A 251,134-nucleotide genomic window follows, 5' to 3' on the forward strand; every position below is an offset into this window, starting at 1 on the left:
TCTAATTATCAAATGCTCTTTTAAGCTGCTTCTACCTTTGTCACATATAAACCACTTGGGCTGGAAGTTCTCTGGGTCTACTTTCTCCCCACCCCCACCCCCACCCCCTCCCCACCCCCAATCAAACAGTCAATTCCTTTTAAAAAGGCAAGTTAGAGCTACATTGTTTTGTTTATCAACTTTTTTTCAGGAATCTCCAGCCCAGATTTCAAACCTGATACTTGGCAGAGGGTGGATTTGGCATCAGGCCTTTAGCAGTTTCTGTGAACATTTGTCCACAATGTTAGCTCCAAATCCTGCACTTCTGTCATGTTCCAGAGGATGGAGTTAGGTCTGAGCAGATACCCACAAAGCTCCATTCACCATGGGAACACTTCAGCCAAGTGTTGAGCTGGTCCCTCAGTTTCAGCCTGAGCTGTCACATGCTGTACCACACTTGGGAGTTTGCCCTACAGATGCCTCATTCTTTTGAGAATTTCTGTGGATTTGATGTTTCCTGCTTGACATCTTTGCCCCGTGGTGGTAGCTACAGAACACATTGTGTCTGACACTTCTCATCCCTTCTCTGTGAGAAGGAGAAGCCTCCTGTTTCAGTGTAACGTGGCCTCCACAGAAGTGTGTAGGGTCTGTCCTCATCTGGCACTTTGCTGAGGAGAGAGAATTATTATTTCCAGTTAAGGGGAGTAGTTAGGATAAGATTATCCATATCTAGATGCTTCCTGTCTCTGTATTTAAGCAGTGAGATGATGTGGATAGCACCACCTTTTCCAGGGATGGAGGCTGATGAAAGCAGGAGGAGGCTGACTCAGCACCATCTGCCTACAGAGGTAGGTGGAGGATGATGGTGCTGAGCAGAGCCAGGCTGTCTGCACGGCATGGCTCATGCTGGACAGAAAGTACTGAGATAACAAAACCACCAAATAACGTTGGCACTGCGTGGTGACACATAATGGTGATGTTAGCATGATCCATAGGTTGCCCATGATGCTGAGCTGCACTGGGCAGTCTGTGGTTCCTGAGCTCTGAGTGACCCCTGCTGGGGCCAGCCAGGGAGGAGGAGGAAGGACTAGGAGCTGTGGTGGAGGACGTTGCGATCTGCAGGACCCCTCTTTTGTCTCCTTCGGAAGTTGGAAGTAGTGAATCAGCCTAAGAAAAGGAGAAGAAAGGATTATTTGATGGTTAAGATGGTTGAATGGCACCTTGGAAAACCTATTGTTTTCCCTTCCTTTGCCACCTTTTTCCTTTTGTGATGCTGCTTAATTCACTTCAAGCTAACTTTCCACAGACTGTTACTAATTGGGCATTCTTCAATTTCTTTATGGTTCATTTGAGATGCAGGGGTCTGAATTTGTACTCACAACTGCTGCTGAAGACCATTTTGGGCACATAAGGAGTGTTCCAAGAAAACAGTTTGTAGACCTCTCTTAATTAGGCATCCACAGTTAGATGCATTTCCTGTAGATCTCGACTCTGCAGTCAGTAAAACAGGGGCAATAACAGCACCTTGTACTGGGGGGAGGGGGGGAAGTGAGGAAAAGCTTCCAAAGAATTTAATAACTCAGACATCAGGGCAGCATTTGAATTGTTCAAAGGAAATAAAGAGGTCATGCACTGAGCAATACACCTGTGTCTGTTCTATGGACTGCATCAGGGCTGTGGAGATGTGGGGTAAAAACACTGCATGCCCCCAGTTCGTGGCCTCTGTAATGCTGGGGCTCTGCATGTGTGGGTGTCTGCATTTCTGATCCAGACTTTTTCACGTTCCTTTCTCTGATACATCATTAACAGAGCATTTCAAGTGTCTCTGTCTTCTCACACAAACATCTCCAGCCAAAGTATTTTTTCCCAACAAACCTTCCATGCATGAAACATCTAACATGGGATAAACCAGAGGAACACATGTTTTGAGAAGGTGGTTCACAAAGCAGTATTCAGCACCTATTCAGATCAGGTGCAATTGCTGTCTCTTACCTTCCCTCCTCAGGAACACCTCTGGTCTGTTTATAAGCATTTTCCATGGCTCACGTTCTTAGGCATGTGCAGATCTAAAATTCCATTTGGGAGATTTTCTCTAGTGATGTTCATTCACCTGGTTTTGGTGAATGTTTCTCCTGGCAAAATCAAATTACATGGCATTTGGTGGAAAGGTAAATGCAGAGAAGTGTCCCATGTGGAGCATTTTCACTGCTAAATTCAAGAGCATTCCCAAAATTAAATCTTCACCCAAGCTGTATGACCAACATCCCTGCTAGACAAAACCAGAGTGAACATCTCTACCTTCATGACAAAACATGCATCATCTCCAAGTCCATCAACATCTGATGAGCTTTGAAAGCAGCTTTCTGCCATGGGCAGATAGTTACTGGTGTCAAAGGCAGTGGTGGCTCTGGGGATCCAGGTTATGATTTGGGATGATCGGTCTCAGGTGCTGGTTGGTTGTATTTTACTTTTTTCCACTTTTCCACATGGCCTTTCTGCCTGGAGACCAAAGGTTGCAAGAGAAGGTGAAGGGAGACAAGTCTGCCGTGCTCAGCCCAGGCTGTGGAGAACTTGGATGACCGTGGTGGGCTTCACTGAGACCTGCCACCCACTTTGTAGAGTAAACCTGTGGAGCCTAGGAAGGAACAGGAGGTACACTGTTTGTCAGAAACAGACCTTTTACAGGTCTGAGGACAAGAAATAAAGAAACTGAAGGAAAACTGCATTTAAAAGCTGTCTGTAGAGCTTTCTGCTTGGAGCCCTAAAATCTTGAAGCAATGCCGTCAAAGCTTTTCTGAATGACTTGATGAAGGGTTTTTTTTGTTTTGGTTGCTGCACTCTTGGGACTCATTGGAGTGGCAGGATTAAAATTAATTAGAGGCTGTTTGGAGGGGGCTTTGGAAGACAGCCTCGGGCTATACTTCAGTCTGGTTGTTAGAAGCAATATCATCACCGCCTCCTCTCCCAGTGAACAGACCTGCACTGGTGCGGCTGCGGGGAGCCACAGAACATCCAACACAGACATCAGAGCAAAGACTTCCTCCCAAAGAGATTACTTACCACAAAACCAGTGGATCTACCTGCTGACAACCCCAGAAATATGTCTTGTTTCATTTTATGGTTTCTAAAAGAGGCTGCTTTATGAAGCTCTCCAGAATCTTGATGAAATATCCATGTGAGGATATTCATTTTCCTCCCTTCTTACCATGAATTATGTTGATTAGCATGTCTGGGAAGAGATGAGAGGAACGCTGGGTTTCAGCAGCCAGTTTGGCTTTTTGTTTTGTTTTGCTGTTTTGCTAAGGGTGGGCAGACATATCAATGAGTGAAGGAAACTGACAAATAACCATTTCAAACCCACCTGTCAGCTTGACTTTGAACAGTCCTCATTGAAGAGGGTCAGTTGCAGAACTGATAAATGCTACATCCCAACATTTCTATCAACTTCTCCTATGGTTTATGCATTTGGGGACCAGTAAATCAACCTTTGGAGTTAATCTTTCTGCTACATGGAGGTTAACACCTAGCTGTCCAATATTCCTTCATCCACATGCTCAGAGAATGCAAGAATTTAATCTTTTAGGGTGAATTTTAACTTGCAGTCAATTTTGTTGACTTTATAAGAGCCAGTGTTCCATACAGCTGCTGACTTTTTGTCACAGTATCTCAGAGTAAAGCAAACCAAAAGCTGCCTTCCCTGTGGCTGTAATGAGTAGAGGTAGCCCAAAATGTTCAGTATTAATAGTCAACAGGGGTAATAATTTTTAAACCCTGGCAAACTAATCCTGCTAGAGGTACAGCCAGAAGTAATTTGATTTCTCCAACCCTTGTGTTTTGGGTTTTTTTTTCTGATTTCCTTTTCCATTCCAGTAATATCTACTTACCAAAATTACTTAAGTATGCAGGAAGAAATTGTGGAGTTTAGTGTGTTTTTTCCTGTGTGCCTTAGAAGGAAGTAAACAGATTCTCACAAGGCTACACAATTTGGTGCCACTGTTCACTCTTCTTAATGAGTCATCCCCAAATGGGGGATTATTTTTCTCTGTGCTTCGCTCTGGCAGTATCTGGAAGAGTTTCAGCTTCATGAAACTCTCAGATTTTTAACACCAGTTTAGAAATATATTTTCTTCTTCATATTTCTGATAACAGGAGCAGTAACTGTGTTGTTTTCACTCAGCTACAATTACTACAATATTAATTGTGAATATTTAGTACTAAAAAAATGCAACTCAGAAAATAGCTAAACTTCCAGAAGCAGGAATTATTACCCTCAGGGTGTGATTAACAAGTCTTTAATTGAAAACTTGGTAAAAATATCAATATACAATATAAGAACAAGCTGCAAATGCTATTTAAAAATAAGTCTTATGACTTACATTAGGATTTACAGGTTTTCTGACTCAACGGTCTAAAAATGTGGATGGCAGGCATTCAAAGTTGAATGTTCCTGGGATCATGATAGCAAAACTTAATCATTTTCCACTTTAGACTATAATGGAGGGGGTTGGGAGTAAGTGATATAGGGGCAGAAGCATCTGTGAAGATGAGCTACTCTATGAACGTTAAGTACCACAAGTACCCTCTCCTGGGTTTTCCCAAACCAACAAATAATTGCTTAAAAATACAAAGGGATAAAGAGCGTAATCCAGAGCTACAGGACACACCACTTGATCCCAGGAAGAAACGGAGAAGACTTTGGAGTTTGTCGATGGCCAGATGAGTGTTCTGCCCTGGCCGTGTCAGTGGAGCTGGAGCAGTGGCTCCGAGGGTGATCTGTTCGTGCTGGTGCATGAGCCCACGCTCAGGACCTGCTCTCTAGGGACACTTCAGTGCCTGAGTGGGAGGCCAGCGATGGCCTTTTTTGGCTGGCACTGTGCTGCCCACCCACTGTGCTCCAGGGAGAAAGCAGTGGCTATTTCTTCAGGTTTTCTCCTTAAACAAGTTTCAGACGTTAGGGATGTGAGACTGGCACCACAGCAAAGCCATTCCATCCAGAGCCCTTCCTCCTCCCCTATCTCACCCTCTTCCTCTTGCACACTCAAAGCAAACAGAATTCATTATCTCATCTCGGCACTGCAGCTTTGTGAGTTCAATGTCAATAGCTAGTTAGGAAAGGGCAGGCAGGTCAGGGATTAGGACTCCGAACTGTCCTTGACGTTTCTCTGTAGGATGATCTGCTGTTTGCATCAGCCAAGTGAAAAAAAACTCCTTCTTCTCTATCCTAAGAATGATCAGGATGGGAAAATGTCAGTTTAGGGGCTGAAAGTGCTCTGATAAGAGTGATACAGAAATGGTAGAGAGAGGGAGAAACAGAGACACAAATACTGTCATTTTAAGCTTAAAATTTAATTTTTAAGTATATTTGCTGGTGCATGTTCTGTTTTCTTCCAGCATTTCAGTTCCTAAGCTTCTTTCTTTGAGCTGTTTCATTTTAAGAATAGTCTGAATCTATTTTTATTTGATTTGATTTTACAAGTTCTGGAAAGGTCACCCTGCTTGGCCTGGAAGCTGCAAATGCACTCACTCCCACAGAATTGCTTATACCCATGGAAATAGTTCCCATTTTCCAATGTATCTATACATTCTCTGGAGGTAGCAGCCTGCTCTGAGTTCTCAGACATTATTTAACAGGATGGAAATAAAACATCTAGATGAAAATATTTTCAAAGTGCGATGAGCCCTGAACACAAATTAAATACCTACTGTATAAAAAATTACTGCACAAGTAATCATTTGGGTTTTTTGGCTTTTGGGTGGGTTTTTTTAAGTTTCCATTTTGACAAATCTGGCAAATTTTGAGGAAAAAGTGTATTTAGTATTCACACTGTGTTCAGTGTTTCATCCAAATAATCTCATCTGCCCATGAAGATGCTCTTTCTATATAAGCTACCTTTTATTAATATGTTCTCCTCATAAAGCTATTCCATTAAGACTCCTCAGCTCTGTAGCTTGTTTTGCTTCCAAGGGACATGATTGTTTTCAAAGCCACGGCAGACATTTGTGTTTTCAGTTGGAGGGTGGATGATGCTGTTAGGCAAGAGGGAACATGAGTTTCTGCAAAAAATGCCTTTATTTCTTAATTTTTAATGCACCTTTCTATACAATTTTGTAGTTACTTGTGGGACAGCCTGAAGGAGAGGGAAAACAAATTATCTTAATTTAATTTCTTTTTTATAACCTAGCAGGGTACCAAATAGCATCCAATGGTGGTCTCTGGGCTCTGGCAGCTTCTTCTAAAGTGAAAAGACAAATGTCCATTTTTAAACCTCCATCTGTGTCTACAGGTGTGAAAAGTCACTGCACCAAAGGTTGTGGCCTCACCTAGTTGTAAGCCTACATAAGCAATGTCCAAACATCTGACCAGGTGCTTCCAGAGTTGATGCTCTTACCAGGAACCAGCTCCTCTCAGTCCGAGAGTTGTATCTGCAGCAGCTGCACGTGTGAAATAATGCAGCATCTGCTTCCTTCTCTCCGCTCTTTTTAGTAATCTTTTGTATGAACAGCAAGACACAGTTCTCCTTGGAGAAGCCAAGTTGTCAAAAATCCCAGTATTACCCATTTTTTCCAGACAGTTATTTTTCAAAATAATAGCTTCTACTATAGCTTGCTTACAGGAATTATCAAACTACCAAGGTTCTTCCTGCAGGGCCTGAAGCCACACTCTATAACTGTCTATATAGCTGTTGGTGAAAATAAACAATCTAAGATCCTACTACTTGCAACTCTTTTGTAAGCAATTTGTAAATTTATTAATTATTTCATTTTTAAAATCCTAAAATGGATTTAGTTGTGACCATAAGCAGATGTCTCTATCTGGAATCCTGATCGTCTGCTATTGCAGTCAGGAAAGAAGTGGGACACACTTTCCTGCCCAGAGCATGGGTGATTAGAAGTCTGTGTCCTCCTCTGTCAGTTTCTTTTCCTCAAACCTCCACCTGACAACGCTCAGATACTAACTTTAAAGTTGCTTCTTTGCCAAGTGGTAGTTCCAGGGGTTTCTAGTGGCTGAATTTCCCAGCAGAATGGAAAATGGTAACACGGACCCAAAGTGTTTGTAGCCTGTTTGTCTTGAGAAGAAGTGCCCGGCACAATTCATTACCAACTCTTGCTAAGATAATGCTGAGAGAAGTCCTTCTGGCAATGTCTTGTCTTTCCTTCTGTGCTGGATTTTTGGCTTCAGTGCACAGCCAGTGCCATCTGCACTGTGTTTTCACCTTAGCCCAAAGTCCCTGCTTATGATGGAGTGAAGCCTATGCCCCTAGAGTTAAATATAACCCATCCCTGGGTGTGTTCAAGGTGAGGTTGAACAGGGCTTTGAGTAATTCCATCTAGTTGAAGATGTCCCTGCCCATGGCAGGGCTGGACTAGGTGATCTTTAAATGTTCCCTCCAAGCCAAACCATTCTGCAGTTCTTTGCTTCTTGGTTTAGGGAGGCATTTAGCACCAGTTACTCCAGCCTCACAGGTATATCAGCCTGACACTGATACAGATTCACCACTTTCACTCTTCTCTGGAAGTAACTCCTTTGCTCATGCTGTCTATCCATTCAATTCCTCAGCAGCTCCCCAGATAAAGCCCAGTATCTATAGTCTCTTCCTGGAGATAGTTAGTCCCTCTGATAACCAGTTACGGTGCTCATTTCCATATCTTAACAAAAGATATGGAGTTCCTCTACATGATTAGGATATCAGAGAAACAAATGCAAAGAGAAGCAAGCTCAGTTCATAGATGTATCAAAGTAATTTAGTTTAGACTAAACTGGAGATGGTGTGTGGGATTTGACCATAGCATGGACAACCTCTGAGACTGCCTGGAGAGCAGTGCAGCATGGGAGGAAAAATACCTGCTAAAATGCTGACAGCCTGACATTTTCAGGGACAGTTCACAGGGATATGGACAAATTAGACTGTGCCTGGGCTGCTTATGTTTTCAAGCTAAAAGCAAAACCAAGTATTTCATCTTTACATGTGTGTTTCTTGGTCTGCTTGCATCTTCCTGGTTTTGCAGTTGTTAGGTGATTACAGGAACTACGTCAGAACTTCAGTTGAATTTTAAGTCAGTTTATTATCAGTCTGATACTTTCTTTTTAAAAAATGTTTCTTTGCCAGAGAAATGCCAGAAAAAATGTTTCTTTGCATTTCCTATGATCTGTCTGTTGCTAGGTACTGAGGGGTGCATATACGTGCCTGCACACACACATGCACAGTGCGGCTTTGTAGTGATTTCTGTTCAGTGTGTTTGTGTTAAATACTTGTGCATGTGCTTTCACACAGGCATCCTAGGTAACTTGGTTTGTTCTGCTGAGGGAACATGTGCTGGGAAAGCAGAAAATAAAATCAGGGAATGATACACTAATTTAGGACCTCTGGAGATCACTTGGGCCAAACGTTCTCAGAGCAGTTACAAATGCATTGAGGTGCTCAAGGACTTGTTGAGTTTCTGCTCCATGCAAACACGAACCAACAGTAACAACCCCCTGCATCTTCCTGTAGTTCTGTGTTGTCCAGTGTGGACAATAGCAAGAAACCTTATCTGCTGAGAGCAAACAGTAACATATCTTTACTATCACCTGAAATGCATCACAATTCTACCTCAGGGAAGCTCATTAAATAGATATCAGTAAGCATAAGATACATGAAATATTACTGCACACATCCAGATTAATTGGAGAAATGTCTACATGTGACCTCAGAGAGAAAATAGTGCAAGAAAGCTAAAAATGAACCGAGGTCTGATGTGAGTGGTTCTAGTTCTGTGGACAGTGCCTCTGTCTTTTAACACATTGAGCAAAACATGGAGGTCCTCCTGCATCCATCTGCACTTGCTACAGATGCTAGAATTCTTTGTCACCCTTTTTCAGAGTGGTGTGAAATTGAAATAGGTGATTGAGACAGTAATTAACGCTGCACAGTTTCACCCAGCCTCCTTAGCCCACATTCTCAGTTCTGCTCAGATGTTTTCTACCTGGAGTCTATAATTTTAATCAAGCAGTATCTGTTTTGAGACATTGTCTTGCATTAACATTATCATAATTCCGACAGTCAGAGGCAGAGGAGGGTTCCTGGGGGTTTGTGCCTCTCTTCCCTGGCTGGATTCCGTTTGGTTTCCTTAATCCAGTTCACTCACTGGCCCTTTGTGGCTCTTGGCAAGTGGGGTGACATGTTAGCAAGCATCCACACAAGACGGATAGGGTGTTGACAGCAGTGGGAGAAAAAACCTTTCACCAACCTTCTACCTGGGAGCAGGTAACAGCAGCTGAACATTCAGCTCTCCTGAATCTCTGAGGAAGCTCTTTCCAGGGAAACAACATATGTGGAGCGATGTCTGGATACCCATAGCCATGAGAGCCTGTCCAGCTCACCACTCTGCTGTGGAACAGGCTGACGTTTGGCATTGCTGCCTCCAGACACAGTGCCCACCCTTGCAGTTCCCATCCCAGACGGTGGTTTCCCATCTCTGCAGTTGTGCTGATATAGCTCTTCTGCAGCCACACTGCAAACCACAATGATATGACAAAGGTTTAAAAAATTCCAGCCCTTCCATCTCCAAACCCAAAGGGTGTATGGAAATAGCTGGGCCTTCTTAAGCTAGCCTTAGAAGCAGAGAAAATGGAATTACATCTTAATAGTGCTTATGACTTTGGGAAGAGGTTACTCTGAAGTCATTGATCATTGGCTTTACATGTAATTAATGGTTTTCTGGAGCCCCCTCATTTCCTGTTCAAACTTGTTGGCCAGTCCATGTTGTTGGGTCTGTGTGGCCTGCTGCTTTGTAAACCTGAATTGAAGACATTAATGTGATTTTAAGTTTAGAGAAGAAAAGGAGGTTTTTGAAAATACCCAGTGTTTGCCAGAGTGCAATCCCAGAGAGGATAAAGCATGAGCTGAAATATGCCCTACACTGAAGAGTCCTCCACACCTCAGCAGTGTCTTAGAGCTAGTACACGTCATCAGCTTTGAGTTCAACTTATCATTAACTTACAGGTTAATCTCTTCTTTCCCAAGAATTCCTTAAGATGTGGTAGGGTATTGTTACTTTTCCTTTTGGGAAGAACCTAGGCTCTTAAGCCAAATTCTCTGTTGGTTGAACCCATCTACTGAAATCAAGAGTACATATCTCAATGATCTTGAGTATGGCTTCATTCATTATAGTACATACTGGGTTTAGGGCCCTGTGTCAGTTGTATTCTCTTTCATATATGTCATATCAGGGGGAAAAATATAGATAAATATATATATTTATATATAAACTAATAATATATGTTATTTATATATAAACAAGCAAAAAAGCCCACAACCCCACCCCGGGAACATTGGATGCTATTATAAGGAAGCATTTACTGTCTTTTGGTCCATGATGTGTGGAAGTTACTGAGGTCTGTGCTGGTGATGTGCCTGAAGGACCATGGCTTACAGGTTTCTGCTTCTTTTCTGAGGCCTTTCCTCAGAGCTGGCAAGTTAAAGTGCTTCAAAATGACACAGCTGTCATCTCCCTTTCCTGGCTGGAGCCAGCACAGGTGAGGAGTGAAGTACAGTAGTAGCCAGACCCAGGATGAGCCTGTCCTCCTGCTTGGCTATCTCTGTCCTCTTCATTTCTCAGCTACCCTTGGTCTCTACCTGCAGTCAGTCCATAGATGACCTTTGTTTCATCTCCGTTTTCCTTTCAAATCTGATCTTGAGGCTTACATAATTTCCTTCAAAACTTGATGTTCCACCTTCCCCCAGGAGCCTTGTGGGTGTTGCCCGGCTGTGGGCTGTCTCCCCATGGGCATGCTTTCCATGGGCAGGATGTCTCCAGAGGCAGACTCTCCATGGGCAGGATCTCCATGGGCAGAGTGGACAGGCTCTTGGAGCAGGATTTAGGTTGTGGAAAGTGACTGATGACATTAGGGTTAAATTGTTTCTTGGAAACATGGTGCATTACATTGTGCTTTTCTCAGGACTTTTCTCTGTCCAAAGAGCAGCCTGGCACTGTCACTGAGCCAACCCAATGAAGCTTTTAGATCTGAAAGTTTATGTTATCCAACGAAAAACTCATACTGGGAACAATTTGCAGTTTAAGACTTCTAAGTGTTGGCTCTCTCAAAGTATTGTCCTCTCTTCACATTGTTTATTCCCCAATCATTGCATGCAGTTTTGGTTGGGTTTTTTTCTGTTGTGCCTGTTTACATAGAGGTATTTTGTTTCCTTTTCAAACTACTTTCAGAGTCATATTTTGCAACAGGAACTACACTGTAAAAACATTTTTGGTTTATGTGACTCTAGACCTTAGACCGGAATAAGATCTCTGGGTTGAGTGACTGTGCATTAGACTCTGTTTCCCACTAAGATGTCCCTGCTGAAGTTCAAGCGCTACAGTTGGAGCATTTCAGTTACAAAGAGGCTAAAGCTCCTCAGGCTTCAGAGAGCAAGAGTAAGTGAGGCGTGAGGTGAGAAATAGGCAGATGGTTTCCTATAAGACAAACCACAACCAATGGCATAGAAGCTACTGTGAAACTGCTCTTCTGCATATGTTCACATCGTGCTGACAAGTCCCATGAAGGAATACTCCATGTACAGCACGAGAGCCATCACATCCTCGACAAGGTGCATGGAGAACATTGCACTACTGCCACCACATCAGAGCAGGAGAGTAGACATCAAGCTGCCAACAGCCCATCCACACCATCAAACCACTTAGGTCGTGTTTTTTTCTGTTGGCCAAAATGGAGGTTTTGCCATCTGAAATGTGAAGAGGAAACCTTCACACAAGATCCAGGTCTGTATGGTTGGTTCAGTTTTTTGTTTCTCTAAGTTAACAGTGGAGCAGTCCACCAGCAGAAACCCAGAGGCTCCTGTGCAGGCGAATGTGCAGATATAGATAGAGAAGTTGAAATTTAGTGGTTTTCTTATTGCTTCTGCTATAGGACACAAACCCTGGCTGACAACCTTATGGTAGGTTAAGGATGGTGATCTTTACTCTGAATCAAAACCAATAGTGTGTAAGCAAAGAGCTGTAGCTGGATTACATGAGATGGGTGTAAGGGGAAATGATGAAGGAAAACACTTCTACATCTATAAACAACAAACAAATAAAATAGGAAAAATGGGAATGAAACCCATGACCATCTCAAGTACAGTCTGTGATGCTGGGTTGTAAATTGGAACCATTGAGGCAAATGTGTATAAAAGAAGCTTTCTTTCTTTTTTTTCTTAAGGTACTTAAGTTTTTGAACTTTCAAAAACAAAACCCAGCCACTCAGTAACTGAAAGACTGTTAAAAAGTCACTGAGGTCTAAGCCACTCCATGTAGACTCCATGTGGGTCACACCTGATATGTTCAACTATCAGAGGCTTTCACACATTACTGCCCTTTCTGTTCTGGCACCTGTTCCCCATCTTTGATGGACTTGCAGGAGCAGCAGAACATGCATTTCCCAGGACAAGGAATCCAAAGAAAAGAAAAGTTGTGCTCAAGCCAGATGTCCTCAGTTCGTACAGGCTGGCTGTTCGCCTGGACGGCGGCTGGCACAGTTGGGCTGAGAGGGACCACACCACACTGTTCTGCTCAGTGCTGCTCAGTGCTGCTGTGCAGGTTGAATCACAACATTTCCACCTGTTATCCTGCTTCCTGTACTGTTGCAGACACCTTCCATGAGGAATGGTGCTTGGCTTTTTACATATGATCTTTTTCTTTGCATCCTTGCCTTTCTTTCCACTCCACACACATTTCCAAGTCCAAAATCAGCATGGACCTCTTCCATAGTTCACACCTGAGGCTAGGTGAGCTTTTACAAGATGCTCATGCCCCAGCACCTCTCAAGTGCAGATAAAGTCTGCTGCAGAGCAGCAGTCAAACAAAAGTCTCTTGGGTTCCCTGTTAGGGATCTTGGACAACATCCTCTTCTCTATCCAGGAATATGTCAGCCTTGGGAGGGGAGAAGCAATGATCTTCGAGGTGCTACTAGTGAAAGCTACATGAAAGGAAGCAGAGACATAATGGTGCTGGGAAAGTGAGTGGGACCTTCAAACACTTGATTAAATGTGAGAGACTAACATATCATCCGGGTGTAGTCTTTGGAGAAAAAGGAAATAATCTGCAAACAGCCTGGATAAAGGGCAAAAATGTTAAAAATACCCTGTTCATGTGATAGGGTAAGACTGGGTGCTGCAAGCCGTGGCACGCCGTGGCTTCCAGGAAACACAGCCCTGAAGAAGTACAAAGGGCCTTTAGTTTGAGGTAATGAGGTGCATCTAATTATATTTAAGAAAGAACAGCAAGAACTACTTAGGAATACACTTCCCACCCTTTTCCTTTCACCAGGGCCAGGCAGAATCCCAGTCCTGAGACACCACTATTTTATAAAGGGTGAGATTTCAGAGCACATACAGAAAACAAGGTTATTTTCCCATAACTGTGGAAAAAAAATGGCAAAGGCTTTCTTGTCTGTTCTCTTCTTCCCTCAATAACTCCCATTAGGGGAGAGAAAAAAGCCCACAACAAAAAACAGCCAGGCCAAAATAAGCCTGGCCGTCATGAGAAATGAAGGCTGTCAGAATGACATCTGACACCGTCGGGCCACAGCTGAAGAACAAGGGAAAAGTTTTCGGACGACTGTCACTGACCCATAGTCCCTCGCTCCTAACCTTGCTCTCCAACATATGTTTCTCATTTCCTTGCTTATAGCTGGTCCAAGCTAATGATATGTGTTTTGGCAGCCATCCCGTGCTTGGCATAGTGCCTGCCTTGTTCTCATTGTCTCCGCTACTTACAGAAACCCCTTTCTCCGTCTTTCTCTCTCTCAGAAAATCAGCTTTGTACAACTCCAAGTATGCAAAGCAGCTCTTGCTGCCAGAGCTACCATCTCCAAGGCTCCTCCCCACCACATCCCCCGTCCCTGCCACCACTGGCCAGATGTGTCAGCAGAAATGCAGGGAGGCTGCTGAGGAGCAGGATTCAAGCTAGGGTGGAAACAGTGGAAAATCAAACATATTGGCCCATTAGACCCCTGCTAAAAATACGAAGAGCAGAGCTATTCTGAGGGACGATGGCATGGGAAAGCTCTGCGTGGAATCCTGGGTCCCTGCGAGCAGACAGGGCTCTGCAGCAGACGTGGGAAGGACAACACGCTCCAGCTCCAAGGGGAAGAGGGCACCGTACTTGGCAGACACCCGAACGTCACCGAACAGGGGCCAGGAGATGCCAGGACAGTTCGTTGTCTATCTGCAATCAATAGTAACTGTGGATGGGCTCAGGGAGTGTGTCCTGCAGGGCACAGGACTGGCTGAGGAGCCAGCTGTCCCAGCCTCGGGCTTTCAGTGGGACTTGAACCAGACCTAGGTATGCTTTTGGTGGTCCTGAGACACAGGATATCAGCTGCTCTTGGCCTCGGCATGCTCAGGCAGTGTCTTGTCTTGACACACGGATATTTGCTGTTCAGCTGTGTGTTGGCAGGGCAACATGTCCCCTGGATCAAAAAGAAAAGGCCACTGCTTCTCCACGAGGCACTAACAACTGAAAACACCACAACAAACAGAACAAGTGGTAGCAGCAAGCAGTAACCCCAGGCTACAAACCAGCTTTGCTCCAAAGGTGTTTTGATGAATCTTAGTATTTTCTTCTTACAAGCTTCCCCATACCTAAAAACAATTTATGTTTTAGTCTGGGCAGTGTTTTAGCCACTCTAGCTAGAACTATGGGCTCTAGAAACTCTGCAGCCTCTTCTACAGCATGTGCTTTTTCATAAGACACAGAAGTGTATGACTGTATTATATACATTTACCTATCAAAGGTTCCATACAGCCTGTCCTCCATATATATATTATATATATATCCTCAGTTAGTGTACAAACTAATCTTGCTTTCTACTAGCAGCAGAAGTGTAATGATGGTGACGTAGAATCCAGCACAGAGTGCTCAGAGTGAATTGTTGTAGCGTGCGTTCCTTAGGATTTTGCACTCGATGTGGCAGTTCTTAGGCTATTGTCACCTTTCTTATATCCAGGGCAGGGTGAAGGACTCACACTAACTCCGATAAATCATCAGGAATTAATCTCTGGCAACAAGAAAGTTGTGCCATCGTTTTAAAGATACAGAGCCAATTAACTGAGGCAGCGCTGGCGCCGCTGTATTTGTTGCAAACTATTTATTTTCATTTTTGAAATAGGGGACAATAGAATTTCAGCAGTTAACTCCTACTCGGCATGATGAAAGTGAAACTTAAATTTTTCCCTCTTTCCTCCTCTCTTTTCTGACACTGTCATCTACTTTAGTGTCTGCTCTTTTAGAGCCTGGTCCAGTGTCACTGAAGTTAATGGGAGATTTTCCATTCTCGTTGTAAGGGAGCAGGAGCAGGCCATTACCAGGGCTCATAACCTCCTCGCCACGTTCAGCTATTTCCTCTTTGTTCCTGCTCCTTGTATCAAGGTCATTGCTGAACACATTTTATTCTTTCCCTGCTCTATCTACAGAAACTATTTCTTACACAGAAACTTTACTCTGCACTCTGTGATCTCAGGCGCTGACTGCGGTGACCTCCACATTTCTAGCCTTCCTGGTTATCGTGGTGTAATTTAGGTGAGAAAGGACCTTTGGAGGTCACCTTGTCCAAACCTCCACTGAAAGCAAGGCCAACAGAAATCAAGTTGCTGAGGGCCTTCTCCAGTCAGGCATTACAAATCTCTGCCACCTCTCTGGACACTTCTTCCACTTTTTGACTACTTTCATTAAACATTTTTTTTCTGAGTATCTGCTTGGGATTTTCCTTGATCAGATGTCTGCCCACTGCTGCTGCTCCTCACTGCACACTCCCAGAAGAGCCTGGTGCCATCCTTTGATGTCATTAGTGCCCAGCCCCTGTTTCTCAAGCTGTCCATCTAATCTCCTCCAACCTGCCCAGTGTCCCAGGCTCATGCTATGAATTTTGATTCCTCTCTGAAGCTTTGAGTCACTGCTGGCTCCATCTCCTGGTCCCCAGGATCTCAGGCAGAGCCAGCTAAACCCAGCCCCCTTTTTTTGCAGTCACAGGTTCCTGTGAGCAGAGTGCCCAGGACAGCTTAGGGTGTTCATGCAGCCCAAGGGCTCTGCTGCTTCAAGGAGCTCTCAACCTTGTTTTGGAATGATCCTGAACCACTTCACTGAGACAACTGCAGACCAAGCTGGTGGCAACCATAAGCCAGGTCTGTGCTCTGAGGTGGTAGGATCAGCATTGGCTCCACAGGCAGACGTTGCTATGGAAATAGAGAGGTTGAGAATATGCACTTCAAGAGCCCCTGTATGGAATTGGCCAAGAGGCCATTGCCACCCCTGCTCTCAGCAGCCAGCACTGGGTGATCCCGGGGAAAATGGTCCTTTCCTGATGTCCCTATGCTGTGCTCTGTGATGTAGCGATGTTGTGAGCCAGAGATCAGGGCCACATCTTTGCACTTTAAAGTTGAGATTTTTGTCCTCCAATTTGCCTTTGTGCCCTGCCAACTGATTCCCATATGGGACATGTAGCATCTCTGTGTCTTCTTTACTCTGTCCTTATCTCCCCTTAGTAGATCTGTGTGTGGATGTAAATCCAGATCCACTTGTCAGGTTTTAGACATATGCTTCTTTAGAGACTCAGGGGAATACAAAGATGGGAAATTTCCATTTTGGAGATCTGTGCTTTCTACAAACAGGCATACAAAGAAGAAAGAAGTACCAAGATATTTTTAGGGCATAGAAAGAGGGGAGAAAAAAGGCAGGAAGACTCAATAGCATTCCAAGTGACATTGGTAAGTGGGTTATTAGAGGACAGTCTGACAGAAACCTGCAGGGCAGTGCAGGGCATGCAGATACCAGGGGCCAGCACTCTTCTGTAATGCCGTCTTTGTTTCCACATAAAGTCATAGGAAACACCTAGTGTGAAGGAATATCACTCAGTGGACATTAAAGTGAGTAGAAAGAAAACAAAACCATTATTTGTTCCCCTGTAAGAAAAGCAGCTCAACTTGACATGACTTAGAAGCTCAGTGCAGGAGTATCTGTGAAATTCACATTTGCCTTACGTGATGTCAGATGGCAAGGTCACTGCTGCTCTTAAAACTCAGAGCGTGGATTTCTGTGTCATGCCTTTAGGAGAACTGCTTGCTGTCCAGCATGGCCCACAGCAGAACACCTCCACTGTCTGGGTCGTAGGGAAACCCTCAGCTTCTTATGGTAAAGTTTTGTGTTGTCTAAAACTGTGAGACATCAAACAGAGGTGCAAGTAAGTATCGAAATTTCTCCACTGCAGCTATGCGACTTTGCTGGCCAAGTCTTGACCAGGTCTGTGTACAGGAGCATTTCTCTTGGTGCGAGGCTTCTGTCGGAGCATGGGGTGGGCTTGGCAGGTGCCATGGGCTTCAGCGCAGGACAGGAGAGGTGGTGTTTAAAGGGTTAAAATATCACCACGTTTCGCTCGTCTTGGGTTTCTCATAAACATTCAGCAAAGCACTTTCATTCAATCACACATATTAACTACTTAAGTTCTCCTCTCCAAGGATGTGGATTGTTATTTTATGCCAAATGTGCTGTAATTAAGTTTGACATAAGCACATGGATTAAATATGTGGTTTGGTAGGCAAATGGGAGATGGCTTTTCCTTCTGGCCATATGGAGAGTGCAGCCAAAGGATGTGAGGCAGGGGAGATAATTCTTGACTCTTTATTTTGTTATTTGGCATTGTCTCTTTTATTACAGTTGCACAGGTTCATCAGCTGGTGCCAGGAACATCGGCGTTATTTATCCACTTAACGCCATGTGTGACCCTGGCTGGCGTTGTGTGTTCCCTGTGAAATATGTGTCTGTATGTACCTATAGAGATGTGATTTCTAGGGTAGAAGTGTTAGAGGCAGCCTATATTGGATAATAATAGATTATTACTGAATTGTCAGTGAAGTTCTTTCTGAGATTGACCACATTTATTTTTTTTATAAACCCTAGGAAGAATATTGTGCCTTTCAGTGTTACTTGTAACATCATTGTGCACCTTATCATTCACTTGTTGGATGTTATGGTTTGCAATGATTGAGACCTCATTGAGGGTTATTATTATCATCATCATCATTACTATTACTATTATTATTATTTGTTACTACATTCTACTTTTATGTCAATAGCATCCATATCAGGATATGGTTGTCATAGTGCTTGTCACTAAGCTCATGAGAAACCATGACACTTATCCATAAATGTTATTATCTAGTTTAAGGCCAAAGGAAAGTGCCAAGAGTGAAAAACATGAGGGTAAGGAGATGCAGAAGATGAAGGCTGCAATCTCACGATCAGTGAGCACAGAAAGTGATAACTCTAAATTAAATGGTACATTTTAAATGTCATTGGAAAACATCAACTTTCCACAAGTTCTTATTCCCAAGTGAAAAGAATCACAAATCAGAATGGTAGTGTTTGAAAGGGATGTCTGGAGATCATTCAGTCCAACCTCTGCCCCAATTTGGTGGATGCCCAGTTTGGTTTTATGTCCTGACACTAGAGTGTGAGTTTTTTTTGGGGGTTGTTGTTATTTTGGGGTGGTATTTATGATTAAAGTCATCTCCTGGCAGTGTGGAGGGGGAGCACATCCTGCAGTAAAATGTTTGGGTCTATGTCCTAGAAGAGAGAGCAAAGGTGGGGATTTTGCTATACCTTTCTCTTCAGAAAAGTCAAAATTTCCAATAAGAAAGCAATATTTTTATAGAAGCATGATCATTGTTCCTTTTATTATTCATATTTCTTTGCTGCCAAAGAAAAGAAACTGTCCTCACCATTCCTTGTGAAAAGTCAAACAAAATTCAGATGTAATTGTAATGCCTAACTGATCTATTAGCAATTTTTTTGCACTAAGACCTTTCAGCAACCCTTATTTTCTTTTTGAAAATGTAAATTAAAACACTTAATCTTAACATATTCTGTGTAAAACTTTAAGATGTTATTGTTTCTACAGTCTGTTTTCTTGCCTTGGACAAACCATATTCTCTTTCCTTCTCTGTTTATTTTTCTCTTTAATTTCATAATTATCCAGCATAAGACGGATGCCCCAATTCACTGAAGCACATAGACCTGCATTAGAAATCCATATCCATGCAGGGAAGATATTAAGCATACACATAAATCCCATGAACATCAAAATTAATCATGTTGCTGAAATAGGTCTGTTGTTATTTTGCTTTGAAAACTTTTGGTTTATTGCTTCATTATACTGAGTTCAGGCCTCTGGTTCTCTCACTCCTTGTTTGCTTTGCTGAAGGTGAGCACCACGTGTTAGGGGTAATTTTATGACTATTTAACAATCCTAACTGAATTATGATCCTTGTTGCCTCACTTCCTCTTAACTACAATTAGGCCCTTGTTATTATTTGTACCTAAAACCAAATGATTCTTTTGATAAGCTGTAAGAAGCATTTTCAGTATCAATGCTTAAAAACACTTAAAGGGTAGGAGTCAGGAGAATGCAGCCTGTCTTTTGAGTTGTGGGCAGAAACTTGAACACAGGAAGTTCAATCTAGACATAAGGAGAAACTTCTTTACTTTGAGGGTTCTGGAGTACTGGAACAGGCTGCCCAGAGAGGTGATGGAGTCTTCTCTGGATATAAACCAAAACTGCTTGGACACCATTCTGTGCAGGTGAACCTGCTCTGGCAGGATTTGGACTGGGTGATGTCAAGAGGCTCCTTCCAACTCCCACCATTCTGTGATTGTGTGACTCTGTATCAGGTCCTCGAGCCTCAGAGAGCTGTTGCTTTATAAATGACCCATCACATCAGTGTGACTCCCAGCTGGCATCATCAGTAGTTCCCAGAATACACTTTAGATGCTTTATCAAGAGTTGCTGCACAGTATAGAGACCTGATTTGTAATTTACGTGTTGAGTCGCTGTCACAAATTTCATTTTGAGTTTTAACTGGCACAATATGCCACCATGTGCTTTTTCCCTCTCTCCTCCTGCTCGAGTTTCAGTCCTCTCCTCCGTTAGCTTCTCATTAAATTAGCTCTCACTATCAAACAGCAACTTACAGTTTTCTTGTTTCTAAGCTACGTTTGGTACCTTCCCCCCGGTTTCTCTTACATCTTTCAGCTCATCTGCCACCAAACCCTCCTCCTGCATGATCTCAGTGTTGTCTTCTCTGTGGTCTCCTCCAGAAGCTCATCTCCACCTGCAGTGTTCAGTACTGGTGGTGTTACTTATTCGTTTGAATAACAGTTATGATTCCCTAGAAAGCAAAATGGTTTTAAGGGTTTTATCATTTTCTAACCTGCTGAGCCCCAAGGTAACAAACAGGGAGGGCTCTTCCTCTGCAATCACTTTAGCACCTAAGTAGACTGTTCATCTTTGTCTTGCCTTCCTGGACAGCTTTTGTCAAACTTCCACTGAATTCTTCAAGTGTCGTGGATGAAGACTCTCACATAAAGTTCTGGGATCTGTATTTCTGAATGGAGGTCTGGATGCCTTTCTGATAGACCCTCTTTGGGATTGAGGGCTTGATACAGGTTTGCTATGCTGTTTAAAGTTAGATTGGGTGATCCAAGAGTCTTCACAATGGACATCACCGAGGACATTTTAAAATAATTACTTTCAGCATATTTCCATCCTTCATCTCTTTGCTGACACTGGTCAAGTGTTGAACTTTTATTACATCTATAGGTCAATCAGACTTGCAACTGAACCTCCTCCCAAGTTTTCTGAAGACATTACCATTTCTCAAAGACATGTTAAGGATTAGCCCAAAGCTTTTGAAGAGTCCACAACTGTCTTCTTTAAAATTATTAGGTGCAAGTGTCCAGGCTCAGTAATTTAGAAGTCTTTATATTTAACAGACACTATTTAACCAACACCTTTACTATTGTATGACCATGATTATATATTTACATCAACGAGTTTGATTACAGATGTGAACCAGGAATGTTTCCTTCCACAGTTATTGACATTTTTACCCTCTCTGTTTAGCAATGGTTAATTATTGCACACAGTAATCAATTATTCAAATTTATTGTATCAAAGGTGAACTTGGAAAAAAATCTCTGGTTTATTGTTTGTGTTTTGTTGGTAGTGCTCAATCCTTCTGATTTTCTTTGCAAGTTCTTCCCATCTATTAGTTTTGGCTTGTGCTGATTGTCACAGATGTTTCCTTGCTTCATTTGTTATACTCTGGTTCCTGGTTTTTATAACTGCTTTCAGATCCTCTTTCATCAAAGATGTACAAGCTTCCTTGTGCACAAAACTCTGCAGCTTTTGGGGCACTGAGTAATTGTTATTACACGTCAGTCAGTGTTCACAGACCATGTTCGAGTTCTTTGTTCCTGCCCCTGCTCCACACAGGTGTCTTTAGGGTGGGGCAGTTGATTCCTCTTAAGCACATGTGAACAGCAATATGTGAGTCTTAAGGGCTATATCCAGGCCTGGCTCTTTATGCTTCACTCACTCTAGTTTTGCTCACCAGCACAAGGTCTGACATTGCATTGACAGGTCATGGCAGTAGATGTAGGGCCTGTTATGGCCATTTCTCTATGACCTGCCACCCTTGCCAGGATCGTTTAATGCCTGTAGCTTGGAATATATGAATCTTCCAGGCTGATTCTTGAAGAGGCCACAGACACATTCTCGTTCTCACAGCAGATCTTCTGTTTTAGAACCACAACAAAATAAGGTGAGAAACAGGGCTGCTAACTACTGGCACTTTGCTATTAGAATAGAAAAATAGGATGTCTTCCAGCTTTTACATATTTGTGAATTGCTGAAAACCTGCTGTGTTTGCTTGCTGGCCAATGTTTAATCATATGTAAATATTTCACATAAAGTCCAAAACAACAAGTTATCATTAAAGTTTACTGACCTGACTGCTTCATGGGAAGAGCTGGGGTAGCTTTCAGGTTGGTGAATGTTATTAGGTACAGGTTTTTTTGCTGGCATAGATCTTTGCACAGATCCTTGTCATACCACCATCTTTATTGCAAACGGATCTTTACTCAGTGCTAGGTAGATTCAAACCTGTTCAGACATTAGCACCACAACCTCGTGCATTCAACACACTGCCAGTAGAGGAATGAAGCTGCACTTAAACTCATCCTCATGTTATCATTTGCAAAGGGTTGCCCAGAGGTAAAAAACTCACATGCAGACTTCACATTTCTATGTTTGTTTTCTGGTGGACACCTTGGAAGCACCCCTGTGTCTCTGACCCCAGCTCCGTAAGGTCTCTGTTGGTTCGTTCTCTGGCCAGATATGCCTGTGCAGTGCCCAGGGATGGCAGCAGCCTGTACTGAGGGTGATCTAGATATATTTATGCTTGTTTTGTGCCAGGGTCAGTAATTAGCTGTGGTATGAGGTGGGTGAGAATCTGGGCCTCAGCTCCTCAGAGCTGGCGAGAGCACCGAGGAAGTGCTGAAAGAGGAACAGGAAACAGATGGGAGAAGAGATTTCTTAAAATGCCACGAAGTTCTGAGCCTGTTCAGCCCAGTCTTACACCTGAGAGAGAGCAGCCCTGGGGTGCTCTCACAGATGGACAAAAAGAGAGCAAGAGTAGAGAAGGGGCCAAGTGACCTTTTGGTTAACAAGGGAAGAACAGGAAGCATTTTTCTACCCCTTTGCATCTTTGTAAAACATAAAATAAATTTAAAAACATCTTTAAATCTACTCTTGTATCAGCGAATGGCAGCATTTCTTCATCCCTGGCTTCGTGCAACACGAGGAGGAGGAGATGAGATGATCCTGGCTCACATGTGTGATGGCCCAGGAGTGCAGCAGGGACACAGTAGGAGCCACCCTGGCCTTGGAGCCAACAAACCCAACTGTCCCTCTGCAGTCTTCCTTCTCTCCCGGCTTCAACCCCTCTCTGGGGACCTGGAGGGATGCATTAAACACCGCCGCTGCGGAGGAGGCTGTTGGTGACATGGCAGCAGAGAGGCCGGCGGGGCCGCGGTGCAGAGGTCGGCGGGAAGCGGCTCCCCGGGCTGCGGGGCGAGCGCCGGCACGCTGCGGCAGCTCTTGCTCAGGCCGACTGTGTTGGCAGTTGTATTTATATTTTCCTTCAGAGTGGGGCTGAGCTCTTTAACCACGAAGAGAAATTTAATCTTTTTGCTGATAAGACGGTAAAATACTGCAATCCGGCTGACCTCCTGAAAACAGATCCAAACAGCCGGGCTGTCCAAAAATCCGAGACACCCCTCCCCCTGCCCCCAACTGCATTTCACTTGTGACCTCAGGCAGCCTGTGGCCAGGCAAGATCCTTTGAACCCATCCCCGGAGCGGCAGCGATTAGAAGCGCTTTGATTGCCCTGCTCGGCTGGTCCTTGGGGCTCCAGTCCCCGCGCCCCTGCCCTTCTCCCCGGGCACGGCTCTGCTCGCTGGCGGGCAAGGTTTAAGGCAAAGCTCCTTCCTCCCCCGCCGGCCCCCTTTCATTTTCGTAGAGCGTATTAAACCTCAAGACGTAGTTAACACTAATCCTGATTTATTTAGGATTTATCTGCATTATTAATTCCAGTCATGTTGTGAAAAAGTACTAAGGGTTCCAGTTTGTATGTAAACTTGGGCCGTTTTGCAGCGAGGTTTATTTGAATCTTCTCCTTAAAGTGATATTTTAGCTGAAATCTCAGACTTTACTCTTTTTAAAACACTTCAGATGGGAGCTACCCATAATAATTTGATTTATTGTTATTTTTTCCCCAATAAATACCCTCTTGGACTATTTTATGCATTAATCTGGATTTGATGTGGATTTAAACATTTACAATGCAAAATAATTTGGGTTAAAAATAATCCCCCTTGATAAAGCTAAAAAAACCCCACAACTGTCACCATCTCTGACAGCCAGGCATCAGCCGTGATCCTTCAATATGCAAATCGAGGCAAGAAGAAGCCAGAGCAGCAGGAACTAACCGTGGTGTCTCCTCTGATAGTCCAGTCAATCAAACCCATGAGAAGTATGAAGAATCTGGATCTTGAGTAACTAAGTCTCAAAACTAAACTGACTCCTTTTGCCCAGTAAGTCCATCTGCGTATCCCACTCCTTAGGCTGCACATCCACCCTGTCCTCAGCCTGAGACTCTGCAGGAGGGAAATATTCCTCCGGGATCCATGCAGTGAGGTGGGTGGCACAGGATCACAGTCTCTGTCCTCTGTTCTGGCAGACAACGCCAGAGCCTTGTTCATAGACACAACCTCCAGCACAGAACAGGTTACAGGTTTCCTGTATCCTGCACAACTATTGGAAGGTTATAGAAGAACTAGCTCAAGCTGTTGAAAACCTTTAGTCCTCTGGATTATTGATGGGCACAGTGCATCTGGGAGTCCTTCTGCCAACTGAGTGTCCAACCTCTCCCTCTCCACCAAAGTGAATTGTGTGTCATTCAGCCTGTAGTTGGGGGTCCAGCTAGAAACCAATCTTGGTTTGTGGAAGAACTGTTGAAAACAGTCGTGCGCTGATGTGGCATTCATGTTTTCACCAGAACCAGTGCTGATTTAACCAGGATAGGAAAGTTCTAAACTGCAGCCCCCGAATCCCATATCCCATCTCCTCAACATCACTCAGAACTACCAAGTTACCCTATAATGCCATAAATCAGGGCTGAGAAAGCTGAGAATCAGTCCTGCCCCTCAAAGAGCTGCTCTTAGCCTGTGGAACAGGGACTGGACAGCAGCTGCCCAAGGAGTCTGCCTGGAGTCACCATCATCCCAGCCATGCAGCACTGGGGCATGCTGCTAGACCTCTCTTATGTAGGACTTAAGGCTGCCAATCCTACTGGTAGTAAGCAATCAGAGGTTATTGCTATCTCTGCTTACTCTCAGCATCTGACATGATCTAGCCTCTCTTCTGTCTGCAACTAATAGGTAGCAAGACCCCAGCTGTCTTTAGGAGCAGGCACTGATACAAAATTAGTGAAAGATGACTATATTTGAGAAAACAGTTCTCAGATGCAGATATCTGCATTTCCACCTGCCATCAGTAGCAGTGCCAGTGTTTTGGTCTCTGAGGCTGCAGTGGTACAGCTCCTCACATGCCTCCTTATGTCTCTTCTAAACCAGATTGCCAGGCCTGTGGGGAACAATTTTCCAGAGTATTTATTTGTTTCCTGAATAGGCACTTGGGACACTGGCATCTCTTGATAATCTCTCTATACAGGAGCAGAACTGTGAAGGCTTCTGACAGCGAAACACAACACTGCATTCCCCAAGTAAATCTCCAACGTGCAAATTGTCACAGATACAATTCCACAGCAGCCATGGAATCTGGAATTCTCTCCTGGAAAACAACAGGACAGGATGAGGCAACGTAGAGTGTGGAGCTGTCACCAGTCAGGGATACAATAAATAGTTCTCTGTAAATACCTTTTTGGTGCATAGTAGCAGTCAAAGGATCAAACAGTGTAAGGAGTTAGAAAAGAAGTAGAGAGAAACCATAAAGCTCATTGGGCTCATTGGCCTCTGAAATAACCTCTGCAGTTCTGGTCCTATCTCAAAAAAAGGTCTAAGAGAATGGGGGAAAAGTCAGAAATGGGGAAAAAAGAGTAGGGAATAGCTTCTGGATGGGGCAAGGGTATGAAGCAGGTACGGCCAGTCTGTAAGGACAACTGGCACATGATGGGGTGACACCAGAAATTCAGTGGACAAGGCCCATAGGACCTGTTGTCTCTGTCTGTCCTGGCACAAGAATGAGGGGGATCCAGTGAGAAACACAATCAGAAAGTTAAAAACAAGCAGACCAAGAAATGAAGCCACTACTTCACACAAGACAAGACTATACTGTGCAGCTTTTCTGTAGCAAGGTACACATGCTAGCAGTACCTGTTCAAAAAGCTCAACAGCTTTATGGGGGAAAAAATCCATTGAGGACTACTTAAAAGTGGATCACAGCTAATAGCTCAGAAAGTCCTTTAATCACAAGTCATTGGTCGCTTCTGGGGAAGAATAGCTGCCCACCCACTGATTCCATATTCTTGCCCTCACTGTTGGTGGCAGTTTATTGGCTAGATGGACCATTCAGTTAACTTTTCTGCTTGTAACCTCTTAACTAGAGTAGAAATGTGATATATCCGATTGGACTACCATACTTCCCATATGGCAGGTCCTAGAAATCCATAATGAATGCACCACCATTATGTCTGAGTACTGCAGCTATGGAACCTGCAATCACAGGTGTCTGTCATCAAAATAGCAGAGAAATCTACTGATGCTGTCTTTCAGTTCCATCTTAAAGTAGGTGGTACTATGGCTAGGGATAGACCAAAACTCTACATTTATCATAGTTCCGATGTTGCCATTATCCCAAATTCTGGTAATGTCTCTCACCTCCTGGTTTTGTAGTTTCTCTTCTTGGTTTTAAGCAGTTTCCAATGGTTTCATGGCAGAAAGCACTGCCTGTAATCCATGGTTCCCTTGCACGTGGTCTGACAGCAGGATGCTTGTGCAGGGTCTGGCCATGGAGCGGTGAGGAGGTGAATGCCATTGCAGAAGCTCCGGAGTTGTCACCAGGAGCTTTTGATCAGGCTAGAAAGACCAGCCCAGAGCTGCCCATGAACCAGCAGGCTCCTGGCTGGTGAACAGGGCTCAGTTATGCAGAGCCAGGAGATTCATCACAGGAGGAAAACTCGGCTGTCGATAGGCAGCTCCGTGGGGCCGGTCAATGAACTGCCTTTCAGAGGGTTTCCGACCAGCCAGTCTCTCTCCAGCGGCAATCAGGCCGTCTGTAGCTGCTATCAGCCACTTCCATCACCTCCCAGGCTGGCAGTTTTCCAATAAAGCCGATACCCCCTCCCCCAGGGTACGGCCATCAGCAGGAGGTGGGCATTGTCTCTTTACTCCAGCAATTTGAGGACAATGTTGGCTTACACTCTATTAGCAGACGGACACCTGACCCCTGACCCTGGCATTGACCGGCAGCCAGGGTGGGTGGACTCAGGGAGTTAAGGTGGTCTGATACAGTTCCTCAGCCCAGTCCAGGGCAAGGCTGTCCACCAGGCTTGTGGACAGCTGTGCCAATGCCCAGTGATGGACGTGGTGATGGGCAAGCGGTGAGTTAGCTCTAGGCTGTGACACGGAGCCACAGATCAGAATGTGCTGTCAGCAGGGGATCAGTGGAATGCTGCAGAATGACCCTGTAGAGATCAGCATGAGTGTCAGTTTTGAGCATTTTGATGGACAGTTGTAACATGCTTCAGTATCAGACTCCATGAGAACATAAAAGCCACTAGGATACGCTGGATGGGTACCTGCCCATCACCTTTTCACTGGGACTAGATACCTGTGGTGTGTCTGCACTGACCAGCTTGGACAATCCCTGTTCTGGGAACATGCGTCTTTGCACCAAGATGGGCTCCACCCTTGGTCGGGTGGGAGCAGACCCCTGCTAGAGGAAACTCTGAGGGATGAACCCCTAGGAGTCCGAAAAAGTACATCAGCCAGAAAACACAGACATGTTCCAGCCAGACCAGGTTGTCTGACTCGAACTTCCAGTCACTCATCTAAGCTTTTCCCTGTTGAGGACTTAAAGGCCTCCCTGTCAATAAACACATTAGCTCACTAAACATTCGGATGCCTTTTCTTCTCTGGATTAACCCTTCGGGAGCTGGGGCTTCCTTTGGATTTGTTAGGATATTGATCACAGATCATGTTTGCCTTTCAAACTCTCTTTCTGCTTTGGACTTGACAGATAGTTTCAATGTTGCAGTCAAGCAGCAAATTCACTGCAGCCTTGTGGCAACGGGAGCTGCAGTGAACAGCCTGTGCTGTGCTTCTCCTGGGCTGGAAATTCCTCTTCTACAGCCCCCGAAGGAAATGTACTCACCGTCATCAGGAATCACTTGTTCTCATAAGGCATCGCTAATTAAGCAAATACTGAAATGTTAAACAATGTCAGACATAATATATGTATACTTCCAGTATTAGCAAAAGTTGTATTAAATGAAATTAAAATATTCTTTAGCCTAATTTAGCTCTTCTTTTCCCATTGAAAATCATCCCCCTTTTCAGTAAGCGGCTGTAAATGTGCATGACAATTTAAAAGGAGGCCAGCTGAGATAGCCCCACTGCTTCTGGTTAAGAACAGATTAAAGAAGCTCTTAAGAGAATGACTTAGAAGAAACTTTGCAAAATGGAAGGGTCACATTTTGTGACCCTGCTGACCCAAATAGATGCAGAAATACCAGAATTAGTGACCTATCCAGAGAGCAGATCTTCTGTTTTTTCCATACCTGTAGTAAGCTCAACATCTCAGTCCCCAGAACGTATCTGAGAATCTGGAACGCAAGGTGTGCTTGTTTTTATTAAAGCCATTTGCTATTGCACCTCTTATGTGTGTCACGTCCCCTTGTACACACTCTTAATAATGCAAGCTCACCTGCCTGGCTCAGGCTTGGGCAAAGCAGGCGTCATGCTCCCTTGTAATCTGGACCATGCTCTCATGTCTTTGAGCTCCTGGTAAATCTCCTTGTGGATAACTTTGCTGTTCCTCTGCAGTAATTGCCTTCTCTTGCCACTCTAATAAATTATATTGAGTCTACATGCTTTGGTTTCAGGGCTGTCTGTTAAACTTCTTAAGATCTTTTCTTTTTTTCCATCTAAGTTGAGGATTTCTTAGGTTTTCCTTACTTTGTGCTTTTTTTGAAGGAGGATTTTTTAAAACACTGTCATGGACTGCATACGAACCATGCATTTCCCAGTCTGCTACACAAAGATAATCCTCTCACCATACAACATCTAACTTCATCCTCTTTCTAGGCATTAAGTTTAATAACAAAACCCCAAAGAAGTTGGTACAAAACCCCAAGCAAACTTTGCCTCCAGGCTTGGTTGCCCTTAGAGTTCCTCAATCCAGAGAGGTTTAACCCCTCTTTTCTCAATCACTCTCTTTCCATCTCTATTTTGTTGGGTTTCACAGCAACAGCAGCTTCCTGTGCATACCATCTGAACTCTTAACTGTTCCTGAGCAGGAGGAACATCAGCTGACAACATGGAAGGTTTCAGGCAAAGAATACTAAAATACTGTAAATGTATTACAGAAAAATGATGATGTGCCCCTGTAGTGCACAAGCTGGAGCTCACGCGGCAGAACAGGCAATCATTGCAAATCTCTCATTTTGGTGAAACATCTACACCTTGTGAATTGAATGTGCTGCTTCCCCCCACCCTGTCATGTTGTATTGAGATCACTTTGCTTCATTCTGGATCTGATTTGGTTCTCAGTGTTATTTCTGTTTACTGTTAGTCCCTGTGTTTACTTTTTGACTTTTTGTCATTGAGGCAGCTGAGGTTTCTCATTGTCTCCAGAATTCAGGTAACAGGTTTGCATTGTTGTCTGCGTTGCACACTGGGGAAATAACCAACACCTAGGCACCCTGCAACTTCCCTTACAGCACTCATTGGAGATGTGAAGCACATTGTTATGTACTGCCCGATTCACCTGACAGCGTCCTCAGCAAATTCCACACTGCAATGCCGGCATTGCCATGGCTGTGTCTTAAAACTGTGCCCTAATCCTAGAGGGAAAGGTTCTCACTATTTTAATAGTCATGTCAGAGGAGAATCTAATAAGAGCCACAATTTAAAGAGGTCCTTATAAAGCTGGGAATAATTCTACTCCCAGCTCTGCCGCTGGCTTGCGATGTCATGCTCAGGAAGTCACGTCATTTCCCCGCTCCAGCGCGGTGATGACAGTTCCCTCCTCATTTCAAAGGCACGTTGAGAGAATCAGTTAACACTTTTCCATCATTCATGCTATATTAAGTATGAAGTGTCTTTGTGGTTGGCTGCTACATGGGTAACAATGCAACACTTGGGCTTATCGATTAGGCTGCTCTGCCTGAGCCTGGGTGGCCACCTGTCCTCCACAAGGCTGGGTCCTGCTCTTCTCCTTGGGGAGGTGGAGTCTCACTCCTGTGGAGAGTATTTGTTTAAGAGGATTTCCTTTCTCATGCAGGGACAGCAGCAGCCATGCCAATAAGGGTGGGAGCAATTGTGAGAGCTTGACTGGTGGAATATAATCCCTGGCGATGCTGATCAGATCTGGTGAAGATTGCGTTTCAAAGGTAGCAGCTCATCCTTCTCCAGGAGTGCTGTTCCACCCATAAATAGGGCTCTAATGAGATCCGACAGGCCTGATTTCTCTGGTGATACAGTAAAACAACACGACCAATTCAGATGGTTTGGGGTCCTGACCTTTAACAAGGACTTGCGACGTAGGGCAAACTGCCCAAGAGAGATGGAGGGGCAGGAGGCCAGGGGGACAAGGTCGGCAGATAATGAAGTGGTCAGCATTGGATTTCTGTCACTCACGGTGGTTAAGTACAACAGTGAGGGACTTCAGGAAAAGACACTCTGAAAGAGCACATGCAGAAAATAACAGAGACCAGGGAATCTGTGGAGGATTTCAGCTCCCTTTCACTGTGAACTCAACAGTCCGAGTGACTTTGGTAATGGAGAGGGTGGGTGCAGGGATCATGGAAAGAGAGTGAGGGAATGATGAGGAAGCAAGAGAGATTAAAGTGAACAGAGAAGGAAATCCAACGGGACTCATAATGTGAGCGAGTACTGCAGTCAGGTGCTGAGACCCAGAGAAAGGACAGGAAGCAGCTGCAGCAGCAGAACAGAGCTCTAGACCAGGGGTGACTGAAAATGGAGTCCTTGGCTTACCCAGCCAGTGCTGCATCGGCCATTCATGGCTGTCTGGTTGTCTCTGCACTCCCTGGCAGTGAGTACAGTCCTGAGTGCTGCCCTGGCCAAGGATCTGCTCATAGCAATGGTCAATAGGGAGCAATGTCCTGACCACTCGTCCTTCAGCCCAGGGCCTTTCAACCTCAACCCGTCCCTGGTGCTGGGAACTTCTCCGAGGTGGTAGTGGTGACCTGTCTCCCTCCATGCTCCTTTGTGCTGCTGGATCTAAATTCAGTGGGACTATTAGCTAAGAAAACAACCCATTTGGTGTCAGAGTATCCCCTGTGAATTCAAAGAGCAGACCAGGGAGAGACAGAGGAAACTAAAATCTGTTACTAAGGAGGCACTGACAGGTGACTGTGTCTGAATTGAAGACCCATTTGCTTTTCAAGTGTCCTCCTTTAAACCTGCCTTTAATAGAAATATTTCATTACATCTATCTGGGCTGCAAGTGATAGCAATTAAATGCATTCAACCCAAACACTGAAGAATTACATTACTGAACAGCAACCCCAAAATGAAGCTGACCAGAAACCAAAGTGAAAATGGAAATTATGGACATGTTATTCATGCCCAGACATGAATAGGATGTGACTTAGGATGCTAAAAGCAACTAAAGTGATGACCAATAAGTAGGAATCTGTACTTCTAATCCACTTTAAACTATGTAGCTCAAGCTAGTTTTATTTAAATGAAGAAAAAACACCCAACGATGTAGAGTTTTAGCATTGCTGATCCCTTCAGACATGTTCAAACTGCAGGGTCCACAGAAACCAAAACGATGAAATCAGACATGTGCAGTACTTTCTCATACAGACTAAAATAACCCTTACTCTCAGCTACACAACTGTAAGAAGGTGGCAGAGCGCAACTTGCATCCTTAGTGGCTTCAATCAATGCAAGGTTTGCTCTTCAGATGTTTTTGGTTTACTTGGGTTTCTGATTGCTTTTTTCTTTTGTAAATGTGAACACTGGAGCCAGGCAACCTGTTAGGAGGTGAACTGCATGATCACACCGCATTGTTTTAATTTGTCTCTGGATGAATTCTCATAAGCTTTCAGGAGAAAATCTCCCATTAGAAGCATTCATTTAATTTAAGAACAGTTGGGAGAGGAAGGGTTGAGATGACAGATGGAGACTGTGGGTGTCTTATAAGAGAGAGATGAGCTTTTTTGTATTTATCTTTTTGTGGCACATAGTTGCTGTTCACTGCTGCTTCCATTTTTTTTTAATCTATGCTTTTTTGTGCAGTATTTCTTAGAAATCTCTCCTCTTTTGTACTGTAAGTCTTAATAGATTTCATTAGTTTTTCCTGTACTGTGTCAGCTTTAAAACATAACAATATAACACCATAGAGGGATACAGCCTGGTAAGAAAGCAGAATAAAATAGGCTGAACCTTATCATGTGGCTTTCAATCCAGTTTAGAACAGCAGAGTATTTAGCAGAAGAACATACTGAAATAGAGAACTGGTTTCTTCACTAAATCACCTCACTGATTGTCCAACAAGTGCTATGCGTGTGCTGGAGATCCTCTTCTAGCTGTGCCCATGCTTTTGCTTTGTAATTAACATTTCACTGCTCAAAACTGACTTAAATCTCACGTTTTACTTTTATTCAAATCAGTATAAAAGCAAATACCATGTTTCAAAGGATTATCTTTTAAAAGCACCTATATAAAAAGTGTAGGATTTCTGACTGTCAGCCTGCACTGTCAATGGCTATGGCCCAGGCAGTTCAGCTTGAGGAAGCTGCATGAAAAACAAGTACCTTTAACAGTGAAGTCAGTCACTGACAAAAGTGATGACAACAGCTCTGCTTTATAAATACCTAAACCACTAACGTTCACAAACACAAATACCCTAGAAAGAGTCCAGCTGATGACAATATTTCGATGATCAGACCCCTGATATGCAAGTTACACCTCTTTACTGGCCTTTAAGTTGTAATAACAAATAATGTGCAAGCTGGGATGCCTTTGCATCAGGACTGCCAGGCCCTTTCACGGGACTAATTAAAATTTAAAAGTAAAACTAAATCCTGTTAAAGGAAGATGGAAAATGGTGAAATGTTGTTCTGTATGAAACTTGCTTTGCTCTACAATATAAGAAGCCAGATATAAATATAGGGCAGGGATTTCAAGCATTAGTCTGACTTGTTCTCATGATGTTCCACATGAATTTATTTGCATCTCTATGTGCTATCTGTAATTTGCATTGCACATGACAAACTAGTCGATATGAGAAGCCAAGTGCATTCCTTAGATTTTTTTTCTTACTTCTCTGCAAGATTTTTAACTTAATATGACCAAACCACAATTCCAATTTTTTTATCCTTACCTTTCACCATTTCTGGATAATTTGATCGTTCTCTGTTCAAACAGCAATGGCCCTTTCCCAGGGCTCTGGTCATTTCTAGCTCTGATTATCACAGCCACTTCTTTTTATGCCCCACATGTTTCAGCCCCTATAAAATGCACTCCCTTAACAGTCTCCTTAGTATTTGATTTGTCTGTTTTATCTCTTCAGGTGCCTTGTTCTTTCTCCATCCCTCCTTCCTAACAAGTCAAGCTCCAAGTTCACCAGCCCCAGTCCTTCCCCTTCCTGTTTAAGTTTATGTTCTCTTAGTCTCTTCATCAGCTTCATCAGAGACTGGACCTCCACACTTATTTCTCTTCTTTAAATCTCATAAAGACATCTCTGTCTTCCACCTGTATCATCTATAGCATCTTCCACAGACTGAACTGCAAAGCTTCTGCTTTCTCCTCTTTGAAGTCTGCACTGGACCTACATGACTTGGCTTTTCCAAGATGAGGTCTCCCATGCCAATCTTAAAGCTGTATTCCATCAGCATAATACTAAGCTCACTAAGGAGTTACATATGGTGAGCTTGATTTGGCCATCAGTGGTACTGAAAGGGCAGGAAGAGACTCATTCTCTCCATGACTCCGGGGTGACTGGCAGTGCCACAGAGCTGCCTTTCCTTCTGCAGTCTGCAAGGAGACTTCTCATTCTGGTTAGCTCCCTGGGATCCTGACCCGCTCCTCCCTTTGTCTATACGCCAGTTCCATAGGACATGCTAACCAGCTTTTAGCTTCCTCTTCCTTCCTCAGGGCATTGCTGGCTCTGCTACAAACTCCTTTCTAGTAGATTTCTAATATCAGCTGCCCCAACCCTGGGAACTTATCCTGTGACCCACTGTCTTCATGAACAGATGGGTAGACAGGGACATTCCTACATCTGTCTTTTCCTGCTGTCCTGATTTATTACTCTGTAAAATAATAAAACGTTAAAAAGGTTGAACCTGAACTGGAGCTATAACTATGACACTATTAATCAAACTGTTGGAGAATTACTTTATATTAGGTGCCTTCAGCACTGATCCAGTCCAGTAACTGTTGGCCTAAAACAGTCTAAATAGTGAGTGCTGGGCTTGAATGCTTTGTATTCCCTTACCGTGAATGACTGTACACTGTAACAGAGCCCAAAGCAGCACTAATGTGAGCAGTTCAGTGAGGAAGACAATCAAAAGCTGTCCTGGTGTGCTGAGGAAGAAGAAGACAGCAAAACGAGAGTTCCTTCCATCTCCTCCTGACATGGGACAATGCCACCATGTTTCCAAGCACCCTTCATACAGTAAGAGTTCGTAAAGAGCCACAACATTTAGAGAACTGTTATGTATGTGTTTGCTGTTCCAGAGTCCTTCCTAATGCAGGGATATCTCTGAACTGGGAAACAGGAGCGTGAACATGATGGCTTCAGGCAGCAGTAGCACTGCCACCCAAATGACCCCACATGGCATCTCACCCTCTTTTTGAAATTACTTTTGGTGAGCCATATAACTCTGAAAACTTCCTGTACATTTGAGACTTGAAACAGGTTCTGTGGCAGCTGCTGGTCCCACACTGGCATGAGAAGTGTCATAGTCTCCAGCTGGCAGAGGCTGGGGATGGAAAATCTGTGCTGCTTCTCTGTGCCAAACAAGTAACTCTTGCACTGGTGCTTAGCAGGATCTTAGGGGAGAAAAAGGCTGAAACAAAACCATTACTTTCTTTAGGCAAAGTTGGTATTTAAAATGTGGATGTTTGCTTCATGAACACTTCCCAAAGTGTTCCCATTTCCCATCAGGAAGAGCTGGTGGCAGGCTTCATAGTGGGGAGAGCACATGGGGCCAGAGTGCAAGGCTGGTGTGGGGTCAGTGTGCGGGGTTGATGTCTGAGATCAGCGTGCAGGGCCTGTGTGCAGGCTCATGCAAGCTCAGAGTGCAGGGCCAGCACGCAGGCTCATCAGGCTCCCCTACTCTGCCTGCCATCACGAGCATCTCTTATCTCATCCGTCGATGCCACGCTTGCTTGATGTCTCAGTTCTGGAGCAGAGATGCTCCAGCTGCTATCTGGGAAGGCTCCAGCCCCAAAAATATTTAGTTAGCAGCCATTCAGTTAAGTGGAATTGACTTTTTATCGGCTTTCCTCTGTACGTCTGCCACCAGCGAAGGCCGTTTCCTCCTTCCCTCCTCTCCGCCTGTCAGTCCGCCCCGCATTCCTATCGGCAGCCGTTAGCTCTGATCAATACTAACCACTGTGTAACAGCTCACGCATGGCTGCCTTCGTTTGCATCGATCAGACCCTTCTTCCAACAGGTAGCGGCTATTTGAGGCAGCGTCTCGAGATAAACACCTACTTCTACTTCAGGCTAATTCATTGCAGAGGGTTTCAAGGAGACCTGGTGCCCTTCTTCAGGGACTTGCAGAGGCCTGAGGCTCACAGCAACTTCTCTTCTGCCCCAGAATATATCAGACCTTGTTATCTGCCCCATCCCTTCCGAAATTCAGCCTGTTAAAATGATGTTATCCAAATGCCTTCAAGGACCTAGACTGAAATTACACCGCTGACCATTCCAGTTAGGAGAACTCGGTTGTTTGGAACATTAAGGATGTGAGCGCTGATTAGAAACAGGGATGGGATGGCAAGCTGGGAAGGAGGCATCTGTGACTGCCCCATCACAGCTTCTTGTGGCTTCTGTTACAGTTTGGTGTCTGGGGCTGTGTCCTCCTTAGCCACATGTGCTCTGGTGGGCCACAGGGCTCCTGGCCTCTGACAGAGCCAGCCCCAACTCACCAACAGGCATGGCCTGTGGCTTATATGAAGCTGGCTGGGAGCCAAGGGGCACCCACCAGAGGAGGCTCAGTGCACCAAGGGGTAAAGCCAAGAAGCTGTATCAATACCAACAGACATCCAGCATCCTGACACAGCAGATGACTCTGCTGAGGCATAAAACACATAGTTACCAGGATGGCACCTTTGAGCCTTCTCCCCTGTTTAGACACCATGATGTAACGCGTCGCTGGTGCTTTGAGCAAACATCAGAAACGGGAGGTGGTGCAGTCACCATTTCTGGAGGTGTTAAAAACCTGTGTAAACGTGGCACTTCAGGACATGGGTTAATGGCCATGATGGTCTTGGGTTGTCAGTTGGACTCAAGTATTTTCCAGATGAAATCATTCCATGATTGTATGATAGAGCACTGCAAATGTGAACAGGAGGAATTGCTGCAAAACTGACCAGCAGACAGCAGTGTGCTGGCAATCTTACTTCTCCTGTGCTTGCTGCTGTTCCCTCACCTGCCAGCCTTTAGGAAAGCAGTGAGTGTTTTGAAAGAATCCTAACAGATGTCTTTGCACAGAGACTCACTCCACTCATCCTGAACCAGACCCATGCTGCAGCTTTACTCTGTAGCCTCAGAGGAGAGCACACACAACAGCAAGTGTCTTCACCAAAGGGGACCATGCAGTTCTCAAAAGCCTGCAGATCAGACATGTCCTGCCTAGAAAGACTCGTGGAGAAGTTACAAACCCCATTTCTGGTTGGCTTGTACCTGTGCTGGTTACAGAGGCAGAAGGGCCGCAGGGCTGCTGTGGCAGCTACAAACTTCCCACTGAAATGAGTGTTTATTATTATAGGTTTGATGCCGTTCCCAAAAGGACCTAATCAACAAGTAATAAGGCCTCAAGAGAGCCAACTGGAAACCTGAACTTTAACTCCCTCGTAACCACAGGGTAGAAAGCAACTTTCACTTTGGTTTGGGGAATGCAACTTTTAACATTACCGAGGAGGGAACAGTGACATCTGCCATCTGAAGTAACTGCAGATGAGTGCTTGAATTTGGACAGTGAGGTACAGGAGTCATTTCTGTGGCAGGGCAAGTATGTGCCTGGGGAAAAGCATTAACAGTTTGGGAGGATTCATGCCCAAATGTACAGATTCTATCATATCTGGGTTTTTTCAGTGTCTCTCCCTAGCATTAGAGAGTCATTGAGGGCATTTGGTGCCTACACACTTGCTCCCTTTTAAAAGAAAAAAATAATGCCTCAGTTGTCCCACTTGCAAAATAACACTAAATAACAACAACAACAACAACAATATCTGCCTAAATGCAGAAGCTTGAGATGTGTGGTTTTCCTGAAACTTGTTTTGAATGCTTTGGATGGGACATTTCAGACAGGAACTGCATATTGAGTAATTCTTGCCATAGAAAGTCACGTGGCTACTGGAAAGCAAAGAGTTGCACAATAATACGTGTGGCCCAGCTGCATTGGTGAGCATTGCCCAAGAGGGTGAATATTCCTCATGGGCTGCTGGGGAGGTGGAGAAAGCATTTGACTTTGCAAGTCTTTGTGCGCAGTCATGGCCGCACCAACACACACCCAGAGATTGACAATGTGCCTGTGAGTGGAAACTGAAGAGGTTTGTTTCTAAACAGAATTAAAGGGGCTTATTTACTTTTGTTGTTGTTGTTGTTTTGGTTTGGTTTTGAATGCCTTGTTTGAAGGTCATGTCCCCTGGCAGAACCTCTGTCTGTATGCAAAGAGGAGAGCTGTGGCTGTGGCACGCTTGTCGACAGAACTATAAAGAGAAAGCAAATACTATGACTGCAGAAGCCAAGAAGGAAAACTTCAGCCTTCCAGTGCCTGAAGGGGGCTACAGGAAAGCTGGAGAGGACCTGTATGTAAGGGCATGTAGTGACAGGACAAGGAGCAATAGTTTTAAACTAGAGCAGAGTAGATTTAGATTAGACATTAAGAAGAAGTTCTTTACTGTGAAGGTGGTGAGACACTGGAACAGTCAGCCCAGAGAAGTGTTTAAGGCCAGGCTGCATGGGACTTTGAGCAGCCTGGTCTTAGTGGCAGGTATCCCTGCCCATGGCAGGGAGGTTGGAACTAGGTGATCTTTAAGATCCCTTCCAACTCCAGCTATTCTGTGATTCTAAGAAAACTTTCTCCTGCATCTACAATATTGGTTGTCCATTCTGAATTTTTGGACTCTTCAGCAGCCTTAGTGTGTTTCTGGGTCAGGGCAGGATGAGCAGACTAACCTCTGTGCAATGGTAGTCAGTGAGGTGAGCATAAAGTGCATACACTAATGCAAGTCCTCCCTTTCCAGTAAGGTAGGGTGGGGGGACAACTAAGTTTGCTGCAGCCAGTGTCCTCAGCAGACCTATGGCATTAATTTCCACTGTGTGTCCATCAGAACCATCCCGGTTTGGCAAAGGCTTAACCCAGACAGGATGAAACCACTGCTGACTGGCTAGAAGAAAGCTCAAAGTGGCACTGGTGATGTCTGCTGCTCTGCTGACAAGGGCAGTGTGTATCTTCCAACACCACCTCCTCTGACCAGCTCAGAATTAGTAGTTTTCTTGTTGTGGAGTTGTTAGTGCAGAAGTAAAGATATTACTGAGTAAAGTGTGAGAACCAAGAGAGGTATTGCCATAAGGATGAAGTCCTGCTGAATTGTTCCTAGGAGAGAGAGCAGGCATTTCCCCTCACTGAAGTGATTGTCATGATATGGAATGATCAATACTAGGTGGAAAAGGGATAAAACTCTGTGACAATGCTGTAAAGCAGTGTCCAGGGAAAACACTTCAGTATATTCTTGTTTTCTCTGGCAGGTACATAAAGCCAACAGGTGCTGGCAGCATGGGTATGGCTCACCATGGCCCTTGGCTGTGATGCAATCAGGGATAGGTACGCAAGGCTTGTGCACCCAGCAATTACAGAGCTGTCAAGGAGAAGTTCTGCTCATTTTTTGGAGATGGGAGCACCAAACCTAAACCAGAGCTGCCAAATTCCCACTCCAGACTTGCAAGGGAGGTACAGGTGGTGGCTGCATGGTCCTGAATGCTATGGGCCTGCACAGGAACCTGAGGGGCTCTGTTCCTGCCACCTGCAGTGCCTGTAAAGAGAGCTGAGCAGACCTGGGAGCCTGAAAGTTGGGGTGAACTTTTAGGTATTCCATTCTTAAACAAATGTAAGGTCTCAAAAAAACTTTGTTTGATGTATAAAATGGAGCCAGCAGAGGGAGCGAAATGCAGAGACACTGTCTGTGAAGAAAGGAGCTGTTGGGATTTGACCCATGTGCAACTGGTCCAGTGACACCTCTCAAAAGCCACAGCGTGGACCCACCAGCTCAGTCCAGGGTCACAGATAATGTGGGCTGTCACTTGTGGGACAATGTAAAAATGAATGTTTTGAGGGCTAACACCGTAGGTTTGCAGTATGAAGAAGGTATCCAGAGGAACTCTACTCAGATAATTCCTGTTCTAAGGGGATTCTGAATGCAGTCCTTATAAGAGGGTTCAAATGCTTTATGTTTCAGTTGTTATGGCATGTTCATGTGCACCTGTGAGTGACCCTATAAAACACTGAGGATGAGCCTAAAACCAAGCATGGTAATGTTGCTGCCTTATTATCTTAGGCTTCCTGAGCACTGGTCTTGGCATTATACTGAGCACTATATGTGGACAAACATGCTTACAAATAGCTGCTTGCTAATTTCCTAGCAAACTTCTTCAAAACCAGGAATTTTGTCAATGGATTACTTCTGCAGCATCCCCTTAGGATTTTTTTACACTCGTCTTTAATGTGTCCTCAATGACAGAAGTACAATTTCCTTCTTAGACTGAGCATTGGACATCTTTGTTCACCATTTGATTAGAAGAGATACGAAGCAATCTTTATTAAACCATTTACAACATCTGATCTTCCTCTGAGCTATTTCTGAAGGAGAACTGGAAAGAAAATGTCAGCTTTAGTGGTCATAGACTACTGTGGGACTTGAAGTGAGAGGTGCAACACACTCATTGCAGAGTTATTCTTCCAGGGCCTCTGCAGATGCCAACAGACACCAGTTCATGTGCTAGTGATGTAGTCAAGGTTCTACCTGTAGCTGTAAAGAACAATGCACAAACAAAAGGTTGTATTATTACTTTTAACTGCAGCTGAAATCTCTGAACAGTAATGCAATCAAATGCAAATTCTGCACCCATGGATTGACTAAAGTCCAGTGCTCTTTGCCCTGAGACTGTTGTTGTGGATTTTGTAGCATAGCCAGAGGCAAAACTTTTAAAAACCTCAATTCTAATAAAAACCCCAGAAGGTTGGGAAAGCATCTCTTGGAAGAATGTTCCTCTGAAACTCATCCCCAACCTGGATATTTTCAAAAAGCTTCCTTTCAAAAAGTGCTGAGTGCTCACTCCACTGATGAAGGTTATAAAGAAGAAAGAGAAGCTATTTTTTCTTTCTGTCAGTTCAGTGCTCTTTTTGATACCTGAGGGTAGGTGAATGCTGTGGTGAGCCTTAGCTTTCAGGTCACTGTTTCATACCTTCAAAAGGTAAATGATGATTTCCCAGAGATATGTGAGGCAGGGGTGTGGTTTGAAATGTTGATGCAATCAGTAAGCACAGTAAACAGTTGTGTTGTTCTGATCTTCCCGTGCCGTATCCATGTACTATGGCTGAGTTCATAAATTCGACTGGATTTGCTTCCAGCAGGTCTCTCTAATGATGGTGACTGGAAGAGGTCCACCTTGGGACCTCTTCAGACGTGTAACTGTCAAAGAGCTGGTCTCACTTGCACTCTTATCATCCAAAGTTGAGGTCCATCTGTACCTGAAACACAGTTTAGGATGTTATTCTCATTGACTTTGGCTTTTAATTTATCTTAGCTCTGTAGTGTTTTCAGTTAGCATCATGCTGATGTGGTAAATATTGAGAACCAAGAGTAGTCTTCTAGTCTAAAGTATCTGAAAACTTATGCTGTACAGGGTGCAAGTAATGACATGTAACAAGTTTACCCCAGCATTTCCTGCTCACTGACCATATCAGCAAGAGTTGGAATTGATGGAGCTTTGTAAAAGTGGTTAACACCAGAGTACCAACAAGCAGACTTTTGGGGTGCAAGTGTCTTAGCTCTGATTCTTTTTTGACTGGAAAATAAATTCAATGCAGAAGTTGTTTGGGATGAAAAATATGATGTGACTGGACAGCAGTGTCCCAAAAGTCAGTGTAAGGATCTACATCAGTCCAGTAACCAGGGCTTGGTAGCTACTTCTTGCTTTTAATGACTGGTGTGACGTTTCCAACTTACTATCCTTTCTTTCCAGTATCCCACAATATTTTCAGCTAGAAACTATTCCTATAGTTCATTTACTATATGCTTTGGTTTTGAAAAGACTTTGAGTCTGCTTAAAAACTTGTTTCCTCCTTGAAATGGGATTATATTTGCACCTGGACACCAGTCTTGAATTTGTTAAAGATGAAAATCAGAATAACCACAGCAATATTGAAAAGGTAAAAAATGAGGATAAAATGGCATTTGGCCAGTGTTTATGAATCACAGAATATGATCATGAAATTGTAAGAATAACCACAAAAAGGTAAATAAATTACCCAGCCTACTACTTATTTTCATGTACAGTTTGACACAAAAGCTGATGCCATGAATGATTTATACCTGTTTTAACAATAATACTCATTTTCCTGAAAGATGGTCAGCACTCAGGCTGCTGTGGGCACCGTGCCAGTTGTTGAAAGGTTAATGTCTCAGTAGCAATACATTAAATTATGAATTATACCAGTCCCAAAATGGAAGGTTATTAGCTCACTATGTTTAATTAGCCTGACTCGAACTTTGCCATCTGCTAGCACTGCCCATCACTAATGCACAGCCATGTGGAATAGCAGAGTTGGAAATAAGATGCCAGAAGCAGGAGACCTTCCACTTCCCCACAGCCTGACCTCACCTGCTGAGCCTGCCTGGAGTGCAGATGCTCTGAAATCCTTGGAGATCCAAAGGCTGGTCTACATGCCCAGCTCTAGTGATGTCCTCCTTGGTAGAAACTAAAGTGATGCCCAGACCCTGAAAAGGTGCTAGCTGCAGCACAGACCACACTGACCACAGCAGAGAGTTCAGGAGGATGAGGAAAACACATCTTGTTTTCTTCTGAGTCCTTAGGGCTGTTCCCCTGCCAAAGCATTCCACCGATGTTTGTAAATTCTCCATGGAGTTGTGTCCTGGTTACATCACAGACCTTACCATGGGATGTAAGGGAGGGGAGGTGAAGCCTCTTTTCACCTCTCAACATGTACCTGAACCAGGAATGTGCCAGAAGAAGGGGAGGGGTCCAGAGCTGCGGTGACTGGAGGCACTGGCAGCACTGCATTGGCTGGCTCTGGAGCGGCACGGCAGCCGGCGGGCCAGGTCTAATATGTGGGAATCAACAGCTTGTGGTGGATTTATTTGTGCAGCATCTCTTGCCAATAACTGCACAAGGCTGCAATATTTAGTTTTTCAATAAATATTTAAATTTTACTTCTTTGCTTATTTATTTTTGTAGAAGAACAAACAGTAAATGGAGTTGATGTTTTTATTAGTTACAATTACGTGATACTTTTAAAACACAACGCACTGAGTGTGACCTGAAGTAATTCATTATTCACCGTTATCATGAGGGGGCTTTTGGGGGGCTGTGTGTTAAAACTCATGTCTGAAGCATGCCTTGGAAAGTGGAATGTACAAACACAGGGGAAGAACTGAAGTTGTAAGAAGCCAAACACAGTCTTATTTTTAATTCTTCTTTCTCTAGGTAGGATAACCTTGCCAAGGAGGAAAGGAATTTGGACAGACTTAACATGCAGCCTGTGCAGCTTCCCTCAGCTGGACACTAAAATGAAGAGAGAGTTTATTCATTCCCATTCCGACACAGCCCACCAGAATTAAAAGACATTTTAATCTGCAAGGGAGATTGGGTCAAACACTAATACACCCCAACCTGCCTACATCAAGAAGCCCATTTGATTCCTCTGGCTGTCAAGTCTCCATGTTTCTGTCCTGGATAGGAAGAGTAAAGAAGGATTCTGGCAGAAATCAGAAGACATCCAGATCCGCATAGGGGACGACACCAGGTAAAGGCTCGATTCCATTTTCTTAATTTTCCTGTAGAAATTAGTTCTTCTTCTCCCCCTGAGTTTTTGCTGATTCCTTCTTCTTGACATTAGCACAGCCTCTGCACTTGTACTTCTGAAGCAGGTGGCATGGTTGGGAGATCAGAGCAATATGTATTAGAGTAAAACCTGCAGACAGAAATAGAAAATAAATGGAAGATGAATTGATCAGAGGAAAGGCAAAGGATGGAGGGGATAGAATAAAGGGAAGGAAAGACGAGAACAATACCTTGCCTGTGTACTAGAGTAATTTATTATTTTTATATGGTGCCCAGGGTGTACAGTATCTGTTTTAGTGAACAAATAGAAAGAGTTCTCAGCCCCAAACAGCCAACATATTAATTCATCGTGTGACAGCCTGACAAAACAAGCAGTCAGGCCAGTGTGAGTAGGAATAATTTAGTGCTTGCAGATCATGAGTTACTTCACTGTGGTACACACATGTGTACCATCAGATGGAAGCCTCTGACTTTTGTAATAACTCACGGTAGAAGAAAAAGCTCTCTTTTAGAAAAGTTTGGGGCAGGAAGAAGGGAAAGGCAGTGTCTGAGGGTATGGGCAAAAGTGTTATCTAGAGGAGCCAAGAGGCTCCATTTCAGTACACGGTGGAAAGAGGAGGAAGGACCTGAATCACAGCATGGTAGCAGAGGCCTGGGGGCCTCCCCATGGCCAGGGTGCAGGATGCTTGTAGTAGACTGAGACACGGTGGAGAGTAAAGAGGAAAGAAAAGGACTCAGGAGGGAAAACTGGAGCCTTTGTTCAAAGCCATCTAGAGATGAAGTTCCTAATGAGCCATCCAGTCAGGACAGCAAGCAGATGACCTGAAACAACATGCTCGAATGGGAGAGGGATCCAGTGCAGACACAAACCTGCCATGACCGCAGAACCAGGGGAGCAATAGCAGAGTTGTTTTCCAGCACAGTTATTGCTACTTCAATTGCAGTTTTATTCCAAAAGCAAATTCCAAAGTTTTATGTCCATAAAGGTTTAGACATAAACAAGAAAGAAGTCGGGAAAGTGGTATGTACTGTGTAAACAGTTCCACTTTATAATTAATGCTGGAGATCAGGGGAGCAGGAATAGCTGTTCATGTGTGGTCATTCAGATTTACTGTTGGTCTTATTAAAACCTAGTTCTGCAATAATTTTATGCCCAGGTAGGGGCAGAAAGAGAGCAGGATGCCCCCAAGCAACCCATAAATAGTGTGGTGAAGACAAAGCGTTTATTACTTAGCTTCGCAAAGGCTCTGTAAGTGCTCTCCCAGGATATGTATACTTGTACCCCAGATGCCAATTCTGCAAATTAGCATTATTTCTCAAAATACTGTGTAAACAGGAGTCATTTGAATACTTGATTTCATCAGACAGAGTCACACATGGAAATGTCCATATCTTTCCTTCCCTTTTGCGGAGGGAGCAGAGGTTTTGTCTTTTTATTTCTCTTGGAGTATCGTTACTCATGAAAAAAAATGGCAGTGTCTGGGATCTATACAGGACTTATTCTGCAGGATTTTTCCCCATCTCCTTGCTCCATGCCGTATTAAGAGCAAGTCTGAGGCATAAACTTTCTCATTTATCACTGAAGTGAGCTATTTTGAATCTTCTCTTTAACAGTTCTGATTACTATGCCAAAAGTTATTTTATATCTGAGACAGAGAGGGAATTGCAGGGGTCCGAGATTCTATCATATTAGCTTTTGGATATCTGTTTTTCTTAAGCAGAAAAACCACCAGCAAGTTCAGCTCAGGTTTTGCTGATGGACACTTATTTAGTTATTGTGCAACCTACAATTAGTAAGTTGTTCATAGATTTTTTTTTTTAATCCATTTTTGCATTGTGTTGTATGCAGAAATAGGTACCATAGTTAACAGGCTAGCAGTAAAACAGGGTGAGAAAGACCAATAAAATCACATTTAAATGACAAAATCATTTTGCTAGATAAAATGTAATGTATGAAAAGATGAATGTTTCAGGATTTTCCAGAGCTGAAAGCAACCACTGCTTTTAAGGACGCCTCTCTCTCCTGTTTGGTGGGGTAAAGATATACATTTAATACTGAATTTTGCAGGATGTTGGACTTTAACATCCTTACATTAGAAAAGATGCCTCTGACCAGGAGGCCTGTGCAAGGAGGTGCTGCATTTGCTGGGAGAGAGGAAGCACTGCTCCAGCAGCTAATTTCTTTTTTTAATCATATTTGTTTGGAGCTGCTGGTGGTTTGAATTGTAGGAGTTAATTCTGTGGAAATAGGAAAGCAAGGAAAGGGCAAGCGAGTGTGATCAGTGGTGCACTGATGGACGTGGTTTTGTGGTCCTCCACGCAGCTGGCGTCTGCACGTCTGGAAACACACCGGGAGAATTTAGACCAACACCACACCTTATGTGCTCAGCTCCCTCACACTGAATTAGTCTTATTCCCATTCTGCAGAATGAGAAAATAGGACAAAGAGTGAAGGAGTGAGATTTGAAGTCTGCTCCCATATGCCTTTGGTTTGGGCCACTTCTAGCACAGCCTGTGTAGCGCTCTGGCTAGTCCTGCAGTGCAGACAAGAAGTCTGTGGCAGAGCTAGGAATAGAAGCCAAGCCCTTGTTCCAAGTCCCAGATCCTCAAGAGTATTTTTAGGCACTTAATACCATTAATTTCATACTCTTTTTGGCCAAGGATCTTAGAAACAAGATCATGCTTCCTCTCGAAATAATTTTAAAAATCATACTTATGTGGTCTTGGACAGTTTTTTTCAGGGATCATATACAGTTTAGCCCTATTTAGGAATAAATGGGCTTCAAAATTAGTTTTGGAAAGTGTCCTGTGTGGACTGTGCTTTTGTGCAGCCTCAAAGTTTGACTAAGGATACAGAGGAGACAGTGCAGAATCTGTTTGAATCTGCAGAATCTGCAGTACCTGAGAGGGGCTTTGGCAGAAGACAATGGAGGGCTTCATTGAATGGCTTTACACTTCAGGTTCCTTTCTTGCAACTTTCTGTGCTGCGGTATCCTCTTTATTTTGGTTGCAACTTCCCCCTCTCAAACAAAATATTTCACAAGACAGTTGTTCACCAATATTTTGATTTGAATGAGCTGGGGCACACAGGGCACCCAGAAGCCTTAAGGGCTCCAGGCTTACAGCACACTGCAGCTTCTCCAGCCACCAAGCTGCAGGTCTTGCTCAGGCAGCCCTGCCTGGCAGGTCAAAACTGACTGAGGAGGGATACAGAAATCCACAATTTCCACATGCAGTCATATTTTCATTGTGCTACCTTGGCAAACCTAGTTGAATCCCTGCTCCTGCATCCTATCCATTATTAATTAATTGATCTCCTATAAGCTCATTATTTAGTTTGCTGTGACTTCCTCACAGCACACACAGCTTTGCAGACAACAGAAGACAGTTTCTGTCACAAAGTACAAGCACATCAAACACACCAAGCCAGGCAAAGGTGAGAGAGTAGCACAAGCAGCTCACAGGTATGTGGTCAAGCTGCAGCACATCCCACCCAATGTTACGCTTCTGGTTTTGGGTACAGAGCCCAAGATCTCCACAGGTTTTGACGATGTTTGCAGTCACACATTCCGTGTGTCCCACACACCTGTGGCCACACCCAACCCATGTTGCTCCCTGTGAACATCCAGCCAGTCACTGGAACAGCTTGCGCAGGGAGGCGGTTGAGGCCCCATCCCTGGAGATACTTGAGGTGAGCCTCAACAGGGCTCTGAACAACCCCGCTGAGGATGCCCTGCTTACTGCAGATGACTAGATGACCTTTAGAGGTCCCTTCCAACCCAGACCGTTGTATGATTTTATGATTGTAAGCTGAATAGGTGAACAGTTTTACAATGACCCCTGCCATTACTGCAGGAAGAGAGGGTCTTGAGGAGGTTTTGGAGGATCTGGTCTTAGGTTGCTGTTGGGACCATGTGGGAACAGCACGGCTGCCCTAGGGCAGCACAGGCAAGAAAGGCCTCCCCGCACCTCACGGGGCTCCTCTCCTTCGATTTGTCCAGCTCTGGTGGTAAATGTGCTTATTACAGTGCTAATGTCCTGCGAGAGGAATCCTACCTCCAAGTGTATTAGGGTAATGAGTTCACACCTAACTAATGGAGACTTAATAGAGTTACTAATAGGCTGCCTTTTCCCCCCACGGTTTATGACCCCGCAGGCCAGAGCTGTCAGGGGAGGGTAAGGTGAGAGGCCATGCTCAGCCCCACAGCCGCCACAGCCCACACCTCAGCTCGGCCTCCAGCCTCCCAGCCTGCGCTGGCCTGGCAGCTAGTTTCCAGGGACATCATCTCTCCACCTTTCTGCGAGGAAAAACAAACAGTTTGAGGCTCCTGTGTCTTTATTAAACATTTCCTTTAAACTGCGTATTTTGGCTCCCTGCCCAAATGCACCAAGAAGGCTTCCACAGAGCAGCTCGAGTCCAGAGCTCTGCTGCAGACTTCCCGGGATAAATAACCCCAGCGGAGCAAGCACCTGCACCGGCGGCTGTGGCCCAAGCTGTCCCCGAGGGCTGCCAGCTCCCCTGGCTCCTTCAGCAGAAGCTGATGCAGCTGGCTGGACTCCCCACACCAACGGCACCCAGAAGCGGCCCCGGGGAGGAGAGCAAAGGCGGCGAGGAGCCGGCCACGCGGTTTGCCTGGCTGCGCTCAGCGGCACAGACGCAACGTGGCAGCGAGGTGGGTGGGGAGCAGCTGGTCCACAGCGGCAAAGTCCATCCAGTGCCACGGGCCGAGAGGGTTTAGCTGTAGGTGTGAAAAGGGGGCTGAGAAGCTGCTTCAGTCGCGAAGCAGTGACAATTGTGTGCTTAGCCTGTCGCAGCAGACAAACGATGCGCCGCCTTTAAAAGCCGTGTGCTTCACCCGCCGTTGGCAGCACGGCGGCCAGCCATCGGCACGGGGGCGAGCGTAGGCTGCGTCCCTTCTGGCGCGGCGGCCGCCGTCACGCCCCGGGGCGCGGAGGGAAGCGGCCAGGCCGCATTGTTGTGGTGGACAGGACAAGATGTCTCGGAGCCGCCTCAGGAAGCGGCAGCCCCGCGCGGGAGAGGCGCTGCAGGCGTGGGCCGGCTGGGCAGAGGGACGAGGAGGCGAGGAGAGGGCTGAGCGTGGCGAGCGGCAGGGAGGGGGCACGGCGCGGGGTGATGTCAGCGTTTCCTTCTGCATCGGTCATGTGCGCTTGCCAGGTAAACAGTCTAGAAATAGATGGGAGGAAGGCAGCGGATGGAGCGTGCAGCCGGGCTGGAGGAGCGCTCCCTTCACCCTTTCCTCCCCGCTGCCGTCCTCGCAGGCGGCTTCTGTGGCCTTAGTGAGGCTCTGGGAGCAGAGATACTGAACAGAGTAGAGAGGAGTCATGCAAACCCAGGTCTCTCGTGTCACAGCTTTAGAGTGCAGTGCCTGCTGTGGAAGACAGTGCTGGCAAATCAGAGGAGGCAGAGCTTGTTGATTTTCCAGGCAGTTGGTTGCAACAGACCTGCTTCGCCCCCTCCCTTGCTAGAAGAGTCCAGGTGAGGTGGTGAGAGCACTGAAGAATCCTTTCCAGACCCGGGGTCCTCTCTGGTAAAGGAGCCCAAGCTGCCAGCCAGGCTGGCTGAGCCGGGAGCTCTGCTGCTCCCTAGGCTGGGAACAGGTTAAAATCCAGGCGTTCATTGCAAGTACAGAAGCTGGCTTACACTGAGTAAAGCGTTCCCAGCGACAGAACAACACGAGTTCAGGTACAGAAAGCTCCACAACGTGCCAAGAATATTTTTGCTTTGCTCTTTCCTCATTCACTAGAAATGTGCCTTTTCTGTGACGCTTTTCAGAGCAGCCTAGCAGTTAAATTAGTAGCTATGATAAAAACTACCTGCACTCCCTGGAGACGGGGTTTTCTAAATGCCCTGTCATCCCAAACACATGTGGACTGAGTGCCCGCTGCAGCTGGCAGTCCAGCCCTCCTATGCATTCCCTCACCACTGAGCTCAGCAGAAGGAGCAAGGGTGTCCCTGCCCATGGTAGGGGAGTTGGAACTAGATGATCTTTAAGATCCCTTCCAGCCCAAACCATTCTGTGAATCTATGAATCTGTGAAACATGCAGCACCGTGCAGGCTCTTGTCTGGGACAGGGACCGTATCTTCCAGGCAGGATGAGGTGTGCTTTTTCAAGCATTTTGTAGGTGTGGTACTATGATGCTGTGCATCATCCATATGTCTGGCCTGTCCAGAGCAGCAGAAGGAAACAAGGATAGAAAACTGGGGAAAACACCCTCAGAAGCACTGCTGATAGCCAGGTGCCTGCTTCTTCCTGCTCCGCACTTTACCCCCAGAAAACAAAGCTGCCGTCATAGCGAGTACCCATAAAATGCAAGGCATCCTGAGTGCAGAGATTAGTGGTAATTTTACAAGGACTCAAATAACGTTGGTCTGCAGGGTGCAGCACTGCCTTGAAAGGGAACAGCAGACATTTCCCCTGGAAGCAAGTTTCCTCTTTAGAGCAGTTTACGGCCGAGGCACAGTGTCAGATTGTGGCACAAATATACTACCAGCCTTTGGGTTGGAAGACAGACATTTGATACCTCTTTCTGTTGCCGAAACAGGCTGCCCAGACACGACTCCCAGCACGGTTATTTTTTGAAGCATTATGTAATTGGATTGCATGGTCAGTAGTGCTTCCTTAACAAGCCTTTCAGCAAACCCTCTGCCTGCTGCAGCCAATCCTCAACCCTTACATACACACTTACTCACGCAGGCTCAGTCTGGAGTAAACTCGCTGCTAAATACAGTTAGAAAACAGACGAAACCACGCTCGGAATAGATCATCCATTCCCTGTGCTACGTGAGATGTGGTGTGGATGAGCCCTGGGCGCCACGGCTGTGAAGATGGGGTTGTGCTGGTGTCTCTCAGCCAAGGGGGTCACTGATTGCCTCCTCTGCTGTGCCTGTCTCTAATGGGGGAAAGAGCACAGCTTTTTGGAGCATGGTCAGGCAACTGAACCTGTGGCTGGTTTCAGTGTCCCTATGCTCTTGGGGCTGGTTCCAGTGCCCCTGTGCTCTTCTGCCTTGCCATAACAGCCCCATGCATAAGGGAACCTCTCCTTTGGCATTCAGGCCTGGAGGGACACCAAGGCCTTTATCTCCTAGGTTTTGGCTAAGCTAGAATGTTGAAGTTGGAACCGAGTCTCCAGATGTCTTCATGGGTCAGTCTGTGTCAGTCCAGTTCAGCCCATACCAGTTCTGTGATGCAGCCTGCAGTGGTGCCTGGCCGGCTCCGGCCCTTGGCAAGTGTTTTATGGGATCTTCCCTGTCCTCCAGCCACTGTCAGCTGGTGGGTTATGGCTCTGCTGAGTCACGGCTTCCTGTTTGTGATTGCTGACTAGTGGCAGCAGTTGCAGAAGCAATAAGAGATATTAAAAAGTGTGAACTTCCACTGGGACCAGAAGATACAATTAGGGCTGTGCCAAGAAACACACTGCAGTGAGCTATTGTTTAAAGGGATGTGGAGCACTGCAACCCCCCATTCCCTTGCTGCAGGAAGTAGGAAAAATGAACATCACTGGCCTTTTATCATCTCTGAACCCAAATAAAAATTGTGTTTGACATCTGAAGCTCACTCTGGCTCTTTTCCATGCTCCTCCTCAAAACATTTGATCCAGCTTTCCAGTCTGAGTTTTTTCTACCTGCTGCTGCTGAGGTGTAGGGATCCTTGTTCCTTGCTTTCCCCTAAGACTGATTCTCCACAGAAAGCCTACGTGATGCTGTATAAAAGGGGCTGCTTTAGAAGGCGTGCACAACTGTAATGCTATTTCCATTCTTTTTTAAATGGGAAATGTCTCTGGGGAGAAGCATGAAAGTATATAGAGAAGGTGCTCTTTGATCATTAAGATCTAAATGCAGCATCCAAACAGTGTGTCTGTTTCTTCATATTATGCTGAAATTCATCCTAAAGTGCTGCTCTTGGGTGGGAATTTTTCTGTTTCTCCTTTTTTGGCTTGAACATTTGGAAACATTGCCACCAGTTCCATCTCCAACCCAGTGATGACTGTCTCCAAAAGTTTTCCCCACCCTACTGTGTACTGTATTTATATCAGCCTTTCAATTTATGCTTCAATTCCCTAGTAATGTTTTAGTGTGATTGTCAGAATATATTTCTGGTTATTCAGCTAAGGGCAAAATTAGAGGATGGCATTCTGTGGACCCTGTGTCTCTTAAATATGTCTAGGCTGGTCTTCTGTGTAATGAATCTATACAGCTTTGCAGCTAAGAAGAAAATTCTTCACTTCTGTACTGGTGTTAGACTGATTTGGCTTTTTTTTTTTAACCTTGTGATAGACATCAGGCTGAGGACTGGCACAGAGAACATATATTGGGGGGGGGGAACCCCACCCCACAACCTCAGTTATTTCAACAAATACCAAAAGTGGATTGAGAGTGGATGAAGAGGAGGAGGAGGCAATAGTGAACACACAACACAGTTCAAGCTGGCAAGGAGCCCTTTCTTGAAGAATGTAAGTTTAACCTTTAGCATTCAAGTGTCTGGGCTTAAGTGTCATTATGAGCAATACTTTCCTCCAGCACAGCCTCTCCTGCCTGGAGGAGGGTTCTGTGCAACCTCATCAGTTTTCCCCTTTCCTTCACCGAGTATAAAAGAAGTATTTTTGTCTGCACATGCTCAACAAAGTCACTTCTTGTGGCCATGCCTCACTTGGCAAAGCCAGGCTGGCCCTGGACAAGTGGGTGAGAGGTTCTGCCCTGGCTTAGTAGCTGCTGTGGTGACAAGTGGAGGCTCTGGTGCAGCTATAGCCTGATACAGCAAATGCTCTGACAGGCCACTGTTCACTGGTTGCATTCAGCTTCAAGATTTCATGTCCCAGGCTCACAAGTGGAGCCATGTGGCTGGGGTGGGTTGTTCCCCAAACAGCTACCTGCACCCTCGCTGCCCAGCTTAGGATCAGCCAGCACCAGGCATCGCTGCTGATCCCTGTTTTGGCTGCATGAAGAAAAAGGATCTGCTAGTGAATTGCCTTTGAAAGAAGCAAACTAAAATGAGGAGGAGGGAGGGATGGGCCTCATGTTGTCATCCTCATCGCCTATTCCCCCCCCCTCCCATCCTCCTCCCGGTGCTAATCTCACCTTTTGATGAAGGCAACACAGAAAAAAAAAATTAGAGAGACAGCAGCAGACAAGTATCAGTCCTGGCTGCAAATGGACAGGCTAGAGGTGCCCCCCCCAAATCATCTCCAGCTGTAAAACACTTCAGGGCTGATAGAAACCACACGCATCCCAGGCATAGCCTGCTCTGCAAAGCTGCATTCCAATAAAAATGCAGCATGGAATGAAAGAAATCCTGCACCAGGCTGGGTGCTGGTTGGAGGCACTCCTCACCCTGGATGCATCCCACTGAGCATAAGGCTGGGTGCCTGCTAGGGTGCAGGGGAGCCATGGAGCACAACCGCTCCCCCCCCCGCCACTGCTGCGGCTCCCCAGTGCTTGGCTCCCTGTCCCAGCCCTCCCAGGGCACAAATCAAAGCAGCTACAGCAGCTAATAGGGGAGGGTCGGGGTTAGCTGCAGGGTACATCACACTGAAATCACAGGCTGGAACCCGAATTTCAATAAGCACGCCTCGCTTCGGAGGCTGTGCTGCAAATGTCAGATGTGCTTATGTTAAATACAGGTAATATTCTGAATGTACATCTAGAGCATGATTCTTTCAGATTCCTTGTCTGATGAATTTTGCATCTTGTGTTTGTGATTTTTCCATGCGAAGTAGTACAGGTTTTAGAGGAATAAGAGCATATATTTACAAAGAGGTAGAGATGGACTGTTTGATTAACTGTAGCAAAGATGCTATGTCAAATCAGATTTCTCACTGCTTGAAACTTACGGTTTGAGTACATGGTTACTATACAGTAAGTACAGCTGGTGTTGGCACTTGACTCACTGATAATTTGATGCAGGCTTTTCTTTCAAATCTCCATCTTAATTCTAAAATAATTTGGAGGGGAAGAAGGTGGATAGACTGCTTTCCAAGACACACTTGGTACCTGACTTGCACAGAAAGATGAAAGATGTGTAGAGCTGTCACTTGTTCCTGGCCCACAGCAGGAGATGGCTTTAAGACTGTACCAGTAGCCCTGGGCCAGGGTCCCTCTGCTCCCCAGCTCAGCCTCAGAGGCTCAGACTGGCCCCAGGACAAGCCACCTTGTTTTAGTTACCACACTGACACTCTGAATTTTGTGAAAACTACCCTGTAAGCCAGAATCCTTCTCAATGATAAAAATAATTATTTCTTTTGCTTTCTATTCTGTGGGAACTGTATTTTTTTTTGGTGGTGGTGGGGAGTAACTTATTGCCCTCCTCCTTTCCTTTTTTTGTTTTTTTCCCCTCCTTTTAAGATGGTTCCCAAACATTATTGTGGGATTTTTCATTTAAAATAGTTTTCTGTGGAAATTACAGTGACAGTGATTTAATTGTTTAATTAAAATCTGACATTGATGACAACATAAATACAATAGGCATGAGGTGATATAGGCATTAAACAAGTGCAATTGTGGAATACATCCATAGAGCACTCGGAGCACACAGAACAGCTCACAAAGAAATGATGTTCAATATTTATCAGGTTAGTGAGTCCTAATTAAATGCCAAGACTTTTTTCTTCATTTCTCTAAAAAAGCAAAAGAAACACAGAGATGTATTCCAGGTGTTTATTTCTATCACAAACACATCCACTTATCTTGTGCTAAGGCCTAAAAAAAAAACCAACAACAAACAAACACCACCCAATAAAAACCCACCCCAAACCAAATTCACATTAAAAAGCTGCTAGTTGATGTAAGGATGTTTCCTCAGCCTGACTAGGTGAGAGTAGCCAGAGGTTTGGAGAAGGCTGGAAGCCCGCTGATGTCCCATTGCTCCCAGTGCCTACATGAAGGTCCAGTGGATCACAAAATGGTTGGACAGATTTCTTTTAATAATTGGTTAAAAATATAGAAATATTGGAAGAAAACAGAAGGGAACAAACGTTCCTCTGAATATCCCAAATCTCTCCCCAGTCTTACAGCTTGTATTTCTTACAGAGACAGACACACGCTCCCCTCAATCACACTTGCACACCCCACACCCCTCTGCAGTGAGGGAAGCAGCCCCCTGCACATTAAACAATCCACTCGTGTCCCCAGAACTGCCATTCTCTGGCTGGAACTGCTCAGCAGCGTGTCTCTCCAGCCCTCTCCGTCTGAGCCCTGCTGCATTTCTGCATCCCAACAATGAACGTGCTGCTGTTGGAATATCCCTTTCCATGCCTCTCACTGGGCGTCTTTAAACGGTATCAGATCGCTTCTGCGGCTTAGACAGCCCTCTGCAATCAGTCGCTGCTGATCGGCTGCCCTTTCCCCCCTCCAAACCCCTAAATAACTGCATCTGCTCCAGCTAATTCACGTCAGCCTCCCCCATCTCCTGTATGTGACTTCATGCAAACAAAGTTCCCAAATGAAAAGACAGCTTACCTGGACAATGCTTGGAGCATAAAGTAATAAAAGCTGATAAAGCCAGACATCCCAACTCCAGTACAGGGATTTGATTGCAAATTTCCATTGCAAAGGAGGAGAGGGAACTGGAAATCTGACAAATGCCTTCAAATTGACCTGTGTTTCCACAATGCACGCTGTGTTTAAAATGAATGGCAGACTTTATCATTTGGAGCCCCTTCAAGGACTCTGGCCCTCTGCGCTTTGTTCTAATTCTTCAGACATGTTTCCAAGAAGCACAAAGCTGCATTAGGGGATGATATTAGGGAGATTTTTTTTTTTCTAAGCAGGGTTTTCCCCCCCCCCTCCTCCCTCCACGGTATTTTTTGAAAGCTGAATTTAGTAATTTAGCCTGGAACTTCTACTGTATCCATACATCAGTCTCTCGTATCCAGTTGGCCTCTTCCACCCCAAGGCTTCAGCCCAGTTTCCCTAGTGCCAGGCAGAGGGAGGCCATGGGCAGCCAGCCTGGTGCCCAAGACATATCAGAGAATTGTCACTCCCAACACCCTTGCCATAGGCAAGTGACTGGCCACAGACCTGGCCCTCTTCTGCCTTGGGACAGGGCTGCTCCTCAACTGCTCCCAGCCATGTCCTGTTTCCAGGGGAGGACTTGTCTGCTGGCAGGACACAGGGAACTGAAGCAGCTCATCCCCATTCTATGTGTCAAAGACAACAACCATCTTTTCAGCGAGTTGTGTCCAGAAAGCCATATGTGCTGCCACGGAAAATGTTCTGCTTCAAAATTGTTCCTCTTAATCTGTATACATTTTTACAAATAATAACCTCCCTTTAAAGCGCTGGCATTGGATCCATCTGTTCAGAAGAACAGAGAAATGGAACTGTACGATTCTGTGCGCAAAGAGATCTGCTGCCAGACACAAAAAAATAAGGTTAATCTAATAATTCAGCTGTGTCTTTAACAAGTTTCCTATGGGAAAAATCAGTGTTATTTTCCCTGCAGATCTGATACTGAGAGCTTCTTTCTACTAAGCACATTAAAAGCTATTTGAACCAAAAATCCTATCTATGTATGTGCAGAGATACACATATAGAATTGAGAGGTATCCATGGCATTACAGATGAGGCTGTATCAAGATCTCTAATTTGAGCAAGAGTAGTCCCTTCTTATATTTTAGCAACTGCATTGCCTTTTTGTCTAGAACAAAGAAATCTTAAAGGAAGTAAATTTTCTAGAGGAGAAATGCGTGCACATGTGTAATCACACCAAATGATTACCGTACAAATTATTCCTTAATTCCTTAGATTTATTTTGCTATTTGCACAGTGGTTTATCGGGCTTGTCCTGCAGTCATCACCTGTCCTTTCCCTTCTTTTCCACAAGACACCTCAACACCTCTTTTTGCACCTTAATAAAAATGGGAACCTTTCCATTCTCCTGCCTCTGGATGCTCAGGATGAGGGGAAGAGCTCTGTCACCCATCTGCCTTGTTGCCCTTCCCAGAAGGGAGGGAAGATGTCCTAGCACTTGACCCCAGCTCCCAGGAGGGCGAGGGGGCCACAGGGCATGCTCCCCTCTCCCTGCTTAACCCCTCGGCTCCTGGGCGCGGCCATGGTCTTGGTGCTTTGACCCCGGCGCCTGCTGCCCTCCTCCCTTTCGGGGCACTCGGGATCACCCTGGGAGCAGGAAAGAAGAATGCAGGAGCAGAGAGAGGCTGTCGCAGGAGGGCTGAGCGCAGCACAGCCAGAGGAACAGCAGCATCGCCGAGATGGGGGATGTTTGGTTTGTGTTAACTACCCAGACAGATGCACTTCGGCATGTTTGCATTTATGGAATCCATATGTTGTCATGGGGAATCAGAGGACAGCAGTACACAACTAGAACCCACGATGCAAACGCAAAGAAAACGTACATGGCTACCAGACTGCGCCTGCACATGTTCCTATGAAGGTGCCTGTTTCTGGAGGACCGACAGATTTGCTCACCACCTTCTTCCCGTGTTTACTTTTCCCTTGCTCTGCGCAACGTGCACAGGCAGCACCCATCCTCAGACCCGTCCACTGATCTCCAGCCCCGACTGAAAACAGGCACTTCCTTCTAACTTAGACGAAGTGCTAAAAGACAAGGGGACTTTATTCTCACCTCGACTGCATCACTACAACACGCCTGTTTCATATTCAGAAAGAACAAGTTACAAATCACAAGCACCTTTACAGATAGCGCACCAAGCCACCCTGAAAAATTTTACTGGCCCCAGGGCTTGTTGGTTTGGGGTTTTTTATTTCCCAGGTTGATGTTAGTTTTGTTGAGGATTATGGTTTTGTTTTGGTTTGGTTTTTTGAAGGGCAAGTTACATTAACAATTATTCTTCCATAAATCCAGATTCTGAGTAGGGACTGACAAATTTTTAAGGGCAGCTTTTAAAAGCAAACTGGTAACACACTAGAGCCTATGCATTAAACAAGCCATAAGAACTCACACAACAGCATGCACATGGTAACAGAACACATCAGAGCTGCATTTGTAACACTCAAGTAACTATGGCACATGTTAAATCCTGACTCTTACAATCTGTATCTCCCCAAAGCAAAACAGTTCCAGTAACATATCAAGCAGAACAGGACAGCTCTGCTCCAAATTTTCAAGTCTTGTCCTCTTCCTTCATCCCCCAGCCCACTTAAAGGGACTTGTCAGAATTTCAAGTGTCTAGCCCCACGGTAAGAAACACGGATGGCCTGACATTAAAAACACTTACTAACAAACATGCAGTTTATTACCTTTCAGTATAAAATACACCTACATTAAGGTTCTCCCCAGTGGAAAAACTGACCGCAACTGCATTCCTTGTTCAGTGCTATGAAACAAACCAGGAAGTTAATTATTGAAGTTACTATGAAAAATAAAAATTAAAAAAGAAAAAAAAAAGAAAAAAAGAAAAAAAAAAAAGAAAAAATGGCAATTTGAAAAGCTTCTTTAGATTTGCGAGAGATGATTTAATTCCGCTGCATTTCTGGCAGTAATAAAATATCTTACAGAAAGATGAAGAAAACATATTCCTGAAGCCTGGACAGAGGTTCTTTACTGCTTCACCTCCTCCTAAAATTCAAACCCCACACTCCCGGCGATCATCTACATTTTTTTTGCTAGGGCTGGAATGGGGAGGGAAAAGATGCTGGAAACAAAAATTTTAAATAACAATCGCAGATGTACCCAAACAGAAAAGTGAAAAATGTTACCGTAAGGCTACAGAAATATTTATTTAATCAAACCAGAGGTTCTGTTTGGACTGGAGGAATGTTGCCTCCTTTCCTAAAAAAAGGGAAAAAAAAGAAGGGGGGGGAAGGAAGAGGAGGGGGTGGGGGGAGAAAAAGAGAAAGCAAGAAAGAAAAAAGGCAGAGGCACAGCCGCCTCCTGGAGTTCCCCATTGTCCAGGGCTATAGAGAGCCCCAGAATGGCATTAAACTCACAAAAGGCATATTGTGCAGGGGACAAAAAAAGCCCCTTCTTCTACAATAACTTTTAGCTTCTTATTTTTAGAAAATGACAAAGCTGTTGCCAGCGATGGCTGGTGAAACCTGTAGCCCGGCTCCTAGCGCGGCCGGACGCGGCCGTATTGATCCACTGTCCCGCTCGCCACGGCGGCCGCAAAGTTTGCGGGGGAGCGCGGGCCGCGCCGCGGGGCCGGGATGCTGCGGGGCCGCTCCGCCGGGGCCGCACAAAGTTGCGCTCGCTGCCGGCCGCAACTTTCCCGGCTCCTCCCGGGGAAACTTCGGTGGCGGGGGCGGCGGCGGGGGTCGTCCTCGCCCTGCCCTGCGCAGGGCGGCGCGGCCCCGCCCGGGGCGCGGGGGCAGGTGGCCCCGCGGAGCGCCCCGCGGAGCTACGCGGAGTGGAGCCGCCCGCCGGCCTCACGTCCCCCTCCCCGGCGCGGCGCTGTGCGGCAGGGCGCGGAGCGGCGCGGAGCGAGGCCCCCCCCCGCCGCGGGCTGGGGGCCGGCCGCTTGCCCCAAGTTTCGGTGCGGCGCCGCCGCCGCCGCGCTCCCCCCGCCCGCTCCTGCTCGCTCGCTCCCTCCCCCGCCGCCTGGGCTGAATCTTATTGATCCAGAAGGTGGCTAATTAGCCCTTCCCGTCGTGCCTGGGTAATGAGGCACATGCGCACTGCACTAATCAGCCATTTTTTGCAGGAAACTAATTAGCAGAATAAAGATCCAAAGAGTTTTTTTTCTTCCCAATCATCAGATCTGAGTCCGGGCGCTTCCTGCTCCGGCGACCGCCAGCCCCGCCGCCCGCTCCGCGCCGCTCCGCTCCGCCCCGACCCGACCGCCGCCGCCGCTGCTGCTGCTGCCGCCGCCCGCGGCCCCCTCTCTCCGGGGGGCTGCAAACTCCCCGACAACGATGCTGCTGCTGGGCAGCGGCGGCGGCGGCGGCGGCTCCCGCTCGGCTCCGGCTGCTGCCCCCGGCTCCCGCTGCTGCTGCCCCGGGCCCCTTCGCGGAGCGCGCTCCTGCCGCCGCAGCCGCCGCAGCCTGCATGGGATCTGTAGCCCCCGCGCCGCCGCCCGGGATTAAAAGCGCCGCCGCCGCCGGAGCAGCGACCGCGTAAGTGGCAACTTTTCTGCCCTGTCCCCCGCTCGGGCTCCTCCTGCTCGGGGCGCCCGGGCTGCTTTGCATGGGGCTGGTCCGGCCCCCCCTCCCGCTCGCTCCCACCCACCGCCCCGGATCCCCCAGCAAACTTTGTGCCGCTCCGCCGTCCCGGAGCTTCGCCGCCGCCGGGGACGCGCAGGTGCCGGCGCCGCGGGGGCCGCTGCGCGCCTCACGGAACCCCTCCTGCCCCGCCCGCCCGCCGGCCATGGCCGCGGGGCGCGGAGCGGGCGCGGAGCCGGCGCGGCGCTGCCTGGCTTTGTGCGGCGGCGGGCGCGGGCATCGATCGGCGGGGCGGCGGGCCCCGGCCCCGCGAGGACGCGCGGGCTCCGCGCTGCGCGGCGGCGGGCGCGGGCGGGCTCGCGGAGCCGGCGCCTCCCCTGAGCCGCCGGGCTCAAGGCGGCTCGAGCGGGCAGGCCCTGGGGGTGCCCCGCGGGCGCTCCGCGCCGGGGACGCGTTGGAAAACAAAGGGGCGAAGAAGTGCCTAAAACTGCCCCGGCCGCGGGCGGCCCGGACCGCCGCTGCCTGCCGCCGCCCGGGCCCCGCCGGAGCTGCCCCGCAGCGGCCTTGCCAACCAGAGCCGATCCGATTTTTGTTTTCCGCGGGCAGGCTTAGTTTTGGGAAGAATGCGGCTAGGGGGATGGGAGAGGTGAAGGCAGCGAGCGGCTCTGTAGGCCGATCTCCCGTGCTCAGTTTCAGTTTTTAATTACTTAATGCCGAATCGCACAGCGCTTATCTAAATATTTGCCAACGCTCTTCGCTATCGATCGCTCTGCCCGAGCCCGGCTGCTCAGCCTGAGCCGCGGGGGGCAGCGGCTCCAGCCCTCCCGAAACTCGCCCCGCGGAGCGCAGCCGGTGCTGGCGCGGGGGCCGGGCAGGGCTCGGCTCGGCTCGGCTCGCTGTGGACACGCGGGTGGATGTGGCACTCACGCGGGTTTCTTGGCGTGAATTATTTATCGTTTGGGTTGCGAGGATTTTTTTGAAATTGTTGACCTCGCTTCTTCGTTTTTTAAAAAATGACTTTTTTGGTTTTTTGATGCCGAGGGAGGTCTGTTTCGCTACCGAGCCGTGCTTCAAGCTGCTCCCGGGTATGTCCTGTACTTTGTGCGGATATGTAATGTATACGCGTCCCTGCCTCGGCCGGCTGTCTTTCTCCTCTCCTCGCTCCTGTTTAATATGGAGCAATTTTCTGGAGGCTCGGTGCCTCCCTCCTTAGGGTCACATTGAGTTCGTATCCGACTGAAGGTGCAGGAATCCTGCGACGGGGGAAATAAGAGAATAGAGAGAATGGGGTCAAGTTGGCTGCTTAGAGGCCAAAACTCCCACAGCTGCCTTAAAAAATATAGATATACAATATTTGCTTTTCCTCACTGTATTACAAATTGCAGCCTCCCCTTTCAGGTATTTTCTTTATAGCTTAGAGCCCTCTCTTCCTTTTGCCTCTTCTCCCCCTCCCAGCTCCCTCCCCTTGTTAGGGAAGAAGGGGGGGGGAGGAGGTAAAATAAAAAGAAAAATAAATGAGGGGGGAATGGAGAGGGGGGGAAAAAATAAAATCCATTGAGTTTAGGCAAATAAGGTTTGGTCTCCGTATCCTATTACAAAGCACTTTGAATATTCAAGACATCACACAAGACCAGTTATTCCAGTTACGACAAACTTAAAAAGAGGGAAAAAAAGAGAAGCATGTTTAGATTGCAATTTGTTAGAGCAAGAATTGTATTTAAAACTCTGTCTTCTAATTTTTTTTCCAGCCCCGCATTGTACCCAGCCTTTTCCTAATGTCTAGGGGTTTTTTTCATCATCATTATTATTATTAAAATCTTTCTGTTGAGTTTGGGAAGACTGCTGCAAGCAACACATTTTCTGTATTTTTGTTCCCGTATCTTGGAAGAGAGTTGGCAGGGATTCTGTGGTTTGCAGTTACACAATATGTTATCATGTTTTTAATCACTAAATCATTGCAGCGGTTATAGATTTACAGTCTTAGGGTATTACGGAGAGGAGCAGCGCAGACTGCGTGTATGGGAACATACGAGAGCATGCAGCGAACATGCTCGTGAACTTTGCTTTTAAATCATTTCTCAGCCGAGCTCTGGCGGAGAGGAGTGCGAGCGCTTCGGCATCACCCCTCCACGCACTTGAGGAAAGTTTGTGGCACCCTCCCGGCTGGGCAGGAGCTCTGATGGGTGCTGTGCACGGCCCATCCTGTGGCACTGGCGGTAAGCAGCGGGTCAAGGGGCACGAGGGTGGCCGGTGGGCTGAGGGCAGCCACCTGCACTGGGCCGGGGGATCAGCCGCCCTGCTGGCTGCCCTCTGCTCCCGTTTCCCCCTTTATTATGTAACAGAGCCCTTGGCAGCATTAAAAATTCAGCATTACAAGCTGATTGTAATGCTCCCTCATTAGGGAGCACTGTCTGGTCCGGCATTAAGCGCAAGACAGAGCATGGTGTTTCGGCTGTAGCCCCGCAGAGTCTAGGGGTGGTGGTGGAGTGGATGGTCCTGGGCCCCTGACCCGTGGTAGTCCCCGTGGAGCTGTGCTGATCTCCCCTCCGCTGTGCAGCAGCAGTCCCTCAGGCCTAAGGCTTGGTGGGGCTCCTGCTCGGCCTCCTTGCTGAGGGCTGTCCTGTGCTGGCCTCTGTGCAGGGACCCAGCTTCCCGAGCCGCCCTCCTGCCTGGGTCCTGCTCTGCAGGCAGCCTTTGGCCAGGAACAAAAGCAACGGCTTATTAGAGGGGAGAGAAGCTCTGCGTCTGAACGCAAAGGTTGCTTTGCTCTATTTGTATTTTTCCTTTCCTCTTTTCATTTTAAATGCGGGCGTTTTGGGAGCAGTGGGCGGCAGGACTTTTGCTCCAGTCCCTCTCCCACATGGCAGCGAAACTGCTCACAGCGGTGCTGGCCCTCGCCTGCCGGAGCCCCTGAACCCTCCCTCCCGCCCACCGCTGCCTTTTGTTCCCGCAGGACTGAGCCAAGGTGCTGCTTGGGCGAGCGGCCCCGTGTATTTGGCACCTTTGCCTGGCCGTGTTGCGGCTGCTGTCAAACCAGGGCCCAGCAGCAGTGGCTTTGACAAAAGCAGAGGCGCTTGTCCCTCTTTCATCCTGCTGTTCTGACCCCCCCGCCCTGGTTCCTGTTGGTGTCGTAACGGAGGCTGGGAGCAGCGCGGAGGAGCAGGTTTACTTTAGGCCTGGTCAGCAGTTGTAGGGCTTCAGCAAGAATCACTAAAACCCAAAGTGATGGACGTAGGGCTGCCTGCGTTAGCCTCCCATTAACACTTCCTTCCGCTTTCCAAAATAATAATAATAATAATAATAATAAAAATGGTGCATGGAGAAGCTGGAAAGCAGCTAGCAGGCTTTTACATCAACTTCATTCACAAGCCACGTTCTGCTGGATCTCAACTCCCTCGCGTTAGCGTTTTACCCGCCGGTGTCACACTCGCTTGTCTGCGGTGGGAGAGTTTGCAGCAACCATCTTTTCGTGGGTGTTGGTGGTGCCCTGCCGTGGTGCTGGAGCTGGAAGTGTGCTTCCACTGGAGAGATCAGTGTGGTTCAGGAGGGACAGGCTGGGGAGAGGCTGAGCGTTTCATGACTGCCCGGTTCGTTTCGCCAGAGCATGGCCAAGATTTGGCCTTTGTGTAGCTTCAGGGGCCGTGTACTGATGGGTGCGTTGGGCTGGCGGGAGGTGAGGGCCAGGAACAAAGCTGAGTCCCACATGCTCCCCACCCAGCATGGCCACTCGCGGGACCCCATCATCACTTGCATGGCTGTACCCGTGCTGCAGTCTGTGGTAGCTGACCATGAGGGCTTCAGCCTGGGAGAGGCCCTGGGGCTGGAGTGAAGTGCCTGTAGGGGCTGCCTTCTAATGCACTGCTTCTGTTTTCTGATGGTGGGGTGTCTCCCCACGCTCCCGAGGGCCTTCAAGGAGGCTGACTCTGCCAATCCCTCGGGGAGGGAAGGGGCAGACAGAGGATCTCCTCCATGGGGAGCGGGGCTGCCCTTCTCTCTTCCCTCCCTCCTTCCCTCACCAGCTGCAATTGGGGGCGGATGTCCAGCGCGTGGCGGCGACAGGGCTGTCGAGGGTTGTCGTGGCAGGAGAGTGGGAATCAAAACATCTGTGCGCAGGCCTGGGCGCCGCAGCCTCTAATGGTTTTGACGGAGCTGTTGTGGTCTGTTGTCTGGAAAATCTGCATTCTGCGCCGTGCCCGAGGGGGGCCGCGGCACCGCAGACCGTGGCGGTACCTAAATATAACCGCCTCACGCCGTGGGGTGAGGTGAGGGCAGGAGGCAGCAGGGCTGCCCGTCCCGCCTCCTGCTTTGTCTCTGATCTGCGATTCATGCATTTTTGTTTGCTCCCGAGGTTGGGTTTGTGTGTAGGCAGGGATTGGAGAAAGATAAATTTCAGCTAGTTTGAAAAAGCACAACAGGGTGGATGAGTCAGGCTTCCCTCGCCGCCGGCGGCTGGGAGGGCCGTGGTCCTTGCCACTGGGTCGGGGATCCCACTAGAGCTGGAAGCCCCAGCGTGCTCAGCCTATGCCAGCCCACTGGAGTTGCTGTTTCTCCTTCCCGTCATAGATGCTGTGGGTGTTGCTTAAGTCCCACCACGCCGGCGAGGAGCCAGTGCTTTCCAGCACTTGCTTGTTGGCTTGGCCGGACAGACGTGGGAGGTGGGTGTTCTGGTCCACAGCGCTGCTGACCGGGGCACGGTGGTGCTCCACATTAGGTGTGCGCTGAGTGTGTTTCCAGAGGTGCACTGCAAATACAGGGTAAATCTCGTTCCCTTTTGAAATGATTTTTCAGTTGGGGATGTTGGGAAGTGAGATCTGTTCCAGAAGCTGTGCAGGCCACAGATGATTTGTCCCAGGAGCTGCCAAGGAAAGACCTGGAGTCCTTACTGGCCAGCAAGATAAAAGGACAGTGAGGTGGTCTGGGTGTTGAGGAGCCCTGCTGCTGGCAGGTTGCAGCCACCCTGCTTTGCCCTTGAGTTTGCTGCTGGGAGAAAGACACTTAGTTGTTGATTGTAATTTCATTATGTCACAAGTGCCAAACATGCCTCTTGCTAATAAAAGGCAAAGCAGAGCAGCAATATTATTTTTTCCCCTTTAAAAAAAGACAAAGCAAACATTTCCCAGTATTTCTGACTGTGTGGTGCACATTGCTGGGGAGCAGGCAGGTGCTGACCCTTGTAGCAACCGTGCTTTCTGATCTCAAATCCAGTGAGCGTTGAGCTGCACAGGTTCCTTCACTTAGCAGTGGTGCTGGAATAGAAAATGTGCATGGCAGTGCCAGTAAAAGGTTTCCTCCCATTTTCCTCCCACTCCAGTATCTGGAAAAGTGGAGTCTGCAGAGCTTCTAACCAGTTAGTTCTTAGTAAGTGTTTATATTGATGGCCCAAGCATGCCTGCTGAAGAGTTGGTTTCTCCTCAGGTGGGATGGGAGAAGAGGTGCTCTAAGAGCTGCTCCTGACCCCTCAGGAGCACCTGATGCCCTGCCCTGTGTTTGTCTTGAACTTGCAGCTGCTTCCCTGGCTTGTGGTAGCCTGGGCCCAAAATGGCTGATTGGCTTGGTTTGGTAGCAGGAGCTTTAAGCCTTTTGCTACGCTGCCACAGGCTGCCTTGTGCAAACAGACATGCTCATGGCAGAATTCAGAGCACGTACTTAAATGTTGATAGTACCATCATGATGATGTGCTTGATCCTGCTAGCTTGGGTTGCTGGGTTTCCTGAATGTCTGTGACGTCTGGTGATGGGCTTGGAGGCTTTTGGTCTTTCCTTCTTGTAACAGTTGAGTGTGAAGGAAGTGGAGGTGAGGAGGGTGCAGAGGCACAGCCACCTCAGTTGCAGTCAGGTGTATATATTGATTGGGATGAGTGTTGCAGTCAGGTGCACATTGTTTGGGAGGATGCAGGATCAGTGGATTCTTCAGGAAGGTGTATTTGGTGAGATGCTGTGTAACAGCAGGACGTGCTGGCAGGCCTGGAGGTTGGCTCAGATGACTGAGCAGGGAGTGCCTGAAGCCCAGAACTACTCTGTGTCTGAGGCACACATTCGAGAGTTGCTCACCGAGACTGTGCCTGTGGTGTGAAGGTGTTCTGGATTCTGGCCGCACACACCAGCTTGTGCGTTTCTCCGGTACCTCTTGTGTTGCAGAAGCTGGTGCAGAGATTCTCAGCTACCGCTGGAAGCAGAGCAGCAAGACTGCTCCTGACGTGCTGGGGTGCAGTAAGTTCTGCTGTACAGCTGCAAAGGTGATGCAATGAGGCCGTGGTTCTCCATAGGTTTGCTGTGTTTGACAACATCAGATGTCAATGCGCAGCGGCAGGAGCTGGTCCCAGCTGAGCTGAGTGGTGTGCGGTGGCCTCCGGTGCTTTGGGGCTTGCCGGGGAGCGCTACGGCCGGGCAAACCGTGGTCCCTGCTCCTAGCACACGTGCTTCCTGGCTGGACTGAGGTTACTCTCTGCTGCTGGCCTGTGGGTCAGCGAAACCCTGCGGATGGCCGAGGGCTGCCTGGAGGGGGGGAGGGTGACCGGCCACGCGTCCCCGCTGTCCTTGCACGGTTCCATCGGCAGCCCCTGACTGTGCCAGACAGAACTGTAGATGTCAGGCTTTGCACAGAAAGAGAGCGGGGAGGGAGGGCGAGGAGACAACGCGCAGCAGCGGGGCTGCCAGCTTCACATTAACCTTCTGCTTTGTTGGTGGCTAATGCGAGGTGCCCCCGGCCGCCAGCGTAGCGCTGGCCAGGGACCTGGAGCCGGCGTGATTTGCACACGGCCACGCAGAGGAGTGGGGCTCAGCCTGCAGTGCCAGGGCTGGGAGCAGAGCTTCCCTCTCCAGCGGCGCTAGGACAAGGGGATGGCTGGTGCCCAGTGCACAATTGGGCCCAATGTAGTGGGTCCCGCCGGGGTTGTCTGGCTTGCTGCAAACCCAGGCTGCTGCAGTCAGCACTTTCACCTCAGCCATTCCCGTGGGAGATGGGTTTTCAGCACCCAGGTGTTTGCTTCTCAAAAGCTCCTTCAGATGTCAGAGCCTAAATTTCCCCTTTTTAATTTTCGCCTGTTAATTTTGTCCCTTTTAGTCTTACATTTTTCCTTCCCTGGTTCCTTTCTTCTTGTTGTTTTTCATCTTCCGTAGAGACAGTTAAAAGCAGCTTAACACTGTGAGCTTGTTTGGAAGTCAAAAGATCCGTTTTAGCTCTGACGCTGACTTTGGGCAAGCCACCAAATGTTTGCCTCAGCCGGAGTATGAAATGGGATAATACAGAGTTCACAGGCAGAGACTGAGCAGGCGTTAATTATAAAAATCATAATGTGTCTTAAATTCCCAAAGCATTGTTACATCCTCAAATCTTGTTCTTTACTGCTTTCTCATTTTTCTCTCCCCACTCTTCCAGGCAACTCACAAGCTGTTATACTTTGTTCCCACTGCTTTCTGGGACACAAATACCTTCCTATCCAGGGCTGCAGTGCTCGAGCCATGACTGTGCTGGAGTACTTAGAGAAAGATGTTTTCTCCTCCTTCATCCACGTCATGGATGAAGTCATTCATGCTGTAGGCCTTCCTTGTTTTCCTGGTTCCAGGGAATTTTGTTCTCGCACCTTGGAGAGGAGGAAAGCTGCTGGAGTAATGAGTCTGGGATAACACAGCAGGTCTGGACCTATCGTGTGGTACCTGTGCATCACAGAGTCACCATATCCAGCTGCTGCAGCAGGGTATTGTTCCTCTGCCTTGTCACAGCAGTGACCACTGGTGTTGTTCACAGGCCTTGTTCTGCAGACCATTGCCAGTCCTGCTTTGGTTACCTTTATTAGGGTAGAGGTGGAGGAGACAGGTGTCTCTACTTATCTGAGCTAGGTTTTTCACTGGGGTAGGGTGTGGTGAGTGCTAGCCCTCATAGGGTGGGAATGGGCAGAGTGGGATCTGCTGTGCTGGGGGCAGCTGAGGAGCAGGAGAGGTCACTGAGAGCAGCTTGGCACCTTCTGGCAGGTGGGTTGTACTGGACACTTGCACTCTGGTACTGGAGAAACAGGGTTGGTCGATCTTTGCTTTGTAATACCCTTTCATCCTTCCTGGGTTTGCAGCTTCGTGGAGCAGATTGGAGAAGGCCTGAGGATATCAGCCAGGCTTTGTAGCTTTAGAAGGAGCCCAAGTGTAAGCAGAGTCATATATGAAGCTGTAGGCAGACGTATATTTTGAACTCCATCCTGTTCCTCAGGTTGAGCTCCTGTGGGCATCGTGTTGGTTCTGCAGTGCAGCTGGAGGGAGAGGTAGCCTGAAGGAATGTGCCAGTGGTTAGACAGTGACTACCGAGTAAAAATAGTGGAGGAGAAGAGCATGCTGCCTTACAACAGGTTGGTGCCAGAGGAGCACTGCTCGGTTGAGGTTTGTGTTGATACTACATGGTTCACAGAGTGCAGAGCAGGTGGTGCCTCAGGAGTTATTGCCAGCCTGTGCCCTTGCCTGCTGCAGTGTTGTATGTGGAGCCAGATGTGTGCTTTGTGCTGGTGTGGAATGCCCCACCCTGGGAGGGTGGTCAGTGCCCCATGCCTCTCTGCTCTTTCAGAAACCAGTTACTTGGCTGAGGGTGGAGCTGCCAGATTTTTTTTCCTTGGTTGCTTTACTTCCACCAGCCTCTCCGCTGTGTTTCCTCTTTATTTTGAGCATTATAGAAGTCCTGGAGCTTTGCACAAGATCCTGAAAATTCCCCACGTGGTGGGTCCAGTGCCAGAACAGCCCTGTGTGAAAAGCTCCCTTCGTGGCAGGCTCGCTGAGGTTTCACCTGGAACTCTGCAAATGTTTGTGCAACTGAGCCAAGCTCTAGAAGTAACCAGGAGGTTGCTCAAAGCACATGGAGGAGTAAGGTTGAGCTCTGCTCTGTGCAGAACAGACTGGGCTCAGCTTTGCAGTAGGGGTAGTACAATTGACTTGTCTTTGCCTGAAACCTCCCAGCTGTGCCCAGGGCTGTTAGACCTAGTTGCCAGAAGCCCTCTGCAAGGTCCTCCTGCTGTTAGTGATGCAACTGGAAATGTGCAACCAATCACTCCTCCAGTGATGCTTCTGAGTAGTACAGGTGCCATTCAGAGCTGAGATTTCCTTCTGTTTAGTCCAAGTGGCCACTGGGCTGTGAAACTGATTACTTCAGGTAGCAGCTGGATGTATTTTTTCTCCTTTAGCCATCTTTTTCTGGGCCCCTTCTTGCTTCTGGGTGTGAAGCCCATGAAGTAGCAATGATCAGCACGATGCTTTTGATGAGATTCTGCAAGAAGCAGTGGCCATCCTCTGGAGATGCTGGATTATGTGGTGTCTGTCACCAGTCTTCAGCATGGTAGAGCTGTCTGCCAAGTTCCATCCTCTGTCAAAAGCACAGGTGGGCCTCTTCTGGTATGCCAAGGTGGTGAACAGTGTGATGGCACAGTCTGCTGAATTGCTGAGGCCAAATGAGAAATACCCAAGTGCAGCTTACTACAGGAAGCAAGGAGCAGGAGCTCACTCTTTAATGCTTGCATTGGCCTGTTCTGGCAGAGCTGGGTACTTCACAGAGCTGTGCAGAGGATTTAGACTGTCCGAGGTTTAGGTGCCACCTAAATAGAAACGAACTGGCCGACAGGATGTTTGGAAACAAAGTTCTCATTTGCTGCTACATTTGTGCTGTGCCTGCTTCATCTGGAGCGGGTGAGGATGGTGAGAGGGAGGTCACTGGTGGGAGCAATGTGATGGCTACATCCCACTGATGAAGTTCTCCTGTGATCAGGAGAACCTGTGTGGAAAGGGATCAGAGCCTTGGTTTTTTTAACTACTGCTGGTGCCTGGTGAGTCTTAAGCATTTTAAAATAAAGGGAAACAACAAAAGTGAGTCTTCTGTCTAAATGTGGCATGACAGGGGGTGCAGGGTGGTAGTTTTGACACAGTTTTAAGTCTTTGAAATAGTAGTGATATTAAAAGCTGTTGCTCTGCCTTCTTGGAGGCCTTGCTGGATTATGGAGCAGGAATGGGTTCTTTCTGCGCTTCTGTTTTAATTTACCTCTGTTAAGACTCCCTGTTTCTGCTGGTTTCTGAATGTTGAAGATTTCAGCCCTTGTGAATGCTCCTGAGTGATGCTCCTTGCTGTGCTTAGCCTGAACAGCTCTTGGAAATAGAGATCTGGAGTCAGTGCTCTGATGGCAGACTGGGAGAGGGAAGAGTGCAGCTGGAGCCAGGGCAGCCTTCCTCCTGCCATTGCTCCCAGGTCATTCTCAGTGTGACCTCACCTGACGGATGTGGCCTGAGTATGCTAGGGCAGTTCTGAGCTGCACAGATGATGTTTGACTGCTCTTGCCTACCTGACAATTAGAAGTGAGAGGACTGGGAGTCTGGTGGTACAGATCATTTACAATGAGAGAAGATAATGATGAAATAAGGCTCCTCTTGATAGAAACAAGCCCTTTGGATACTGCAGCAGAAAGGACAGAGGATTTGCTCCTTAATGTTTTCATTGTGTGTTGAGTGGAAAAGTATTTCCCCCCCTCCTTGTTTTTTATAAAGGTTCCTTCTTCTTTGTATGAGCCTCTTGTGCAGCAGAGGAAGAGAAACACTTAACAAAAATAGAGCATGTGTTTTCCTAAAATGAGATTGCTGTGGCATGTTTAGGACTTGAGACTGTGTGACTTTGAAGTTGACTTCATTTCACGCTGGTGATATCCTTTTAACTGTCTTAAGTAAACAATGCAGTGCGGCTCTAAAAAGCGTCTTGTGAAGAGCTGTGCTTGGTTCCAACTCTGACTGTTCAGAGATTTTAATAACAAATACCCTCTGCTTACTAGCAACCTTTCCTACTTAGAAAAGTTTGCCTTGATTTATTATTATTTTTTCAAAGGATTTACTTGCACATCGGAGTGCCCTGGGGACATTATTTTCAGTTTGAGACTGGTTTGTTTTAGTTTGGCTTAATTGAATTGGAAACAGTTACAGGCTGTACCAAAGCTGGTTGATTTCGAACCAAAACAGGAATGTCCACGAGGAGATTTACACTGGTGAGCAAAGGAAGCTGCATTCCCACACCACACACTGAATTTCTGTTACATGTATTCATGTGCACGGACTCTTGGCGACTGGATCCTGAGCGGGCTTGATGCTACCTGTGGTGCTATGCAGGAGGAAGATGAGGCAGGAGCAGGGGGCTGGTGCAGAAGCCATTGCTTCACATGTTGTGTTTGAGGCCAGTACAGCTGCTCAGGACAGCCTTGTCTCAGAAGCTTTTTCCTTTTGCTGGCACAGAGCTTTGGTGCAGCGGCATGGGGAAGTTGTTTAAGGAAGGGACCTGGGTTAGAAAAGCTGGCAAGGGAGGAAAAAAAATAAGTTCCTCAAAATCTTTTTCTGTGCCTTTTTTTGTCAGCTTCCCTCTAATTTGAAATAGTTGTGCGATGTGGTATGTGCTGCAGAAATTACACTGCTGAAACAGAGAGGGGGAGTGCAGGGGCAGGAAGATGGCCCTTCCTGAAGAAATCATGGCAAGAGACTGCTGGTTCTGCTGCTGTGGAGCTTAGAGCATATGCGGTTAGGGCTTAGCTGTGTAGGGCTGTAGATGGAAGAAGGCACTGCTTTTTAGCGATTTGGGGGAAAAAATCTCTTATTGGGAGTGGTGTATGGTTAAACCTAAAAGATCTCTGTGTAGCCTTCCAGCACTGGCTGTGCAGCAGCTCTGTCCTGCTTTGGAAGGAGGAACTGGTCCCCATAGTGTCCTGGGTTCCTTCCAAGTGTCCTCCTTTTGGGAGTCCCTGCAAAGGGAGCTGGTGCTTCTGCTTGGGAATGAAGGTGCTCAGCTCTGCCTGTGGGATGCTGGCCAAGCCGCTGGAGCCATTTGCAGCCTGGAGGCTCATCCTTGGCTCTGCTGGATGCTGTGCCTGTGTGAGTTCAGGCTCTGCCGTGGGTTTATGCCCTGGGGAGGTCTGCCACCAAACCTTCCACCCTTGCTGGGGCAGACACGTGGAGTGGCCCTTCAGCCTGGGTGACTTCTGTTTGTATTTCCACCTACTGAAATAAAGAAATCAATATCTTTGCCTTGCTCTGGTCCTCTGCAGCAGCACTGGCCAATGTTACTCTGAAGAAACTGTCTGCTGTTCTCCAAGAGGTTCAGGTGTACCCAGGATATCTCCTGTCCTCTGTTCAGTGTTCTTTGCAGTTTTAAACAAAATATTTGCTGCATGTTTTAAAACTGATTTTGTTTTTATTTGAGCAGCTGCATAATAACATTTAGAAGCAGTCTCTTTCATGCTGCTACTAGCTGTCCTCTGCTGGCAGGTTGTACTGGAATTGGATTTTGCTCCTCGACCCAGCTGTGTTTGCATGGTATTCTTCTTGTGTTTGCAAGTGAAGTCCATTCAGTCTGTCTGTCCACAGCTGGGTGGTGGAGGCTCTGCTCAAGGTCCCTGCATGTGTGCTGAGCACTGGCCTGCGTGGCTCCAGCAGTGCTGCATGCTTGTCCCCGTTGCTCACCACTTGTGCGAATGGACAGTCAGGGCCAGACTGTGGGGACTGCTGCCCCTTCCCAGCTGTCTGTAACCAAGTGTGGGCTTTATCAGCTCAAAGCTGAATGTGCGTGATAAGGCCCAGCCAAGCGAGAAGACAGCCAGGTTTGGCAAGATGTTTTGGATGGGGATGAAGCCTGTTCTCCTGTGTGCTGGCCCCTCTCCCTCAGCTGGCAACAGTTGTCCACACAGGTTGTCACACTCGTTTACCTCCATCAGTTGCTGTAGTGGTTTAGCTGCATTGATACAACCTCTAGCTCCATTTCCTGTCACTTCAGCCCTGTCCTCAGCGGTTAGTAGCATTCATTATGCAGATGCCCGTTTTCCTGGTCTTCAAGGAATAATTCCTGTGTACAGCTCCCAGCTTCAGATTGTTTCTACAGACCAGAAATCTACAGATTTCTTAGTGGTTTATTCTGCACAAAGTCGTTACTGAAGAAGAGCTTCATACCCCAGAGAGAAAATGCAAGCTTAGCAACTGGCCTCCTAGTCAGGACAAACAAGTGGTTACTCCTGTAAGCACACATTCAGGAGCTCCAACAGGAAGGATGGTTCTAAATCAGATGATGTTGAACAGGAGGAGAGAAATCGTTGTTAGAAACTCTTGTGATTTCTTTGATAGTGTCTGTTTTGAAACTTTGCATTTAAGAGGAAAAATCTAGTCTAGAATGTTTCTACTTCAGTGCTCTTTCTAAAGGTTTAGGTCTGTGCTCGCTGTGGTGAGGAAGCTCATCCTTTCTATCTTGCTTGATTGTTCAAACTTGGCTCCTGTTTAGATGTGTCATGCTGCAGCCTCTCTGAGAAGCCAGGCATGCTCCCTGGCTGCAGATAAAGAGGTAATGTATTTCTAAACACTAGTTTGCAAATGCCTGCCTGGGTGTAGTTTAATGACTCCCATTTGCAGTGGGGGCTTCATGTATCCTGCGGAGAGGGGGTGGGGGGAGGGAGCAGGCAGCCCCGGAATGCTTTGCAGAGTCAGGGCTGCGTCCGTTTGCTTTCTGCTGGAGCTGGCAGTCTATGCTCAGAGTCGCAGCAAAGAGAAACTTGCATTCAATAAAAGTCACTGTGGAAGGATTCTTGGGATCTTGCCAGGGAGAGTTTCCTGTTTAAAATTAGAAATTGGATTTAAAATATATTTTTTTTTTAAGCCTTGATGTAAACTTGTAATTGCTGGAATTTTCTTTTAAATTCTAGGATAGCAGTTGGGGTGTCGGGGTCGGGTGGTGTGTGGTGTGTGTGGAACAAGCAGAGCCCCAAAACAGTGGAATTGCAGATTTTGGCTTTTTGTGTGAGGCAAAACTGTAAATGTTGTGTATTACCGAGTCGTCTTCTCTGTGGTAATAAGTGACTCATTAGGCAACGCAAAGCATGCAGATAGAAGGTCCGGCTCCCTCCCAGTCCTCGCCTCCTGTGCTGGGGAGGGTCAGGGCTGGTTGGGTTGTGCTGCTGAGTGCACCTGCAGCCTCTGCTGATGCCAGAGAAACTGCCAAAAACCTTGGCAGCAAGGAGGCAGGTCAGATGAAATACAGCATGATAAAGCAAACTGCTCTAGTTGTGGCTTCTGGAAGGGTAAACTCATTGAACTGCAGCAAAAGCCCTGGATTTTTTTCTGTTTGGGTCGTTCTTACTGCTTCTGGCTCTTGGGGATGTGCCTCAGCACATCAGGTGTGCAATCTGTTATTTATGATGTGTGTGCCTTCTGCATCCTCCCTGGAGGGGAGCCCGGAGGTGAAGGCTCCTGCGGCTGTATGGCGTCTTGAGGAGCCAAACCTCTGCATCTCCAGGCTCTCCTGAACATGGGCCTCTTCTCTTCTCTTGTGCTCCAGCAAACAGAGGAGCAGCAGCCGGACCCAGCAGATGCAAGCCAGGTGCTTCACCCATGGCACTTCTCTGGGTGGTAGGTGCCCGTGGACCTGCAATGGCCACAGCAGCAGGATTGGAGAGCCTCGGGGTGCTGGACAGCTGCTCTGAACCCCTGGTACTTGCTGGTCATTGCCATTACTGCTGTAAGGCCATGGTGCTGGCTCTGCCCTTCTTCTGGCTGAGGAGGAGCATTGCTGCTGTGGTGGGTGGTCGCTGCTTTGGGTTTTCTCTTGCCAGCTTTTACTTTGCTGTTGAATGGGTCTGAAGGATTTATCCCATTTCTTGTGTTTTGTTTTTTTATAATATGGAAAGAAATTCCATTCCTGTGGCTTCTGTTCCTGCTGGTTGTAGGAGTGTTGGCAGAGATAAGGCCCCTGTCCTCTGCGGTCCCCAGGAGGGGCTGGTAGCCAGCCCGGCTCCTGACCCACCAGAGCTAACTGGGCTGGAGCTGCCTGTGCTGATGGGCTTGCCTTGGCCTGACTTGTTTGTCGTGATTTGTTGCTGCATTTATATGCAAATACTAACAACTTGCTGCCGAGTTAATTAGTGTTTTTTTTCTCTTTGCTTCCTGGAGCTTTAGCAAAAAGTCTTTCTTCTCCTCATTTTAGTTGTCTGACCTGCTACACCCACTCCCCAGTGCTAGTGTCTCACTGCCTACACTTGAGGGTCCCCGTGCCCCGCTACGTGGAGGGTGCCCATGTCCCCGTTGCTTGTGCCGGGGCCCTTCTGGCCCTTGTGTCGCCTGCACGACGGAGGATGCCAAAGCATGCCAAGGACTGGTGAATGGGTGCTTTGCAGGAGGAGGCTGTGCTCTGGTGCAGTTTCCCTTGGGGAGTTCCGACTCAGTTGCATGAACTACCCTGAGGCCGTCATGAATCCCAGGAGAAATCTGGCTCTTATGTGTGACCATGCAGAGCTGGTCAAGGTGGTTGCCATGGCTAAATAGACTGGGCATCTGTGTGAATGTTGTGCTGCCTGGCTCTGGAGATTGCTGTCTCGTGGAGGAGGAGAACCAAACCAGGGCTTTATGTCCTGGAAATGCAGAGTGTTTGCTTTCTAGTGTCAAGACTGGAGCATGTTAGATGCGATCAGCTGAACGGTTCTCACCAGATGAGAGGCTCCGAGGGCCTGTCTGGTGACCTGGACATGACAAAGATGGAGTGGGAATTGCTGGCCTTTGACATCAGCTGGGAGCTTGAGTTTTGCTTTTGTGGAGGGGAAGGCAGGCATTTCCTCCCCTCCCAGGAGCCACATCTCTGTGTCCTTGGATGGGCTTGAGGGTTTTACACATTTTGATCTTTCATTTCATCTTGTTTCCGTGGTTCCTGTAGGTGTTTGCTTTCTGCTGTATAACTCACAGGTTGGATGAGTTCCTTGCCTTTCTTTGGGGCAGAGGTGGGAGGTGGGGGCTACAGCAAGAGACTGGGCACCGCTGGATTGAGCAGTGCCAGGTCTGTGGTTCCCAGTAAGGATGGGAGCCCAGGAAGTTCTGCAAGCGTCTCACACTCTCAGCGCCCTGCATGCTTGTCCCACCCTTCCTCCCTTCTGCCCTCGAGCCAAGACTTTCTCTCAGTTACTGAGTCAGAACTTTTTTAGGGTTTTTTTTGCCTTTAAGCAGTTGTTTTGACTCGGGAAGGTAGGGCCACTGCAGGAAGAGCCTGAGCCTGCTGCAGCCTTCCTTCTCTGCTCCTTGTGTTTGCCCTGAATGGAGGGCTGGAGCTGCACCACTCAGCACTCCTATGGGGCTGGGACAGGACTTCATGGGCTCTCTGCTCTGGGAGCTTGCATACAAGTTCCTTGAGGTGACTTGTAGTGGGGACTGTGTCCTGGACAAAAGCAGAGCACTTCTGAAGTGCTAGCAAGCACTAGCTTTGGGGCAGGGGACTCTGTGGGAGAAGTGGTGATTCTCCCTCTTCTTCTGCCAGGTACTTGAAGAGGTTGTGTTTGGGCTCTTAAGTTGATTCACTTCCCTATCTTTTGTTTATGCACTGTTTATGCTCATGAGGTTTTGGAGCAGTAAAATGCCTTAACAGGCATGTGAGACTTAAGGTACCACCTAACTCAGGAGAGGAACTTAGTCTGAGGCTGGGAAGTGACAATCTTAAGTGAGAAGAGGTAACTAACCTTTTGCTCCTAGATTGACTCTTGTCATCCGACTCCTCCTTGCTCATGCTCAGGGCCTTGGTGACCTATTACATGATGGTGGAGGAGTGAATTTGAGATGGAACTGAGTAACTTCTGCAGCACTGCATCTAGCTGTAAGAAAGGGGTACTCAAGTTGGTGCAAACCGTCACAGAATCACATCGTCATATGAGAGCTGCTGCAGCTAGCCAGTTAAGAGGCTTTTACCAGCTTCTGGAGCCCCAATTGCCACGTTTTCACTGTCACTCATGGCTAGTGAAATGGAGGGGGGTTGGAGTACCTTATTTTGGTTTCCTGTTCCTGTGCTACTCTGAGTTGAAGAAACTCTTCTCTTATCCAGCAATGTCTGTCACTGTTGGATTTGAGACCTGGGAGATGTGTTTTCCCCTGCCCTTACTTCTGATCTTCCGTTTTGTGTCCTGCAAGACAAAGGGACATAGAATTGCAGACCTGTTCTGCTGCCACACTGAATAACACAATTTTGATTAATCCAGGAGGAGAAAAGTCAGGGAGATTAAAGCTCTGGGAGAGGCAATTATTCCTGGTGCACCAAACTCTTCTACCGCTGGGGCAGTGCCACAAGCTTTGCGTGGTGTGCCCAGTCCACTGTTCTCCTACAGCCTTGGCCATGCACCTCTGCCCTGTGCTGGACCAGATAGTTGAAGGACTCTGCGTGGAGGTGGTTTGCATCTGGAATCATAAAAGCTTTTTCTGGAGGCCTGTATCCCTTCAGGTGAGAAGCTGGCTTGGAGCAGCTGCAGACTGCCACAATGTGGCACAGCCCATTAATGCTGCTGATGGTTCATGAGCTGGATTGTGTCAAGTGCCAGGTGGGTTCACTGGCCTGGGCTGGATATCCTGTGGTTTCAGGGGTGTCCAGTGGTGGAGAAGGCATCCTTTAGTCTGGGTCAAGGACAGATTTTCCTTTAAAAGTTCAGAGAGAGATATTTTGTCCCTCCAAGCATTCATAACAGGTGCTGAAGGTGGTTATGCCAGAGCTTACTGGTGCTTCCCACCACTCCTTCCACCACCTGCCTTCCCAGGGATTTCCCTTCTTTCATGTCTCCTTTCTGGGTGACTTGTTCAAGAGTTCCTCAGAGTGGTGGATTAGACTCAGGCTTTGGCAGCTGCACCCAGGGGTTGCCCATTGGTGTTTCCTGTGTCAGGGTCTCTCCTGAAGCAGTTTCCTCACTGTGGGACACTGATACCGACCTGGAGAGGTGAGGTGCACCAACACTGCTCAAGCCCTGCTTAGAAGGGTAGCATTTTGGAGACAGGACGGGGTGAGAGACTCCAGCATTGATAGGAGGCAGGCTGAGTGCTGTCAGCACCAGTTCTTGCAGCAGAGGTGATTTATGGGGAGCCTTGGTCCAAGCAGCACTTGCACCCAGGCAGTGTGGGTTAGTGGCTGATGTCACTCTGGGGAGCAGAGCTCGGATCCTGTCACCACCACCACAACCAGATTGCTCTTTTTGTTTTTACTTTCCGAAATACTTTCCTGTTGTAGGAAAGGGCTAAATACCTGTTTACCCTAATGAGCAGCTGAACATCTCAGACTTGTCCCCAGAGGAGCAGATAATGTACTTCCCTGAGCAGCAGCTTTGAATAGCAGCAGTCCAGGGGTTGGCTTCTTTGTAAGCATTGGCTGAAAGCATTGAATTCATGCTCTGGTTGCCCTGGTCTTGTTTAACTCAGCTGTGAGAGCCTGCTGCGGAGCCTGCAGTAAGGGTCCAGGTTTTCCTTTAGTGACTTCCATGATGTTTTTCCTTAAATCTGACTTCTGCTTAGGACCCCCCGGCTTAGTTAAAGCTGGCAGCTGGCACAGGCAGGCTGAGTCACCAGCGCTCTTGAAATGCATGCTTCTCTTGGTATCATCTTCCCCAGTGAAGCTGTGGGTGAGGGAGGTTCTGCAGAGCAGACAGTGTCAGCATCTTTGCAGGTCTGAGCTGCACTTTGTGGGCCAGGACCTCTGTGTGTCCTGTTGCTGGGACTAGGAATGCTAACGGCCAGAGTTCCTGTGTGCCCCACTCCTGCGTGGGACCAGGGATGCTGAGAGACGGGGACACTGCATTCCACACTGCTAGGGACCAGGGACACAGAGTAGAGCAGACTCTGGCGCCTGGTCCCTGCTGGGCCTGGGCTGGGCTCCAGCTGCCCGACCCTGGGTGAAAAGTTCAAATCTGCATTTAAAAAGAAGAGAGCCATTGAGCAGTTGGGACGTCTCCAGTCTGGTTGGAACTTCTTTATTTACAGCTGAGTTGGTCCCTTTGGAAAAGGAGCTGAGCCCGGGTGTGCTGTTGGAGCAGTGTGGGGCCTCATCTGGGCAGGATGCAGGACTGGGGTTCGGTGCAGAGCTGGGAACCGACCTAGGGCAGAGAGCCTGGAGATGGGTCCTCCTAGCAGTGCCCAGAGCTCTGCAGAAGACCTGAGCAGAACTAGCAGCTTTCAGCTGTTTACAGGAGTGTTCAATGCAGGTAGTTTAGCTCCTCTCCACGTGACATTGGGCTACTGCTGTTACAGACTGGGGCATGACCTGAATGAGGTGGAGGTTTTCAGGCACTTGTTGTCCATTCTGACACTAAGATGATGTGTGGGGAGATGAATTTATTGCCTCTGGTTGGGCTGAGGTTGGAGGGCAAGAGGGTCAGTGGACGTCTCCCGTCGGCTTGCTTCAGCTACTTTAGTGCCTCAGTGAGGAGGTGGAGTGGGACATATTCCCACTCATCGCTGACAGAGAGTCCCAAGGTTTAATTTGCATTCTTCTGGCCCTATTGTTTTGCCAAGCCTCTCCACCTGGGTACCCCACAGAGTGACACACCCTCTGGCACAACAAAATAAGGATTAAGCAGATGGGGCCTGGGGAGATGTGCAGCAGGGGTGAGGTTGAGTGGTTGTGTCCCTTCCTCCAGAGCGGGTCTGTCCTGCTGTCAGACAGCAGCAGGTTTGCTGCACACCTGTGGTGGCGGCAGGAGACGAAATGGTCCATGTGCTTTGAATTCTTCCTTTGGGGGCTGGAAATAAGGCTTGAAAGGCAAGTAGTTACCCTTCTAATTTTCTGTGTAAGTTCAGAAATGCTGATTTATCTAAAATCTTCCCGAGCAGATTCCTCAGCACTGTGGTGGGCTTCTAACTTCACAAAGCTAACATTTTGTAAGGAGACTGAGGTCAGCCTGGGCATGGTCCAGGCAGGAGGGTCTGAATTTAGGATCTCGTGGTGTGAAACACCTTTTTTTCCTGTGTTTCATTTGGGCTGCTGGGGAGCTGTGTCTGTCACAGTGGCTTTCTCAGTGCAAAGGTCTAAAGGTAAGAAGGAACTTTAAAAGGCTGTGTGGCATGTGAGGAGGCAAGTTAGCTCTTAATCATATCATATATTAGCCTCCTTTGCAGTAGATACATCTGCTGTGAAATGCTTAGTGCTGAGAACCTGATTGGACAGCCCATGCTAAGTGTTCAAATTCCTGCTGCCTTTTTTCTTCAAACAATATCTTCTGGCTTCCAGATTTCTGATAAATTGATAAGAGGAATTGCATGAGTCAATAGAGTTGTAGACACTTTGCCAATATAACCCTGGCGCTATTGATCTGCCAGTAAATTAAAGTCTTACTTAGAGGCTGCCGATATTTCTAATCTCCTGCCTCACCAATTACAACCTCCCAGCTACCTGGGAAAGACAGCGGACAGCAGGCGAGGCTTCAGAGGCTTTTCCCAGCGAGTCAGCCTGCAGCGGGTGGAGGGGCTTGGGAGCTGCCTTTGGGACAGCAGTAAGGGGTTCTGGGGCGTTTGTGTTTGGGAATGCTGCGGAAGGCTTTCTCCAGGTCAGGCTTATCCTGCAGTTGTTCCTGGAGTGTAGCTGTGGCTGCTGAAGGATCGAGGTGGTTTAGAGGGTGACAAGTCCCTGTCCCCAGTCAGCATCCAGCCGTATCTTGTGTGCTCTGCCCCCAGCCCTCTGCCTCTTCTGGCACAGGGTGGCTTGGTGCTGTCACATCCCAGTACCTTCAAAGGACTTGCAGGTCCCTGTGGCAGAGGTGGCCAAGTCTGAAGGGGTGCTGCTCAAGAGGAACCTGCTGTCCCAGGACTCATGCCCTGTTGCCTTCCCCGAGCTGGGCTCACTTGGCTGCCCTTCAAGGCTGGGGACTGAGTGGGGCTTCAGAACGATGGATCAGAGAGCTCCCGCCGGGGCTCCGGGTCTGGGGAGGTTTCAGCAGATCCTCCCCGATAAGCCCCTTTCAAGTCTCATTTACGTTTGAAAGTCCGCGGTTGGCTTTGGGAAGAAATCTCCAGATAAATGCTGTGTTCTTTCTAATACCCCAGAGCGAAAATCAATGGGAGGGATAATTCCTTCCCTTGTCCTACACAGACTTTCATGTGTTTCTACCTCCAACAGCACCTTTTAAATACAGAAAAGAAAAAGCCAAAGCTTCACCTCCTGGTTCTGCCTCTCGAGGCAGAGCCCAGCTGCTGCTGAATCACCCTGACCTGCAGAGCAGTGTGGTCAGTCAGGGGGTTCTGTCAGCCCCTTCGGTTTAATTCAGATATCTATTGGGGTGGGGGAGTGGCTGCAAACCCAGCGTGTGCTAGGTTTGAAGGGCTCCAAGTAGAGATGTTTCTGGGGAATAATATACAGAGCAGTCTGGTAACTGGAGTAGAGGCCCCAGGTCCTGAAATTGGTGGTGGAGCAATACTGTGATGAAGGGATTTTAAAAACCATTAAAGCCAGTAGAGTGAAGGTACTTGCTGTTCTAAAGCTGCTAGGCAGGTAGAAGATGTGCCCATAGTGCTACGATGTTTTTATCCTCAGCTTGTGCAGAGCGCTCCAGGCAGTGACGTCTCTTCTGCTGGGCATCCGGCAGGGTCTGTTTCGAGGCAGATCCAGTTTCCAGAAATACCTTGGTAGGAATTAGTAGCTGAGACTGGTACGAGACAGCTCCTCAGACTGCCCTGGAACATCTAAAAGATGCATCCCTCAGAAATGAAGTTGTTTGTCTGACCATCTCTGTGCTAGCCGTATCGAATTGTGTTTCCCCTGGTGTTGTGAAGTTACCATATAGGATGTACATTAAAAGTTGTAACTGTTCCAAGTGCTGCTGTCTGGCAGGGAGTTGCTGAGTCCCATGATCCATCCGTCCATAATGGAGGAGAGATGCTGAGCTGCAGCAGGATATATTTACACCAGAAGCTTTTTCGTGGAGGAACAATCTGAGCAGTTGAACTGTCTGAATGCTTTCTTTAAATTTCTAGTAGTGATGGTGAAGGTGAAGAGGAGCAGCCTCAGGCACCGGGTTGCCTGCCCTGGTTAGAGGAGCTGTAGTGTTGCTGAAGTAGCAGCAGTGAGGAAGCGGAATAAAATCTGACCGGATCCTCAAAGAGGATGATGTTAAAAAGGTTGAAGCTGCCTCTGTCCTTTGTGTATAAAGGTATTTGAGTCCTGTTCACACCTAATGGTGCTGGTACCTGAGGCAAGGGCAGGTTGGAACAAGATTTCTCTACTGTTTCTAAATAAGTTTTCTGTGTTTGCTTGGGGTTTTGTGCTCTGTCTCCAGCTGAAGATGTGAACTTTCAGCAGCTTGTGATGACCGTTCAGTTACCTCTGTAGTGATGGCCTGAAGCAGCAGAGGGGCTCCCTGAAGCAGTGCATTGCTGACTGTTGTGATGAGAGCAGAAGAGGGTCTTTCAGCACCCTGAGTGCTGGTGTAATTGCTTTAGGGTAACTATTTGCTGTATCTAGAGGTGGTGCCTGCTCAGCCTGCCTCAGTGGTTCTAATCCCCGGTTCCCATAGTGCTTGGTGGTGTAGCCAAAAGGGTGCCATTGCCTAGGGAAGATCCTCTGGGATGTCCAGGCCAGGTCCAAACTTTGGGTTGTGGGCCTGTGGCCAGGCCAGCAGGCCCCTTGTGATGCAGCTGCAGGAGCTGGGTGGGGTCATCTCCCTGACCTGCTGCTGCTTCGCGGAGACCCGATTCCCTGCGCTCCCTCCTGGATGCAACTTGGGGTCCCATGGTCCAGGCTTGGACTAAGTGGTCTCTGTAACTGTATGGCAGGTAATTGCCTGCTCCTTTTAGCTGGTGCAGATAATGGATGTGGTATTTGGCTTGTTTTCCTATAGGTTTCTGTTAGCCAAGGCTGGAGCTGCTATCCACACCTCTCAGTGGAATGGAGAGTCACCCAGCGTGACTTCCATCACTGAACACTGCACAGCACTTGTCAGGGAGAGACAGCACCAGGATGAAAACCATTCATTAGCAGCATCTGTGTCTACCCAGGTTTGCTTTTAGGATCAGCTGAAGCACTTTTTTGGTGGGTCAGTGGCAATTTCTCTCCAGCTGTCAAAGAGGCAGAGCACAACTGGGCCACTGGCCTTTGCATTTCTCCTTTGGATCCTGAAATACTCAGCACTCTGTTTGTGAACTTCACGACCAAGTAGGAATATTAGCAGGTTACAGTCCAAAACCTCTAATTCAAATGTCTCTTGACTTGCAGGAAATCTAAATTTGGGATTTTCGTGATCTCTGCCAGGGCTGGAAGTGGGGACAGTGTTCCTAATTTATTGCCACAAATTGGAGAGAGCTGTAATTTACTATTTTAAGATGCATGTGGTTCAAAAAAACCTTTAATTAAAAAGAAAGAAAGTTCAGTGCTTCTCTGAAACTCTGAGAATCACTGAACTGCATCAGAACAGTTTCATGTAGTAAATAGTCCTGTGCAAAGTGGACATTTCTTCCCTAGTTTCTTCTTCTCTGACCAGTCTGCAGAGGATGTATTTATAGAGTCACGGACACACAGGCCTGGGAGGAGACTGTTGTATACCAAGAGTGATGCTGCTGAGACAGGGCTGACTGTTCTGATTGTCTTGTTCTGTGCTGGTGCTTTATCACTCGTATCTAACAGGGAAGACCTGAGCTCCTCACCAAAAACCTGTCCTGCAGCAATACAAGGGTACACTATTTTTTTAGCTGGATGGGCAATGAGTGAAATAGATCACAGCTATTTTGTATCAATTACCTATATGTTGCAGCTCTTTTTTCTGAAGCTGTACAAGGCCAATTAAGCCATTCAAACAGAAAGGCTCACGTCAGCTTCAGAACAAGTCTTGAGATGTTTTACTCTGCCTCTGCAGTACCTTCAGCCTGGCTTTGAGCTTGGGTGATCTCTTTGACTTCAGGAGTGGCCAGCAGCACAGAGCTTCCCATTGTGAGTGAGAGCTGCCTTTCGAAGTCGGCAAATGTTGACTTGGTTTTGGTAGTGTAAGGCAGCAGCACCCAGTGTACTTCTTTCTGCCATTTGTTGCCCTTAAAACCCTCCGTCTTATTCTTGACCTTTTCTCCGCCTTATGCTCTCATTCTTGTAACCTCAGATGTAACCTGCATCTGAGTGGGGCTGGCAGGGGACATGGTTGGTCCTGGGAGTAGGCACAGCTTCTGGAGCTCTGCCATCCTGCCCCATCTGCAGACTGTGTGCAGGAAGCTCTTCACAGGTCTGCTCCGCCAATGACAGGTTTCTGCAAGGTACAGCTAATTAAAACCCCAGAAATGCCCAGAAGCAGTTCCTAGGCAACTTCCTTGTGCATTATATAGCAGAAAAATGGTGTTCAGGATTGCCTGGTGGTGTTGAGACTGAAGCTCCTCTCCAATTGTCTCCATGAATGGCTGATCTGATTAAGTTACAGCTTTTTTCTACCTAGCTGTTGAGCTGTTGTCCAGCATCACTGGTACATTTGAAATGAAAACCACTGAATTTGGTGCATGCAGTCTACAGCAAATGCTTTGTTGCCACGCAGAACTAAATGTTAATTTATAGATGTTTTATTAGTCACCCAACTTCATGTTTCACCTTGAATGTTAAGAAGGAAGTTAAGGCTAGAAGTGTTGGTTTTATGAAATAGTAAAAGCTGGGTAAAAATATACACTGCTGCAGGAACAGTAACTTCAGAGGGCATGTGCTTGCTGTGGGTTCACACTGAGGACCTGATACTGTGCACAAGGTGGAAGACCACACCAGATCACATATGTGCTTGTTTGTGCCCTATGTTGAGCAGCTATGCCAATATGGGTGTGTGATATTGCTCTTGAGAGGCAGGTTCCCAGTTCAGGAGGTGGTGGAGGTGATACATGCCTGTGCTTATCCCTTGAGTTAGCTGGGCTGGTGCAGCTTGTAAAATATTGTCCCTGGTGGCCTGTCGAGGTGTGGTGTGAGCCATAAAGAGTGTGAGATGCCCAGCAGTGTATTAAACACTAGTTGAGTACAGGAGGGCAGCATATCACAGGAGAGAGATAAGCAAAGTTCTCTGATTGTGGATCAATAAAGGTTAGTGACATCATATCTCAAAGTGAGAGAACCTGCTTTCTGCAGAGCCATTTATCAGATTGCAGACTGAAGCAGCATTAACCTCTTCCTAACCAGATATCTGCTCCTTGCTGACTCCAGGCCAAGTAACCTTCCCTATCTGCCACAGAAGGCTCCCTGACCTCGCCTTCACAGTCCTTGCACTTCAGTGTTAGTATGGCTGTGCTCTTCTCTCCAAGTGCTCCACGTGGCTCTTTGCTGGAGCACACTGTCTGTGACACAGCACCATGCTGTGCCAGCTGGGAGATGGGTCATGGGGTGCACCACCATCACTTTCCATGTTAGTGTTACCTGCTGCTCTTAGTGTTGCCTTGTTGAGGTTCAAGATGCCGCTTGTCAGTGCTGGGACACAGCAGAAGTTTGTAGTTTTCGTTTGGTGTTGTGCCAGGTGTTTCAGGATCTGGCTGGGTAAAGTAAAAGGCGTCCCTAGGTTAACTTGTTTCCTACAGCAGCAGTGGCAGCAGCGCCACTGTGGCACGGTTTTTAGAAGTTGTGTGGGGTGGCAGGAGGCCCGGGATGCACTGCTGGGTGCCTGCCCTCCTTGAAGCCTTTGTCCTGGATTTGCTGTTACTGTTACTGAAATAGATTAAAGCTAAATTGAATGTATCAGCCCATTCTGCAGCCCCATTCCTTTGCTGCGTGCTGTGAGGCACCAGCTTTCCACATGAATGCAACTTCTGAATGTGGAGAACGTGGAGCCGTGTGCCTGTGCTGGCTCTCTTTGGAGCAGGGAGTTGTGGGTGACTGCTGCCTGTGGCTCCTCAGCAGCACACAAGGTGGCTGACCCAATGGAAGAGCATCCTCCAGTTGGCTCTTCCATTGATTTTTACCTTCACATTGTTGGTAACATTTGATACCTGTAAATGAGCAAAGTGTCATTTTTGTTCTCTGATGCTGCATCACTGGGCTGACTGGAACCTTTGCAGTAAGCTAGGCAAGAGCTCGAGGACGAGTGGTTAAGACCTCTCTGCAAGTTCTTGACACACGTGAGCTTAACTGCCTTAAAGCCTGGTGGTTAAAACTTGCCTTGGTCTGTAGTCTTTTGCTCTCCACTGTTCCAAACACCTTTGTGGCATGAGTGGCTTTTCCTGCCATCAATGTGCTTGGAGCAATGAGAAGGCTTCTGTCCCCCAGTGAAAGTGCTGGGACTTCCTCTGCGTGTGGCAGTGTCTGCTTATACCAGTGTCCTAAAAGCTTCCTGCTGAGCCTCTGGGGCCCCCTTTCAGCTCTGAAGCAGCTGGGTTAGTGAAAAATTCCTATTTTGTGATGCTGCTCCTTAAGACTGCTGCTGTGCTGCCAACCTCTGCTTGTGTCTGTTTACCAGTTCCTGTCGTGGCTTGTGTTCTTAGAGCATAGCCCTTCTGGGCCCTCATCTGTGTGATGAGGTGTGTCTGTCTGGGAGCTGTGGTGCAGTCTGGAGCTGTCCAGATGGTGCAGGTGAAATGCTCCCTTGGTTGAGATCTTGTGACACTTTCAGGCCTACTTTTAAACAACACTGAGCATGGAACACAGTTTCAGCATGTAAAACAGGGAAGTGTGTTCACTTTTCACTAGGTTTCGAAGTTTGTGGGTGACAGTGTCCATTAGGACTAAAAGAAATACCCCTGTGTGTTTGGAACTTGGCTTATATTCTATGATCCAAAACAAAGGACTCACCCAGTTTTCAGTGAGAGCCCTTCATGCAGTCGTTGCAGTCCAGAGCAGTGTTCACATCAGAGTTGTGTACAAGAGCACACACACATAGTGACAGATGGTTAAAATGAATTGCAATTGCACTGGAGAGCTCCAAAGGCTTCCTGCAGGTGAAGGCATCCCAGATGCCTGAGGACTTCCAGCACAGCGGCTGTCAGAAGGTGTCCTTGGCAGCAGAGGAGTGTTAATGATCCACTGGAACATCCCTGCTCTGCAGTACAGGAGTGGGATGTGGATGCCTGTGCTGTGTGGGAGCAGGCCTCAGGATTTCAGTGAATGAAAGATGAGGCTTCTGCCTGGAGGAATCTGTGGTCTGAGTTTAGAGATAAGATAGCGAGGAAGGATGACAGACAGAGGGTAAGGGGCAAGAGCAGAGTTAATTCCCTGAATGAACTTCTGTTGTCTAGCAAGGAAATACCCTTTTTTCCCAAAACCTACAGAGACTTGAGTTATAAAGACTCCTTGATTACCTTTTCATCCTTTCTCCACTGGTGATTTCTCCTCACCCCTTTAGTGTGACCCTCTGGGCATGCCCGGGGAGCAGCTGGGGCCATGCGGCTGTGTGTCCTGTAGGCCGGGGGACGCCTGCGATGTGAGCCTGGCTAATGGGCTGATGTCCAAGTGGAAAGTGTATTTTCAATGAGGAAGTGCTGAGATGTTAGTGGAGCCTGGATTACCCTGTGATTGTGCTGTCAATACTGCTGTATTGAGTCAGAGAGAGCCTGCACAACACAGGGAAACACTTAGCTCACTACTGCTGCTTATTGAGAAGCCAATAGCAATTTACTTGCTGACACTTGACATCGAATCCATTCCCAGAGGTGCAGCTCCTGCTGAACCACTCTTGGGCTCTCCTTCACACCTGCCTTCTTTCGGCCTTAGAGCTGTAGGTGGGATGATGCTGATACTCCTCCAAATATACCAGCCCACAGACCTTGTTCTGCTGGGACCATCATCAGGTAGGGAAGCACTTCCATGGGGCCATGGGAAGCCTTTACTCTAGAGACCTGTTCTCACCTGTGCAGATGTGCAGATACATTTCCTTTTCTTGCATGTATTCAGTGAAGAAGGAGAAATGTGGGTGTCTGGTCCTTCCATACTGAAAGCTTGAAGCACTTGCTTCAAGTTGGCCTCTGGACCACCCACCATATCTTCTATGAAAAACTTGGGATCATGTGCTGCTGCCAAATACTTCTGAGAAAAATAAAGTCCAGGACATTTCTCTAATGATCTGAGCTGCTGAAAGTGGAGACTAATACATGAAGGAGAATGGATGGGGTGAGGACAGAGCTGGAGTACTGATGTGAGATGACTAGAGAGGAGAAGAGGAAGCGGAAATCCACGTCCCAATGATATACTCAGTCAGGAGCAACAGGAGACCAAGTGGACATCATTCTCAGTCCTAATGTGGTGGGGCAGTGAAGGTCCCACAGGTTTTTTGTTGCAGCTTTTGCTGTTTCAGTGTGTTGCACAGCAAATAATTTTAACCATTCTCTGCTAGCCATTGCTCTTCGTTGCACTATTCCCTTTATGTTTCCCTTGTATGCCTGAACCTCCTGGGAGGGGTAGAAAACTGCATCCTAAATCTAAGAGGAAACAAAGAAAACGTGATGTGTGAGGAAGACACTTGGAGCTCCTATTTTCATTTTGCAGAAGTAAAATTTAGGTCATGCTGCAGGTCGTGTGTTAAATATATCTGTTGCTTTGTGCTTGCCGTTTGTGTAGCCTGTGTGCAGCTGCCTAGGCTCTGCTGGGTGTGGAGGAGAGGAACTGTTGTGCTCTGGAGCCCTGGCAGTGTCTGCTTCCAGCCCAGCCACGCAGGAGGGCACCGAGCCGCGCCAGGGTGTCTGCTCCTGGCTAGAGGAAGCTGCTCCCAATCGCCTGTGAAATGGCAAGCGCAAAGCAGGCAATGTTGGTCTCCTGCAGCTCCCCTGAGGAGTGTGGGCAGCTGCTGGGATGCAGTGGGAACGTTATTCTGTCTTCAGGCTCCTGCTGAAGCAGGGTACAGTCTGGAGCAGAGGAAGAGAAGGTGCTGTGTGTGCCCTGTGGTCCCAGCACATGGTGGATCATGGTGGCTGTGCTGGCTGGCCAGACAGGCATTGACCTCCTGTCTTCATTAAACGTCCTGTCCCTGCCAGGAAGCTCCGGACATGCTGTGCTTCTTCCACCTTCCCTGAACAGCCCAGCCCTCGTCCTGAGGCAGATGTTCCTGTTTGTGGTCCGGAGCCAAAACAAGCAGCAGATGCCTGTTCTGGCAATTTGCTGCTCTATGTGGTAGCTGTAACTAAAGCTGGGGGACAGTGTTACCAGACAGCCCATCTGGTGACCTCTGGGAACTGACCACACTGCACCATTGAGGTCTTTCAGTGATACCAACTTCCTTCATGTATTAAACTCCAGCAAAAAAGAGTTGAAAATGACTTGGTGAAGTCAGAGGGAATGGCAGCAGTGGCATGTGGTGGGCAAGAGCAGAAGGAGTAGGAAATACCAACAACTGGTGTCTTGAGCATCGGTCAGTGGAGAGCAGGGCAGCAGCCATGTGCTTTGGGATGCTGCATGGCTGGGATGCAGGTGTGACACCTCAGCACAGGCTTTTGTAGAGGTCCCCATTGCTTATTGTATTTTGTTCTAGTCTGTTGCTAATCTTGTTCAACAGTTGCTCCTCTTAATTATTGAAGTACTTTTACAGAGATGGAGCAGATTAATCCTTTTAGTTCTGCTTGCTGCCAGAAGAGATTGTCACCGTTATTCCCATGCTGTGGAAGGAGAGGTTGGAGCAAGGAGAAGCAAGGCTAAAGTGAGAAAATTCCACAGCTGTTATTTGTGTGTGGTGGCAGATACCAGTTGTGAACAGTAAGAGGAGGGAGGCTGAGACAGTTCAGCTGAGATCTGGAGACTGACAGAGTCTTGAGGGTGCCACAGCTGTGCTGTGACCTACCTGTCACTGCAAACTCCTCCTGCAGTCCCTCCGCTCTGATTCTAGTAGGAAGGGCAGGTGCTGAGGCATCGCTTATCTGGTCCTTGCCTCACTGGAACACAAATATTAACTGACAAACAGTTGTGTAACAAACGGCACCATCACTGTGGCCTGTTGACTTATCTTCCAGCAAAGAACTAAACAGGGAAAAGTAGGGAAACTAACTTCTAAACCAATAAACTGTTACTGCACTTGGGTTAGTGTGGCCTGAGGCTTGCTCCAGGACTGCTGGGATGATGTCTCCCAAAAGCTCAACTTGGAGGAAGCAGATAAATGTTTACTTGTTAAGTACACAGGACAACACAACTGCTTTAGGCACTGTGGTGCAGCACATGTGTGGCTGATTCCAGTTGGGGGGAATCTCCTTGTTGCCTGCTCTTAAACCTCACCTGGCTCTCTACACAGGAACCTGGTAAATGTCTTGAGCAGAAGTGTCTGAGGTTGAAAGCTGCTGTCAGTGTTCACTGAAAGGAGTCCGGACTGGAAATGTGAATCTGCCAGAGCAGATCTTCTGTAGAGTTGAGGTTGTCCGAGTTGCCTGTTGTTGGAAGCATTAATGCTAGGTTGGTGGGACTCTTCGCCACTGGTACTGGTTGTGGTCTTGCTCTCTAAACACTGATGGAACAGTGTCCTCCCAGGACATAGAGTGCAGCTGACTGCTTCCACAGACAAGTCCCTGTCCTTGGCTGCTCTATTGGTGTGCACATCCGTACCCCTCCACATACATCTCAGTCAGCGCCAGTTGGGTTTGTGCCATTGTGTGCTGGAGACCACCCATGCCTGTGGTCACTGCTAGCTGCCTCCATCTGTTTTTCACAGCCAGGCTTTCTTCTGTAGTATGGTTGCAGTTGTACACAGGATTGCATGCCATTAGCATGTCACTTACTATTTCCTTATCTCCACAGGTGCCCTGGGTGACATGTGGAGATTGTGTTTACCACTTTCACAGTGGTATCCCTTCGATTCTGCCATCCCAACTAGTCTCCTTTTAAGTCCAACAGATAATCCCTGGATTTACTGCAGAAATTCAGAATTTTCCTGCTACATTCTTGGATTTACTTCCTTTCCTGTTATTCCTGGCTTCAAATCATAAGTTTTTCCGTGTAATATTCTGATCTTCCCCTATGTTGGGTGCGCATCCTCCTTTGATTTCATCAGGTATCTCTGGTCTCTGCTGATTTGCAGCAAGACTATCAGTGAGATGAGTCCCAAGGCCCTTCCAAATAACCTCCACCCAGAGCAGTGTTGTCTGTGAATCATTTTGGTGTCTTCTCCTGGCCTAGTTACCTGCAGTTTTCAGCCCTCAGCCAGTGCCACCTTCCCCCGCTGAACTGCCCGTGGCACGGTGTGGAAGGGGCAGTTATTTTGGCAAGGGAAGACGTTGGGTTTGTTTGCACCCCGTGGCTTTGATAAGCCTGCCCTGCGTTTTACCCTGCTTTCTGTGCGTTGCCGTCTCTTTAATTTTCCCTTCATCATACTCACAGCTTTGTCTGTTGTGAGATAAAGGCAGTAACACCCCCTACAGTGTTTGCCCGACCCTTTTTTAGCACAGGTATTTGCTGCTTTGTGCCCAACACAATTCCTGAGCTGATGGGTGGTTTAGGGATATCTGGTGCTGAGCTGGATGTACTTGGCTCTTCTCAGTTGTGAACTAGTTGCTATTTTTTATGTTCAGGCATTTTTACATGTTTTGCTCTCCTCAGTTACATCAGCTGTGTTACTGTGCCTCTTTCTTGTTATTTGTCTTGACCTTTATACTTTTTTCTCCCCTCCCCAGCCCAGCATCTGTATCTTTGATGAGAATGGAGGTATTTAATCTTGGGGTCTTGGTAAAGTTTTTGCCTGAACAGGAGAAGCCTGGACATATAACTTGTGATGCATCTGTGAACTCTGGGAAGTCTTGAGACTAATTGTCTTGCTCCAGTTCCTGAGGGAGGTGCTGACAGCTGTAATTATAGCTGAAATCATCAAACATTAGGAGAAAATGCAAAGGTATCTTGAAAGGTGAGGTGAATAGTCCCCACCTGGGAGTGAGGGGCAGAGAGGGGAGGGTCAGCTTTTCACAGGGTTTTGGTGAACAGAGCGAGCTCAGCTATTAATAGCTAATAGCAACGGGAGGCACTGCTGGTTTTGCAGTCTGTCATCTTTGGAGAAGAAAAGATTTTGGTGTAATTTGGAAAATTTTGCACTGTTCATTGTTAAAGTAGCTATAGCCCCAATCACAAAAATACATGTGTCAACTACAGGATGGTTCTCGACACTGTAGATCTGATCATGTTGGGAAAACAGAGGAGGGTAGGGCATCTTTCCTCCTTTTGCAGACAAGCTTCTAGATAAAATAAGTTTCACTGTAAGCTTTGCCCTGAAGTCAGAGAATGTGGAAGGAGATTTGTTGTTGATTCCGAGATTGTTTTCAGTTGGCTAATCCTTAGCCCCTGGTGCTGAGTGCTGCTACTTTCAGAGTGGCTCCTTCAGACCTCTCCATCCTCCTAGCAGCAGAAGGTCTGTCCTTGGAGCAATCAGAGCCACACATGTTCTTTGATTTAGTGGCAGGCATGTTTTGAGGCTTAAGCAAGCTGCTGGTTTGAGGGAGGCATGAGTCATGTTGGCTAGTAGGGAATCTGATGAATAAGCCTGCTGTGTGCCTCAGGGTTGAGGGTGTTGTGTCTTTCAGAGCTGCTCCTGCACTCCAGGTTTCCATTCAGTCTCTCTGACGGAAGGTGGAGTCATCCTGAGCCTGGGCAGTTTCTAGTTTGGAAGGGCTCATCCTCTTTCTGAGGAAGTGGTTGAACTTTTAGTTGTTGAGGGTTATTAGCCAAGGGTTGTGGGCTCGCTGCAGTCACATGCATAGGCCAGGCTTGGCCCTAAAAAGCTAGAGGTACCTGGTGTTCCTCTGCCTGCATCAGATGCCCAGGTGGTGGAGGGGCAGCCAGGGTCCCCAGTGCCAGGGCTGGGGGAAAGGAGCCAGCCTGGGACTGCTGAGAGCACTGCTCCCTCTAGCCTCCCTCCTGCACCATTTCAGGAAGCTTTGCATCGGAGCCAATTTGGGAAGTTCCAGCTGTTCCCCAGCACAGAGATCTGTAACCCTGTCCTCAGCCACAGGCTCCTCCATTTTGGACTAAGGGAATGTGGGCAGAGCACCAGGATACTGCACAATCCCACCACCATCATGGAGCTACATGGGTCTGTTGGGTGCCAACAGAACGAAAACAAACGTGTGAAACAGGAAGGGGACAGTGTGCTGTGATGCTGCGCCCTGGGTCTGAAAGTGAGATTTGGCTTCTCTCTGTACTTTTACTTTCACAAGACTTTAAACAAGAAGTGAGTATGGTGAATAATGGGAATCGAAATGGAATAGAGTTAGAATGGAAACATTTGAAAGAACACAAATTCTCCTAAAGCAGGTGTCCTTCTCCATAAGGATTTCCCAAATGTGCTGTTGAGGTGGTTGGAAGGCAGCAGGAGGTCAGGACCAAAAACTCCTCTACCCCAAGGGTTCCTTCAGGCAGGCTCAGCACCTTAGTGTGTGTCTGGAAGGGTAACTAGGGTGGGTGGTTGAAACTTCCCTGCGCAGCTGGCAGTGATGGGTTTGCTCTGGTGGTATTCCTGCTCTTCCTTTCAGCTTTATTTTCACTTTCAGTTGCTACTTTTCTATAATGCTGCTGCATGTATGGTCCATGATATCTGATACATGGGGTCACTGTATGGTTGTCCTGCTGTGTATTCTGGTGCCTTATGCCTTGCATCTTTCTGAGGTGGTTATTCAGCAGCTTCCTTGTCTCTGGACTTCTGTGATCTCTTAAAGCTGGCTGCTGCTCCCTGTGTTCCTTGCAGTGCACACATTCCAGCTTCTGACTTGCACAACAGCTGATTTCTGCAGGCTCACAACACCAGCAGTGCTGGATATGTCATGTGAGCTGTGGCTGTGATGGGTCATTCTGCCAACTGCAGCTTATGATTAGAAAGAAAATCAGTCACTGTCATCTTGGACCCCAGCACCAGGGATTTGACAGTCCACAATACATCAGCTTCTTCTCATCAGTGAATCGAGACTCAGGACTGTGCCAAGGGTTATCCTCTGACTTAGGCTGATACCAGAAAGCTCCTCTATTTTTATGACTGGCACAGCCAGTCACACAATTTCCCTGCCTGAAAAGCCTGTGGCAAGACCCATTGGATCCTCAAATTCCAATTTTTGGTTGGATCTTCAGGGCCTCAGTGTATAGCTTCAGAAGACCAGAAGGTAGAAGGTGCAAGTACTGCTTCTATGTGATCACACCTAGGAAATTCCCTGTGTTGTGGTCCTCTGGGGAATTCAGAGCCATCATGTTGGCTTTTGGGCAGGGCTGGGACAGCCTGCTATGGGTCTCATAATTTGAGTGCAGATCAGTGGCTGCAGCTGAGATCATGTCACCTTTTTAGGAGAGACCTGGTTTGCAACTCCACTTTCAGAGCATCAAACTTTGCCTCTCGTGTGACCATTGCGAAAGAGCAGTGTTTCCATGGTTGCCAAGGGTCTGATGATGATGATCATTGCTTCTGGCTGTGAAAGCTCATGGAACTCCCTACAGCCCCAGTGACATGAGAGATGATCAGAGGAGAAGGACCTGCTGTGCTTCACCTGAATAACTAGCTGGTCAGAGATGCCCAAAGGTCTAAGGTGTGCCTGTGTCTTATGGGCAGTGTGCACCTTGGTGCAAAACACTGATATGCTGACTTGTTTTCCAGAACTGCAATCCAGGGGGGTGAAATGTAGCCATGCAGGCTTATCTTTCGTCTTCCTGCATGTTGGGTTGAGTTAAAATTAGATTTCAATTGAATAGCTTGTCCCCAGCTATATCTTTTAATGCCAGCATTTGCTGTTACTACCAGAGATATTTTAAATGAGGTGGAGAGTCATCCATAGGATTATCTACAGTAATGTGTGGCCCACATCAGGAAATGATTTAGGGAACAGTGTTAAGGAAATGTTGCTTGCAGTATTTCTGTAAGTTATCCCTTCCCTCTAAGAGTTCAGTGCAAGGAGGAAGTTCAGTTGAGGTGTGAAGAGATGGTGTGATGATGCATATGTAGGTGTGTTGGTGTGTACATAGGTGCAGATTGTAGAGACTGGGAAATGGCTCTTGCATCATCAGTGGCAAGCGATGAGATGTGTAGTCTGCCAAATGTGCTGCCACGTAGTGGACAAGTTTCCAAGATTTGACGGCTGATTTTGTGTCCCCTTGGAGCTGAGAAATCAAACACAGGCTGGCGGGGCTCCAGCTACCTCCTGCTGTGGTTTGGTTCATGGTATCACTGAGAAGGAAGAACCTGAATCAAGTGAGGGTAAGGAGAAGGACATTTAGGATGAAGCTGGTGGTCAGACAGTGCCCTTCACCTGTATGTCCAGCACAGGAGTAGAGGGCATAGGACATTAGACACTCCTAGAGACATGGTTCCCAAGCAGCCAGTGTATTGTGGCTGCTAAAGTGCATGTGCAAGGAGGGATAGAGGAGCTCAGCTGAGAGAGGGAAACTGTCATGTGTTTGTGGTGCTGGAGACTGGGGTTCAAACTCAGCCTTCCTTCACATTCATAATGGACTTGAGCTGACTGTTGGCTTTTCCTTGTGCCACTTCTTCAGAGTGGAGCAGAGCTGCTGTGGTGGGAGGGTGTTCAGGAATGTCATGGCCTTCAGAGATGGCTGGGACTCACCTGTGAGTCCTGTTCATGGGGTCAGGCAGCATGGGTGGCCATGGTTGTGCCGATGGCTCAGTCCATACGGACATGACATGGGCATGGTGAGAGCTCATGAAGAGGCAGAGGTGCACTGGATGTTGCTTGTGTGCTATTGTTCAGTCTTTAGAGAGTAGTGTTAAAAGGACATTAAAATGCACCTGAGTGGTTTTGAGGTTTTTCATTTAGAGTGGGAAAGGTGTTTGTAAATGTGCAGCACCTTAACAGGAGCAAGCTGGAATGACCTATGGCTTGAAAATCGCTTGTTTCTTATTTCAGCCTTCCTTACAGACTGATCCTCTTGGATAGAGCTCACAAAGAGCTGCAGTCCTTCAGCTTTTGATGCACAGGTGGCCAGGCTGGGTGATATGATCCCTTCAGGCCTTGCTTCTTGAAGGTATCTCCTTATCCTCATTTACCCAGGGAGTTAAAACCTTGCCTGCAAGCACATGGCAGAGTGCCTGTTGCTGCTCCCTGCCTGGTAGGGAAGGGATGTGGTGAGTAAGGAGAGGAGTTTGTAAATTACAGACTTGGTTTGTAAATTAGGTTGTTTGGCCTGACTTGTGAAGCTGGCACCTCTGCCTCACAGCTAGGCAGGAGGACATTCAGACAGCCTGGGTGATGAGATGAAGCTTCTGGGGTGAGGGTCTTGGGAGCCTCTGTGTTGTAGGGGTGTGGACTTGCTAAGCTGCAAGGTAAGGGAATGTGGCTAAATGTCCTTGGATTTCCACTAGTCTCTGAAAGGTTTTGCTGAAGCGTTGTCCTCTTGATGGTTGTGTTAGGAGCAACACATTGGCTTTGAAACCAATGATAATGATGGTTCTGCTCTGCTTAGGGAGAGAGAACAGGAAAAGAAGGAAAAGATGACAGCCAAAAGCTTTACCATGGGCTCCAGAGGAGTGACCACAAGAGGCCAGTCCTGACCCAGGGCTTCTCTGGGATGAGTGTTTTGAGGTGGCTCAGGGGCATTTCCCCCTGGGCAGAGCCCTCCATCCTGCTGATGGAGCAGTCACGGTGTGTTCCTCACTGGATTGGGTCCCACTGGTGTGTCAGGTGGGCCCAGCATGGCACTCCCCAGTATTGGCCCCTGCAGTCCCAGGTGGCCATGGGTTTCAAGAGGGGTGTTGGGGTGCTTCGAGAGGAGTGTTGCAGTGAAGGGCAACACCTTCCTGTAGTTTAAACTCTTTCCCTCTTCATGTTGCCTCTTTTACAAACCTTTGAAGAAGGCCTTCTTAATTAAGCCTTTCCCAACTGGGATTTTGCTTTTGAAAGGAAAATTACTTCACATTTGGGAGTTTGATTTTGAAAGAAAAGTAAGGAACAACTTTCTCATTTAACATCTATTCTAGCTCTTTTTATCTTGCTTGCTATTTACCATATTAAATTTTCTCTTAAGCTTGTGTTGTCTTGCATATTGCCTCCTTTGTCTCTCCACAGAAAAATCGTGTTCCTGCTCACCCAGGATTCTCTCCATGCTGAGTAGTAGGGCTTCCTGAGTAGTGGGATCTAATGATCTTGTCTGTATGGTGGCATGAAATCAGTTTTTCCTTGGTGGTTTTTCTTTTTAAAGCTCTTCTGGGCTCTTCATAGGAGTTGTTTTTTGTTTGATCTTTCTATTTCAAAAATGGAACTGTTGATTTCTAGAAAAGATGGATTTCTTTCCTGTTGCTCCTAGGGAGGAGCAGAGAGGTGTTCTCTGGCAGTTGCTGGTGGTATATACCTCTGGTGTGGAGCAGGTGTGTCAGCCTGTCCATGAATGGTCCATGGGATTTCAGGGTTGAGGAAATAAATATGCAAATTGTGGTAAAATACTAACTGTGCTCTCAGCATGGGCAGGACGTGGTTGAAGCTGGATCAGCCTGCCCTCAGCTACCGTGAGGAAACTGTTGTGGAGAGTAAATGCATCTTCACGGACTTGTGATGATCAAGCTACGAGCCTTGGGAAAGCTGCACATTGTTCCAGGCTGTTTTACGGCTGAGATTTTCATTTTTTTCCATTTAGTAAAGGTGACCTGTCTGACTCCTGCCCCCTTCAGAAGTGTTGGCCATGGTCATTGTGTGTAGGTAGTGATCTGTAGCACGCTGGCACGGCTAGCAGTTGAGCGTGATTTAGGGAAGAGTTTCACACGTCTGTTCCGTTTTGAACCCTGACAAAGAAATAAGCTGCCTTTAGAAGTGGGGACTGGATTTCAAGCCTCCTGTTCAGATGGCTTGTGATGTAGAAGTGGGGGATTTCTCATGTCATTCTCCTCCAGCTCCTTCCTTTGCTGACAGCAGTGTGCACACTAGTTCAGTTGTTGAAGGGGTTCCTTTTCCACCTAACAGTTTTAGTTATTTGTGGGTTTGCTTATTTTTCTTCTTTGAGAAAGAGCTCTCTTTCAAGTGTGAGAAGTTATTTGTACTTTGACACTTCATTTCAGTTATTCAGTTGACTTTCTTGTCAACCAAAAGGGTTTTTGCATGCTGTGTTGCACAGGTTGGTTTAGGTGGCTGCCTGTCCTGTGGGAAGAGGTCAGGCTTTAGTCTAAGCTGCTGGTCTGGGTTGCCATTGTGGGGCTGGTTTAACAATGGAGCAAAGCAAATCCACTTGTCCTCCACCACAGATCTAGGATAGCTTTCCTCCAAGAGTCTTCAGTTCACCCTCTGCAGATTTCATGCTCATCCTTTTACACCTTTTCTGGTTTTGTTTTGTTTTTCCAGCTTTACTTTCCACTGTTCCAGATGAGGTGTGGCTGGTGGAGTTGCACATGTTCCCTGCATGGCTCTTAGGACGCTCCTAGATGTTTCGCCCTTAAAACGCTCAGCTCATGGAGGTTGTTGCTTTGCTGTAAAAGCAGAGGTTTGTTGTCAGTGTGGGAGTCTGCGAGATCACTGAGGCGTTCCTGTGTGTGACATAACCTGTAGATTGACTGTGGCATTCAGCTGTAAAGGCAAGCCAGGCCTTTGTGTCCCATTGGGTGAACACCTCCGCTTGCTGCTGATGCTGGTGACACCTGCTGCAGGCAAGTCCTGGTGTGCTCAGACCATACTGTTGTCTTACCAGGGGAAAACATTCAGGTGGATGATCACAAACCCTGCCCAGAACAGAGTAACTCCTGTGGTTGTGAGGCTCTCTAGTATACTGTCTCGCAGGGGAGGTGTAGAGGACGCGGTGTTTAGACCTAGTCACTGGAGATGGTTTATTTGATAGCTTTAGCCGTGTTCTGTCTCTAAGGGCATCTAACCATTTGATCTAGGCATGGAGAGGTCAAAAGAGGTCTTTCCTTAAGACTCTTTGTTCTCTGTGCCTGAGGAACCTGATGGAACCCTCACCTGTTGGAGAGCAGCCCCGCTTCTGGGATTGGGAGCCAGCGCTGTCACCCCTGGGGCTCTTGGAGCAAGTCCCAGCCTCCTCCTGTTCCAATCTCCTCTCGCTCTACCATGCACCTTCCCTTGCCTAGAGCAACAAGAAGGAGCCAAGAATTAATTGTTTTGTGTTTCCTTTTTTTCCCCTTGTTGCATTGTGGTCTGATTGGTATCTGGGCTCATTGGGCACTGGAAGCGTTCACTTTCCCTTCTCCAGACACAAATACTGGAGAGCTTTAACAGGGAGTACAGGGTGGGCTGAGCCTCGTGGGGATCCAGGGAGCCTCATACATTTGCTTGGCACTGCTGGCATAGCAGTTGGTGGCAGTGGGATCACAGAATCCCAGACACCCAGCATGGAGGGGGTTGGGTGGATACTCTTGAGATGATATCTAGTCCAACATCCCTGCTAAAGCAGAGCAGGTTGCTTGGGATGACAATATCCAGACAGGTTTGGAATCTCTCCAGTGAATGAGACTCCACAGTGTCTCTGGAAAGCCTGCTCCAGGGTTCTGACATCCTCATGGCAAAGATATTTTACCTTCTGTTCATGTGAAACCTCCTGGGTTCCAGTTTGTGCCCTTTGACCCTTGTCCAGTTGCTGGGCACCACTGACAGCTCTTGTGTTGGTAACTTTGTTAGTTCGTCACCTGTTCCTTTGTACATGTTCTGTTGGACTTTTGGGCCTTATCATGTATGTGAGCTCCAGTCAGATTTTGGTCCTATAACCTATGGAAGGAACTGGATTTGGGAAAGATGAGGGGGAAGCATCTTGGTAACTTATTACTTCCAGGTTCTACCCTCCTGGGGTAGAATTGAGGCAGCTGAGGGTACAGGTCCCCAGGGGATTGCCCAGGTTTGAGGAGCTTTGAGAGCTGGATATCAACCCTGATTGAACTGGAGAGGGAGAACAATAGATGTGGTTTTGATCAACATTGACTGGAAAGTTCTGGAGCTTCATGACTTGCTCCTAATTAAAGCCTTGAATCCATTGATGCTGCTCATGGTGGCCCATGGGACAGCCCTTCCCCACAGCGTCCTGCTGACATTTCACCTCTCTGTCTCTCTGCTTTCTTGAAAATGGCTGAGGCTGCCTCTTGGGGCTTTTTTGTGGGTGTTTCTCATTTCTGTTTTTTTCAGAGAAGCACTTGATCAGGAGACCATGTTTCTAGTAATTATGCCTCATATGGACCTATTTTCGTATGCATTTAATGGGGCTCTGTCTTTGCAGCTTGTACTTGGCCTGAACTCCTGAGCAAATTAAATTATGTCAGGGACCTTCTGCAAGATGGGCATTAAAATCTTTGATTTTTCTCAGGGCAATTATTGTGACCAGGTGAAGAAGAGGAGGCCCTTTAGTGAGTGATGTGGGGCAGAAGCGTTAAGACCCCTTCATTAGTAATGCTGAAGTTCAGATTTTCGAGTTCCCGACTTCAGTAGCCTGCTCCTGCAGCAGGAATCCCACGGTGACCTGTGGGCTTTGAGCAGTGCTTGGAGATACCCTTCAAGGGAGTTCGTGTAACCGGTGCCTGCCTTTTTACCTCTGCTGGGAAAGTTGTTTCTGAAGATGAAAAACAAAATCCCTTAGTGCACCTTCTAATTGTTCATTTAGGAGCACAACTTCTTTCCTCCAGCTGGGAGGGCTTAAGGCCGCTGTAAAGTGCTAATTAAAAGTAATAGTGATAATGAAAACAGGTGTTTTGGGGAGAAGTGAGTGGTATTGGGGCACCAGGCTGCTGTCCCTGGCTTCTCTGTGGGAGGAGTGCAAGCTCCTGTCCTCAGGGTTCGTGTCCAGAAGAGCTGGAACCTGGGCAGCTCCTGCTGTCTTACCACACAGGGATCATTTCTATAAAGCATGAAGGTGCAGTACAAGGCCACCTCTGAACAAGTGCTGCCTTAAAAGTGTGGAAAGGTAGCTGTGTGAAATTGGAGCTGAGCCACCATACCCTGGAGTGGCAGGCAGGCTGTGCTGGCCACAGGGTGTGCCCCAGCAAGGCTGGAAGCTTCAGATGGCTGCTACAGAATGAACAATAGATAGTGCTTAAAGCAGTGAGGTGCAAGCATCGTCTGATCCACAGCAGAGTCAACTGAGTGCTTCACAGTCCAGCATCTATGCTGGTTTCCAGTAGGTTGACTTCAGCCTTGAGAAGAGAAGAGCTAGGGGAGACCTGATTACCATGTATCAGGGTACATAAAAGGTGACTACCAGGTGCACAGAGACTCCCTTTTTACAAGGAGTCATGTGGAAAAAACAAAGAGTAATGGGTACAAGTTACTTCTGGGAAGATTCCAACTGGACTGCAGAAGAGAGAACAGTTAAACCTTGGGATAAATTCCCAGGGAAAGTAGTAGATTCCCCTACTTTGGACAGTTTTAAGACTGAGCTTGACAGGGTGCTGGACAGAGTAGAAAGGTTGGACCAAATGATCCTTGGGATCCCTTCCAACCTGGCATTCTGTGATTCTGTGATGTCATCACTGCTGCAGCCGTCCTGGTGCCACTGAGGTTTGCAGGGGTGAAAAACACAGGGGTGGGGAAGAATTTGCTTCTCTTGGAGCTCTTTTATCCTTTTTCTCAGCTGCAGTTTAGTTTATTAGGAGCCAGGAAGGTGTTGTTAGCTAACGGAGGTGGAGCTGAGTCTCTATTTGTTTTTCTATAGGAGCAGAGTTCTATCTAGGTAGGCTGCAATCCACAGTGGTTGTTGCCAGGGAGTCTTTCTTTTCTGGTTCCACCACTGTTAGCAGCAGCCATCACTGCCAGGGTGGTAATCACCATGTCCAGTACTAAAACAGTTTACTTGGGGAGGTGGGAGTTACTCAGACAGTAACCCCTGGCTTAAGAGGTTTTCTGCGGTCTCTTTCTGAGCACAGAGGTATTAACAACACAGAAGACAGAGAAGACCACTTGAAATTTCATCGACCCTGTTTGGCTGCTGTGTTAGGGGTTTTTGTTTTGTGTTTAGAAGATTGATCTGTCTCTCCCATTGCCTGGGCTCATTGACTCTTTAAGTGGTGACCTTTCCAGGCCTTAGTGGGAAAGTGTGGGTGTCTGAAGGATGGGCTGGAGGTTTAGTAGTTATCTTCAGGACTGGTATTTGGCTTGTCCTCTTGTGCTGTAGAAACAGCCTTTTGCACTGCTAGCTGGCTGATATCTTTTGTGGAAGCTTTCCTCAGATGACTGGAGGATTTGCTGTCTCATGTTTATTACTGGTGCCTCCTTGACTTTTCAAGCTGTTCAGATACTCTCTCCATTGTTGAAATGTCTCCCATTGTTTGGAGGAATGGAACAAAATTGTTTGAGACTCTAACTCGTTTTCTAGAATCCTGTTCTAGAAAAAGGACAGAGGAAAAACAGCAAACCCAGTAAGGCTTCAAGAAAGTGTCTCTACCTTGTGTCTGTGAGTGTGGTCAGTGGTTGCTGGTTAACCTCCCAGGGAGGACCCCACAGGGGTCTGCTCCATGGACTGTGCCCTGCAGTGAGCTTGGTGCATTGATTGCTGCATGGTGAGAAGCATGCAAGAAGCATCACGTGCAGTTGAGGGACATGTGTTGGTGCTTCAGACAAAGAAGTCAGCTTTCAGACAGTTGGCAGATGTGGAGCTGAGTTTGACAGTGGATTTTCTAGGAACAACAAAGGGCCCATTGGCTTGCAGAACCTTATGCACTGGTGCTTGGTGCTGGCTGCAGTTTGCTCTTCTGCTCCTGCTGGCCCTAGTGGGAAGGGAAAGGTGGAGACTGGCCTTTTCTAAGGGCAGTAGGAAAGGATGTCTCCTCCCTTGTCTAGATTTTAATGTGAGAGGATTTTTTTCGTCTTGATTGTATTCAGAATTACTGTTGAGAGTCTGAACCTCAGAGACCTCCATGATGAGTTCGTTGAGGCTCTGCAGCCCGTCACCAGTGTTTAGGCTGAGAGGGAACAAGTCGTAGAAGCTCTTGTCTAAATCTCCAGCCTCTAAGGATGCTCATCAGAGTGCAGTTTTGGTCACACGGTCACACTGTCAGTTTCACCGTTAACCTTTTAACTGCCCTGCAAGTGAGCTGGAGAAGTAAAAGTTGTCCTCAGCAGTGTGCTGTGATATGGATGTGCATGGGAAAGGCAGGGTTAGAAAGGTGTTGGTTCAGCATTGAAGGATGAAGGTGTTGTGAGGATGTGTAAAGTTTTGTCCTTCATCCTGAAGAGCTTGGCTTGAGAATCCTTTGCTGAATCTGCTTGCAGAGGATGTGGTAGCATTTTAAAGGTGGGAGGAGGCACCAGGGAGCAGGGAGGCCATGCTGATGATGATGGGAGAGGTCAGTAAAAGGAGGAGAAGAGGTTACAGCGTTAGCCAGAAGCAACCATCTGTGGTCTAATCCAGGCTGAGTCCAGTCTATGCTCTGACTTCTGTAAAGTTTATTTTGCAAGTGCTGCCTGTGATTACTTGGAGAAAGCGACCCAGCCAAAACAGTGGAGTTGCACTGAGTGCTGCCTGCAGTCTGTAGCATATGGTCCTTTGGGTTAATACTGAGATGAAGCTGTCAGAGCCTTGTCCGTACTGGGAGATAATGGGACCCATACTCCGTAATTACTGCCTGTAGAGCTGCTGACAGAACCCTGGAGCTTCAGCCCTTGTTAAACTCATTTTCAGCTGTCATTTGGCAGTGGTGGCAACGTGGAGCCCAGTTATGTTATAGTTCTTATTCTTGTTCCTGCTGATGGAGAAGTAATAGATGCTTTTGCCAGGGTAGATATCATCTGGCAGCTTGCATTTTGCTTATCTTCTGAAGGCCAGTTGATGCCTGTTACTGTGCTGAGTTAGAGAGAAACTTCTTAGTATTTGAAGTGACTTCAGAATCAGTACTGTCTTGCTTTATGCTGAGAGATCAGTTGCTCATGTACTCAGTGGCAAGGTGACAAGCCATTGCATGTCACCTGTTTTGAGGTGTGGCTTGTGTGCACATGCACCTAGTGATATGTAGAGGTGGATGTCCCAAACCAAGTGTATTTGGAGTTCAGTCATCTAAAAGAGAATTCTTAGTGTGTTGCACAATAACTTAGACCCTGAAGTGGAAAGGAAAATGTTTAACCTTCTTAAAAAGATGTGGAAAACTCTATGAAGTCCAGAGTAGTGGGGCAAAAAAACAACCAAGCTAACAAAAAGAGCAATTGAAATCCTGAATAAAAAGTTTTGCATTGGGAAGCTGAGTTTTGATTTTCAGATGATCAAAAGAAGAATCCAGACCCGAACTCTTGGTGTTTGTGCTCTTGGTTCTCTGGAAGGGGGATGACCCTGCAAAAGGCAAGCTTACAGGATGTAAGAGTGAGGCCAGGATATGGGGGAGGTGTGTGCAAAGTATCCAGGAACTATGTATGCTCAATATGACCTTCATTCAAGCAGTGTCTTGGAGGTGATGGTGGCTGGGGGGTTACTGCTTTGGCACAGTGGAGTTTGGAAGACTCTCACGCAGGCTCAAAAGGGCTTCAGACAGAAGATTATGCTCTGGCAATTCTTATTTTTGTAAAAAGCTCAAGACAGCACTCAGAGCATCTTGCAGGCACCCTGCAATTATCATAATAAACAGTTTTATCATCTGCTTGGCAATCAATAATGTGGCTTATGCTGCTTTAGTATCTCACTGGTATTGATTACCTTAACAACTGTGCTGCGGTCAGCTGCTGTTAACCCGTGCCCCGCTGACGGGACTGGTCCTTTCTGCTGCAGGAGCAAAGGACCTGGCTTTCAACCCAGGCACGTGCAGCGGGACAGGTCAAACCCAGCTCTTCATCAAACAGGCTTGATGGTGGGGGTTTGATCCAGGAGCACAGAGCTCAGCATGCATTCTCTGTGCGTCGTGTTGTTAAGTCAAAGGTTTGAAGTGTGGTTCTGGCTTTGGGCTCAGATGAATTTGTAACAGTCTTGTGCTTTGTCACAAGGGCTTTTTCCCAAGCAGTGCATGTCCCAAGACCTCAGCCCATGGAGAAGGAAGGCTGCTCAATCTGCAGCAACGTTGTAATGCTTTACTGAGGGCCTGGGCTCTGAATGGTCTAAGAATGGGAGCAGGCCCTTGACATCCCTTCAGCTTCATCTTACTCTACTGGAACTGAGACCTGGCTGATGCCTTGGCGTGCTGGCACCTCTCACACCTGCCTGGTCTATGAGGACAAGTTTGTGGTATAGGGCATGTGCTGTGAAGCTCCACTGATCCCACCACAGCCTTCCAGGCCAAGCTGGGGTATCCGGATGCTGCTGCCTGCACCAAAGACTTTGTCTCAGCTAAGTGAATCCTTGGGGGCATTCTGGCAGCATTGCCTCCACTTCTGGCAGAGCAGCCAGTGATGGAGAATATCAGGTTAGTAGCTCTCTCCATTTTGGGAGGATGAAAGATGACTCGCCGTGTTAGCATCCAGATGGGACTTCAAGGAAAGACACAACTTTCTGGGGTTTGGGTGTACCTAAATGGTTGGGTCTTGTGGCCCCGTATTTCTCCTAATGGAATTTCCCATCATTTACTGCCCTGCTGATTTCTGATCAATGAAAATAAAATTGCATTGCCTCCTGAGAGGCAACATGTATGGCTACAGCCTCCAGCTGTGTCAGTTCCGGTAAGATAATCTCATCAGGCGTGCAAGAGGGTAATAGGAAATAAAAATAAAACCCACAATTAGCAAGAGGCCAAGCAGCAGAGTAACACTTTCAGTCCTGGAGGTCTAGAGAAATGTGTATAGCAACCTCCTCCCCTGCCTCTGAAGGTGCCTGCGTCCCTCACAGGTGTGCCAGCACACAGTCCTGTATGGATCTGCCAGGCACATGCTCTGCAAGCCACATTTGTCTGCATCTGTGTCAGCTCTCCCTTGCGGGATGGTTAAACTTTCACTAGAGATGTTTGCTCTGAAGCGTACTGCGGATGCAATGGCTGATAGCTGCTTACTGTGGACTAGGAGAGTGTGAACTTGAGACTTTGAGCCGTCAAGCAGTGTCTGGTTATTGACTGCTGTTGGTTGCTGCAGTCAGGAGGCCTTGTTTTGATGAGATAATGCAGATGCTTAGGCTGCACCAGAAGTCTAGAGCAGGGCACTGTTCTGGTAGCAGGTGAGTGTGAAGATGTGCTGTTTAGAGGAGCACAGGCTTGCCTGGATTTGCTTCAAGTTTGCCTAACAGGCACACAAATGGAAAGGATTCCCAACCATACCAACAGGTTTTCTTCCCTGTTTTTAGGGTTCTGGACTTTTTAGGTTATCTTCCAGTGATACAGCTGTGGCTGTAAAATTTACCCCATACCAAAACATTAGTAACCTATCTGAGCATGCATGCTGGTGACCTTTGCAATAAGGCTTTGCAACACCCATGTGTAAATAAGAACTAACACACAAGAAAGCTGTTATGTTGGTCGGAGGAGCAAGCAGGATGGTTAGTGAGTGACCTCACAACACTGAGCCTGCTCTCCTTGTCCAGAGTGCTGGCTTTCCCAAAGGGTGGGAAAGAGAGATGGAGCCCAGGACCAAGCAGTGTGTCTGTTTCCTAACAAGGACTGGATCTGAGCCCTGGCAGAGCAAATCTGCATGACTTATGAATCTAACTCTTACCCTCTGCTTGGCCCTTGACATTAGTCTGGAACGCACATGTTGTTTGGGTGAATCAGTAGAAGGGAAGCGTATTGGCAGGACTCCCCCCCTAAGTGTGTGAGTCTACATGTGAGAGCGTTGCTGAGAGAGTGCCGCCCAGCAGTGGAGTGTTAGCTTCCCGTGCTGGGCCCTTGGAGTTGGCTGCCTGCTCCCGCGGCCGTGCTGCGGGGCTGGGTGAAGCTGGCTTTGGGAGAGCTGCGGGGCGGCACTGCAAACGCCTGCAGTGTTTCTGACTGGGCGGGGTGCTCAGTGCATTGAGTAACTGGGATGGGAGTTGAGGAACCATCAGCAGAGCTGCAGAAGCCAGCTGGAATCCCTTATAGTCAGAAGTTGCTGCTGTGGCTTGCTTCCCCCAGTCTTGCTGTAAATGTTGCACCACTGCTTGGGCTCAGGAACAGTGCTATGGAAATTTAATAGCACCCTAGATTTTTTGACCAATGTCTTTGTGATGTTTGAAACTCAGAACAACAGGGGGCTTTTCTTTTAGCAAGCATTTCTGGGTTGGGTGGCTGCAGGTGTTGCCTAGTGCAAGGTTTTAGGGATGTACCCGCCCTTTGCAATAGGAATCAGGTGGCTACAAGCTGCTGGACAGACTGCAAGGGTACAAACAAAGGAGAGGGAAAAAGCAAGCTTCAAACCATGGCAAAAGGGAAGAGCAGTGAGGTCTTCTCCTGGGGTACTAAGCTATGGGGGCACATGGGGACTGAGGAGTCTGTGCGACAGAGCAAGGCAGTTTGTCCTCGACAGCTCTTTGGTTAGGTTTGGAGTTAGGTCAACAACAGTGCACCGAAACTCAAACCAGATGCAAATTTAAGCAGCAACAGAACTTGGAAAGCAGCATTGAACAAGAGATGCTGGGGTTTAGAGCAGAAGGGTGAATTGCACAACTGCAGCACCCTGGAATGTGTGATGTTTTGAAGCAAACCAGCATGGAAACAAAATCTGAAACTTCTGTGGTGTCCTACTCAGGAGGAGAGGACCTGGAAGTAAGGTCCATGTTCAGGGAGAGTGTAAATGCTGTGTCACTTACGAACTAAGCAAGTGCTTTGCTTTGTTTGGTAGAGAGAAATGCAACTTAATCTAGTTCACCTCTGCTTCAAAATACTTGCAGAGCCTCTCTGGAGGAATAAATGCTCTTCTCCCCAGCTGCTCACTTAAACCCCTCTGGCACTGCTCTGGATTACGCTGCTCTCAATGGCAGTGGCTTGATGATTATATAAATATTTTCATGTAGTACAGTAGCTGGCTCAAAGGGATCAGCAAACTTGGAGTAATAGTTCATAACAAAATGTTTTCTGAAAAGCTGCCTGAGTCTTGTGTTACTCTTGTTGGCTCAATTTTAGCTGGTGTGAAGGACAGGGAAAAATGTGGATAATGCAGAAGGTTCACCTTTTCAAGGAGACCCTTTCTCTTAGTTCCATGCCAAGTGCTTGAGCCCTACAGCTTTCAGCCCTGTTTTGTTCAGCGTTTCCTTTGCTTCCTGCTGCTTGAAAAGCTGTTTATGCTAATGATCCTGTGAAGATCTGAGGAGCTGGCTGTGCCTATGCATGTGAGCCGGTGTGTGAAAGCGCGCTTGCATTTGCTGTCCTGCTAAGGAGCGTGCGCAGTGCAGTGCCTGTTTGTGTTGTCAGCCTGCCAGCTCTGGAGCACAGACTGCTGCCAGAGGCAAGCCCTCCATGTGGTTGTCTTCCTGCTGGGAGAAGACCATCCTGTCCTTTTGAGGTGGCTAAGGGATCTCTCCTTTCTGTAGATCACTGCGTGCTATTTCATCCTCTTCTGGGACCTCATGCCCTCCAAGACCCAAGGGAGAGCACACAGTGTTCAACAGGGGCTTCCAAAGAGGCATGTGCATTCACTGAAAGGGTCATCAGCCCCTGGAGGAGGCTGCCTGCCCAGTGAAGTGGTGGAGTCACTTTCCCTAGAGGGATTTAAAAGATGTATAGATGCGGTGCTGAGGGATGTGGTTTATTGGTGGACTTTGCAGTGTTAGGTTAATGGTTGGATTTCATGTTCTTCAGGGTCTTTCCAACCAAAATTATTCTAGATTTCTGTGAATTCGACTGTGCCTGGATAGTAAAGTGGCTCATAATGATTTGCAGCCCTGAGACTCTTGTCAGTAGATGTTGGAGATCATGGGTCAATGTTGGTTGGGTCCCTCTCCACTAGCAAGCAGGTCTAGCTGGCTGATTCTGCTGCTGGCGTAATGGTGTTGGATGTGGCCGTGTGTCCAGCTGAAGACAATACTCTGGGACTCAGTAGTGTCTGCAGAGAAGCTGCAGAAGTCAAGACTGAGCTTGGGCTTTTGGTTGGTAAAGCCTAACCACAGGAGAGGAAGAAGGCCAAATGCAGAGCTCATTCAGGGTTTGGCAAAACTGATTCCTCATTCTAAATACTTGGCAAACCATGTTGTTTGATGAGGCAACTCTGCTGTGCCAAAACACAGCTTGGCCTTGCTTGGAAAGGTGCAAGATGTGACTTGCTATGTGGAAGAGGAAAAATAGTTTATAATTTCTTTAAAATGTTGAATTTGGCAAATAAATACCAGTATGGGGGTGGTTGTTGTTTGGTTAGGAATTGTGTAAGAGGAATCTCAAGGCACTGATGTTGTAAAATGTTGATAGACGCCCCCCAACTAGAAATCATTCTTCCAGCTGTGCATCTCATGTTCACTGTTATGCTCATAAGTACCATTTTATCCTGATATTTAAAGCCCTGATGCAGAATCCTCAACACTCCCCTTAGGCTGGCAGATATTCTTACTACTTGCTGGCACTTTAATGAATGGGAGAGAGCTGCTATCTGTGTCTTCTGTTTAAGTTAGAAGATAAAAGCATTTTAGGAAACAGGGAATTAAGACCATCTCTTTATTGGTACCAAGTTTGAAGATCCATTCCTTGTTTCTTAGGAAGTACAGAAAGGTCTTCCTGTTCTAGGAGGTGAATTTCCATGTATTTGTGTGGTAACAGCTGTGGTATAAATCTCATGAAGAGACAACATGCAAACACAACCTTATTGTGTCTTCTTGTGTGACCATCCTGCTCACTAAGTGAGGCTGTGGGATCCTGTAACTAGGGACAGTATCATCCCACATATGCATAAAGGAGTAAAGTTAAAGTTGCTTTGAGAGCATATGTGCTGTTCTTCCTTAATTTCTGAACTCTTCAGCGTAGGTAGTGATTTTTATCATGTGCTTCTATACTCAATTGCCTAAGTGTTACAGGAGTGTTTATAGCACACCAGGTGCAGGGAGGCAACACAGAAAGCTTTGGTGCTCCTGGTTCACTATCACCATTCCATGTGGGCATTGTTATGGCCTTGCTTCCTGCCTCCTGGATTTTCTGCTCTCAGGAGCTTTAGGGATCCTAAAGTTTATTTGACCAAGTGGTCACCTTTGGTATGTCCATCCCTGGTTGTTAGGCTGGAACAAGAGTCATCACATGCTGTCTCTGAGACAGGAGCTTCTTTTATGACCTGACCCTTAGCACTCACCTGCCTCTATTCACCTAAGGGCATTGCTAAAGGCCCCGAGGAGCATGGCAGGAGGGCTGTGCATGGAGCATCTAAGTCCACCTTTAGGCTTTATACTCTCATTGTCCTCTTGCCTCCATCCCTTCCTGCTTCCCCTCAACACCAGCCTCTGAGCTGGAGCCAATCTAGGGTAGTCCCCCAGCCTGTGTTTATGGTATCGATTTACAGAGTGGCTGTTGGCACAAGGGGTAGGTGTGTATTTACCCAGTGCTGAGGCCGTTGCTCAGAGCTCTGCAACAGGAACCACTCAAGTCCAGTCGCTGACTGTGAGTGTTTGTGTGAGCCACTTTTGTGGAGCGGCGGCCAAGTGCTTCAGAGCTGGCTGGGGCTGGATCCTCTGCTGCTGGCCAGGATGCTCCAAGGAGCAGACCTTGCTCATTACAGGGCTCAGCTCTTCGTTGTGCTGTAGCTGGGGGGAGTGGGTGAGGGAGGCCTGCCTCACTGGGTATCGTCCAGGGTGATGGCTGTGGATGTAATGCATCTGCTTGTCTCTTTTCCCTGTCCTCAGCACTCTTTTTCATGGTGCCATGTGGGTCATTAGCTGAGGGAACAGTTTCTCACTGTCTCTTTCTCCTTTTGTTTTCCTCCTTCCTCATTGCTTCCAGTCTTGGTTTACTGCCAAACAGCCTCTTGTGAAAGGGCCGCCTAATTAACCCTGTGCTAATTAACAATTTAAAATTACACAGCACGGCTGTTCATATTTAATTCTCGGGAAGCCTGGGCAACAGCAGGAACCCCCTCCTCCCTCCCGCTCCTGTCCCTGCCACCCGCCCATCCCTGGGGAGGAAGCAGCCCCATGCTGGGGGCTGGGGCTGCCCCAGAAGCTCCCATTTTGCCAGGGGTGTCCAAGGGTGTTGCCTTAACATCAGCTGCTCCTGGGCAGTGGAAGTGTGGCTGTAGAATGGTATGTCCATCCCTGTGCAGATGGGGCTGGGGGCTGTGAGGAGGTGACGGGAAGATGTGGGGATTAACTCCCTTCGTGTCCTGGACAGAGTGTGGCTGTAAACCACCAGCTGTGGTTGGCAGGAGCTCAGTGGAAGCATGGGGCACATGGTGCAGTGCTTTCATCTGCACCGTGCCATACAGATGTACCTCAGCTCTGGACTGCCCTGGTGGAGCACGCCCTTCCCCACTGTGTCTCTGCGCCTCCAACTGGGTCCCAAACCTGCCTGGGGGTGCTGTGAAGATGCAGCGATGCTGACGGGAAGGAGCAGGAATTTGGGCAAGCCGTGTGCCGGGGGAGCACTGAACATGACGGCGGGAGCAGCAGAAACCTCAGGGGTCACCCAGAGCTGCGTGGAGCAGTGGTGAGATGAAAGGCTGGAGAAGGGACCGGGGAGAGCCCTTTTCCGTTAGCAGGGCAGTGGGAGCGCAGGGAGTCTCCAGTGCTTTGACTGTTCTCTCTGTAACTGGAGTTCATTGATTTTACGGGAACCCATGTTTACAGACAGAGTGCTGATCGACCTGACGAGTTGACTTCTGCCTCCTTAAGTAAGAACTACCTTTTCTTATTGACTGGCTGATAAACAGAGCAAAGAGGGTAGGGGGGAGGGAGAGCGTGGAGGTGTGGAGCATGCAGTAGGTGGGCGGTCCTTGTGAGCTGTCCTCATCCCACGAGGGTCTCTTAGGGGTTGTCTGGGATGGAGGAGGATGTATGGCCTGTCATAGCAGACTAGTAACTACCTCATACTCCTGCTTCAGAGTTTGCTTTAACAAGGAAATTGCTCTTCTCAGTTTAAAGAGACAATATCTGCACTTCTTCCTGCCTCAGCATCATTTCGCAGGAGTAGTTCTGGTGTGGCAAGAAAGGCTTGGGCGTACAGGGGCTTGGCCTTTCTCCAAGGGTGCTGGCTGGATTTATTTCAGATGTGGGTGTTTCCACCTGCCCTGGAAGGGCTCCTGTGTATTGAAGAAAGGGAGAGGAGTTACCTTCAGAGGAGCACCTCCTGAACTGGTTAACTTGGAGTGAGTGGGAGGAGAGATGTTAAAGCAACCCAAGGCAGAAAAGCCCACCAATTAATTGGTAAGCGCTTGCAGGTTTGCCTGGCCTGGCCAGGAGAAGAGATTGGCTTTCTTGTCAATAAACAAGTCCCCAGTGCAGCATCAAAGCCGCAGTCCTTTATCAATCGTGGCCTCCTCTTCCCGCATGTTCCTGTAACTTACCAAGCATTTATTACATTGATTTTACAATCAGGCTGTTAACCCCCCCAGCCCTGCTAACCCTTCTGGCCCAAGTGTCAGTCAGGCATCTTCCTGCCAATCAAGAGTTCTTGATAATGGACACACTCACATTCACCTTGTGTCTCATCTGGGCATGTTTCCTGGGCAGCTGTACTGGCACATGGAATGCTTTTTGCCTGAAGGTGTTTGTGGGGTGCTTGACGTCTGAATACATGTTCCCAGAACCTTTCCTGGCAGAAGTTCAAGGCTTGTGGAGGTTTTGGGGGTTTTTTACTTTTTTTTTTTTTTTACTTCACCCAATATGAATTCATTTTGATTTAATTTGGATTGCAGTTATCAATGCAGAAGGTAGCAGTGAGAGAGTATATCATGGTGGGAAGGTGAATATGGAGCCTCAACACAAGGATCTGGGATCAGTTTAAAGAAAGCACACAGCTAAGGACAAATACTCTGTTGGAGAGCTGGTGCAAGCAAGAACTGTTAGTGCAGTGCTGAAGTGCCTGTTTAGCTCAGGTAAGCAAAATTGCCTGGTAAAGTAGTCTGAGCCCTCTAGGAGCAGGACTGTGGTGTTCTCTTATTCCACTCTGCACATGAGGATATTTTGTCACAGATCAAATCACTGTTTGTTCTCAATGCAACCACATGACAGCTGTGTCTGGCACAGGATATAGGGAAGGTGGGGACTGGTACTGCTGTGAGATGGTGTATGTGAACACTCTGGATCATCACATTGTTGTGCCTCCATGTCCTTCACCACACTCTCTTGGAGAAATGTTAACCTTCTGCCTTCACATGTAGTTGTAAATGCTTCTTGCCAAGACTATAAACTCAAAAAAAGTAGGGGTGGCTTCCTTTAGTACAGGAAAATAAACTGGTTGGTGATGAAAACAGGGGAAAAAAAACAGCACTGAATGTTGCTCCATTTTGTTTTGCTTGGACTAATTCAGGTAATTGATTCAGTGTTGCTGTGACATGTCACCTGCTTTGCAGCTGCTCAGGTCATCTTTGGCCAATTTTCAGTTCTCCTTCTGCTGCTCCTCCTTTTTCCAGTTGCTGAAGTGCCAGTTGCATGTCCAAATGGTGAATGCCTGTCATCTGCACAGCTGTATGCAGTACAGGCACGCTGCTCCTTAGGAGCTCTCAAAGGTCTTCCATGTTTTGTGGGCTCAAACAGAGCTTAGAGAGGACTGGAAACACTTTCTGTGATTACAGTGTTTAAGTTTAGGCAGCAGTGCAGGCTGTCAAAACGCTAACAATCTCCACCGAAAGAGACCAAGGGTGTCAGCAGGCTGCTAGTGTGGTTCAAGCCTTTCAAGGGAGAGCCCTAAAATTCCTGAGGTGTCAACTGGGTGAACAAACCTACTGCGTGCAAATGGATGGTAGGGGTGTCCACGCCGACAGTCCAGTCTAGCCAGAGCTCCAGCACTCTGCACTGCTTGGAGTACCTCATGAGCTGAAGCAACCACTTGGAGGATGCTCAAGTAGGAGAAACCTTGGGGAAGCTGTAGTAAAGAGAGGAGTTTAAAGGAAACTTGAAAGAATTTATGTAACCTTAAATGAATTATTTAGACTAAATGACATTGAGCCAGTTTAAGTGTAACAGCATATTGACAACTCGGAACCTGCCCTGTTTCCTGAACTCTTGGACTGAGTGTCAGCAAAAACTCTCCTCAGGTGCCTGTTCAGCTTTGGGACAATGTGACAAAGTGGTGCTTGGTGTTTGTATTTAGTCGATAGAGGTGAAAATACCTGGCAGTACGTGGCAAAAGTAGTGTCTGCCACTGATGACTGGATCCTACAGCGTGAGTTGTCTCTTGGCTACTGATGGTAACGCTGTAGCCTAAATGGCCTCTGCTTGCAGTTTTTTCGTGGTTGTTTTCTATGGATGTTCTGTATACCCAAGGAAATCCGAGCACCATAGGTTAAAATTCACTTTTACAGGTGAATTAACAAGTGCTTCAAGTTCTGCTGGTGTTGCCTTCCGTGTCGCTTGTGCAGGAGCTCTCTGTAGGAAGCCAACTACAGAAATATTTCTTTGCTGGCCGGATTCTTGGTAGCATTGCAGCTGTCTCCTGCTGACTAGTGGTCTGCATGACAATGCTCCAGCTCCTAACAGCAGCACTGCCTGATCTCCTAGGTCTGTAACCTCTCAAAAGGCTCGTCCTGCCAGACCGGTTTGGTTAGGATTGCAGACACTGGTGGGATGCAGCAGCAGACAGGGTCAAGGTGTCAGGGAGTCGTGGATGTTAGGCATGCTCAGCAGCCTGTCCTTGCTGCTGCCTGGCAGTTTGTGGAAGTTCTCCAATTCTTCCTATTTAGTGGAGCAGAAATGGTGGGCAGAGTGCCTTTCCTTCTCCAGGACTTGTGTCAGATATTTTCCTTTTGGGGTGAGAGGAAGCTGGTTGTGCCCTGTGGGATCTCTGGGAGCTTCCTGGAGCTGTAGTGGGCTGACTGCTTTCCAATCCCCAGGATGGACCCTTGTCAGATCTGGAATTTCCTGTTTGGTTTCTCTCCTGATGTCTCTCTGTTTAAACTCTGTCCAGAGCACAGCAATTAAAATCTCCTGTGCATACCAAATACGCTTACTCCAAATTCTCTGTGACTTGCTCTGGGTCTCATGATCTACCAGAGGTGCACATTGTAGTTCTGGTTCCGTGCTTCCCAAATCAGTATTGGAAAGGAATTGCCCAAAAATAACAGCATCTGGCTTAGGGAGCAACAGAGTGCAATTGCTACGATGTTTGAAAGCTCCCACATAGTTTCATTGTAATGTCTCAGTTCTGTTTCTGTCAAGAGCCTTTCCATTACATTTTTGTTCTGAGTTTTGCTTTGTTTTCTGGAGGTCTGTGGCTTTGGTGGCAGCAGTGTGCAGGTCCTACGATCTTCCTGTTCCTCTTCAGGAAAGGTGCTGGGGGAGGTTTTCACCACCTTCCAGGTTCTTTTCGATTGTGTTGCTACTTCCATCGTGTTTCCATCGCTCATTCCCAGTGGTGCGTTGTGTAAGGCCAGACCATTCTAGAGCCTGTCTTGGGGCACCAGCTCTCTCACAGCCTCCCGTTTGATCCCAAAGAGCAGGGTTGGCAGCCTTTGTGGTGGTAGGTCTCTGTTCCCTGACTCACCTGCCTTTCTCCTCCTTTCCTTGCTTGTAGGTCCGAGCCGTACCGGGTGCAATGAGCGCTCCGTGCCGGCCCTGCCATGGAAGGCTGTGACTCGCCCGTCATCCCCGGGAAGGACAATGGGTGCGGCATCCCTCAGCACCAGCAATGGACTGATCTCAACAGTACCCACCTCCCCGACGCGGCCGGCAGCATGGAGCAGCCCGCAGCGGAGAGCCGCGGCCCCCTGGACAGCCTGAGGGTCCCTTTCCCCGAGCACGTCCCCGAGAGCAGCGCCGCGGCCGGCCCCGGCGTCGAGCCCGCCGGCAAGGAGGTGAGCTGCGGCCAGTGCGCCGCCTCCTTCGCCGGCCTGCAGAGCTACATGGAGCACCGCTGTACCGGTGCCCGCCCGCCCCCGCCGCTGAGGGGGGAGAGCGGGAGCGAGAGCAGCGAGGACGGGGAGGAGAGCGACGTGGAGAACCTGGCTGGTGAGATCGTCTACCAGCCGGATGGCTCAGCCTACATCGTGGAGAGCCTCAGCCAGCTGGTGCAGAGCGGGGGCGCTGGCAGCAGCGGGACTCTCCCCTCGCTGCTCCCGAACTCTCTGCCCAAGCAGGGAGAGCCCTCCGCTGCTGCTCCCGTTTACCCACAGATCATCAACACCTTCCACATAGCCTCATCCTTCGGGAAGTGGTTTGAGGGCTCAGACCAGGCCTTCCCGAATACCTCAGCCCTGGCGGGCATCAGCCCCGTCCTGCACAGCTTCCGCGTCTTCGATGTGCGACACAAAAGCAACAAGGATTACCTGAACAGCGACGGTTCTGCCAAAAGCTCCTGCGTATCCAAAGATGTTCCCAACAATGTGGACCTGTCCAAATTCGATGGCTTTGTGCTCTACGGGAAGAGGAAGCCCATCCTGATGTGTTTCTTGTGCAAGCTCTCCTTTGGGTATGTCCGCTCGTTCGTGACCCACGCGGTGCACGACCACCGAATGACTCTGAGTGAGGAGGAGCGGAAAATTCTTAGCAATAAGAACATCTCCGCTATCATCCAAGGGATAGGCAAAGACAAGGAACCCCTTGTCAGCTTTCTGGAACCAAAAAACAAAACCTTTCAGCACCCTCTTGTTTCCACAGCTAACCTCATAGGCCCTGGACACAGTTTTTATGGTAAATTCAGTGGTATTTGCATGGAAGGCGAGCAGGCCCTCCAGACTGGGGCGGCCGGTGGAACAGAGCCGCCGGCAGCAGGTGTCCTTGCCCCTGGTGCGCTCCTTAACCTGGGTGGGCTGACCAGCTCGGCTTTGAAGACTCCCATTACCTCAGTCCCCCTGGGCCCACTGGCTTCCAGTCCCACCAAATCCTCGGAGGGGAAGGACCCTGGAGCAGCAGAGGGGGAGAAGCAAGAGGGGGGCGATCAGGACAGCCTCTCGGAAAAGGTAGAGCCAGTTGAAGAGGTAGAGGAGGAGGAGGATGTGGAGGAGGAGGAGGAGGAGGAAGAGGAGGAGGAGGAAGAGGAAGAAGACGAGGATGATGAGGGTTGCAAAGGACTGTTTCCGAGTGAGTTGGAGGACGAACTGGAGGACCGGCCCCAGGAGGACACTGGGGCTGTGGCAGGTGGCAGCAGCAGCAGCAAAAAGGACCTTGCTCTCTCAAACCAAAGCATTTCTAACTCTCCCTTAATGCCTAACGTGCTCCAGACCCTGTCACGGGGCACAGCTTCTACTAGTTCTAATTCTGCTTCTTCCTTTGTCTTTGATGGTGTAAACAGGAGGAATCACTTAAGCTTTAACAATGAAGGTGGCGGAGCCAGCGTGGCAGAGGGCAGCAGGAGGCTGGACTTTATCGATGAAAGTGCCAATAAAGACAATGCCACAGCACCAGAACCAAATGAGAGCACGGAGGGCGAGGACGGGAGCTACATCTCCCATCACCAGCATGCTGGCCCCCTCTGTGAACTTGGGGGTGGGGAGTGCCCCTCGGGGAGTGGCGTGGAGTGCCCAAAGTGTGACACAGTCCTGGGCTCCTCACGGTCGCTGGGTGGCCACATGACTATGATGCATTCTCGCAACTCATGTAAGACACTCAAGTGTCCCAAGTGCAATTGGCACTACAAGTACCAGCAGACGCTTGAGGCGCACATGAAGGAGAAACATCCCGAGCCAGGTGGCTCCTGCGTCTACTGCAAAAGTGGACAGCCACACCCGCGGCTGGCACGGGGTGAGAGCTACACCTGTGGTTACAAGCCCTTCCGCTGCGAGGTCTGTAACTACTCCACTACTACCAAAGGCAACCTCAGTATTCATATGCAGTCTGACAAGCATCTCAACAACATGCAAAACCTGCAGAATGGAGGGGGAGAGCAAGTCTTCAGCCACACTGCTGGGGCGGCGGCGGCAGCTGCAGCAGCTGCAGCAGCTGCGGCCGCCAACATTGGTAGCACCTGTGGGGCCCCCTCTCCCACCAAACCAAAAACCAAACCTACGTGGAGGTGCGAGGTGTGCGACTATGAGACCAACGTAGCTAGAAACCTTCGTATTCACATGACCAGTGAGAAGCACATGCACAATATGATGCTGCTCCAGCAAAACATGTCCCAAATCCAACACAATCGGCACTTGGGCCTTGGCAGCCTGCCATCCCCAGCCGAGGCTGAGCTCTACCAGTACTACCTGGCACAGAACATGAACCTTCCCAACTTGAAGATGGATAGCACTTCCTCAGATACACAGTTCATGATGAGTGGATTCCAGCTCGATCCCACCAATCCCATGGCAACGATGGCTCCAACTCTAGGTGAGGCTGGAGGGTTTTCCACAGTGGCCATGTGTGAGGGAGGGATTGCGTTTGCATTACTGCAGAGCCCTCCTGCCACGTCCCTCCATTATGTCTCTGTGGCCCCCTGTGTCATGCAGCTGCAGTGCGGTGAGTTGCCTTTGTGTGGTGGTTGAAGATGGAGACTACACAGTGGAGATCTCTCTGCATTTCCCCAGACAAGTCTTTTCTCTTCCTGGGAAAAAAACGTTACTTTTCTGGTATATTTTCTAATAGTTTTAGTAGGGAGCTAATAACAGCAGGTACAGCTTCTTGTTGAGAAACATTACATGTTGCTTCTCATTGTGGAAATCTTCCTTACTACAGTGTTCCATCATGAATTCTTGATTTGATCAAGTGTGGCAGGTGGTTTTGTGTGAGCTGCTGAAGCTCTCGGGAGGCAGATGTTGGATTGGTTTGTTGTGTGTTGTGCTGTCCTGAGAAGAAAAAAGGGGGTAAATCTTGAGAGCTGTGATGACTTGAGTGGAAGGAGTGGTATTCTTCTGCTGAACAAACTGTGCTGCAACCATTCTCATGCCAGTGAGAGATGCAAGATAGGGGGCTTGAACAGATGAGAATTACCAAACTGGAGTGGAATGGCTAGAGAGAGAGATTGTTTCTCTCATCGGATGCAGAAAGCACTTGAAGATATGCTGCCCTACCAAGGTGCGTTCTTCTTGGCAAGAAGCCTTCACCATGTTGACACGGACACTTTGCATTGCACTAGTGGGGCACATACCTGGTCCACACACAATTTAGCCTCAGAATTAGGCTCAGAGTAGGGCAGAAGGTAAGATCCTGTTAGGTTCCTGCCCTGTGCTGTTACATCACCCAGGGCTGGCAGCAGCCCTGACAACATGCACAGGCTTCTTGGCATGTTTGAACCTTGCTGTGCCCTGGGACAGGAGCTGGCATGGAACAGACCCCCCCACGCTTCAGGTACGGCAGACTGAGTGCAATTGCTGCCATCTCTATGCTGGTTTGCTGCTGCTGGGAGTTTTTCACATTGTCTGTCAAAAGAAATGAGCCACTTCACCTGCTCTCCTCTGACCTGATTTCTTGGTGCTGCACTCTGCCCTCCCTAACCTTCTCCAGCCATCAATGCCATTATTACTGATGCGCTCCATTACTGGCTCATTGAGCTCATGCATGGTCTCCTTTCCTTCAGCTATTCATAGCACAGCTCATTATTAGTCCAGAAGGACATGAAAGTCATATGAGAGAACAACAACACATGATACTAAAAAAAATTAAAAAGGAAATGGAGGAATTCAAGTGACTATAAATTAATTATCTTTTTTTTTTTTTTTAAATTCCTGTGGTGTCCCAGCTTGCATCTTTGGGAGGTCAAGGACAAAATGTTCTTTAGTGTATACTCCAAGTTGCCAACAGACATTTGTAATACACCTTGTAGTGTATAAAGTTAGTGTCATCTGTGGTGGGTTCTGTGGAAGACACCCTTTTGGAGCTTACAACCCTCCCTTGCAAAGCACAGGGCACTCAGCGTGAGAGAAGTTGGGAGTGTTTTAACTGGAGCTTCCTAAAGCACATGACAAGGTCTTGAATGGATCTGAGCTTGTCTGGAGAGTGATTTGTGAATTGTGCACTTGATGGTTGCAAATCTCAAGCTGAGGATTATGGTGGGAGGTCCTTCCCATGTCAATAAGCACTTGACACAAGCTCAGCTTGTTAGACTCCTATACACACACAATGAACTTTGCTAGAAGTGAAGCAGATTTTTCCCTTTTTTACACTCCAGTCTGAGGCTAGATTTGAGTAGAATATTAATATTTTTCTTTAAATCTGCTTTGAGGTTTTTTAACTGCATGATGTGTTCAGGAGAGACAGATTTAAAGAGACAATTTCAGAATATAGCCTAAAAGAGATGCTTAGAAAAATCACTGCGGTAAGGACAAATGGACAATGGAAGGCAAGAAGTGGGTTCCCTCCTCTTCAGATGCTTAGTGAGCAGGTATTCAGGAGTAGCTGTGCAGAAGGTATAATTCCCCCATGGAATGGAGGGAAGAAGTGGATCAAGAAAAGGGAACATTAACTGCTGTGAAGGAAAGACAGGTTCTGCGCAGTGCATACAGGTGGGACTTCCCCTCTCCAACCAGTTCCCGTGTGTGAGATCTGCTTGATGAACGCAAGGTGTTGTTCCTCAAAGTCAGCATTCAGGTTGTCTTGTAAGCTGGAGCTCACCCCGCCCAGGACTGTAATGAACGTTGTGGTACTGCATTTTTGCAGAAACACAGCACGTGCACTGCCCCAAGCTGTGGTCTGCACCCGCTGTGGTCATATGCTTTCAGAAAGGTTAGTACGCTTCTGCCTGAACGTTGAGTGTCCTCCCAGTGTTGCCTGTTTCTCAGCAAACAGACTGAAACACAGTGAACTACAAGTTAAGGAAATAAAATCTCCTTTTGATTGACTAACTGTTGACCTGAAGGTTCCTTTAATAAGATTAGGCTGAGCTATAACGTAAGATCAAGGTAAAGTACCAGAAAGCTGAAGGAAGAGCATAAATGTCTTAAAAATGGAAAAGGACAAGGTGGAGCAAAGGACCTGAGAAGAGACTGGTGGTTGGTCTCTGTGCTTTGGCATAAAAAGCTGATGTTAGAAAAAGAAAGTCTCCCTGTCCGCATCTTCAAGGTGCTCTGATGTAAATAAGAGCTTGCTGCATTCTTGTAGTGTTTGTGAATAGAGCTCACCTCTTGGTTTGAAGAGCAGAGTTGATATTTAAAGACAGTGGACATCCTTCTGGCTTTCCTTGACATGCTCTTGCACTCTTCTTATTAATAGTGCTTGTCTTTTTCTTGGGCATACAAAGCATCTGTCAATATTGGGTTTAGAAGACTGTCCACCATTTTGAGCTCTTGGACAGAAGATGAGATCCAGTAGCACAGGAGTGGCACTTCTCAGATTATTTCTTTTTTTTCTTATGTGCCACATTCTGCACCATTCCGACAGCAGTGCAATGACCTGACTAACTCCTATCACTTGCACTTGTCACTGACCTCTTTTTATTTGGCAGGAATGGTGTCCAGGTACTGCGTGAGGTAACATTTCTTGCTCCTCCAGGTAGGCAAGAAAAAGGCAGGATAAAACGTTCCACTGTTCTTAAAATAGCCATGGAGACTTTCAGTGTGGTACTAAGGAGTTCTTTGCCCTCTGAAACTTGGTAGGATTTTCTTGCCACCTTTGGTGGGCAGAGGGTTGGATGCTTCTCCTTCAGCGCATGGGTAGCAAGGGCTGCTGGGGTCTTTTCCCAGCCTTACACACGAGCTGTTACTGCTTTTGTCTCCAGATACAATACTGATGGTCTGGGCAGAGAGATAAGCACAGGGACAGCCATGCTTGGCTCCTCCTGTGCGTAGTTGGTGCAAGGGTTGCACTGAGAGCTGCAGATGTTCTGCTTTGTGCTTCTCCTCTGTCAAGTAACAAGCTCAGCTTTTCTGACCTTTCTTCTCTTTTTCCTTCATGCAGTGGGTGGTGAGATCCCCCTGGACATGCGGTTAGGTGGTGGACAGCTGGTGTCTGAGGAGCTAATGAACTTGGGTGAGAGTTTCACGCAAACAAACGACCCATCGCTGAAGCTCTTCCAGTGTGCTGTGTGTAACAAGTTCACAACAGATAATTTGGACATGCTGGGCCTCCACATGAACGTGGAGCGTAGCCTTCCTGAAGAGGAGTGGAAGGCAGTGATGGGGGACTCCTATCAGTGCAAGCTGTGCCGCTACAACACGCAACTCAAGGCAAACTTCCAACTCCACTGCAAGACGGACAAGCACGTGCAGAAGTACCAGCTGGTAGCACATATCAAGGAAGGCGGCAAGGCCAACGAGTGGAGGCTGAAGTGCGTGGCCATTGGGAACCCGGTACACCTGAAATGCAATGCTTGCGACTACTACACCAACAGTCTGGAGAAGCTACGTCTTCACACAGTGAACTCGAGGCACGAGGCCAGCCTGAAGCTCTATAAGGTAAGGGTTGGCTTTGCTTCGTCTTCCTTCATTGCTCAAATGCTGGAACAACAGAAAATGTGCTTTGAGCCTCAGTGGGCTGTGATCCTATGGAGACAAGCTGCTCAGATCTCTCCAGTGGGACCCAGTCTCACTAGCATGGTATTGCTCTTCAGCCAGCCTTCTTGAAGCAAGCATGGTTGTTAGTCTTAGGGCAGTGGGTGATTTCGTGGGGGTTTGTACATTGTACAGCACTGCAGACAAAGGGTACTTGTGCACAAAGATTCACAGTCGCTGTATGAGGTATTTGCTGTGCGTTCGTTGGCTCCTGTCTGTTACTGCAGGTTTTGTTAACCCGTGTGAGGTTCTTCATGAGCACTCAAAGGCTTTTGCTGTCAGTGTTCACCCTGGTGTTGAGACTGGGTGGGTGGAGCAGAGAGAAGGGGGCTGCTGGTTCTGTACTTTTATGTTCTGAGCACGGTAATGCTAGGGTCTGTAAGCAAAGCGTTGCTGGAGGCTGGAAAAGGGAGAAGGCTGAAGGAGAAGCTGGTGTACGCATGCGTGTGATGACCATGCGCATGGGCACATTGGGTGTGGAGGCACTGCAGGGTTTCATCCACAGCACTATTTTGCAGGTGACTGCCACCTTGTTTTTTTTACTGGTTTGTTTTTTTGTTTGGGTGTTGATGTTTTTTCCCCCCTCATTTTGTGTCATCTTCATAACCATCTTCTCTTTCCCGACTTGGTTCTCAACCCCTCCCCTGGCTGGCCCGAGCCCTGTGGGCTGTAACCCAAGAGGAGCTCCGGATACAGTAAATAGTCCTTTCGCTCGTGCAGCAGAATTGCTCCAGACGTTTCTATTGATTTTCACTGGACTTAAAGCTTCACCTTTTTCTCTAATCATCCCATAATGGCTTTAGTATGAACAATCAGGTACAAATGGCCATAAATCTAGGCAGCTACATACCTTCCATTCACACATGCTGTCCCCTCATTGTCTTCCCAGTTCCTTCAGCTTTTTCTGTGTTCTTTCTCTCCTCCCTCTTTTCTTCCTGATTTCCTCCAAATGCAGTGAGATTTTTTTTTAATGTATGTAAATGCATATATAGGCACAGACTGTATTTTGTACTTCTTAATTATTCCTTTGAATATTTTTCTTAAATGAGAATTCTGACACTGGGCTGTACAGTGGCCCACCCATGTCACAGTGAAGACAGGCTAGATTTCAGAACTCCTGGATTTTCCAGTTGGATTGAGCAGTTCAGCAAATTCAGAGGGGAAAGCGACAGACAGGAGCATCTTAAAAGGTTTGCCTTGAACTGTGGTTGTTAGACCTGCCTGGAGTTGATGGGGAACTGCTCAAAGAAGGAGCACATTCCTGCTGAGCTGGCTGGTGAGGCTAGCACTGCTGGCACCATCATCATCAGAGATCCAGAATAACTATGCAGAGCCCGACTCTAAGAATGGTCGAATCAACATGTACATCCCCGTTCTGAAAGGTGCAGGAGACCTGGGGGAACAAGATCCATTTGGAAATGAGGCAGGAAAGTCCCAGGGAGACTTTTAAAAGCCATCTGAGGAACTGAATCTCCTCTGTGGAATGCAATTTGGGTACAAGAGTTGTTTGAAAGCTCTGATATGACTTTTAGCACATAATGTTGTTCCCTTAAATAAACATTGCAAAAGTTTAAATATTCTTTATCTAGAGCTTTCATCTACAGTGGCTTTTACTGGGGAAGAAGCAGTCAGGACACCACAATTCTTTTCCTCTGACTTAAAAAGAAGAAAGCCCCACCAAAGTCAGACTGAGGGACAGTGTACATACTTGTCATAAAGATTCCTGAAATGCTTTCCTCAGACAGGCAAAGAGGAGTTGTCAGGTTTCAGGTTCATAAGAGCAGCCTGGGCAATTCTCAGAGCTCTTGCAGCCCCCTTTCACTTTCTGACACCAAAGCAGTGAAACACCAGACAGAGAACAAGGCATTTCAGAGCCACACAGTCTGTTGGGTGATCCATACATTAGCTTTCCAGTGTCCCTGTGTAAAGCCTGTAGCAGAGGACAGCAGATGACTGGATTCACAGCAACTTGCTCCAGCACATCTGAAGTGTTCTTCGTCATAGAGAAATCTGACCATGGATCAGGCAAGCTTCAGTGCAGTTCCTCCAGTCTTTGAGAGGTTGTAATGTCATGTCTCTTTGATAGCTGGAAAGATGCAGCAGGAGTGGGGGTAGTTTGCAGAATGGTTTCTCCTCTCTCAGGCCGTGGTGTGGTCTGCAGTAAATTGAGATTGATTGGATGTTATTTTTCCTCTTGCTAATGTAATCCATTAGCCTGGCACATGCATAATCAGTTTAGAGCACAGTTAACTGGATGTAATCGAGTTCTTCCCTGCCTGCTGGAGAAAATCCTCTCCAGATGCTGCTGGGTGAGAGCACATACTAGGCTTATCACACACAATCCTCCTTATTCTGCTTTTTTTGCCATTTTTCTCTTAAATCACATGTTATTGGCTGCTTGCATTGCCCGAGAGCCACTTCTGTTAGCGCTACTTGCTGCCAAAAAAATGTGATCTGGCGACACTGCTAGCCTGTAGTCTGGTCAACCTTTTAGTCTCCTGCAATGCTTCCAGTGCTGCAGAAGGTCTGGTCTTCTGCTGCCATCTTTGTCCTGTACACTGCAATAGCTTCACCAGACCTCTTTCCATGTCAGTGCCGAGGGGTCAGGGAGACCACAGTGGGGTCCTTGCTTATGAGAAGAAACTGGGTCTGGTAACCTTTCATTTCTTTTTATCTTCTCTCTGAATCTCTTGGCCCCAGAAATCCTGCAGCTAAGCTGGAGATCCTGTCTATCTTGTACTTGCTGGGGGAATGTGGCACTCATGTCTCTCGCTGTGACCACTTACCACCTCAGAGTGGATGCTGGTTTGTGTTTTCCGAGAAGCTACCTGAGAAATAAGAGCACCCTTGTAAACGTGTGTGCTTAAATTGTTGAGGTGGATATACTGGCTCAAGGCAGATGATGACTTCAGAGACCCTGCATCCCTGGGCTAGGACAGCCTGATGAATATAGTGGGACTAGGCTTGAGTTACACTGGCGGTTGTAAGCAGAGAGGCAGAAACTGTGCAAACTCTTAGGCAAGTGCAGGCTTACTGTAACAGAAGCTAAGTCTTGTCTCCTCATGACCACAGAGGACTAGACGAGACTTGAAGCAGAGCAGTATTCCACACATCTGGAAGAGGCCGGGCATGAGTTCTCAGCATCTATTGCACAGGTGGAATTTCCAGAAGGAATTAATCTACTCCAACAAGAGCCAAGTTTGGACGTTTCCTACAACTTCCTGAAAATCTCTAGTTCAAAACCTACAACACAGAGGAAGTTTAAACAAAGAACTACTGAAGAAACACATTTCTGGCCAGACTGCCAAGTGAGTGCATTCAATGAATTCATTCAGTGTCTTCCTTTTCAGTCTTTCCAAGTGCTGAGTTAACTTTTTTAGGGAATAAGGAGTCTGAAGGGAGAGGGTTTGGGTTATGTGATGCCTTGCATAGAGGTTCTTTGTTAATGAGGAGATGAAGAGTGTGCAGGAAAACAACTCCTTAATATCAGAATGCGAGACAGTAATGGTGATGAAACCTTGTGCATCTGTGCTGACCTGGAAATAAACAAAGGTGGGCTGTGAAAAGGAAAACAAGAGGTGCAGCTGCAGACTCGGCAGAAGGTGCTGGGAGGTCACAATTCCTTTGTGGAGTGGTGTGTGCTCTGTGAATCCTGTTCTGCCTCTCCCACACATGCAGCAGGAGGGTGGTCAGCTCCTGAGAGCAGAGGCTGAGCTTGAGAGACCTGTGATGGGATCTGGGATCCAAACTATGTGGTTCCACATGATATGTGAGACAGACCAGACCAGAAGCCTGCTGTTCTGTGTGGTGTTATTTGAAGAGCTGTGGTGCAGCTGATGGTCTTAAATGAAGATACTGAAAGGTGGTGGAATCAAAGATAACCACAAGGACACTGCAGTGTGAGAGTGCAGAACATGTAGGAGTGACAGTGGCCACTGTCTTGACACCAGTATAACACTATAAAGTCCCCAGCAGTGATTTACATCACAGGGTTAAGGAGATCCAAGGATGGTGGCTGTGATGTGTGGGGGAAAACTCGACAGCCCACAAGAGGGGATGCTTTCTTTTAGTGACCACTAAAAGAAGTGTCCTGGTAGTGTGTGATGCAATGACTGAGCTTCTAGAACCTCCAAGGTCAACTTGAAGGAACTTGTTGGAAAATCCATAAAAGGTTTTAATCCCAGGTGATGTGTGGAATGTTGTACATGATGTTACTGAATGATAATTGCACATTCAGCCAATGTCCTTCCATAATAGAAACAGGCCAAAGAGCATTTACTATAATGGTATCTAACTTTGAAGTTAAAACTACAGGAAAAAGAGTGAGCTGTTGTTAAAGCAATTAAAAGAGTGTGATGTGTACAGGTGACAGGATTTATGCAAAACCACATTAGGTGCTTATTATTGTGTTAAATGTATACTACCCATGAGAAGAAGTCGAAAACACAGCAGTGGGGAAGTCTTGCCAAAGTCCACAGCAAGTCCAACATGATTACACAGGAAGGTATTTCAAGGAGAGGTAGAAAAAGGAAGAGGGAAGAAGGACCACAGTATGGGGAGAGGAAGGAGGAGTGAACGCTTCTCACCCATGTTTCAGAAAACTGAAGCCTTTTTACATTGGGTACATCCAAGAGGTGGCCTGAGATGGAGGAAGAAGGCACTGGGATTACCAGGCCTGTCCACTAAAGAGTTGTTCTGGAACCTGCACACAAAATGGCATATTCCTGGAAGCAAAGTGTGCAAGAAACCACAAAGTATTAAATCAGCAAATTGATAGAAACGTTAGTAAGAGTCTAAGTAGGGAGGGATATGAGCTAGAAAGGGGTAAGAAGCAGGCTTTTGGAGGAAGAGGCTCTCCCAGCAGTGCTCACCATCTGAAGTAGTCCAGGTAGCCTCCAGGCAGGGCTGGGCCAGTGCATATTAGGCCGTGGCTTTCCCAGAGCCTTTGCCAAGATCTTCGTGAGCAGCTCTTAAGTGAAGATGTGCTTTTTGTTACTGGAACAAGAGGTCTGTGAATGAATGGCAAGGCGAGGGATGAGAAGTCAAATGTAAATGAAAAACTAGCTTTCCACAATGGAGAAAATATGTTAGAAAGATATGTGGGTTTGCTGTGGTTTTGTAAGTAATCCAAAAGTGGAGTAAAAAGCAAGCTTAAAAATCTTCTATAAGGTAAAAATGTCTAGACAGTTTAGATGTAAAGCTGGATGATGGTTGCAGAAGAACTCTCCTACGCTAAGTGCTTTCGCAGGAAAAGATAGGTGAAACTGGGTGTCACAGAATGTCAGAGGAAGGGAGGGCAGACAGCCCTAATGTGTGTTTGGGCTTCTGTCCCTGCTGCCCCGTCACACACACCGGAAAAAGAAAAAGTAGAGCAAAAGAGAGTTTAAAATTGCTCATCTTGCCAGTGAGATGTGGAAACATTCCCAGTGTCTTTGGAAACATGAACTCAGTGAGCATTGGCAAGCAGAGAGGCAAGGGTAAATGATAGGAACTGTGTGAATCCCAGGCTTGCCTGATGGTTGAATGTTGTGTTCCATTTACCTTATTTTAGGAAGGATTAAGAAGAGTTAGGAACAGCCCAGAGAAAATGTCAGGGAAGCTGGCTGTGATGACTCTTGTGAAGAAAGGAGACTTTGGAGTTAGCTGGACACAAGTTCAGAATGAAGCAGAGGTGAATAGGCAGCAGTTGCTTACTTTTTCCTCCTAGCACAAAAAATAAGGACCATCTGATACAATGAGCAACACACTTAAAATGGAAAAAATATCCCCCTTTTGGTACAGCATATCCTTTACCTGTGAATGTCATTGTCATGAGGTGTTGTAGAGAGTGGAAGCACAGATGGACCACAGAAGTAGGCAGACAGGTGAGAAGCTGGCACATCAGTGCTCATTAGATGGTGATTGAGATGCCAGCTCTGGCCCCGTGGATTCTCAAATAGCTGGTAGCTTTGATTATATACTAGCAAAGGGTTGGTTTGGATGTGCCACAGATTTCATAGCTGGTGGATGTTGCTGATTTCTTCAAGTCTAGTTACTGTTTCTTTTTGGATTAGTGTGAGTTAAGCATACAGTAAGGCAGAGCTGCGAGTCATCTATTGCCATCACCTGTCTGGCAGTAGATGCTTCCAGTAGACTTGAGTGTAGCAAAGCCCTGCATTTTGTCAGGTGTAGAGTTTGAAAGAGTTATCTTTGGTTTTCCAGCTTTAAAAAGATCAGATGATCAGTGGCATCAGTGAGGAGCAAAAGCACCTCTTGGCTTTTTGCTCCACGATATGAGAGACTACAGTGGAAAGGTTTTGGATTTTTCTTCCTCAATGAGCCTTTTTCAGCCTAGCAGAAGTCTGGAGAACACTGTGTAGTCCATCCTTTTGCAGCTGTGGAGTTCTGTCTCATGTCACACAGCTCATAGCAGGAAGTTCTGCCCTTGCCAGCAAGTGGCGGCTCTGCCGTGAGTCCTGGACGCAGCCCAGCTCCAGCTCTAGACCCAGCAGGGCTGTGGCAGAGCTCAGCTTGGCACTGCCAGAGCTGCGAGTAGCTGCTGTGATTCAGCTTTGAAATACCCAAATGGTTTAATAGAGTCAAAAGGAAACACGTTTGGGTTTGACTTTTATCAAAAACTTCCTTCAATCTCTGCCTTTTAAGGTTCTCAGGGTAAAGTTGCCCACAAAGAGTCTGTCATGCTTCTTGTAGAGGATTTAGAGCTGTGTTAACCTTTGATTTACTCGCTGTCTGCCTTCTGTGTGTTTTGGGTTTATTTTTGCAAGTTTAGCTTTTGAACTACAGATGCAGCATCAGAGCTCTGAATTACACTCGTGAGGAACACGAGTTGTGCCAGAAGCCTGTTTAAATTACAGACTATAAGGGACTTTTAGCTGATTTCCTACAAGGTCTTAAGTTAAAATTCCAAGAGCAGCTTCACAAGTGAAATACCCGTTTGAGTCTTCCCACAAAGTTGTTCTAAAGCTCGTCTCCAAAACCTTTAATTCACGTCTGCCATCCTCCAGTCTTGGTTAAACTCGTGATGAAAGATGAGCTTATGAGCTGAAGCAGTTCTGAGGACTGGAGCATGCTTAAATCTGGAACGAACTTTGAGCCTTGCTGAACCTGCAGCTGGAGAAACTGTGAGCTACTCTCTGGTCTGCTCACATCATGAGTGCAGTCAAGAGGGGTTCTAGAGCTGGGTTTGCCAAGCATTCTAATAAAAATCCCCTCACTATCTGTTTAACCCTTTCAGAGACCTCCCCCTTGGGACTGCATGTTTCTCTGACTGACAGATTGCTCCTTCGCATCACACTGGCATTAAAGGAGGATTTTCACTTCCTTTAGATATTCAATAATAAAGCACATTATAGAATCACAGATTTTACATTTCTCTGTGCTGCTTTTTGAAGAGACTGAAATCAGAACTGTTGAGAACACAGCACTGTTTGCTCTGTTTTATTTATGGACTTCAGTCACTGAGATTTTTTTTTTTCTTTCAACAGTTTTCCAGTAAGTACTGAGCCATATGCAACCAATAGCTTAGTGGAGAAACCACCCTGTAAAAGCAACTTGAATAACAAATGAGGGAGACTGCAACTGGAGCAGGGAAAGTGATCACACAGCAGGAGCTCAGAGTTAGCCAAAACAGAGCTAAAGGCTTTGGCAAACAGGAGTGGGAGAATTCAAAATATTGGTGAAAACGACTTAAAAAAACAAACAAACAGAACCTGAGGGGGAAAAAAATCCAAACAACAGAAAAGCACCTTGACAGACTTTCACCCTGGTCTGCATACATTGATGCTTTTTCAGAGCTTCTGTTGCAGTCAGCTCTGAAGGTCTGCCCATAGCTGTTTAGGCTTTTGGCTTCCTGTAGTTCACCAGGATGAATGGGTTTTAGGGGAGGGGCTGAGCACTGGGGACCGAGGAAGGTCTTGCAGAGCTGTCCTGGACCTCAACAGGTCCAGGATGTCATCAGTTTGAAGACATGTCAGTGTGCATCTTGTAAGACCTTTGCCAATGCACAAAGGCAGTTTTGTCTCTGTTGATTTTTCTTTATTGGTTGATTAGTTGGTTGGTTTGGCTTTGGTGTTTTTTTTCTTTGAGTTTTTTGTTGGGTTTTAGTTGGTTTGGTTTGTTTTTTTTTATCCCAGCAATTTTGGGACACGTGGGTGAATATTTAATTTTCAAAGCTGGAGTTTCTTTGCAGTTCAGGTGATGTTGCTTCTGCAGACTTCCAGGGTGAGGACAAGTTGATTATGGTAATTGCTTAGATGTGAGGCCGTTATAAGAAGCTCTAACAGAACTTGCTGTGTGGTGGTGTAAGTTGTTGGGGACCTGCCTTTTCTCTTCTCCCTCCTCTACTGGCCTGGGAGGTTGCTGCTCTTCAGAGGAGAGTGTGAAGAGTGAACATGTCAGAGATGCCAGTCTGGATTTGGGTGCTCAGCCACTGAGCATAGACTGGCACAGGGTTTGTGTGTCTACCCCTCTCCTGTCTGCAGATTTGGCACTATGGTGGAGAGCTCCAGTCAGGAGAACTGAAGTGAGGTTTGTCCAAGACAAGTATCAGGGCTGTTGGGTTCTTACCCTGATGAACATCCAATGTTCCTGCAGACACTTAATGCCTGTAGTTGAAGACAAATGAGTAGGACTGAAACAAACTGGAGTGTAAGAGTGCTGGAGCAAGCATGGGGAGGAGATGGGGGGACAGTTTTGTAGGAGGCTGAAGCTGGGGCTTACAAACCCTTGCAGCATAGGGTTTGTAAGCCCCAGCTTGCCAGTGCCTGCTGAGATTTGTGCTCAGGTGGTTCCCTGTCAGATGATCCTATGTTCCCGTCTGGGCAGTCATGTTCCTCTTTGGGCAGTATGCCTGGAAGACCTGGGAAATGCTCTTAACTCTTTTTCCTGGCTGGGGTGGGGTCAGGCTTTCAGCAGGGTAGGTAATATCCTGGCCAGGTAACATCAGTGCAGCTGCAGGCTCTTTGACGACGAGCTTATTAAATAATGGATGCCCATTCATTAACATCCATCTCTAGCAGAGGGTTGATTTGCAAGCTGGGAAGAAAGCCATAAGGTGCCTTCCCCAACCTGTTCTGTGTGACATGGCATGAACTGCTGATTTCTGCTGGACTATGCCACTACAGCCAGGCTACAAGGTGCTTTGTCATCTCCTCCTCTGGGACAACTGAGCTATTTCTGAATAAAATATTATTGCAGTTAAAGTCCTCAAAAGTACTGTGGAAGCAGCATGGAAGGACCTGTGTTTACTAGCTCCAAGGAAGTTCATTAAATTACAATAAATAATGTATGCATAATACATAACTTAATACAATAATGTTCTTTTGGTCGTGCTTGCCAGTCCTAAAAATTCTGGCCTCGTACTGTAATGTGTGCAGTCAAGTTCTGCAATTCAGATTAGGCAATGAGTTACTCTTGTGCAACAGGTTCTCTGAAAGTGGTGCCTTTGGGTATCGTTGGACAAGCTCTGGTAAACCTTATTGCAGCTGTTTGAAGATACTTGTCTCTGGGTTACGTTGCCTCTCTGCCAAAGTGCCACCCACACTGCAGAGCTGCGGGGCACAGTGCAAGCATGCTGTGCTGTGCCATGACACTGCTGGAGCACGCAGCCACGGGCCAGGCATATAGGCACCATTGCCTGAACCCCCTGGAGCTGGCACAGGGAACTGGGGGCCTGCTGGGCTGCACTCTGCTCTGTTGATGGTACCCAGGGAGGTAATCCCAGCATGTGAGGATATGGGTGAATTATTTGTTTAAAAGCATAGTGATACCGATTTGCTCCTTACCACCTTCCAGGAGTCTGCAGGTCTCTCTGCTGGGACACAGCAAGGCAGCATGCCGTGATGTGTTTGGAGAAGTAGACTCAGGTCCTGGTCTTCAGGCAGGGACTCGACATGTCTCACTTGCTCCCTGTGATAGGACAAGGAGCAATGGGTGTAAGTTGCAGCAAAAGAGGTTCTGCCTTAACACCAAGGGGAACGTCTTTACTGTAAGGGTCACAAAGCACTGGAATAGGCTTCCCAGAGAGGTTGTAGAGTCCTTCTCTGGAGACTTTCAAGGCCTGTCTGAATGTGTTTGTCTGTGGTCTGTGTTAGATAGTATTGTCCTGCTCTGGCAGGGAGGTTGGACTTGGTGATCTCCTTGGGTCTCTTCCAGCCCCTAATATCCTGTGATCCTGTGATGTCCATGCAGAGTAGAGACAACATGCAGGTATTGGAGTTGGTTGATTTTTTTGCAGTGCTGTATCATTGTTGTCCAAAACCGCCTTTGCAGTACCCTATTTTGATCTCTCTATCCACATGAGCTGTAAGGAATTCAGTCTGGGTGTTGGGGCACAATATGGAAAAGCTGCTGGAGTCAACTTGCAGTACCAGTACTTGTTTAGGGACAGTTTGGTTTGGACTTGCCATACAGCACCATTGTTACCCTGCTTTTTCCTGATAGCAGAAATCAGTGCTTGAATTCCTTCCTTCTCCCTCTTGTTCTGCAGTTGAAGCAGGGAGGTGGTTTTCTAAGAGGGTACCTGCATTTGGCCAGTGAATCACCAGTGATGTGCAGCTCATCCCAGGATCTTGGTTTCCTCTTTGCCCTAAACACTAGCTCAAAGTTTTTCTGCCAAGCTGGGGCTGCAGCAGCTTGGGGGGAAGTGCCATCACTGCCTTGTTGCAGGGATGTTTGAGTTTACAGTGACTCTCCTTGTGTTACCTCAGGACTGGGAGGTGAGGTGCGAGGGGAGCTGAAGCAGGAGGTAGAGGCCAGATACTCTGGTCTGATTGAGGAGAATGTGAAAGTCTGAGTTTTGCCCCTTTTCACCCATTGTGCAGACCTGCCCACACTACGGAGTTGGAAGGTTTGATGCGTGTGACTGTTTGGATTCCACCATGTCAAGCTGGCAGTCAGGGTCCTCTGAACTGCTGCCATTTATTTCCTTTCAGCGGCCTCATGGCCTCTTGGCTTCATTCCTGCCTCTCTTTCAGAGCGGGCATTACAGCCCTGTCCCACCCACTCCTCGCTGTCTCAGGCTTGCAGAGCACCGGTTACAAAGAAAATCACCTGGGGAAGTTTCAGGCAGCAGTAACAAAGCCTATCTCCACAGAGGGGAGGCTAATTACACAGCTAATTAATCCAACAGATGTCACTTTAAATGCCTGATTCTTTGCAATTCTGTTGCACACGTCATGCTGGTTAAACAGACTTCATGGACCCGGTTCAAAATGCCTGCATAGGCTGCTTGGAAGCTGCGGGTTCAGCCTCTGGTGTGTCCTGTTTGCTCCCTGGGGTTCGTACCGAGGAACGAATCTCAGAGAGCTGGGTCCAGACTAAGCTACAGACAGACTGTGCTGGGAGAGAAGTGCTGCTTGATAGCTGGGTTGGGTTCGAAAGCTCTGAATTCGCAAATGGAAGTGTGAAGAGGTTGTTTACATTCCTGCTCCGAGCGCGGAGGCGAAGCAGAGGAGACCCTGGGTCCTGCAAGCACCGGGAGCGCAGCTTGGTGCGAGGAGGAGTTTGGAAAGCTGAGCTGCTCCGGCTGGCGGCTCAGACCCAGGGCTGGTGGAGGGCCTGGAGGCGTGCATCTGTTTGACTTGAATGTGGTCTATCCGGTTCCCCAGCCAACACCTCCTGGCCATCTGCGGGGTTCCCTAACGCTGACTCCCTGGAGTGAGTTAAAAACCGAGCCTTCCCCCAGCATCTTGAGTAACTCTCTTTGTAAGGGCAGGAATATGTCCTGGCTGCCCCTTATCCTCTGCAGAGCTGGTCCCTTGCTGCCGAAGTTTAGTGGGCACTGCGTGGCAGCTCTGCTCACCTCTGCTGAGAATCCCCTGATTGAATCTCCTGCATTTGACCACTAGCCTGGGGGACACCTGTAATGTTGTAGTGGTTGTGGCACTGGTGGTTTTATATGTAGGTGCTATGGTATTTTCTCCCTTTGTGCTGTCTGCAGGCTGGCAATGTTAAGGCAAGGTGCAAATGCTGTATCAGTGTGTCCATCACCCGAGGTAAACTCCACTGTGGTCAAACACTGTCTCAGTTCAAGACTGTGATTCTGAAACATCTCATTTCCTGGATGTGTGCTCTTCTGGCTTTGCCTTTTATCCCACTTTCATACTGGCAGAGTCAGGGGATTCCCTGCTCCTTGCTGAGCAGATAGCTCCTGAGGACAGGAGATCTGCATTGTCTGCAGAGCTGGATCAGGGCCCACAGCTCTGTGCTCAGAGGGTGGCTGCTGGAATGGGGAGAACAACCCCAGAGCTTTGGATACAACACACAAATCAGTTCCGAAGTCTGTGAATTGAGCTGCCTGGTGTGAGGGAAGCAGCAGAGAGGCAGCTGAAGGGGAAGAGTGTCTTTCTTGGGGTCTCCACCATTATCAGATCACAGTTGGCACACTCGATTCAGTGTAATGGATGTGTTCTCATTTCTCACAGCTGATGAGGATTATATCAGCTTGGTTTAACAGTCTCATTTTCTGCTCCCAGTGCACACTTGTTTTAATGCGCTTCAGTTAATGAGGTAGAAGAGAGAATGAGGTGTTACTGTTTATGTACAGACAGCAAGTCTGTGCAGAGGACTCTGGAGCCCATGCGGTCCCTTCCCATTGCTCTCCAAGGGACAGCATTAGCTGGCAGTTATAGAAAATTTATTGGCTGTGGTTTATCCAGGTAAAATTTTTCCCAGTGGTGCACAGTTCTCTCTTGTGCCTCCCGTACGCATTATTACAGGACACAAGACATGTTGCTAGCAGGCTGTCCGTAGGAAGGGCTGTCAGCAGGCTGAGGTGGCCGGTGTCGTGTCTCACCAAACAGCACTGTCTATTTGATACAGGCAAAGCTGCTGCCTTCCACCTGGGGTAAAAAGTTCATGTGTGCCCTAAAGTAATTTATGGCTGGGGCACTTTGTACCTCCATTGTTTCACTGTGGTGTTTGCAGGTCCCAGTCAGGGTCACTCAGTGCCAGGCATGGTGCAAGCTAGTTCATTAGCTGGTGCCCTCAGAGCATCAATCCAGCATTGTCTCCTTCCGAGGGAGGGTGTGCTGTGAGGTGCAGTGATGGGATCCCTGCTGCCAGGGCTCAGGGCTGCCTTTCGAGTGCCCTGTAGAGAGGGATTTCACTCTACCTTCCTGAAAAACGGATTGTCCCTGTGCTGATGGCAAACACTTGCCACGGGGTTGGTCGGAGCTGCATTTCTCCCAGCAGCATCCTGCCTTCCTAGCCGCAGCCTGGCTGGCTGCTGGTGAGAAGAGCCTATAAATAGTTAACGCTGTTATCTAATTCCTGGCCAGGTGCCATGGGCTGGCATCACTTGGCTGACAGCACGCCTGAAAGGCCCTGCACATCGTACTGTGTTTGAAGGTAAAGCTGCTGTTGGTTTAAGCGGGAATTAAACAATTACCGCGTCTTAGTTCTCCCCACCTTTGGTGGATTGACTCTATAAATTGTCAGCCTGTTGACATTTTAATGTGAATTATGTCATATGGTATCCCCTTTGATTTCAACATGCCTCAGTTTGTAAATACACGAGCCTCTCAAAGGGCTGTGGTTAGCGTACACGCAGGAGGCCTCGGGGTTTTTGGTGGGGAGGGAGCGCGGCACTCGCTCGTCTCTCGGCAGCCAGCGTGCCTGGCACAGCGTCTCACGGCCGCGCCGGGCTCCAGCACGGGCTGCGTTTGGGCACCTCAGGGACCTCCGCCTGGCCGTGGGGACCATCTGTGTGTGGCTGCTTCCTGTTGCTGATGTTTGTGGGCCGGCGGCAGGAATCAGGGCGGTGCTGCTGCCTTGTGAAGGCTCGGCGCTAGTCTGGATTTGTGCCAGCTCCTGCTGTCAGGCTGTAGATAGGCTCCTCGGGCATCAGCAGCGAAGTGTGCCCGCCGGGGAGGAGCTACCTGGTCACGGCCAAAACTTTTGGGGAGTTAGGAAAGGTTTAGATTGGACATCAGGTTGGACAATTGCTTCTCCAAAAGGGTCAAGAAGGGCTGGACTTCGTGTGCCAGAGTTGTTTGGGCACAGTAAGCAGAGGAGTGAGGAATGACCGGGAGCTCTCCTCCGTGGCTAATGCTTCCCTTCATCTGTGACTTGCATCCTCTCCAGCAAAAAGCCCAAGGGTGTCCTGATCTGAGACTCGGGGAATTGCACGCAATTATGTCAGGTTAGGACCGTGTTTGTACTTCTCTGAGTGGCTGCAGAGTTCGCCTGCCTGTGGTACCTGCTGGCAAACCCATGGTCGATGCCCACTGGAGGGAGGCCTGAAAAAAGAGGACAGTACTCTTGGTTGGTTTTGGCTCTTGACCACCAGCTACATTACTAGAGATGGAGCAGATGCTGAAGTATGTGCCCTGCTAGAAGTCCTTTGGGGAATACTGACTGACCCAGAGCTGTTTCTTGATCGTGCTTTTACCATATGTGGGAGACATTTAAAGATGTTGGAGTCCCTCTGTGGGTGGTGTTTTCATGTCATGGGGTCTGTCTTACAGACAGCCTCTCTTGACAGAGTACACTAACCGTAAGCAAAGATCTTTGCAAAGAAGTTAATCTCCCATAGTCACAGAAATTAGAATCTCAGTGCTACTGGAGTCAGTGGAATTACACATACACATACAATGCCATTTAGGAATCCATCACCTCCTCACACTTCCTGTCATGAGTGGACACTGCCCCAAAAAGAGATTTTGCTTCTTCCATTTTATTTCTGAATTGAAGAGGTCTGTAAGTCTTCTTAATGCTGATTAGTGCTGCCTTCATAGTGCTTATCCTTTACTCTGTGTGTGTCTCTGCAGACTTCACACTGTGGATTACAGATCCAGAATTGCTAAACCAAATGAAACCTGTGCCTGGCTTTTCCCAGGAGTTCCTGAACCTGTGCATGGCACATGCAAATGGATGCAGATGCACTTGAACAAAGAGAGCACCAAAGAGCAGAGACAGTCATCTCAGGTTTTGTTTTGTTTGTCCCAGCGTGCCTCTGCAGGCTCCATATCTTCCATTGCTGTAGGCTGTCTTGGGGGGGAATAGCTGTGGTAATATCCCAGTACAGAATTATTCTGCAGTTGAATTTTGGTTTGAATGTGCAGAGGAAAACATACATAAATGTGACCATCAGGGTTCCAGATGGACCAGCAGAAAGCACTGTATGAGCTTAGGAAGCTCCAGCTGCACCTTCAGTAGGAATCTAGACAGGTGCAGGCACTGAAACACTCCTCATGGCATTTCATGCTCAGAGCTGTATGAACCAGAGGCTAGAGAGCAAAAAGAGGTGGCAGGGGTCATTGTTTTGAAAAAACAGGAGAGACCATCACAGCCTGACCCAAAGAGAGCTGTGGTATATTACCACATGCTTTGAATTAGGTCTTAAACTTCTGCTTTCAGTTATAAAAGCTGATATTAGAAGGTCCTAGGTAAGGGATATCTTTCTGTATCCTTGTGTTTGAAGTGTTAACTGCTGACCTTGTTCAGAACAGATGCACCATCTCAAGTCTGCGTTTATTTAGCTCCAGGTTGTGAGCACTGGATTTTGTTTTGGCTTTTCCTAAAAGTGAAAGAAGCTTTTACTGTGCTTGCCAAGCATGATCGTGTTAGTTGTTTAATTTCTCATGGAAGAGGTAAAAGGATTGAACTGAAATCTCACTGAAATGCTTACTTGGCTCTACCCTGTGCTGAGGGATGATACGTACAAGTGTGTTGTTCATTTCAATTGGACACCCAAGTTTCCAGCATCTTTGGGTCTGCTGCAGCAGTCTGGAAGCCTTGCCTGTTCCCCAGTTGTCTCAGAAATTCTTTAATTCAGCCTCTCGGGGCTAGAGAAGTTGTATTTACCATAACAGCATCTGTTGGGATTATGGAACACATCACTCCTGTTCCTGCTAGTCTTGAAAGTCACAAGCCTGTTGTGGATGACCCAATTCATTCATAGTCTACAAACTCCTTGAAGGAGCTGTGTGTAATAGGTGGGCCAGAGAGTTCTGTTGCTGCGAATTGCTATGGGTCATTGACTTGTCCTTTCTGGTGGAACCTGCAAACATGCTAGGAACAATTGCATGTCCAAGGACTGAAAAGATGTTTCAGTTAACTTTGGAGACAGTTGTGGTTGGAAGGCTTCTCCTCATCGAGAACTTGGTGGCTTCCCTCACAGAGCTGTTTCTTAGTGGTGTAGGGCAAGGAGCAATTGCCCGAATTTATACACACAGTTCTTAAGACATGTTTAGTGTCCATCCAGTTCATGGAAGCCCTCACAACTGTCTTAAACATAGGAATATCAAACTTCAGGTTCCTATAGTTCAGCCCTTTGTGTGCAGGCATTATTATATTTTTTAATTATAAGTATTTACATACATATTTTTCCAGTAGGATTCTTGCCTCATTCTGTGAATGAGTAATTATTCTGTTTCTTTTTATCTTCCTCTTTCATTACATTGCCCCAGGCTTTGTCTAATACAATCCAAAGCTTTCACTGAATGAAGAATTATTTATTTTCTCATGGGCATTTCTGTGGTGCTCTGTGTTCTGTTTGTGTGTTTCACAGACACTTAATGAACTTACCTTCACAGCGCTTGGCTGAAACCAGACATGCTCCTGTCATTGTGTTTTGGGGATACTGATGCACAACAGCTGCATCAAAGGTTGTGATCTTGGCTGCACAGCTTGGTGTCCAGCCTTGCAGTCTGCACCTCTGAAGAAGGGCTGCTCTGCTGGGAGGGCTTTGCTGGCTTAGTCTTGCTCTGCCAGTTTTCTTTTCACTTAAAAGACTCAGGGAATGGTGTGTGAGGGATTCCTTTGGTTCTCTTTCCTCCCGTATCACCTGCTCTTGAAAATCCTTGTGTCACCCACATTTTCAGACTGCCACAGCTACACCACCACTGCTGTTGTCCAGCTCTCTTTTGTTGTAGTACCCCCAGGGTGAAGATGGAGCCTTATCTTTGTCCAGGACTAACTCGTCTGTGACCTGGGCTGACCCTGTAAGCCCAGCTTGATCATGAGCATTAGATTAAGAGGTGGGGTTCTGGAGAAGGAAGCAGAGGTTGGTAGTGGTCCTGGTGACCTGCTGCTGAGGAGGTGCCATCATACACCACCACACAGGGAGTTTGGAAGGGCTGCTGGCTCTGTGTCTGAGGGTTTCTGTGTGGCAGGAGCGCTGTGGTGAAGCAGGCAAGCAGAGTCCTCTAGTTGACTAGAGAAAGTGGAAGCCATTTCTCACAGATGTTTTTCTGTGAGGGCTGTGGACAAAAGATGATCTGTTGTTCCTAAATGCATCCTTGTTGGCTCCTGTGAGAGGAGGCTGTGTCATCCATCTCTTCGATATTGATATCCTTCGATTTATGGAGAGGATTAAAAAATTGTCTTGTGTATTGTTGTTGTTATTGTATGGTTATCTGGTGGGATTCAGTGCGGTACATTGCTGTAGGAAGTTATAAAGGAGCGATATGAAAACAAGGAAATCTTCAGTCTACCCTCACGCCTGTACCTTCTCCAGAGATAGATGAAACAATAAATGCCGGGCAGGGAAGTTAATCTGTGTCTGTAGTGTTTTATTAAATACCATGTGCTCGCAGTGGCTTGCTGCACAGCCTCAATTTCCCACCTGCTTCTCGGCAGCGCTCTTACAACCCTCCCTGGCTGCACGCCTGGCCCAGGGAGCGCTGCCCTGGGCAGTGGTGCTACCACTACCTCCTGGCTGCCTGGTCCTGCAGCACCTTTGGAAGGACCTCACTTCCACAGCATTCCTCTCACTGCTGCTTAGGTTCCAGCTGCTGTCACTGGGGCACCTGGAGCCAAGCTAGAACATGAAAGGGGTAGGAGGGCTTGCCAGAGGGGACGTCCAGCCCTTTGTCTGACCTATGTGCCAAGAGCTGGCTGCCCTCACTGTCATGGGATCCACTTTCCTTATAGCAGGGTTTCCATGTGTTCCTCTCCAGGTGGATGCCTCATGGGCCATGGTGAGGAGCACCACTGGTGCAAAAAGCTCCTCAGGCTTTTCTGGTGGAGAATGGTGGTTTTGTTCCCAGAAGTCTTAAAACAAGGAATAAAATACCGTTTAAATTTAAATTCTTCAAGCAGGCTTCACACATGCAGAGAGAGGTTAGGGCAGTTGATTTAAGTCTGAGCCAGCACTAACACCACCAGAGGTACGTGCTGTGCCTTCGAACAGGCAGAGCCTCCTTGGAGATCCCTCACAGCATAACATATGGATCATTCCTCCTGCTGCTGGAGGAAATAATACATCACCTGTATGGGTAGTCCTCATCTTGTTCTGTGTTGGGAAAGCCTTTTTCAATCACTCAGCAGACACATAATTACAATATGGACAACAGATTTCTATCCTGCTGCCTTTTCAGGTTCCCCCCAGCCCTTTTTATTAGATAATTTGCCTTTTATCTGGTGATTTTCCATATTCGCAGACTGCTGCAGTTCACCTGAGTGTTCACAGCTTAACAGCTCATACTGAACTTATTATTTTGCAGCATTTGTACAAAATACTTTTAAAAACTAAGGCAACTGGCTAGTGGGGTCCTTGAGCCTGCCTTTAGTCTTCATGTTCAGCTGTTCTTTTCCAGTTTCTTTTCCTAACCCTGGGAAAGACAAAGCTCCTTGAATTCCTTGCTTCTTGGCTGTCGCCAGCACTGAGAAAGGAGCAGGCTGGAAGACCTGACCTTCTCCTCAGTTGCATTGCTGAGTCGTGGCAAACATTTTCTTGCTGTATTTATAGCTTTATCCTGTTGCTGTCTATAGGGTACTTTGCTTTTAAAAACAAAGTGCAGCTTTTCTGTTGTTTCTCCAGGGATGACAACATCCATGGAAAATGCAAACTGACAAAACCAGACATTTTCCTGAGGAGGAAAATGCCATCAGGTCAAGCTTTGATTGACTTGCAAGAGGAGCCCCAGCACCACCAAACCACTGTTCTGCTCTGCAGAAGCTGCTGTGTGAGGCTCGGTTCATGGCTGACATCCATCATGTCCCTCTTTTGTAGCAGGAGAATACAAGTATGTGAAGTTTATTGGGTTCATGTTTGAGAGCTGCAGAAGCGAGTGGCAGTAAGGTGCCCTTGCAGGCTCACAAGGGCTATCATGGGTCCTGTGGTGGGAGCCATAGCTGGAGCAGAAGTATGCAAGGTTGAGGGCAGCACTTTTCAGAGCAGCTAATAGGAAATGTACTCTCAGTTGTGCTTTGGTTTTATCACTATAATTAGTAAGATCGATGCACACACTCCTGTATTCATCCTCACATAGAGCAGTGCTTATGCCTCCCTGGGGAGAGCTGTGAAGACTTCAGGGATCTGGAAAATTCTCTGAGTTTGCAGTTGTACAGAAGTAGATCTGGTGTCACTGTGGCTCTTGTCTTGCAGTAGTGAAGGAAAGGAAGTTTCATGCTGTAGGAAGGACTCTGGATGAAGGGTGCTCCTAATACAGGTGGAGAACGGCATCTCTGGCTGCTATCTTAACTTCCCTACATCTCCACCCTCCCTCTGGGAGGTTGCCACTTGTCCAACCATGCTGCTTCCCCTTCTTCTGGGCTGGAAGGGGATGGCTGGCACAGCTGGGCAAGCACAGGCCTTCTTACCATGGACTTTATTCCTCCTGGAGTGCGTGGGAGGAATCTCATATTTCCCATGTTCCCACACATTTTCATCTTCTAACGAATGATTAATTAGTTCTTTCAGGTCTATTGCACAATTAAAAAGGTGGGGGAGTGTGAATACAAGTCCAGCCTTTCTTGGCTCTCTTTTTCTGTTAGTCTCTATCCATTTTTGCTGGCCGACCCTGGGGGACAGTGAATGTGTGGGGATACTGCTCATCACCGTCTGCATAAACAATGTCCTCGTTAAGAGCTGATGAGCTTACCCAGGCCCCATGAAGAAGTTAGCTGCCAGAGCAGAGCAGAAGCTGGGACTGTTGCCTCCCTCTGGGCTTTAGCCCCTCCTCATTAAGCAGGTCCTGGCTATTGATTGGGAGCTTGTGTTTGGAAGAGTCTTACTTACTCCATGCATTATCTTGACAGATTGATCAGACCTGATTGAGAACCTCTTAAAGGAACGAACAGCTGTAATGGGAAAGTTGGACTCTGTCATCCGTTAGGATGATTCTGGGAGCGAGAAGAACGAGTCTGACATCTTGGAGCAATTGTATTTACAATTAACATGGCTGAAAACGATTGCCTCTATTGATCCCCCCTTCCTGCAATTACAGCCCCATTGTTTACATTCCAGCACTTCGGTTATAAAAAGGAAATTCAATAATTATTGCATTATTTAAAGTTAAAGTGCCACAGAGTTTGCTGGCTACGCTTGCTGGTTGATTTAACGTTCAGTAAAATCCATGCTGAGCTCTCCATCTTTAGGCTGAGCAATATTTGGCTTTTAATGAGACTTCAAGGGCTGGTGGAGCAAACTCAGTTTACTGAGTGGCTTTTGGGATTGTTTATGGGGGAATCCAAAAGTGTTTCAGCATGGCAAGCACCAGTCTCGTGGCCAGTGGGGACAACATCTATGGCCCATAATATCTGCCTCGGTAGGACCCCATGGGGACAGCTCCATGCTAAAGAGGTGATCATGTGCTGCTGGGAGAGTTTTTGTGCCTCATACGTTATTGCTTACCTTTCCCCGGGTACTGCAGGTTGCTTGCCCTGAGTATTGCTGTGGGGCTCCTCTTTGAGGAGAGTCCTTAGTCTTATGCACAGCATCTGCATTAGCACTCATAGTAGTGAGGGCATTCACTTTAACACCAGGCAGGTTTGGAGGGCACAGACAATACAGATTGAGAAGGAGGGATGTAGTGACTGGCTGTTAATTGAGGGGTTGTTGCTGTTCTTCAGGCCCGTGTGACTCAGGGACATACATCGTGTATCTTTGGCAGGAAGGAAAGCTACATTTCCAGCCTTTTGGAAAGAAAATGAAAGATCAGAAACCAAAAAGGAAATAGAAACCCATATCTTTTATGAAAAGGCTAAGAACAGACCAGTCAGCCTCACCCTTGTGCCTGACAGATCCAGGGACCTTTTACAGGGGCGTGTAGTGGTAGGACAAGGGCTGATATCTGAAAAAGCATAGGCTTAGATGAAATGTAAGGAGGAAGTTCTTCCCTGTGATGCTGGTGAACCACTGGAACAAACTGTCCAGAGAAGTTGTGGAATCGATCAGGGTCAAGTTGGATGGGGCTTTGAGCAGTTTGGTCTAGTGGAAGATGACTCTGCCTGTGGCAGGGCAATTGAAATTAGATAATCTTTCATGTCCCTTCTAATCCAAACCATTCAATGAAAGTCTTTTTGTACTCATCTTGTGGTGGTGTTTTTAAGGGCTTGAGTGATGCAGAGGAAGCTCTATATGGGAGTGGAGGAGTAATGCTCAGCGTTAGGGCATTCCAGTTACCACAAACTAAACTGTAAAACCTTGTGGGCATGTGATTCTGAACTCCATGGCTGGCAATGAAGGAGCTGTTATGCAAGGAGCTGGAGAGGTTGGAAGGAGGGAAAGGAAAGGTTTTGTAATGCTCCTTCTTAAGAAGCAATAAACAATTGCAGGACGTTGGTGGAATACAAAAGAGCCTAAATTCATCTTTTGAACCTGCCATATGGAGAATCATTTTTTTCCCCCCATTCCAAACATCTGGGCTGAGGGGGGTGCTGTGAGCTCTCCAGCCCTTTCCAGCACGGCCAGCATGGGTCCTCACTGCGTGCTGCGTCCGCCCCACATCCCCATCAGCTCCAGGAAATTCCAGCCGGGGCTGCAGGTGTGAAAGGAGAGCAAGACGGATGGGCCAGCACTGACTTTTATGGAGTACTTGGAACAGACTGGGATCAGACAGCTGCATCCACATGACTTTAATTAAACATTCAGATTCTGCTCCTCCAGGATTGTGTGATTTATCTTGTGCAGCAGATCAGAGGCACATGGGGGCCAAGAGATGCTTACAAGGCTTCTGAGGTCTGCTGCAAGGTCTGGTCCTTTTCCATGGCGACCTGCAGGACCCCTCCAGCTCTGGTGCAAGGGTCACATCTCACCTTGCTACCCAGGAGGGCATTGACACAGGCATGGGTCTTGCTGGCACATGAAATGTTCCTGACCAAACCTGTTATTAGTTACCCATGTCTGACTTCACTCTGAGGAAGAGGCAATCTCTGGGCATCCTTCTGTACTGAGATGTGCTTTTGGAGCCTGCATGCCTCCAGCACCTCCTCCTGAGCATGACTCTATGCTGGGTTGGCTTTCACAATAATCTTGTGTGGCTCAAAGTCTTGCACAGCCTCTCCAGTGCACCTTGGTCCTGGTGTGTCATCACGAGCTTCACGAGGGCCCTGCTGGCTCTAATGTTGTCACTGATGCTGGTCAGATGTAGCAGCTCACAAGAAGTAAGAGTAATGAAGGGGTGCAGTGGTGCTCCCTTCCATGGCTTTTGTAAGGCTTCAGCAGATTTTTGTCTCCTCCTTGCTCAGCTGCATATGTCAGTTCTTTTAAATCACTATGACTTTTATCCATTTTAATACACCTGGTACTGAGTTCAGTGGTAAGAGGAGTGGTACATGTGGAAAGAACCTCCTCCAAAGGTGTTCAGGACTGCAGACATTATCTTGAAGAAGTTCTTGGTGGTTGAGTGGCCTCTGCTTGTCCTGTAATGTGAGTATCTGCTAGAGAAAGTGATCAGAAGTGATTTAGAAGAGATTTCTCCAGACTACTACTCGATTATCCACATAAGCAGAAAGGCTGTTTGTATGAACAGGGATTAGTGGACTCACTTTGGCTATTGCCATCAGCACTCTTACGCTGATCTCCCATCACTTACAGGCTGGGGTCACTGCTGCAACTGGTGATCCTTCTGAATCAGCAGGTGGTGAGGAGAGGCTTTCTTTTTGCTCATGTTGGTTCTCTCTTTGCTCTACAGTGTCCCAGGATATTATTGCCCCATGTTGACTTGCCACTTCACCTGCTTCTCCTAGCCATGGACACCTTGATGCATGCAGAGTCCTTGAAGGAGTGGGAGCATGCAGGCTGCATGTCAGTGGGCAGTTACGAAGACTGTTGCTTGTGGAAGACATTCTAAGTTCTGTAGAAGGGGACCATCCTCAGGCCTACAGAGAGTTTTCTAATGTTCTGCTGCTTTTTGTACCATCAAGGCTTCCTGAGAGTGGAGAAGGGATCTCGCCACTTGCAGAGGTGGTTGTCTGGCCAAGGGCTTGTGAGATTCCCACTGTCGTCAGTATGGCTTCATCCTAAACAGCTTGTAGGGCCCTCCAAAGGGGAGCCTTTGTACAAGATGAAGTCGATTACATAGAGGTTGGGCCTTTTTCCTAATGAATAGTACACATCAAAAGCACAAGATAGTTCAAAGTAGTTGTTCTATTTCCCCTAGAGAGCTGGAGTTACAGTTCAGGGATCTCCAGGACAGAGCTTGACCCACTAAACAAAGTGATTGGGTTTGGAGAGGAACATTGTGTCTGTATCAGGGAGGGTTATCAGTGCATGTGACTGGAGGTTGGGGCTCCCCACACAGTGCCTGTAATAAACTTAATGCAGAAGAGATAGTGAGCTGGTACAAGTTGGACATTGTTTAAAAGACAAACATCCAAAAGCTTTTTAGAAATTGTGTTAAATGGCAAATGTTAGTGACAGTAGGAGTGACAAAGGTGTGCGGCAGGAGAGTTCTTCACTGTGTGATAGCAGCAACAGGGATCCTCAGTCCTTGTTACAACCATCTCATCACCAAAGAACGTGGCCTGAGAAGATGGGGGTGAGGAGGGGCCTGCAGTCTGAGGGATTAATACAGCTGTTGCCTTGAATTCCAGGGTTATTGACAAATACGGTGTGTGAGGCAGCGTTAGATGGTAAAATAATCCAACTTTAGGGGGTGTGAAGGATGGAGGTATAGAGAAAGAAAACCTGAGGATGACCTTGTTCCTGACTTGGTTTAAAAATCAGATTTCTGTGGTCATATGCTGCAAACATTTATTGTGCTGCTGTTTATTAGAAGAGAACAATTCCAAGCAGAGCATGAGGGCTGGAGAGTCAGTGCAGCGCCGGTCAGCTTGTCCCAGCACATGTGTGCTTGCCTTGGCTTGTGCCAGCACCCCTCCCGCCCTTGCCACTCTGCACCTGTGCCCTCAGCACTCCATTCTTCTGCCCTTCTCCTGCCTTGGCTAGTGGCCACACTGAAGGCTATGGGCTGTGTTGGTGTAAACACCCATGAGCAGTCCTCTCCCTCCTTTCATGTTTGGGGCACTAGGGACTCCACACAGTGTGATCCTCGAAAGGGTTGATTGCTGCTCGCTGTTCCCCAGTGCTCTGCAGCACACAAAGGCACAAGTTCTAATTTCCCTGTTGCTTACTTAAACTGTCTACATCTTCAGACTTTCCATATGTGCCATCTGCTGCAGCCAAATCCAAAGGAAGGAGGTGATCATTATGCAATATTTCCTTAAACTGGCCCAAAATGCTGATCGAGTAGATCACGTTGGGTATGTGTGCAGTGTGGTATAGAGTTTTTTACTTGTAAGAACATGGAAAGGCTTCAGCTGCCAGCAAGGTAGTGCCAGTGACACCTCCAATGCAGTGCCAGCCTACCCACGTGTCAGTGGCTCTCCCCACTGGTTATTCCCTGGCCCAAGAGGTTTGTTCATTGTCCTGCTCCACTGCGGCTGTGCCCAGAGAAGGTTGTCCTGGGGTGTGAGGAGCAGAGCTAGGGCTCTTGCTGTTGAGATAACATTGCCAAAGGTAGCAAGCTGGTGAGGGACTGCTGCTCTTTGGGGAAGGTCTGTGGTGAAGCTCAGGTTCAGGCAGTGCAGGGGCTACAGAGATGAGGTCTCAGAGCAGGATCTTCCTGCGCTAATTGCTGCACCGGAGAGAGAGCATGGCTTTGTCAGGAGACCCGAGCACTTCCCAGGTGAAGGTGGGCAGGCTTTGGTTTGATCTGTGTGCAGGAATAGGTGTTGTGAGTGGCACGGTGCTGCAGTTAGCGTACGTACAGGAACAGCCCCTGTCCCCTGGGAACTGCACTCGTAAGCCGTATGGTTTCCATCAGAGCGTTCCTCTGTCTGTTTCTGATTTAAAGTGGAGCTTTGACTAAACCTGATCAATATTTTGCATGCCATGCGTGAAGAACCAGATGTTGGAAGTTTCCTATCGTTGAGAGGGAGGGGGCAAACACCCCCCTAGACTTGCAGAAATCAATGTTCTCTGACAGAAGTTGGTTGGTTTTCCTAGGAACAATATATTCCTTTGATTTTCAACCTGATTTGTCTTCTAACAAGGTTCTAGTTTAATATTTTGAATTTGTTTTCTGTGATGTGGGTAAGTTCTCACTAGGGGAAAGCTTTGCAGTGTGATGGACAATAACTACACATACTTGTCCAGTGGTTCATCGCTCCCAGCTAGTACAGGCTTGTCCGTCGTGTTGGCTCATTCCAACCTGCTCCTTTCCTTTGCTGGAAGTCTGATGTGAATCGGAGGAAGGTGTGTGATGCCATGCTATGTCCAGGGTGGACTTGGTAGTGTTGGTACCCTGAGGTATTGACTCCTCCAGCACAACAGGCAGATGAAGTTGACCCAAGTGCAAAGGATTTTTGAGCACGCATGGAGTGGGAACAAAAAAAGAGCAGAAAATAAGACACATTTATTAAACTGTTTAAAACAAATGTTTTCTTAAAATCCTCTTTTAAATGAGCCTGTGCCTCTGGTTCCCACAGAGACCATGTCCTTAATATTTCCTTGAACCTGTGACCGGATTTTACGCTAATTGCTCACTGGGGGGTTCCTAAGCCTCTCACAGAAGCTGCTCCTGAGCCCAATGGCACTTTCTGAGCATGGTATTCGTAGGACAGGGGCTTCCCCTGACTGTTTTTCGATGGCTAGAGGACAAGGCTTGCTGTGTTTCTCCTGAAACGAGACCCTGGGGCTTGCCATACGCCTCCTGAAGTGAAATCCCAGGGCTTGCCGAGTGTCTCCTGAAGCAAGACCCTGGGGCTTGCCAGACATCTCCTGAAGCAAGACTCTGGGGCTTGCCATACTTCTGCTGGAGCAAGACCCTGGGGCTGGCTGTGCATCTCCTGGGTCAGGATGTCCATTCCACGGTGAGATGGGGCAGGAGGGGAGGTATTATTGCCAAGATCCAATGCAAGCAGGGCAGAGCGAGGTGAGGTAAACCAGGCTGTGCGACGCCAGTCGCGTGGCTCTTCTGAGTGTCTCACTAACCTTAGGGGTTTTGTGTCTTAAGCCTTTTCTCTCTTTCTGGCTCAGGAAGAGAGTAATGCATGCAAACAATAGAAATGAGAGGAAGAAGAAGTTCTTATGAGGGAAAACAGCAAAAAAATCTTTTGAGGGCACCGGTGGGATTAGTGCCCTGGTGGATTCTTCAAATATTACAGTGAATTTAATTAAATACATCACAATCCCAAAAGAGGCTGGTCTAATTAGCCAGATCTAGAATACATTTATTCTCTTCCCTTGCCCTTCCAATCAGAAGCCTCAGCATCAGCTCCTACCCTATTTTTAATCATTCCTAGACTCAGAGGGCTCTCCTTCCTCCGTGTTAGCTAAGCACACAGCACGGGGTAATATGTGTCTTTAATCTTATCTTAGCTGTAACTGAGATAATACACGTCAGATTTTTTACCAGAAGGTCTTGGCTGCACGTAGGCAATATTTTTGATTGACAAACCTTGAGACCTTGTCCAAATCACCTTCTTTGTATGCCCTGGGTCCTGAGGATGCTTCATGAGATGACCCAGAGGACAAAAAGAGGTCTTGACAGGATGGTAGGAGCTGGGGCAGGGATCGTTGCTTAGTTCTGAAATGTAGGTGTGTGGTGGGAACACCAAATAGCCTTCACTCATGAGTCTTCGGTGTCGTTTGACTCTGGTATCCATTTTTCCATAACTTGTGATAAGCCTTTTCTGTGGGAATTGCGAATGCTACTGTGAGCTCCCAGCCCCGCTGCTGCCCAGACCAAAGGAAGAGTGGCTGTGCCATGGCAGCCAGCACAGCTGAGCAGCAAGTTCTTCCCTCTGTTTTTAAGAAAGGATTGCTGGGATCCATGATATAAGAAAGTTCCTGGTGTCCCTGGCAGCATGAACCAGTGTGCCAGACAGTTGATAGATTCTGACAATCAGGGTGGAATACTCTGCGGAGCACTGTATTGGCTGTCACAGCACAGCTTCAGAGGGTGACAAAATGGTTTTTCTGAGTGCTAACCTCTCATGAGCTTACAGTTGGCTTTTCAGCCTGGATCTCTGTCATGACCATCTTCCAGCCTAAGCTGCTGCTTTCTTCACATCCAAGGAGTTCTGCCGAACCTAGATGCCAGGAAATGGAGTACAGGATGATGGATAGGATGGTACTTGCTCCACGCTCCACTTCCATATGCCATTTCCAGGACCTCCCCATCTAATGGGTTCTCTGTGTTCTAGGGTTGCTTTAGTTTTACTCTTTTTAGTTTTCAATGAGAATGTATCAAATTTAATGCTTGACATGAAGTTGGATCCCCTCCCAGGGTAAGCTTTAAATGTGAAAGAATTAGCCATACAAAGGTCATGAGGAGCTGTTAACGTTGGATGTGGTATTTTCTTTCTCTGAAGGAGATGGTCTTGCCTATCTTGATTTTCACTTCTGTGCTTATTTCAGTGGGTTATGTTTTTCTTGCTTCCTAGCAGGAGAGCACATGGTGTCTTGAGAATAAACAGGCTTGATCTCACTGTGTCTTTATCAAAATGTGGTTTCTTACTTAATTCCCAGGTGGCTTTTAGCAATTTACAGTCAAGTAACCCAGGGAGACTGGAGATGATAAAGGAAATTCGCATCTCTCTACTTTCTTCTTCACAGCACCTTCAGCATCACGAGAGCGGGGTTGAGGGTGAAAGCTGCTATTACCACTGTGTCCTCTGCAACTACTCCACCAAGGCCAAGCTGAACCTCATCCAGCACGTGCGCTCCATGAAACACCAGCGCAGCGAGAGCCTACGGAAGCTGCAGCGCCTCCAGAAGGGTCTCCCTGAAGAAGAGGAAGACTTGGGACAGATCTTCACCATCCGGAAGTGTCCAGCTGCCGAGGCCGGTGAGTGGTGTCTCCATTGCACAGACAGGGCAGGCTCTATGTCACAGTATCAGACCCACCAGCAAGCCTGGCGACTTCCTCATTTCTCTTCCCTGCTGTGGGGTTGATGCTTGTTGCTCAACAGTGACAGAAGTCCCGGCTACTCTGATGTGGGTTGAGATGTGTGTTGCACATATGACATCCAGCATAGCTCTGCCTCGTGGAGTTGTGGGTGGTGGCTCTGAAGCACCAAATACTTACACACGAGCATCAGTCTGTACTCCTAAGTGGTCCCCTCTGTCCCCATGAACTAAACACAGGTTTGAAAAGTAGAAGTGCGTGAGTTTGTTCAGGTTAGTGTCTTAAATAGGATATTGTTTGAGCACCTGAAGATACCCATCACATTTTGGATGACTAACAGACCTACAAACTGTACTTGGTAGCTGTTTTGCCCTGTGTCAGGTGACGTCTCGAGAAGCTGGGCATGTGTGTGTTCCAGCACATTCATTTGTTTCTGATACTTCAGCCATATTGGACTGGAGTGGAGCTGGCTGGAAGGGCTGGGCAGCAGAAGAGACAAATGTTTGTCTTCTGTGTTTCCTTTTGACAAGATGGATAAGGCAAAGGTTTCAAATGAAGTGTTTGCTCATACAGAAAGAAGAGGTAACAGGAAAGAGTTTGCAGCCAGGAACTGGAAAGAGAAACTGCCTTAAAGGAGACAGCTAGACTGGGCAGAGCAGAAATTGTACTTTGTTTTTAAAGACTTAGGTTTTTATGTTAGTAAACAACAAGGTCTCATGGAGTTCTCTTTGGAAGGAGGGGAGGAAAGCCTGCCCATGACTGCTGATACATGAGCAGACAGGTGTGTAAAGATGCTTTAGCTGGGAGGATGCCAGCTTCAGCCAGGACTTCCCTCCATGACTGCTGTGGAAATGGTTAAATCTTACAGAAAGGGACCTTGAGGAGCTGGCATTCTGCAGTTACTGCACATAAAGACAGTGAGGGAGATCTGAGCTTAAAGGCATTGGGAAAGCAGGGCAGCACCAGCTGCAGAATACATGTGGGTTTTCAAAGTGTCTCTCGACTTCAGGCCTGGGTTGTGTTGCTGTCATTTGTGTTAGTAACAAGGATCTCAAATAGTCGCAGAACACCTGAAAAGTAGAGCAGCAGACTTTTTTGCTAAGAGTTAAATTCAGTCTGGTGTAAAAAAGTGACCTATCTGTGAACTCAGGGGCCCAGTGGAGTGGAGGGCATGGAACACGCTTCCCTAAAGGTCATGGTGACAGTGGAAGCATGCTGTGGTTGCCACGCCATCCCAGAGGGGACAGCAGCTCTTAGAGTTTCTCCGCTTCTCTGCTGTGCTCCACAGTAGAAAAACATTTGGATTTCAAGAGGAGTGTGTTGGCCAGGGCTGTATAGTTTTGTGAGCTTTCTTAAAAGCAAAGTGGACACAGGAGGAGAAACCTGCTGTGCCCTTTTGTAATACACAGAACAGTCTTGAAAAATCCTTGTTTACTTTAGAAGTTGTTGTTTGCCTTGTCTTTTACTTTAGAAACCTTATCTCTGCCTCTGTGTGCGCCTGCCAGGACTGTGACATTGCAGGTACGGCGAGTGCAGAAGTTGACCAGCTGAGAGGGAGAATGGTTTGTTGACCATTTAAAAAAAAATGTTGTGGGTTTGGTTTTTTTTTCTTTAACTAGAAGTCTTGACAAGTCCCTGGAAGAAATCTGAGTGGAAAAATATTTCAGTTTGTCAAATGCTTTGATATAAGTCTGTTTAAGCTTGTTGATTCCTCAGTAGAAACTGGCAGCAAACAAGACGCTTAAGAATTTCTTCATTATATTTCATTTCAAAGTTTAAAAGTATGAGTAAGGATAAGACTCTGTAGAATGCAAAGTGGGGAAGTATCTGGTGTGTTTTGCGGGTCACTTTGACCTGAGATACTTCATTTCAAACAGTCTTTAGGCCATTGTTGAACAGAAGTAAGCAGGCACACCTTGCTGGCGTCTGTGGACACAGGCACAAGGCACTGGCCTGGTTACCCCTGCACTGATGAGACGTGGCTTTGGGTGAGAAGCTGCAGTACCCCTGTTGGGGAGAACAAATGCTTTCATCTGCTGTTTGTTCTGAACCTGTTATGGAATGAGAATGCCAACTCAAACAGAAATTGGGGCAGCCCTCTCACCCCAAGCCAGGATGAGGGTGTATCCCAAGGAATGACATGCTGCAGTACTTCAGGCTGGAGCTGGGCAGCTCCTATGGCTGCTGATGGGTGCCCAGGCTAGTGCATCAGATCCCAGATATCAAGGCAGGTGGGGGCACTGCCCAGCACCCAAAGGGAATGCGAGGTGAGCTTCTTACAGGGCAGAACAGTAATTTGTTTCTCAGCTTGGATTTGTTCAGTGCAATTTCTTCATGTGTAAAAAGATCTGCCTCAAACAGGCTGATCCTTTCCTCTTATTTATTATTTAACTGGTTAGCTTTATTTTTTCTGTAGTTTGGGTGTCAGTGATATGTAGTAGGAGCACACCTGTCCCTAGACTTGAATTCACTCCTCTGTTGCGTGTGACTTTTATTTGGTTTGGACTGTGCTGGGATGTTAGGCTGTCCAACCTGCTCAGGAGAGCAGTGCACACCACTTGGGGAGACTTCACCCATGGATCCTTACAGCAAAATGCTGCCAGCACTGGAACTGTTCTTCCTCTGTGGCAGGGCATTGCAGCTGTCTCTCTGCATTTCCTCCTATGTAATACGATGGTGTCTCTGCTGTACCCCTGTTACGGTTTCAGTGCTTTTTCTGAGGGATGGCTGGACTTCCTTCACTACCTCTTGACAGGGGTCTCTAGTGGTAATGGACAACACAAGAAAGTCTTCCCTGTATTTCAGACACCTTGAGCAGAAAGTGCTTTTCTTATCAGTGACGCATATCTACCAGGGGCTCGAGGGACAATGACATTTTTGCTGCTTTGTGCAGTGGTTTGTTCTGATGCTGCTATTCCTCCCTTGTAATCATCAATGTGATTCTCTTTCCCCTCCTAGTTAATTACATTTATTTTGAATTCAGTTTCCTTAGGAATACATCAGCTTGTGCTTTCTTCCAGAATGAATCCCCCTTTTTTATCACTGCTTTTTCTGAGGACTCCTAAAACATGTCAGCCCTCTCAGCTTCTTTGCCTTCTACAGAACTCTTCCTTGAGAGGGTATCTCTGTTCTGAAACAATGCCCGAGGAGGTTGTAGAGTCTCCAACCTGGGAGATGCTCAAAATCTGATGAATGAGGCTGAAGCTCTGAGCAGGACCCTGTCTAGTGCCTGTCTTCTTTACTTTCAGAGCTTTAAGTGCTCAGGGCAGTCTGAGCTGACACAAACCCTTCCCTTCCACTACTGCTCTGGCTGGCCAGCTGCTGGTTTGCTTCAGCAGTAGTGTGAAGCCTCATGCCTCTGCTTGCTCTTCAGCCTGGTGTGCTGAGACACAGAGCAAGCAGGCACAAGGGATCATGTTGTAAGAGATCCTGAGTTCCCAAGGGATGGGGTGCTCCAGCCCATGAGTACTGGCACACGGCAGCCACCATCATTGCTGCTAGAGACCTTTGTGGCTTTGCTAAATATGTTTAGAGATTATTTATTTCATTTTTCTTTCTATAATTTAATCTAGTCTGTGCCATTCTCCTCATCCCCAGTTTGACCTAGAGCTGCTGGTTGCAGTAATGAGTATCTGCTCAGCCTTGTTCTGTAGCTTTGTGCTAAGTGTGACTGCATGGACCGGTTGAGTGAAGCTGCCTTGATCCTTCCCACTGCGGATCTTGTTGCTCTGTGGCAGGGCTAGACACCAGGTTGTTCTGTGTGTATGTACTCACTGGTGTGAACAAGCCTGTAGGAAGGAGCATTGCTGCCTCAGGGACGGTAGGAAGATACTGGCTTGTATGGATGCATCTCAGTCTGTTGGAAAAGAGAGTCTGATCACACCTTAATTAGTCCTCTAACAATCTACAAAGGTCAGTGCCAATTGCCTGTTCATTTACATTTGTAATTGTGATGGTTCTTGATTGCACATTAGTTGCAACTCATTCCCTCCCACCCCGCAGAAAACACATGCAGCAGCCTGAGCAACAGCCTGGTAGACACAAGGACCTTTGTCTCTGCCAGCAGTACAACCCTCACTGAAACTTCTCTGTCTTTTATGGAAGAGAGCTTTAGAAGCTGAACTCTGCTTCCAGTAAAGGGATGATGAAGTCTTTGGCAGGGAAATTATATGGACATCAGGCAAGAAACCCAATCCTCCTTGAACTGGATAATTAAAGACAATTAAACTTTTCTGCTTGCTCTGAGGAGTGTGCTAATTATGCAGGAGACAGGGAAGCGGGGCCCAAGCCGGATGTTCAGCTGTTTTGTTTTCAGGAGTACAGCTTTAGGGCTGGGGGTTTGTTTTCTTCTGTGGGGTTTTTTTGGACATCTATTGCTGTAGTATCTGGGCTGCTGCCACTGCAGATGTCAGCCCCTTGCTGCAGAAGCATCTGTGTAACGTTACCCATAAGCTAATTGATTTTTAATGATGGGGGTTGAGAGAAGAGGGAGGGGGGGGGAAAAAGCCCATAATAAAAACCAAAATGTTCTCAAGATGTAGGGGTGGATGCACTTACGACTCATTAGGTAATGATGGGAGTAAGAGTGAAACAACCTGCAACAAATTTTCAGCCTGGCTTTGAAAGCTTTCCTTCTAGAAGGCAGGGGGCACAGGCAGCCATTTGTCGGTGGGACAGCCTGCCTGGAGCAGCGGCTCCGCAGCAGGACTGCTTTCGTCTGCGCCCGCACGGCGCAAGGACCTGCACAGCTCCAGCGCACCCTTCATCGCTATTCCCTTGCCACCCCCATGGGTGGGGATTTGTCACAGCCCCTGCTGCTCAGCCTGTTTCTCCTCAGGCAAGTGCTGCTCATAATTTGCATCCTCCCTTACCTATCTCTCCGGACTCTTTCTGTTTTCCATCTCTCTGCTGTTCCTTTCAGTGGCTGTCTCCTGTGAGAGGAGCAGAGGGAGTTTGCCCACTCTTTACAGTTTATAGGACAGAAGTCCTGTCAGGTGCCTGTCAGGTGTCTGCGTTCCTTGCCTGCATCAGAGTCCTGGACGTCCATGGCCAGGAGCTCCTGCTTTGTGTTGGCTACATGTGTTGATATCTGACACACTCCTTAAGTCAGAATAGAATCCTGTTGCTTGTGGTAAGCCTGGCCAGAGATCCTTGAAATGGAAACACTTCATGCTTGGGCTCTGCAGGACAATGACTAGATCCACAAGGCAGGTGGAGGTGAAGTTAGAGACCACCCTGACTTTCATGGTGCCCTGGAGTTTTATTTTGGTCATCCTCTCCTGTGAGCCCTGAGTTTGTTGACATCTTAGAAAGGAAACAGATTTTGGCAGGTGTAAATGCAGAGGGTGTCTTTACTGTGAAAAACCTTGAGATGGCTGAAAAAAAGTCAGTATCTTCTCTTCTGTTGAGTATGGCTCTAGATCATTTTGTCTTAGCACCACGTACTTCTGGAGAGCCTCTTTGTCCTTATGGTGATGGGAGTCTTAGACCAGGCTAAGCCAGCCAGAGGTCCTATCTGTCATAAAGAAGTGTTGAACTATTGGAAGAACTATTTTGCTGGATGCATTCTCCAGAGGTTGCCTCAGTCTCCCTGTTTCAGTGCAGAGAACCAGTCCCCTATGGTGGGCATACTGTTTCAGCAGTCCTGCTGATCTCAAGTCCTTCATGGCCATCTTCCTCCAACACACAAAGACATTGTGTGAAGGGTGAGGGCAGGCTCTCTGGACTCCACTGCTAAACTCAGCCAAGCATGGTCAAAAGCCACTTTGTTTGAGCAGGAAAGGGGCTGGAGCGGGTGTCAGTAGCGGGATGGCTGCCCAGCATCCTATGCCCAGCCTTGTTGGAGCATCCTTGCTACTTGTTCTGCCAGCAAGGGACTTGCCACTCTCCCTATTCCAAACAGGTTGATTACAGTTATTTAGAGGAACATCTGTACTGTAAAGCTCTGTTCTGGTAGCCCCCTGGAAGATACTGAACCCCAGAGCTCCCTGTGAGAGAGGAGAGGGTACCCTGTGGCTCCTGCTTCTCTCCTCTCCCTGGCCCCCAAGCACTGTCCATCCACACCTGCTTTATATTTCAGTATCAGCCTTCTGAAGGGCTGCATACTGTAGACTGAAATCAGGATGAAACCAAGAATGTAAACAGAGCAGAAGTACAGCTGGAGCAGTTGCCAGAGGAGAGAAGCCCACGTGCTTTAAAAATAGTAGTTACCAAACTCGGGCTCAGCTCTGCCCGGGGTGTCTGCGGACAGCTGGGTGCTCATATGGTACTCGTGCCTCTGAGTCGTATGAAGGAACACGCTCGTGTTGCTCCTTCCCAACTGCATTTTTGTAGCTGCAGCAGGGATGTGAAGGCATTGCTGTCAGGAGAGAGGTGATGGTGGAGGGGACGGGAAGTGAGTTCCCTGTGATCAGAGCAGATTTGTTCATGAAATGCTCAGGCTGTGGTTTGAGGTGTGAAAAGGTTGCTCTTAGACAAAAATTTTCTGTTCAGCAGAAGGTGGGTTTGATGTCAGCCATGTGTGTTGGTTTAAATGAGGGCCTTGAGGTCTTGCAGCATGCTTTATCTTCTTCCTCAAAGCAGTCTGAAGTCCTTGCTCTCCAGGTCCTCCTTTCGCTTGTTGGTCGTGCCCTGAGCTTAGGAATTGCTGTCAGCCAGCTGTAAAATGTATTGAAACAAAAGGTGAGGAAAGAAATCTTTCACAGCAGTTTCCTGTGAGGGGTACTGTCCTGTGATTTTCCCACCTTGAAGAGTGGGCAACCATGCAAGACATTCCTCATTCACCGTTGTCTGATGTAATTTGTTACAATGGGGATGTGAGATACTCCTTTGGAGTGGCTTTTTCGTGATTGCAGGCTCCATACTTCCAGTGGAACTTTAAGACTTCTGAAATAAAAATGGATAATGGCAAATGATGTTTCTCCCTGCTCAAAATAATTCAGGTTTATTAAGATCTGATGTCCTCCACTTGGTCTCAATTAAAGAAGATGTGGTCATGGCTAATGCTGGAGAAACACACATGTTGCTCTCCTGGTAGAGGTAATGGAAGGTTTCAGAAAGGAATAATTAGTTTGCTTTTGTAAGCCTCTCTCCACTTTTCTGTGGGACTTAATTGCACATAACAATTAAATACTTCCCAGAGAAGATACTTGTGCAGTGTCTGCAGAACAGTGTGCAGTTTGTGCTCTGGCATCTGCCAGCCTAAAGCACACTACAGTTCAGGCTCTGCTGGCTATGCATAGGCTTGTCTGCTTGGAACGTGTAGCCCTTGCAGAGAGCTAGGGAAGAGCAATGTGCAAGGTGCACACTAATGCAAAATGTCCCAGCTGGTGCAAGCAGGAGTTCCTAAGTGATGTTCTGCATGCCGTCTCCTCCCAATGCCCCTGCTCTTATGGTGGGAGAAGCTCCTCTGGTCTTGTGCTGCCTCCAGTCATGCTCTGCTCCTCAGAACGAGATTCCTTCTGCCGATGTGTAACAGCTAACCTCATTTCACACGCTTCCCCTTGCCATTTCCAGGCTTCTCCTTGATTGACACATTTAATAATCTGACAACCCAAATGACAATCCAGGCTCCTGTGTGCAAACATCAAGTGCTGCCCAGCTTCATTAGCTTCTCCCAGGCTTTTTACCTCTCTCATTCCCCACAACCCAATATTGTGTTTTCCCAATATGTTCTCTGTAACCCCCTGAAGGCAGCAGCCTGCTCAGTCTTTGTTTCCCAAGTGAAGCATGTAAATCCAAGCAAATCACTGGGACATGACTCATCAAGGAGGTGCTGTGTCCATGCTGCAGCAGGTGCTTGGGAGAGGGCCAGGAGGCCATGGGGACTTGTCACCAGCACCCAGCCTTCTGCTGGGGGCTGTTCTTTTGGCCGCCGTATGCAACAGCTTCACTGTCTGAAGAGGAAGTCTGTGTCTGTCATCTCCTCTAGACCCGGAGAGTAAGAGGAGCTATTGTCCTGCTTCGAGGAAATGTTAACCCGTGGTGCAGTAACATACATCAGATAGCAGCGGAGAGAACAGCTCCTTGCCCTGCGTACATTCAGCTGATGAAACTGGCAGTTCCCCTTCACTGCAGCATTCCTGATCTCTGTGCCAGCTCCACCAAATTCACTTGCAGGATTATCCTCTTGTTTTCCATGTGTGTTCATTTACAGCAGGAGGGTAGCTTCTTGTGTTCCCTTTTGTTCTTCTGCTGAACCTTGGAATTTTTTCATTTTTTGGAGTGGATTGAATGGCTTAAGGACCTTTTACCTTCCCAGCAAGCTCCTGATGGGAGTCATGGTATTTCTGCACAGAGTCTCTCCTGGAGGCTGTTCAGAGGCCAGGCAGATGGCAAACTCTCTCTTTCATGGATGGGCAGAGAGGCAGGTGGAAATGTTTGGTTCTGTTTTAGTTTCATATTGCTTTATGCGTTATCATAACCCAGCAGAAGTTCTTCCTGCAGCCACAGGTCGGGGTTCCTGGACATAGCTAGCTCTTTTGGGAGGTCAGAAGACAAGAGGAGAAACACATGCTTCAAGAAACTCAGTCCCTTTAGGGAACTGAGTCCACATAAGGAGAATTCTTTGTCCTAGTGTTACTGTAGCATAGTTTGTACCTGTTCCATCCTTGCATCCTTTCACCCACCCCATTTTTGGAGAAGGCTATTCCCATCCCAGCAACGTCTTTGTGTACACGAGATGCCAGGAGCTGCTCAGATCTGGCTTCACAGAGTGCAGGGTTAAACTTGGTTTCCCTTTAATGTCTGGCAGAGGCAAATTTCCTTTGTTATTTATTTTTTGGGGTTGGTTTTGAGTTTGAAGTAAAAAGCAGTAGTGCCTCAGCTCTGTTTTGACCAACCAGCAGTGAATAGATAATCTCTAAAGGATATGAAAGGTTTAATCATTTTAATTTTGTTTTTATTAAAGTTTATCATGACTTTTTTTCATGTGCCCCTGGTAAAGCAGGGGAGGGGAAACAAATCTGCACAAACCCCCAAGCATTGGCTTAATGAAAGTCTCTAATGGGAGGCGCCTGGCGGGAAGGAAGTGGTTAGATAGCTGGGCTGGGGCAGGCAGACCAAAGGCATGCTGCAATATCACTGAAACGTGGCAGGAATCTCATAAAGTCCCCATCTAGCTCCAGCAGACACTTGTCACCAGGAGCTCATGGCTTTCATTAAGCAGAAAGAGAGGAAGCTCTGACGGCTGACTTGTTCCAGAATGTTTTGGTTGTTCAGCTGCATCTTAAAGCCCTTTCCACTTAGGAAAGTGAAGGGGGAAACATCACCAGATGCTGGAGTGAAGCACTGAGAAACTACTGGTTTCTCTCCTACTCGAGTTTTTCCTCCCCCATCAAAACAGACTCCAAAGCCAGACTGAAACCAATTTGTGGGAGTATAGCATCTCTCCTGAGCCCAGGCAGCTGCTGTTGCCTTTGGGACAGAAGAGCTGCATCCGTGCCTCTGTAATCTCACACTTGGCACTGAGTTTGGTCACCAAAAGCTCTGTGGCCAGTACCAGCTGCACTTTCTGCTTCTCTTCGCTGTTTCTCCTTTCCCCTGTTTCACTTCAAGTTTTAAAGTAAGGAACTCTTCTTTCTTTGGGAGTTCAGGATGGTTGTTGTAATGATGCAGATTAAATTCCAGACTGAAGGATTCTATTTTGGCAGTGAATCCTCAAAGTCTTGAACACACTGCAGATTGAACAGCAATAAGTACTTCAGTCCTGTGTCAAGATGTGTTGGACAAGGGTTTGATGTCAGTGTGAAGAACACAGGATTCATTTTAGCAGCATATTCAGCTTGTGTTTAAAGCCTTATCAGCAATGACCATACTGCTTCTGACCAAATCTCACTCTCACTTAGGTGCAGTGTCTGACTGAGACCCCTACTGTGATGTTCTGGTGATAAGGAGAAAAATAAGCCTTCCAAAAACTTAAGACACATGCTTCAGTGACTGTTCCTTCAGTTGTCAACCCTAATTTATGGTATTCATCTCCATGGTATCACATGGTAGCAGCTCACCTCAAGTGTCTTTCCTGCAGGTTTAACTGTTACATCTATTGCCGCTTTGCTGTTTTCTCCCTTTCTCCACTACTGGGCTTCACATTAAATACATCTGGAATTACCATGCCTTCTTCTGTGTGAACGGGTTAATGAGTTCAGAGAGTTGCCTCACCTGCATGCTTGTATTGATGTATTAACTCAGAGTCTCTTTTCCTGTTCTGCTGTTGACCTGAGCTAAAAGGGAGCTGAGCACTGGTCAGGCCACACCGTGAGTACTGTGTCCAGTTCTGGGCTCCTCAATTAAAGAGAGATGTTGAGTTACTGGAATGTGTCCAGAGAAGGGCAGTGAAGCTGGTGAGAGGCTCTATGAGGAGAGGCTGAGGGAGCTGGGGGTATGCAGCTTGGAGAACAGGGAGCTCAGAGGTGACCTCATTGCTGTCTACAACTACCTGAAGGGAGGTTGTAGCCAGGTGGGGGTTGGTCTCTTCTCCCAGGCAACCAGCAACAGAACAAGGGGACACAGTCTCAGGTTGCATCAGGGGAGGTCTAGGCTGGATGTTAGGAGGAAATTCTTCACAGAGAAGAGTGATTGGCATTGGAATGGGCTGCCCAGTGCACTGCTGCTTGGAGAGGTCCTTCTGAGTGGAGTCACCATCCCTGGAAGTGTTCCAGAAAAGACTGGATGAGGCACTTAGTGCCATGGTCTAGTTGATTGGATAGGGCTGGGTGCTAGGTTGGACTGGGTGATCTTGGAGGTCTCTTCCAACATGGTTGATTCTATGAGCTGAAATAGACAGCTGCTGATACCTTGGTGTCTTCTGTCCTATGAACTTGCCCACTAACACATTTGGTGGGGATAGTGGCAGAAACAAAATTTCAGTCAGCTGAACATAACCCTTTGCATTCAGAGGCAACAAGGATATTTAACTTGTTTATACAGTGGAGTAAGGTGAGGAGGGGCTATGAGAGGGAACTTGCATGCCAGTTTTCATGCTCAAGCCCTTGCTGAGGTGCTGCTGTATGGGAAGGTCCAGCAGCTGGGCTTGACAGTTGCTGATTCCCAGGTGTACTTGCTGATACAGAATGAGAACTCTGCTTCAAACCATCTGCCTCGCTGGACTGTGTGAAACACCAAACCTCCAGCCTGGTCTGTCAGTGCATAATATGTGTCCTGTGTTTTACTGTGCTACCCAAGTGGAGGTGCAGTCATGTCCTACTGCAGCATTCCAATGTCCTGTGTGGAAAGACAACCAGACAGACCTTCCTGGCCTTGTGCTGCCTGCCTAGTTGTGCAGCCTCAGCACAAGAGAGTCCTAGCCCGTGCCAAGCAGAGGGGTAGGAAACCAGTCTGGCAAGGCTAGTGTCTTGTTTTAGCAGCTGCAGAAGGAAGTTTGGCACCCAGATACAAATTATAACCTACCTTAAATAAGGGTCTCGTCCTTATTCCTACTGAAGTTTGTTTCATACCCTTGAGCAGGAGGGTTTCTGTTTCTTCCAAATAGTCAGTTTGCTTTTCTGAGTTGTATATCTTGATGCCCTTGCTGCATAGTTTGTTGTGACCTCAATGATTTCTTGAGGCCACAAGCTCCAAAGGTTAATTGGGAGCTGTATGAGGAAGTATTATCTCTATTTGCTTCAAATTTGCATTTTTTTCCATGTTCATTGTCAGTCCTCTAGAGACTGAAGGACAAGAGGAGCAGTATTGGTCCAGCTGCCTTGAACCAATCTTCATTTGGATGCTCCTGTCAAGGCCACCTTATTTCTTTCCAGACCAAGCAGCTCTAATCATCTCCTTTTCTGTGTAGGTGCCTCTTCCTACCCCTCTTCTCAGCGTCTCAGTCTTCTGATCCATCTGCAGCCACTTCATTAAGTAAATGAATGCTTATTTTTTTTTCCTTTTCCACACATTGTTTCTCTCCCATGCACTGTGTCAGATGCAGATTTCCTTTGGTCTGTGGGTTGGGATGTCCTGGCCTTTCCCAGACAGACACAGTGTGCCATGTCCATGCCCACCAGATGCCCTCACTGGTCCCACATCAAGCCCCAAACCCCTAAATCTGGGCTTTATCCTGGCGTGGTGTGTGCAAGGCCCCTGCACGGCCCCTGCTCTCGCTTGCCAGGCTGAAAGGGAGGGAGATGGGGACGGCCTGAGCGTGACTGCAGGCGCTTTTCTTTGCTGTCCTGACTTGCTGGTATTCATCCCGGGCAGACGCTTCTGCGCCTTTCTGGGAACTTCTCTCTCATTTGGTTACCAATTAAGCTGAAGCGTTCTGGCCTTTTCCATCCTCCTTTTTATTGTGATGAAGGGTGAATTAGGGCTTGGTGTTTAGGATTGTTCTCTGGCCTCCGCTGCTACTTTGCTGCCTCCTTTGTGACAAAACAATGGCATTAATTTTGGCCTTTGCAGGCGGGCCAGCAATCTGGCAGCGCACAGTGCCTGTCCGTTCCACTTCACTTGTGCAGCCACCTCTCCTTTCCACATCACCTACTCACTCTTCTCCTCCCATTCTCCTTTCTTCCTTCCCTTTTGTGTGTGTGTGGTGTGGAGGATTGCTCACAGTTTATTTTGTCCCAGTCTGGGAGGGGTTAGAGGTCGCAGCCGGGATGCTGAGTGAAGGGAGCAGGCATGTGGGCGACACGGAGCGAGCAGACCTTCCCCTACTGAGCATCATTCCCTGAGCTAGTGCCTCACCGTCTCCAAGGGTCCGATGAGATGTGAGGAGCAGGAGATGGGTCGTGCCCTCCCTTTACCCTTTTCACCAAGCAGTCCCTCTCCCTAGGCCTCAAGTAGTGTCATGAGAAGGCAGTGATGTGGGGAGGACAGATTGCTCCTGATTAGGAGATGGGGGTGCTATGGTGCCTTGGAACAACAGGAGTATAGATTTGAGTGGTGGAGGGCACTGGTGCAGACCTATTGGGGGATTCCAGGCACACAGTAGCCCTGAGCAGATACTAGGAGCAGGGCCATGGCTAGTGATAGGGCATGGAGTCTGGCTGCCCTCCTCTGCCATGCCCCTGAAAGCAGCAGGAACCCCAGTGCACTGCTGCTTGGAGAGGTCCTTCTGAGTGCAGGGCACAGGTGCTGTCTGTAACCACCAATGTTCTGCAGGCCCTTGTGCCCATGGGCATAGCATCTGGGTCATCTTTGCCTAAACTCAGGAGAGTGGTTGAAAGCATCTGGTGCGCTTGTGCCGGGTTCTGGCACTGCTGCCTCCAACCTGGACTTCACTTTTCCCACTGGTGGATATGTCCTTCCCACCAGGGAGGACATGTGTGAGGTCAGGGGCACTGCAGCAGCTCCCCAGGGTCACTAAGCACCTACTCCCCACCATACTGTCCTCTTTCTCCTGGCTGTGCAGCTGGGGAGCACTGGGACCCCTCACTTTTTCCCCTTGAAGTGGGGTGTCCACAGGGAAGTAATCCTAAGCAGCCTGTGCAGGCCTCCAGGTGACAGCCCCAGCTCTTGGTGTGTGAATGGGTTGTGGCAGGGATCAAGTCTCCTCCCCAGAGGTTTTTGGTTAGTGTTAAGCTTTCTGATTACATTCGTGTTGCTTTTGTGCCAGCTGACAGGTGGTGCAGTGTGCCACCCTGTGTCTGAGTTCAAAGAGAGAGCAGTGGCATGGGGTGCAGTTCTCAGGGCTGTGGGACCAGGGTGAGGGCCAGATGCAGGCTGTCTCTCATAAGGGAGCAGCACTGGTGAAGGGAGAAGAGGAAAAGAACTTTTTAGCACAACTGGCAGAATCAAGGTGCAGCAGGGTTTTGCAGTGCCTTTCACTGGTATAGAGCATCAAGCCCTCCAAAACTGGGTACTATTGGAGAGCAAGGATTGAGAGCTAGAGCAGGGAAGAGAATCTACTTCTAGCCCCAAAAGTTAAGTAATAGGAAATAAGAGACATGCTGAGCTCCTGTCAGGTTAAAGGGTGCAAGTTTCAGAGGGAAAGAGTCAAAACAAGAAAAGAATGTCAAAATCCAGTGGAAGAGCAGAATGCTTCTCAAAGGTAAGGAGAATAGTTCTTAATGAGCAAGCCAATTGAGTCCTGTTCCTTAGAGCAGGTAGGGTGACAGCCCCATGCTCTCCTGGGAGCCACGAAGAGGAGTGGGGGTACTGGGGCGAGTGGACCCAAGGTGGAGAGCTTGGGTCTCACTTGAATCTGGAGCTGACTAGGGACACAGACTAGGAAAAGTCAGAAATGTGAAATGGAAGCTGGTGTGTGGCAGTGCCCCAACATCACCACACTTCTGCTGGAGTCGTGACAGCTCACGGGGGAGTGGTGACCCCCTTGTGGTGTGAGGTCAGGATCCCTTTTTGTTTCCTGTTAAGTAATGTAGAAAAGCAGAGTGGGGTTGGAGGTCATTGCCCATGGTGTGTTGTATTGCTGGCAGTGTAGGGCAGTGCTTTCCCCAGCTCTGCACCAAAAAGCAGTTCCAACTCAATATGGCCAGCAAAATGATGTGAGGAGGATGTTCTCCATGGCCTGGCCTCCTGCCCTGGCACGTGCTCATGTGGCTTTTGGTGCCGCTGGCCTTGTGGCTGTCAGAAATGCTCTCCAGGTCCCACAGCTGCTTTCAGCCCTCAAGAGAGCTGGTCTGGGCTCATCTCTCTTCCTCTCTTCACTGAGATTTTTGCACAGGACAGCTCTCACTTGCCAGCCCATAGTAGCCCAGAGCCTGGCTGAGTCTTGTGGTCCAAAGGAGCATGGCAGGCGAGAGATGGCTGCCTGCCCACTGTCCAAGCAAGCCCATCCTCCACCATCCAGCAACCAACCGCATCAACAGAGTGCACACAGTCAACAGTTCCCTTTCTTCTGCACAAATTGGCAAGGACTAACCTTGTCATATCTAGTGCAGCGCTAACGGGCGCCTGCCTCCGAGGGGTAATCATGCAGGCATAAATTCGGAAAGTTGCTAAGCTATGAGCAGTCTTATGAGCATTAAAAGTGTCCTCTTTGCCAGAAAGGTCATTCATAACTTGGCTGCGCCGCTGATGTACAGTCAGTGATATTGATTGATTAATGTATAAAAAGCACCAAATCCATTTGCTTCTATGAAAGAGAATAAAGTGCAGTCGACTCTCTCTTTATTTTCACCTCATCCTTTGGTTTGAAGGACGTTTTTTTCTTCCTTTTTTTTTTTTTTTTCCTCTTTTTGTTTTGCCAGCTAGGTTTAAGGGGGTTACAAAAAGCCAGTTTCTGCCAAGTAATGCGTTCACAAAGGGAACATTGATTCACATCAGTGTCGCTTGAATTACCCTTAAAGGTTTGCCAAGGAGTTGTTCTTATATTAACCTTCTGTTCATCAAAGACAAAATAAATAAATAAGTAATAAAATCAGCTCCACTGCCCACACTGGAGTTGGATGCAAAACAGGAATTTCTTCTGTTAGGGATTTGTGTTCCAGGTGCTGCTGCTCCTCAACTGCTCTCATCGTGTTTCAGTCTTTTCCTCCTGCAAAGCTGTCTCTTCCTGAGCCCCAGCCAGCTCTGCACTCCCTTCTCCCGGGGCTCCCCTGGCTAGTTCCAGGCAGCAGGATGGGTGCTGGGCCTGCCCATAGCACTGCCCAGGGTGGGAATTTGCTCTTGCGCAGGGATCAGCTCTGAGTCGCTGCCACTCTCCTCGCACTGCCTGAGCCCCGGCCACAGAGACAGGAGGGCAGGTGACAGGATGGGCACTGGATCTCCAAGGGAGCCTGCCAGCACCACAGCAAGGATACAGCCTTGCTGGTTAGAGCCTGGGCTCAGAGCCCGGGGTCTGCTGGGGCTCAGCTGCTCTCAAGGTGGCAGCATCCTCGTGGTTTCCCTGGCTGTGCCAGCGCAGGGACCACATGCTTACCCCAGAACCCCACATGATGTGCCAGTGCAGCACTCACTCTGGTCTGAACTGGAGAGAATGTTGATGGCTTTGGGGGAATTCCTGCAGGGTGTATTTTCTGAAGGGTTTTGTACAAAATGTGGATTTCGTAATCTCAAGCAATTGGTTTCCACACAAAAGGATGGCCTTGTGACAACCCAGGACGTTCTGCCCCATCTAGCTTCAGCATTCTTCTAAATCACCCTTAAGTCTTGTTTGTTTTTCTGGACTTCTTTGGCTGCTGGTAATTAATTACATCTTGTTCTCACTTCCCGTTGGTTAATTCTGAAACAGGAGCTGTTCTTGTGCCTGTGGAGCTTTGTGCAGCAACACCTCACCTCTCTCCAGGGTACAAGTGCATTGTCTGTCCCAAATTATTCTCTCCCCACATAAAGGCAGCAAGAGCATTACAGCTACCTGCTCCTTTTGGGACAATATCTGGGGAAGATGAGCCCAAGCAATTGCTGGTCCTGCAGCAGAAGCTCTGCTGCTTTTTGTGTTGTGTAGACTTCTGTGTTTTCCTTTGGTCCCTGTTCCAAAGCCCATGGAGGATTATTTGGTGGCATTTTTTTCTCTTGAGCAGGGATTTTCTTTGTCTTTGTTCTGTGTTGGGCAACTGTGCATGTCACCCTTGTCCATAAAACACACAGCTCAAATATCAGCCTCAGTTGGAAATGTCTCTGCATGAGCTGTCCCCACCTGGCTGTCACAACAGACAGTGTCCCCAGCGTGTGAGCTCATGATGGCCCCCAAGTTCTCAGTGTCATTTCCAATAACCTGAGCCATTCAGCTACAAGTAGTGCTGGAGCCCACAGCTTCCAGCTTGGCTGCATGGTTATGCTGGTGATCTCCCCCAGCTCCTGGATTGCTGGCTGGAGCGGTAAAGGAGATAAGCTCCCAGACTTACGTTTCTATCAGACCCCAAGTTCTGATGAGGGCTGGGGAAGGGCAGTGCTGACAGCGTGGCATGAAGTTTAAACTGCTGAGACCACTGTTGGTGCTTGGCAGTGATGTTGTAGTGGTGTCGTTACAGCGGTGATGCTCAGTGGTGGTGTTGGGGTGGTAGTGATGGTGTTATGGTGGTGCTCTGCACTCGCATGTTAACCCATGGATAACTGAGGCACCAACAACCTCCTCACTGCTGCCTGTATGACAGTTGTATTTCAGTGTCTCTTATCCAGTCAAGAACAGTGATGGTAATAATGCTGCTAACTGCTGAGGGTGCATGTTGTGGTGTACACTGGGAATAGTGGAGAGTGCAGGACCACCACAGGACATTCTTCCCTAGGTGTCTCTCTGCCTACATGATTGCTTGCACGGTGCAAGCACTGTGGTGAGCTGCGGACCTTATGCTGCTGATTTAACACCCCCAGCAAGCAAACCTCTTGAGCCCCTGCATACCATCCAGTACAGTGGACAGCAGGGGTTAGCACCTTGTATTCTCAGGAAAAGCTTTTTTCCCTGTGCCTCCTGCAAAACCCAAAAGGAGAGTCATCTTGTTTTTTAATCTTTTTCTCAGATTGTGGGAGAATTGCAGAGTGCTGAGGCCCCCTCCCCCTCCGGCGAGGCGGTCGGGATTGGATCAGACGATGCAGAGTGAGCATGCTGAGAGTGAATCCATTTTCTCTCCTCCATCTCCCCAGAATAAATTAGAATTTGCCTGATTTAATAAAATGGCTTCATCTCTCTGCCATCTTTTCTATCTCCCATGTGTTTCATCCCCACCCCCACTGCAAAATAATAGATCTCGGCTCTTCAGCTCCTGTCCTGGGCTGGTGATTAACACGCAGGGTCCAGGTGTGAGCATCTGCAGGCACAGCCCGCAGAGGGGTCCGGCCACCAAAAGTGTGCGGAGTCAGTCCCCGTATCTCAATTTCCTTATTGTCAGTGGTGATAGTTCTAATTGCTGTCGAGGTCAGTGTAATTTACTGTCCATCTGCCATTAACCTGACCTCGCGGGTGGATGTGACTGCCATACAGATATTGTTTGGGGAGACTGGGAGTGGTTAGCCAGAGAAATTTTACAGACCAAATTTGCCCCGGCCACTTTTCTCCTTAATTGGCAGGTATTTGTCTATGCACGGAGTGGAACCGGAGCTCCTTGCCGCAGACTGAGAGGAGGGGTTATTGTTAGAATTTAGATGGTTTCACTACAGCTGAACCTTTTTCTCTCACTTGAATCTGGTGTTTTAATTTCTGTTTCCTAGGTTGATTTTTTTCCTTTCCGTTCTGACACTAATTATGCCAGGCGCGTTGGGAGCGGTCGCTGCTGAGAGGTACCCAGCTAAGTGTTAAGAAAGGTTTTAAAAACAGACTGAACTCTTTCTTAATGAGGCTCAATCGTGCTCTCCTCCGGGTGGTTTTGTTTTGCTGATCTGTCAGTTTTTCAAGGATTTAATTGCACTTTTTTCATATTAGTCTTTGAAATGCGGCTAAGCAGCTTCCTGTAAAGTAACATATATTAAAAAAAAGAGGCGTTCCTGGCTTTCCTATTTTCTGTCTTTGCTTTCATCACTCTGGGATCATCATCTGCTACTGACTCCTGAGACCAAACTGTAGTAAAGCACTGAATTTATGAGAGCAGCAGACACAGCGTCAGGCTGGAGCACTATGGCAGCTCCCAAACTGTAAACCCTTGCAGGCAGTTCTCTTTGCCTCCTTGCACCTCAGTCTGGCTACTGTTGTGTTGCTGCTCATGCTAATCCTAGAAGGCTTTCCAAATGTTTCTTTTGGTGGAAGAAGTAGGAGACAAAGGAGGGTCGAGGAAGGCTGTAGTGGCTTGTCCAGTGTAGCTCATTTCCTGCAGAAAGGACACAAAAGTGGTTCAGAACCCAGCTTTGCTGTGAAGCTCCAGAATAATTGGAGACTCTGAGCAGCCAGCGGTTGGCAGGGACCTCTGGAGGTCACCTCACCCAGGCCCGGCTCAGAGCCAAGCAGCTGCAACATCATGCCAGGATACCTCCTTGGGGCTCTTAAGTATCTCCCGAGGATGGAGACACCCCAGCCTTGGTGGGCCCGTTCCAGTGTTCCGGCTCCTCAGGGGAAGGGATACAAAGTACATGATGCTGGATGCGAAGAGGCAGGAGAGAGGAGGTAGATGTATCTGTGATGCTGTTATCTTTATGGCATAGAAAACATGTTTGAAGCAATCAGCATGGAATTCTTAATTGCTTCACTTAGTTCTGCTCTCCTCATGGGACAGATTGTACGAGCGCGGGAGCTGCCAGGACCTCGTGTTAGCGCCCGGTCCCTGCTGTACCTGCTATTTTTAACCAGCGCTTTGTTTCGCAGAGATGCACAAAAGCTGCTGCTTTCTTTTCCTGAGGAAGCTGATAAACAGCAGAGGCAGTAGGAGCTTTCTGATCCACTGACAGTGACTCTGCTTTCTCAGCCTGCAATCCATCTTTCCTTGTCTTTCCATTTACGGTGCCTTTATTCCATTTCTCTTCCTTTATTTTAGTTTTGCTTCTCTTCCTCTATCTTTCTTTTCATGTATATTCCTTAAATATTTTGAGTCTTTTATTCCTAGTCTAAGCCTAACAAGAACTTTCCCTTTTCCTTTTTCCCTTTTCCCCACACACCTCTCATGAGGATGTAAAATCCAAGAACCAGATCTTTGAGATTTCAAAATAAAATAAAAGTAAACTCTGCTTTAAAAACACTTTAGCAGGAAAGCCAGGCTAATTGTAAATCAATGAGTCTTAAAATGCAGCATTGATCTCCAGTTAGAAGTTTGAAGGGGAAAGCAGTAATTACTGCACTGAAGGTAGATTTTTTTTTTCTCTTAGTAAGTTCTGGGCAGAAGGAAGGCTCATTAGGGCAGCACTTTGGAATCTGAGTAATTAGTTTAAAAAGTACTTTTGTGGTGTTATTCCCATGGCTAGAAATTATTGGAGTCCTCACAGATTTATAGTTCATCTCTGATAAGGTTTGATTTATTATTGTGTTTGCTGGGAAAGATCCTTCCTACACAATCAGCTGGGTGAAGATCTGGAGTGGGATTCATCTGGGAAGGATTGCTGTGGGCGCACACAGGGCTATGGCAGGTATTCTGGCATTCCAGTGGAGCTGCCAGCCGTGCTTGCTGCTTCCCACCCTGGTGTCCTGCCACATCACTTCCACGAGATGGGATTTGTGCAGCACAACAACACCATGCGCCCTTTGGTAAGCATCTCTGATGCCTCTTGTGTGGCCATGTTGCTGCGTGCTCGACCTTTGTGCCTTGGCTCGACACATCTCCTCTGGCTGCTTGTCCAGCCTTGTGCTCGTGCTTCCTGGGAGCACAGGCAAGGTGCTGAGCTGCACAGGGAGCAGGGATGCCAGTGACATGGTGGCAGAGACCCTTGTGAGAGACATGCTGTGGCGCCATGGCCTCACCCTCTGGGCTCTGAGCAGTGTTCCCAAGGTCACAGAAGCTCTGGGACACAAGAAGTGAGTTGGGGTGTGCTGAGGTGGCCTGACTGGGACCAGGAGGTAGTGGTATGCTGGAGAACTGGGGCGAGGGAAGAGTCCTCAGCCTTGGGTGACAGGTGGGGTGAGTGCCTGTGTCAGCCTGCACAGAGAGAAGGCAGTACACGTGTGCCCTAACGCCCGTAGGTTTGTATTTTTCCCAAATTCTTTTGTTAGATTTAGCAATTACATCTCTAGGTATTCTCATTAACCTTAATTAGCTAATCCCTTTGGTGAATATTGCAGAATTCTTGGCCACAGCAACATCCTGTGACAGTGATTTCCACAATCCAATTACCAAGTCTAATTCTATAGGAAAAAAGTGTTTGCTTCACCTGCGAGGTCCTGCAGATCCATTAGCTGCTGGCTTCCCTGCACTTACACACTGCCACAGGCAGCACCCAGGAGGTCAGCAACTGGGGAAAGGGACAGAGGTTGGGAGCACTGAGCAGCATGCTGATGTTCCCATCCGCCTGCGTGGCTGCAGGAATGTTTACCAGGCTTCTTGCTATGGAGCAAACATTGCTCCAGAGGAAAACAAAACCTACAGTATCAAGGCAGTCAGTGAGGCACATCTCATTGCCCTCTTTGGCAGCCTGCTCCTGTTTGAGAGCACCATCATCCTTCTGGGCTACAGAATCCCATTGTCACAGCTGATAGGACAAGAGGAAATGGTTTAGGTTAGACTTTAGGAAAAGCCTCTATACCAAAAGGGTTCTCAAAGACTGGAATAGACTGTCCATGGAAGTGGTTAATTTGCCATCCCTGGATGTATTTAAAACCTGTCTAGATACCGTGCTCAAGGATGTGCTGTAGTAGTGGCCCTTGTGGAGTTAGATAATGGTTGGACTTGATGATATTAAACATCTTTTCCAATCATAGTGATTCTGTGATCTATCTGGTAGGCAGGAGGGTCCAAGCTCTTTTTGAACATGTTCTGCTGTTGAAATCTCTTTGGCCAATAGACCAGTGGAAGAGAGGACAAAGTCTGTCAGAATAGGTGTTCTTACTCCTTGTGAACATCATTTGCCTTCTGTCAAGTTGTCTGAAAGTCTTGCTCATGGGAGAAGTGGCTCAGAAAACCTCTCTCAGTCTTTTTCAGCCAAGCAGCATTTTTGTGCTCTTCTATCAGGCTGTACCTTTTGCCACCTCTCTCAGGAAGGCCAAGCTCATCTCTTCAGTTTCTGTCTAGGGGAGGCTGAGGTCCTGTGTTCTTTGTACAGCTTCTTCCCCCCAAAGATCTGAGCAAAGGGCATGTTGCTGCACATAGCATCACAGCCAAGACTGTCAAGCTCCTGCAAAACTGTGTCATAGTCTCCGTGTGTCTTCCTGCTCTCCTGCTCCAGGCTGAGACTGATGAAATGGGTGTGGGCACCAGTCGGGCTGTGAATGATGTAGATCCCTGTGACAGGGCTGTGTAAAGATACCAGGTGGTCCAGGTTCACTCTGGAGGTGGGGTAGTGCAGAAGTAAAAGGGCTTGTTGTCCATGTTAAATCCAGCTGGTGGCCAGTCACAAGTGGTTTTCCTCAGGGCTCAGTATTGGGACCACTTCTGTTTAACATCTTTATGGATGACCTTGCTGAAGACACAGAGTGTGTCATCGGTATGTTTGCCAAGGACACCAAGTTAGGTGGCAGTGTTGATCTGCATGAGGGTAGGGAGGCTCTACAGAGGGACTTAGATTGATCGATGGGCTAATGTTAATGGCATGATCTTCAACAAAGCCAAATGCCAGGTCCTGCACTTGACCACAACACCCCCAAGCAGTGCTACAGGCCTGAGGCAGTGTGGCTGAAAAACTGTCTGGCTGAAAGGGACCTTGGGGTTGTAATTGACAAGCAACTCAATATGAGCAAGCAGTGTGCCTAGGTGGCAAAGAAAGCCAATGGCATCTTGGCTTGGATTAGCAATGCCATGTCCAGGGGGAGTAGGGAGATGATTGTCCCTTGTGTACTTAGCTCTGGTGATGTCACGCCTCGAGAATCGTGTTCAGGTTTGGGCACCTCATTACAAGAAGGATGTGGAGGTGCTGGAGCGAGTGCAGAGGAGGGCAGTGAAGCTGGTGAAGGGCCCGGAGAATAACTCTGGTGAGGAGTGACTGAAGGAGCTGGGGCTGTTTAGTTTGAAAAAGAGAGGGGAGACCTTATTGCTGTCTACAGGTACCTTGAAAGGACATTGTGGTGCAGCTGGTGCTGTTGTCTTCTCCCAGGTGAATAGTGGTGGAATGAGAGAGAATGGCCTCCAGCTGTGACTGGGTAGGTTTATATTAGGTGTTAGGAAAAAAAAATTCCCAGCAAGAGTGGTCAGGCGTTGGAGTGGGCTGCCCAGGGAGGTGGTGGAGTCACCAACCCTGGATATGTTTAAAAGTCATGTGGATGTGGTGCTTGGGGATATGGTTTAGGGTGAACCTTGTTGAGTAGGGTTATTGGTTGAACTTGGTGATCCTGAGGGTCTTTTTCAACCTGATTGTTTCTGTGATTCTAATTGTGACCCTGTGATTAAAATGAATCCCTGTGCAAAGAGGCCTTCTCACACAGCTCCTGAGCCCCTACTCATCCTTCAGGAGAGAGTTTGTCCTCCTGCCCACCTCTCTGATGTGTGAAGTTGGGGTAGTTGTAGAGCCCAGCTTCTCCATCAGTCACCTCCTGGTGTCCTACTTTGCAAGTCAGTAAATATGTTTGCAGAAATTATTTTGCTGGGAATGACTGTTAGGAAAGGGGAAGGTCTCTGGAGGCAGAAAACCCTTGTGTGGCAGAAAGCCTGCTGGGAAGTCAGCTCAAGAGGAATTAGAAACCCTTTAAATAAATGCTTACTTGACATGACTCTGTCTTCCACAGTCTAACAAGCAGGGAAGCGAATGGCAGCCGCTGGCCAGAAATTGATTGCATTAATTGATATGCCAATAAGAGAGCTTGTTACATCCGCCATTGGTTAGGAGGCCGGCTAACAAGTCCCGCTGATCAATGGAACCAATAAAGATTTCATCCATTAATGAGCAACATGGTAATTAATGTTATCCATAAACCAATTAGCCCGGGTAGCTAATGTGCTGGTTAGCACAGTGAGTGGCAGAGCCGTGGGTGTGCACAGGCCGTCCATCCGGTGCGAGGAGGGCATGGCTCTCTGGTGTGGCTGCCAGTTCAGAGGACAAATGGCTCCTCTGGGCCTCTCTGAGAGGAAGAAAGTTGGGAGGGTGGCTGATGGGATGGCTCCTGTTTTCTGGGAAGGGACACATTTCTCTAGATTTATGAGGCCATTTCAGTGATTTCTTCCCTTTTTTTAACCCTTTGTGTGGCACACCTGAGGATCTTTTTCTCTTCTAATGTGTTCTGCGGAGATGTGCAGGTTTATGTAGCTCATGTTCATGGCAGAATGCAGAGTTTGGTTCCTTCTCTGTGCCATTGGAAAGTTGCTTGTCCACTACACCTAGGCCTTGAGTTCTTCCTTCCAGCTCACGGGGGCTGTTGTCTGCACTGCTGCTGAGTTATGCTTTTTCCTGACCGCGGAATCGTAGAATCACAGAATCCTTTTGTTGGAAGAGACCTTTAAGATCAGTGCATCCAACCATTAACTCAGCGCTGCCAAATTACCACTAAACCATGTCCCTTAGCACCACATCTCCATGACTTTGAAACCCCTCCAGGATGGAGACTGTACCACTGCCTTGGGCAGCCTGATTCAGGCCTTGACAACTCTTCTGGAGAAGAAATCATTCCTAATGTCCAACCTAAACCTCCCCTGGTGCAGTTTGAGGCGAAAAGGTCTCCCCTGAGTCTCATCTTCTCCAGGCTAAATGACCCCAGTTCTCTCAGCCACTCCTCAGAAGACTTGTGCTCTAGACTCTTTGCCAGTTTCATTGCTCTTCTTTGGATACACTCCAGGACTTTGATGCCCTGTTAACTGTATTAGTGCAGAAAATGCAGTCTGCATGTTGAAGGCTGTTGCCTAAAACTGCTTGCCATGGGGCTGCCGTAAGTTGCAAGCTGCCAGTCGTGTGCCTGCATTGCTGCTGGGGTCATCTCTGCTTGTGGAGTGACCTGGTTTGCAGCAGAGTCCCCCGCAGAGCAGTGAGTGGGGTTCCAGCTGCCGCCAGTGGCTAAGCCACCCCCATCCTCAGCTGGGGAAAGGCAGCGCCCTGGGGAGGGCCACACACAGTTCAGGGCTGGGCTGCCTTATGGAGGAAGGGTCATGAACGATTATCAGACAGAATTCCTCCAGCCAGGGATTTTGAGGGCAGCCTTCTGCCCACGGTGCTGCTCACAGGGCCTCAGGGTTGCAAGGTGCTGAACTGTGTGCAGGGGCTTGGGAGACATGGCCCTGTGAAGCTGCAGGTGGGAAAAAGACCTCAGGAAGTGGGCTGGCGGTGGTCTCTTTCTGGGAGGTTGTGGTGCCTGGAAGGGTCTGGGCAGGAGGAGCAGAAGCAGCCCCAGAGGCATGGGACAACGTCCATCCCACTGTTTTGCTGTGGAGCTACCTCGCATTGTTAGATATTGACCCTGGGAGACCCCTTGTGGATTCCCTAATTGAAAATTAATACCAGATCAATGCCATGGGCAATTTGCATATTGATCATAAACAACTTTGAAGGCACCAAGTGCATGTTAGATCAATAGAGCTCTTGAGCAGGCTGCAGTGGGAGAGCATCCCCCGCGCCACTCACCAGGAGATGTTAATGCTTGGGAAGTTCGGGAACTGCTTTGTGACGGCAGCAGCGGTGGTGGTGGCCACACCAGCAGTGCTGGAGTCAGGGAGCTTGTGGACTGGAGTCATAGCATCCAGCTAACAGCCTCTTCCTGTGGTTCAGCTTGGAAGGGGATCCTAAGGGGAAATACTTTAGTTTATTTTAAACCCCAAAAAATTAAACCCAGGGTCATCTCACAGTGCTGGCAAGGCTGCTTCCAGGACACCTGGGCCTGGGGGACCTCAGCATGTTTGACTTCATCTTTCTGTTCCTCCCCTCCTGTCACCTGCAGCCTGCTGCTCTTACTTTTAATACAGGTTCCCAAAAGTTTCTGAGGACACCAGAAGAAATCTCCTCAGTGGTTTTGTCCTGTATTTGCTTTTTGAGGGCAATATTTAGATTCCTCCTCTGTCTGCTTAGGCTATTCACAGGTTATTTCAGCATGATCTTGGATGGAAAGGGAGAAGTATTTCAGATGAAACTCCAGGAAAAAAAAACAAACTATAACTTAATTTGAAATTGTCTAAAGCACTCTTGGAAGCCTTCTGTTAGAGGGATGTGTGTGAGCAGCAGAGATAAAGCATCTGCGTAGGGCTGCTTCATCTGCCTGCTTTCAAGCACATGTGCCAGTCATGCGGAGTGGAGCTGGGGCCTGGGACCCCGCAAGGAAACCACATCTGAATTGGCCATAAACCCAGAGTCACCCAGGGTCCAGGCACGAAGGATGGGCAGGGCTGAGGACCTGCTGCCCAAAGTTGCCTCTTGTTTTGAGCATGGTGCCGGCCACTGGTGCACAGGCGGCGGCTCCGGGAAGTCGCTGTGCATCTGATTAGCGCATTACTGAGCTTTCATTGACTCGGCTGTGCCGCGCTGATGAACTGAGACCGGGGACAAGCGCTCCTAATTGAGAGAAATAAATTCTTATCACAGGCCTCGGCTGGAGCCGGCACCTGGGCGTGTGCTCCGGCCCAGCTTTCAGGAGCATCTGGGATCCCCGAGCCCCCAGTATGCCCTCATTAGTGTTTGAGGAAACCAGGCACAGGGGCTGTGTGCACCAGGAGTGTCCCAGGGTGGCCAAAAGGCTCTGTCCTTCCACCTACCAGCCATCACTGACCAGGTGCTGCCTCAGTGGCCACAGACTGGGCAGCTTGTGAGTCACAAGTACGTTCAGTGTCTCCTTAAGAGCCTCTCTATGCTTCTTCCTTTTCTTGGTCCTCTACCTTTCAGTCTTGAGTTAGAGCAACCGTTCAGCACTCTCTCTCTGTGCCTCAGATTTGATGGTGAGTGCAAGGTCTTTCCCTGATGTGTAACAGGGGACATCCCCAGCACTATAGGGAAAAGTGGTTTTCTCTTGCTGAAAAAGAAAAAAAAAGAATCCCATCTCCTGTTTCATATTGAGAGAGAAAAAGAAGTTCAGGGGTCAGCAGAGCTCTGCAGCCCAGCTGTGGTGCGGGGACGTGTGGGCAGCCCTCCCTCCTTGCTGCAGAGAAGCTCTGTTGGGATCTCCTGGGCTGTGAGCAGCCCCCATAATTTCACTGTTCTCTGGGCTGCAGAGCAGGCTGCCGCCCTTAAGGCAGTGCCGGTGGTAGGGAGGTGCATGGAAAGGCTTCACTTGACATTCCCTGACCTCCCCAGTGCAGCTGAATGCCAGAGAGTCAGGGCTGAGATTGCAGTCTCTTTCAATTACTTGAAGCCAAGAGAAGTGGAGAAAAAGGGCCTGTTGGCTCCAGGAAGCTGAAATCTGCTGCCGACGAAAGCTTGTTAGTACAAGGGGAAAAGCAATTACTGACTACAGTGCCACTCTAGTCAGTAGTGGCCACTGCCACTAACCCAAACTCTGGGAAGGGACAGCTCAGCCCTAGGACATGGCTATCTCTGTCTTGGTAGGTGATATAGAGCTCCTCAAGTGTGTCCTCAAGGACAGCTCCAGGGCTGTAGAGCTGTGAGGCTTTGGGTGTCTGCTGTCTGTTCTACTCAGATGTTTGCTGTGCATGCCAGAGGTGGTGTATGTTATCTGCTCCCTCCTCTCTACCAACCCACAGTGTGTTTGGTGTCAGAGAGCTCTGCCCGTGGCTCAGTGGAGACTGGCAGAAGGGACACCAGAGAGTAAAGGTGTGAGGCAGGTGGATCAGAGGCTGTTAACTTGCAGGGCTGAAAACAAAGTTCCATGTTTGAGGGGCTGCCTCGCTGCCACAGCCTCCGTCCTTCAGCAGAGGGGTGAGACCACAGCTGTTCACACCAAGAAGCTTTGGTATTGCAGCTTCCCATCAGGATGGCTTTTATGTCTGGTTAACCTGTGGAGGTAGCACAGTTCTGGTGACCAAAGTGTTAAGACCTTCTCGGCTGCTGGAGTCAGTGTTGTCTCTGTCTAGAACTTCCGGGTGTATCCTCTCTGTCCTCCCCAGGGGATGCTCCTCAGTTCTTCACTTCGAAGTCTCCTTAAAAGCCACAAAGTGCTGTGCTGAAAAGTCTCTGGTTGCCACCACCAGCTGCATGTCAGCACAGTTTCTCATCTACTTCAACAGGAAGAAACCCCATCTGTTGCCTCGTTCAGGTGGTCCAGGCAGCCCTGCCAAGTCTCTCCCATGCTTCCACAATCTGCTCTGCCCCGTGTCCAGCAACACACCCTGGGGTGATCCTTTTATTTTTTGTTATATACATTATTTATGGCCATTTTTCATGTTCATATATTCTGTTAGCTCCTGGACATATGTTCCAGGAAGAGCCCAGCATCACAACACCTCAGCCAACGTCACTGCGATCTGGTCGGGCAAACAGGAGGTATGAGACAGAGAGGACAAGAAGTGGATGGTGGAGCAGGGCTGCTGGTGGGGAGCACACCTCTTCAGAGGGGCCAGGAGCCGTTGACAGTGTAGTGGCTGTGAGCTGGCTGGAGAGGTGGCCGTGTCTTCCTGTGTCTTCTGGCAGCACTTGGATTGTCTGGCCCTGCTAAGGGATGGGAGTTGCCTGCAGTGGACCAAGACCGCTGCTGTTCCCTTCATTGACAAAACTTGGTCTGGGCACTGTGCCTTCTCTCCCCTAGCAGCCTTTGCTGCACTCCAACTGTGTCATCTCTGCCACCCCATCTCCTCCAGCCTCTCCTCCATGCTGGTCCCCTTTGTCTCCTAACCCTCCTCCCCCAGGTCTCCCTGTTGGAGACCACACTGTCCTCGCCGTGCAGACCTGAAGCTGGAGATGGGTTTTCTTTTGTTTTGCTGGTTGATCCACATTTGTGTTTTTGCATGAGTCTCCTCTCCATATGATTCCGGTTTGGGGCTAGGTTAAACTGTGCAAAATACTGTTTAAAAGAAAAAAAGAAAGGAACTTGTCAAGATGCATTTGTTAGATCACGTTTAAAATGAAATAGCATTGAAGGTAGTTTTTGTCCAGAGAAAGGGGGGCTGAAAAGCAGTCAAGCCGCAGGAGAAAGCCCCTCCTTTGTTGTCCTCCTGACATTGAAGTGTAATTTTTCATGGTTATTTGGACTGGAAAATGGGGGGAAAGGGAGAGATGGGCTTGCGATTATTTCCCATAAATGACAACACAATCACATCACGCTCCACTACAAACATGCTCAAGGAATTTGCCTTTTTTTTGCATTTCATGTGTGAAAATAACAGCAACCTTTCTAGTTCTGCTGAAATTCAAGGGGGCAAATCCCTGATGGGTTCCACTGACTTAAAATTTAGCCCAGTTCACAAAAGTGGACAGCCTTGTTCCCAGGGACAGGAAGAAGTCGATGCTGTCTCAGGGAAGGAGTTCGTGGATTTGTGTCTTTGTGCATGGAGATACCAACATCCTCTGGGGTGCATCTCCAGTGATGGCCTTGATGTCACCTGGGGAAGGTGCATGAGGAACTGACACTGCAAGGAGCCCTGAGCTCACACAATGTGTTGCCAATGTATCCTGGCCCTGTCTTCTTTTGCCAGGTAAGCCTGGCCACAGCTGCAAGGTGGGACCAGCTCATAGGTGGCTTGTTCATGCAGAGATGTTTTCTGATAATGCCCTTTTCTGTGGAGCAAGGCTCTGCCCAGCTCTCCAGTGATGTGAAGCCTTCCAGAGCAGTCAGGGCCTTTCCCAAGCTTGGTCCTTGCACGTCTGAGATGCAGACCAACCAAAGCAGATGGGGCTTTTGCACCCATAAAGCTGATGCTCGTGATGGCACAGTGCCACCCAGGCTGGCTTTGGCTTTCTGCTTGCCGTCCAACTCTTTCTTTAGTGGTGGCAGGTTTCACTGCCACCGACTTCTGTTTTGTTAAGAAAGAAAATATTTTCTCTTCTAATTACCTAGTTTTGATAACATTGGTCTCTTTCCTACTACTGCTACATTTTGTTAGCAAAGCACAGAGCCAAAGGTTGTGTGATTTTATCAGCACTCCCCACCTGCCCCTGGCTGTGGGCACTTCTCAGCCATGTGGGGCCAGAAGTGGGGCCTCTGGCTGGAGCTGGAAATGAGACAGTGACTGAATGCAAAAATAATAACTGTACTAGTAAAAGCATTCTTATTAAACAAAAGAGATAGCGCTGTCTGGCAGAGGGTCATCTCTCTTCTGTGGTGCAAAAAGCTTGTTTGGAAGATCACCAGGGATGCTGTTGAAGGAGGTTCAGGAAAACCAGCCAGATACTCTGATTTGTTTTTTTCTTTGAAGCAGAAAACAAAGGAACAGAAGCTCAAAGTTCGTTTGCTGTTGAATTTGTTGGTTTATTTATCTGAAGGCTTGCTGCTATAGTTAACTGTGCAGAAGCCAGATAAACTCTCCCTGCCTTGAGAAGACAGCCCTCCGAGGATGGCTTTATCAGTTTGTGGTCAGCACTCTCTGTCGTGTCAGTGAAAGCAGCACAGCTCCCTGCCCGTGCTCGGAAGTGGGGCCATCTTGGGAATGTGACACTAGTCCAAGATATGTGTGGGATTGTTACTGGTTTTCTGCAGCCTTTTGTCAGACTCCACCTGCCAGTTTTTGGATCAGGGCTGAAGTTCTGTAGGGTTCTTCTTGTAACCTGTGCCTGGTGCTTTCTTGTTGCTGCTTTTCCATTGAAGAAAACAGTAGGAATAAACAAGTTTATGTAGAATAATCCAGTTAGGAGCCAGCACAGAGTGTATTTGTGCATATTGGTCCATGTCCTGACCTTTGCCAGCTTCTCCTCTTTCACAGCACTATTCAGGTCTGTGCTTTCACCCAGATTTCAGCAGGTTGAAGGCTGACAGTGATGGGGTTTGCTATTGCTTTGTTATACTGTGGGCCAGCAGCAGCTGCAGCAGCACATGTGACTAGTGGCTGCTCACCTGCACTGTGGGTGCTCACACATCCCTTGGCAGGAGGAGTGCTTGGAAATGCACAGAGGGAGAAGAAACTAAAAGACAAGCCACTGTTTGTTCCTCTGGTTTAGGAAGGTTTGTGTGCCCCAAACAAGAACTTGGCCATTGTGGGACTGGGGCCCAGCAGCACCCATGACTATCACCAGTAGCTCAGGGAGCCTGCAAGCTGCCCAGTGGGAGTAGGGATGGGTGCATGCTGCTGCTGCAACAGACCATTGTCGGGGCCTGAGCCACTACCCTGACTCCCACCACAGCTTCTGGGAATGCCCAGTACAGTGCCTGCTTGGAGCCCTGCTGGGAAATGGCAGCTCACATACAAGGCTGCAGCAGTGGTTGGACAGGCACTGGGGAAGCTTGTGTCCTTCTGCACCAGGGACAGCAGTTGCTGTAGACCTCCTTCACAGGCTCTGAGTTTGCTCTGTTCTCACAGCCAGAAGTGCACCCAGCCTGTGGTGCAGGATGGCACCACTCTACTCTCCCCATGCCTCTTCCTGTCAGGATGAGCAACCCTTTCTGAGCCAGCATTGTAATCCCACATGGGCACGGTTCTGCCGACCACTGGGCAGAAGCTGCTGTTAGGACAAGCAACACCAGATTGTGGCCAGTAGCTCTGGCATGGCACAGGGTAGCTGAGCTCCTCTTGGGCTTCCCAGGGTCTGGGAGGGTATCAATCCCCACTGGGCCACCTGAAACTTTTCTTGCTTCTGTAAGGACCCAGATCACAAGGTATCTCCCCCAGGGCCCTGGGACCTCATGTTTAAACTAGTTTACAGCAGTTGAACTTGTGAAACCCTCTGGGCTACAGTCCAGTGGTGCGTGACCCTGGTGTCAGCAGAGAAAGCTGCCCCTCACCAGCCAGTGGCTCCTGGGCAGCCAGTACAGAACAGCACGGCATGGCATGACATAGCAGCATGGCACAGCTTAGTTTGGCACGGCACGTGTGTCTCTGCATATGCAGCTGACTGCACACAGCCCATTGCTGTCACCTCACCTGACAGTGTCACCTTGCGGAAGTCATCCAGGTCTCAGTCCCGTCTTTCTGTGAGCTTTTTTGGCTACTTGTCCTGAAAAAGGCAGCATCAGGGATTCTTTTTTTTGTTTCAGAGGAGAGACCCTGTGTACAATTAAAACTTGATTCTGGTAAACCTCGTTCCAGGAAAGATGAGCTTTTAACAAAAGGCTTTTGACAGCTGCAGGGTATTTCATTTTTTTAATGCCGAATGAAAAATCAATACATTTTTCTAGGTTATACATATTCAGAACAGGCTTGATATTTCCATTATAATGGAAAATGGGTGTCTGCACATCTCGCCTGTCAGAGCTGCACCGCCGCATTTTCCAAGCCACTGCTAAATATTTCAAACCTGATTTGATTGTGGTTCATGACAGCTAATGTTTCTCAGCTCCTGAGCCTGCCGGAGGCTGGAGAGGCGAGCGCACGCTCTTCTCTCCCATCCCCGCATTTCCGCCACCCCTGAAATGCCCCTTATCCCTTTGGATAAGAGACCTGGGTTTGTTAAGGAAAATGCAGCTGAGAGAGGGAGAGGCAAGAGGTCTTGGGCTTTTCGAGCTGGCCTGGATCCAGTCGGGGTTTACCGGCTTCTCCGGCGCTCAGAGGTCCTGGGATTTGAAAGGGGCAGGAAGGTGGCAGCGTGGTCCTGCAGCAGTGTGTGGGGGTTCAGGCAGTTTTTGGTGTGTGACTGAGTGAGACTCCCTGACATCTGCAGATGTTGGATACTCGTGATTTTCCAGACTCTTCTCCTTCTCCCCCCACCCGCCCCATAGTGAATGGTTTAGTTTTAAATTAAAAGGAAATACCACTGTCTAAAATGATTTATTCATGAAGGAAGAAAAGAATTCTGCTAGAATTTTGCTGGGGCAGATTTGGTGTAATGGAGGAACAGACTCCTTGAGCTCCAGGTGCCCCACTGTTCCACTTGCTTGCTCTTGGGTTTGGCCTGAATTGCAGTGACTGAAAAGCTCCTTTAAGAAAATGTATTAATAAAGCATCATGTCCTAGTGGGTGACAGTCCGGCATGGGGACTCATGCTCAGCTGGTGTGGTTTGTATTTCAGTGGGACACAATCCCACCTATGCAAATCCCACAGCAACAACTCCTGTACCTGTGCTGCTGAGCTTCCCACAGAGGATGCAGTCCACTTACCAGTCCTGAATTCATAAATGCTGTGTAGATAGAGTTTCTGGAAACCAGACACCAATTTGGCACCCACAGTTTCTAGACATGGGCTGCAAGAGCATCTCTGGCCTTCCAGAGCCCCCTGCAAGGTTCCCAAATCTGGAGTCAACACTTTCACATCTTACAGAACATCTTCCTTGGCAGACACCCCCTCTGCTCTGGTTTTGGTGCCCAACCATGCTCCCCTAGAATCCTGGTCAAAATCCTTGGCTGACAGAGACTCCCAGTCTACTGCTGAAACACTGCAGAGACTTTTTACCCTCTTGAATATCTGCCCAGACTAAGGACTTAGGGTGTACAGTTTTAAGCTGAATACCTTTTAACTTAAAACAACTGACAGAGTTGTTCTCTGTCTTCTTAAGGTGAATACAGCCAAGCTGTTAGGTGAGTGAGCCCTAACGTTGTATAGAGCTTCAAGGAGGTATGGTCAGACAGTAACAAATGGTTCATGCTGGTTCGGAAACAAATTCCCTACCTCATGCTGACCATGGCCTCATTCGGCCTTTGGGAGCTGGTCATGAGGTAGTCTTCACACTCAGCTGCAGACGTGTCTCATAGGGCTCTTCAGGTGTTAGGTAACAGGCAGTGGTCAGGTCCACTTGGACACAGCATGGGGACAACATGGCACGAGGGGCAGCACACAGTTCAAATAAAAGCTCTTTATGGCCTGCACAGGAGACTGAGGAGAAAAGCAGACCTTTCTCTACCAGATGGGTTGCTGGCCTTGTCCTCTCAGCAGGATGCTCCAAACAAATGCAGGAGGATAGATGGTTGGGTGTCATTCACATGTGTGAAGGGAAGAGAAGCAGGAGAATTGTCCCCAGCGGAAGCCCCAGGAGCAAGAAGCCAAGCCAGGGCCTTTCTCAGCCCCTTCAGAGCCTCCCTGGGCACATGTGTCTCCTGTTCTGCTCCCTTCCCATCCTGCTTTAAAAAGAACAAAAATGAGCTTAGCCTGGAGCAGGGTTTGAACCATGTGTCTGCTCTCAGCAACCCTCCTGCCTGGCACAGGGCTGTTTGAGCCAGGGAGGCAGATCCCTCCAGAGAAGCTGCCTCAGGGTCCAGGCTGGGTGCTGGCAGGGTGCTGGGTGCAGGGTGCTGGCTAGGTGCAGAGTGTTGGGCTCAGCCAGGGCTCAGCGGGACCAGCGGGGCAGGAGCATTTGGTGTTTGTAGCCTGGTTTGTACTCTTTTTCTAGCATTATTGGTATTCATTGCTCACATTTTCCCGGTTACTGTCAGGCTGGGCTTTCATCCATTTTAAAGAGCTGTTTTTTTCCCCTTGCTGATGATGATGATGGTCTGAAGACAGATGGTGTAACTGCTTATGAATGTCCTATTTTATTCCTCTTGAACCAGACAGTGCACTTGAAGCCGTGTATTATTTCCACATGCTCAGGTTAGAGCCCAGACAGGGCTGACTCGCAGCCGGCTCGCCCTTCCTCTTCCTCCCATGCCGATGCTGACACCTCCGGGTCGCAGCCGGGAGTGCCGCCGGCCGGGCATCTTTGTTGTGTGGCTCCGGGTCGGGGCCCCGAGCAGGGCCAGTGTGGCCACTGCCAGGCACAGAGTGAAGCCTGTACAGTGCTGTGCAGCTGGGCCAAGGATGGAGCAGGGGTGGGGTGGGCAATAGAATGTATGATGGGCAGTGGGTGATGGGCAATGGAAGGGTGGGGGGCAATGGGAGGTGGGCGATAGGTGAGTCCAACTTCCCAGCCACCTCAGGCAGCCCAGCTGTCTGGCAGGGAGTGCCAGAGCTAGCCTTGCAGGCTGGGTGTCCAGAGAGAGATCAAAATGAGGATTTGAATACGGTAACAGAAACCCCTTAATGAAAGTTGTTATTAAAACTGTCTAAAGTCTGCTGTCTGTGCCAGCAGTCTCCGTCAAAGAGAAACCAGCTCGCCTCACATGGTGGCATTTTGAAGGCAGCAAAAGTGTTGGGGCAGAGTTGTTGTTTTTCCTGGAGTGGAAAAAACCCTGGATTTTAATTTCTGAAACATGAATCCAGCTTCTGGTTTCACAGCCCTGTTCTCCAGCCAGGCTGAGCACTCAACCACTCAACTCACCCTTGCATCAGCCATTTGTACCTTCCTACGTGCTAGATGCCCAGAGATGCCACCCATCATATGTCTCTTTCTGGGCTACTCATGTTCCAAATGATGGCTGCTGGGATACCTACACCTCTCAAGAGTTTCTATGTTTTAAAAGAGTGAGGGAGGGGTAGAGTATCAATCACAATGCTTCTACTTGATACCAGTGCTGATCTCTGTATACTTGTACAAGTTCCTCTCTAGTTCAGGTTGTCACGTTCTCAAAGGGTGCTGTAGAGTGTCTGCAATCTCCTAATATATCTTTTAATCTTGATTTCCAGCCCTGTCTTTGTTAGAGGGAGGATAGGGTGAGGGCAAGGGGGTGTTTAACTGACTAGGTAATTCAGATGGAACCCAGGACAGCCTAGGCTTTACCGTGACCAGATAACACAGGTCAGAATTGTGAACTCTTCTGCCTTAAAGGGGATGCAATGGCTTAAAAGTGCCCTTCTGTCCCGATGCAGACGCAGCCCCCATCAATCACATGGTAGGTGGCAAGCCACTCGCACTGCACGTAACTGCCCGTGATACTAGGGGATAATGTGGCTGTTGCACCCTGCCACAGAGGTCTGGTGGCTACAGCCATTTCACTCTCGGTGTCTCACCAGACGATGGTGCCTCTGGAACTGCACCATGTTGACGTGCTCTGTGCCGCCAGCCTTGGTGCAGCGGTGATGTGGTTAGTGGGTGGGGCAGGGCCACTTGGTGTTTCCTTCTCAACTTTCAACGCTTTGCTAAGAGCTTTTTCTCCTTCGTGGTTTTGTACCTGTATGATACCAGCCATGTGCTCAAGCTCTTCCTCTGACTGGGATGAGAACGAGACCTCCAGCAGCTTCCTCATGTGCATTGTGTCAGGGCATGTCTACAGAGGACAATGGTTCTCCTTGCCTTGTCAGAGCAGAAGTGAGTGGTGGTGTCTCTGCAGTGAACTCAGGCGGTCTTGGTGAACAGGGTCAGTGCTACAGAGTAACATTGGGTCTAAATATCTTGAGATGGGGATGAGGTGGAAGGCTGAGGCCAAAGATGCTTGAGGCTCTAGTCAGTCCCTGACACTTCACTAATGCCATGACATAGTTGGGTATAACTTTCTCATAGCGGGGAAATGTTTTGTTGTATGTTACACTGCAGAGCACAGCAGCAGCTTTGAGTGATAGAGACAGACGAGATTCTTCATTTTGTCTTCATCTCTCATGTTTTCCCTCTGCAGGACCTTTCTTGACTAGCTAGCAGATGGTCTTGGGAAAACACAGAGTGACACTGATATCTGCCACTCAACACTTGTGCTTCAGCACTGGCTACAGTTCTCGCCCAATGACAGTTATTTGCCCTTCCCTTCTGACTTTCATTTTTATGATAAACTTTCTGTTTCTCCTGTTTCAGAAGAATCCACTGAAGATGTGGAAGGGCCCAATGAAACAGCCGGTGATGCTGAAGAGCCTGCCAAGGAGCAAGAGAGTGGAGCAGATAAGGACCAGAGTAAATGGACAGGTGGGTTTCTGTCCCTCTTTAAATGCAGGAAAGGAAAGCAGAAGGAGCAGTGGTCTGCAGAACTCTTCCCGTAAAAGACCACCCTACATAGTACTGTCAGCATGACATAAGCCTTGTCTCCTTTGAAGTGTAGCTTCATGACACCTTCACATAGTTTGAGCTGTGGTTGGTCACACATCACCCTCCCTGTCCTGGGCCAGCACTGGGCAGTTGGTCAGAGCTCCCTGTGCTCCATGAAGCTGGACCTACTCCAGGCAGTGGGGATCAGCAGCAAAGAGAGGAAGAAAGAGAAGGGAACTTCTGTTCTGGCAGCAGCCAGCACTTGGGGTGAATTAAACACATGGTGAAACTCCACCCTATGTTAGTAAGACTTGAGAGACTCTTTGACTGCTTTTTTTGTCATGGTCCTGGCTCTGGTGGCAAGATTTTGACACAGAAAAGCAGAGCAGAGACAGTCCCTGTGCATGTGCTCTATTAACTACTCCCTGTCTTCTGGAAACATGACATCCTGAAACAGAAATGGCAAGACTTATGTTGTGGCAGTGGAATCTGGAAGGTTTCTCTTGGCAAAATCAATCCTTAGGTGGATTAATTATCAAGGTACTGTGTTACTCTTTCAGAAGATGGTTGCTATCTTGCAGCAGTGAGTGGGAGGAATGTCTTAAATATTCCTTTCCTTGGAGCAAAAAGCAGCTGCAGGATTGGCCTCTGGAGAGGGTTGTTCGGTCCTCAGCTGGTGCTTGCTGACTGCTTCAGCATATGTGTGGGAAAAGAGGTTCTGGTGGTGGTACTTGTTTTCTGTGACCCAGGGTGGAGCAGTTCTGACCCCCAGGCTCTGAACAGCAATGCAGTGGCTTTACAAACTTAGGATTGTTTGGTGTCATGCTTCTCAGTCTGCAGGTAACGGTCTTCCAAGGCAGACTTCTGCCGTGTTTGTGGTTGTCTCTTTGTGAGATATTTTGGCTTACACATTCTTCAAAAGGCTGAAATTGGTCTTTCAGCTAAAGACAGTTTTAATCTTGGCCAATCTCAATCAGCTGGAAGGTGTGTCCAAAGTGGTGAGGGAAGCAAGCTGTGCTTTGGTGCTGGTTGAAGCTCCTGTTCTCATCTAGACTGCACTTGCTGAGGTTGCTCAATACATCTCTTCCAATCACAGACCTATCCTTCAACCCAGAGATGCAAATTGTGGTTGGATGTAGGTGATTTTTAGTCTCTTGTTGTGTGGGATTGTGTGATTCTAAACAAAAATGTGCTTGGTGAGGTGTCACAGAAAGACATAATGTCACATATTTGTTCAGTCTCTTAAAGGGTATGCGGGGCCCCTTGCCCAAACCCAAAGCACTTACAGGAGCTGACTTTTGTTAATAAGATTCTTTTTAATATGTGGGAAAATGAGCAGCCTACTTTTTAAGTAGGTTTATTTCTTTACCCCACTGGTGAAATTTCTGAGCCCTTTTGGTATTTGTTAGTCAAACAGCAGATTAGTAAAGGACACACACCATCAAGTCTCCAAAGGAAAACACATGAAGGAGTATGCAGACTATGTACATAAGCCCACAGAGAAGCCTTGCCCAGAGCCATTGCAAGGCAGAAGAGTGCACCCTCAGCAAGATGTATGCACGTGCTGATGTTGAATTCAGGTCCTGCTTTCAGACATGTAACAACATTACCCTGAATGTTAAAGCAAAACAAAATGTTATCCCCTGCTTGTGTACAGTGGTATGTGAAGCAGGTTCCACACCTCAGTCTGATATTGTTTCTGCTTTCGAGCTCCCTTAAGGAATGTGGCTGTGCTGCCATGTCCTTCTGGACTTCAGACATGGAAAGCAATGGAAACTAGGTCAAGTTATTCGTGGCAACCACAGAAGAGCTGTGTCTGCGTGTACAGGAATATCAAAACACCAGCGTACAAACTGGGACGTACCAGGGAGGGAGGTGGGCAGTGTCACAGAAGCACTCACTTGCTGGGACAGGAAACTGCAGAAGAGAGCTGGTCTGCAGGTCAGCAGAGCAGGAAGGCCATCAACCACCATGTCCAGAAAGCTGAAGAGCATAAAGCCTTCTTTGCATTCATCTTCACTAAACAGACTGACCACGTGAGAGCCCAGAGCAGCCCATGTCGGCATCTCTGCAGGGAGAGCTTGTCAGAGCTGCAGAACAGGCTGCAGGGCACTCAGTGAAACTGAATGTCAGATCTGTGACCTGCTGCCTCTTACCTGGGTGTTTGGGAAGGAGACTGAAGCGTCCTCAGACCCGTCAGCTGCTCTCTCCTGTGAATGCCCAGAAAACAGGGGAAGTGCCGCAGGGGGACAGGCGTGGTGTTAGCTGTGACTGCAGATGTAGCTGGGGAACCGCACACCTGCCAGCTCCGCTTGCCCCAGATTTCCTGGGAATTGACCAAACAACTGTTTGTAAGTACTGATGGGAAGATAATGAGATGAGTAACAGTCGACATGGATTTGTCAAGAACAAATCATGTCAACACGACCCAATTTCCTTCTGTGTGAAGAAGGTCCTGTTCACAGTCAGCATCTTGTGCCTTCTCCTCAGGAAGACTTTTGATGCTGCTTTTCGGAACGGTCTGAAAGCGAAGCACAAGTATTATGGTGCAGGTGAAAATACTGTGGGATATACCTGGAAAAGCTGTCTGGTTCTGAGCTTGAGGTGTCAAGAAAGTTGAGAAGCAGTTTCAGAAAGTCCAAAAAGCAAGAATGACCCAGAACAGAGCATGGTCTGCATAGTGTCAGCTGGGAGGAGAAAATGGAACAAACAGGTTTATTTGACCCAAAAAGAGAACCAAAGGGAGGAGAAGCTCAGTCTTCTTGTGCATAAAGTGCTTCTGAGAGAAAGGAAATAATCTGTTCTCCATGCTCAGGACAGAGACAAGCAATGGGCTTAAATTGAAGGGAGAAAGATTGAGGTTAGATAATAAATTTTTTAAAAATTCTCCTGGTACAGCTTGTGAAGCACTGGAGTAGATTTTCTGGGAAGGTTCCTCAAAGGTCTTTCAAGAAGATTAGATGAGCTGCTGTTGGGAATGAAGTGGGCACAGTTTATCCTGCTCTGGATGGACCAGCTGACCTTTGGAGGTGTCTCTGAGCCGTGCAATTCTGTGAAAGTGGGAGACAGACGAGAGAGAAGTGCAGGCTCGAAGCCAATAAATAGTGTGTTGAAGTGGGGGTTGATAGACCTGTTCTCTGTTCATCACGCTGCAATTTGATCATTATGTTCCTTAGCAATTTGCTCACCTTTTGTGCCTCAGTTTCTAGCTGTGTGCTGGGTGATTATTTTCTTCCTCTTCCTTGAAGATTTGTGAGATCTCTGACAAAATGTTGAGGCTGTCTCCCTGGCTGCCTCCACACAGATGTGCCGGTAGTGGGTCAGAGTTGTTTGGCAGCTCCACAGTACATCCACAGCAAGCTGCACTGACAGCAGTGAGTGCTGGGAGGAAAAACTTGCCTGCTCTCCACGTGGAAGTGTCAGAATGTCTCAGCTGCAAGGCAAATTCATTGATTCATGAGGTTATTTATTTTTAAACTGAATAATCTTACGCAGAAACACTTTTTTTAAGGTAATTCTTTCCATTAAAAGATACACATGGAAAACTCCATCCCAAATAAGGACTGACTTTACCTTGATTTTCACATACATCTTCGTGGCTCCTGAAGATGTCTGGAAGGCAGCAAGGCTGTCCACTTCCAGCCATGCTCACTCCGCCTCCATTATCCCTACTGCCAACATGCAGCAGCACTGTGACTCCTCAAACACTGCATGGAGAGCAAAGGGCTGATGTGCCCATCTCTAGACCTGTGTGCTTCCTCTTTTTTCCTCTCTCTCCAGCAGTGTGATGAGCATCTCCCAAATGCTGTTTGGTGCAGCCTATTCACCCCAGAGCCACCCTTGCCCTCTCACCCCCAAAGCCACCCCTGCACTGCCTTGTTCTACCCCAGAGCTGACCACCTCGGAGATGGAGAAGGGAGATGTACTTTGCCTGGTGGATAAGCTTCAGAAATTGTCTCACCTTGACTAACATCAGATTTATCACAAGCTAACCAGGGAGGAGGACAGAGATCATGGCTACTCCTGACTCCATTTTTTTCCTGACTCCATTTTTAAGGCAGGATCTAAACAATTAATATTCAACTCACTGGCTTCCAGCTAAAGCCAAACCAGACCAGGATGGACCAGCAGGAGACTTAAGATTTGGGGTGGGGCTTGCTTGTATTTTCCAACTAGAGCAAAGCACTTCATCTGCAGTGACCCAGCTACGAAAGAGACTTCCTTAATGCACTGTGAGTTGTATAGATGTGGAATATCAGCTTTCCTTGCACAAAAAACAAGAAACAAAGTCTGCTTAAAATACAGATTGAAATGAAATATTTCTAGAGGAGTAGCCTGAAGGGCTTTTATTTTTTTTTAATGATCTTTTTTTTTCCTTTTTTTTCTTTCTTTTTTTTTCTTTTTTTTTTAATCCATGATGCTCACCTAACAGAGCAATTAGTGCAATGGAGCGTCCCTGATTCGAATCCGTGGTAGATTGCTATTAAAGGAGGTATTAATGGGCTGCCCAGGGCCGGGAAATTGTTGCAGAAAAGTGTGTTTATGGAGTATGGTGCTGGCAGGCATGATTTCAATCGGATTTGACATGTTTAACATAAATGTATACTGCACAGCTCCTGCAGTTTATGAATAATTCCTACAGGCCCACTGCCTTTCTAATTACTGAAATTGAAAAAAACAGGTCAGGCAGATCCTGACGGAAATCTATTACTGCCCCTCCCCCTCCCCCCGGCCGCTTTTCTCTCTTTTTTTGATATATGGTGTTTGTTGAGCACTTAATGGCTAGAGGTTCTGTGGAGCAGCGTGAAGGAAGGGGCCAGAGCAGGCTGGCAGGAAGGGAATGAGGGCTCCTGACCCCGGTGCTGGGTGAAGGAAACCTCGGAGAGGAGATGGGAAGGCTTGCTGTGGTTGTGCTTGTTTCTGAGGATTTACAAAGCACAAAAGGCTCAAGCACAGGAAGACAGCAGGGACCGGAGTGCCACAGCTCGCTGGGGAGGCTGGGCAGGGAGCATGCTTGGTCCCAGCACTGTCTGCAGGAGCTGGGTGTCTGGTGTCTAGGGGATGAAGGGGAGGTGATGGCCAGTGGTGGCTCTAGGAGGACCCCAAAGGCCCATTGCTCTTCCCCAGAACTGGCCATGGGATCCTCTTCGGGCTCTAGAGCCAGCCAGCTCCAGAGCATCTCTGGTCACTCTGCACAACATCCTGGCTCTGACAGGCTCACCCAGTCCTGGTCTCTCCACACTGCTGCCTCTTGAGCCCAGCACCAGGCTCAGTGTGTTTGATGGTTCCTCAGGGTTGGCCAAATCGTTTTTATGACTTTTTTGGAGTTTATTTTTCTGTTTATACCTAGCAAAATGTGGCTGCTTGAAAAATGAAAAGCTGTCAAATTACCAGTCTGGCCCAAACGGAGCCATTGTTGGCTTACAGCTGCAAGAAATGCTCCTCTGTGCATAGCTCCCTTCCTGCCCTCCTGCCTACATGGCTCCTTGGCTCTCCACTGCCCTTGCCAGCTGCTGATCTTGAAAACACGTTCGTGTTGGGGTCACTGCATTAAACGCCACTGCTCCCTCCCCAGCAGTGGTAACACTTACTAACGTGCCACAGTCCCTGCACTCTGGGACACCTGGCAGCGTGGAGGGACTGTCTCAGTGGCACTGCTGGGTGACTTGCTCTGCTGCACCAGAGCCTGTCACAGAGCTCTGCTGTTTTCAGATACTTTTCATGCTTGGACTTTAGTAAGCAGGTCTCTGCTAAACACGCTCTGTGTTGGCTCTTTTTTCACCAGTAGTTTCTGCTTGTCCAGTAGCTGTGGTGCCTGTCAGTGCTGGTGACTTCTTGCTAGTTGTAAGGAGTTAGCAGCATTACTATCCTTTAGACCATCTGCCAAGCTCAACACATTGATTTAATGGATTAGTTGAGATGGTCTCTTGTGGTAGTTGAAATATTTGTCAGTTGAACTGGACAGTGCCATGCACACAGACTGACAGCTGACACGTAAATATAAAAGGTTATTGCATCTTTCAGGCACTTTATGATCTAAAAACACCCCAAGTTTTCCCATGGTTCTAAAGAGATAACCTTAGAGACTATTGCTGGAAGGAAGGCTGCAGTGCTTTGGGGTACCACTTTGCAAAGGCAAGGTCACACTGGGCAGCGGATGGGATGATTTTCTGTGTTGCTCATCTTTCCTCCTGCCCAGCATAAGCCTCTGTACAGCGAAGTGAGAGCTGCTGCTCCCAGGGCAGGGAATCCTGGCTTCAGACCAGGCCTTTTTTATTTTCATATGTTTCCCAGAGTGTTTTGCTACTTGTGTGCCAAGGTCAGCTTCTGCTGTGGCCACTGCCACCTACGTATCTGTAAGCACCTGGCCCCTGGTCCCAGTATGACCAGGCCACCTGTAACTCCTTGCTCCCTGAGTCAGAGTCGGGAATCTAGGATTGATGACAAGCGAAGCATTGCTGCCTCCTGCCCTGTGTGCTGCCCAGTGTTTCACCACAGTGTTTTCTGGGTGCTCTGTGTTTGTGGCAAGGAAGTCTGGTGGCAGCTGGGGCTTCTGGGTACTGTGATATGAATATTTAATCGTAATTCAGTTGTTCATACTCACTGCAGGCTGGAAGGTATGACACAGCATTAGAAAAACAAATTATTTGACCGCTTTCAGGGCCACATTTCTGAAAGGCAGCAATAAAGGTCTGGGCACAAAAGTGTGTGTGCAAATCTCTCTGTATTTACTTCTGCCCATCGTGCAGAAGTTATTTATCAAACAGAGCTGAAAAAACACTCTAGAGCAACAGGCAATGTACAGGCCCGTTAGTATGGCTACAACATCTTATTAGAGCGGATGGTACCTTCAGGGAATGAGGGATGTAAACAGCCAGTGTTTCGGAGAGAAACATCCAGCCATCTATTATTAAGACAAGAGGTAGCAGAGGGGCAGCGCTGGAGCTGTGCCAGGTGCCCAGGTCCTGTCTGGGGAGCCCTGAGCAGAGCTTTGGCCACTCTGGTGCCACTGAAGTCTCGGTGATGGAGTCACCTGAGTTGTTCTTGCTGCATGAACACAGGTTGTGTGTTTCTGTGGGATAGCAGCTGTCTTCCAGATTCCAGCATTTCATGTGCTGTTACTCTGAACTACTGAGCTGCTGCTTCTGAAACTGTGCAGGTTGATCTGGACCACAAGGCCTGGCCTTGCACATCCTCCGTGGTGAAAACCACACGAGCACGGAAACAGATAGCACAGTTGCTCCAGTCTCGGGATTTGGGGAGGAAAATCACAGCTTCTGTAAGGATGCTTCTCCACAAGACATGTGCTGGGGTGATGGCTGGACAGCTGCCATCATCGGCATCATCAGAGCCATGCAGGCGCAGCAGGCAGGTCGGTCTGGTCCAAGGGCTCATGATGCTGAGTAATTGCTCCAAGGAAATGTCAGGAGAGGTTTGAGGAGGGAGGCACCACCAAATATGGAATTTTATTTTCCATCAGGCAGTGAAAACACAGTTCCTTGGTCCTGCTGAAAACTTTTTCCCAGGCCAGCAGCTGAACTTAGTAGGAAAGAATCTTTCTCAGTAGGCTAGGGGCAGGGAGGGTGTTGATTTTAAATCAATGGAGATAGCAGAAACCCCACTGTAAATTTCTAGGGCAAGTGGCAAGCTGGTTTACGGAATGCAGGGAGATGAGAACCTCTGGCTTACGGAAAGCAGCATGAATTAATAATCATTTAATTGGCTTCTCCATTATGTTGCCTGGTTGGGAGATGGAAGTTTAGATGAAGGGGCTGTCAGAGGTGCTTTAGCTAAAAGAATCTGATGTCTGGAAGGAGGGTGGCTACTCCCTTCCCACCAGGATGGAGAGCAGGCAGCTTTCGGGACCTTTGCTGGTTTTGCCTCTGGATCTAGCAAAGGAAAAGATCCCACTTCCATCTCACCTCTGAAGTAACAGTTGGGGGAGTTTCTCCTCTTTCTCTGAAAAGCAGCTGTTGCTGAGGAAAAGTGAGAAGACAAGTAGATCTCCAGGAGAAGTGCTGTGGTGGGCCAGCACGCCTGCAGTGCTGTGCCATTCCGTGTGGCTTTTGGGTGCATTTGTTGAGAAGTGCAGCTTCTGCCCTGAGGTCTGTAGAGCTGCTAAAAAGTCCAATTAACAGAAGTACTAAGTGATGCATTGTACTTTAAACCCAGGGTTCTTTCTCCTTTCTGCAAGGCCTAGGCCTCTAAGTGTGATGTCGGACATGATGAGGGCACAGATGTTGTGTGCCAGTTCCTCTGGTGCTGTCTGGGGACCCTTTTGGCATTTTCAGATGAGGACATTTTGTCCTCTGCACTCGCTGCCGATACGAAGGTCCTGTGCAGCTGCCAGCAAACTCTGCATCAGGCACTGAGCTGCATGTCCTCATTTCTCCAGGCAGAAGAGAGTTCTTAATTCCTCTGATCTGTGATGTGGACTGAATGTGTCACTTCATGCGTTTGGCTGTTTATCAACAGTAAACTTTGGTCTCGGTGTTAAAATTCCCACTTGAGCTGTCAGCACAAAAATTAATACTTAGAACAAATATTCCATATGCATTTTCCAGAGCTCTGCAACAGAGCAATTGTTCTGGGGGCTGGACAAGCATTGATAATTCTGGGTTTGAAGGATTAAAGTCATGGGTTGGATCAAGTGCATTTAATGAAACTGGGCACTTTGGAGATGAAGTAAAAGTACAGTTTAACTTTTCCCTCATTCTTCCCAGGAGAAAGGGAATAGTAAAATGCCCTGTCTGACTCCAGTGGTTAGAGCTCCTGTGGGATAGTGAGCAGTTACTGAATTCAGTGACCGCAGATGAAAACGTCATGCCAGTGAGTTCTACAAGTGGTGCACAGGGAAGTTGGTGGCAGAGAGTGAGGATCAGGGATTCCCTGAGTTCCTCATGCCTGACTGTGCCAGTGCAAATCCCACCACTAATCGGGACACAGGGGTTCTGTAAGTGTCCCAGGCTCACTCCGTTGAAGCTCACATGAGTTTATAATGCAGTTCTCACTCTGTTGCTGAAGCTGAAAATGTTGTCATCCACGGCTTGGAAAGATGACTTATGTATGTAAGCCAATGTTTCTGCAGCTCTCCCTTCCCTCCCTCAGTCCCAGAGCTGGCAGTGCCAGCATGGCTCACTGCAGTGCTGGGCAGTGAGTTTGTAGAGCAGCTGATGCCCAAAGGTTTGAAGCTGCAGCTGACGGATAGAGAGCCCAGAGAGACCCTGTCTGAGCTGTGCAGGAGACACAGGGCAGAGAAGTATAAGGGGACCCAAAGCTCTTCCAGGGCAGAGAAGTATAAGGGGACCCAAAGCCATGGCTGTGTTGTCATCCCAGCCTGGTGCAGGGTAGCAGCAGAGCTCACACAGCTGTGTTACCACACTGGCAGACCTGGGGTCTCCAAACACTGGTCCTAATGCCTGACTGCCTGAGCTGATGCTTCAGTGTCTGAAGTTACACCAAGGAGGGGACAATGTCAACAGTTATTAGTCTCCCTCTTGGGGCCACTCATATCACACAAGGCTCAGGCAGCACATTTTAAAGCAGGCTGGTCGTTTTCCTGCTATGGTGCAGCTCTCAGTAGTGGTCTTCGCATCCCCAAACCCACTGGGAGAAGAAGCACAGGTGGGTTTAGGGCAGTGCTGTGCTTCTCATGCTCCAAGCACATTTTATTACCAGGAAGGAAGAAAGACCAGCTTGGTCTTGTAGATATCTTTAATGGCTTTCCAGTTCTGACCCCCAGGGAGGGTCTTAGGTTCAAGCTAGCAGGTTGACCTGAGAAGCAACTCTTCATTCTGTACAGGCCAGAGCAGAACTGGTGTTGGTGTCCATGTGTCGGCACTGACACCACAGACTTGTTCTATCCAAAGAAACTCAAGGCTTGGATGTTTTTGTGGAGGTGGCAGCACAGTGGGATTCTGCTGTTTTGGTTTCAGATGCAGCCAGAACTTTAGATCCATGTGTGGGTGTGTGGCAGAGCAGTGCTGTGGGGCAGGGTTTTGGCATGGCCAAGTCTACCAGGAGAAATTGAGTCAGTATCAGAGCTCCCCCAAACCCTGTCTCCCTCTGGTACTACTGTTAGATATTTGCATTGCCTGTTTTTGCTCTCCTGGAAGTTGTTTTGCCTCTATCTAACTGAAGTCCTAGTAGTCAGCAAGTTATCCATGGGACAGCAATGTGCCTGTGTGGCCAAGAGGGCCAATGGCATCCTGGGATGCTTTAAGAAAAGTGTGTCCAAAAGGCCTAGGAAGGTTCTCCTCCCTCTCTGTTCTGCCCTGGTGACACCCCACCTGGAACACTGTCTCCAGTTTTGGGCTCCCTATTTCAAGAGAGACAGGGATCTGCTGGAGAGAGTCCAACAGAGAGTTACAAGGATGACTGCAATACTTGAACATCTCTCTTATGAAGAATCACTGAGAGACCTGGGGCTGTTTGGTCTTGAGAAGAGAAGGTTGAGAGGGGTTTTACTAACATCTACAAGTAGCTGAGTGGCACATGTCAAGGTGAAGGTGCCAGTCTCAGTGGTGCCCAGTGATAGGACAAGGAACAGTGGGTACAAGCTAGAACACAGGAGGTTCCATGTCAACAAGAGAAGACAGGGAGGGTGACAGAGCACTGGAACAGTCTGCCCAGAGAGGTTGTGGAGTCTCCTTCTCTGGATCCTTCCAAGACTCTCCTGAATGAGTTCCTATGTGGCCTGCCCTAGGTGATCCTGCTTTGGCAGGGCGATTGGACCTAAGGACCTCTAGAGGTCCCTTCCACAACTCCTAATATCCTATGATTCTGTGAGCGCTTGGAGGAGGAGTCTGACAGGGAAGGTGGTTAGAAATGGGGGCTGTATTTCACTGTGATGTGGCACCTCTCAAAGCACAGCTCTTTGATGGTGGGAGGAAAGCTCTTTGAGAAGAAAACAGTTTGCCTGTATCTTACCCTGATGGCATCTTCTGAAGAAGGGAGTGGATAAACCAGCGGGTTCACAAAGAGAGTAAGAGACAAGAGGAAGAGTATGGGGGCCCGGTCTGAGAATGCTACAGTGTCTTGTTAATCGGCAGCCGATCCATCATATTAAATATCCAGCTGTCAGATATTACCTTTCAAGTGAAAATGAATAACTCCCATTAAGGGCAAAATGGGTTTGAAGTCGATCCGAGACAGATTAAAGTACTGTTATGAATGTGTGTTCGGGGAGGAGGAGATGGGGGCTGTGTATAATATACTTGTCCTTACAGTTTTTAAATAATAGATGTCCCACAAATTTATGTACTGCAGGCTGCCAGGCTTCGGAGGAGGGGAAAGGTCAGCCATGAGCTGCTCACAGCACTGCAACTTGCAGAGTGTGTTGCTGTTGACTTCTGGGCTTGTTTGCCTGTTTCTGCTTTGCTGAAGTAAAATCACCTTTCCTTAGCTTGTTACAGCCTGAGAGTGTCCTAGTTTTGTCCCAGCACTGGCTGCAGGCCAGGTCTCTGCCACCCAGATTTTGGTGGAACCACTTGTTGGAGCTGACCAGGGCTGTTGTGGCACTTGGGTTGATAGTCACAGCTGTCACCAAGGCAAACATAATCCAGAGTGTTCTATGCAAAATGTCCCGGGTGAGCTGGGAGTGTGAGTTCTGCTCTTCAATCAGCCCAGCTGCTCGTGGAGATGGCACATGAGCCTTCATGTCTGGCCAAGCGTTTGTGTGTCTGATGTAAACACAGCACCAGACTCTCCTGCATCTAACAGGTTGTAAGCAGCCCACAAGAACAGCTGAGATTTCTCTGCTTCTAGCTGTAAATGATGTGGTTCCCTTACTATGGGACATCATCAAGAATGAACTTCTTTTGGCCAGGTGTGCTTTGTAGGACAAATTTTAGTCCACAGGCTCATCCTTCTCCAAGTCTTTGGTATGTGTTTCAAGCAATAGCAGCAGAGTAAATAGAAATACTGTGTTTGTCCAACTGAAGCCTCTTAGGGGATGTCCTGATATAAATCTCTTTCTGTTGCAGCACCAACCAGCCAGGCAGAGAAGGAGCTGACAGAGCCTCCAGCATCCTCTAAACGAATATCATTTCCCAGCAGCTCTGAGTCACCTCTCCCCTTTAAATGGTCAAAAACTTCAGAGGAGACCAAATCAGAGCAGGTAAGGAAGGAGAAACCAGCTTCTGTCAGGAGATAATTTGTTCCATATGTGCCAAAAGCAAAGAGTAAAATAGGAGATGGAAGATGAAAGGTGATAACTGGTGGTGGGAGAAGGCTCCAAATTATTAAGTCTACCTGTAAGGAAAGAAGAAGCAGCAGCTGTAGCAGGTGGTTGATTCCTTCGTCTTGCTCTGCAGATGTATCAGTGCCCTTACTGCAAGTACAGTAACACAGACGTGAATCGGCTGCGGGTGCACGCCATGACCCAGCACTCAGTGCAGCCCATGCTCCGCTGCCCGCTCTGCCAGGACATGCTGAACAACAAGATCCATCTGCAGCTGCACCTCACCCATCTGCACAGCGTGTCACCTGACTGTGTCGAGAAGCTCATCATGACGGTAAGTGTCTGCCTAGTCAAGCGTGTCTGCTGCCTTCCCAGCACAGATGGAGAGCAAAGGAATGGCCTGACCCACGTGGGCTGACTTTGCTGTGTTGGGCAGCTCCTTCATCTGTCAGGGCTCTCATCTAGGTTTTTCCCATGCCTGCTTTGTCTGCAAAGTCTCTTGTCCATGCTTGAGCACTGTGGAAACTGGCAGTGGTTCAGTGCTGAGTAACTTCCCTGTGAAGAGATTAGAAAAAATGCCATTTCCTTTGACCACTGAGCTCATTGCATGGGATCACATTCTGCACAGAAGCTTCTGGGAGATGCAGGAGCTGATGTGCCCAGTGTGATTAAGGTATCATTACAGGAAATTGGATATCAGGTTTCTGTTTAAAATATGATTTTGAGAACCAATGGAGTAGCTTGCCTTGGCAGTCTCATCTCATGGAGGGAGACAGTCCTATTGTGCAGCCCATGTTCTGCACTCTGTTCACTTAATGAGGATCATTGTTAGGGTTGTATGAGATAAGCTGGATCTGTTCCTTCCATGAAGAGTTGCTCCATCCAAAATTACAATGCTTTTGTTGTGTAACAATTCCCTTTTTTCTGGGTAACCTGAACAAGGAAGGGATACACTGCTGTTGGCCCAAGGGAGGTGGAACCTTATGGGACCTCGTTGAATGCTAAAGCTGCTTTTTTAAGTGCTTTTTAAAATGTTTGGAAGTGCCTGGGTTTAAATTAAAATTTAAGCACAGGCATTTAAAATCCTCTGAGGTAGAAAGTTAGCCACTGAAGTGTGGAGTGAGAATCCTCTGGATCAAGTTAACTGTCCTCATGTAGAGCTTAAAACTTGTAACAATGCCACTTCTCAAGTTGTTGGAGAAACAACATCGTGCCTGTGTCTGGGTGGTGATTGCTGTTGCTTGTGGGGCTTGTGATGGGGAGCAGAACCTTCAGACACAGGTTGTGGTTCAGCACGAACATGTTTGCACCAGACTCTTGTTCTACCCCACATCCTCGCTTTAGCACCTGGTTTGGGAATCCTTCTACAACACTGTCTTCAAGGAATCAAAATTTGTCTAACTCATGAGCTGGTGCTCTGTCAGAAGAAGCAAATTCACAGTGCAGTGTCCCGGTCCTCATTGCGAGATCTGGGTTTGTTCTCTGGCTAGCTCTACCTCAGAGCTGCTGACCCAGAGGCTCTGGTGGTGGTGTGCACAGGAAGTTGTGTGAGCACCTGCCAGACCTCTTCTGCAGTACTTGTACCTGCTGTGGCAGTGCAGATGCCCACAACGGCTGACCTCTTTCCCCAGTGCTCAGGTGCTTCCTTCAGTAAAGATCATTTTGGTTCCCAGCAAGTTCTTCCATGAATTCCCCTTTCCCAGGTTTCACACGAGTGCTGCTTTCCACCTGCTAGTGTCAGTGCAGGTAGAATTAGTAAGGCACTTTGCAGTAGCCCTTCTCGGTTCACAAATGAGTTGTGTTGTCAGATTTCTATGCTCGTACTGCTTTGGTGTAATCTTCAGAGCAAGGTTGTGTCTGCATTTAGGCATTTGTCACCATGTATATAAAATAAGTGTTTATGTTGATTCCTGTCAGTTCTTTCTGTATGATTTTTTTCTTGCATGCCATGTCTGCTTGTTTTCGCCCTTCTTTGCCAATTCTTCACAATGGTGACAGAAACAAGCATTTCCACTGTAACTCTCACCTTCTTTATCAGCTTCCCTCCAGTGATATATCAGGTGGTGATGGGACATGGGGGGATGGAGCAGAACTAGAAGTGGGTAGATTCAGATTGGGTGTTAGGAAGAAGTTCTTCACCATGAGGGTGATGAGACACTGGAACAGGTTGTCCAGGGAGATGGTAGAAGATAGAAGACCCATCCCTGGGAGTTTTTAAGGCCAGGCTGGATGGGGCTCTGAGCATGCTGATCTGGTGTGAGGTGTCCCTGCCCATGACACAGGGATTGGAGCTAGATGATCCTTGAGGTCCCTTCCAGGCCTGGCAATTCTGTGGTTCTGTGACATCATCTGAGCAATGCCATGCAGCATTGCCCTGCAGCATTGGCCAGCTTTTCTCTTACAGTTCTCTTCCCTTTCTATCACCCTTCCAGCCTTCTCGTGGTCTTTCTTAAATATCTTTATGGTTTTCATTTTCTTGGTTTGCTTTACCAGTGTCACTTCTGTGGCCTCTCACTCAGCCCCATTAGGTTTTGCTAGAACCAAAGATGCGTCCTGTGCCCCTTGGGCTGCAAAGGCCCATGGTGACTATTGTTGGACCAGTGGTCTCAACCAACCACAAGAACCATGTGTACCCCAAGTAGGAGCTGCATCATGGAACCCATTAAAAATCTCACCAGGCCAGCAGGTCCCAATGCTCTCTGAATAACAAAATACAGAGTGGAGGAGGAGAAGAGCACCAGCAACTCCCTGCCCCTCTAAAGGCAGCCCTGCCTGCGGGCTCTAATAGGGCATAGCTCTGCTCCACTGACCACTCATGCACCTTGATCAAGGAGCTTTCCAATCACAAAACTTCAGTCTCTGCAACCTGCATCTGATTTGGTTGATGGTGCTTAAGTGTGCAAATACCTTTTGAGGGCTTGAATGAATCTTGTTAGCTTGTGACTAAATTATGGAAGACATTTTGGCCTTACAGGTGCAGTGAGCAGAAGCTGAGCTCCTTTCTTACACCGACAAGTATAAGCACTTTGCTAAGGGTATCAGCTATGCTGATTTGGAATGGTTGATTTCTCAGCTGGGCTTTTGGCAGAAGGTGCAGTCTGGAATGGGTGCAGTTTAGCTGGTCCATCCTCTTGGCCTCAGCATGTCTGTGTCCCCCAGGATACAGGGAAACTGACAGAAGCTATTTGTTAATGGCCAAAGCAACTGCAATGCTGTGGAGGACAGTCCCCTTCGGTGAGTGTACCTCATCCTGCTGCTGCAGACCCAGACCTCTGGTGAGAACCATGGAGGCCAGCATAGCTGTGAAGTTCATCTTTTTGCTTGTTCCTGGTTTTTCCACCTTGCTGTTGACACCAGCCCTGATTTTGTTGACTCCCAGAGATGCTACCCCTCCAGCCTCAAGTCAAATAGTGTGTGGGGCAAGAGGGCAGCTCTTTGCATTAAATGACAACTATTTTGAGAAATCAGTGTGACTTCTGCAGAGTGTGGCAGCACCAAGGGTCCCTAAGGCTCCTGTCCCAGTCTGACATGTAATTCAGGTCTTAGTGCCACGAGGGAGTTGCAGTCTGGTAGCTGGGAGCCAGGTTCCTTTGGACACAGTGTCTTTGGGCTCGATGCTGGGAGGAGGCTCCAGTTAATAATACCTTATCAGACGCCTTTCAGGAACCTGCAGTGTCTAATATGTCTGTTGCCATAGTAACGGCTTCTTGCCTATGCTCAGCATCTTGGGGCTGGCTGTTCCATGCCCCATCCTTTTCATATCTACGAGCAGCCGGGCTGGCTGTCCCACGAGACACCAGGTCCTCCCCACCAGCCTCAGCGCTGGCACAGGGGCTCGGCTGCAGCCATGGGCTGAGGAATGAGGAACATGGTGTGGAGCCAGGGAAACCCTCGTGGGGCAGGTGCTCCTGCCATCCTCCCATCTCCTTCAGCATCCCTTCCACGGGGCTGGTGAGTGGATGTGGCCAGGTTCATCTGACGTGGCATTTCAGCCACTCAGAGCAGGTCTAATCGCCATCTTCCCGCGTAACAGCCTCTCTGCTAATCTCGGGCCTGCACCGCTTCAGCAGAGAGCCCCTTAATGAGGGTGAAGTGCAGTTCGCCCGCGCAGTCGATTGACAAGACTGATGGGCTCAAGCCGGGAGAAGGGACAGCTTCCCAAGAGCCTCCAGGAGTGGGGAGCTCTCCCTCCTCCCGCGGCCGGCTTTATCCTGCACATTCCTCTCCCATCGTCTCTGTTGTCAGTTTTCCTCAGTTTAAGGCATCTTCCCTGTGTTTCAGCTGTCCTTCCATCTTTCCCTTTTCTTCCCTTGCTCTGAGAGTAATTCCTGCCTGTCCCTGCCATCCTCACTTCTCCTTGCCATCTTTACATTTTTCCCCTCTTTCCTATTGTCTTTTCTTACTGCTCTCTCCCTTCTGCTGTCACTCAATTTTTCTCTCTCCCTCCTTCTCGCCCCCTCTCACTCCCCCCTTTCCCTCTCACTCTGTGTCTCATTCTCCATCTCGGATGAAGGTAATGAAAATAATCGGGCTTCATTAATTCTGAGCCCTGTGAGATGATAGCCATTTGGAGCCATGTTTGCCAATTAGATGGTCTAAATTAGAAGTGACCTTGGTATACTGCCATCGCTTTGCCTCTCTGAGTCTAATGAAGCTTTTCACTCCAGCACCCTCTCTCTCTCTTTGTAATGGAAATTACCTCCTTTGTCTGGTTGGGAACCTTGCATCACATGTGCATCTCCCCCTGGTTGCATGGACATAGGGATAGTAACATATCTCCTCAGACCCCTTCTAGAGATTTTCTTTTCCAAGCTGCATGATTTCAGCATTTTGGGGCATTTTCAGAGGAACTGCCCAGACTGTCCATTCATTTGGTCACTTGGTCAGGAGGAAAGTCAGAGTAGGCAGAGCAGGGCACAAGTGGAGCTGGCTCTTCATGCTGTCCAAGATTAATTTTTCAGACATGCCAAGAATATGCTTGTGTCACACTGCCAGGGCCAGCACAAGAGGCGTGTTAGAGCTCCAAGCCTCCGGCCTGTGCTGATAAGCAGCTCTGCAGCTCATCACCTCCAAAATCTGGTGGATCCAGTCATGACAGGAGCCATGCTTGTCACTGCTGGGGGTTGACACCAGTGAGGAGTGGACCCGCCAAGTTCTTCTCTAGAGTGGTGACAGGTCTGTAGGTGTCAGGACATGTGTGATTTACTGAGGATGCTCACGGGGCAGGGAAGCAGGAGATGTGTCCTGTGAACCCTTGGGCTTTGTAGCAATTGCTGGACCATGTTGTCCATGGGATGGGATGTTCATGCACTTCAGTGAATCTCATCACAATAAAGACATGTTACCTGCTTCAGAGGATCTGAATTGCAACTGAAAGAGAAGGTCCTGGGAGCAGGAAGTCTTGTCCCAACAACTCTACATCTTTTAAAGCAGGTAATTGGCTTCCCTGCTTTAGAAGGAAGTTCTCTGTCTCCAGTGCAGACCACAGGGGTGATGTTTTGAAGTGGGACACAGGAGGGGCTGCCACAGTCTCCAGACCAAACTTCCCCCTCCAGTCTTCATTCAAGGGAGTTCTCTGCCTCAGTGAGTGGGATAGGGCAGGGAGATGGACAGGGACAGGACAGCTGGAATGAAGGGTGTCCCCAGAGTGCCTGCCCCAGTGCTAGGGGTTTTCCTGGAGACACTGGCTCTAGTCATTGAAGTACCAATATAGAGAACCTGATCTATGTATTGGTATCCAAATGCCAGAGCTGTCAGAGGGACCTGTCGATCCCTTCTCACTGCTCAGTTTTGTTTGGACAGAAAGGTCAAAAGTGATGTGAGTCAAGGGGACCATTTGCTTTCTGTGCCACAGCGTTGGGTGAGCAGCCTCAAGGAGACACAGCTTGTGGAGCATGGGGGACAAACGCTCTCAGGGCTGTGCACAGTGGATCTGGTGTCACACAGTAGTGTTTCCAAGCTGGAAGGCTTTGCTGGTGGCCCTGTGGGCCAGAATATCACGTCTGCAGCTGCAAAGGGGATGCAGTTTAATGTTAGAGCAAAACAAGTATGTACAGAGGAAGGAAAGGGCAAAGACAAATCACATCTGTCAGACTTACATCTGTAGGGTGGTTGTTTCAACAACAGCTTATGCTGACTGACGTATTGCCATTGTGGAACAGTTGATACTGAGGAGATGTCAAAACGGGGGGGATGGAGGCACTGAGCAGAGCTGAGAGTGGATGCTGGGATCACATGCAAGGTGTTGCCTGCTCAGGTGAGAGAAGGCAGAGCATGTTTAACAGCATCACGTGCTAACACAGCCTGTGCTCAAGATAACCACCGTCCTCTCCATCACCAGAACAGTTAATACCGTTTAAATACAGCTGAACACAGAACAGTGTGTCACAGAGCTCTGCTGTCTGTTTATCTGCTGGGCAGCCATGGACCACTAAACCCTCCAGCCTTGTGGTCCTCCCACCATTTGTCGACATTAAAAACAGCCAGAGTGCTCTTTACAAGGAAATGGTGCATCCTCTGACCAGTTTGCAGTGCAGAAGGAATGACAGAGTTCAAAATGGGCAGTCTGGAATTCAGTGCAACTGCAGAATGATTTGAGATGTGCACCCCATTTTCACCATTACCTTTGCTCCCTCCTGTGGGTGATCCACAGGGATGAAGAGGCAGATTAGTCCTGCCCTGGAGAATGGTGTAAGAACAGGCAGCATTTGCAGGAGAAGCCTGAGTGGTACTGACCAAATAGAGGACTAAAGTGGCTCCAGCTGCTGAAGCAAGGCCAGTGCCTTGTTCTCAAGGTTTTGCTTCCCAGTGACAGTGCCGTCTCGACTTCTCGACTGCTGGCAGTTGCCCTACATCCATGCCCAGAATTCAGGTTTCCTGCACCTTTTTGCTGTTTGCCTTTTGGGATTTGTGTCTGTAACAGTGTAATGTGCCACCGCCTGCTTTTTATCTCCCCCCTTGCTTTTTTCCTCTGTTTATTTATTGTGGTGGGAGGGGTAGGCAGTAGGGTGAAACTGTGGCTGTGGAGATGCAGGTAGATAAAGGTAATTACTTAAACACACATAGGGCAGGACTTACTGGTTTGGAGACCCAGATTAAGATGCAGAGGAGCATGTGAGGTTGATGATTATATTTCGGGGAGAGTTAATTGACGGAAGGTGAAGGCAGACAAAGAACCGCTGCTTACTGCCTTCTTGAATCCCAATCAGGAATTATGATTAAAGACGCGGCGAGACAACAGAGGCCTGATGAATTGGTGTCTTTTTTTTTCTTTTTTTGCCGTCATTCACACTTGATTGACTTCAACCTTTCAAGTGCAAAAGTCTCTCTTTTCCATTATTATTCATAGCCATCTGAGTTTTTCTAATTAAAGTGTATGAAAACAATTACTGATCCGTCGTACTGAGCGTGGTAGTGGGGCTGGCTGCCGTACTGTACGGCGTATGAAAAGCCCGCCGTTCTCTGTAATGATGTGCAGCTGAGGTGTTAGATAATTTTCTTCTTTTTCTACTCTGGTTTGTTGGTTGGGGTTTTTTTTTGTTTTTAACGTCTCTTGATTTATTTTTCATAATTCCTAAAGATCCTAGGAAAGCACTCGCCCTGCTGGTACAGCTGAGGGGGATGGCTCCTTCTTGCTTCCCGTTGCTTGTCCCCCTCCTCCGACCATGGCTACCAGGAATTAACCAGTGACCTTTCATGTCTCCCAACCAAACACCGGCAGCTATCAGATGCTCCTGCTTAGAGGAAAAGGTGGAATGAATGTAGTGCGTGCTCAGGTTCCCTCCTGGTGATGTCAGTGTCAGCTGCCTTTCTCGCAGGCATGGGTGGGACCCAGTGCCCACGCTATGCACCAGCCGTCCCAGAGCAGGCAGGGAGCTCAGTGTCCCTCCCATGGACTTCAGGTGTCCAGCTGCTTGTAGGTGAACATTTGTTTTTGAGATTTTCTGTGGACTGGTTTTGCTTCCATTTGCTTAGTGAAATCAAGGTCTAGTCTGTGTTTGCTTGGATTTGACACATGTGTAGATAAGGAAGATCTCACATCCTACACGCAGGTTTACCTTAAGCTCCACCACAGATCTGCTAATATCTGATGCAGTTTGTTTGGAGCCTTGTGGTCCTTGACTTTGCAGCAAGCAAGGTACACAGTGTGCAGACAACAGCTTCACTCACTGTCTTCTGAAATCCAAGGTTCAAATGCCCTCTGAGTATCTGACAGGGTGGAGAGACTCGTTTTGCTAGGAAACGTGCCTGTCTAGGAGCATTTATATGTGCTTTGCTTTCCTAGCAGTCAGAGGCTGGAGCGGGAGCACCACAAGTGTGTGAGTCACTGTGGGTCCCTGCTCCTTCAAATACCATCTGAAAGGGAGATGCTCCTGGGTGACAGCAGCATGAGGCATGCAGCTCCAAAGCTGTTGAGGTGTCTTTGCTTGGCACAGACATCTAACCAGTGCTGGCAGCTATGTACTGGAATACAGCATGATTGGAGATAGTGATACTGGTCTACTTTCCAGGTGGTGTGAGATAATGGCTCTGCACCACCTTTGTTGTCCTGCATCTGATGCCAACCAGGTGCAAACTGACAAGGTAGTTTATATGTTCTGTGCCTGACCAGATACACTTAAAGACACACATTTTTCCAGCCAAAGATGCACACATGCTTTTGACTCTTTCCAAGAGTGTCTCTGGTTGAAGCACACAGACTCCCTAGCTCTTCAAAAATGTTGGTGCTCAGGCACTGCTCTGGTTATGGTGGCACAGGTTCTAGACAAACACTCAAAGAGAGGCAAAGGAAACACATCAGTCAGAGCAAGGAAAGGGTTACAAAAAGCTTTTCATTTTGCAGACAATTTGCTGTCTTTTCAGTCTTTTCTTATTCATCCTTTCCTTTGTCACCTCTCTCCTTATTTGTACTTTTCTTTCTCATGCCCCTCCTTTTCCTGCATCGATACACTTTGAAAACAGTGCTGCAATGCTCCCTAGTTCAAGATTACAGTGTACTTTACGAGGTATGATTTAATTAGGGGCCTTATTATGTTTTCAGCAGCTTAAGGTGGGCCTTTCAACTTATCTACCTAATTGGTTGCACAAGAAGTTTCACAGCCCATGACAAAACATTGTCAGTGATCAAAGTCTGAATTCTACATAAAGGAAAAATATTAATAATAAGATTATTCTTCAAGTGTGCACTGCTAATTATGTCCAGAATGTAACTGTAGAAACACTTTTGACTGATGTGAGCTTTGTCTAATAAATATGAGTCTTCAGTGAGCTATGAAAAGTGATGCCTCTGACTTTAAAATACTGGTGTCTGATTTTGCCACCACAGATGCTTAAAATGTTTTCCTATGTTTTTTCTTCTTCCCGCATCCTTTCCTCCCTGTCTCCAGGTGACAACACCTGAGGTGATGATGCCCAGCAGCATGTTTCTCCCAGCAGCCACTCCAGAGAAAGATGGGAACTCGGCTGCGGAAGAGCCAGGGAAGCAGCCTGGTGAGTGCAGGTCAATGAGGTCCACTGGTCCTCCCACTCCCTGAGCTCACATCGCCTGGACAAACACTGTGTCTGGGGACATCACTATCTAGGAGACCTCCGTGTGCCCAGCTATCACCTGAGAACCACAGTCAGACAGTGCCCAGTGGGGCTGTCTCCCTTTGTCTGTGCCACAAGCAGGCTGGTGTCCTGGGTGTCCCCACTGCAGGGCAGAGCAGGGCAGCTCAAAGAGGAGAAACACAGCTCACTAACTTGCAAAGGAGAAGACCAGATGTGAGCAGCAAAAAGCAGAGGTGGTGAAGAGCTGAAGGGGTTTGGAGAGAAATGCCAAAGGTTGCTGCTGCTGCCATTGTGCTACCACCTCTGCTCGACTTGCTCTGCTGGCATCATAGTTCAAGCATGGACACTGGCTGTGCACTAAGGGATATTTGAGCTGCTGCTGTCCTTGTCCTGCCCAAATCTCCTCAGTTTTTCATTGCCTTGATGCATTATGAGGGCATGGCTGAAAAACCAAAGCTATTTAGTCGTGGCTTTGTTGTGTGATGTGAGAGCATCCCAAGAACATCTTTCTGCACAGGTACAAATGTCTGATCTCAAACTTGTCAGGGAAGCAGTGCCAGTCTTCCCTTTGTGCCCCCCTGGAAGATCTGTAAAGAATTTGGGAATTAAGACAGACATAATTTCCTTTCAGGCATACAGCCCTAAGGCAGTGGTTCTTGTGGGGCAGCACTGGCACAGCCAGGGTAGCTAATGCTGCCCTATGCAATGGGATCCCTTTTCTGGCCTCTACCCATATCACACTGTCTCAGCAGGATTCTGCCCTTAGACCCTGGAAAAGTGGTTGTGTGCTGATCACTTGTTTCTTCTCCCACCCTTCTTCAAACAGCACCTTTAGAGCTGCTGCAAGTGGGTCCTGAATGTCATTCCTGTTGTTTTGAGCTTTGATAGGACCAAAGCTCAAATAGTGCATTTAGTTTGATGAACCTTTTTGTTGGAATATAGGCAGTACATGAAAGAAATACAGCAAAGACAGAGAGGTGGCTCAGTGGCCTTCACTTAAAAGGAAGAATTAAAGGTGATAAATTCACTGAGGGAACATATGTGTGTGAATAATTTCCAGATACTCAAACTGGGCGAGAAAGTAAATTGTGTAGGTTTATGCAGTGGGCCACAATGAGGGTAATGGACTGGTACTAAAATAACTGAATGAAGATAGGGAAGCAATATTAGAAATCCCTGTTGTTTTCCAGAGCCAAAACCACAGATGTATTAGAGACAAAAAGCGAGTGTCGATCTGCGTATTAGGGACAAAAAGAGAGTGTCCATTTAGCCTCGTGTGCTGGTGTCATTTTCAGCTTTGCTCTGATTTTGTTTTCACAGAGATCTCTGAGGACTCAGGAAAGAGTCTTTTGCCATCAGAAGGTGCAGAGCATAGTGGTGATCCCAAGCCTGTCCCGGCTGATCCAAGTTCTGCCAGGGAGGACTCCAGCTTCCTCTGCTGGAAGAAGGGCTGCAACCAGGTGTTCAAGAGCTCGGCAGCCCTGCAGACACACTTCAACGAAGTCCACGCAAAGCGGCCTCAGCTGCCGGTATCCGATCGCCACGTCTACAAGTACCGCTGTAACCAGTGCAGTCTGGCCTTCAAAACCATCGAGAAGCTGCAGCTCCATTCCCAGTACCACGTCATCCGGGCGGCGACCATGTGCTGCCTCTGCCAGCGCAGCTTCCGAACCTTCCAGGCTCTGAAGAAGCACTTGGAAACCAGCCATCTGGAGCTGAGCGAGGCGGACATTCAGCAGCTGTATGGTGGTCTCTTGGTCAACGGGGACCTCCTTGCTATGGGTGATCCTTCACTGGCAGAAGACCACACTATAATAGTCGAGGAAGATAAGGAGGAGGAGAGCGACTTGGAAGATAAGCAGAGCCCAACAGGTAGTGATTCAGGGTCGGTGCAAGAGGACTCTGGCTCAGAACCAAAAAGGGCCTTACCCTTCCGAAAGGGCCCTAACTTCACTATGGAGAAATTCCTAGATCCGTCTCGCCCGTACAAGTGCACAGTCTGCAAGGAGTCTTTCACACAAAAGAACATTCTCCTGGTCCATTACAATTCAGTTTCTCACCTGCATAAATTGAAAAGAGCCCTCCAAGAGTCTGCTACTGGGCAGCCCGAACCTACCAGCAGCCCAGATAACAAGCCTTTTAAGTGTAACACCTGCAATGTGGCCTACAGTCAGAGCTCAACCTTGGAGATCCACATGAGGTCTGTCCTGCACCAGACCAAGGCTCGGGCTGCCAAGCTGGAGGCAGCTGGGGGCAGCAGCAGCAGTAATGGTGCTGGCAACAGCAGCAGCAGCAGTCTGTCCTTGGGCTCTTCCACACCAAGTCCAGTGAGTGCCACCAACAGTAACACTTTTACAACCACCAACACAAGCACTTCAGGCACAGTTCCCATTCCAAACCTGCTCAACCAGGTGTCCAGCGACAATGTGGGAATCCCTGCATTAGGTAACCCCATAAGCACTAATATCTCCTCCCCTTCGGAACCCAAAGAGGTGAACCGGAAGAAGCTGGCAGACATGATTGCATCCAGGCAGCAGCAGCAGCAGCAGCAGCAGCAAGCTCAGACCTTGGCACAGGCCCAGGCCCAAGTCCAGGCCCATCTGCAGCAAGAACTGCAACAGCAAGCTGCTCTCCTGCAGTCTCAGCTCTTCAACCCAGCACTTTTGCCACACTTTCCAATGACCACTGAGACCCTCCTGCAGCTTCAGCAACAGCAGCATCTTTTGTTTCCATTCTACATCCCCAGTGCTGAGTTCCAGCTCAATCCAGAAGTCAGCCTACCTGTCACCAGTGGTGCACTGACATTGACTGGTACAGGTCCCAGTTTGCTGGAGGACCTGAAGGCTCAAGTTCAGCTCCCTCAACAGAGCCATCCACAGCTCCTACAGCAGCAGCAAGGCCAGCTGTCCCTGTCACAACCTCACTCCATCCTTATACAGCAGAGCCAACACTCTGAGAAGAAGAATAAATCCATGGTGAAGGAGAAAGAAAAAGAGACCTCACGGGAAAGGGAAAACACAGAGAGGGGAGACAATAATGTAGCATCCAAGGAGTCTCTGCCTGATAACTTGAAGCCCAAAGAGAAGAAGGACTTTGTACCAGGCAGTAGTTCGGAGCCGTCCTTACTGCCTCCACGTATTGCCTCTGATGCCAGAGGGAATGCCACGAAAGCCTTGCTGGAGAACTTCGGCTTTGAGCTTGTCATTCAGTACAACGAGAACAAGCAGAAAGTGCAGAAGAAAAATGGGAAGACAGAGCAAGGTGAGAACTTGGAAAAGCTTGAGTGTGATACGTGCGGCAAGTTCTTCTCCAACATCCTCATCCTGAAGAGCCACCAAGAGCATGTTCACCAACATTACTTTCCTTTTAAGCAGTTAGAGAGATTTGCCAAGCAGTACAGAGAACACTATGACAAACTGTACCCATTGCGGCCTCAGACCCCGGAGCCACCGCCCCCACCTCCACCGCCCCCACCTCCGCTCCCTCCAGCACCTCCTCAGCCAGCCTCTACTCCTACCATTCCTACTTCTGCCCCACCGATTACCTCTCCTACGATCGCACCAGCCCAGCCATCTGTGCCACTCACCCAGCTCTCCATGCCAATGGAGCTCCCCATCTTTTCACCACTTATGATGCAAACCATGCCACTACAGACATTACCTGCTCAGCTGCCACCCCAGCTGGGTCCTGTAGACCCTCTGCCTGCCGACTTGGCCCAGTTGTACCAGCATCAGCTCAACCCTAGCCTTCTCCAGCAGCAGCAGAACAAGAGGCCACGGACACGGATCACGGATGACCAACTCAGAGTCCTTCGGCAGTATTTTGACATTAACAATTCGCCCAGTGAGGAGCAGATCAAAGAGATGGCAGACAAATCTGGGTTGCCCCAGAAGGTGATCAAGCACTGGTTCAGAAACACTCTTTTCAAAGAACGCCAGCGCAACAAGGATTCCCCATACAACTTCAGTAATCCTCCCATTACCAGCCTGGAAGAGCTAAAGATAGACTCTCGCCCCCCTTCTCCAGAACCTCAAAAGCAGGAATACTGGGGAAGCAAGCGGTCTTCCCGGACACGCTTTACCGACTACCAGCTCCGAGTCCTGCAGGACTTCTTTGATGCCAATGCTTATCCAAAGGACGATGAATTTGAGCAGCTCTCCAACCTGCTGAACCTCCCAACTCGTGTTATAGTGGTGTGGTTCCAAAATGCCCGTCAGAAAGCTAGGAAAAACTATGAGAATCAGGGAGAAGGCAAAGATGGGGAGCGGCGGGAGCTTACAAACGACAGGTACATTAGAACAAGCAACTTGAACTACCAGTGCAAAAAGTGCAGTCTAGTCTTTCAGCGCATTTTCGATCTCATTAAACACCAGAAAAAGCTTTGTTACAAAGATGAGGATGAGGATGGACAGGATGATAGCCAGAATGAAGACTCTATGGATGCAATGGAGCTGTTGACTCCAACCAGTTCCTCCTGCAGCACACCAATGCCCTCACAAGCTTACAGCACACCTACGTCTTCAGCCAATGCAACCTCCTCAGCTTTTCTGCAGCTCACGGCAGAGGCAGATGATTCCTCCACCTATAGTTCTAAAGTAGAAGCTACAGATGAGAAACCAAAGCAGTCTGAACCTCCAAGTACACAGCAAAACCAAACTCAAGAGAAGCAAGTGCAACCAAAGCAAGAGTCTCAGCAGCAACAGGACCAAGGAGAACAAAAGACAAGTTCAGCACACCAAAAGATTTCACAGTTATCCTCTCCCTCTTCATTGCAACAGCCACCTCCCCCTCCTCAGCCCCCTCAGTGCTCCTTGTCACAGTCAAGCCCCAGTCCATCTCAACTCTCACATCTCTCCCTCAAACCCATTCACACATCCACCCCTCAACAGCTGGCAAACCTACCTCCTCAGCTAATCCCATACCAGTGTGACCAGTGTAAGCTGGCATTTCCTTCCTTTGAGCATTGGCAGGAGCATCAGCAGCTCCATTTTCTGAGTGCACAGAACCAGTTTATCCACCCCCCGTTCCTGGACAGGACACTGGACATGCCGTTCATGCTTTTTGATCCCAGTAATCCACTACTTGCAAGCCAGCTGCTGTCTGGAACATTACCGCAGATTCCAGCTAGCTCAGCCACTTCACCGTCAACTCCAACATCCACAATGAACACGCTGAAGAGAAAGCTGGAGGAAAAGGCCAGTGCAAGCCCTGGAGAAAATGACAGTGGGACTGGAGGAGAAGAACCACAAAGGGATAAACGTCTAAGGACAACCATTACCCCGGAGCAGCTGGAAATCCTTTATCAGAAATACCTGCTCGACTCCAACCCAACACGGAAAATGTTAGATCACATTGCACATGAAGTGGGCTTGAAGAAACGCGTGGTGCAAGTCTGGTTCCAGAACACGCGTGCGCGGGAAAGGAAGGGACAGTTCAGAGCTGTAGGGCCTGCCCAGGCCCACAGACGGTGTCCCTTCTGCCGAGCTCTCTTTAAAGCGAAGACAGCTCTGGAAGCTCATATCCGATCCCGTCACTGGCATGAGGCCAAGAGAGCTGGATATAACTTGACATTGTCTGCTATGCTCTTAGATTGTGATGGGGGACTCCAAATGAAGGGAGACATCTTTGATGGAGCAACCTTTTCCCATATGCCACCAAGTAGCAGTGATGGACAGAGTGTTCCACTCTCCCCAGTGAACAAGAGCATGGAACTGTCACCTCGAACTCTGCTGAGTCCATCCTCCATTAAGGTGGAAGGAATAGAAGACTTCGAGAGTCCTTCCATGTCCTCGGTCAACCTGAGCTTTGACCAAACAAAACTGGACAATGATGACTGCTCTTCTGTCAACACTGCAATCACAGACACTACAACGGGAGATGAAGGGAATGCTGACAACGATAGTGCAACAGGGATTGCAACTGAAACCAAATCAGCATCAGGACCCAGTGAAGGTCTGACAAAAGCTGCCATGATCGCAATGTCTGAATATGAAGATCGTCTGTCTTCTGGCCTGGTCAGCCCAGCTCCCAGCTTTTACAGCAAAGAGTACGATAATGAAGGTACCGTGGACTACAGTGAGACATCCAGCCTTGCAGACCCCTGCTCGCCCAGCCCTGGTGCAAGCGGTTCAGCCAGCAAGTCTGGAGAGAGCGGTGATCGGCCCGGACAGAAACGCTTTCGCACTCAGATGACTAATCTCCAGCTAAAAGTTCTTAAGTCATGCTTTAATGACTACAGGACACCTACCATGCTGGAGTGTGAGGTTCTAGGCAATGACATTGGACTGCCAAAGAGAGTTGTTCAGGTCTGGTTCCAGAATGCTAGGGCAAAGGAGAAGAAGTCCAAACTCAGCATGGCCAAGCATTTTGGTATAAACCAAACAAGTTACGAGGGACCCAAAACAGAGTGCACTTTGTGTGGCATCAAGTACAGCGCTCGGCTGTCTGTACGTGACCATATCTTCTCTCAACAGCATATCTCCAAAGTTAAAGAAACCATTGGAAGCCAGTTGGATAAGGAAAAGGAGTATTTTGACCCAGCTACTGTACGTCAGTTGATGGCTCAGCAGGAGCTGGACCGGATCAAAAAAGCCAATGAGGTTCTTGGTCTGGCAGCTCAACAGCAGGGCATGTTTGATAATGCCCCTCTGCAAGCTCTTAACCTTCCTGCTGCGTACCCAGCACTACAGGGCATCCCTCCAGTCTTGCTTCCAGGCCTCAACAGCCCGTCCTTACCAGGCTTCACTCCATCCAACACAGGTGGGTCTAGGTGTTGCCACCCTGCTCAGATGCACAGCTGAGCTTGACGCAGCTTTAGCACAGCAGATGTTCCCTTGACAATGGCTGACAGTAGGATACCAGGCCTTTAGTTAAGCATGTTGACTTGACAGCAGATAAGCAAAAGGGGTTTTATCTTTAATTCCTGAACTCAGGTTTTGTAGTAGAGTCTGAAATAGAGCAAGATCTAGACATGCTGCTTGTCTCTGTTCTGTTTGCACAGACTAAGACTTACAAAGCACCTTCAAGGGGGTGGAAAATAAAGGCTTTATCAAATGGAACAGGAAAAGAACAGATGTGCTGAACGCATGGGTCATTCTACCTTTCCTTTTGTTGCTCAGATCAGTTTCTGTAATGTCATCCCAAGTTTTCAGTAATTCTGTGCTGTTGCTAAGGAAAAGTGTGACATGCATAGTAGCACTGGTGACAGAAAACTGGAGCATCTGTAGCTGCAGCACACGTGCCGGTGCAGCTGGGGGCTGGGTTTTAAGTGGCTGGGCACAACCTGAAAGTACCCACTCAAGAAACAAGAGTGTAATCATGGGACAAATCTGCTTTCTGTTTTAATAAGGCTTTTCTTAACAAAACTATTTGGGTGGCCTAATCCCAGCTATTGGGCTTTCATTTTTGAGGATGCTCCTTTCTCTTGTACCTGGTGGGTGAGTGGAAGGTTTAAGACATGTGGCAAACACTGGCAGTGGAAAATACTGCTCAGTAGAGCAACAGTGACCTAGAATCTAACTTCACTGGAGGGCCTTATTTCACCCCTGCTACATCTGTGGCATCCCAGAGATGTGCCTATGTCTGAATTGCCACTCATGACAGAGTGACTGATCTCTAGGAGACCCTACTTTCACTAGGCAGACTTCTTTGTTTACTTATGATGGTCCCTCTTCAAGCTGACTTTCTCCATGACTGCCATGCACTTACAGAGATATCCTGAGAACTAATTCCATGGTCTTGTCGCAGCAACAGACTGAGTCTGTCTGGGGCTGGAAGGTCTAAGACAACTTAATGCCTGGTGTGGTTACACCATGTACTCTGCACCTGTTGTGCCCACTGCAGCAATACCAGTCTGTCACTAATAGACAGTGTCCAGAAATGACAAAATTCTTTTATTGTACTGAACTAATTGGCTAATGATGAGTTACAGTCTGTGGTGTGAAGCCTAAATAGGATCTGAGCATCTTCCTGGCTTTTTAATCACAAGCCATTGTGCTTTCAGTGTTAGAAATTCTTCTGTCCAGGGCTGCTGCCCATTCCTATTCCTTGAATCTTTGACACTGTTTCCCACAGCATCCTCCAGGAGAAACTGGCTGCTCATGGCTTGAATGGGTGGATGGCTTGCTGGGCTAAGAATTGGCTGGATGGTCAGGCCCAAGGAGTGGTGGTGAATAGAGTTAAAACCCATTGGTGGCTGGTCACTCAGTGGTGTTCCCCAGGGCTCGCTCTTGGGGCCAGTTCTCTTTAAATGTTTTTATCAGTGATCTGGACGAGGAAATGGAGTGCACTCTCAGTGAGTTTGCAGATGACACTAAGTGGGGTAGGAGTGTTGATCTGCTTGAGGGTAGGAAGGCTCTGCAAAGGGATCTGGACAAGCTGGGTTGATGGGCCCAAGTGAGTTGTATGAAGTTTAACAAAGCTCAAGTGCTGGGTCCTGCACTTGTATCACAACCACCTCAGGCACCTACAGCCTTGGGGCAGAGTGTCTGGAGAGGTGCCCAGCAGAAAAGGACCTGGGGATGCTGGATGACAGCCATCTGCATATAAGCCAGCAGTATGCTCAGGCAGCCAAGGCAGCCAACAGCACCCTAGCCTGTATCAGGAAAAGCATGGCCAGCAGGAGCTGAGAAGTGATTGTTTCCCTGTACTCAGCACTGGTTGAGGCCACACCTCAAGTACTGTGTTCAGTTTTGGGCCCCTCACTATAAGAAGGACATTGAGGTGCTGGAACATACCTAGAGAATGACAATAAAGCTGGCGAAGGGTGTAGAGAAGCCTTATGAGAAGGCTTGTGAGGGAACCGGGACTGTTTAGTCTGGAGGAAGCTGAGGGGAGAACTCATTGCTCTCTACAGCTGCCTGAAAGGAGGTTGGTATGAGGTGGAGGTCGTTCTCTTCTGCCTAGTATCAGGTTATAGGATGAGAGAAAATGATCTGCAACTGTGCCAGGGGAGGTTTAGGCTGGATACTGGGAGAAATTTCTGTACTGAAAGAGTGATCAGGCATTGGAACAGGCTGCCCAGGGAGTCACTATCCCTAGAGTTGTTCAAGAAATGAGTGGACATGGCACTTTGGGACATGGTTTAATGGCCTTAGTGCTGTTAGGCTGATGATTGGACTCGATCTTAGAGGTCTTTTCCAACTGAAACATTTTTATGATTCTATTCCTAGCTATATGCCTGAGGGCACCTCTGCATGCCAGGACATTTTCATTCAGTACTTTTCTTACCAAAGATCTCATTCCAGAGGCCAGATCCAAGAGGATCTCTTTGTCAAATTACGTTGTCGGCTTATCTCAGATAGCTCTGTGCAGCTTAGTTCATACCCCAATTTTACAATGCTATCTCAAATGACTTTCTTGCACTTCCTTCTATACGGTTGCTTTTGTTTTCCTCAGAAGAGCGGTATGTGTCCTGGGGAGACCAGGCTACATACTGCGCATGTTAAAAGCCATCAGTGGCTGCCTAGACAGGACTAAGCTATTTAGAAAGTCAAACAGACTATTTGTGGCCTTTAGATAAAGCCCCAAAGGTCAGGCCATCTCAGCTCAAAGCCTGTCGAAGCAGATAAGGCTGTGCATCCAGGAATGTTATGAATTAGCCGCCGCTCCTGCGCGTGAACCTCTCAGGGCCTGCTCAGCTGGGGAACATCAGTTTCAATGGCATCTATCCATAATATGCCCTTATCTGAAATCTGTGAGGCTGCTGCATGGAGGCTTCCTCTGCACATCTAGTACCTTTACAAATCACCATTGTCTTGATACTGCGGTGGTTCAGATGCAGATTTCAGAAGGGCTCTGCTGCAGTTACTGCTGAATGGTCCCAGCCTCTGGCTGTCCTCCTGCAAGTCCTCCTGCTCCAGCTAGCCACTGCAGAGTCATGGCCCCTTGTTTCAGATGCCAGCACCAAGGCCCGGTGTCCCATGCTGGTAGGGGAATGCACTGCTGTAGACAAATGAGCTGTTTGTCCCAAGAAGTTGTGCAGCCAGGTTTTAGAGAGTTCTTTGCTCCCTTGATCTGCCAACTGCTGCTCAGAGAGAGGAAGCAGTTTCCTCTGCTCCACAGTGGCATGGGCAGATTTTTTCTGGGTTACACCAGCTTTACAGGCTCTTCACAGGCTCTTGGAATACAGCAGTGCAGGAGCAATCTGGGTCTTGGTGTCTGGAAGCCTGAGGAGCACATGTGCATTTGCATAGAATTTACATGTTGTGCTCCATCAGCCTCTGCCCCAGGTCCTGCCATCTGCTCTGGCCAAGGTCCTGCTAGCAGCAGGGCAGAGATGGTGGAAGATGCCTACACTCGTTCCTCAAGATCAATTGTGATAATTTAAAGACCTCACCAAGATAAATGGGGCAACTGTAGCTCAGAGCTGTTGGCCGCAGCCTCTGTCTGTGTTTGACTCCCACCTTGGCCAGGCAAGGGAGACCTGTCACAGCTGGATGTCATGGCCAGAAACTACCACTTGCACTGTGCAGAGTGATGTCCCTACTGGCATGCTTCCCCTTGGAAAAGACTTCAAGCAGACCACATGCCCCAGAGCTGAAAGGAGCAGTTCCCCCTCTCCTCTCCCACTGGATGTCTCACAGAAGAGCTTCAACCTAAAGTAAAAGTTAAAGTGCCTCTGTGGCTGATTGCTAGTTCTGTGACTGTCCATTGCCAGATTCCAGGCAGTTGCTGTTGTGGCTGTGAGGGCTTGGGCTTTGTTGATGGAAAGATGGATTTTGTCGAGCAGTTTTAGAGTAGAGGGGGATTGACAATATCATTGCAGCTGTTTGGCAAAGCACTTTGTGTGTGCTGGAGTTCTTTGGCCAAAGGACCAAAAAACAGTGTCTGTGCTGAGCATACTGGGTGGATGTTGGGTGTCCTAGCAGAGACAGCCTGTTGAGTGCTGCTAGGCAGTGTAACTGACCTGGCCATGGGTGATGGGGGCTGACAAGGCTTATCTTCATGGAATGGGGCCTGGGGGAGTGGGGAGAGGAGTGGTTATCCTGGAGGAAGTGGAAACAGCAGCCAAGTCACCAACCTGTACTGCTGTGGCACAGGAGCTTGAGCTGGTCACTGCCTCCATATAGAGGGGATGGCAGTGCCAGGAGGGTTGCAGGGTGGCCCAAGGTCACCCCAGCCTCTTTCTGCCAGCCCAGCGCTGATGACTCCTCACCTTTCTCTCCTCCCTCTCGCAGCTTTAACTTCTCCCAAACCCAACCTGATGGGCCTGCCCAGCACAAGCGTCCCTTCGCCTGGCCTCCCCACCTCTGGATTACCAAATAAGCAGCCCCCAGCCGCACTAAGCTCGCCCACCCCGGCACAAGCCACGGCGGCCGTGGCTCCGCAGCAGCCACCGGCAACGACCCCACAGCCGCAGCCGCAGCAGCCACCCCCACCGCAGCGCAAGGAGAAGGAGAGCGAGAAGGGAAAAGAGAAGGAGAAGGCATCCAAGGGAAAGGGAGACCCCCTGCCAGGGCCGAAGAAAGAGAAGGGGGAGGCGCCGGCGGGCGCCCTCTCAGCCCCACTGCCTGCCATGGAGTATGCGGTGGAGCCCGCCCAGCTCCAGGCGCTGCAGGCCGCCCTCAACTCGGACCCCACCACCTTGCTGACGAGCCAGTTCCTTCCCTACTTCGTCCCTGGCTTTTCCCCCTACTATGCCCCACAGATCCCCGGTGCCCTGCAGAGCGGATACCTGCAGCCCATGTATGGGATGGAGGGGCTCTTCCCTTACAGCCCCGCGCTGTCGCAGGCACTGCTGGGGCTGTCTCCCGGCTCCCTGCTGCAGCAGTACCAGCAATACCAGCAGAGTCTGCAGGAGGCATTGCAGCAGCAGCAACAGCAGCAGCGGCAGGCGCAGCAGCAGCAGCAGCAGCAACAGCAGCAACAGCAGCAGCAGCAACAGCAGCAACAGCAGCAGCAGAAAGCGCAACAGCCCAAAGGAAGCCAAACCCCCGTCCCCACGGGGGCTGCCACCCCGGACAAAGACCCTGCCAAAGAACCCCCCAAGCAAGAAGAGCAGAAGAATGCACCCCGCGAGGTGTCCCCCCTCCTGCCCAAACCCCAAGAAGAGCCCGAAGCAGAAGGCAAGGGCGCGGACTCCCTCTGCGACCCCTTCATCGTCCCGAAGGTGCAGTACAAGCTGGTGTGCCGCAAGTGCCAGGCGGGCTTCAGCGACCAGGAGACGGCCAGCGACCACCTGAAGTCCCTCTGCTTCTTCGGCCAGTCCATGGCGAACCTGCAAGAGATGGTGCTTCACGTGCCCACCGGCAGCGGCCAGGGCAGCGGCTCGTACCAGTGCGTGGCGTGCGAGAGCACGGTGTGTGGGGACGAAGCCCTCAGTCAGCATCTCGAGTCAGCCCCGCACAAACACCGAACAATCACAAGAGCAGCAAGAAACGCCAAAGAGCACCCCAGTCTATTACCTCACTCTGCCTGCCCCCCCGACCCCAGCACCGCATCTACCTCGCAGTCGGCCGCTCACTCAAACGACAGCCCCCCGCCCCCCCCGGCCCCCCCCGGCTTCCCCCCACGCCTCCAGAAAGCCCTGGCCCCCCGCGGCTCCCCGCACCCCGCCGGGGAAGCCGCCACCGCCGCCTTTCCCTCCTCTCTCCTCATCTTCAACGGTTACCTCAAGTTCATGCAGCACCTCAGGGGTTCAGCCCTCGATGCCAACAGACGACTATTCGGAGGAGTCTGACACGGATCTTAGCCAAAAGTCAGATGGACCGGCGAGCCCGGCAGAGGGGCCCCGGGACCCCGGCTGCCCTAAGGACAGTGGTCTAGCTAGCGTAGGAATGGACACCTTCAGATTGTAAGCTTTGAAGATGAACAATGAAAATGAATTTAAATAAAAAAATAAAAAAAAAAAGTTAATAACAAACCAATTTCAAAAATAGACTAACTGCAATTCCAAAGCTTCTAACCAAAAAAAGAAAAAAGAAAAAAAGAAAAGCGTGGGTTGTTTTCCCATATAACGATGCCGGTGGGTTTTACATTTCTTTTTTCCTTTCCTTTTAATAAAATAAAACTTTAAAAAAGAAAAAAAAAAAGAGGAAAAAAAAAAAATCTGTTACATTTGTCCTTTCGAAGGTACTGTTGGTCTGGGAGACGAAAGCCCGTGCTGCCTCCTCACTGTCTTCGGAGCTTGAGCCCCTTGTACATTGCCCCTGCCCCATCCCGCCCCACGTCGATAGCACAGCAGAGGCCGGCACGCACTGTATGGGAAAGCAGCCCACCGGGTCACAGTTTTAAATTTCTTGCTATCTTAGCATTCAGATACCAATGGCTTGCTAAAAGAAAAAAGAAATGTAATGTCTTTTTATTCTCAGGTCAATCGCTCACACTTTGTTCTGTTTTCAGAATCATTGTTTTATATATATATATATATATATATAATTTCTTTCATTTGTTTTGGGGGTTTCGTTTTGTTTCTTTTTTTTTTTTTTTTGTTTTGTTCCAGAAAAGGTTTTTTTTCCTTCTCTTTTTATTTTTTTCTTTCCTTTCCTTTTTTTTTTTTTTTTTAATTTAAAATGGGCAGAAAGTATTCAAGAGAAAAAACAACAACAACAACAACAACAATGTGAACTGCTTTAGCTTTTCGGGGATTTTAAGGGTAGCTTTTCTGCTGAAGTGAATTTCGAGGGGAAAAGTTAAGCACTCCCACTTTTCAGAAAAAAGAAAAACAAAAAAAACAAAACAAAAAACCCACACAAAGAGTGTTGAGGACTTGGAGCTTAAAAAAAAAAAAAGTTTTAAAACAACTGACTTTCTGTATTTATGATAGATATGACCATTTTTGGTGTTGAGTAGATTGTTGCATTGGAAATGAACTGAAGCAGTATGGTAGATTTAAAAGAAAAAAACCCTTTTGTGTACATTTAGCTTTTGTATGGTCCAGCTGACGGCTTCTCATTTGATGTTGTCTTGTTCATTCCTAGCCAGATAGATTGCAATCCATCGACTCGCCTGAGCTTTTCTCCCCTTTGTACCTTTACTCCCCAGTCCCCCATCCTGTAATCTTCCACTTATGGTCGCTACCTTCATTTCTTAGAGGGTGGTTGCATAATTATTTTATAAAAACTAAAGAAAGAAGTTCAAAGGGTTTTGGGGGGTCAGTAGGATCCCTTGCAGAATATTTTTTGTTGGGGGTTTGAAACTTTTTAAGGCGTATACATACGATTTACCTATGTCTGTTACCCTTGTGCACTTATCTTTCTTATTTTCCATTTTTCCTTTTGTTTTCTTTCTTTTTCTTCCCCTCTTCTTTTCCTCATTTTGTAAATGCTTCAAAGACTCTGTTCCTAAACTATAAGCGTTTGTTTCTGTTTGTGTAATTAGGCTGCACTCTGTTCCTTTTAAAAAGAGGTTTTGTTACATTTTTTTTTCTCTAAAGAAAATTCATGCTTTAAATAAAATCCAAAGACATACCCTTTCACCACTGGTGCAGAATGAGCAAAAAGGATTCTTTTTACTTGAGAATTTGTTTCTGATTTAAACAAACAAGTCTAAGTTTAAATAAAGAATAAAAAAAGTACCCAGGTTGTTATCTGTGCTTCTTCTGCAAGCAGAGAGACAACTCTTAGCCAAGGCAGGTTTCTCTTTCCAAGTCTCTTTGTGGTGGGCGGTGGAGCGGCCGGAGCTGCGTGAGGCGGGCGAGGGGCTGCCAGGCCCCGGTGTCCTGCCCGGCCCCGTACCCCGCTTGTACCCCGGGCGCACGGCCCGGACTTCGAAAGGAAAACTTTGTGCTGCTAAAATGTAGGGTTTTGGAGACAGACAGATGCCTGCTGTTTCACGTCCATAGCCAAACGTCAACAGAAACAATCTCCCTCCCCCATCCCCGCCCCATCCCTCTGACCTGAAAGTGCGAGAGCCTTCTCCCATCGTCTTCATCCTCCTCCTGCTTCAAAAGGGAACTTCGAAGACTGTGAACGCAGGTTCCTCCCGCCGCCTCTGGCTTCTCCTCCCCGTGCCGAAGCCGCTCGTCGACCCTGCGAGAGACTGGAGCATTCAAGAGACGACCGTGGGGTTCGTGCGCTAGCGGGACGCTTTTTTTTTTTGTATGGCTATTTGGTTTTGTTCGATGAAAGACTAGATTCTGAACTGTTGTACATATTTCTAACTAGGCTAATGCACAGTGCAGATTCCTTTTTTTAATTGTTTTTTAAGTAGACGATACTAAAGAGAATACCATCAGCTATTCCTACCAGTACCCAGCTGTAGCATACGGTGTCAAAACGGAAACACATACACAAAGAGCGTTTGCTGTTTTAACAAACTCTTTTCTTTTAAGAGAAGTTCTTGTATTTCTCCCCGTGTTTGAGATGAACATTTTTTAAATTCTAAAGTTGTACAGTTTTTTTGTTTTCCATTATTTTATCTTGTTTGTAATTCTATGAAATATATATATATATATATATTTTTTGCCATTTAACTGTTGTATGTTACTGTGTCTGTATCATATAGAATTTTTTTCGTTTGGTTGGTTTGTTTTTGCTTCTCTCTGTGATACAAGTTAACAACCTAACACTAGATTTATCTGTCAAATTCCGCACGGTCTCTTTCAGAAATCCTTTTGTTTTGTCTCGGTTTGTTTCTGTTTTTTAATTATATTGCTTGGCCACAGTGCAATTTCTCTCTCCTTCTTCCCCCTCCTCCCCACCCACAAAAAGGTTTTATAAATTCATTTCCTTGTATTTTTTCTAAACCTTTCTAGAGACTTTCAGTGCGAGGTTGCCTCCTCCTCCTCTTCCTATTGCAGCCCAGGGCCGGCACTGGGACCCCTGGCCCCCTCTGGTACCCTTGGACCCCGCCGTCCCCAGCCTCGCCGCCCGCAGCCCCATGACCTGCCGGCCGCTCCAGGGTGACTGTGGGACCGACGCCGGCATAAGGTCCCCCTGTGCAACCCCCTTGCCCACATGTGGCCTTTCTGACGAGTGTCAGAGTGGGGACGGGCAGGGCACAAGGAACAAATTTGAACCTGAGCTTTGAGCGGGTTTCTGTTTTATTTTTAATAAAAAGCTTTTTTAAGTGGTGAAGATGGCCAAAGTTTCATACGATTGAGAATAAAGAGGTGTAAGGGGTGTGTGGGGGCCGCCCGTGCCGGGGCAGGTGGGAGCTCGGGCAGCGATGATGCAGGCCCTCGTGCTTGCTGATCATGGGAGTATATTTTGCTTTAAAAAACAAAAAACTTTTAACTAGAAGCAGAAATTGGGTGGGTTGGTTGGTTGGTTGGTTTGTCAGCACTGAGATACTGCCCACTGTGAAACACAAAGCTTTGACTTTCTTTTTTGTTGTTGGTTTTTATTTTCGGGGGGGCAAGTTTGGGTAGAACAGAAAGCTTAAATGAGGTGAAGAGGGTTATGAACAGCCTTTGCAATGTACAAAAAATAGAGCAAGTGAAACCAAAAATGATGTTCTTGGTGTTTTTCTATAATGTAGTCTTGTTAGCTTTTTTTTGTTACTGTAACAATGCTGATCTCGAACTGTACCAAAATACATGGAGACTGACAGAAACAGAAACCACGTGGAACTTTCAGAACTCTAAAAACTTTGTCACAAAAGACTTTGTTGTCATAGTTGAGTTGACTGTAGATGGTAATTGAATATACTCCTTTGGAAATATTTCATCACGTATGTTTCCTGCTCATTGTGATACATTAAAAAACAAAAATGAGCAAAAGCTCTCGTCTCCGATGTCCCCGCTTGTGCGGTGCAGGGTCTGTCTCGGGGTGGGTGAGCGCCGTGCCACTTGGCTCGGCTTGGCTCAGCTCAGCAGAATGCATGCGTCCACCCAAGCTCCTGGCACTGCTCAGTGTGTCCACATTGTTGGTGTGACCCACCAGTGCTGGCGTGTTCATCTTCCTCCCCATGTGCAGGCACCTGGCTGCCCGCTGGTGTGAGAGTGCCTGGGCCCACGCTGCGAATTAATGCTGAAGTGGGAGCAATGAGCCAAACAGCGCTATCCACATGACGGCTCCGGGATGCATCCTGTATGAGAGATGTTACAAGTGCATTTAGTTCAGTAAAAGAGTGTGTATGAGTCTGGGCACACTGCTGTAATTAACTGTTAGAGGGGAAGCATGATGCTGATACGGGTTGAGGTCATCTTGAAACCTGTAAACCAGAAGTGCACTAAAATCTCCATCTGTTTTCTTCCACTGATCAGGGCAGGAGGACACAAAGGTAAGGAAGGTAAGTGGTTGACTCACTGCCGTGTGCTTGCCATGCCTACTGAGCAGGGAGGAAAAGTTCATGAACTGCTGAGGGTTAAACACACAATTCTCTTACCAAAAATTGCCCCTTGCAGCAGAAAATGCTTGAAATTTAGTAATAAGGACCACATCCAAAAGAGTGCCCCAAGGGTTACCATTCATCTCTAATTTATAACTGCAGCAATAAATAATTTAGAAAAGAAAACCCAGCCCACTGCTGCAGGTGGGGTGAGGAGCCTGGAGCCTGTCCACCATAGGTGTCCCAGGTGCTTTGGATAGTGAGGAGCTTCTCTCTCACTCAGGGAGCAGAGGACTGAGCTCTGCAGCATCAAGTAGATGTAGCAGAGATCACAAGGAGGAAATCTTGCAGTTGGCAAGGGCATGGGAGCATTCTTTAATTAATTAGGTCAGGACGTTCACTGGCAAGCCAGTAAGTTCAATAATCAGGTTGCTAATGCACCTTCATGACAAAAAAACCCAACAAAACCACACTTGTACCAATTCAGGCTCTGAAAACACCTGGAAGATTACGTGGGTCAAAACTGCCAAGCCCAGGATGACTCCTGGTGCTGTGCCATATGCAAGCCAAACCAGCCAAGTCCTAGCTCTGGTCTGCAGCCCCAATGAAGGAGACCTGCGCCTTGGCAACAGCCACAAGGGCAATTGTACCCAAATGCATGCCGCAGCTCGGAACCCCAGTGCTGCTTGGGCCAAGCTGCCTAGTCCTGTCCCCAGCTCGGGTGTTGCTGTTCTGGCACAAGCCAGGACAGGTGGGCATCTGGATTGTCTCTTGGCTGTTCACTTCTTTTTTAATGCATTTCCCACAAGCGGATGGGACTGCAGCAGTAATGGGGCTGCCAGCGTGACCCTTCTGCTGGTGTTTGCACTGTGCCGCGTTAATGACTTCACTGTTGTTCCTAGACCTGCAGTTCTGGAAGTTTATTATGTAATGCTGCTATTTATTCCTGGGTTGAATTCCAGTTTAAGACAGCTATGCTTGAGAAAGCACCTCTCTAATGCTCAGGAAGGTGTAAATGGCCTCCAGTAGCTGCACAAGCTGCAAACTAAAACCCTCTGTGTGAGCCTCTCTGCTCAGAGCTGTGCTTCAGCAGAAACTGCAAACCTCTGACAGAAATACAAGGTGGTTCCATGCTGTGATCCTGGTAAGAGGAGACTGGGAATGATTTTTAACAACTTTGCATTGCCATCACCTAAAAGACAAGAATTTTCACTCTTTTAGTACACCCTTACACCCCAAAAAAGACACATTTATAAAGAGGAAGAGCGACTGGCAGTCCAGGGCGGGCAGGAACCTTCCTGATGCATCTGGAGCCAAGGTCCTGGCAGATAGGTGCCACTGCCTTGAAGTGGAGCCCATTTTTGGCTGCTGTCAGCACTGTAGGAGCAGACCTTGGCCATCTGCTCTGGGGAGATGGCCCAGGCAGTCTTTGTGTCACAGCCTGGAGTGCACTGACACCAAAAGAGGAAACTTCATGTCTACTTATTGTTTCCAACTAGCTTTTCCACAAGGAGTCCTACCAAGATGTACAGCAGAGGTAAGCCAGGCATATGAGCTCTGTCAGCAGCCTCTGCACTGGGTGCAGGAGCCAGATGCTGGTGCAGGCCATATCCCATTCAATAGGCTGAGCCCTGTGGCATACACAGGCCAAGGATGGAGAGTGCCTTCAAGAGATGCTCTTCCTCGTGCACCCACTCTTGGGGCACGGCCCTGTTAGACATCACAGCAGTGGTCAGCTGGTCCATGTCAGGACTGAGCTAACCTGCTTCCAGAGTGCCCAGCAGTGGCCAAGGCCTTCACGCTGCCCTGCATCCCTCTGCATACGCCACTGCATCCAGGCCATGCCACAGTGGGGGACTCATGGCAATGCCAGCATGCCACCCAGCAAGCAAACACATGGGTCAGTCCTACAGAGAGTGAGACCCAGCTTCCCTTGAGACCCAGCTTCCCTCCCTCACTGGCAGGTCAAAGTCATGGCCAGTGCTGCCAGACCCCTGCCAAGGGCCCCAGCATGCAGCTGAGGAGACATTTTCAACGCCACAAAAGAGCAGCATCTTTAGAGGTATCTGGGGCATGGAGCAGCAGATCACTGAGCACAAAGCAACGACAAAAGAAACCCCAAAACCTTGCCAGCTGCCAACTTGCGCTGAGGCCAGTTCTGCTGTGCCCTGTGGGACACCTCCCAGCTGAGGCCAGGTTGCTGCCGGAGACCTGCTGCAGCACAGGGAAAGTGCAGGCCCTCGGTAGCTGATCCTACAGCCCCTGAGGTCACAGCAGCCCACAGGCAGCTCAGGCTGGACACAGGCCTGAGAGCAGCAGCTGCAGCAGCCATGTCACTGCTGCAAACAGATCTCTACTGAGCTGAGCAGAGTCCCACGTTAACTTCTTTGCTAAATGACATCTGAAGTCCGCTAAGAGAGCCGACTGCTCTAATGCAGACGGATGCTCCGAGAAACTGCCACCAGGCTCAGGCTGTGCCAGCAGTGGTGAAGGGTTAACTCCATCAGCGTTTAAACTAGGAATGTGGAGCCCATTCTCTCCTCCAAGCTCGTTAACAATGTACACCTGATGATCTAAAGCACTAGAGAGTCATTTTAATTAACGCTCTGCCAGAGGGGATGTGGTGAAGACACTGATTTCACTCCAATGACTTTCTATTTTGGTATATTGCAGGAACGGTGAATTAGTTCCCCGGGCTGCTGTGGTGAGCTAATCCAGCAGCAACTGCCTGGGCATGGCCTCCGTCGGCTCCGCAGGTGGCAGCTTTGCACAGAGGCACTGGCACCACCCACGGGGCAAGGTCTCAGCTCCTCAGCAGAGCTGCATGGGGCTGGCTCCAGTGGCATCCCACAGCAGGACCAGGCTGGTACCCCATGCCCAGTGACTGGGTGCAGGCGGCAGTGGGTCGGCACCACCGGAGAAGTCCCATGTCCACGGGAGCCCTTCCATGCACCATCCATGCTGCTGTCCTGCCCAGCCACGGTTGCCCCAGGGGCAGGTGAGGGCCCGAGCTGCAGCTGGCAGCGCTCCGGCTCTCGGCGGCCTCTGCGGTGATGGAAGAGACTTCACAGCACGCCCCAGAGAAAAGCTGGCGGTACCTATAAATGGTATTGTGCTGTTGGTTGGATGGTAGCATGATGTTACTTAATTAATGTTTTAATACCCTAGGCATCTTCTGTGCCGTATAATTCATATCGATTCAGCTGTGAGCATGTTCAGTTAAAAAGACTCTCTCCTAAGCAAACTTCCAATTGTATTGAATTGTCACAGCGCAGAAAGGGCCTTTTCTCAGCACGGGGGAGGGGATTCTCTGCCAAACCGCTGCCGGCCTGGCCAGCCACACACATGCACACGTGCACACGCACAGCCTCCTGCCCCAGCAGTTCCTGCTCCCAGAGCCACCACCTGAGCTGACCCCGGAGATGTTGCACTGACCATGGGGTCTCCTTCTGTGTGTCCAGGCAGAGCAGCCTGTCCCCTTCAACTGCTGCTGGGCTGGCCAATGGTGGAGGCTGGCTTCACCCTGGTGCCACTGCCTGCCACCAGGCCAGGTGTCTGGGCAGGTACCTCCCCAGAAGGAGCTCTCACCGCCCCTTGGCAGAGCTGGCTGGCAATTGCCACAGCCAGCAGTTTTCTGCCCAAGGCCACAGCCTGTCCTCATCATGGCTGTCAACTGCTGGCTGCCACCATGCATCACAGAGATGGAGTGACACAGGTCACTGGGGCCTTACTGCTCCCCAGCCAGCCCACAGCTGTAGCAAGAGCTGAGCAGGGACCAAAGGATGGCCTGGAGCTTGCAAGGGCTTGCAGAGCTTTGAGGACCACTGGTGTTTGCTTGTTTGGTCTCCCTGTCCCACTTCTCAAGGCCCTGGGTGCCTGAGGCGGGTAGGCATCCTAGTGAGGGCGTTCCCCGTGTGGCTCCACTGTGTCACGTGGACTGTGGAGGGAACACCACAGAACAGCGGATGCAAGGTGTTAATTCCCGTGTCGATGTGCCACCTGTCAGCGCGGCCTGAAGCCCTGATCTAGCTGTGGTGGGCTGGCTCTGTCCTTCCATCCCGTGGGGCCATGGGGAGGCTGTGGGATGAGCAGAGGCAACACAGCCCCAGCACATTGGCTGTGGCGATGCCCACGCACCTCTCCGGGATGGCTCAGCACACAGCCACCCCTGCCAGAGCCATGGAGCGGTGCAGGGAGGTGCTGCAACATTTTAAAGCATGTATGTTTGCTCCCAGCACCAGAAGAGCACCTTGACATTCTGGAAGGACAAAACATGTCTGCAAGCAGAGAGCCACGGTGTGTCAAGTCAGCCGCGTGTGTCACAGCAGCAGGCAGCTGCCAGCTCTGTCACCAGCCCCTGCCACAGTGCTGCAGCCCCTGGGGCCATCCCTTGTCCCCTAGCCCTGCTGAGCCCAGGATGGGGGGACATGAAGGCTGCTCCCTGCACAGCCGATCCTTCTAGTAGGGAGGCTTCATTAAAGATTTCTGTCCCTTTCTTTTTTTTAATAATGAGGCAAAGATAAAAATTCTGTATTTTCATTACTCCCTATTTTCACAGCCCGCTGAACAAAAACACAAAGCACTTCTCCCGCTGCCCCTTGCTCCCTGGCCCTGCCTCTTTCTCCCATGGAGTTCAAATTAAAGAAAGGCGAAAATTGAAGCTGTTGTACGCAAGGCGATTGCAACATGCATATTTGATTTTTATGATGGATCTAAATTGCTGAATAAGGCCGTGGAACAAAGGGAGACTGCAGCTTCCTGCCCATCACAGCCAGCCAGCCACTGCAGAACAAAAGCGCCAGCCATTAGGGGCTCAGCAGGGAGACACATTTATAAATGACTTTGTTTCGCTGCCCCTTCCCCCCCACGGGGTGCTCTGGACGGGGCTGGGGGCTCCTGATTTACACATCGCAGGGAGCGCGTGTGCCTGCTGCAGAGCCGCCGTCGTGGCACAGCATGGCTGCGGGAGCCCGGCCAGCCTGGCACGGGGTGTGCGGGGGCGGGGGGGGCCGTCCGCAGAGACCCTTCTGCAGCAGAGACCTTCTGCAGCCGCGACCCTGGCAGGCAGGAGGTGCCTTGGTGTGGGGCGGGCCGAGGCTCTGCCTTTATGCTCACGCTGGCTGGTGGCCCTGGGCATACTCAGAGCCACACAGCCCTGCAGGGACTGCGGACTCCGTGGTCCCCAGGCTCACCACAGCTGCAGGATGGGCGTGCAGGCAACCAAGCACCCATCAGACCCTGGTAGCCCTGCTGCTATGGGGATGTCCCTCCAGTATCTGGTGTCATAGCCCTTTTTGCAGCCCAGTCTGCACTCTGGTGCTTCTGGCCAGGCATCCCTCAGCAGGTGAGAGCCATGGCTGACCCACAGCAGCTCGGTGCAGCTCCCCCAGCTGACTGTTGATGAAGCGCAAGCGCTGTGTGAGGACAGCTGGGAAAAGCCCTTGTGGCGGCCCCACCGACATCCTCCTCTTGGTGCAGTGCCCTGCGTGCCATCCACTGAGAAGTGCCGGCCTGTGCAGTGTGCAAGCAGAAGGCGGTGAGGTAGCACCTAGCAGCAGGAGGGCTTCCACCAAGCTGGGGAGCTGCTGCTCACAGGAACCACCTTCTGTGTTTAGCAAAAGGCATTCGTGAGGGAGGCTCCAGGCGGAAGCTCTGGGATCCCTCAGTCTGCAGCAGAAGGTTCTTGACAAGGGCAGGATCTGGTTAGGATCAGACTGGGATGGGGAATGGGTTTCCCGCTGGGTCCTTGAAGCTGCCACAGAGAGAAGTTGGGTTCATGGTGGCAGCTGTGCACAGCTCTCCACAGACACAGAGTCTCTGGATGAGTGGACAGTGTCCCAGCCTGATCCATGTTGGTGGGCTGGGCACAGGCCTCTGCAATATGTCTGAGTAATTAGCATCATCAAGGAACACTCCTGTCTCTGGCACAGCTCCTGGCTGTCCACAGCCTGTGATGCTACAGGGCCACCTCATGGCATAAGGCTGCCCTTCCTGCCTGTCACATCCCAAGTATGATCCCAATCATGAATCCAGCAACCACTTGTGTGTCTCAGGCCATCAGCCTGAGAAATGCCTTGCACTCGGGTGGACCTGAGGGGTTGCTTCAAATGGCTCCTTGAGCCCTGTGGGCACAGCAGAGGCTGGCCCATGTCATGCTGCTGTTCAAGAGGAATCAGCAACATCCCACTGCAGGAGAAGGGCCTGTAGCTGGACTGATGTTTGCCCTTGTCTTACTGCATGAGCTGCTCAGGCTGTGCTGTGGGGTGCTGGAGTGCTGCTTGAGCTCCTGCTGCAGATGTGACCTACCACTGGAGAAAAGGGAACAACGATCCACAATGAAAACATGCTCTCCTCCTCTACTGCATCTCCCAGGTCCTCTGCCCATCACCTGTTGCTCTGCACTGCACCAGGAAATTGCATGTGTCTGTAACAGTGTCTTCATGGATTTTCCCTGACCTCAGACATGTCTGCTGCCCCTGGAACTGCTGCTGGGGTAGGTCATGGACACAGACAGCACCAGAGCCCCAGTCTCCTACCCTGGCCCAGCACTGCTCTCCATCAGCAGATGGGGACCAGTGTGGCTGGAGGAGCTGGTGCCTTGGTTGAGCTGGGCAAGCTTGGGCAAGACCTGCAGCAAGGCACCAGGGGTGGCCTGGGGAGGCTGCCCCAAATAAAATCCTGGTCTAGATGGGGAGGAGATGGGAAAATCACTGCCCAGGGACAGACAAAGCATTGTGGCTACAGGGAAGTCTGCTTAGAGACTGGGATAGCGCTGGGAGAAGCCTTAGAGCCAGAGGGAACGTGTTCAGCTCTTTAAAGTTTGGTTTCCATGACCTCTTTTGCTGCTGGCTGCCGCTCCCCCAGTGCCACTCCCAGTGCTGGGTCATGTTGTGCTTTCCCTGCTAAGGAGCTAAACTGAGATGCTGTGTGTAAGAAATGGGAAGTGACAAGATATGACCGAAGCATTGGAAATCAATCCAAACTAAATGTGCTTCTTAACTATAAGTGAACAGTTGAAAACAATCCTCTTTTATAGCCATGGAGATAAATACTCTGTTTTTATTAGGAAAAAATTGCTTTGGACTGAATAAAGTCATTTGATTAACAAGTCAAAGCAGATGGTTTATTGATGTTTCAGAAAGGAGTTTACAAGGTCTAGAGAAAAAAGAGACCCAGCTCTGAATTAACAAATTACCCTGGTATATGGGACATTGACAGTTCACTGCTAATAGATTTATGGGCTACTGCTGGGTGTTTCGTCCCCATTTGGTTTATTATGATAAAATATTGGGGCAGGGGTAACCTATAGCCTCACTGCAATATACTGTATCGACCCCTGACCCTGGGAACCTGACAGCAAACCTATATATTAGATTCTTAATTTGTCTTAATCTAACAGGATCGGCTTCCCTGCTGTAATTATTTTCCAAAGGCGACGGCGTGAGCCCAAGAGTGTGTGCAAGAGGTGCAGGTGGGGGTGGATCACTTTGTCTGTGGCACTGGATGTGCAGTTAAAGTGCTGGAGACCAAAGGGATCACAGTAGGAGCGAAGCAGGAGCATCAGTGCCCTGTGAAGCAGGACACGACGTCAAGAAATCATAACATTCCTAGGTGCTGTAAATTACTGCCATAAAGCAATTTACCATGAGACCCTAGGAGCATCTGGAAATCTGCACAGATCTTGACAGGAAATGCAGGGACCTGAAAGAATGGTGCCACAGAGCTGTTCCTTCCTCTGGATATCACCACAGTGGTTTTGCACCCCTATGCACAGGGCCACATGTCCCACAGGGCAGCAGTTTCCAGTGGGCAGCAGGACTGACAGCTGACACAGGCAGTTTCAAAGCCAGTGGCTACAACTTCATGTTTTATATTCTGGGATTAAAATGCAGTGATTGCATGTCTCTGTACCAGTTATTCACTAACAGCTGGGGCATGGGCACTGCCATCTCTGCCACCTCAGGGCTCACCACTGGCTGCAATGACAGGCCAGCCTCAGTGCTCCAAGTGGTGGAACTGGGACAACTGCAGGTCAAGCAGCACCTGCTGTGTGCCTAAGCCAGGTAACAACTCCTGACTACTGATAGCTGGGTCTCAGCCCTGAGCCCACAGTGACATGCAGTTACCTTCATACAGCACCCATCTACACCACAGCACTGTTGCTCAGCTGTGGGGCCAGGCAGACAGAGCAGGGCTGAGCCCTGCCAGTCAACATCTTGAGTGAGACAAGCAGGAAGACACTCCCCAAACTCTTCTCCATTTGTTGAATCAAATAATTGTGAGGACCTTGTGTGAAAGGTCCTTTGTTAATTGTGTTATAGTTTGCATGTATCTCAGATGAGATGATCAGAGGATGCTGTAGCTTGGGACTAGAGGGGTTTTGTGCCCAAAGAAGGCAGCTGTGGTGCCTGCATTCATGCCATGGTTCATGGCTACTCACCCTGCTCTGTGCCCAGCACTGTCCTGCCCATGCATCAAGGCCAGAGGAAGACCAGGGCTGACAAGGACCCCTAGAAAGAGCCAGGGGGAGAACACTGGGGCAGATGCTGCAGAGTCAGAGCCTGTTAATTCCTACCCAACCCAGCCCTGCTGAGCAACATCTGCATGTACCAGAAGATGACACGGTGATGAATGGAGGACCAAAGTCTCTTTTATTGCTTCCCCTGCACACAGGCATTTTCTCTCTTTTTTCTAAGGGACTGTCAGGCTGCTGGATGCAGGAATTCATGTGATTTGTTCTGCAGCCATTTCTCCTTTCTCTCCTGTAATAGAATCTGCAGAAATAATTTAAAGAGCTGAAGGTAATTTAGTATCTTCTTTGCTTCTCACCCCATACTTCCTATGAGTTCACCAGGTACCCTCTAGATGAACTAATCCTACTGTAAAATATTATTTTTAGGCTTTATTCATCTAATTTATTAACTGTCTGCAGCTTTATTTACCACATTCTGGATTAACTCTGAGACCAGTTACTATTCAGAGCTGCTGCTTGCTTCATTGCTGTCTTTCAGTCTGTTTATCTTTTCTTTATACAGGAGGGGCTCAAACATATACAAACTGTCCTGAGGCTTAGCAGATATCCCAGGGAATCACACGGCTGCATCTCATCTTCTCTAATAATTAGTTGCTGTCTTGGACCATGAGGTGGGTTGGTAACTGCCTCAACAGCAGAGTTCAGAGAGCTGTGACCAGCAGCGCAGAGTCCAGTTGGAAGCCCGTGGTCAGTGATGTTGCCCAGGGACCAGTACTGGGTCCAGTTTTGTTCAGTCTCTTCATCAGTGACCTGGATGAGGGGATTGAGTATACCCTCAGCAGGTTCTCTGATGATACAAAAGCGGGGGTGGAGGCTGACACACCAAAAGGCTGTGCTGCCATCCAATGAGATCTGGACAGGCTGGAGAGCCAGACGAAGATGAACCTCATGAAGTCCCATACGGACAAGTGCAAAGTCCTGCATCTGGGAAGGAGTAACAGCAAGCACCAGTACGGACTAGAGGTTGTCCTGCTGGAAAACAGCTCAATGGAGCTTGAAGTCCTCGGGGTCTGCAAGTTATCCATGGGACAGCAATGTGCCCTTGTGGCCAAGAGGGCCAACAGCATCCTGGGATGCTTTAAGAAAAGTGTATCCACCAACAGGTCTAGGGAGGTTCTCGTTCCCCTCTACCCTGCCCTAGTGACATCCACCTTGAGTACTCTGTCCCGTTTTGGGCTCCCTATTTCAAGAGAGACAGGCATCTACTGGAGAGAGTCCAACAGAAAGCTATGAGGATGACTGCGGGACTTGAACATCTCTCCTATGAAGAAAGACTGAAAGAACTTGGGCTGTTTGGCCTTGAGAAGGCTGAGAGGGGATCTTATTAACTACAAATAGCTGAGAAGTGTGTGTCAAAATGAAGGTGCCAGTCTCTTACCAGTGGCACCCAGTGACAGGACAAGGAACAATGGACACAAGCTAGAACACAGGAGGTTCCACATCAACAAGAAGAGATGGTTTTATGGTGAGGGTGATGGAACGCTGGAACAGGCTGCCCAGAGAGATTGTGGACTCTCCTTCTCTGCACACTTTCAAAACCCATTTGGATGTGCTCCTGTGCAGCCTGATCTAGGTGGCCCTTACCTTGCCAGGAGGGCCAGACTAGATGATCTCTAAAGGTCAGTTCCAACCCCTAATAGTCTGTTATTCTGCTTCATGCCACTGCTCCCAAGGAAGCAGAAGGAAAATACTGTGTTAGTAGTTTAATAGTTGACCTTACAATTTCTAATCTCACCCCAAATGCAAGAGCATTGAGGAGATGAAGTTGCTGTAATTCATCTCAGCTGACAGCCAGCCCCAAGCACCTACCTGTGACTATGGCCAGACCTGATACCACAGCTGATTCTGAGTAGAAAAGCTTTAGTGCTGCTGTATGAGCCATCTGAGAAAGGCAGCAGCACTTCTCTGTGGCTTAAGAAGGCACTTGTAATGGTCTAGAGGCTTTTTAGGTGGTCAGGAGAGCCGAGAGTCTACCTGAGGACAGTGCAATGGACACCTGGCCCATGCCACGGATCCTACACTCTACCAGAAGGCCAGCAACAGCCACATCTAGGTAAAAGTCGCCCATTCTGTGCAGTACCAGTCAGGAACAAAGCATTTCCTGTTAGCAAAGGGGGAGGGGTAGTGGTGTTTGGTTTACTTTCTTTTTTTCCCCTTTACTTTCAGAGGGTGGTACCACTGAAGCATAAGGGCTGGTGGTGTTGGCATTAAAGTAGTTAATGTGAGAGTCTAATTCTGCCCTCCTGAATGCAGTACCTATCCTCACTATTATTCTGTTCTTTTGCTTCACCAGTTGTATATTGTCTAATTGTGATTTACTGCATATTTTTCACATAAATTACTTTAATGGACTCTTTGTCTGGGCTACATTGCACGGTAGAGAGTGCTACAAGGTGTCATAGGAACAAGGTTATAGAACAGATTGAAAAGACTACAAACTATTGTGTGAGTTGAGGAATAGCTGGTGCTGGAAGGACGCAGACATGTAAGGGGCAGAGGTAAGGGCTGGGTGTACAGCCTTGACTCCAAGACATTCTTCATCTTGAGTGTTTAACTGTGCAACCTTGCTGTATTTGTAACAGAGTCCTTTCTAATGGAGTTTGAGATGATTTTGTCCAAAACAAACTGAAATGCTGAAGCTTCGCCAGACCTGCCTGTCCTGCATAACTGAGTTCAGTGCTGCCTCACCCCTGCACACTGCCAGCTCCTTTGGCCACCCTGCAGGGTCCCTGCCACAGCCCACTATGACACCGTGTGAAGCTGTCGCAGCTGTTTGCATAAGCTCCACAACAGGCTCCACCCGAAAGACTCTGCTCAGCAACAGCACACCTGTGCACCTTCTGGCAGGTGGATTAGCAGCACACGTGAGACTATGCACCCAGCACCCTGCTGTGGGGAGAGAAGGCACGTGGAGTATAATCAAGCCAGCAAAAAGCCTGGCAGCTGTCAGGGTTTTCTCTCCAACTGCTCCAGCACTTGCTGCCTGCTCCCTGTCCTCGGTTCCTTGCTCTCCTGGCCACTGGTACCTCTAGAGCTGCTAAGTCTTGCAGATGGACTCAATCATGTCTTGGTGGACAAGGCTCCTTTAGCACCAGAAGAAGGAGGGAGCTTTGCTACTTGAACTGCTGTTGGAGAGCTCAGGCTTAACAAGCTTTCCAAGCCCATGGCTTGGGAACAACCCTGGAACTACCCCAAGAGGCCATTCGCCCGGGAAAGCTGCTGAGGAACATGGCTTGGTGTGCTTTCCACAGCTTGCCAGCACCACCTCTGCCCTGCCTGGGGTCGGACCTGCTGGTTTGCACACCTGCAAGCTCATCACGCCTCAGTAAGGGGCCACTGTGGCACCGCATGACAAAGAGCCAGCATTGTGTGTCATCTGAGTGCTGCAGCAGGTGGGTTTGCATCGCCTGCTCACCAGTTCTGGCAGTTCGCTGTGGTTACCCTTACAGGAGAGTGTGTGACAGGCTGGGGGAGGTGCGGCTCCTACTGACAGCCTGCTTGATGGCTCTCCAGGAAAGAGTTTTGATGCATTGTCCTGGCATCCTGCCACTTCTCCCTGGTCGGGGTCTATTTTATTAGCATTTCCAAGATGGCAGATCTAGAAGATGAGAATGGAAGTATCCTCTTGATTCATTGACTGCAGTGCATCACTTACTAGGAAGCAATTGCAGTTTCAAGCCTAGGCTCAATTCCAAACTGTGATGGCTCTTAGTCTATTAGTTGCAACAGAATAACCTAGAAGTTGGCCTCTGGTGGGCTTCCTCACACCTGGCTCAGACACCAAAGGTTCAACATAATGTGCTGGTTTGACCATAGAACAGGGCAACTGGTGGTGTATTTCTGCAGACTTCTTTGAATTCATTTGTCCTTGAAGAGAACCAAAAGGCTCTTCCCTGACTGAGGCATTAGCAGATGTCCCTGACCACCTCAACCAGCTTACTAAAACAGTCTGAATATTGTACACTCATAAATGCCCAGCCAAAGCCAAGTTGCCTAAAGGCTTGTTCTGCTTTTCAGTGTGCCTAATTTCACATTTTTGACCCTGGTATATGTCAGCTGAAGGAGCAGTAAGAGGAAAAAAAAGAACCCACAACTTTTTTTTTCAATGTAAGAAAGTTTCTGGCTAGAAAATTGTTAGAAAGTGATGAGTGATGGGGAAGAGTTGTAGTGGAAATTGAAATGAAATACGATGTAAAGCACAGAGCCCAGCAGTGGCCATAGTTGTGCTCTGACCACCACAGTACTCTGCTTTCTTGATGTCTTACAGGATTTCAAACATTAGAACGACATCCTACTTTTAAAAGGAATTGGGAACTGAACTTCCACTCCTAATACAGCACCACACTGTGACCCCACTTATGCTGTCTTCTGTTTGAGCCACATACAGGAATATCTTATATTTAAGCTTCTCAATATTTTTCATGTGGTGGTCCATTGAACCTGGGTCTTTTGGCCTTATTACTGAGCTACATAAAACAACAAACAAACAAACAAACAAACAAAAAAACCCCAACAACAACAACCAACCAAAAAAAAAAACCCAACCCAGACCCAACCAGAAGTTTCTTCTGCAGCAGGAACTGTCTTGTTATTTCACGAGCATCTTGAACGCCCGAGGCAAGCAGGATTAGAGAAGGATTATTGTGCATGCGCACACAGCTTACAAAGCTGCTTTGATTACACAGTCCAAAAAAAAAGAAGGATATTAAATTTTTATTACAAAAATATTTGCTTTTCTTCATTCCTTTTCAAACAGAAAACTAAGTTCCAAGCGTTCTCTCGCTTTGCGGTCACACTTCAGCTTCAAAGAAGGAAAAGGAAGTGACTTTTCATTGCTGTTCTTCTTTACTAAGCTCACAGCCCAGTGCTTTTGTCTTTTTCCCAGTTCCATCACTGCAAGCTGTCCCATGGACAAGCAAGACTTCATCCTGCTAAGGAGCTATAGCTGGGAGTAACTGCTGCTCCACTGGAATTTCACTGACCCTAAGTCACTCCCTGCTTCCCTGTCCAGAGCACTGGGACAGCTCTGCAGCTCCTTGTCTCACTATTTAATATTTGTAAATTTGTAATCTCTTTTTTCTCTTTTGCCTAGGGCAGTTGGATTTTCTCTGTAGTCCTGTGAACAAATGCCTGATCACGCAGGTTTCCCAGCTCCAAAGCTTGGCTTATACTCCACCTGTGCTAAAAGCATCTTTTCCATTCACCTTTCCATTTCTAAAACTGGCTGCTTCTCTTAAAAGGAAGAGCAAGCCAACTACAGCATCTGATGGGGTTGGATGCTTTCCTCTATCTAGAATTAGATCTATGTATGGCTTACAGGCAGCAGTAACTCCTTCAGCTGCTTGTAAGAGACATAAAACAAGTGCCTGCCTTGATAGCTCTGGCTTGTTTTATAGCTTGTGACATGAAGCTGGCAAGGCAATTTGGTGCAGGACCTAGGAGGGCTGCTTTCCAGCAGTTGCCCTCAGGAGAGCCACTACCATGAGACACTGAAGGACAGTTTCTTATATGATCTGGGACACCCAAATCATCGTGATGTTTGGGTTTTTTCCTCCCGTGGCTTCTCTGCAGGACAGAGGACACAAGCCTTGCTGTTCTCCAGACGACTCTTAGGTTGCAGACACTCAGCTGCGTGCTACCTAGACCTTCGGTCCTCTTGCTTCAGTGTCCGGCCAAGGTAAGGTCCCAGGAGGGTGGGGTAGTGTTTTTTGATGTTTGGTTGGTTTTCTTTTTTAAGCCCGCTTTCTCTTAATGAGGAAAAGACTGGAAGCAGGAGCGGCTGGGCTCTCTCTAGGGACAATCATGCCCGTTCTTGACCGCAACAACGGGACAGTTTGCGCCGTCTCTGCTTCAGGCTCCAAGGTGGGAGCAGTGGCGTGACGAGCTGCTCCCTTCCGCCCTTTCACAGCCTGCAGCAGATTTTACCTCTTCCCCTAACGAATGGGACATCATTCGGGCAGGTTCCCCAGCGTCTGGGCGTTTCCAGAAAGGGTCAGGGATCTAGCCGGTCGCATCCCGCCCCGCTGCTTAACGGGCAGGGCCTGGAGGGAGCCCTGCTGCCCTTCTGAGGACTCACTGAGGTCGCATTGATCGTCAGACACGGTGGTACCGAACGGGCAGTGAGCTGGGGCGCAGGCTGGGCCCGGAGAAGCGGCACAGCACGGCCCCAGCCCTCGGCCCCTGCCCGTGCCCGTGCCCGTGCCCGTGCCCGTGCCCGTGCCCGTGCCCGTGCCCGTGCCCGTGCCCGACCCTTCCCCACGGCAACCCGACGCCCGTCGCATCCGCCGAGCTCGGCTAAGAGCCCCGCCTCCCCTCCTCTGGTGTCCAATCGCCGGCAGGCATGGGCGGGAGCTGCGCTCCTGTTGGGCACTGCTTAAGTTAATCAACTCCCCCTAGCTGCAGTGGGATCGCGAGGCCTTCCGCACGGGAAGGTGTTCTCACAGGCAGTGTCATTCGGGTTCTGATTGGCTAGCTGGGCCCTCGGGGTGGGGTTTCGTCTCTCCCTCCTCGTGATTGGGCAGCAGCGGCGTCAATACGGCGCGGGGCGGGGGCAAGGCTTGGCGGTTCCGTTCGAACGGCGGTGCGTGGTGGGCGCTTGTGAGCAGTCGGAGCCACCAGGTGCGGGAGCCGGGACCGCAGCCGCCACGTGAGTGGGACGGGACGGGACGGGACGGGACCGGACCGGACCGGACCGGGGCACGGGCTACCAGGTATTGGGCTACTAGGTCAGGGCTCGCGACTGGGTCTGCTTCTATTCTTGAGTCGACGTCGGCCCCGGCCTCGCTGGGGACTTAGTACTGCCCTCCGAAGGGTCTGTGCCGGCTGGGCCCCGGCGCAGAGTGGGGGCGGCAGGTGGGCAGTGCTCAGTTGTGCTCCCTCTGTACAGTCCGGGTGAGGGCTGATGGACCGAGCCGACTCTGTCTAATACCGTCTTCTCGCCTTCCTTCTCCCCGGGCAGGCTGGAGGGGTCTGGGTTCCGGTCTTGGGTGCCTCCTGCACGGGCAAGCTCCGGGGTAGGCTGCGCTCCTGCTGGGGACCTCTCTGTCACCGTTCAGGGAAAGGCGGTGGTACCACTGCACAGTTCATCGGCAGGGCAGAGAGGCTCTGTACTGCCAGGACCTGGAGAAATCTACTCGCCAAACTGCGTTCGTGCCTGGCTGAATTACTCCTAATCCAGGAAGCCGCCTATAGGAAAGCGTGGCCTGGTCGCCAGCACCTCTGGCAGAGGGCTAATGGACGCAGTGCACGGTAAGCCCAACTATTTCTGCGGTGGTGACTGGTTTCAGCAGCTGGGTGCAAAACTCCTTCTCTAGGCAGGCTGTGGTGTAAAGATACTGGGAACCACGAGCTAGTCTGCTTTGTTGGTCAAAAGAGATCAAATCTATTAAAAGCTGTTATTGCAGTCCTTCAGGGATGGAGATATGGTCTGAAATACTAATCTGTTAAAAGCTGAAGTGCTAAATGAGATGAAGTCCTGCTCACATTGGTCATATCTGGCCACTTTAACTCAGGACTTCAGTTTGATTTTTACATCACTATGAGACAGCAGAAGAGTTGCCTTTACTGAATCAAGCTCTAAGGGGAAAAAAAAGGTGAGACTCTTATTAAGAGAACTAAACGCACGGTTCTATAAATTTTAGCCCTATTCCTTGTGTCTAGAAGGTGCTCCTAGGCCCACTGGTTGTGTTTAACTGAAATGAGAAGAAAACTGTATGTCTTTTGCACTGAGTAGAACAGGATGCTGTTGAACATCAGCTGGTTTTGTTTCTAAGAGGAAACTACAACATATATGTTCCTGTTAAATTGCCTCCCAGAAAACATGCCAGTCTTTATTTCACTCTTGTCAGTTACATGGCTTAAAGCTAGGTGTGAAATCCCATGGTGAATGATCAGATAGGGTTGGTAAGTACACTGTGGGGACCCCAAGCCTGTTCAGTTACTGATACTTAGACGCTGCTCCTTGCCACTGGCTGTCGTCAGAGAGCTGGAGTCCCTGAGTCCCTGTGTCGCAGAGTAGCAGTCCTGGCCAGTCCTCATCTTCAGAGGTGGCCTCGGATTTTGCAGATTTGCTCTCAAAATAATATTCACCAGTGTGCAAGGCACACTTGAACGCTGCATGTTTATCTGAATGCAGCCTGCCATATCTCATTCTGACTGGATTTTGGTCTGAATTACCAGTTGGACTGTCTAGCAGAGTCATGCTCTTCGTGGGTAACCTGGGTAGTTCGCTAAGGAGACTCCTTTGTACCTGGCTGATGTTTAATAATGAACACAGGACAGATATAAGCAGGTTTGGATTGTGGTATTCTGTCAGAGATAATTTATTTTTCTGTAATGTAAATTGTTTTGCTTATGTTCAGTTTATGTATCTTTAAAGCAAAAAAAATACTATGATTTTTACATTCTAGATGGGACTGCTGTGACTGGGAAGCCGTAGAGCAGCTCTCTCATACCTGGAAGTCACAGGGGCCATGGCTGCTGTTGTGTTGTAGAACCAAATAGGTAAGAGATTAGTAGCCCTTTAAACTGTTATTCACTGTAATTCATTTCAGTTTTTAGAGTCTCACATTTTTTCTGTCTCCTTTCTAGTCAGCTATCCTTTCTTTATTTTTTTGCCTTTGTTTTCATCAGGAATTGGGTCTTTTAATTTGCTTATACCCATGACATAGACTTTGAAAAAGTTGTTGAGATCTTGATACTATCCATAAGTTCTTTAGAGAGTGAAATAAAGTTATTTTCCTGCTGCCACTGCTCTGTTAACATTGATTAAATCCCATAGATACTCCCTCACCCATGAATGTGGGCTGACACAAATTGTTCCCTTTCCTGTTGGTATTTATGACTAAAGTAAGGCTGTAAGGTGATGCTAAATCCATCCAGGGAGTCCATGCTCACCTTGTACTTGAGCAGAACAAATGCAATTGTCATTGTTCTCACCTGTTTTGTAGGGCTGCAGCAATTGAGAAAGATAGGATGATTTGTAGATCCTATCCTGGGTCTCAAAGTGAGGAAAGGGCAGGTGGGTTTTCCCACTTCTGAAAATCAGAACCATTATGTGCAATCCTTTGATTCCTCAGTCATCATATTTGTAAGGAGTATTTCCTGGGGAAAATATGTGGGTTAGAGTGACAATGACTGGTGGAGGCAATGAGACGTTTGGCTTAATTTTTGTATCACTTCTCTTGTGAGTATTATAAAGTGGAGCTGGGAAAAATGGAGGAAACTGCCTTATTATAAGCATAAAGACAAGTGACTGTATCTTGGCCAGTGTTCCTGATTTTTCCAGTAAGCTGTCTGCTGCACGGAGGTGTATAACCCTAATGGCTTGTTGTATGCCATTAAAAGGTATTGTACGCTCATAAAAGAATGACATTTTGATCAATGCTGTTAAAAGAATTACTGTCTTGACACAGAAAAGCTTTCCTGCTGCAAGTTTAAAAATATGCCTTTAAAAGCTTTTTATTGAATACCTTTGCATCCCTCAGAAATGTGCTATTCTGGCACAGGGCTGCTCTGAAGTATTCTGTGTTGTAACTTAAATGCAAGACCTTCTGTTTACCATCAGAAGGGAGTGAGGCAGGCAGGTGTATTCACTTAACTACTGCCATGGGGAGGAAGAAAAAGCACCTTGAGCTGCTTGCATGCAGTCTAAAAATAAGAAGCCCTCGTTTTTAGAGTTCAAAATCACTTGAAAGCTATTTGTTTTTGTTTTGCCATCGATTCCTCACTGTCCCTCCAGTTTTGTTTGAGTGTCCCCTTGGGTTTGAAGCTGTATATTGATGTTGGAGGGAGGCAGGTGGCAAATGGGGAAAACCACAAACATCTTCATTGTAGCTGGATCCTGTCTGGCAGGCAGGCTGCATTGAGAGAAACTTGCTTTGGAGATGTCAAGGTGGTCCTGTTGTGGTAATGCTTCTCCTAGCAGAGATCTCCTGTTGGTGTTATTAAAAGGTATTGCATCAGAGCTATTGTTTAGTTGCAGCTGCTGCAGTAATGTACCTGGCTTGATGGAGCTGTTCAATATGGTTCAGCTGTGGCTGTTGCTCACAGCTGCTGTTGGGTGGGAACCCGAGGAATCCCATCCTTGGGTCTGATGGGTGATGGAGGTCACCTGTCTCCCTGCTCAGAACTTGCAACAGGCTTTGATGCCTCTGACCATGTTAAAACCCTGAACTGGGAGTCAGGGGTGTAATCCCTCAGGTGTGTTGTGCTCTTTACATGTCCTCTTGCATTCATGTGTTCTTTGAGTAGGTGTTTAGCTGCGTCTGAGATATTAAAGACAATGTCACGCAAAGATGGAGGGATTTGCTGAAAGACCATGGTGGAATGGGTTTAGATACAGAGAGATTCTAGGCAAATGGATGTTCTGCCTGCATTTGGCATGCTTCCTGTGCTGGGATTGTCGGCAGTGGGGTGGGATCAAAGCTTGCTAGGTAGGTTTTGTAACAGCATTGTGTGATATTTCTGTGTGTCAGATGAAATAAGCTGCAAAACTCAGAGGTAGAAATTAATTTCTGAGAGAAGCTAAATGTTTCATTGTACCATATGTGAGTAGCTCCTCTTAAGCATAGCTTTGTGGAATACAAGATTTCTTTCAGGAAAAGGGAATGTTAATGCTCTGTGTTAGCTGCAAAGGCAAGGTTCAAAAGAAGGAGTAGGAGAGCTTGAATCTATGTTATTGGCATGTGAGAATGTTACTTGGAGAACCATAATTAGTTAAGATGTGCACTGTGTACCATCAGATCTGCTTCCTAAATGTCTTTCAGATGCTGGAGTTTTGTCCAATTTAACTTTTAAGGAAGGCAGGAGAAGCCAAAATGCTTCCTTTGTTTCAACTGAAATTTGGGTAGCATTCTAAGGGAGAGTTTTGTTTTAAATATGTGAGTTTATATTGAAATGAACTTGCTAAAGCTGATGTCAAACAATTTTCAAAGTAGTCCTCTTTGCTCTACGAGTTCTGTTAAGGGTGTGGGAACAAGGTCAATGACATCAAGAGCAAAGGCTGACATACAGCAGGGAACTTGAATGTGGTAGGTGCTTGGTAACTTCAGAAACTCACTCAGAGGTGCTAACAGAAACCTGAAATGTGTGAAAGAACACAAGGGTGTCTCTTGCTTTGTGTTCTGCAGCATAGTTTCATAGAATGTCCAGGGACCTTGAAAGATCATCTAGTCCAACCCCCCTGCCAGAGCAGGACCACCTATACCAGATCAGAGGAATGCATCTAGGCAGGCCTTGAATATCTCCAGAGAGGGGGACTCCACAACTTCCTGTGGCCAGCCTGTTCCAGTGTTTTGTCAGCCTCACAGTGAAAAAAATCCTCTTCATGTTTAAATGAAACCTGTGCCTCAGCTTCCACCCATTGTCCCTTATCTTGTCACTGGGCATCACCAAGAAGAACCTGGCTTCATCCTCCTGCACATATTTATAAATATGGCTTCCCAGCAGTGGTTCCAGTTCATTTTCCCATTTTGAGCCAAGATTGAGGCAACTGGCACTTCGGTAACCCTTGGCAGTAGCTCCTTGGATAATTACTTAGTTCTGAAGTCCTTCTACCTTCTTCAGGAGGAGCTATGTATCTGTGCCTCTAGCTCAGGTGTTGCATGTTCTTTCCCCTTATGGTTTAGGTCAGTCACCAACCCACACAAAGGAGTATATTCTTGATCTATCTGTTTCCTGTGGTCTATTTTGATTTGTTATTTCTCCCGAGGCTTCTATTTGCATCCATGTGCTGTGGCAAAAAGCAGAAGAGGTTGGTGCCTCACAGAGTAACCGTTCCCCCGTACCCCGACTTGTCCTCAGCTGAAGAGGGAGAGAAAGCACAGCCACCAGGGTCATCTTCTTGTTTATTGCCTACACCAGCCTCCTGGGTCCCCTTTGCTGTCTGTACAGCATGTGGCCCTTCCTGCCACCAGCTGTTGTCTACTGTTTTCCGACTAAGCCTTGCTTGTGTAATTTCAGCTTTGGAGGAAATATGAAAGTAAAATTATCCTCATAGTCCTGTTTACCCACAGTATATCACTGAAGCTCCCTACAAACATTTTTCTACACTGACCTTTTAGAATATCTGCTATAAGAAGAGGCTTCCAACCCATAAGTGTCTTAGACATGTTTTCTTACATTTAGCTATATTAAAAACTATGATCTTTGCTTGACTCTTTACCAGGCAAACTAAATGGCTTTCATCACTCTAATCTGTAAATTTATTCAGTAATCATTTTTTGTGGCTTTCTTCAGAGCATAGACAAAACTGAATAATATAGGGTCAAGCTGTTGAAGGTGGGATAAAAGAAACTGTTCTCTTTTGTGTTGATATTTAATTGATGTAAGATGGAAACATTTAGTGTTTGTCTTCAACTGCAATTATGTTTTGAGACCTATCAGTCTCTAGCCCACTTGATGTGTCATGTTGATTCTCAGTTTCTTAATCAAATGTCATTTTGCATCAAATCAAATGCCTTGCAAAAATCTGCTATATCTGTTATTAATTAGCAATAAACCTATAATGCAAAATCAAGCTAGCCCAGGAATGTGTTCTCTGAAAATGTGTCATTAACTTCTCTACTCCATTTCTTTCTGGTTAGTCTTGTATTGGTTGTTCTGTTACTTTGAGATCAGTGCCAGACAGACAAGATTATAGTTACTCAAGTGGCCAGAATTAACTAAAAATGCTGTTATTGTTTCTGTCCTCTCAAATATCCCATGTTTTCCAAAGGATGCTAAAAATGAGCACTCATGGTTCAAACAGCTCTTTAGACAAGGTCTCTTCTTCTAATCACCATGGAAATTGAATCTGAGGTCTTAACTCTTTCCTGTTTGACCTAGTTCAAGCTACTCAATTTGTAAATGTCCTAGCAGAGTTGTATGACTTCCTGTGGGACTTCAGCTTGCATTAATCCTTTATCAGTGTGATGTTTCCTGAAGGTCCACTGCTCAGCAGGCCAGAGAGGCAATATTAAATGGTTGGTTTTGACCTTGAAGGCCTTGTTGCTGATTTTGGCATCTGTGGCTAGATGAAGGTGGAACAGAAACTGAGGGTCTAAATCTCTTTGGGCTGTTTTAGGTGAACTGCATTGCTTTGGTCTGTAATTGATTCATATTTCACTGTTAATCTTTACTGCTGTGAAACACAGAAATTCAACAAACTTTTACAGCTAAAGTGAAATCTATAGAAATTGATCATGCAAGTAAAGAATTGTAATCAATCCACCTGGCACAGAGGCTAATTGATGCCAATATCTGGATCATACAGTTCTCGGATGTCTGATTGAGTTGCATTAGGAGATCTGGTAGGAGTAGATCTTCAGGCAGTAGATGAATGTGATCCATTTCTGCATAATCACTTTCAAAATTGAGCTTATGTGTTGTCCTGTGTCTATGGCTGGCTTTCAGTTGGCATGTCTATAAAGCATGTAAGGATGCTTCCTTTATATGCACAAGATAAATATGAGAAGGATAAAATGAGAACAATAACTGAAGGTTTTGTCTTACAGTAGGAGAAGTAAAGGATGTAAAATGGTGTCCATTCATGGAAACACTTATGGAAATTGGTGACACACCTGAAATACAAATGATTGATACCTGTTGAATGTCTCTTGGGAATAACTAGATCGCTAAAACCATCAATAGCAGACAAGGGAGGTATATTTTTTACTGCTTGAAGTCATGAGAAACACCTTTATACTTGTGAAAAGGGCATATCTCAATTCTGGAAAGCTCTTGCAGAGGTTTTCTTACATCGTACTAAAGTTTTTTTGCTCCTAACTGATTTATTCCATCTCAAAGTAAGGTATGCTTTCAAGTGCAGAACTCTGATTGCAGTAGAAGGTAATTTTCTTGTTCAGGGTCTTGCCTGAGGAATAGTGTGTAGGGGGATGCTTTAGTGAATCACATGTTGAGAAGAGATCTAGTTCATTACACTTGCCTTGTATTTTTAGCAGTGCAGTTTGTAGGATGTTTTCTTTGTAGCTCTAGTGTTTGGGCTATGGGGATTTCAGATCTTTCAGAGGAGAAAAAGATAGCTTCAAATTCAGTTCAGAGTCTGATATTTGTTTTATTAGTGGAAATTTTTGTCTCCTGTGTTTTCCCCCTTCTGGATAACCTTTTCTTGTCATCTAAGAAATTAATTTCTTTGTTGGAATCACTGCAAGTAAACTTGATAGCAGGAGTGCTGTTATTGAAGCAGCTTACACAGTGATTTGCTAAGTACAGCCTCTTCATATAATGTGAAGCAGAAGTCGATTTATTGACCACTACTGGGATTTCAGGAATCTGTTGAACTACCTGGTTTTTATCCTTCTCTCATAAAACTCACGATTGAATGTCCTTTTCCTGATACCCTCTTGGAAAGGATTCCCTTTGATATGCAGTCGTACAGCAAGAGCAGTCTTTCTGTTTGCTGCTTCTTTCTCTACCATGGAGTTGGGCTTTTTAATGAAGTGTGTATAAGGTCATTTAATGTGGCTTATGAGACATCAGCCTCTTAAAGGTTTTTCCTAAAAGACTTTCCCATGCCAAGAGGACTCTGTCACCTGTCCAGGCTGTCAAACATTGGCTCTGGGACTATGCTGCCAGTCCTTCGCATAGAGCATATTTCAGTTAGAGCAAAATATTACAGAACAAACCCAGCTCTACTGTGGGCTTATTTGGGCTTATATGTTGCTTATTTGGCTGGATACCTCTGTAAAACAGAATCTGCTCCTTTTCTGAAGAACCAAGACAATACTGAAGTATATAATTTGATGAGTTTGTTCTACTTGCGGTATATTCATCATGCTTTTCATAGATATCTGCAAACATTCTTCTCTAATGGTGCATTTTAGGAATGAAAAGTATTTGGTCTCCCTCTGGTAATCTGTTAAAACATAGGCATCCAAGTGAGCTGTACAAAATGGGTTATTGAGTCTCAGGATGAAAGGAGAATGGTTTCTGTTAAGTCATTTTTGTTGCTTTAGGTTTTATACTAATACCTGGAGACTTGGGGTGTGGGGGTGGTGTTTGATTCAACAGGCACTAATGGAGGAATCATTTTGTCTCAAGTTCATCTGCTGGATCTCTGACAGCTCTTCCTAGCCCTTGCTGCATACAGGGCTGATGGTCCTGGGGGTGGAAACTGGAACACTTATAGGTTATGGTCTGCAGTAAGGAAGGCCTCAACTTTAGGTGCATTTATCTCCTGTGAGAGACTAGAAAGAGTGCAGAAAACTTGCAATTCAGAAACAGGCTCCTGCCAGGTTGTAGAGTGCGATTGCCATCCACGTGGCTACCTTATTTTTGTTTCCAAAACACTTTTTCTATGTATCATCTGGGCAGGAGCTCTGATCTCGGAAGGTCAGAAGCTGGGACGTGAATTGTCTGCGCAGCTCTGCTTTGGGTTAAATATTGAAGTTCCCTCTGCATGCTTAGGTGTGCCAGGCAGAGCCCCAGGCTCCCTGTTTTTCACTAATGCTCTGTCAGAGTGCTATCCTCTTCAGAGAGATTGAAATGAGTAATAGTCTTTCGACACTATTGGCAAGTGGCTTTCACGGTCCATGGCGGATCTAATGAACTACAGCTGCCTGGCTGGAAAATCCTGCTTTTGATTGTCTGAAAGGACTTCTGGAAGTCTCTGCTTGGGTTTGCCTATCTTAAGGATTTTTGAATTATTTTTTTTTTTCCTCACCGAGGTAGATGGAGAAAGCACTCTTGGAAATTCCTTCCTAATTGACATTCATAAATGTCAAGTTTAGAACATGCTGCTTTGCACAGGAAAATATCTTTGCAGAGTTGACACACATTGCAGTCTTGAAAATGGAAATAGTGGAAGGTGCCCATCTGAGGACAGCAGGTGTGTAAGGTGGCTTCTGTGCTCTCCACAAAGATCCCATGTAAGCAAATATCTAATACTTCATTTTCCTTAAGTGTGGTATGACAGAGGCCTCTCTTAGTAGTTAGTACATGTACAAGCAGTGGTGCTGCCCACCTGGAACACAGCACATGGGGATTGTCTGTATGTCAGGCTTGGGATCTGTAACTGCGATGGGTTTTCACAGCAGCTCAACAATCAGTGTGCATCCAGTATGCTGCGTTGGCCACCTTGTTAAAACTATTTAAGTGTCTCAAGAAGAGGTGGGTTGTGTTTTGTAGGAGATGTTTTGTAGGGTTAATTTGGAGGGGGGGTAGTGTTTTTTTTGTTTGGTGGGGGGGTTGTTGGGTATTTTGGGGGGTGTTGGGTTTTTTTGGGTGGGTTGTTTTGGGTTTTGGGGGGGGTGTGGAGTTTTTTTGTTTGGGGCGTGTGTGTTTGTTTAAAAAAAACAACCTTAACATAAATTTCTCTGTGAAAGGCAGGAAATAATTTTACATACTTAGGTTTTCGAGCAATAAATTTATTAAAACACACACACCTCCCCTATTCCTTCACATCCTCACCTATAATACTGTCTGTTCTGCCTGCCAACTGAAAAGCTTTTATTTTGATGGACTATAACTTGCCTGTAACTAGTACTGGTTTGAGTTGCACATTATTGCACTTCAGCTTTATTTTCAGGCTGGATAATCACAGCAGCTTGTAAGTGGAACTAGGCTGGTGTGGACTTCTGCAACTGCTGATGCTGATCCTTACAGTAAAGAACAGTGTTAGTATATTTCTATTTAGTTTTTGGGTTCATATCCACTCTGTTTTGCTCCTATTTACAGAACTTTCTCACTGTGCTTTATGCCCTACCTTAGGGATATCAGCTAGCCTAAGATGATATGGAGCTCTGGTTGGAATAACCTGAGATCTGCAACCCTCAGCTCACAGGCAGGAGTGCAGGTAGGGAGTTGGAATGTAGCAGAGGAGCCAGCTGTTCCTTCCAGATGTTCTCCATCCCAGGACAGAACACCCACTCTACCCCATTTCAGCAGTCTACCTGGAGGGGGCCTGGGCTGATGAGCTGCTAGAAGATTCCTGATGAAGCATAGATGCTAGCTGGCAGACTGCTTCTTGCTTACCTGGATTTTTGTGGTTTCATTGTTAAAAACAATTTGTCAGTGGAAATGGGTAATAATTCACAGCATTAAAGCTTGGATCAGGGCAAGCCCTAGCACTGCAGTGGCAGGGCTGATGCGAATGTGATTGGCTTCTGCTGTTTGCAGTAGGGATTCTCACTATGCTTTTACTGTTTTCTAGGTAAAACATATGTATGTATACATCTCAGGTATATGGTCTCCCCTTCTGCATTTGCATTATGAGAAAATATAGTTTTCTTCTCCTCCTCTCTGTTTTCAATCACATTTTGTCTACCAAGTAGTTATCTAAAGAGAAAAAAATGAGCCCAAAATGGTGAGTGAGCCAGAGACTGTGCTGTGCATCTTTGTGGTTCAGGCACCACAATGCAGCTTCTTCACTCTGTCTTTAATTAAACTTGGGTTTTTCTGTTGTTGTAGCTGGAAGCAGTGTGCTGACACAACTCACTCTTGTATAGAACAGATTAAAATGTCAATGTTTTAATGTTCTCATCTGTGGGAAAAAGAAAATAGTTATAAATAAAACTTTAAAAAGAGACTGTTCTATGGAAAAGGTTTGTGTGCAAGATGGAAAATCACAATTAAAGATACAGAGTCCCATTTAATATGAAGTGTCTGAAGGCCTGAAAAGACTGGAAGGATGCAATCTCTTCAGGAAATAGGCTATTTTGGGCCCTGTCAGTTTGGAATCATTACCAATTTACTGTATTTTTAATTCTGTTTCCATTACATTTGTTGCACAGTGTCCATGCATCAGCTGATCCACCCAAAAGGTGACCCTTTAAGAAGGAGAAGAATGAAGGATGGTCAAAAGGTAGTGTTGTCCTTGATGCAACATGACCACCTTCTAGAGTAGGAAGTTGTATTTCCTGCAGAAGAAATGGTCAGAAGACTAAAACTAGTGCCAAGAATAAAACCACTGCCTTCTGCCAGTTTGTTCTCTTGGCAGTTCAAGAGGTGCCAGTGAGCCCTTGGAGCAGTACAGCTCCTTTCACTTGGCTTTGCTGGGCCATTAGCCCATGTTCTGGAAGCCTTGATCCCTCACCACCACAGTGAATCTCTTGAGTCATGGCTTTTGGGGTGATCAGTCAAGCTCATTTTGATATCACAAAATACTGCCTCTGAGAGGGAGCACAAGTCAGGTACAGAGGACATCAGGGATTGTTCCCTATCTCCTGATATCTTAATCTCTTTAACCTGTGGAAGCAATGGATTTACCGTGGGGTAACCAGGTGAATGGAGAAGGTTGTCTGCTGGACTGGGGTTAGGCTGACAGCTTAATTGCCTACTTTGGAAAAATGCTGCTTTTCTTCAGAAAGTGCCTCCCAGACCTTATTTAAAGGTTTGCTTAATTTGGGCTGCCCTTGGGGTTAACATCTGTGGAATCTGTATTTCTCTGGCAGTTGTCTCTCTTGCATGTAAATTACAGATGCTCACCAGTGCCCTTTTGGGTTGTTTCTTTCCTAAGGGGGAAAGAGGGAAGAAACAATCCACTTAAGGCAAATAAGAAGAGTTCCCACTGAAGATGTCTATGAAATGAGGGGTGCTGCATGCCCTTCCCCTTTACTTACTTTCTGTCCCACTTTTTTGCTTGAACCCATCTCCTACAGCCTTGCTGCTGTGGGATCAATTTGTTGGCAAGGGTTATTCAAACATTAGCAGAG

General features: G+C 48.0%; 1 protein-coding gene and 1 long non-coding RNA gene across 3 annotated transcripts; both read left to right on the plus strand.

Moving 5' to 3' along the window:
* Positions 1-58,839: 58,839 nt before the first annotated feature.
* ZFHX3 (zinc finger homeobox 3) lies at positions 58,840-220,160 on the plus strand. Its single transcript, XM_064160210.1, is given in 11 exon segments — positions 58,840-58,927; positions 113,988-116,728; positions 120,230-120,726; positions 148,610-148,841; positions 184,843-184,950; positions 196,995-197,128; positions 197,325-197,525; positions 206,578-206,680; positions 208,061-213,499; positions 217,918-219,226; positions 219,228-220,160. Coding segments are annotated over 10 exon segments (11,028 nt in total). The 5' UTR covers positions 58,840-58,927; positions 113,988-114,033; the 3' UTR covers positions 219,538-220,160.
* Positions 220,161-234,384: 14,224 nt separating this feature from the next.
* LOC135184445 (uncharacterized) lies at positions 234,385-238,651 on the plus strand. 2 transcript variants are annotated; one of them, XR_010306029.1, is made up of 3 exons: positions 234,385-234,537; positions 238,056-238,161; positions 238,393-238,651. It is a non-coding gene; the product is annotated as an uncharacterized LOC135184445 (long non-coding RNA). The 2 variants fall into 2 exon arrangements; XR_010306030.1 differs by lacking the exons at positions 238,056-238,161; positions 238,393-238,651 and adding an exon at positions 236,752-236,946.
* Positions 238,652-251,134: the final 12,483 nt, after the last annotated feature.

The sequence above is a fragment of the Pogoniulus pusillus genome, chromosome 20 (genome assembly GCF_015220805.1).
Source record: "Pogoniulus pusillus isolate bPogPus1 chromosome 20, bPogPus1.pri, whole genome shotgun sequence".
NCBI classification, from domain to species: Eukaryota; Metazoa; Chordata; class Aves; order Piciformes; family Lybiidae; genus Pogoniulus; species Pogoniulus pusillus.